General features: G+C 43.9%; 3 protein-coding genes and 1 long non-coding RNA gene across 12 annotated transcripts; 2 read left to right on the forward strand and 2 right to left on the reverse strand.

Moving 5' to 3' along the window:
• The first annotated feature begins 13854 nt into the window (after positions 1 to 13854).
• Positions 13855 to 17031, forward strand: PMAIP1 (phorbol-12-myristate-13-acetate-induced protein 1). 3 transcript variants are annotated; one of them, XM_040540190.1, is made up of 2 exons: positions 13855 to 13971; positions 14163 to 17031. In XM_040540190.1, exons 1-2 carry the CDS (start codon positions 13926 to 13928, stop codon positions 14273 to 14275), a joined length of 159 nt encoding a protein of 52 aa, XP_040396124.1. In that variant the 5' UTR covers positions 13855 to 13925; the 3' UTR covers positions 14276 to 17031. The 3 variants fall into 3 exon arrangements, 2 of the variants coding, with proteins under 2 accessions (XP_040396124.1, XP_040396123.1); XM_040540189.1 differs by having other exon boundaries at positions 13855 to 13969; positions 14158 to 17031; XR_005815075.1 differs by having other exon boundaries at positions 13856 to 13971; positions 14127 to 17031.
• A 3965-nt stretch (positions 17032 to 20996) lies between these two features.
• LOC121061672 lies at positions 20997 to 23393 on the forward strand. The gene is made up of 2 exons (XR_005815207.1): positions 20997 to 21518; positions 22741 to 23393. It is a non-coding gene; the product is annotated as an uncharacterized LOC121061672 (long non-coding RNA).
• PDZD2 (PDZ domain containing 2) lies at positions 22154 to 219962 on the reverse strand. 7 transcript variants are annotated; one of them, XM_040540865.1, is made up of 25 exons: positions 219876 to 219962; positions 158914 to 159720; positions 90069 to 90471; positions 77410 to 77552; positions 76592 to 76724; positions 74473 to 74640; positions 62041 to 62152; positions 59954 to 60102; positions 59323 to 59442; positions 56748 to 56862; positions 54943 to 55016; positions 54554 to 54779; positions 53544 to 53661; positions 51442 to 51574; positions 48458 to 48539; positions 47350 to 47453; positions 46402 to 46567; positions 44447 to 45237; positions 43108 to 43252; positions 37546 to 41113; positions 36759 to 36876; positions 33303 to 33404; positions 29898 to 30168; positions 27788 to 27922; positions 22154 to 26423 (listed from the first exon to the last, which is right to left on the reverse strand). In XM_040540865.1, the coding sequence occupies exons 2-25, from the start codon at positions 159414 to 159416 to the stop codon at positions 26257 to 26259; spliced, it is 8046 nt and encodes a 2681-aa protein (XP_040396799.1). In that variant the 5' UTR covers positions 159417 to 159720; positions 219876 to 219962; the 3' UTR covers positions 22154 to 26256. The 7 variants fall into 7 exon arrangements, with proteins under 7 accessions (XP_040396799.1, XP_040396798.1, XP_040396805.1 ...); XM_040540864.1 differs by having other exon boundaries at positions 46402 to 46570; XM_040540870.1 differs by lacking the exons at positions 158914 to 159720; positions 219876 to 219962 and adding an exon at positions 111114 to 111437 and having other exon boundaries at positions 22155 to 26423; positions 46402 to 46570.
• An 18933-nt stretch (positions 219963 to 238895) lies between these two features.
• GOLPH3 (golgi phosphoprotein 3) lies at positions 238896 to 273154 on the reverse strand. Its single transcript, XM_040539940.1, has 4 exons — positions 272525 to 273154; positions 250421 to 250552; positions 244464 to 244578; positions 238896 to 241388 (listed from the first exon to the last, which is right to left on the reverse strand). Exons 1-4 carry the CDS (start codon positions 272738 to 272740, stop codon positions 240964 to 240966), a joined length of 888 nt encoding a protein of 295 aa, XP_040395874.1. The 5' UTR covers positions 272741 to 273154; the 3' UTR covers positions 238896 to 240963.
• Between the last annotated feature and the right edge of the window lie 13617 nt (positions 273155 to 286771).

Below are 286771 nucleotides of genomic sequence, written 5' to 3' on the forward strand. Positions count from 1 at the left end.
ATGTCTCTAGGTAATTGTCACTGAGTGAAAGTGTGGGCCCTGAGGTAGGCAAATGGGACCTCACCTTCAGCTGTTACAAGCAAAGGCTGCAAAGAACTTTCATTTCTTCTTCAGGCATCCAGCAACAATAAAGCAAAGATAAGAAGCACTTAGTGAAATCCTCGTAAACGCCAACACTCCTTTTGGGCAATTCAGCCAGATAAACTCCCATCGGCCCCACAGGCGAAGGTCTTCTCAACCAGACAACACTGACCTTTAACTGCAACACGTAATAATGATGGAAAGGAACTACTTGGCTCGCTTCACCCAAAGGGATCTGTTACCTAGGGCAGTCAGAGAAAACAGCATGATTTCACAGGCAAGCCACACCAATCAGCCAGTCCTGAGCTACAAGGTGAAGAAAAGCTCAGCCACCAACAACCAACTTAAAACCAAAAAGACACCTGCAGTATGAAAAACTTCAAGGTGAGGTCTGAGGATTTTCACAAAAGTGAAAATAGAAAAGATTAGTGCTCTGGTCTTTGGGGTCCTTGTAGTATAAGTAGTTACTGAATTGTGACATAAACTTTCAGGAAACAAGGTGACTGATCTCAGTGTGCTTTAAAGCAGGGACTTTTTCAGGATTAAGCCTTTCAGATAGCAAGTGATGCCTAAAAGACTACATTTTCACGGAGTACAAGGTATTTATTTTCTCCCAGCCTAGAAAGTGTTTGCTTTTTTGTGGTTTTTGAATCAGTAACTTAGGGTTTCTTTTGTAAAAAGAAGGTGACTTGATATGTGACCTGAGCAAAGCTAGATAACAGAAGGGAATTTTACAGGGCCGACAACTGCTTCAGTGGATGACTCACAGCTCTGCTGGGTAAATTCTGGGCTGCGGTGACGCGTCCACTCATGCATAACAATAAATTAGCCCTCCTGATGAAATGATGCAATACCCATTTTGTAGGCATTTTCAGAGTACCCCCTCCCCCCTCCAACTATCTCCTGCAAACCCTTCATTTTCACAAGATTTTCTGTATGATCGGGCTGTGGTTTCCATTAGCTTCCTGCTCTGCAGAACAGCTCTGTTTCCACTCCATGAGCCCCAGACAAGCTATTTTCCAGGAAGTAGCCTGGGAAAAGTGTTGGTAGCAGCTTCCTGCACTGAGCTCCGTGCATCACCCAGCCCCAGCAGGCTCTGCTTTATCAGTGGTGAGATGATGAGACCGTTCAGGTTTCGAGGTTCCCATCACCACTTGTCTCCAGTGCACAGAAATATGTCATACTTTCATCTCTTACAACTCTCCCGTATTTTCTGGGTGACTCTTCCTCCTTCAGCCTAAAGAAGCTTCAAAGGCTCTGTATATTTGAACACTTCTGCTTCCCAATACTGTCCCTCCTTCTTCCATCACACCTTTCACACCAAGGGCCCTGGTACATCTCAATGGGCAGTGTGGCACCAGGGTTGCAGCAGGACATAGCCCAAAGCTTCTTAGAACTGAACCGAGGAAACTCATCAATAAACAACTGTCTTCTGTTTCTCTTTCGGGCTGAAAAGACATTTTGGAGTGAAACCCTAAAACAAAAGAGACTTTGTCTCCTTTCTCCCATTTGGAAGTGATATGAAGGTGTCAGGACAAAGGCTGCATTGGGAAACCTGCTGCATAGCCACCACGTCTGCCAGTCACAGAGCCATGTCAGACACAACAGTGCTGCTTCCCTTGAAACAGCTGTGTAAAGTCTGGGCATCTTCCTCTGAAAATCAAGTGGCTTTCAGTCTCCTGCTCTTCACCCATTGTTAAAAGAAAGCCTTTTATATAAGCATGACTGATCATTATTATGTCCTTGCCAATACAAAGAAGGAAATTGATAAAATGAATTTTACCATGCAGAGGGTAAAACCCAGTACTTAAAGCCATTTTCAACGCACTCTTTACTCTGGCAGCACCCTTGCTGCAATGGATCAAACCATTCAACAGAGTCTCCACGCTCATGAGGGCATCTTCTTCAAATACGGAGCCATACTTGGACCTTTTGACATTTCAGGCCATCTCAGTGAGCAACATGATGAAATTCTGCCAAGAGGCTGACATCATCCCCACCCAGGGGCACAATACAAACATCTAATTTTTTTAAATTTATTTTTTAACAGCAATCTGAGCAGTTCTGCAATGTGAAACTGCTGAGGTTTAACAAGGAGGAATACAAATAAGTCCCTCCTTAAAAAAAAAAAAAAAGGGGGGGGGGGGGAGAGAAAGGGGGGCAGAGAAGGAAAAAAAAAAAAAACAAAAAACAGAAAAAAATCAAACCATCTCTCTAGTGAAGCCTACTGATTGGTAAGTCATGAAACTGCAACGGAGAGAGTCAAGCATCACTGAAAGTGATTATTTCACTTTCCTGTGGGGCAGAGCACTGCCCTGACTTGCAGAAGCCACGGCAGTGAGGGATCCGCTTCTCTGAGCAAGCAGCAGTGGTTAGCACCCTGCTGCCCAAGGTGTGCAGCTGCACCACAGCGGAGCCAGGCTGAGGGGGATGGCACGTTTTAATGTGTCTTCTGTCCCGTTCTCCTCTTCCCAGATATCAGGATGGGGACTTGAGGTCCCAGGCTAACAGCAGAGCACCATCATCGAGGTGGGCGTCTCTGACAGTGCTGCTGCGCTCACGCAGATGACCCACTGGCTCAGCTCTTCCAGGATATGCAGGAATATTCTAAGTCCATAGGCTAGTACTAAGGGAAAGCATAGCATTAATTGATGCAAATGTTAATTGGGTAATTGGGTTTGTTAAACTGAGTCAACAAACAGCAAAAAGGTGTATGCCATCCTCTACTCATGCATGTTTGTCCAAGTGTGGTGAGCCTGGCTCAGTCCCCAGCCCTGGGCACACTAGAAGTGGAGGAATTTAGGGAAGGGATGATTTATCTGATGATCACGTCCTTCCCTGGGTGGCCTCTTCAAGCTTCATCCTCTGCACCAATAGCTTGATAAACAACAACAACTTCCATGTTGCTTTTGTGCAATAAATGTCAAAGGAATAAAGGAAACAGAAAACATCAACTGGGGATTTCCACTGAGAGTCTGTGGTTAGGCTAAGCCTCCATGACACAATGGAAAATAGAAAGGATCAACATTAAACAAAAAGTGACCTGCCAGTTCTCTATCTAGCCACTTCATCATCATCAGAGCCTCTGACCCCAAATAATAAAAGGTCACTACTTCTCCAGTCTCTACAGGAGGGAGTGGGACAAAGATTTTGATTCTCATAAAGGGTCCATGGAGTTTTTTGGGCTTCTTCCCTTTATTTTTCCAGTTTTTTGCATTTAGTCTCTTTCAGAATGTAATTTAATGGTCTTAGTTGATTGTAGCTTTTCCTACTGTGCTACATCACCTGGAAATAAGTAAAATTTGTTACTGCTCTAAAACTTCTATTTTTTCTCCTTTTGAAAGTACCTCTCCCTGTCCCTAACATTGTCAACATTGGCAGTAGCCTGGGTTAGTCTATATGTAGAAGCAAGAATTTCTGATCATTCTGTGATAAACAATCACAGAAACACTGCAAAGAGGGATTGTAGAGAGGCCTCTCACCCACTTCTGTATACCAGAAATTACTGGACTGTGGAAACACCAATTAAGGCTAAAGCAAAGAAGCATGGAGACAGATAGATTTTAATCATGCTGGCTATTTGCTGAAGGATGTTTCTAAACATGTATTTAGAAGTTGTCCCATTTCCTCTGCTTCGGTAAATATACGATGTGTATAGCCCATAATTACACAGGCAAGTTTTGATGACTGCTTCCTCTTTCACATAAAGGTTTTTTTCTCAGTTTTGTTTTTAAGCAGACTCTCCCATCAGCTGATTTTCTATGTGTATAGTCGTAAATTAAAAAGCCCAACAAGACGTCCCCAGAGACACAACAGGCCTGCCCTGCGTTTATTCCCGTGAATGTGCCTCAGCATTCCTGGTTTTCAGAAGTTTACTGCAGTTACCTACTTCTTGTTTCTTGTAAATGACCCAAATAAAGAATGAGTCATGGTGGCAGAGCTCACAGACAAACAATAAGATGATGTTTTAGAGCTATGGATAACCACTCTGGAGGTTACCAGCTGCCTTGCAGAAATTAGCCACACTGCCAAAGAGTGTACAAGTCAAAAGTGCACAAAGAATAATGTTAAAATCAAAAGTGTAAATGGCTTCGGGAGAAAACTTTTTCTTGCAAGATTAAAAATAATGAGTTAAACTTAATATGTACCCCTGAAATATATCCTCTGAATCAGGGAGTCATTAATCTTCTAGATTGACAGAAACAGGCAGAATAGAAGAAGGGAAAAATTACTTCATGCCCATCCTGTTTTCAGTAGTCTGAGCATCTTCCTTCTCACGTGTCCCATAGCCACCATTACAAGCAAGTGCCTGGGCTGACCCTGCCTGGCAAGACTTAACCTGCTGTACTCCCTTATGCCCAGAGAACAGGAACAAATATTTATTAATCACAGGAAAAAGTATTGATCCTAGTGTCTCAAAAAACACAATCTCTTTGGTCCTCCACTCCAATAATATTCTTGCTAATTCAACCTAGATTCACAGTGAAAATTTCCCTCCATCACCTTTTCCACCAGTTGTGGCCATACATTTATTGCTGGTGGGAATGGAAGAGCAGTCACACACACAGAGCTGGAATGACCTCGGATTTTAAGAGAGCAAGCATGAGAAATTCTGTGTCCATGGTAGGGCACAGAGCTCTGCTTCGGCAGCAGGCTGCACAGAGTGCTTCCCCCACAAAGACCTGTGTGCCACGCCTGAGCAGCAAACACCGTGGTGTGCAGAGGAGAAATAAACAGAGGAAGAGAAATAGCAGGTAGAAGATACCTGGATGAACCACAGCTGCAGCTCTCACAAGCTCTGCTCACCTATGAAACCCATCCTCCACTTGGCTCTACAAAAAAAAACAGACCATGTTCTGCTCCTGGGAGAAGTCTGCAAACCACGAAGGCTGCCGTTACCGCGGGAGGTCACAGAACAGCCTCCATTTCCTGGCTGCTGACTGTCTGATTTCTCAATTTGCATTTTCTTTCCTATGCATATAGAAAGTGGGTTTACGGGCTGTTGGATTTGTGAGCTGCTGTACTCATGGGAAGATGTTAAAAGTAACTGAAATAATGAAACAGTCATGTTAGAATGAACAAATAAAATTCCAGTTAAGGATATTTACTATCTTTCTCTAGTCCTGACCAATAAATCTTCCAAATACACCAATGAAGAGGATGTCTGTCACCCCTTCAGTATAAGATGGGAGGTCACCACCAGGGTTTTCAGCTAACAGGTCACTTTGCCTATATACCTGTGAAAGAATGTGATTTTCCTTTAACCTGGCAGAAGTATCAAGTGAAACACATTATTTTGGTGATTACTCCAATTGTAGACAGCTCATATTTCCAACCAATTATGTTACAAATGATCTATGTGGATTAATAATGTAATTTGATCACATTAATAGTGCTACTAATAATGTCAATCCAGTATCATGTGTCAGCAGCCCTCATCTCAAATATCTTACTGCCAAGGATAAAGAGACTACAACAACAACAATTAGAAACCAAAAGGAAAAATAGTACTGTTACTTTTTACCCATTCTGCTTAAATTCTGGTGTTTGTGTTTTTTTGTTGTTGTTGTTGTGTTTGTTTGTTTGTTTGTTTGTTGTTTTGTTTTGTTCTTTTTTTATTGTTGTTGTTTGTTTGTTTGTTTTTCCTGTAGCTTAAGAATGTACCAGTTTGGTAGTATGTCGCTTAGAAGGAAGATAAAATCATTCCAAACCCAGAAGCACCACACACACACACAAAATAAAATAAAAGAAAGCAAGCAAAAGTGTAAGAAAGGAAAGCTGGAGACAGAGAAACAAGTACAGTGAGAAACAGGAATTGCAAAGAACGTCTTGAGCAGATATAATGATTATTGGAGTTGCCAATACTGGATTTAATGCACTGCTTTTCTTTCTGTCTTTTGGAGGATAACTTCATAAGCAGGCACTCTGGAGATTCTCCTCATACCTTGGAGGTGTCACAGAGCTACAGATCCAACGCGTCAGTGCCTGACTGCCCTCATGGCTCTGATTTCCCACATGTGGTACCAAGAACACCTTTACTGAGGGTTTTAAAAGCTTGATGAGGTATTTTGCTTGTTGTTTTTCTGGATGCCATCACTTTCTGCTTTTTGGCAAGTGTTGACACAGCACACAAAGCAGTTTTCCCAGTGATTCATCCTGAGTCAAAACTGAATGTTGACAACAGTTCATCTGACCAAGCACGCAAATTTCTGTGGGCATCCCTGATACGAGCCTTCTGGGTTTTCCGATTGCACAGATTTATTGCCCAAACACAGTATTCTGTGACTCTGTGAGCTACTGAGCTGGAGAGACAGATGTCACTATTGCTAGATATACACTGGCTTCTGCTCAGCCTGGCCTCTCCTGGGCAGCTGGAACCTGAATCCCAGGAGTACGATGATCATACTGACAGCCACAAGGCCACCTGCCTATCACTGCTGTCCCCACCGTCCCCCTGCAGGCACCCATGCACTCCCTGCCCGAGTGAAGGAGTCTGGGATCTTCTTCACCAGTGAGGAGGAGGAGGTGGTGGTGGTGGTGACCTCAGGTCTCCAAAAAAAACTGAGGAACGCCATGAGAGGCCAGTAAGGGAAGACCTGGGGCTGCCAGGGAAGCAGCCCCACACTGCTCACCCCTTCCCAGCCCAGGGATGTCCCAGCACCTGTAACCACCAGCGACACCTCAGGGGACGTCACCAAGGTCATCCCAGGGAGTCATCTGGGTCACCTGAGGGGGGTCCAGATCCCGTGGAGGTCACCATGGCCACCCCAAGAAGGTCTCATCCCATGGGGTCACCTCCTGGCGTAGGACAGCCCACTGGCACCCAGGACACCCCGGTGTCCCCTGCCAGACCTCTGCCACCAGCTGCCTTAATTAAATTCCCTTTTGTTAAACAAGAAAAAAAAATCATCAACAGCCACAAAGCCAGACTTTATGTGCCGCTGCAGAGCTGTGCACATCTTCGAGCTCCTTGCAGCTGTGCAGATGATGCGCGTGCACACATCCCAGCTCCCCGGGGCCCCAGCACCCACCGCAGGATGATGAAATAGGGAGGCAGGATGGCATCATGGTCACCCAGCATGACTGCCGCTGCGCAGGGCCGAGCCCTACACCTGCCTGTGGGACACAACCCACACACTTCCTCTCCGTGACCCCCCCCCCTTCTTCTTCTCGGGTGCCCGCACTGCCCTGCTCCTGTCCTGCAAACACAGGGTCGGAGGGGATGGGGATAGCCCTGCTGAGAGGCTCGCAGGTGACACCCAGACCCACGAGGGGGGGCAGGTGCAGATGCCACCAGGACCTTCCCAAAGCACAGAGGACCCAGAGAACAGAAACAGGTTGAAAAGTACAAAAATACTTTGTTGTTGTCAAGCACAAAGCACTTTTTCCTGTTTCCTCTATTTACTTCTCCTTTATGCCCCTTGGAGTCAGCCAGTGCATCTGCTGAGAGATCTCTGGTGAGCAAGAACACAGAGTCCTAACCCTCAAAAGGACACTTTTTTTTTTTTTTTTTTTCTGACTTGTTTGCTTGCACTCTTAATGCCAAAGGTCACCACAGCACCTTTATCTTTCCCACCAGTCATCACCACCACACCACTGGTGCATCCACGGGTGGGAGGAGCACGTGGCACACGATGGGAGAAGCTTGTTCCCGCGTATAGGGCCAGCGCGGACAAGAAGTAGGTTCAGCTCTTTGGTGGCTTTGTTTTTTTCTGCTGTCAGCATGGGTCAGCGTGCTAACAGCAGAGCACTCAGGGAGCTTGGTGCTCCTGACAGCACCTCACCACCCTGTCCCACCACATCCTCCTCTGTGAGCGGATCATACCACCAGAGGAAGTGCTGGGCACCCCAAAAGGAGCACTGGTTGGCAGGAAGGGACAATCCTCCTTCCATTTCTGCTCAAGGTTATTGCCGATGACGCATTTCTTGCAGCCCTTCATGCCTAAAGCTCCTGCACCAGGTCTGCAGGACAGCTCAGGGGGGCTTTCCATCTCCAGGGGAAGGGGTTTGCATGCGTGTGCGTGTGTGTGCATGTGTGTATGTGTTTGTGTTTCATTTTCTTTCCTGTCTAGAACAAGCAGCGAATATCACACCCTCCTCCTTTTGTCTACATCTGGGTATGAAAAATAAAACCAAAAAGGAAATGAGCTCATTTCAGAGCAAGTAGTTACAAAGCTTTAAAGCGAAACCACCTCACATCATGTGATGATTTCAGCCCTCTCATACCAGCTCCATTGTCAGTCTAGCAGTGAGCCAAGCGATCCTCTCCCTTCACCATCTGTGTTTCCCTGACAGCCTTAACCCCAGCACGATTTCAGCTTGCCCCACTTTTCAGACACTACAGCCTGCATGGGGTCCATTAATGTGGGGGGGCACAGCCTGCTCCTGCCAGCTCTTGAGGTTTGGGCTGCAACGAGCTACCCACAATAGTCTCATGATTTTGCACCTTTCTTTCCTAAACAGACATTTTAAATTGAAACACAAATCATATATTCATTTTGTTCTTTGTAACAAAGACATGTTCTTGCAATCCCTGGCCAAACATACCTAATCTCTTATTCTCAAAATCATGGATGATTCGAATAGTAGAGGAGATCCTAGACTTTCTTACAACGTTGGACATTCTGTCTGCCTCTTCTACATGTAGAATTCTAATCTTCACAGTAAAGTAGACTTAAGTCCTCAAAACTTCAAAGGAGTAGGTTCCTCAAAAGACATTGCATTCCTCTTTGGTTCCATCCCTGCTTTCTGATATTAATTCTGTTTGCCTCTTTCTCCATGTTCCCCAAATAAAATCTTCCTCTGCTTTAAAACTGCTTTGTAGGATTTAGGAGCTCTAAGTGATTCTTTATCGAACTGGAGATCATTCAAACAAGGCACTTCCAAAACCCAGCTCAAAGAAAGTATTGCTCAGATTAGCCTGACAATCTTCTAATGTTTAAGAGCAGCTCCTGTCCCACCTGAAAGAAACACTGCAAAAGCATGGGGGAGATGCTTTTGGTCCTGGGGGGGTGGCTTGGTGCCAGATCAGGACACCTGCTTTGGATCCCTCCTGTTAGACTTCAGTGAGGCACCAGAATGCCAGGAAAAAAAATGCCAAGCATATCGTCTGTGGGATTTCCTTTTCCTCTATGCAAGTATTACAACAAAGTGCGGAGGGGGTTGTAGAGAATGGGGGGAAATTTGAGGTAGCCAGAGCCTGAAAAAGATCTGGCAGCGCAGCAAACGATGATACTCTGAATTATGGAACAGAGCTCACTCAAATAATCTTCGAAAATAACCACAGGCACAATGCCCAGACAGGCTTGTGCCAAAAACATGGCAGCACCAGTGCAGCTGTATTAACAGGATTCATGGTGTTTACAGAGACGCCCATGCACACAGAAGAGAGTTCTGCAAATACGCCACCAGCTCGATAAATGGTGATCAACATCAATATTTACTTTACTAATACCTACTTGTTCTGGATAGCAGTTACAAGGACTGGTCTTTATAAAGATTTTGTTATCTTCATGAGTGTTAAAACCTGTTTAACGAGCTACCTAATGAATTTTGCCTTCTTTTATGGTGGTCCTTCTTGACTCAAAGCATTTTGGTGACCACCAACTTCAGAAATGGCCTCACATGGAGCCACCTGCAGTGTCTTTGCTTCTGCTTTCACAGGAAATTCAGCACACCAGGTAATCTGCCCCAGCAAATTTAAGACTTAAGACCAGGAAAAATCAGTCAACTAACTTTTCTCACAGTTACTGCTTGATTGAAGAGCACATAGGGATATAAACTCCCTTACACTCCAGCTATATCGAGGAGGGGCTCTGGTACCCAACCGCATCCTCAACCAAATGTTACTGCTGTTGGTAGGAAAACTGCCCCTGCCTTTGGTGGGCATCAGACCAGAAACATGCCTGTCATCCTTCAGAAGCATTTTCCACCACTGAAATAATTAATGCAGCTTGTTTGGCACACGGATCATCATGGAGACGAGTGTTCATCCACCCTGTCAGGGGGAGAGTGCTGTGATACATGAACAAGCTGTACAGCTCACCTTTTGCTAAGAAAATGAAATGATTAAGATCCCAGAGAAAGCAGGCTAGAGAAAACAGCGGAAGGGAGAGTCTACAGATTGGTGGTGTAGAGCAATTAGGTAATAATTAAACAGCAGGTAAAACATCTGTAAGTGGAGTGCTCCCTAGTTTCTATTTAGCCTTTTTACGAACGAGAGTAGCAATAGCATTGTGCATAACTACGTAAATCTGCATTGACCGCACTGCCGAGGAAGTGTGGGGAGCACGACAGCAAATGCTGGAGCCCCAATTTTTCCTGCAGTGTGAGAAGTGAAGCTGAGGCTAATGCCCCAGGGCAGTGGTGGTGTCCCCATCCCTGAAGACCTTTGGGAGATGTGTGGCCATGGCACCAAGGGGCATGGGCTAGTGATGGGACTGAGTAGTTCAGGCTGATGGTTGGACTTTCTGACCATGAAGGTCTTTTCCACCTAAATGACCCTGTGATTCCACTTGTACCAGTCAGAGAGAGCCTTGGAGGGTGGCTGCCAGAGAAGGGCAAACAAGACAGAGAGATCTAAGCCACGACAAAAGCTGACGGCCTGCTGAGGCTAGCACGCAACGGCCATCGCCCACACTTGGCACGGCCGCACCCTGCGGCGCTTGCCTGAGATGACCTTTGGTTCGTGCTCCCGGCAGCCACGCTGCCCTTCCTGCTCATGCTTTCGCGAGCATCAACAGGAATCATTGAACTGTGGTGTGCAGGAACGGGAGGAGAGAGGGAAGCAAAGCAGCTCCTCTGCAATCACTGAGCTGTCGGCACCAGGCAGAAGCTGGAGGAGCAGGAGAAGCTTCTCGTAACGAAGCGGTGGCAATGATTTTTTTTGAGATCGTGTAGGGAGGCGCAGTAACACCTCGGAGCTGATTCAGCACAAATAACAGAGTTCGGAGAACAAGCAGCCACTTTCCTTTCCCTATTACTCTTGTTTTCATTTCTGCAACATTCGTTTTCCTTTCATCACCTCTGCCAGCTGGTGTTATTCATGCTGCGGGTCGGTTACGCCGTGGCTTTTGATCAGATGCTGCTGGTTAGACCGCACTGCCCAGGCACCGGCGTGGCTCTGGGCATGCCATCTCGAGATGATTCTCCCTTCCCAGCGGCGTATTTCCTCCATCCTCAGGTGTTGTTAAACAGAAATAAAGCGGAGGGCTGCTCCGAGGGGCGGGGACTGCTCCACTCCGCTCCCACCGATTACCCCACTGTGGCTGCGCCCACCGTGGCCGCGCTCGGAGGAGCGGCAGCGAGCAGCAGCGTTCATTGCTGCTCGGGCAGAGCAGCCTCCCAGGGACCTGCACTTCCCACAGCCATGCTGCTTTATTTAGGGGAACTGAAATGAAAAACGTCAGAGCTCACTGGCAGCCTGAAACCGCAGCGGTCTATTTTTCACTCTGCCCCTGTTGTGCAATGCTGAGCACAGCCCGGCTGCGGTGCCTCCATCACCCAGTGCCAACGATGCCGCGATGCGGGCCAGATCCGGAGCTGGTGCAAGGCAGCTCTGCTCTAAACAGCGGGGCTTCCTGCTTTGCTCCACAGTGCTCACACACACAGCTCTGACCGTGGCAGCAGGGTGGCACACGGTCAGAGGTGAGCACTGCAGACACTCCTGACTCTGATCCCCATTTTGCCCTCTTGTCCACCTTTTTTGGGAGGAGTCAGTGCTAAGCAGGACAGAATAGAGAGGCATTGGTTTTCTGCCTTGCTGGAGCAAAAGTCATTGAAATAATATGACCTAGTAATAGATCTCTCTCAAATCCACACAGGAGAGCAAGACCACACAGTCCTTAGCCCTGCCCAATTATGCAAAACAAATGAGCGCGGTAATTCTGCTTTTTGTTTCACGGGGATGAACACACATGCACCCAGCACTGCAAGGGACTGGGCACCTGTCCCTCCTACCCATGCCCTGAATTCTTCAGTGTCTTCCTTGCGTTTTGGGGCAGATGAGGCAGGGCAGCAATTTAGGGAGCAGCTGTCAGGGCCGTGGGATGCAGCCCAGAGCATCGCGCACTGCCACCAGCATGAGAGCCGACACGTCACGCAGGCTGACGCTCTCCAGGGCTGTTTGCCTGCCTTCCCGCCACCCAAAACCCAACAGACCTGTTTGGAAGGAACAGTTTCTTACATAACAGGAATCGTTCGGTCAAAGGGCAGCTCTCCCTGAACGGACCTGAATCACAATCACGCGTGCTTGTGCAGCTGAGAAAAGATCCTAAAAACAATGAGTCAAGCAAACAAATCTATATAGCATGTTAAATTTTATACCGAGGGATGAGGGATGAAAGCAATGCCTTCTCAGACACAGCAGGGGCTTCTCGGTGGCCAATTTAAAGGGCTCTGATACCAGGCACCAGCCCAGCACACCACAGAATGCTGCCACAGCCCAGCCACCCTCTTTGGGACCGGCAAAAACCTTGTCCAGGCACAGCCTTTGTTAGGGCACTGCACCCTGAGACATGCAGGGAAAAGGGTTTCTGGTCTGAGCTGGTGAAAGCTTCAGGTCACAACAGATGTTAAAGTCACCTGCTTGTCTTCAGAGGCTCTGATCCCACAGAAAGGAGCTTCTTGACAGCCCGTTGCAGGCCTGTATTACACCTTGCCCTCTTTTCCTGCTAGAAGCTGTGGTTTGATGTGAAAGGTGGGCATTTACTGGCATCCAGCCACAAATCAATTCTTTGTTATGTCTGACACTTCCACTCTTTATGCCAATCTGTTTTCATTTTCCCTAAAGAGGAACTGTGGGACTATGGTCTGTGCCACAGCACTAAATAGCAAGTTTCCTATGGCCAGGAGGCAGACAACTGACTCCTGTACTACTGGCAGCCCTCCCTGAACTATGCAACAAACTCAGAAGGGCCACACTGCAATTTCAGCTCCCTTTCCATGTAAAAACCATCCAAAATCACAGTGAGCGCAAGCGCTTAGGGACGTGGTTTAGTGGGTGACTGTGGTAGTAGGGTGATGGTTGGACCAGATGATCTTGGAGGTCTTTTCCAACCTTAGTGATTCTGTGATCCTACGAGTGTGCCCCGGGGGGGGTGGGGGGTGGGGTGTCAGCCATCCACACCACGACGTGGGCCAGCTCACTTCCCCACGGCTTGTTCAAGGGCAAGCTCACTACCACCTTGAAAAAAACCATGCAGTGCTGCTTTGGGAGCACCTCCTGGCTGAGAGCAAGTTGCTCTCAGCAAGACCCTCCGGGTCATCTTGCACTCCCACTCCTTTGCTTCTGCTGGTCCAGGTGCAACTCATCCCCCTCCTCATCTTCTTACTAAGCCCACCCTGCTGCCCACCACAAGCACATCCTGCTCCTTCACTCCTTCTTGCACACTCCTTGCCTTCCAGGAGCGCATCCTCCACGCCTTACCAAGCCCACCCCACCTCTCCTTGCTTAACCCAAGCACATCCCTCTCCACCTGCCCCTTACCCACAAGGTGCAACCCCAACCCCTCCACCTCCCCGAGCCCACCCCACTCCTCCATCCCCTCTCCCCCTCTCCTCGCCCGCTCCTCGTCCTGCCCCAGCACGCCGCCCATCTCCTCTCATTTCGGCACCGGCGGCGCTGTCCCCGCCGCCCCGGGCGCGCTCGGGCACGTCGCCGCCCTCCCATTTTTTGGGGGATGGGCGGGATCCCCGCGTACTTTCCGAACGTCACACCCCGGGGAAAGCCCCTCCGCCCCGCCGCTATTAGAGCCGCGCTCCGCCCCGACGGCCGTCATTTGCCCGCCGTCGCCGAGCCATTCCGAGCCGTGACAAGCCGTGCCGAACCGTGCCGTTTCGCCGCAATGATGCCTTGCAGGACCCTGCGCAAATCTGCACCACCCGCCGCAGGTACAGGGGGAAGGCACTGGGGCGGGGGGGGTAGGATGACGGGGGAAAGGAGGGGGGACAAATCCGGGTGTCACATTTTTTGGGGGGTTAATATAGAAAGAAAAAAAAAAAAAGCGATTTTTTATTTGTTTTTCCCTTTGATTTGCGGCCGGTAGCGGTGCGGGTGTGAGCGCTGTGCCTGTGCTTTGCAGAGCGGGACGCGGTGGCGGAGTGCGCGCTGGAGCTGCGCAGGATCGGCGACAAGGCGGACCTGCGACAGAGGATCCTGAACCTCATCGCAAAGCTGTTCTGCCCCAAAACGTGAGCCCCCCACTCTCGGCGGGGCACAGGAAGAGAGGGAAGACCTTGGCTTTGCAGATCTGGAACGAGAGACTTCGCTTATACTGGGGGATGGAGAAAGCTCTTTGCATCGCGTTTTGCTACCCGGAGCCACCGGAGGATGGCTGTCGCAACATGATTTCTTTGGATAGTGTTACAGCATCATCGGCCTATGGATGCCAGGCTGGAAGGAAGCTAGCGCTGGGCAGAGCCCCTAGGGCCGGGGGGCCGCGGGGCAGGATGCAGCCGGGCACAACCTGTCGTGGCATCCTTCAGTCCCCGCAGCTACGTCTCACCTTCGGGAACAATCCAAAACCATGATAATAATTAAAGAAAAGTCAGCATCTTGGAACGCGGGACCGTCTGTCACGAGGTGAAAGGCAGCGTTCAGGTTCTGACTGTTCTCGTTTCCTAAAGCTCGGATTCTGCTGGACGGGGGGGGGCGGGTGTGTGTGGTGATGGGGATGTCTCAGTCGTTAATTAAACCACTGTCTTTATTGAAAGGTTATTTGCTGTTAAAAAGTTGTTTCACAGACTAAAAACTACAATTCTATGAATTAACATGATATTGTGTAATTCTAGTCTATATTATATATATATGTACATATTTATATTTATATATATATAATATATATTTATGCAAATATGTGTACCCTGCTTGCATGAAAGGAGTATTTCACAGAACTATCAATTGAATGCTACTTTTTTACTCTCAAAAAACAGTATGGAAAAGTGTTCAAAACATGACAAAAATATATATATCTATATTAACTAGAAGAAAACATAATGTTTTCTGATCGTAAAAGAAATACCCCGTGCATCGCAGAAGGGAACATACTTTAGTATATCGTTAAATATGACGTATGAATAGATATTATACAAATACAGATATTGAGGTATTTGAGTTTAGGGGAAGGAATTCTTTCAACATCATAAAGAATTTCTTGAGAACAATACGATACCACTCTGTATTTCTATAAGTAACAATATAGCTCTTAGAAAAAGAAAAAAAAAAGTAGATCTTAAAGCTGAATCTGAGTTTTCTTATGTACATTATTTTTTCAAAAAAGGCAGCTATGTCTCTTTGAAGAAATAATCTCAATAGAACTGAATGTTACAGTCAGTACAGGAAAGTATCCTCGGGTTTTTAAATGTTCAGTGATACTTACAAGCAGAGGGTCTTCCCCTGTACTTCACTTCCATTTCATTTCATGGTATCCTCATCTAAGTTCCGGAACGATGAAGCTGCTGTAGTACACCCGGTGAATGGTGATGTGTTACGCCTATCTCACTGAGGGGTTCCCCTCGGCTGGCTTTGAAGGAGCTGAACTAAGCATGCAGCTCGCTCTTGAGGCAAGTGCTAACCCTGCTTGTCTGTTCTTGTCAGACGTGACCCCAAACAGTGTTCTTTCTAGCAAGAAAATGCTTGTAGCCGGTCACGTTTTGTTACTACCTCTTCAGTCAGTGTTCAGAAGTATGCAAAATAACCATCTCCTTCCGGAGATGCAGCATGAAAAGAAACATGAAGTCATACTCTCGCTTCTCTTACTAACCTCTGCTTTGGTATGTACGTTTGCACTGTGTAAGGGTGCATAGCTGCACCTCCTGAATTCTGGCTCAAATTACAGTTCTTCCTGCCTTGTAGCGATGTCTTGCTTGTATTTATAATGTGTTTTTCAGCTAGCTCTTCTGAACCTGCCTTTGCAAAATGGTCGTTGCATAGCTTACATAGCTTTGCTCGCTGTCACGACCAACCATGTGTGGCTGTTACTCGCGGACAGTGATTTCGCTGAGCAGAAGGGGGCTGACTTTGCCTTCTGCTTGGAGGACTTCACCCAGTTTCATCAGTGTTACTGGGAGCTTTGCAGTTGGCTTGAGCCAGAGGTACAGTTTCTTCCTCCTCTAAGCCAGCCAACACTTTTCTAGTGAGAACGTAATGTTTCGCACATAGCTGTTATTCACCTTAGTGTCGCAAAGTAGCATGTTTTGCTGACATGTACATAAGTCGGTTTTCCCAGTATTAAAAAGTAAATGCAAAGAGTTTTTGTTAAACACCGGTGTCCAGGCAAAGCTGCTCACCAGGGGCAGCCCTGAGCATGGTGGAAATAGTGCAGCTGCAAGCCCTTGGCACAGGCAGCCCTGCAAACTTCATCGGGGGCACTGCGCCTGTCTGGGCCCCCCAGAAACATGCAGCATTAGCATTCACAGTAGTAGCTGAAATGTATTTGGGTAAGAGTGTTCTGTCTAATGTATGCTGCTTTGAAATTTGATAGAAAAGTAGGTGCAGGGCTCATAGAGCCTGGCCAATAATTTAGGCTGTAGCACACAAAAATGTTACCCCCCCCAAAAAAAGTATTGTATCCCCATAAATGCATTGTCTTGGGGCCATCTAAGTTAAGTACCAGTGCAGTGTTTTTCTGTCTAGATCTGCAAGGACTATTTGTTTTTTGTGAAAAGTTTTTATGTTTCTCTGAAACTTGTCAAGAGTGCTAGCATCCGCACTGAGCTCACGAAAAAGACCTAAATTAAAGTGATCAATGCTAGTACATGAGCAAATACTCATAGTTGTCTTCCCTAAGTATCCTTTTATTACTTCGCCAAACCATCTGCTATTGTATGATTAAAAATATGAGTTTGTTTTTCTTAAGGCCCATTCTGGATACGGGCTGGTTATTTCACTGTATGTCCTATGCATGTATGTCTTGAGTTCTTGTTGAGATAATAAATATGAAATGCTAGCAAGAAAAATGAGTCATTGTTGTAACTTTGTTTTTTTGAGGGCTCTGAATTAGTTGTTATATTACACAAATCCCTTCCAAATAGCTGGAAGTCAGAGGGCACACACTGAGAAAACAGCAGAGTGCCAACAGATTGATACCGGGAGATCAGGCTTTCATTCTTGGCTGTAAGAGGAACAAGAACTAACCTTCTCCCTGAACTTCAAAATGGCACACCAAGGCCAAGGTGTTCTAGTATTTTCTAGTGACTTCTGCCTGCAGAACATTCTGGTGGTGGCAGGGGCATCTGTCAGGGGTACCTCTGTCAGAAGCACTGCAGCTTTAAGGAAGGAAGAGGATCCCTGGGGATCAATGAAGGGCAGAAATTTTAGCTAAGTTTTTTTTTTTTCTTTTTTTTTTTTTTCCCCCTCCTTGGATGCAGGCAGAAAGACATGCAGGGTTTTGCCAAGGTCAGATTTTGACTTTCTACAAAGTTTGATGTTGGCATTCTGGAAGGGGAGGAAAATTGTACCACTTACCATGAGGGATAGCACAGAGCTCCCTCCACAGAGGAAGCACAGAGCTGGGGTCCAAGGACATGGCTATGGGGAGAAGAGCCTGAGACATTCACTGAGATGCTGTGCTTGTCAGCAGGCTTTGCCCTGGCTTCTCGTGCTGCTTCTCCCCAGTTTTACGGGCAGGGGAGAAGCACCACTCTTAGGGCATGCATCTCCAGCACAAGGAGGGCTAAAAGTATCCTGGCCAAAGGCTCTGGTTTCTGGCGAATGACAAAATAAATAAATAAATAAACCAGAGGGGAGCAAGTCCCTGTCCCATCCCAGTTAGCCTCCAGCAGAGCAACTCACACTCCCGAGTCTTGTCAGCCTTGTGAGAGCACCCCAAGCCACCCTCACCCAGTGCCTGCACGGTCCATACTGGAGCGCGATGCCGCCGGCACGGTGCGACACGCAGCGACCTGCTCCTCCCTACAGGGCACAAAAACAAAAATCTCACAACAGAGGCACAGCATGGCCATCTGAAGGAGCCTGACTCACCCCAAGCAGATATCAAAAAATAAAAATAAAAAAAATTCAACAAACCAAACCCGCCTGCCAGGGCTGCCAGCCCAACATGCTCAGCCCCAGGTCACGTTCGCACTGTGCTCAGCTGGGCGCAAAGCAGCCCCGTAGCAGCCGCCAGCTCACTCTCCCACACCCGAGACTGGATGCACAAGTGGCATTTCCCAAACAAATTGCTAGACATTAGACAACAGCCCCCCCCCCCCCCCCCCCCCAGATGTTTTTTCTAAGTCATTTGGAAAGCAATAACTCATATGCTGCTACGTATTTTTAGCATGTGCCCTGGAAGGGGCTCATTTTCTTATTTTCCTCCCATCGTCACGAGACATTGTGAGGGCATGACGTGCATCCGTAGAGATGCTGGAGGCCAGACAGGAAGGGCTGGGGATGTGATGTGCTGGCTTTCAGTCTGGCAGGGTTTTCCGTGAAGCAAGTGACTGTCTGATGGCGGGATGGTCAGTGAGCAATAGTCCCGAAAGCTGTTAGGGCTGTAAACAAGGGTCTTTGGTCAAGTGCTGCACTACATTGTCTGGGTGACGGGGTGAGAAACTGGCCGTGCCAAGGCCGCCCTCCCTTCTCAAGCACAGTCTCTTTGCAAGGCAAATCTCACCAGTCCACGAGCCCTCCAAAAGCATGGAGGCAGGTGTTTGCAGCAGCAGGCATTCCATGAGACAGTGCCTGTGACCTACAACCCTTCCTGTCCCTTCACCTTACGGATGTTTCGGCATTGCTCCCCAATCCACATGAAGGGAGCACATGCTGCACCGCTCCAGGGACCCAGGCACCCCCCTGCAGGAGATATCCCCCAGCTGGGCAAAGAAGCACTTGTCTCACTGGTGTTGGATAAGGCTGGGAGCTGCCGTGGGACTGCTGGCACCCTGAGTTGCTGCTGCTGCTGCCACCCCAGAGGGCTCGGAGCAAGGCACAGCTCCAGGACAGCACATTCATCATGGGACTTTTGTGCCTGTGGTGTTTTCCTGCATTAGCATGCTCTGCCCAAGTCAAGGTACCACCGTCATGCCTCCTCCCTCAGCGCTGAGCCACAGACTCTGACCCAGGACCACAGCCACCTTTTCCAAGCACTGCACTGCAGGGATTCACGGGCAGGTTTCCTCTTACGCCTTCCCCTCCCTGCTCCCAAAAGGGACGTGACTGAGCTGTGACGGATGCACAAGGCCACGTTTGCTCCAGGTCCCTCGTGCCAGGACGAGGAATTAGGGCAGTCACTTTTACTGGCAGCAGCCAGGTTGTGCCCAGCACTGCGTCAGGGCAGGCAGCACGTCGAGGAAATCGTTTTGCCAGGTAGGGAAAAACTGCAGGAACTCCGGCTTCATGGAGCTTGTTTGCTCAGCGCAGAGATACCAGCCTGATTCAGCTGCCCAGGGAGGTAAGGCTAGCGTACGCGGAACTAGCAGACGACAGGCAAGAAGGTTCTGGTTTTATTGCTGATTAACTTCAGAAAATACCCTGACTAATGGAAAACATCGTTCCAGTCACAGCTTTGCACAATGCAGGACAGAAGGGCAACCCCTTGTTTGGAAAGAAGATGGTTATTTACATCAGGAAGTTTGTTCTTTTGATTGTTTGGTGGAAAGGATTTTACACTTTTTAAAGGGAAAAAAAAAACATTTTAGAAATTGTCGTAATTGTGATTAATTTGTGAAATCTTTTAGCCGAGTCAACTGCTTTGAGGAACAGATGACCGCACGGAAAGGGCAAGCCTTGGCTGGCTTCCCCTCTAAAGGAGAAGTCTGAAATGGGCCACAGCTCCTTTTGCCAAGGCAGGTGATGGCCCTCTGCATTCAGCAGTGCTCCTTGGTGAGAAGATCCCACCCAACCTCCTTTACCAGAAGCAGCAGGGAGTGGCCCCAGATAACGCCACATCCCTTGTTTCCCATGCACCCATTGAGGCAGGGCTGCTGGACACAGTGATGGAGGTGATGTGAGAGCACTTATATGACCTGAGAGTGTATAGGAAGAAAAAAAAAGCACCAAAACATCTGGACCATAGGTCTGAAGCTCCCAGGACAAGGCGAGGGGCTGGTAGTGCAGAGAGGACATGACACCTGGCAACCGGCAGCAGAGCTTGGGGTGGTTTTGCTCCCCCTCACAGATTTTGACAGAATCCCAGAAATCTAGACAGGTCCATAAATGACCACACCAGAGGCAGGTGGACCCTAAGTCAGGGTGAGAGATTTTAACAGACCAGGAGAGCAAAGACATCAGAAATCGTAAATAAACCAGAACTTTTCAGGCAGGATGATAAACTTGAGTGCAAAAAAGTCAATGCCTCTACTTATCTCATTTAGATCTCAGCCCTGTATGTTAGTGATATGGGAATCAAAAAAAAGTTGTCAAAAAAAAGTTGTGCCCCAAACTGTAAAGTCCTCCTCCTTTTTGTGCTAATTTCCCCATGGACCAACACCCCAAGGCTTTCAGAAACTTTCAGAAAAAAGAAAAAAAAGTCTCTGAAACATACTTGGGGTGGATAAAACCAAAACCTAACTTTCTACCATTGTGCATAGCTTAGGGCATAAATGATGTCCCAAGTGCTAACCCATTTATGGATTAAGTCCATTGTGTCTAGTCTCTGCTGTATTTCTCTGTAATAAGCCACTGTCTGGGGCAATTAAGATTTTAATTAAGGGTTTTCAAGACTCATCCTACCAAAGCCAGGCTGCTCTGAGGCTTGACCCTATGGATACCCAGCCTTATGTTAGGAGGACATGGGAGAAGGACAGACAGGAGGGCTGCCTTTGTCTAGGAAAGAAGATCGGGGCAGCTTGGAAGCCAAGGCACCACCTTTTTTTCATGGGGTGATTCAGCACAAGAGCTGGGGCTTTTCCCTCTGCACGTGACTCTTGTTCACTCGCACCCTTCTGGTGTAGCAAGCGGAAAAGAAACCAAAAGTAAACACGGCAGCCTGCGGGTAAACGCGGCAGCCTGTGGGGCATGGGCCTAAAGACGAGGGCAATGCCTTTGGAGCAGGAGAAGCAATCACCTTCCTCCCCTCTCAGAAAGGCCCACCAGCCCTTTCTGGCAGCACTGTGCACCGGAGGAACTGGTGTGAGGCTACCAAGGCTCGGCAGGAGGGAGGTGGGCGAGCACCGAGCAGAGGCACGCGAGCAAGAGGGCAGGGCTGGGGGGCGAGCCAGCCGGGAGTTTCCAGCCGTGCAGCTGCTGCGAGCGCCCAACCCAGCGCTCAAAACACGGAGCAATGCACAGCGACTCAGGAAGGCCTGTGAGGAGGATATAAAAGCCTAACCCACCATTTCCTTCCCCCGGCTCAGCCTACCTCGCAGCAACTAGCTGACATGTCCGGGCACCTACAGGCAGCGCTGGTTTGGGGCGCCACTGGCATTCCCCATGTCGAAGTAGCTCCTGAGGAGGACATCTGGACAGTGCTTTCCAGGCCAACTCATCCTTCTGGGAGGTAGGCTTGCTTGGAGCCACACTGCAGTGGCAGCAAAGATGGCTGTGTCTGTAGAAAGGTGGATGCCAATGTTCCCGGTTCGGGGGTTATGGCCTTACCTCCTGCCATGAGCGCTGCTGCAGCTCCATGCAATGCACACAGAGGTTACATCCAGCCCAGTGCACACCACCAGCGTACTGGGGTTTTGGAGGGGAGCTCATCCTCAGGGAAGGTTGGAGACAACAGCAAATACCAGGCCAGGACTAGCTGTATATACATTTTCCCTTGTACATACAGGCCATCCCCCTATAGCCCAGTTGCTTGGCAGGAGGTTGAGAGGCTTGCTCCTAAGGAAAACTGCATTACACCTTTGCCATCTGCATTTTCCTTACTAAGGGGCAGGAAAAAAAAAAAAAAACAAAGCACATCTTTCCAAAATACCATAGCAGGTCCTAGAAAACACCTTTTAACACTTCGTAAGTGCCTTAACTCTTTTTACACTGAACAACAGTTCTTACAGGGCAGTATTTTACTTCTAGCTTAAATGCCCATCTTGACAGCACTAATGCTTGGGTCTTTGTGCTCTCCAGGACAGCCTCATCTCTTCGATGTCACCTACAGCCGTGGACCAGCCAGACTTTGGTGTAACAGAAATAAATACCTGGAGGAGTACTAAGGATACCATTTATTTTCAAAATCACTAAAAAACCCAAACAAAACAGTTTATGGCGATACAGATTTACATAACAGAGACAGCAAATTGGAAAAATGTACAATCTATTTCATGTTATTGCACTCACTGTTTATAATATACAAGGCATTTTAAACAGTTTTCATTAGAAGAAGTTTTATTTATATAAATAAAAGTGTAAATATACAATATCATACAAGAAGTGTATCAGGCTAATACACAAAACCTACCTATAGTGGGATCCCCATTTCTCACAAAATCTAGTCTACTCATCAAATATTTGCACATGTACATTTACATACCCTAAACATAGAAACAGGTAAACATTCCCACCTGGGAATGGTCCCTTCAGATTTTGAAAAGAACCACTGCAGAATATTAACTAGGGTTAATTTTAAGTGAGCATTATTAGAAAACGAGTCAATCAACGGTTTCTTAATACTTATCTGCCCTCATTATTTTTTATTTTTTAGCAAGAAAATGATCAGATATTGCTCCCTCGCTAATTTAGGCCTAACCTCACAGTTTTGTTTTGTTTTTTTCTGAACACAGGTGCAGTCCCCAAAGAAGCTGGGAAGAGCTTCCAGGCACAAAAGGCTGCAGAATATTCAATTGTGGAATCACACCGGAGCCTACGCTCATACCCAGGATGTGCCCCAAGCCTCGGAAGCAGCAAAGCCAGACCTGCTCTATCTAGGAACAAATTCACCTTGTCTGGCATGCCTTCAGGTCCCTGATGACGAGTTTTGGACCAAGTGCATATTTTCATCCTGATTTTTAGTCTTTCAAGTTGCAGCTATGAGTCTTTGGAGAGTCACTGCTCTCCTCCTGCCAACCCTTCTGCGTGGCAAAGAATTACCATGGGGACTGGCAAACAGCAAGGCCAAAATGCTCGTGAACTTACTGAATACTGATGAACTAATGCAACTTCCTTTGTCATTTTGATGTAACCAGGCTCTCAGAAAAGTAACAGCTACTTTGCTAGGTGTATAACAGAAGGTTCACTACATCTGTTTGCTCTATCTATCCTTTTTGTAATAAAGTGGACCCCCAATACGTACGTCCTCAGGCTTTTTTGGAACTGTCACCCCAATAGAGACATCAGGAATTGCTACTGTAATCAGATCAGCACTGGTAGCATCGGTAAAGATGTTTCCTGTTCCTTCACCAAAAATAAAATAAAATAGTATTTTCCAGAACAGGAACAATCAGGGTTAAATACTATTCTTTTTCTTGCTGTAAAGGTAGTAGAGAAGCATATCATTCTACCCATATTAAGTATCAGACTTAAAACATTAAACCTATCTTTTACATTATCGCCACTACTGAAACACACAGAACTCTCTGGATCTCTTTGCTGTTACTTATCCAACACATATCTACGTGCATGTAAAATAAAATACTGAACAGTATTCAAGTACTGAAAAATAAAAGCCTTCTATATCACTCACAATGAACAGTATCTGCAAATAAGTGTCTGAAAATACTCACCACCTATCATTTTAAGACACCTCAAATTAAGTTTGATTTACAAAATAAGGACTTGATCTTTGAGCTCACACCGGTTAAAGAGGGAGCTATATGTCCTCCCGGCATTGGAACCTCAAAAATTTTCAACTGTGTACAAAAAACAAAAAACAAAAACTGCCATTTCCTAAAACATATTTGTGATTTACCACATTAAAGTAGCAAAAATTCAGTACTGCACTTGTACGTATTATACATATACAGGTATGCATTTACTACACTGCATTAAATTCCACATGCACTTTATGTATCTATTATACATGCTATTACAATCAGATTTTGGTCACTCCTGAACAAGGCCTAGCCATTTCATTGCCAAATGTCTGCTGTTTTTCAGCAAACAAGCAAAGCTAACTTTTTTATCCCCATAAGGTCCTCTGACCCAACGTGCTGCACCTTCCTGAAACCTACCCACCACTGAGGTGACCAAAGGTGAGAAATGGTCCCGATGCAGGGGCTGAGTTTTGGGGTCACAGGGGACCCAATTCCACAGCCGTTTCACAGCACTGAACCTGAATTAGCTTAATCACATATCCTGCAGGCAAAGCAGCTGTAGGACTATGTACAGTATTGCCTTTTTTGTAACCAAAAAGTTGCATCTCTCCCTGGATTCTCGTGCGAGTGCATGTCACTGAAAAAGAATTAACTCTATTTATTTGTAGGCAAACATTGCACAGCTTTTCTGCTCACTTGGTCTCTGGTTGCCTCACAGAACCCATTTTTTTTTCTGCGTATCACGAGCTGCAGACTAATGAAGCTGTCACCAGAATGAACCAAACCGAGAGCCCACCATCCCGGAAGCAATTGCTCTAAGCACTGTTGAATAAAGATAAGCAAAATGAACGATAGCATGATCTTGGGATAGGGCCAAGTGACAAGCCCAGAACTTTTTGTAACAGCTACGCGGTGTCTTGCCTTACTATAAACTTCAGATTTGGACCAGCTCCAGGCTGAGAGCTCTTCACCCTGGGCATGCTGGCTGTGAGTGGGTCTCCAGCCTAATGTGACAAACAACCTGAGCACTCTGGAACAAACAACTTGTTCTCAGCTGATAAGGATGCTGGCCCATTTCCTCCTGTATCTCTTTTATGTTGTTTAGCCATCCCAGATGTAGGAAGAGAAATAGCAGTCTCTAATCGTTCGCACCCATACATTCTCCTCCGTATAGAGCAGACTATAAATAACACTGGGCAGCATGGCTCGCTGCTGATACCTCTACCAGGAGTAGAGGTGAGAAAATCCGAACTAAATGCCTGCAGCACTGCAACTCTTAGTTTTGTTCTATCTACACCATGGCTTCTCCCACCTACGCAAATAGTTTTCAGTTTCACCATCCAAAACCCTCAGCATCAGCCCATACACAGCCGGGCAGACTTACACCTTGCACACACATACTCCCACACAAGCCAAAATAAATACTGGACAGGAAAGGAAAAAAAAATTAAAAAAAATTAAAAGCCACCACAAATATGGCCAATTCAGATTTTATCTGTTAAAAACCACATCCTTAGACCACCACTTTCCAGCTTGAGTATTTCAAGTCGGGCAACCATCAACCTCTTGCAGCTGAATAAAAGCAGCCCGGCTTTCAGACGTACTTAGCGATCACTGAAGTCTGTGGGATCTGCAAGTGCTCAGCACTTGAAATTGCTCCTCTTTTAAATATATATGTATATATAAATATACACACAGATACATTTAAATATAAATATATATTTAAAAGTGTCTAATGTTAGAAGCCTAAATTTGAAAATTCAGACCCCAAGTTTTATCGCTCCCCACATCTAACAACTCAGTCTACACCTTGGTGAACGATCACCTAATATTTGGACTTGATTTTCTTGCTCACAGATTTCAACTGTATTATTGCCAAGTGCTTTCAGATACCAGTTGCCACTAAGAGCAGATTCAGTTGTGGTGGACGCTGAGTTAGTTCATCAGTTTTAAGAGGATTTTTCACCTTTGCAATAAAATGCTCATGTTTTAGGCATAAAAGTTGTGCAAAATTATACTTCTCTTTTGTCATGCATTTTTAGCAAAACTGCACTTAGAAGAATAGAGTGAGATTGTTCCAGACATTCTCTTATTATAACAAATAAGGACCAGACCCGAAGTAAGAGTCCTGAAGTCAAGTTATAGCTAAGCGATACAGTACAGTCTAAATACCCACCCTTGTCAACAGGATGGCAACTGACAAGTTGTACTCCTGATGCCCTGCAGGTACTAAAAATATCAGGGACAGGCACAGTGTTATTTATCTCAGTCAAAATACTTTAAACCAAACCCAGTAAAGGTCTTGAAGTTCCATTAAAACTGCCACATAATACAAAAATGTCTCTAGCATTTGGTTTCCTTCATCCTCAGTAACTAGGCGAGATTTTATGACATTCATCACACTCATTTGCTCAGTGGTTCTCCAAGGCTTTTAGCACCTCTCTGTAAAGCATTAAGACACTTCTGTGTGGCATTAGAAACAAGGACAGCTTCTAGCCAGTTTTTAATGTTTTGTCTTAGAAAGTGTGAATAGATGTAGTGCTCCCATCATACTGACGTCCTGGGTTTTCTGATTAGTAACTGAACAGGGCCCTCTGGCACAGATTTAATAATGTTCCAGGCATCGTAATGCATGAGGCCAAGTAATGATTTTCCACTAACAGCAAGAATTTCATCTCCAGATTCTATGTTTCCAGCTTGCTCTGCAGCACCACCTAGGAGCAAAAGGAGGAAAAAGTGAGTGAGAAGAAAAAAAAATTCCTTTCCACTGTGATAAATAGCAAATAAACCATTCTTCTAGCAATGATAATTTCAATACAAGTCCCTTGTATTCAGCTCAGCTCTAGCAATCTACCCCCATGCTTCCTCTCAGAGAAAATGTTATTTTAACCAAGAGAAACCCTTTTTCTCAGAATAAAACTCTGTTTATGAAGGAAGCAGCACAGATGTGTGAAAGATGCTGTCCGTTTACTCTATAACTTTAAGAAAATGCAATCGACAAAGGAAACATACAGGTGGTATGCAGCATGGATGCATTTTCTCTAACAGAATTTTAACATGTTAATAAGCAGGTAATGCAGCAGATTATAAAATTTAGGTAACAGGGACAGACAAATCAAACATGGGTAGCAAACTCTGGACAAACACACCAGACACAGGAATAGCCTCTACAGTGAGGCACACCCTTCACTGCTGATAAAAGTCTTCTGTAATGATAAATTAACTTGCAATATCAGCCATCACAGGGAGAGGAGACGGTATCTAAGGATATAAATTAACGACCTCAAAAATTAAACATGCCATTCACTCTAAGAATCATTTTGAAACAGGAGAAAAACACATGCAGGGAAACCGATAAGCAATTCAGGAAACACCACTTCTTTTTTAACTTTTTTTTTTTTTCTTAAAGAAGGACTATATCTCTGGAAAGTAATCCCATAAAAATGCTGATCACCCACAGCTTCATTGAGAGTTTCAGCTTCTTTTAAAAAGTGCTACGTTTTTCACTAAACTGAATACCAGACTAAGCCAGATAAAAATCACAGCATAGTTCTGGCACTGGTTTCCTTTCTATACAGAGTTTATCTAAGTTTAGCCACCTGCCGACAAACAAAGCATTCAAGAGTGGCTAATACTGGTATCTAAGAAAATTAACAAAGAAAAGAAAAGTAAAGTTAATAAATGGGTATAATGCAGGATGGTGTTTTGAAACCACACTGATTATCTCGTTTGTGTTTCTCTCAGAAAAGAGAATCAGATAAGACTTGAATTTCTCAAATCGCTACATACTGTATTGCTGCTATAATTTAATGTCTATAATAGCAGACAAGCCTAGGAAGGAAATGTATCATATTTAGTAAATCAGACTGTTGAACAAACATTTACTAGCAGATGCAATCCCTACCCATTCCCAGGAGTGGTTTTTTCTAATGACCACTTTGATTAGTAAGTGTTAATACGTGGAGGACACAAAAAAACACTCTCGTTTCAAAAAACTGAATTCAAGAATTAAAACGTCTATACAATACACACAAGGAACACTGGGATAATATCCACTGTATTTCCATGTTTGCCGTACCTTTAAATATTCTTTTTACAAGCAAGGGCCTGTCTCCAGCAATGGAAGCTTTTCCACCATCAAGACTGAATCCCAAGCCAGCAGAGGTTTTCAGTAATTCGACACAGATGACATCATTCATGTCCAGGTTTGGATCTGTGACAGAATACACACAGCATCTTGTTATGGAGCTAACAGTAAATTGCAAGTTGTGTTTGGTCGGGTTTGTTTCTGCTGCAGTGACAAAGCAATTCAGAGTTCAGTTTATATACAAATTAGAATGTGTTGTCACCCAGTTTCTCGGAGGTGAATGCATATTATCACAGCTGTGAAGGGCTGATGGTTCAAAATGTATTTATGCACTCAGACATTTTCACTTTGCATATTCAACAAAAACCTGTCAATGCATTTTTGTGTGCAAAGTTAAAGTTTAACTTAGTAAAGACTCTAAACATCAACAAAAGAATTGAAAAAATTATTAAAATAGTGTTGAGAACATTTGATTTTTTTATTTGTTTCTACTTCATTATCCAATGAATCACGTCTTTTTAAATAACAGTAATAAATGAGACATTACATTAAACAAATTTGTTCCATCCTCTTAAGGGAGGGTTTGTAACCGCTCATTAGTGTGAATAATTGTTTCTGGTCTCATATGTCTGGATGTAATTATAATTGCCAATATGTTTATGATGACTCCTAATTATCAGATGTTTTTAGAATGCAGCAATACTGTAGCTGACATAAATTACGATTTTGCTTAGGAGCAAATAAATAAGTCTATAGTTTTGGGAAACAGGACCCTCTTTGCCTCACGTGAATGTAAAAATTCTGCAATCTGCAATATCACAAATTAGTGTTATCATTACCTCAAATGTCATCTAAAACATGAAGATATGCTTTGTTCCACAGCATGGAAACGCGTCCTTAATAACCCAATGCTACGTTATTCGTGAGATAATGTTGCCCCCTAGTGTCTGCAGCCAACAGTCTGCATTGCCAATGTGCAGGATGTAGCATGTTTAGGGTAGAAAGGGATTCTGAAATAATTGCTTATATTACATCCACGGGAGCAATTACTGAAAGGCTGATCCATTTACAGAGTGCCTTCCTCTTTCTTTTAGCTGTATTATAAAACTTTCCTATAACTTTCCTATAAAATCCCGTGAAACCATAAGATAATAAAAACAGCGATGGAAGGAAAAAAAAATACACAAAAAAATACACAAAAAAGAAAACTGTAAAGACCATGGCTGATGAGTTTAAAATACAGGAGCAGCAGCTCCTTTTCGGTTTTCAGGGTGCCCTGAGCTAAGTGCCTGGTACTGCCCAGAAAGGCCACCAAGTCTCTGAAAATCAGCTGTAACCACTGCCCGCTCCATCCCAGGGACACAGCATTGCTTCGGGATGGAAAGCACCATCACAGGTCAACCCCATGCTCCTGATGCAGCAGTATATGCTCAGGCAGGTACTAAAGGGTTTTGTGCCTTAATTCTGCAAAAATTTAGGGTGTTACAAATGGATCTCTCAAGCGCATTGAAGTGTTGCCCTGTTCCCAAACAGGAACTTATATTTTCACTGATAGCCACTTAACCCATTTATTCCTAGTTTTCTATGGGATGACTGCCTTGAATTTGACTTAGCTCAATTTACTGTAATACCAAAGTCATTTTTCCATCTGTCTGTAGTAGAAATAGTATGAAATCTTCTTTTACAAAGAAGAAGGACAGTCTCTATGGATAACAAACCCCAAAAGGTTTATTTTTTTATTTTTGGCTGTTTGTTTTCTTGCACAAACTACTGCTATTATTTTAAAGGAATTTATCACAGATTGGAAAAATATATGGCATCACTAACTTTAGTAGAAATTGGATTAGGCCCTAGGTGTCTTTCTAACTTTCTGCCTAGTTATGATATTTAAAACAAAAATACTACAGCAATGAAAAAAAAAAAAAACAAAAACACCTGCATTTGGGCTCCAAAGAGAACAAATAAAAATTAAAGGTAATTTAATTTGCTCCCTTTAACCACATAAGGCACAGATGCTTTTAATCTAAAACACATGGACATTTTCCCCTTCAGTCTGCTCTGCAAGGGAATCCTTCCAAGTATTCTTGGACAAAGATCATACCTGTTCCTATTTCCATGGAAACATTCTTTCCAGACCCCACACATTTTCTGCCAGTAGCTGATATCTCAAGTCTGGAGGAATTGTTTGCTTTGTCTTTTTCCTTCTGGATGACAATGACCGCATATTTGTGTAGTCTCGCCTGATGGAGAGCATTCAGGACATCCCCATGGACCGAGCTCGCAAGAGACTTGCCGTTGATGGACAGAACAAGATCTCCTCGATGAATAGTCCCTTCCTGAGATGCCACTCCTTTGGAAAACACTCTGTGGACCTACACGAAGGATTTGAATTTAGTATTTGTATCAACCTTGTGAGCACCCATAACACTCTACATGCCAAGGTGAACATTCAGTCCCTACTATCGAAGTTTGCAATCATTGCCAGCTGCCTGGTTATCAGGCATACAACATTTGGTTCAACGAACAGCCTCGAATACTAAGGCCTAGGTGACTGGACAAAAACTACAGTTAGTTATGGGGGAAAAGCAGAGGAAAAGATGCTATCATTGCATGGTCAGTTCTAAGCCAAAGACAACTAAAACCAGCTAGGGAATGTAGTGTCACAAACCACTTATATGCTTTTGCTGAATTCCTCAAGGGTTTTAGAATCACAGAATGGGTTGGGTTGGGAGGGACCTTAAAGACCATCTAGCTCCAACCCCCTGCCATGGACAGGGACACCTCCCACCAGACTAGGTTGCTCAAAGCCCCATCCAGCCTGGCCTTGAGAACATCCAGGGATGGGGCATCACAGCTTCTCTGGGCAACCTGTGCCAGTGCCTCACCACCTTCTGAGTGAAGAATTTCCTCCTAACATCTATCTAAATCTCCTCTCTTTTAGTTTAAAGCCATTACTTCTTGTCCTATCACTTCACTCCATGACAAAGAGTCCCTCCCCAGCTTTCCTGCAGGCTCCGTTTAGGTACTGGGAGGCTGATATAAGGTCTCACTGGAGCCTTCCCTTCTCCAGGCTCCCCAGCTCCCTCAGCCTCTCTGAACTCGCTTCATGTCCTTCTTGTTCTGGGAGCCCCAGAACTGGGTGCAGGACTCCAGGTGGGGTCTCACAAGAGCAGAGCAGAGGGGGACAATCCCCTCCCTCACCCTGCTGGCCATGGTGCTTTTGATGCAGCCCAGGACATGGTTAGCTTTCTGGGCTGCAAGCTCACATCACCAGCTCGTGTCCAGCTTCTCATCAACCAACATCCCCAGGTCCTTCTCCTCAGTGCTGCTTCTAAACCATTCTCTGCCCAGCCTGTGTTTGTGCTTGTCTTCAGTTAACAAACTTCAAATGATACACACGTTAACTTGATATGCATGCTACAGCAAACTCAATAAGAATAACATTTTGCTGTGATACTAACTCCCCAAATTCCCACTGACTGGAATCCTGTGCAGTTTTCAAACAGCCTTTTAAGTGGTGCACAGCATCTGTGCACATAAATGCTCTGACTTACTGCAGCTATACAACGTTTAATTGCTCATCTCTTTTTGTCTGATCAAATACCATATGTGAATATATGTAAAAGGATGATTTAGTGGCTGAAAATTCATCTTTCCTAGATTAAACAAAATGCTTTATTCAGAGTGGATTAAACTTCAAATAAACTCCAGTGAGTGCAGCTGAGATTTACTTGGCTGCCATTTACAGAAAGGGACTGACTAAATGGGTCAAGGCCTGATATTTAAAGACTTGCCCACCAGGCATTGTAATTTTAGCAGTCGGAATACCATTTCCCATGCACACAGTTCTAGGTCCACTGGACCAAAGGTTCAAAGCAGCACGTCTGTGGACACCGTTCTGCATGGCATTTTCTCTATGAACTTCTCCTGTATACCCAGACCAACAGCAGGGAGTCAGAAGCCTTTTGGCTCCTATTCCCTGTCATTGCAGGGTTGTGCTGAGAGGCACCTGCCACAACCCTCCAAGTCTAAGAAGATAAATTTCCAGCCAGTCTAAGCAGGCATTCAGAGCTGGAGTGAGAGCTTCAATAACAGATGACAGATGTAGCTATCCAAATGCAAGAGGTAAGTGGAATATACAGGTGATGTTCAAAACATTTGCTGCCTTCCCTCATGTGCCCAAACTCCTCAGGTACTTCAAGTCTCTCCAGGCATTTCTATTCCTGCACCCAAGTGAAGGCAGAACAGCCTATCTGAGCAGAGCAGCACCCAATGCCAAACCTAAATCCAGCTGGAATCCCAGGAGGTTAAGGACATTACAAGTTTCCCCAAGAGACCCACCCAGAAATCATGCTTTATTCATGATGACTCAAGAGCAGTAGCTCTTGATGCTCTTTTGCTCTCATGGGTAGTAACATTCAGGAGAAAGACTTCATCAGCTACTCAATCTGAGAGCGCTCAAGACTGTATTTTTAGGTAGCATCCCAGTCTTCAGGTGCGGAGCTCTCCTGGGTGGGATGCTCTTGAGCTTATCCCTTGCTTACAGCTGCCAAATCTGTCATTACAGAAGAAAAAGTTTGGACCATAGACAGAATGCAACCTTGGTAGCAAGAGAAAGAGAGTCTGGTCCCTAGGCTGTGACTGTGTTCTAACTCAATGACTGCTTAATGTAAAATACATTTATTCATACTGGTCTTGTCTAAGAACAAATACCAGAACTTCCTGCATGGGTTGCTGCAGTCTCTGAAGACTTAGAACATATCCTTCTTCTAATCTCAGCACTTAATGGATCTCTCTCTCTCTCTTTCAGGGCAGAATTTAAAAGCATATCCTGTGCAAAGAAATCGTCACAGAGGACACCTCTCATCTGGGATTTTTCTGTCTCATAGATCTCTTTTTGAGCAGTGTTTCAACAGCTTTTTATCACTTTTTACATACCAACATTGCTTAATGCCATACAATATTCTTGGTTCAGAATGCTATATAAGAGGTTAAAAAAAATAAATCCACAAACAAAAACTCATTTACCGACATCCAACAGTTTTTAATAACCCCAGAACAAATCTGTGAAGTGAAATCCAGAATGCTTGCTAAGGTTAAAAACAGTCACTCTCAAAATCTGCAAAAACTTTCAAAAGTTTTGCTGCACTGAATTCACTTTCAAGGGCTAGAAATTAATATTTCCCCTGAAAGGCTGTATGCACTGCAACTGCATGAAGATTTTATTTACATGCATAAAATTTAGACCTAGCTGTTCCCATCCAATAACAGACCAGTTACACTTTTAAAGACAGGAACCATAATTGGCATCCATCTCCAATAATAAAAATTATGCTATCCAGACTCTCTGATTTCAGTAGCACGTGGCATGCAGCCGCCTCCGAGAGACGTTGCTTTTATGACTATGAATGACTTGCGGTGAGTCTTGATAAACGAGCACTTGATCTAATTACCAGCATGCTTTAAAGTGAGCTTTGAAAAAGGATGACTTGCAGTCAACACTTACTGTGACCGATTTCTGTTCCAGATCTATTCCTCCAGCAACACTAAATCCCAGGCCAGCTCCTTCTTCTTTGCGCAAGACTACAAAGTATGCATCTTCTTTGCTCTAGCAGAAAAATAGGGGTGGAACAGAAGAGGAATGAGGAGAAAAACAAAAACAAAGATCAAGTTCCTGCACAAATCACAAATTCCCAGTACTCTCGATCGTGGCAAACGAAAAAAGCAACTCAAGGAATTAAAACTGGGATGTTATATACATTTCTTTTCCTGCTTCAGAGAGTACCAGCCATACAGAACCCAGGTGACTGCAAAGATTTCTTTAGACAGTCAAAGGCTAGAAAGAAAAGTCAAAATTAGGGTAGTGGAAGAGTGTAATACTTTGGGCAGCCTAACTTACATGGGCTGAAATCAACTTTGCAGTCAAAACTGAATAGTTCCAGTACACATTTCTGGATCAAGCACTGTACTTTCCAGGAAATTACTAACATTTGTTATCCAGTTTCTCCCAGGAGTTGAAAGGCAGTTATAACGGAGGGCAGTGGCATCAACCTTTTCTCAGAGTGTTGCCAATGTTGCAAGGGGCGATGATTACTAATTGCAGCTTGTGGAGGTTAGACGGGACGGCAAGAAATACTATTTCACTTGTGAGATGGAAGCGATGAGTCCATTAGTGATCCAAACAGGACTAAGCTGTGATGTTGTGGAAATGGAAGCATACAGCACAGGAAAGGGATTGTCCCTGGTCTGCACCAGGGCCAAGCTTGGCTCCAAATCAGAATGAAGGTGTGAAGCTGATTTCTCTGAAGTGATGAGCTGCTGCCAAAATACAGGCTTTGCAATGAGAGAGAAGCAGTCCTGTCCAGCAGTCTGGTGCCGTCTTCTGAACGGTTATCAGGACAAAGCCAGACACTGTTACAGATGCTGCATTTTGCAATGTAAGGGGGATTATAAGCAGGCATCTGTTGGAGCAAGGGGATAGTGACTGCCTGTGGGGCAGAGCACCAGAAGCAGGGAGTGGAAAGCAGGTCTCTGATCTTTTTCCTGGGATCCTATCCAACATCAATCACTTCCAGAAGCTGCCAACACTAAAATTAATGGCATATCATTAGAAACAAACCTCTTAATCTATTTAGCATTAAAAGACATATTCAGCCCACTAAACTCAACATTTTAACTCAGTGTTTGCCTTTTAATTTCATTGCAGAAGGGACAGGGAACTACTGTTTATTATTGTTGTTTGGTGAAGCAACACTCAAATTCCTGGCCTCACTGTGTGTGTTTTTGCCAAATAATGGTCCTACAAAATTTTGTGCATTAGAGGCATCCCTGCAAAGCACAGAGCCACTGTCGGAAACTAATGTCACCTTGCTCCACACCACTCATCCATCAGGACTTGGGGTGAGAGAAGCAGTCTAGGATAAGCACATTAGTCCACAGTCCTCTGTAGCAGTCAAGACCTTCCTTACCCATACTCAAGCGAGAAAAGCTTCACATTAGGCTAGAAATAATGGTCATTTAAATATCTAGATTAGCCCCCTTTAAAAAAGTGTGCTACAGTTAAGAAACACTCATATCTTTGGCCACTAAGTACTAAATCAACCATTTTTGCTTAAGAAGCCACATTCTTAAACAGTCAACAGGGGGGACGGTCAACAACACAGTCTGAACCCTGGCTTTCTGTTTGTAAGCAGATGCCCTTCCTTCCTCACCAGCTCTTAAGTATGGTCCTCAGCAAGCACAGGTAACATTGGCAGCAAACATCTGCCTATTCCTTTACTCAGACACACAGAGGATGCACAAAAGCCTCCAGTGATCACAGCTATCCGCTGGGCTTTGAAAAAAGCCAGCACGATAACTTCAAATCACATCTGTGAGGCAAGTTAACACAAATTACTCCTCGCAATGCACAGACAACTTATTATTTCAGAACTCATAAGGAACTTGCCTAGGATTTCAGAATAAACAAGCAATGCAAAAGGAAAGAGCTCAAATCTTTAGCCTCTCCATTTAGCGTGTTCATCAGATTCAAAGATCATCAGTCACAGATCTAATCAATAAAACGTCTTTATATATATATATATATATATTATTTTTTTTTTTTACAACACTTATTAAACACTAGCCGTAAATTCAGCCCATTTCAGAGCAAAAGATGAAAAACTCTTCCTGAGGAAGCTCTCAGTCCAAATCGGGCAGTCCATCTCATTTTTCATCAATTGCATAACTATAAAGAATTGTCCTATTGTACATTTAAATCCAGCATTTGACTAGCATAAAATTTTCCAGCATACGTGCCATATTGGGCTTAAACATGGATAAGAAACTATGCAGACAAGGAGTGCAGTCCAAAAAGCATTCAGTTTTATAAATATTTGAGTTCTCAGATTTTGAAAAGTGGCATAAATAAATAATCTCTCCAAGACCCCATGCAAAACACTTTAAAGAACACTTAATTACTTTAGGCCAGAAGTACAATCCAATCCTAAATTCTTTTGTAAACCTATCAAACCCTCTTGGCTCACCAAGCTCTTGGGACTTGCAAGCTTTAGTTATGCTATCCATGGAAGGAGGTAAAGCTGGGTATTTTGGGGAGGTCCTATTCCTTTCCAGTCTAATCTACATATGAAATACAACCTTAGTGAACAAGACTCAGGAATACTCTAAATGCAGCTTGGCCAGCAGTTATGCAGACCAGATGGCAGTTTTCCCTCCAGTGCTGTCATTATTTTATCAACTTCAGTTCTAACTTAAAAAGGATGTGGACGTATCCCAAAAACACAAACACTGCAAACAGAGAAAAGAACATCCTGGCAATCATTTCACTTTGGAGGTCTTCTATATACAACTAGATAATGAAGCAGATTACCTTGCTGCAATAAGTTCCCACAGAAAAGTGCTAAAAGCACACAGGGGTCTCTTACAAATCCTTCAGATGCCATGTTCTAGCATTGCAAGCCACCAGTTCAACAAGAGTTAAACAAGGTAAGTTCAATTTCTGTGATCTTTTGCTAAAGCAAAAGGTGTGTACTGCTAGAATGAGCAGAGCTTCCCTGTGTGGTGGGTGAAGTGGGTCTGACCATGATGGTTGGTGGAAAGTTAAATTTTGAAGTGCAATTATAAGCAATTCAAGGAGGTTCTCAGCTGTAACAATGACTGAAATGGAGACACACTTCTCCATTTAAAATCAGTTTGTTTATTGTGGCTCTTAACTGCTTTCACACTGGACAAACAAGACCCTTTTTTATACAAAAACAAACAAACGAACAAACAAAAAACACTGAAATACATTATGGGTTTCATAATTCATTCAAAAAACTGCAGAAATAAAACTACCATCAAACAGTAACCTACAACAGGACTAATGGAGGAACTCTGAAACAGTCCGGAAGAGATTTTATCTGTCATTAAGAATCCCTCTAAAACTACTGCCAATAATTTAGTTTTATCTTCTGGTTATTACCTTTACTTGTGCCTTGACATCCTGGAGCATAGTGGCAATGTCACATTTTGGTACTACAGCTGACAAAGCCGCTTGCAATTTTTGCTGGTCCAGGTTTGAGACGAGCAGCTGATCCAAGCTAAAATGAATAGAAAAATAAAAGACAGTGCTGTATTCTTAGACGGCGTAGACATATGTTTCAGGTGTACAGTATAATTTGTGTTAGGGTGAGCAACAAAAGGACAGAACAAGCAGAAATCTTCAAAATGGATAAGAAATGACATATGCTGGGATAATCGCAAGGGGAAAAGAAGACAGTTTAGAGTAACTCTGAAAATCACTCTGTTCTCCATCTCCCTTCCCAATGACTTTAGCAATAGTTATTAACAAAACCAAGGAGACAGCTACTTTTGAGGACTGCATCTGGCAGGACAACAAGCTTGTTTGTCACCGCAGGCTGTGCTGGCAGCCAGAGCTACGCAGCCTCCCCTCCAGGGCAGGCAGGAGGCAGCGACTGCTGTGCCGTAACATGGCCAAAACGCAACCAAAAGAACCCAGCTAGAAGGGTCACATAAAACAAGCTTGACTCTGCCAGGATAGAGCACTTCATCCCATACGGAAGTGTGGCTGTCGCCAAACAGCAGTGCAGCAGCTCTGAAATGCAACAGAGCATGAAGAGTGAGGGGATTGAGGCCTGGGCCAAAGCTGTGTGAAACACACACTGCCTCTGGAGAGCCTTGCGGGGATGAAAATGAAACACTGCAGAAAGATGGCTGATGGAAACAGCAATAGCAAAGCAGACACCAACCTGAGGGACCAGCTGTTTTCTGAGTGCTCCCCACCCAGAGAGCCAGCACAGGGCACATCATCATCTGAGGCAGACCCTGGTGTTCCCGAGCTGCTGTCCCGAGGGCTGCTGGCACCTGTCCCAGCCATGTCACTCTGGCTGGGCAAGCCGAGGGCTCTCCGGGGTGTGATTTCCAGCTCTGTCTTGAAGCACGCAGGCTGTGGCGGCCCCGAGAAGCCCTCGCCACATAGCTTGTCCAGGTCGGGCATGCTGAGGGCCCTCAGCTCCCTCAGCCTGGAGCGGGACAGCGGTGGACGCCCCAGGCCTCGATTGCGCCGCACCTGCGAGGCTGTGGGTGGAAAGGCGGCTGAGTCCACCCTGGCACTGCCCTCCTCGCTCCTTTGGGACTTTCCTTCCCCCACGGCGCCCTCCACAGCACATGTAGGCTCTGTGCTCATGGGAGACTTGGCCATAGTGTCAGCCGGGCTCGGACTGCTGCCATAGGAGCTCAAGCTGCGCCGTAAAGCCCGTGGCGTGTCTGTGGGGCTGGTTGCAGTAGCCATCCCACCACACGACCTCCTGCCAAGGGGAGACCTTATGGATGAGTGTATATCGATGGCCTTCACAACTGGCCGGTCAAAATTTGCCAGGTTTTCGAAGGATTTGATCCTTTGTTTGACAGAGAAGGATGAGGTAGGTTCATGTGGCCAGTTTAGCTCGTAGTAGTAGTAATTCCTCCTGAAACTCCTCAGCTTATCGGTGGCAGAGTAGGTACTGTCCGTGGCTGAGGGGGATGTGTCATGCACCCTCTGAGTGCTTTTGGAGGTGTATGCCTGCTCCTTCCTGCTTTGGCCGTTCGGCAGGTTTAGATGGACCATCTTTAACGTACTCGTCACTGCCTGGGGATATTTCTCCTCAGCAGCATGGCCCTGGGAACCCTGCACAGGATGAATCTCTGCAGCATGGCAGTCCTCCCTCAAGTGACCTGATAACTGGGCTGGCATCGAGTAAGTCCTCGTCACAGGTTTCGACAAGCCATAGAGATTTCGATCTCTGGCAACATCCACTTTTGAGAAATACTGTGTGGTCCCCATCTCCTCAGTTAGCTGAGGCACCTCTGCATTCACCTCTTCATTTTTCTCTAGCAGTGGCAGCTGCAGAAATGGTGCTGGTGAGGAAGAGGCAGAAGAGGAGGAGGAAGAGGAGGAGGAGGAGGAAAGCTTCACCTCGATGAAAGTGCGCTGAATCTCCTGCCCTTCTGGCTGCTCCAGCTGAACTGCAGGGTACCTCAATGAAGAGGAGCCTCCAGCAGATGCCCCTATGTTTTGCAGATCTAACTGCCTAACATTATCTGCACTATAGATGCTCTTGATTGTGTTCAGGCCCACTTCAGGGTTCTCAGTTTTCCCTTTCATGTATTCGACTTTTGTTGTCTCCTGAGGGGATAAAGCAGCTTTGGACTGACTGTCTCCAGCTCTGAAATCATCCACCTTAACACTCTTACCCTGACACACTGCAGACTGCATGGAAACTTGTTTTTCTTTTGGTTTTCCCCATGCCTGCTGCAGGTGTGTTAGCTCCCCACAGCCACTACATTTCATTTCACTGCTTGCTGTTGGGCTGCTGGTACCATTTTGGAGAGGCAGAAGTGAATCCTCAGAAATGACCAGAGATGGTTTATTTTCTAGCTCTGATTTCAGAGTCCTTGAGGCTGCTGAAATGCTCTTGCCAGCATCTGGGTTTGTAGGTGAGTTACGGGACAAGGGTGCTTTCTTCCCCAGGAGTTTGGGGGACAACTGTGGAGAAACCAAAGCCCTTTTCTGATCAGCCCCACTGACTTTGGTAGGATTAGTGCCAGAAGAATCTGAATTTGTCTTTGCTTTGCTTTTGATAGTGAACCCTTTTAGCTTTGGTCCTCCTTTGGTCTTCTGGCTATTTAAAAGGGTTTCCATTATACTTTTTTGTGCTATTCCCTTAGACTCCTGACAGGATTTTTTCTGTGACAATGGGCTGTGCGGTACTGCAGCTCCTTTGCAGTGATTTGTGCCTGAGCTTTGGACTTTGCCATTTGAAGTTCTTCCACAAGTCACAGAGCTATTTTTTTCATTTTTCCCTGGCAAGTCATGAGTTCCATTAGCCTTTGGATCTTTAGATCTAGTGGGAAAGGGAGACCTGAGTGATATTGCTCTTGGTGATGATGCGTTCAGGTGATTGCTGTCCGTTTTAGACAAGTTGGACAAACAGTTGGTTTCTTTCTTTGCTAAGCAGTAGGTAACAGTGTGATTACAGTCATCAACCACTGTTTCACTTTCAGATTTGGATCTCTGTTCATCATGACATCCTTCGTTCTCAGGCAAGTTGTTCTCCAAGCCATTGACATTTCTAGCAGAGGAAAAGCTTATCTTTTTGCAGTGCAGAGACCCTTCCTCTTCTACAGATCCACAGCATTTTATATTTTCATTATTGTTCCCCAAACCTGTCTGTTCTTCTGTACTTAAGGCACCATTGTTATGGAAAGAGTAAACTTCAGGGATGTCAACTGAATTCCTTAAGATGTCTTTTTCTGGCAGGAAGACAGAGGACGAAGAACACAGGGAAGCAGAAGAGACTTCTGAACACTGTGAAGGACACGAAGTGGAACCACTGCAATCTTCCAAGCCCAGTTTGTTGATGCTTGTCTCCAGTGATCCACACATCACACATCCTTCAGTTTGCAAAACTTTGCTGCTGTGAGGGTGCTGTGGGGACAGAGGGGATGAGCTTGTCACAGCCATGAGATGTTCCTCTTGACCAGGCTTTTGTGGCTCATCATTCACACAACAAATTTCAATTTGCTCCTCGTCCGACTCTAATACATGACAGACTGCAGGGACATTAGCAGCAGCGCAAGGCCCAAGCAACACATCACCAGTACTCTCAAATATTTCTGTGACAGACTCTGTGTCTGAGTGAGAATCTTCTGCAGCTCCATACATAGACTTTGGAAATGGGTCACTTCTCTTACCATCCAGACAGTTTGCTGCGGGCAACTCATCCTCACTTAAACTGCTAAAATTCCTAGAGTAGTTATTTAAAGAGTTTTTATTCACAGTAAAAAGTTTGCCTGTGTTAATAGAGTCCAACACAGACAGCCCCAAAACCCCTTGTGCATTAGCTGCACAATTCATAGTTTTTTCCAGCTGCTCCTCCTTTGCTGGACTTGGCTCAGAACTGGGACAGCCTTCGTCGGTCCCACAGCAGCACATTGTGGTGTACTCCTCTCGGAGGGGGCTTTCTGCTCGCGATGGGGTGCGCCTGGTCTCAGGAGCACCCATTTGGCTGAGCAAGTCATCGATATCGGTGACAGGGATGGCCGCGCTGTCCTCGGCACGGCTGCTCCTCATGGTACCTCTTTGCACATCTTTACTCGTGACATCAGGTGGCAGTGTTGCTCTCTCCATCGCACAGCCACCGCCAGCGTTTTGCAGTCCTGCTTCTTCTCGCTTCCCAGCACTCGATTCTTCCTCAACCAAGAGGATGCTGTTGACATCAGCTTGCTTTTGACTGTCTACTGCTGGAGACAGGATGAGGTTTGTAAATCTGCTGACAGCTGCATCATAATTAAAAAAAAAAATTAAAAAAAAAGCAAAATCCTGTCAGATGTAGGAAGTGATGCAAAACCACCATTTTTACTATAAAAATAGACACCCACATATTCAGACTAGATGTTTTCCTATTGCCCTGCACTCCTCCTCTTCTGTAATGATATTTACAACTGCAATTAATCATAACCCTGTGTATCTGAGTAGCACACAGGAGGGAGGAATTCACCCATCCAGGGTGAGTAGTCATGATCTGTTTAATTCTTATCTTTGAGATTTAAATAGTCAAACAGCCAACTACCAAAGTGTCAGCGTGCAGTAAGTCAGGCTGAGCAGTACTGTTTCTCATTACTTGTTTGATCGAAGATGTCTCCAATAGATTGCACAGACTACACAAGATCCTGGCATAGCAAACTCCGTGACAAGCTGTGCATAAACACCTTGACTCTGATCCTCTTGACACTCCTGCAGGTGCTTGATGTGACATGCATGGGTGATGTTCTACACACATTAAGCATATGGGCTTTACTGGATTCCTGGCACAGACATTTCCTCACTTAGATGTTTAACCCACTCCTGTACAACACACTGAGCTCCCTGTCACTGCTGCACTCCAGTACATACTGGCTAACCCATTGCTCCAGTTCCTTAATTTTCACCAGTCCACCCCAAACATTTGTTGCCACCTTCCTGCACTGCTTCTGGGACACACATTCCCATTTGAGCTGTCTTCCCAAGGCTGGTTACTATCAGATTAGGCCCAGAAAGTGCACGGAGAAAGAGGGGGTGTATTCACAGAGTCAACACTTTCCTGTTCATTCAAACATGTCAGCACGTCTCTCTAACCCTTGAGTAAACCCACAGGATTGTTCACACTGCTTGTCTTAGGTACCTATGTTAAGAAGTCCAAGCTCTTCTTGGAATCTACAGAGGGGAAAACATCCCAAAAGAACATTTTGAAGCAGACAGGTTATGATTTGAAGTACTGCCCTGCTTTCCCTCTGCAGGACCACCCACTGAAGAGACCCTCTACCCTTCCAGTGGGGCAGGGTGAAGGGAAGGGGAAAGTAGAAGAGTTTCCTGACAAAGAAGTGCCAATGTCCCCATACCCCTCTGCTAGTAGTCTGCAAAAGCCAGAGCAATAAGGAAATATGAACTAGACTCTCTGCCAAGCCAGGAATTCCTTAAAGAACAACTAGATTTGAAGCATCTGGAAGCAATTTAGGCTCACAGGTATTAATAGGTACATGAAGAAGATCATAAGCTAGAACGAAGCAAAATATTACGTTCTTCCTGAATTTGAAAAGTATGCTTTTCTTTTTCAAACACTCATTTCCACACCACGTAATTTGTACAGTCTGTGGGGAAGCATATATTGCTGTAGCAGCATAAATCAACCCTGAGCAGGAACTAATGAGGTATCAAATGTTTCAATTCAAACTAGAACACTTTCTGTAAGAAGCATGCAAATAAACATTTTGATAAGATTCTGGTTATCCTGGGTTTTCTGCATATTAGGAGAATTCTGACACACAAAAGAAAAAAGGGTCTTATTATCTTACTGTCCATTCACAAAAATACTGCTAAAAGTCAATCTCTTTAAAGAGATGCATGTAATTATAAAGGGTCAATGTATTTACTGAAGAGGCAGAGCAGTAAAATAGGTTGCCAGAACAGGGCTGCTGCTGAGTTAGCTTCAGCTCCACATGAAATGACTCAGACCAATGCAAATGCTGGCAGGAGGACCATACGGACCATACAATAAATGGGAGCTTTGAACACTTCACACTGAAGTAGGTTTGCTCCCCCTCATCATGGTCCTAGGGAGGACCCCTGAAGCCTGGTTTGGTGATGAAGAGCTTTGTCTGCTTCACCAACACAGAAAAAGGTATTCCCTGTTTTTTAATCTGAATTGATGTGGAAACTGGGGTAGCAGCATATCAGATCCAGCTAAACCAATCCAGTTTTTATTACTGGTACAAAAGCCAAACTATTCTCTTACCTGCTGCTGTTTTCTGGATCTCCAAGGTTACAGATGTGGGAAGACATTGCATAAGCAAGCAGATTTCCTCGTACGTCATCTTACTGACTGGGATACTATTGATGGTGGTAATCTCATCTCCTACAGCCATCTTGCCCATGGATCCCTGATACAATGACAGATGCAAGGAATTTATAAATATACCTCAGAAGTCCTGCTACAGGGGCAAAGATTGCACAGAAGCAATTAATGGCTATTAACATTCTCTATTTCACATCACTGCAGAGCACAGGTACCTCTACTGTCAGTTTGCCAACATGTAAATAAAAAGCAGACTGTGCTTTTGCCAGGAAAGGAATTAATGATCAGTCTCATACAGGAAGGTCAAAAGAGCTTCTGGGTTCTCTGAGAGATCAGTATCAGGATGGAGGACACAGCCTCTTTCATTTAGATGAACTGGGCTGGATCAGACCTGGTTTCTTCAAGACTGAAACTGTTTGATGTAGGAATTACATCCCTGGTCACAATCTCTCACTGGACTAAATGGACTCTTCTAAATAATTAAATTGGAAATGGAATAAGCTCTTAAGGTAAAAAACAAAGTATATTTCTTAACACTGCATAGTACGTAAGAGAAAGAGGTGGGAACAGAACCCAAACCCCCCAAATCTTCCAGCCCAGTCTGAACTACTGAGATACATCCCCTCTTACACTAGTAGCCCCTAAATAGATTAAAAATGCAATGTGATTTTGTACACCAGAATATCATTCTTTCTATGTCTGCACCTTTGCATCTAAGTCAGCAATTCCACGTCCAGCATGAAGTCAGTATCCACACTAATAAGAGCAAGTAAGAGAAACAGAAGATCAACGCATTACTGGTACTATCACACCTCTCAGCAAACCTGGCCAGCACGAGGCCTCCTAGTACCAGATTTGTATAATACAGGGATACATGCATATAAAATAAGAGAGGGATTTAAAACACTTTCTAAGTTGCAACGTAGCTCCTCTCTTAATAAGCATCTATATCACCAGGATTTACTTATCTTGTCTTTGCCTCTAGTAAAAATAAAGACAACAAAAGAACAATGCTCCCTCCAAACTGTAACTCTGAGTGTGGATCAGTCCATCTCAGGACATCTGTCTCTTGACTTTCTCTGTTTTTAATCAGCCAGGGTGCACTTCTGAATCAGAAACATTTCATTTAACAGGCATGTCAGAACAATATGGGGGGAGAATTTTTGCCCAGCAGAGACAACTCCCTTGCACTTACTCTCAACAGATCACTTCCTTAATAATCACAATCCCTGCAAAGTGAAAAGAAATCACAACAAGGCAATCCAAACTAAAAAATTACCCTTTCTGCTGCTCCACCTGGCCGCAGCCCTGTGACAACAACTTTTAAGGGCATGGCTTGGATTTCCAAATCCAGGCCAAAGGACTCATGCTCATTGCGAACCAGAGTGACAATTTCACACTGACACTGGCCCGTCCCATCAGGTGCTTCACACTTCTTGCTGTGAGGGAGCATCCTCGCAACAGGCTTGTTATAAGAGCCATGCTCCTCCATCCTCTGTCTCTGAAGGCTTCGGCACTCAGTGCTCATCATGCTTTTCACTCTCGTGACTGCTCTATGCTCCAGTTTTGGTGATCTCTTAGATTCCAGCTGTGCTTCCCGGAGCTCCCTCAAACTCAGGCTGCTGAGACGAACTTCAGGCACACTTGAGTAGTCAAATGCTATGATGGGGAAGAAAGGAGAGTCAGTTTGCTCTGGTGTGCTGTCTGCAGACTCCACGGAGTTGCTGAAAACAGGGGAAGATGTCTCTGTGCCAATGTATTTAGGTGACTCACTGTCCTGGCTCTCATCATCAATTTCTACAGATGACGTTGTAATGACGATGCCAGCATCCTCCTGGCTCTTGGCCCTCTGGCTTCTTTGTATATGGGAACTTTCATCATCATCACTAGCATCACCATCATAGAAAACAACCCTCCTCTGTCGATGAAAGGGGCTGCGGGAAGATTTGGGGCTATCGCTAAGGATGCCAGGTCGGACAGACTCCACATGCTTGTTGTGAGGACCAGATGATCTCCCACTGGTTGGAGAAGACAGACCATTTGCTTTTGCCAGTCCTGCTTCTCTAGCAGCTAGAAAACAAACAAACAAAACAAAACAAACAAACAATAAAACAGTTATAATTGCATTTATCAGTGTTTTTTAATATCATGCATCTGACTGCAGCAGAGGACATGTGGCATTGTTTGCAGGGAAGCTTAATCTCTCCTCAGAAAGCAAAAAGCAGGTTTTTCATGTCCTCCCTCTAGCTAAAATACACAGCAAGAGCAATGGCAGATAGCTCCAGAATTTATGGGTAATTCCTGAAATCAGCTCATGGCACATCTGGTTCTATTTTAAGCTTATTTCTAAATTATGACTATGACCCAAAGAAGAAAGGGATGCACATACACATGTGTATTTTACTTTAAACAACAGAATTTCTTTCACATCTTGCTTCAATCTATGCTACTGCCTGGATCAATTTACAGTGAGTGAGAAATGCTTTCTCAAACAAAAATACAAGCACATGACAATCAGTTTCAAATTAAAGTCTAATTAGCCTAAGAGTCCTTTTCACATCCTTCTTAGAAAGGACTGCATCTTTCTACATAGAAAGTTCACCCCCTCCACCCATGAAAATGCTTTTCAGCATTAAATAATGAATTTCCAGAGAAAATTAAGTAGAAGACAGATTAGTTGAGAAGCACAGGAAAGGGAGAATAAATATAATATCCTTTGAACCTGAAATAAGGTGCATCGCAATAAGGAAATGAAAGATTCTTTCACTCAATTACTATGGGGAGAAGAAAGATAAGTATGCAACATATCTGCTGTCAGGTTGAACATTTGATTGTTTTTACATCGCTACACGTGACATTTTGAAATTGTTTATTTGAGGTTGCTAAGAACGCTTTCATTTAAATGTAATCAATCAGATGATCATATGCCATTTGGGAAAAAAAACAGCAATGACAGTGTTGTCAATCTAGCGTTGACTTTATTTGATTGGTTTGGCCATTCTCACATAATCAGAGCAGCAATTTGGACAAACTACCATGGAAACAGGCGTTTATGTGCATTGTTGTAAACCCCTTCCGCCTTCCAGCGTTTCAGATGATCAGCACCAACTTGCATTATGCTGCGAGGCATTTCTTACCAGCACAGGAATCACCACAGCTCTTCCACAAAGCAAACTAGTGTTCAGTGAGTCTCCCTGCATCAACCAAATGACCAGACAAATTTCTGTCACTTACTCAGGTTACCAGGAAGAAGAGAGCCGTCGTCCAGCAAACTGTTCCTGTTCTTTTGACGGAGTTGCTCTTCATCACAGGAGCCAGTTACAGCATCAGAGAATGGGAGCTGGCTCGTACCATCATGCGAGAAGTACTGGGAAAGCTCTGCCTCGGAGCTGACAGATCCCTGCTGAAAAAAGCGAGGCTGGTGACTAGACACCGACAATGCTTAAAGCCCTTCCTGCATGTAAGCACCACAATTCCCACTCACATCACCCTTGTCAACAAAGGAAGTTTAAGGCCAATTTTAAAAATATGGGAATTGACAGTATATTGAGGACCAAACTGTCAAACTTTGATGGCTGAAATGCAGCCTGTCAACGTGTTTTTGGCCTGCATAATAAAAAAATAAATAAATTCCAAATTCCACTCCTTTGCAGATGTGGTTCAACACACAAACAAAGGATGAAACCACTCACTTCTGTACTTCCCTTCATACACCTTATGCACTGAGAGAAGGGCAGGGTTTATACTTCTGGGCACAGACTGTACGGCTTCTCTGGCTTTCCCAGAAAAAAAGAGACTTTTCCACTGCAATAGCTACAGAGTGAGACCAAGTACTCAGCCTTCTGCCCGTGGGCTCAGGTCTCTCCTGCTAACTCATTTCTGTGTCAGCAGGAGCTTCCTGCAGAGCAGAGGTGCATTTGAGGTGGCAGGAGGTAGGAACCCACAGCTTTCTCTGCCGTGCTCTGCACAATGCTCCCAAAGGCTATGGCCATGCAGACAAACAGGAGCCCACAGCTCCAGTGTCATGATTTGAACATGTGGCATAAGAAACAAACACTTTTACAGAGATCATGCAACAGGGAAAGAGCACAGAGGTTTGGTTTTGAACTCCCTGATCAAGTGAGAGCCTCGGTAAAAGCTGCATTTGAAGCAGACTGTTTGTGTTGCATCTAATCCTTTTACCCGGCTTGCTGGCTCCAGGAAGCGTTTCATCGTCCAGCTGAGGGGAGATGAGGTCTCTCCTTGTTTGGCCTTCACACCAGGAGATGGGCTTTTTTGCACAGCTCCTGTTGAACGCAGTTTAGTTAGTTGCCAAAAAAATTGAAGTTGTGGTCCATATATCCAAACAAGCCCCTCATTCACCATCTGAGCCAGGGGCTGCGCTTAATCCCACTTGTTATCTGAATTGCCTTCATAAAGTGAGATTTATTTAACATTTCCCAAGCTCTCCCTCAGATCAGGTGAAACATTATCACAGAAACACATTACTCCATCCAGGCCCAGGACTGAGCTACGAACATAAGATGAGCAGGAGACAGCCCCCCTCGCCTGCTGGAGCACACTGCTGACTAGGTGCAACCACAGAAGACAAATTAGCAGCCACTGGCAAGGTCTACTGCAAAAAAAAAATCGTAGCTGACACAGATATAAGGATAATTACAAATCTAACATTTCTGTCTAAAAATCACCTTACTGGTCACTTTGCCATTGCCAAGAGTTTGCTTTCATTGGTAAGATTTTAGTAAGTGTTAAATCTGGAGTTCAAAAATAAAAAGCAAACACACAAAATACCAGAGAATACTTTTTGACATGATCCCAAAGATTAAAATCAAATTAAAACATATAGTGCAGTACACAATATCTGGACTTTTTCAAATGGTTACACTGATACTTCTTTGTTGTTGTCAGTTTTTTTGCTATCCACATGGGTAAATGTACCCAGATGGAGTTGGTTCTTCCTGCCCTTTCCCTACAGGGGTAGGGCAAACACCTCTTGGCACCCCTACTTTAAGATCATGGCAGCCTAGTAAAACCCAAAGCAAGCTCGGTTTAGATAGTTGATTCATCTGAATCATCTAGATTCATCTGAATTCATCTAGATAGTTGATTCATCTGAAACAGATGTTTTTGCCAAAATTTTTTCAGTGGACAGGGTGATTGCATTCCCCAAACTTGTCAGATGTTTTGAGGGCCCTCAAAAGATTGCTGATGTTGGGGAACCCTAGAGCACGTCCCTAAACCTTCCCACATCTGGAAAAGGACAAATATTTAGGAGAAAACATGCTGCCACCTGTGACATGAGAGGAGCTTGTGTCCTTGCTCTCTCGGTGAGTAGTGCGTGCAATTGCTTCATCCATCTCCTGCTCAGAAACCTAAAGTCAAGTGAAAGAGAGAGATCAAACTGGGTACAAGAAATGAATATGAAAGTCTGACCATTTATTACTACAAATGCATGACTCATTTCTGATATGCTATATTAAAGCCACTGTAAAGCAGACATAGTTGAGAGCTCCTAAGGCTTTGTCCCCTGACTCAGACTCCCTCTGTCCCACCACCTCGCAGAAACCAGGAGGCAAAAGTCAGCTAAATTCATGAAAATGATGTTGAAGTGCCACGCTATGCAAACAAAACTGCACCAGACTTAAAGAAGTCAAATTATGCCATTACAGCACAATTGTAACTCAATTAAATACCCTATATTGATTTATTGAGAAAATATTACTTTAAAATAGACAAAGACTGCTTTGTACAAGCATACGTCAGCAACAGAAGATATTCTGCTCTTAACGTACCGGAAGAATACCAGACTTTCCAAGACATTAGCTGTCACTTTAATTTTAATTTCTCTCTTTTTTTTTTTTTTTTTTTTTTTTAGAAAAAAACTAAATCAGTAATTGATAATTAGTGTTCTCCTGCCTTTAGGATAAATACTGGTTTACCATATTTGCTAATTTTCTCCTGAATTATTGCCATGCACTTAATTCTTATAACTGGCAAACTCCATATAATTTCAGAACAGGAAAAACTAGTCTACAGGAGTATATATTTAAAAACAGAAAGTGAGTTAACTCTGTCAAAAGTAATTTCTGTACTCACTGTTTTACATGAATTAAAATTCAGCATAAAGAGAGACCAGAAACTTGAATCTTTCTGAACCAAGAAGATTTGAAAGATTTCTAAGCAAACTCAGCAGTTTAAACATAGTTTAAATGCCACATTCACTCAGAATAACAAGAAGAAATAAAATGTTGTGGTGTTTCTCTTGGAAGTACATGAAAACACTGAAGTGAACACATTCAGCAACAAAATGTACTGTGGACCTTTTGTGTCATAAAATGAGAGATTAAGTATAAAAATGTCTAAAACAACATAAGCCTTTGTAGAAATACATGTGTTTTCAGCTTGTGGCATGACCTTATAGCAAACGAAAAGCCTTTGGGCTCCTGGGGCACAGGGAGTCCCTACAGGACATGGACCAAACCCTGACAGTGTGCTCAGGACCTTTACACAAACCATTAGGTACAGGATGTCCCCAGAGCAAAACTAGGTGCTGAGCAGACTGCAGTACTTGTTTAAAGCTAACCAGAAATCCACACTTCTGCAAGCTCTGCCCATTTTCATTCTTTAGCATCCTCCACAACTCAGGCAAATCAAACTGCTTCTGCAGAGAGTGACAAACTAGTTCTTAACTACTATTTTCAGGTTGGCATATTACTAAGAAAAAATAAATTAATTTAAAAACCACCAACAAAGCACCAACACACAAAAACTTCTTTAGATTCTCCCCAGTGCTGTCAGAAAAAAAGGCATCAGCAATATAGGACAAATATGGCTCCCCATATGGAATACTCCTTCAGAGAACCAACTATAAGGGACTGTGGATTCAGTATTGCCTGCAGTGGAAATGCTTTAGGGTCCCTCCAGTTCAACTTTTAACTTTACTTAGCAATTCTTGGCAACGGATTTGTTGTCATTTTAAATATCACTTATGGAAAACTGTAATAGGATCCACTTAATAGTTTCCCTCTGTTACTGAGTAATGGCAAGCAATTAGCTTAACTCAGTTCATCTCAGCAGATACCCAGTTAGGTCACTCATCGGCTTTCAAGCCACCACTGCAGTGAGATGAAGGACAGAAGAGAATGGCAGGCTCCACTCCATGGAGTTCTTATTTCATGCTACTTATAGACTCTGAGAAGTCTATATACCTTAATAATGCAATCACATGGGACCATCATGCTGGTTCAGCACAGCATACAGACTCTCTAGAAATACTGTTATCTTAGGCTATAAACCCAATTCTTACCCCTCTCGTGCTTACCTTTAACTAACAGAACCACAGCCTCTTTCTTTCTAGCATCACATGGCCTCACAGCAACAATAATAAACTCTGGGCAGTAGGACCCTATTTGTCTATTGTTTGTATATTTCGTTTAGCAGAAAATACACAATTAATTATAAAATAAGAAATCTGAGTTCTCCTAGATATGGATTTATTAACGCCTCTATTTGTAGTTACGAGTTCAAAAGTCAGAGCTCTCTGGACCCACTAACGCAAATATTTTTACAGCTTCAGTCCTGTTTAAACAGGAAGATTTTATACACTCACAAAATTCTTTGAAATATTGAAATAAAAGAAGTCGTTATTCCCTACAGCTTGGTTAAAAGGACTTTATCTTCTATCATCAATTTTTTAAAATTGATTTAAAACAATCACTCACTTTGTAAACACAGGCTTATTTTCAAACCTCCTTTGCACAGGTTTCACAGTAGCAGTACATTCCAGATTCTCATTTTTTAATTCCTGAAGGAAAACTTTGATCTTTGGACAGACTTTACTTTTTTAAAAACTGTATTCCTATTACTCTACTCTAGTTGATCAATTCAATCTGTTGATACTTATATTCCGGGCCCTAAATTATATTCCACTCACAGAAAAATTGCAAAATAACCTTAAGGAGGAAGAGGATTGTGCCATATTTGCGTTGCCACTTGTTCTAACTATGAAGAAAGATGGAAGCACTTCACCCAAGCTGTTCCAGGAGAACTGCCTTTGATCAGTGGGTGACGAAGGGAAAAGCAGCAAGGAGAGTATAGCATTGTGACAACTTACAAAACTGGAAGGGATCATGTCCTTTATCCTGACTTCTTGCACAATACATGCCATAGAGAGAAAAATACGATACTCCTCATTTGCCGCCTTCCCAGTAGCAAGACTCAGATTACAGTACCAGATAAAAACAGAACAGATACGCTACCACGTTTTCTCCTCACCTTAGGGTTAGGATGCCGACTAATGATAAGGCTAACCGGACCTGGACCACATTCGCTCAGAATGGCGTAGGCTTCGCTTAACGCTGCGTGACGCAGGCTGACTGAATCTGCCTCCAGGATCTGATCGCCCCGACTGCAGAGAGACATACAGCCAGTTAATCGCATCCACCTTTTACAAAAACATTTGTGCTTTTGACTTGTGGCCAAACTTTTCCAAAGATACTTGTATCTGGAAAAGATCTGATTTGCAAAGAAGCCAGTCTTGCTCTTGCTCTCAGTGACGTGAATGCTTTAAGTCCTGTTGACTTTGCGAGGGAGGTCCAGTGATCCCTTCTGTACTTACCGTCAGTGCTACAAACCCTATTAAATCAACAGAGAAAATTGGCTGCATTTGGACTACAGCGAAAGCAAATTTCAATTCTCTTTCTGCGTTCAGACACTTGTTGGGCACTGAAGAGGAAAAATTAGATTCAGATGGGCAGTTCCTTCCCATCATATTGAATTACTTAACAGCAACACTGATAAGAAATTCATGATTTAGATAAAAATTTATGAAATGACTCCAGGAATACATTGAGCAAGATAAGCATATATTTGTTTCAAATTAACGTACTGAACTCATTAAAAAAAAAAAAAGAGAGAGAGGAAAGCATAGATTGTTTAGGTCTGTTTTTCCAGTTTCATAACTTTTGCTCGTAGTGCTCAGACATCTGGAACTGTTCAAAGAAAAGATCATCAACTAGGGATATCATTAAAGCATTCTCCGTAATTACTGAAACATTTGCTTTAAATAGACACTTAAACAATCCACTACTGCTGATTTATGTTGGGTTACTTGTGACAATGGAAGTGAGCTTACACTGTGAGGCCACATGCCAAAAGCAAAACAGCAATTGCACATGGCAGCCTTCAGTAGCCTGTTCTCTCGTGAAGGCTCATGAAATAAAAGGATGACCTGCCAGTTAATTGTGTTGCTGCTTTGCCTACCTTTTAGGTTGAAACACCTATTAGAAACTAATAAAACGAAATCGCTTACACAAACATAATTGGGAGGGGGAGCTCAGACACAGAGGGACTGAGTAGAAAACCTTTCTAGTGTCGTAAAGTCAGTATCTGATTAACGTGGTTTTCCGAAATCAAAACCATCCTGTAAGTTTTGGCTTATGGAGCCATAAACCACTGATGGGACAACAGGAGCAATGTCTCAAAGAAGCAAGCTAGAAAACTGGGAAGCGTGCCTGGATATAATCAATCATTTAAACCTAATAAATGATGCAGCTGTTACACACAGACACAACCAGAACTGCAATCTTTTCCAAAGAGGCTTACAAGAAAGCAAGTTGGCATTAAAGAACTGTTTCCCATAGGCATTTCTGTATGGTTGGAACTTTTAAGGTTGTTTTTTTTCATTCTCCCCCCCCACCTCCAACCCATGGGTTTGCAGGAATGTAACCACCAAATTATCTTAATCCCTTATTCCAGAAGCCAAATTGCTCTATCACAGTTTTCCTGGTGAGCAAGTAAACAGAAAGCACTCTGCCCACCACAAAAGCAAGGCTATCACGTAAGTCCTCTACAGCAGCATTCAAGCCACAAGTTCAGCATAGACTATGTGGTCCCAGCATGCCTTAACAACAGCCTCCCCTCCCAAATGACGCTCCCAGCACCCAACATCATTTATGAAGCAACACAGAAAGATAGAACATCTACCCCCAAGCTCCTCTTAAGCGAGTTTCAGGTAGCTTCTAACAGAACTCTGCACATGCCTGGCCAATCTGGGGTCTCTGGTGGATACTCTGATAAAAAGACATAAGGCTGCACTTCTTGCTGCTCCCCTTTCTCAAAGGGTGCTATCAGGCTTGGTTTTCTATATAGAGAATTTTTTAAAACCCCAAAACAAATTTTAATGACCATATTGCTTCTAGCACAAAGAATACTGTTTCTTGAGTATTAAATACAACTTTGGAGTGTCTTTAAATGGTTACTTTTTAGTGAACACTTAAGTATAAATCCTCTCCATGCTACACCAACCAATAGGTGAAAAGGAATTCTCAGTCAATGTTACTGTAAAACCACTCCATCACGTTTTTGCTTTAACTAACCTTAATCTGCCATCCATTTTAGCGACTGATCCTGGGGCCAGGCTGTGAATGTATATCCCCGGAGAACTGTTTTCCAGAGTAAGACAACAGGCACCAATGCCAAGTCCAACCCCTGGCTCTGTGAGAAACAAGAAGTACAAAGAGAAGTGTTGTTATTCCCCGCACATTGTACTCACGCAGGACACACAAGTGTTTGTGTTCCCACATCCCATCTGGAGACCAAGACTCACGTATTGTTTCAGGGTTGGCCTTAGGTACAGCCAGCCAGGAAGCCAAAACCAGGAGTGGAAATCAGGATTGAAAATATCTGATCCTGCCTGTTTTCTGAGATCCACCTTTGAAAGGACTAGCTCTGCTCCTGGCAAATTTTCAGTGTGCTTTGGGAACCGCCTAGGACTGGAAATGTTGCACAAGGTCTGATCTGGTCTGAGGCACAAAGGACTGGGAGAAGCAATCCAACAAAATTCTCACAATTATTTCAAAAAATGGGAGCACAGAAGACACTGCTAACGGCACTGCTCTCTTTTGTTAAACACCTGCATGGCATCCGTCAGCAAAGAGGCATGAAGAAAGGTGAGAAGTTCTCTCTGATTCAGTGATTTCCCCAACCACATTCCCCTCTGCTTTCCTTCAGGTAACTGCATTTGTGAAGGAGGAATTACTGGACATCAACTCTCTCCAAACTTTTAATCCAACCTTTAAAAACATTCCCCAGGCCTTTAAAGCAGGCATGCTTGTCCCACCACAAAGAGCATATGCACTAACTGTCCCTTGTGCAATTACTGATAATGAGACCAGTGCAATTATTGATAATGAGACCAACCCTCATGCAGGAGTCCAAGAAGCTCATCTGCGCGATTCTGAGCACTCTGCAGGGATTTGCCCTATTCACGGCTGCCCTTTACAAGAAGGGCACAGATATTTGGGCTGTTGAGAGACTAATTCACATTTTGCCTGGTATCTCTCAGCCACCTAATTTGTTCTTCCAGCTCACTCCAACAGACCCTCACCTTTATTGAGTGTCACATCCATGACAATCCTGTCCTTTGGGCCGGGGCCTTTGCGGCTGGAGGAGGAACCATCCATCTCATCGGGGCCAGGGACCGGCGTGCCACCGCTGGCACTGGAGCTGGGGGAGCTGGAGCGGCTCAGCAAGGTGGGAGTAGCACAGGGCGTGAGGCTTGGGCTGCGCAGGCGTGTGCGCACGGTCAGGGTCACCACACCTTTCTTGAGTTGCTAGACAGACACCAGAGAAGCCAGTAAGGTGACATGAAAAGCCAACACCTGCCAGTAAACCTAGATATATATATATATAGAAAATTGTGGCTAGCAAAAGAAGGTGCTAAAGGTCATTGAATGAAGAGAAGCGTGAACTTCTCTCACACTACATCCATGCTACCTTAAACCTCTGAATGGCCTCTTGATGGGTCAGCCCTTGTAGAGACTCTCCATTAACTTCTAGGATTTCATCCCCTGGTAATCAGATACAAAAAAAAAAAAAATGTCAGCAGTACATAGACTATAGAGATGTAAAAAAAAAAAAACTGCTTACACATAAGGCAACCCGCTACTATGTGGATTCCAATTAGCTGCTCAGTAAAAAGCTTTCTACTACTCTCAGTTTATTTTCACTTGTCTTAATGCCTTTAGAAGTTAATAATGATGAATTTGTAGAGTAAAGAATGCTCTTCAGTAGAAATCCTTAACTTGGCATTCTCATACTAACAAACTGAAATCATCATAGATTTTTACTGAAGTCTGAAAATAGATGCTCGTAACATTAAGTCCAATGAGACTATAAAATTCCCCTTCTTTTGTGAGCATCAATAAAAGAAATGAGAATCGAAGTGAAAGACTACAGCATGTTACTCCAAAGCCTGTTCAGAAAAAAATGGCCTTGCATGCACGTGCAGAAAGCAAACGTGTTCCTCTTACCAAGCACCTGTGGAGAGAGAAGCAAGTAGCTCACACACTGCAATAGCAAATGCCCTTCTCACCCCAATGAACACTTCCCATGATATTTCTACCTGCTTATTACAAGCTTCCAGTTTTGGATCTTACTACTTATACCCAGCTGTGTTGAACCTCTTTCATTTTCGTAAAAGGAGGGCAAAGTGAGCAGGAACCAGATCCACTTTCTGCAATTTTACTTCCATCTGTGCAAAATTAGATGAGGTGATGTCATCAGCCATGTCTACCCCTTCTCTCTTTTTTTTTTAGCCCCAGGAAAATATAAAATAAAAATAAAAATAAATTAAAAAGTAGTTTGTGAGCTCTGAATATCCTGCAAAGGCTTGCTGGGTTTATTGGACAGCTGCTACTTATTGGCTTCCCATGGTGAGTTCACAACCCATGCTGCAGGGGCGCGAGCTTCCCTCTGGCAGTGAGTTTGAGAGCTGGCACCAAAAGCAGCCTCAAATACAAGTGTGATGAGATGTAAAGATGGAAGTGATGATATGAGAAGGATAGAAGTAGCACAGGAACAGCTTTCTGTGGAAGAGAAATTACCCATCCTTTAACAAAGGAGTTATAGACCAACACTCTAAACTTGTGGTCACTTTCTACTTTTAACTGCCTAAGTGTCTGTCTGGCATGGGAGGACTCAGACCAGGGTCCAAACACGCATGGAACAGGCTACATATCCAGCTCATAGATTGAGACTGGGAAAGTAGTAGTAAAACCAGGATATATCTGCTTCTCTAACGAGCTTGGTGATCCTACTGCCAATCCCATCTTTCCTCTTTTCTTTTTCTGGTGATGACTTTTACTTGTCGATTCACATCAAAATCATACCAAGAGGCTCATAAAACACAGGGGCCCATAAAAGATTCCCAGGCACACCACTCTGTATAACCCCTTCTCAGACCAGTGTCTTTAAGCCAGATGTTGGCTGGATAGATACGCTTCATTGCTGTTGATGACCCTTTGTATCTGAGGAATTAGGGATTAAGGCTTGGGCAAATAAGGTTCACTGAAGGAAAAAATAACTTTATGCTATAGTTTTCCCTTCTCAAAACACAACATAATCAAGTTAACTTTTGTGATAGATCTTCCCCAGGATGGACAAACAGGGTGTGTTACAACCTCCACAGCCTCTTGCTGATGGCCAGGTGCCTAAAGAAAGCTGTACTTGAATTTTTCTGCTGGACTGAAAGAGTATCCCATTCTGGTCCTTTATATACAGTTGGGTTCTCTCTACTGTACCTTCTTTAAGCCTTCCATCAGCAGCCGCCGCTCCATTTGGGAATATGGTCTTCACAAAAATCCCCATGCGTCCACGAGCAGAATCCTGACCTCCTACAATGCTGAATCCAAGACCCTGCAGAAAAAGGAGAAGTTGCACAGCTGGCACCTTACTCTACCATCACCTGTCTGAGAAAGACTGCCAGTAACGTACAGACAAAGGAGATATGAAGACCTAATAGATTCTGATGAATCACACTGCAGTCTTACTCTCTGCTTGCATCTCCTGATTTACATTCATTCTAACAGCAACACACTTCTCAGCCCAAAAAAGTAGCAAAAAAAGAAAAAAAATGCTATTTCAAGATCTTTTTTAAACACTGGACCAAAAGCTTTATGTTATCCTATTCCAACTTTAAAAACTGTAACACATTGCTCTTAAATTGACAGACAGTAGATTCCCACCCCTGAGATCTATATCCAAGATTAACTGTAGTTTTCTGCACTGTCACAGATCCTGCTTTTCCTCAGGAAAATAAAGCTTAAGAGCATGACATGAGGTCAGTGCTGTAATGTCAGGAATGTAGCTCAAAGGGGGCTGGCATGGGGGGGCTGTCACGCATATGTACATTTTTAATTATTCTGGAGACATGTACCACAGTGTATTTAAATAAATCTAGATCAATACATTCCCCAGGGCTCCATCTGTTAGCTCTTGCCCCCGTGCTGCCCTGGCTGGCTGTGGGACCGCCTTGTGAAGCTGATCAGAGAACGGATGAGCACAGCAGAACAAACCTCTCCCCCCTCTGCCGAGCTATTTCCCAGCCAAAGCACTTCCTTGATCCATACCCCGGTATTTCTCCTCTTGTCACTGCTGTAGTGGTTACACACTAAAGAGAAAAGTCACCGACCAGGTGGACAGGGGAAGTGTGAACCTTGTTATTCAGTGCTCTGAAGCCAGGGCAGCGCCATGGGCAGTGCTGTCCAGTTGAGGGATACTGTTGGAGCAGGCACTAACCCCATGCTTGCAACCCCATACAGCACACAGCTCTTTCATTTTACTCCATGAATATAAAGTACGCTACTATTGTTACAAGCTTCTAGTAATTTGATAAGATGCTACTGATTTCCCAAAAGGAAGCATCCTATCTCCACCTTGAAACACAAAATAATTCAAGTGAAGGTTTACTGTGCAACTGCCAACTGCAAAGTAACCTGCAGGAAGCACGAGGCTCCTGGCACTCCCTGAACAGACACAGCAGTTCTCCCCATGTCTGCACAGGGTTGATCGGGAGCAATACAGCTGCAAGGTACAGGGGTGCCCACCATCTTGAAGTGCTGTAATTCCCCATCAGAAGAAAAACCCACACAGATCTACCTACAGATGAAAAATCGAGGTCACGCACTTGGCTCCAAGCCATCAACACAGTGACTCTATGGAAATACTTCTGAAGTGCCACATCCACACAAAGATAAAAAGCAAATGCTACTATACAAATCATATGCACTGCTTATTCTAACACAAAAAATTGCGCTAAAGGTGGGTGCAAAGCACCTGAAACAGCAATTATTTGAGGTGGTTCACAATGACTACGGTTTGCTTGCTCTCAATGGCTTAGTAACACCTTGGAGTTAGCTGCAGAAAGGCAGGTGAGGGTGGCTTATCACACAGGGAGAGATAAGCTAATTCTTATGAAAAAAATCGGGTCAAAAAAGAAAGAAGTAAAAAAATCACAAATACATGCTTGGGAAGAACTCTTTAAAGATCTGAAGCTCCCAAAAGAGGGAGACTTACAACAACTGTAAGTCAATCTAACCAGAGAAGTCACTGTTTCCAATTCTTTGTTAAACTTGAAGCACAACAAAGGATTTGTTTTGTACTTGAGCTTGAAAGTCAAAACAAGGCTTTTAAGTCCAAAACACATCCATCTGATGAATTTAAACAGTATTTCAGAAAAAAAATGCATATTTTTAGCATATTTAAGTGAGAGCTCCAACACTAGCATGGTCTAGGTTAGGGAATACAATACACACTGAGTTTAATACCTTTTTATTCCCTTAGCATTCAGCTGGTATCTAGGAATTGTGCTAACACATTACTGGGGAGTGAAAAGAGGACTCTGTGACCCAAAGAATGAAGTGCTCTCAGATAAACAATCAACCAGGAACCTATCTTTGGGTTTAATGCTTAATTTACAGTGATTTTTTAAATGTATCCAGGCTCCAGAGATAAAATATGCTTGTCCATAAATATGCATGCAAACAGGTACTCTTCTGTAGCTGCCCCAACTTTGCATATACATACATATTTATAGATCCATTATTAATATTTGATATCTCAGTAATGACCAGACGCACCAAATCAGAATGAAAGCCACCCCATGTCAAGTGTGTGACAGGAACATTGTTTGCTCTGCATTTCACAGGTGTGACTTTGGCATTTACATTTGAAAATGAGTTTTGTTTATTGTTATTGTGCTACCTTTGAGAGCAAAAACCAGTCTCACCCAGCTGCTGGAGGTCCTGGGGGTTGGAGATGCCTTTAAAATGCCATCTCTTGCTACACGTGAGAAACCAGACATGTAGAAATGCTCACCTTGCCTTGCCCTTTCATCAGGACAATGTTGGAGATGATGGACGGCTGGGTCAGTCTCCATGGAGATTCCACCTGGGCGGCACTGAAGGAACGGGTGGATTTCTTCACGATGTGGTAGTCCTAGTAAACAGCAGCAAACAAGGGAAGTCAGTCGCTCTGATTGCTTGGCACAGGCACTGGGATGTCATACTGGGAAAATTGTGTCAGGGAGGAGACAGCGGGGGGGGGATCTTAACAGATATATTCAGATGAGCACTCAAGGGATGAAATCCTAGCTTGTTACAGTCAGATTGAACCCTGCCGTAATTTTCCCACATTTCACAGAGTAGCATCATTTTGTAATATACCAGTCACAATTTAATTAAAAAGATTGAGAGCTTCATGATATACTAAAGTCCTTATCTGCTAAAAACAACTAAAAAATGCCTACACCATCAAGTCATTTAAATAAAGAGATGGGTTTTTAAGTGCTCAGATCTCTAGAGCCCATGGTATCAGCTTTAGGGCCTGAACACAGCACCCCTTCACCATCCTCAGAGGAAAGAAGTTCTCCATAGGTGGCCAATGCATCCCAGTTTGGCATGGCGCGGTCCGAGGGACATGCAGTGCTCATACCCAGGTTTGCACCCACCTGCCTGGCTCCTGCTGACTCCAGCTGCTGCGGCAGAGAGTGCTTTCTCCCGCCCCGGGAGTATTTCACTGCTATCTCATAGCTCGATTCACCATTTTCCACCATCAGCTCATCATCTTCCCCCACAGACTCTAAGCGGGATCCGGCACCTAGGAAAAACCATGGAAAGGCATCTCAAACCTCTCAGAGCCGCTTCATCATCTTGGCAGCGCACAATAATCACCTCCTGCAAACCCCAGACTAACAATGCCTAAAAACATTGCTTCACTGTACCCAACAGAGCACTTACAAGCTAGGTTTGATCATGCTCAACTGAAAACTTTTCTGCTGTCACAGCTTTTGCATGATATTTCAGTGATGCTGAACTCCTCAGCACTGTCACTCATGGTAGTAAGGAAAAGCAGATAATTGAGCCAGTAGCTCAGGGACAGAAAAGAAATTCAGGTGTTCTCACCCAATAGCACTTGTCAGTGCAGTAAGCTCTCAAGCTGCATTTATTTAAAATTAAAAGACCTGACACTGTGGCCGTATTCATTTCTGGAGGTGTCATGTCACTTTGAGGGAAATTTTTCTGGAAAAGAAGAAAGGAAAAAAGTGCCAAATAAATGCTGTTTCCTTTCCTTCTGTCTGTGATCCTAGTTATCTTCAAGACGAGAAGAGTGCAGAGTTCACATTAGAAACACAATGACTCGTCCTGCAGGATACCCTGCAGTCAGCCGCAGAGTGCCCTGCTCCCTGCACCAGGGCTCCTCCAGTTCTCATTTTCTCTGAGGTCCCCACAGGATCCAGTCCCAGCATTTCCTGCACTTTTATCCCTGAAATTCCCCCACCATGCAGGAAAGCACAATTAACCTCTATTTTACGGATGAATCCCAAAACAGACAAAATTCACGCAAGCTGGGTTTTGCCTAAGTTTTGAGATTACTTTAAACCAACACAAGCTGGAGCTGCCACAGAAAGGGTAAGCTCTGCTTCACTACCCTATCCTTATATTGGATGCAGGGCTCATAAGCCATGTGCTGAGGGAAATCCATTGCACATTTGCCCAGATAAGCCCCAAATCTGTTCTCTGCCACTTCCTCCTGTCTAGGATGCTGTGCAAGCACCAGCACTAGGGAGGGAGCAAGCACACAGCCAGGGACAGCTGCTTGTTTTCACCCAGCTTTAAAGGAATTTTACCACCGTATCCATAGGCAGGATTTGCACCTGCCTCTCAGAGTGCCATTTAAACCCACTCCCTGCTTTGGGGTGTGAAATTACCACTGGTTTTAAAGCTCCCTTTCCACGGGTTTGCAGAATGATGTTGCCGCACACATCCAGGAAGGCTACCTTGGCATGTCCCAGCATCTTGGCACTTCTTGCACTCCCAGCCCTCCAGGTACCGAAAACTAACCCATTCCCATAACCTCCCCCTCTATTCTTCTGGAGAAGTTGTATTTCTGTGTTGTTTTTTTTTTTCCCCATCTCTGAACACAGTTTCCCTTCTCATGCTGCATCCCAGGATGGGAACCAGGAAAGAGGATGCTCGTGGCTGGATCCAGTGAGCCACCAGCACACAGCCACAGGGACTGCAGGCAGGGCAGCTGCGTGGAGGATGCTAAAAACACCTGAGTAAATGGAAATTGAGGTGAACTTTCGAGGGACGGACCCTCAGAGTGTATTAGGGATGAGAATTTTGTTGAGCTTTGCTCACAGGTTACTGCTAAGACTTGGGCACAGTGCAGTAGACAAGGGTAAGAGTATTTGCTATAATGGGTATGTTGGTGATGGTATGTTGAAAGACCTCCCTCGTTACAGCCCATTAAGTTAAAGTATACTGAAATAGGGAACGCAAATGATTAAGAAAAAATGAGAAGGGAAAAGAAACTACACAAAAAGAAGTTTCCAAAATTTTGCTTTATCTTTCTGTCAATACTATAGTTCAACTCAGGAGGCTGAATGCAAATGTCTTACAGCTGGAATTTTCCTTCCAAATTAAACCAATGCAATGTCCAAAGAAAAGAAAACCTACCTCACTTTTAGAGAGCTAAAAGAAATACTCATCAGAAAAACTTTACTACCGCTATCTTTTATCAACCCAGATTTACCTTGGGATCGACTTCTGTATTTCAGTATGCCACTTCCCAGAGTCGGACTCTGGTTGTTTCCTTTGGACACTTCTGCAGAAGCTGGATCTTGAGACTTCTCAGTTTCCATCACCTAAAAAATTAAAAAAATCTGATATAGTTGTGAACCAGTGAAGCTGATGGAATTCCTCTAGTTGTTACTAAGGGACAGAAAATTCCACTGCACATCATCTTAATTTTTCACAAAGATGTCATTGTATTAAGCCAACACATGTTTCTATGAATAATTTTCAGTAATGCCTTTGGACGTTATGGGATATTTTTACAGATGGATATGCCTAGAGCTTGGCATGACTGGGCATCCTCTGCAGGGCACCACACCAATGCCTCCACTGCACCTCCAGCACCCACACCAGCTCATTCGGGTGCTTCCACCACGCACTTTAACATTTTATGGTAGCTTTTATTGCAATTTATTCAGCTCAGCAAGCTTCCAGAGACATTAAATGTTTACAGAGACAGCCAGTTTAAAAAAGCATTGTTTTATTGCTAGTGCCCACAGCTGAATGCCAACACGTAATGGATAAAAAGCTGACTTAACAGGTTATGAGGACTGCACAGCCAAGCACGCAGCAGCTTTGGATTGCTCAGCTAAAATTTACTCAGTCCACATATCATGGAGCCCCCAGTGGCTCCTTTCTCCACTAGTGGCTTCCTTTATCGAGCTGCAGTAATCAAGTTTTTCCCAGTGGTGCTGCTGCACAGCGATCCTTGGCACACACCCTGTGCACACACCAATTCCTCCACATTTTCACCCCATTACCCACTGCACAATTTTAGACAGCTCATGGCAAGGACGGAAAGTTTTCCAATACAACCACTTATCAGTCACATCATATTTTCAATGTGCTATATTAACTGCTGCAAGTCAGTTTAAAAAAAAATCCCTTCAAATCACCAAACACTCATACGGTTGAAATAATTTCTACTTCCACTATTAAAGCTTAATAACGGCATGATTTTCCTTAGACCCTCCCTCCCATTACTCCATCCCTCTTCTCTCAAAACCGAAAAACCCACAAAGCTTGTCTTTTGCAGAGTCTAGACCTTGTGATTACCATTCAAAGGGTAACAACCTCAGGAAAGGATACAATTGGCAGATAAAGCTGAAGTGGAAACTGCTATTGGACTTTGGCTTTTTATTCCTCTCCCTTCAACATTAACAGCTACACTTAGCTTGCACATCCCAGTCACTTCTTTTTGATTTTTCAAGGCATTACAACAACAGCCTCAGAGTCTGCTTCTGGTATCAAATGCTTTGCAACTCATGAGCTCCACATAACAGGATTTACCTGAAGAAAATAACTGCATTCATATAACTGGTGCTTATAATTTGGCCATCCTGGTGAGGGATTCATTCCAGAAAACATGTAAAAATAAATAAGTAAATAAAATCCAAAAGACCTAAACCGTCAGTGCCTAGACCACAGCTGAGGTATCAGAGCCTCTCCATATGATTCCCTTGAGAACATACCCAAAATACAGCAGGACCATTTAGAAGTGAGCCAGGACTTCATGATTCACATGAAGTTATGCTGCAATTTACCATAGTAATGAAAATACCCTTTTACAATGAGAATGCCTCGTGTAGAAAGGAAGAAAGCATTTGCTTTGAATTCATCACTGCTGCAGCCCATTTCTGTCCTGAGCCAGCTCTCAGCAGTGACCCATTGGTACATTCTGTGTTCCTACCACACAGGGTTTTACTTAGTTTGAGGCTTTCTGCTTTTGTTTTGACTATTTGCGTTCTGCAACTCCACAAGTTTCCATCTAGTGTGGTGAGAGGAAGGACAGCAGACAGTTGCTGCCACCTCAAACACCCCAACCCCGTGCAGTCCCAGAGGCTGTGAGCCTGCAAACACCCACGCTGTACATAGGGTCTGCGTGCAGACACGCACATGTGGACACCAACACCAGGAAAAGCCTCAAGACATTCTCCGTGGCTTCCTGAAATTGAGTTTTATCCAACTTGGCTTCAGACTACAATAAGTCTGAAACATCTAAATTACCTATGCCTCTGTTTATTTCTTATTTTAGCAGAAATACTTTTCTGACATGGATTGTAAACATTTAGGGGAAGACATTCTAGCATTCGCAATGAGGTAGATACTCTTTAAGTTGTTGAGGTTGTCTAATAAACCGCCAAGAGTTTTACCCTGCTCAAAAAACACTCAGAAATCCATTCCACAAAGCTTACGAGAACTCCCAGCAGTTGTGTGCTTGTAATCTTTGGCTCTGTTGTAACTCCAACAAGAAAACCCCAGCTCCACCTTATCCCCCTGGCCACACGTGAACATATCACTTTTCTGTCTCAAGGCGGCCGCCAGGATTGTGACCATGCCATTTTAATTTTCCTTGCTTTCAAGAAAACAGAGCTTACTATTTTAGTTCTGCACGCCTCTTATTAAGCTAAACCCATAAATCCTGCCCGATTGCCGTCTCGGCGCTGAGGACAAGGGGAGCTTTAACACACGTGGTTGTTTGAACAGATTTGAGGGAGATCTAAAAATAGAGCCCATTCTGCCAGTTCATTAAGTAACTCCGGGATCAAGCGATGGTGACATCTCAATTGATTTCAAAGGAAACAGTGCTATCACGAACACACAGTCCTGGCACTAAACCAGGATGAACAACTACCCCCAGAGCCCTTGCTCGGGCAAAACTCCAGCACGACCAGGCCCTTAATTAGGCAAGATGAGGAGCAGGATTATAAGAGTCTGCATTGTTTAACCACAAACAGCTTGACAATCATCACTGATTTACAAAAACAAGGCAGGACACATGGGATGATACAATTTAATAAGCAAACTGCTTTGCTGCTGCCGAGCTCCTCAGCTGCTAGCTTCCCCACCAGCAAGTCCATCCGACCCCCGGGGCAGAGCCAAAGACAGATGAGTTCAATGCGACTGTTAACAAGCGAAACGGCAAGAATTAGACTCTGGCCATATGCAGCATGCCAAATTCAGCCATACCTTTGCTGGCAAAGGGTCAGACCAACTCTAGCCCACTGCTTTAAAACAGCAAAACAGCACCGCGTTAGATGAGCGGCTGTGCCACTGCACACAGCAGCTCCGCAGGGCATAACTCCCCACCTGGTCCTGACGCAGCCAAGGCAGATTTTTCTTCAGCACCACAACCCCAAACTTATTTCATCATGAAACACCCCAGCGCTCCTGTCCATAGGGCAGCCAGCACGATGACGGCAATGGAGGTGGGACTGCCTCCATCCAAAAGCAGCCAGCACCAGCACAGAAAGCTGCAAAATGCCCGCTGTGAACCTGCCTTCACCTGGCCCCTGCAGAAAGTCCTGATAGTCCCTCGAGACCAGCAGATGCCCCAAAGGCTCTAACCTTTCCAAAAAGTTTGTGAGATTTTCTTTGAAGATGTGTTACAATTCTAGATGTTCCAGTTATTTGTGCAATTATTCACCACTTTGTGGGGCACAGCGTGCTTTAAGCCTTAAATGTGTCATCTGGTGGGCAGAGAGCTCCACAGGCCCCTTCACCTTGCATGGAAAGAAAAATATCTTCACGTTTTCAATTTAATTGAATCCATCTCTCAGATAAATTACAAAGTGCAGCACTATAATTTACTGGAATTAGCACTGCGAACAATGCAGAGGACACAGATTTTCTCATCTCGGCCAGCACCGAGTTTCCCGTTGCTTACTGCTCTGATTCCACGGCATGCACAAAGCTTCCCCTCTGCTGGAAGGATTGGGACAAACTGTGTTCAGGGCTGCATCACCCAGGGGCAGCCTCCCAAAACTCAGCACCTTGGCAGGTGCCCAATGGCAGAGTAAGAAGCATGCTTGCCTCAGCAAAGAGGCTCACCAGGACAAACTAAACACAGATTTAATTGCTTCTGGAGCAAGCTAGAGTGGTCCTTTCTTTCAAAGGGCATTGCTGATCTGCTCCAGCATGGCATGAACCCAGAGATCCAACGCAGCCAGGGATGGAGGACAAGAGGAGGAACATCACCTCCATTATCACCGCTATTTAGAGCCTTGCATCTCAGAAAAACATGGTGCCCTGCTTTCTCACCCTCTGTATTTGCCGAGGCAGGCTCCACCAGCAAGACCCCACAGCCCCATCCTCAGGCTACGTTTTGCTCCACCGGTGCAACAAAGCAGCAGCTGCCATCCCCAGCAGCACTTCTGGGAAGGACCCGTGTGGGTACATTGGGCACAGCCAGGGCTTCCTCCTGCCTGAGGGAAGGGGAAAGGAATCGAGGACTCCATTACGTAATTATAAAACAAGAGTTGGAAACCTCCCGCTTCATGTGCTGCAAGGAGATCAGGAAGTCTGATAAAGATTCAAGAACTGGAGCTGCCCTATTTTCTGAATAGGTGGAAATGCTAAATAAACAGAACAAAAGCCTTTAAAGTGGTCTCTAAGAATGCCTGGTCTATCACTCTAACAAATCCCTGCATTCAAAAGCCAGCCAAAGCCTTTGCTATAATGCAGTAGTTGCTAGAAAGGGCATTACTGTCAGCTTCAGTAAGTACAAAGCCCCAATGGTTATTTTTATCACTCTTTACCAAGTCTATGAAGATGTCACACACAAGCTTGCACGTGAAACACAAGCTGGTACTCAGCCAGCAGCAATACCTGCCCGCACACCCTCAGCAAATAGAAGAGAAACACACTATGGAAGAGCTGAGCTGCTTTTATCTCCCAGAGTGCTCAATTTATTTTGTTCAAGACACCCCAAAACCGACCTCAATGAGTTTGATACCAGGAGACCAACACGCTGACCACGGCCCAGAGGATGCTGGCAGGCCACGGGTTCTCAATATAAATGGATCCCAACCGTGCTGGCTCCAAAGACTCCCTGGTGCAATGTTGTATTTATGGCCAGGGCTGCTGTTAAGTAAAGGAGATTCCATTTTCAGGTTTCCAAACAGCTGTTAAAATTAGCACTCAAGTTCTGAAGAGACAAAACTTTTAAAATGTCCTTTTAGATAGAAAGAAATGCAGGAAATGGCTAAGGCAGCTAAGTTCCCCAAGAAACAGATATCACAGGCAACACATGCCTTGAAAATAGTAAGATACTCCCAGCTAAATCATTCCTAATCCTTTTTGGACCAGATTACTGTTCTGCTGCAATATATTATGATTTTCACTATAAACATCTTCTAAGCTGAAGGAAATCAAATTCATACACTTCTGAGATGGTGCGCAAATGGATCACTGCTGTTTTCTTTTTTATGCTTTATCCCTTTTTTCCCCCCAACATCAAAAAGGATGACATGTTTGCATGCAGTATATTCCTTGCCCACGAGATGTCTCCAAGTGCTGCACAGAGGTCCCAGAAGATTGGTCCTGGTAAATAGAGGAGACAAACATGGAACTCAAGCTGTGTGAACACCAGTCCTGCTCCTCTGTTATTTTCTTTAATAAATGCTCAGCTCGTGGCTTAGCACAAATCCAGAGACTATACATCATGGCAAACAACAAGCTGCTGCTTTTTTTTTTTTTTTTAATGACAACCTTTTTACTCACAGTGAGGGACAAAGCAAGCAATAAACAATCCTCAAAATAAATAACTCTCCTGAGAATGAAGCGAGACCTCCCTAATACCAAAGTCAACCCACAGCTGCAGAGAGCATTCCCATGACACAGCTGGTGGAGAGCTTTGGATTTCAGCTCTAAAACCACAGTTTATATCATCCTAAGTACATGAGAGGATACGGAATACATAAGCATTAAGCGTCTTTCATACCTGAATCGAGGATCTGAAGCCTCATATGTTACACAGGCTGCATTTATTCAGGCACAGCACATCTAGAATACGTTTTAACAGAACCCAGACAAGACTGGACCATGTATGTGCTCAGTAATTTGCAGATAAACAGGCTGCTGATGCAATGGCACGACATTCACGCTAACTCTCAAATCCTAGAGCCTTTATCGTCTTTCTGTTAATGTATGTGAACTGCGTGGCTGTGACAGCATCTCTCTTGTCCCAGTGCCATGAGGGGGTTATTTTTAGCTTGTTAAAGGCAGTTCATCTCCTTCAAAACTGGGCAGTTATCCAAACAGCCAAAGAAGAGACAGGCTGCACTGTATCTGTTGCTTTATGGGAAAAACCCTCATTCACAAAAACAAAGAGCAAGTAGAACCTCTACTGTAGATAAACTTGCGTTTCTATTATGCTGCTGACTTGGCTTTCAAACATGTCACATGGAAGAGCAAAAACTACAACTCCAGATATTGTCTACACTGATATTTACGGTCAAGTCAAAAAGGCTATCTTCCACCAGCCCAACCATCAGTAGATATTTCATATTTTGTACGAAATAGCCTGCATAAAGTCTACAGGGGACCCTTCAGAGCACTGTCCTCTGGGTAAAACAGCTTTCTCTGGGCTTGCCTTTAACACGAAGGCTAAAAAAAGAAGCCCAGAAGAGCTGGAACCAAGGAAGTCCATGAAGAATGTACTCACATTAACATCTGCATTGTGGATTAATTTCAGAACCTGTACAAAACAGTAATTCAATGACACTGCCGCCATGGGCCTTCCACCACTCTTCTTCCTCCCTGGGCTCACAAAACTCAAGCCCACATCTTCACCAAGCCCTTGCCTGTGCCACCACCATCAGCCCATCAGGGTTATTGAACACCACCGTGGCAATAAGATGAATTGCAGTCGTTTATTTTAATGTGATACGGCTTCTGGAAGCAACACAACTGCTTACACGCAAGAGCAACAACCACATTAGGCAAACAAAGAGTTGGTCTCAAAACATTTTGTCATTTTCTCCCGCCCAAATTCCCATCTACATTTACTCAGAAAGCTACCATTTCACCAGCCCTCTGGAGTCACCACAGGACCCAGAGCATCTATTCAGCTGTTCTGAAGGGCACTGCACAGGCGCAGACCCCTGGACATGCTGGACAAGGCTGTACCCCACTCTCACTCACTCCTCTTCAAAATGCCACAGATTTGGCACAAGGAAGGTGTTGCAAATGTTTCCAGCCCTCACCACGAGGAGCTACTGAGCCCTTCCCAAGGACAAGGCTGGCCACAACAGAGCCTCACACCAGGCTCTTCTTCATCTTCATCCACCCCAGTCAAAACATTTCAGTGCAAAAGGGGATTTCTGGCGGCAAAAGCTGTTTCTCGCTTCTCCAGCCATGCAGTCCTGTTCGAGGGGTGAGTCATGTCTCAGCAGCCTCTTTCGAGACTGCGGTGCCCTAATGGGAATGAACACTCAAGTCTTCTTAGTAACGAGGGTCCCTCCCCGCGCTCTGCACACATTTAATTGTTGAGTTATGCTTCCTGTTCCTTTTCAATGTTAATGCTTTCTCTGAAATTCTCTCCCAGTGTTTCCAGAAGAACTTTTGACCCCAAGAGTGTTTTTAAACTTATGGCATTGTTATCCTCTTCCTTATTATGCTTGCATGGCTAGAGGTAATTACATACGGATTCCCTGGTAAGACAGAAAAGCTTGCAACAGAAAATAACTAACCTGCCCTACGGCTCAGATAATTAATAAAAATAGGGAGGGGGGTGGTGGTAAACAAATGCATTTCTGCATATTCACAAAGCAGGTCGTTGCTGCATGCCTTGCAAAAAAAAATATAAGTGGGTTTTGGCAAGGGGTAAGGAAACCCAGCTTCTGCAAGAGACCTTTAACCAGAGACATTCTGTTTCTGTCACTTGTGGGAGCACTAAAACCTTGGTGGCTCATGGCCGTCTCCACATGCAACACGCCCACAGCTTGCATGAAGGCCCCCAGCACCACAAGCAGCAGCTGCCCAGGGAAGAGGCCCAGATTAAGCAAAGCCCAGAGGAGCAGTCCCCAGCCTTCCCTCCCTGCCTCCAGCAACTGGAGATCCAAACCTCCTGAGGCAGACGCCCTCATCTTGTGTTTAATAACTTTGGAATTTCTCATCCAGCCCATTAATATGGAGCTGTTCGCTGAAGTAGAACACTTCAAAAAGAAAATAGTCAGATCATCCCATATTGAACAACACTGCACCACCAGAAACAAAGGCTAAAAGCTTTTGAAGCAGCAAAGAATGGTATGTGCCTCCGTCAAGGGACCCGAAATGCCCCAGATTCATCAGACACTTTGCAAATTCTTGGCAGATCTGCTTTCTGTTCAGAGCTCATTTCCCAGGTTGCTCTGCCATGCAGCAGTACAGTGACAAATAGATTCAATTTCAAGCAACAGAAATGCTAGGAAAAATGAATTAGAATTAAAAAAAAATTGTCAGAGGTAAATATTACCCTATCATCCTATTTCACTTGGACATAAATAATGACATTTTAAAATAGCAGTGTCAATTGCACGAGGTAAAATATGGATTTAGGGTGAGAGTTTAAAATCCCCAAAGTGACTTAGGACAATTTAACACAACATGATTCTGTGGCCCAGTATTTTGTATCTGAAGTTAAGAAACATTTTGGCCAAACTAGCTCTGAAAGAAATGTACTTTAAGGATATTAATGTAATCCCTTTTCTGCCTGGCAGCACAAGTTTTATTAAAGTTACAACTTTAAGGGATGTTTCACGTTAAACAGGGCTTTACATAACCAGACTTAAAACAGAGCTCCAATTAAATTGTATTATGAATTTTTTATTAATGAAACACAACAAACGGACTTTCAAGTAAGCCTTACGAGTGCTATTTCTCCTGGATTACAGTTTTCAAGTGTCACAAAACTTTTCTGCTGTGTCCTGAGGAAGCTGAATAGCTCAGATTATATTTCCCTGGCTGAACTGGAGCCGAACTTAAGGCTTTAGAGAACTTACTCACAGAGAGAATATTGAACATCATCACCTACAGAAGAGACATTTTCCCCCCTTAATTTTCATGGAATCACAGAATAAATTGGGTTGGAAGGGACCTCTGGGGGCCCTGATTCTGTCACCTCAAAGCAGAGACAACTTACATCAAGATGCCCTGTGTCCAGTCCAGTTGAGTTCTGAATATTTACAAGGATGAAGGTTTGAAAACGTAAACCCAAGTGATTATTTTTTCTGTACAGCAATGTCCCTTTGAATTCAAACACAACATTAGAAACCTCACCAGGCACGTGGGAGCTGCACCGTGGTCTCCCTCCCTCCTCAGGTGGGCTTTGCAGGGCTCTCAGAGGTAATACTGATCCATCCCAGAAGTAATATTGATCTGTCTGTGCTCAAGTGTTGTGCGTAGGTCATCTTACAAATGGTCAGGTGCTGACACACTAACAGTAAGTCTGTCAGGAGTGTAAGTTATGGTTCTGAATACACAACTATACTTACAACAAAGTTAATGAAAGAACATTTTAGGCAACACTAAGAACTCCCCAGACAGTTCATCCTGAATGTTTTGTAGTATCTTCTCCACTTAGACTCTAGAATTAGACATACTTTGTGTTGGTCAGAAATACGCAGACTTGTTACTGTACCAAAACCTCCCACGGTAACTGAAGTCTAAACTAATGAGAGGTAACTGCCCCCTGAGCTTTGCAAGTCCACAACACTGGTTGCACACAGGCAGTTGTGAAGTTTGCCTTGTCTTCTCAGCCTTTCACACACCAGCAACAAGGAAGGAAGTGGAGTCACACTCTTCACTTTGCAGAAGTGGAGTCAGGCTCTGGGACTTCAAAGAGGAACAGTGAAACCTCAATTGACAATAAATCCCTCTGAATTACTTTTTTTTTTTTTTCTTTACCTGACTACCCAGCACCTGACAGCACCCCCTTAAGTCTCTGCAAAACTCTGCACAGTAAAAAGAAAATTTAATCTCTCATCAGAGGTGAGAAACTGATCATTATAAAGTCAACTCCTGTCCAGAGCTGGGCTGAGAATTGGTTTCAAATCTAAGAGGTCTGATGCTTAAACTGAGACCTCAGTCTTAGTGACATGGTCCAGACCTTCAGTACCATCCCCCCCCCAAGATGTCTAAAACAAGTACATTTATACTGATAAAAAGTGGTCCAGCTTAGTTCCTGCTTTAATCACCAGCAACAGTCTCATCTCTTATCTATGGTAAGAATACAGGGAGTACACGAGAGCAAGAGAAGACATGTGATTACCATCAAGGGAGTGGGAGCAGCAAAGAACAGTAATTTCCAGAGCAGTTTTGCAGTTATATATACACACACATACATATGTACATATATATACACACACACAGTATGTATAATCATATAGATATGTTTTGTGGTTTTTCTTTTTAAATCATATGATGCCTCATGCCCATGCTGACCTTCAAACCAGCTTCAAAGCCTTGCTGTGAAAAATTCTCCCCATCTCGCCAGACAAAGAATAACCACGTGTGAAGTTTATCTTTTCAATACGTTTACCTTCCCCTGTCCTGCCCGGTGGCACACAGGATTTGCACAGCCCAGCCCAGCTGTCCCAGCTTGCTGCTCTGAGCTGATGCGGATGGATCAGGCTGCAGGTATATCCCAGGGGTCTGCGCTGCATGGACTGCCCACCCCGAGCTGCAGAGCCCTGTCTGTGCTCCCGAGGCTGACACAGCAATTACATGGGGAATGCAAAGACTTCCACACTTGGGATTAGAAGAGGATAGATTTCAGGTGTAGCTCAACTGAAAAAAGAAGAGGTCCTGAGAGCCACCAAAAACTTAGCATGCCTACATCCCTCTGAATTACACTCCCTTCATTTAAAAAAAAAAATGAAATCTTCCTGCCATTCTTCTAACATGTTTATTGTACTCAGATTTCTGTGATTTTCCCTCCAGCCCCTAGCAATGAATTACAAAAGCACAGAGCTATGGCCAACAAAGGCGACAGGCAGGCCAAACTAGCTCAAAATCAGGCTGTTGCCACTGCAGTGGCTTCAGACTTTAGGGTAGGCTACAAACTCAAGTACATGCTGAAGGGCTCTGGGCAGGCTTGTCTTCCTACTTTAGAAATAAATAACAATCCCCTTCACGGTGCTGTGTGCCTCAGTTACCTCAAGTTTCCCTGAATGTTATGTTAATCTGGAAAGGAAATATCCAATAACATTTAAAAATGCCCTCACTGAAAAACACACAGAGCTTTGCTGGAAAATCAGGAGCATATGAAGTGGCAAATCACTGTTAGCATGTGCTGAAAGATTCACTGGAACAGCAGGGAACTGCATCCTGAAGCCATGTATAATTAACTTTTGACAAAATTGATTTTTATATTCAAGCTTTGCTGAGCCACAAACTTACAAAAAATTACCAGAACTTGAAACATGACACATAGCAGAATGAAAAGTATTTCTAAAGCCAAAAGAATGCTCAGATGCCCACTCAAGTTTGCACTCAAATGCTACCATGTCAGCAGCACCAAGCATTCCTGATTTATTTGCTTTTCCCTCCCTCCCCTCAAAACAGCACCCTGGCACATGGAACAGAAAACCACACAGAAATCACTAACAAGAAAACAAAACTTATCACGTTAAAGAGATGCTTGAGAGCGGGGATTGTTATAAGCATAGACTTAAAGCAGGTCAGAAATAACATGCAGGCATGAAGTGAACACCAGCATCAGGTAGATTATAGTGTGAGGCTGTAGGAGTGTAAAAATGCACAATCAAATCACCAAACCAGATATCACATCTGAGCCATCCAAAGGTTTAAGAGATTTATTATAAGTGCCACAAAAAAAAAAAAAAAAAAAAAAGGTGGGGAGGGGGGGGAATCAAAAGAAAAAAAGGAGAGAAAGAAAGGCTTCAATTGAATCCACCTGCTTTCTCATGCTTGAAAACCAGCCTGTAAGCTCTTTAGAGTTGTGAACATCATTTTATTCTGCATTTGTACAATACAACAGAGGCCCAGAACACTGATGAAGCTTCAGAGAGCTGCTACATTACAAATAAATAACAATAATCCACTTAATCTCTGCTTAATGCAGCCCCGAAGGGAATGCAGGCAAGATTATCAACCAACAGCATTTATTCAGCAGACCTTCAGTTAGAGTTTGCAGCCAAAAATTCATATCGCTCCCCCAAAAGGTGCCCATTGGCTCCAACAGAGCAAATAAAACCTTGAAGAACTGGATGATAAGCTGTTAAAGAAGTTTAGTTACAAAAGGAGGAGAGAGGAGAACATGTTACCATGTAAGCACTGAGAGAGATTTCCCCATCAGTTCCAACAAAAGCAATGGAAGCGGGTGGAAAACAATCCGACAGCAGGGGAAGAACAAAGACTGTGATCGCCACATAGCTCAGAGGACATTAGAGTTCCTGCTCCCCATGCCACTGCTCTGTTACAGTGCAGGAACAGAGAGGGCAGACGCTGCAGAAGATGGCATCCCCATTTCAGCTCATCAACCACTTTCCATGAGAAAAAGGGCTTCATTTGATCGCCCCATCCTGTCCGTATCGGGCTGGAGGAGAACATGACAGATGCAAGCGGGCATCAAGGGAGAGGTTAAGAACATCATCAAAGCCACACTTACAGCGACCAGTGATTCAGGAGACACATTCACTCCCTTCACATCATCTTCTTCTGGCTCTTCATTTTCTTTATTGTCAGTGCAAGAGACAGAGTCTTGGACTGAGCAAGTGCTAAGCAAATCTGGCAAACTGGTAGATGGGTACTTCCGAAAATCCCCTTCGGCAGATTCCTACCCGAGAGACAACAAAACCATGTTATATTGCACACAGAAACCCACTGGAGTCACGGTGGTGTGGCCCCATTTCACCTGCCCCATGAGAGCTCCTTGATAATCCTCCCCTCCGTATGCATCTCTGTGTGCTTGAACTTTAATGGCCCAGTTATAAAAAGCAGTCCCAGTTTTAAAGAACAAATATAGTAAACAGAGCCCAAAACATTTAGATCTTATAAAGGAGAATTTAAAATAAATGCTACCCCAGCAAGCCTGCTCCTCCCCAGTTTGTTAAATATAATGGCAAGCAGATTCAGGAGTTTGCAGACTCATTACTCATTTCATTACATCCCAAATCACATTCTGCACTTCCCTGTGGATGCTTCTTTCACAAGTGTATCTATCTACATGCACAAGGAAAATAAATTGACTACACCACTTTGGAGAAGACAATGAAGACCAACCTGCCAAGCCTCTATGAACCCAGCCCTGATGCTTCAGGAGCTGTTTCCATGCTTTAGCAGGTTTTCTGGGAGGTAAACACATGCATCAGCTGAAAGCAGCGGTGAGACAGACCCTCATTTTATTGCTTTCAAAGCAAATCCTGTGTTTGGAGTGCTCAGCAGGCCAAATTGCCTGCTTTCCTGTACCAACAAATAACACCCAAAGGGATCTGCTGGGGAACACTTCACCTATTTACACCTTTTTACACAAAGTTTTACGCTGTGAGCTTGTTCACAGCGATTATTTTGATGCAGCCATTCCATAAGCAAGCAAATAATTTTAAGGAGAATTTTATGCAGGCTGCTGCCTTGCGTTTTGGCAGAGTCCAATTGTCTAAATGAAATACAAGATGTACCTATTTCAGTTCAAAGCGTGCTGTTTCCAGAATCAGCACTGGTGGGGCTACTACCACACCGGGAGCCTAGAGAAGGTCTTGAATGGAGTTCACTGTCTAACTGAAACATCAGAGAAGCTACTGGCTATTCACTTTGAACATGGAAGGGCAGAGCCTCTTCTTGAGGAACACAAGCATAAGCAGCTTCCTAGGAAGCCCTAAGAGCATCCAGACATGAAGCCCATGGAAACTCACATCAGGTTGACTGGGACAACATGAAGAGGAAGCTTAAAAAAAAAAAGTCAGCAATAATAATAATAATCCTGACACAGCATGTCCCACCTGGAAATAAAGGCTCAAGAGCGGTTCCTGCCACCACCTCGGTGGCCCTGCTGGCCCCACACCTGCAGTCAGGTCCTTCTGAGACCCCAAGCACTTTTGGGAGCCTGTCTCAACCCAAGCAGGGGAACATCAGGCTGTGGTACGGGGGAGCGAGAAACTGGGGTGGGCAGGATTTTCTTAAATTAATTGAAAATATTGTGTAACGTCCCCTTGATCTCTTCTGCGCTGAAAGCAAAACTGAGAGCCCTAATGATAAATGAGTTCCACTCTTACTCCCCTAAAATTTATGCTACTTTATCTGCAAGAGCTTCACTCCAAGCTATTAACAAGGACAAAATAAGGAATTCAAGCCAAGAGATCATCATCAGGAGACCTCTGGCACACAGATACAACAAGAGATAAGAGGCTCCATGGGCAGGCATCTGACAAGGCTGAGAACAGCCTGCTTTATTTAGCAGGCTACGTATATTTTAAGAAAATGATTTTTGGCCAAAACTTCAGTAACGTCTGCATGACTAAATACAGCCTCATTTGCACACTGAAATGACAGTGACAATACAAGCAAATCAGTAAGCTGGTCTATCCCCTGCCGATTTGCCTCACATTTATGGCAGCTCCTGATAGTATTCCCAGTAGCTGTGCATTAAACTTAGGGGAGCAAACGCGTGCATGTGCCTGCATTTCAAAAAGAAAAAAAAAGAAATACGCCCTTTCTGTGCACAAAACCTTGAGGACAGGGACTTAGGGGACACCATACCACAGAGAGGACATTGCATGTGCTGACCGTACCTTGCTAGCAACCACCAGCTGAACCAGGCCAGCAGCTGAGCGAAGGAGAGCCACAGCATCCTGGTGGGACAGCCCCACCAGTGAGTGCCCATTGATCATCAGGAGCTCGTCGCCCACCGTCAGCCTGCCGTCCCTGTGGAAACACAGCAGGAATGGGGAGCTGTAACGTGGTCCTGCCACAGTGTCAGGCTTTGGTGGCACACAGAGTCATGAATAAAATGTGACCTGGCTGACGCTAAACTAGCATTGATCAGCGCAGTGCTATTTGCCCAGAAAGGGGGTTCAGGAAAGGCCCCCAGAACATCATTGTTATAACCAGAGCCATTTCACTATGTTTTGTCTGGCTGAGCCCCTCTGGACCCTCTCCATGCCCCACCAGAGATGGATGAGTAGCAGCAGTGAGCCCCATCTCCTCACATCACAGAGGGCAGGGCTGGGGGCGAGCACCCTGTGGTGCAGAGCCTACACTCGCCCACCTATGGTCTCATGGGGAAGGCCCATCATCCAAAAAGGGACCTGGTCCAAAAAGGGGCCTGAGAAAAAAAAAACACAAGCCATTGGGATCCTTCGGTTATACTCCATCACCAAGAGGATCTGTCTTTACCTTGGACTAAAGACTCCAGGAGGGGCCTCAGCATCCAACCACAAAAATAAGCTTTTAAGCTAAAAATTCCATATTCTTACCCTTATAGAGTGATGCAGGTCTCCACACCACAATGGGAGGGCAAATCCCCTGCTCCCAGCTCCTGACTATGGCTAACAACAATGGCCAAAGACGCTCTATGGCACCCACACCGAGGGCACCACTGCTGCCTCACCTGTGTGCCGAGCCGCCTTCCTCCACGTGGGTGATGATGATGCTGTGAGGGGACCGCTTCGACCCTCTGCCTCCTGTTATCTGGATCCCCAGCCCGTCGGTCCCCTTCAGGATGTGCATCTTCCATATGCGGCAACCTTCTCGCTGAGAGAAAACGGGCAGAGAGTCCTTGAATTTGGATTTGGACAGTGAGAGAGGGCTGGGAGGGTACAGGAGGAAACGATTTACAGCCGTGCTGCCCGTCACCACACTTTGCTTTGTTATCTGTGGTCCAAGCGAAGGAGGCAGAAAGGAGGAAGCAGCACAGAGCAGGTGCAGTATGTAGAGGTTTCCTTGCAAGGCCTTGCAGCTTTTCTGAGCTACGCAGAGATACAGCTGTCTACGTCCTGATCCTTCCCGCAGCAACCAGCAGCCTTGAACACCTTCGCCAAAACTCAAGGACTTGCAGCAGCTGGGCAAATGGGTGGCAGAGCAGCAAGAGGCTGTGCAAGGGGCACCTTGAACACCAGGCAGCACGGCTGCCACTGCAGCAGGGGCCAGACTTGCATTACGTAGCAGTGTTTCCCACTCCGGAGGGGCTTGCAGTGTTTGAGACACATAGAAGAAAATGCCAGCCTCATTTTATCTGCTGCTGATCAAGTATTTCTTATTTGACAGCTGTTGTACAGACTGTAAATAATAAATTACCCAACACAGAGAATAACTTTTCGATATAAGCAAGGTAGTAAGTAATGTTTAGGACAGCTTTATTATTTTTTTAATGATTATAAATCCAAAAAACGGTGTTTTACGATCTCTGGAGCAATACAAAATGCAAAACAAGAACCTAGTTCCAATGCGTCCTGCTGGAAGGACTGAGCACAAGGAAACACAGAAGTGGCAGGTATCAGCAGAACAAGAAAGGAAAGAAGAACAAACAAGCAAGACACAAGCAATTGTCAGGACTCTCTCAGAGAGGGGAAAAAAATCAGGATAACAGAATTACAGGAAACCCTAGGAAGCTCGCAAGGCAGCAAAATGCACAATTCGGAGGCGATTTGAGGCTGCTTGCTGAAGTCACTCAGCACCGGGTCATCTATTTCTGACTGGGTCTGTGCTGCACATAAGTAACGTTCCTGCAGCGCACAAACGCCCAAGTAGTGAAGACGATTAAAATTTCATGCCAAACTGTGAAGAGCATGTAGAAATTGCTGCTTGTTTCTGAGAAGTGGAACTGCTAAATATAACAGCGAACCTAAGGATCGTGGCAACAACTCGCAGATTTCAGGCCAATGCTGTTTATCGGAGCCTGTATTAAGTGAAGAAAATGTGCTTTTTTTAACCTGACCAGCCGGGCCCAGTGCTGAAACTTTTTAATGAAATGCAACATTTGTTTCTCAGACCCAGGAAAAACAGTATCGACACCAGTATCTAAGAACAAAGTGAAAAATAACAGATGAACGTTACATGGCACCTGGACCACAGGTACAAGGAACAGGAAAAACCAACCCAGTGTCTTCAGAGGTAAGCCAAAAGTTTGATCCTGGAAACATATATACACCTGTGGGTAATTTGTTAACCTGACAGTCATGCACATGAGCAATATCTCAACAGGTTTAACTGGGATGCTGAACACACTGATAAAAGCCCAGTCTCCTGTTGAGTAACAGGGCATGTCAGGACAGCGAATACCTTGAGATCAATTAAGAGTGATACATGAGACACCACGTTAAATGCAGGGGCAAGAGTCAATTGCATTTACGTACTTAAAGAAAAAAAAAAAAAAACAAGCTAAGCTACAGCACAACAATGCTCCAGAGAGATTTTATTGCTGTAAAGTGCCTTGCACCCATAATGAAAATAGCGTAACAAAAATGTCATATCCCTTTCTCCCCCAAACGACTCCCAGCTGTTATGATGGCATCTATTCTCCCAACAAGATGCCACTCCAAGTGTCCAGTTGTTAAATCCTGTTCAGAAGCATACCCTCTGATAAAGTTTAACAACGCAGTCACAACATTGTTTTCAATGATTTGCACTGAAAGGCATTTTGGAATGCCGGTTATGCAAAGACCCATGCCACACAGCAACGAGCCTGCATTCCTTGGCACTTCTCACTATCACACATTTAAAAAAAAAAATCTGAAATTTATTCTTCACTGTCCTGCCTGCAAATATTCATTTACATAGCAAAGCATTTCACAGCAGCAAATGGTGAGACTCCACTGCTCTTAACACAGGCACCATCTTATTCCCCTTGAAGTCCCATTAAAATCAAAAGCACCTGCACTCAGTCTGAGTGTGGACCTCAGAGTATGGCAGAGCACACTGAAGACAACCCCACAACCCCACACATACTGAAATACATATTTCCTTTACTAGCTTTAAAGTGACATGGCCGCAGTCTCCTGTTTAAGAAAACCACACCTCGGGCTGCCTCTGGTCAGCTGTGGGCTTTTCACTGCCATAACTCAGCAACTGGAAATCAGCGCCCCTCACCAAAACATCCGTACCTACACATTTAACCACGGCGGGGCTGCTATAAAAGCCCCCCACAAATACCCACATACCTTTCAGCTACATCACACTGAACTCTTAACAGACAAGTATTAAAAGGCAGATGTCCCAGCCTTTGGTTGAGGCTTCGTGGAGAAAGGGGGGTGTTCAGCAGAGCCCCCTTCCCCTCCCCGTGAAGGTGCTCTTCTGCATGGGATGCTTTGCAGCCATCTGGGAAACACTGATGCTTTCAATGAACATCTTCTGTGACTCCATAACAGAGAAGTGTTATTAACACTCTAGGCCATGTCCAAGGATTTTTAAATGCATTTAAACTTGACTTGAAAAACCGCTTTCTTGGGGCTTTGTAGGTTCAACAGCATAAACCATAAATGCTTTAAATAAAATAAAAAAGTAGAGTGATGCATTTCATGTCTTCAATTTTGAATATTTTTTTTTCAAGGGATCATATTTTCAAGCTTTTCTTCCTAAACAAGAAGACTACATGCTCACTTAATCTTTAAATGAAAGCTAGGATTCTGGCTTATTTACTCAGCTCCAGAGACTTGCAATGCCCAAGGGAAACTCAAAGCACAGTTAGATTTGGCATTCACAGGCCTGATGCCACTGTCCTTGGAACCTGCCTAATCCTGCCCAGAGGAGGACGGCGACTTTAATTGCTGAATGGTCTCCTATGTTAGGCTGCACAATGTTGCTTGCTGCCAGCTTCGTATACCCATTAACATCTGAACTTCTCCATCCTCCCAGAAGACTTCTCATAGCTTCACTTGCAGACGACTCGGCACAGTCCCCACAGCTTTGTTCACCGATGACACAATCAGCCTGCACACACGCACCCAGAGCATTCTGTGCTAGAGCATCTCATGCCCAAAGCACAGGGATATGCTGCTGTGGGTCCAGCTGGGTGTTTCAAACTACAGACATCCTCAGCAAGGGCAGACCATAGCCCGATCTCGCTGCTCTTAAGAATAAAAGTGATGTCAGGTCACAGTAACGACGCTTGGCGCTTGAGAAGCTAAGTGGAAAGGGCTCATTTGATAAGGTGGGCTGGTGACCCAAGACACCACACAGTTCACCTGAGATTTGGCCAAGAGGCACACTCAGAGACATCCACGCTTGCTTTGAGAACATCAAAAGAATGAGAAGGCGAAAATTCCTTTTGACTTTTGCTCTCCATCTGCTGAAAGCAAACTCTGCTCAGAGACATCCCATTGACTTTGTTCATAAACCCAGAGCAGCGGAGCTGCCTGCACAAAGGGATTTCCCTCTCTGGGAGGGCTGCGTGGACGCCACGGACACTCGCCAGAGGGGGCCTCAGAGAAGGAGATGAGACCAGAGCATTGCAGACCTACGTTTTTGACTTCTTGCTCTCCTGTGAACACTCCTACAGAAGGAACAAATACAAACAGCCAAGTCGGAGAGGCTGCAGTTTGGCTAATGGCTATTTTTTATTCTCCTCAGTTACATCACTCATAGGTGACTCAACTTTCCTCCCAACTTGGCTCCTGAGAGCAGGCAGCGCCTCCGATCGGATTTTTCCGCTTGCAGACAATCAAAGTGCATAAGCTACAAATAATTAAAATGTTTGTGTTTTTTGTTTTTTTTTTTTTGTTTTGTTTTTAAGACAGTATGAATATTCTACTCGGATTAATCGTGAGCGAAAAAAAAAAGGGGTTGCCTTATGTAACAGACCGCAAGCGAGAACAGAGAATAGGGCCGGCAGCTTCAAGTTGGTCCCCACAGGCCATCCTTCTCCACCGTGAAGCCTCTGCACATCAGGCAGCAGCCGCTGCGCGGAGCAAGCCCACATCTGGAATAAACTAGCGTGCCACAGATCAGAGAGGATGCGCGCTGCCAGCACGATGTGGGGAAGCTCGCATTACGCCTGCTCTGAGTGCATGCCATCAAACGCTCGGTTTCATAAGCGCGTCATTAATAAAACAAAAAGAAACTTTTTTCCCCCTCCGAGTGTAAAATAAATAAATAAATGGAAATGTGTCAGAACCGCTTTTCCCTCCCGCCTTTCACCAGCTAATTACAGGGGAGTTTAAAGGGGTTTGACTGATTTTGACTGTGTGGTGTTCAACAAGTTGCAAATCTGTGTATACAAAGGAAAGATTGCTTTGAAATGTTATATTAAAGAAAAGCTTGGCAGGAGCAAGGTGTAAACAAATGGAAAACAGAAATGCAGTAAGTAGTTAAAAAGCCAGGCAGCAAAATGGAAAATGGAAAATAGTTGTCTACAAAAAGCACTTTCTGTCACAGCAGCAATTCAGCTGAATCTCATGTAAGTAATGGTTTTTAACCCAAAATCAGGCTGAGCCCCACTGAAATCACTGATAACGATGCGCCACCATGAAGCAGGACCAGGAGGGCTTCATCGCCTGCATGGGACTGGTTCCAGCATGGGGACCTCACGGGTCTTCCCCAGCAGCAGAAGCAAACAGCCAGCTCCTCCTCACCTTGGAACCTTGACATGTCGGAGAAAGTCAGAAGATTCACAACTTAAAAAGAAGCAGCGACCACAATAGGTTTGAGGGCAGCTACCAGTCAACGCGCCGGTCACACGCAGCTGGAAACCAGCAGTATTTCCCATACAGAAACACTCAGACCAGCATATAAGCATTGCCTTCAAGCACAGCAGCATCCTCTACATGGAGGGGGAGCAATAGTGGGGTGGGAATAGCAGCAACAGCACTCCCCAGCACCCTTCAGTGATGCAGAATAAATGAAAAGCACTTCTCCCAGCTGCCTGCCATCACATGCTGCCTCCTCCCACCAGCCCTGCTCCCCATCGGACACATGGGAGATGCAGATCAGTGGCTGGTGAATTAACCTTCGCAATCACATGCCAGGTGATTAGCTCAAACGCGCCAATCTCAAGATGCAGTCAAAAGCCATCACTCTTCACATCACAGATACATTAGTGTGAATGACTCATAATCACAAAATCATGCCAAAATCTGATTTTTGCAGATTCTTAACAAAGCAATTATTTCATTAGTGGATAATGAGTATGTTTTTCATCTAGTATATTACCAGGATGTTTTTAAGGCTGATCTGACAGCAGGACTCATGCTTTCATCTGCTGCCTTGGGTTCTGTTTTCACTGTTGTACAAGCAAGCTAACCAACTCCAAAACAAATCAGAAGTGGGGAAAAAAAGCACCTGAGTTCTTTTATCACTAAGTTATCCCAAGACGAGAGTTCTTTGCCCATCCCTACTGCCTGTGAAAATGTCTTAGCACCTGAGTCAATGAAGCCTTTGGCTTCTACCTCCAGCTGACACAAGCCACTTGGTGCCTCTGGGCATCTCCAAACCACCTGAAAGTAGGAAAAGGAAAAGCAAAACTAGTAGCCCTCGGTATGATTTGCACAGTGTTGACCATGTGAACTTTCCATGTCCTCCAAACAGTTAAGAGCCAAGAGCACAGACACAACTGTGATTCCACTCAAGTGTCCACTGCTGATTTAACAAGGCCTCTTGGTTGGGCAAAGGGCCACCAGATGCCTGGCATCCTTCTACTGAAATGTGAGTGCTTTCCCCATGGAAAGAGAAACTTCCTAGGGGATAAAGCCTGAGGAACAGTGAAAAGAGAAAACATACCTTCGCCCAAACACAAAGACATACATGCAATTAAAATACTCAGAATAGGCATCACAGATGATGGGATGAAAACTCCAGGACTTTAAGCAGAACAACCCCCAGGGACCCATCTCCAGAGAAGGGTTGTTGACATCATTTCCTTGGCAAGGGCTTTAAACATTTTATCAGCCATTGCATGCACCTGAACTCCATAATCACCCCTTACAAAAATCTGCTGGAGTCATTTGTTATCCTGAGCCATCACCATCTGGATTGCACCTCTCTGGGCTGCTCCCCTCCCTCCACTCACCTCTTGCCATTGATGAGAGCTTCATTGCAAGATCAGCCAAAGGATTTCTCAGCTATCCCTGGCCCTGGGGGGCTTCAGCACAGCAAATCCCCCTGGGGAGCTCTGGCTTTTAAAGGTTACAACCTATTTACGTTTACTCAAGGATCTCGCTGGCTCTCATTCTGATGCTGGGCTATCGGGAAGTGGCTGGTTAGTTGGTTTGGAATTTTTCAGAAAAAATCCTTGCTGACTGCAGTAGATTAAAGCCTATCCTGCAGTAAGTCACCATGTCAGTAAAGCTGGGTCTCTCACAGGGACTATTCTTACAACTGCCAGTCAGGAATCTTTTGGGTTTGCTCTGTGTTTTCAGCACCCTGACTCAAAAATTAAGCGTATGTAGCTCTATAATCATGACTTACATCTGAAACATTGCAGCACTAAACAAACGGCATACTCTATTTTTAGGCATATCCACTTGGTTTCAAACATTCACACGTAATGATTAAAACATCAAATAGTGTGAACTCACATTCAGCTAAAGCCATTCCTTTGCATTCCAGTTGCGGATCCGCTGTATTGTTAACGCCATATGCAAAATGAAAAAACACTTTTTGCATGGGTGGGAGATGCCTTATACTGGTGCTTTCAGTTATGGCTTGTCATAGCAGAGCACGCCCTGTGCATCTCTGCTGCCTTTGTGGGTAGTTCGTTTCTAACTGCAAGGATCCCTTCTCAAGATGAGGCATTAAAACTATGTCATTACAACTTCTCCATCACCAGACTGTCTCTACACAACCATGCCTGAAGCCTTTGGAAAATTCAATTCAAGCAGAGAATGAAAGAACAGAGCCCTACTTAAAATTAAAATCTACAGCTAACACAGCTGCAGCTAACACTTAAATCACAGCAAAGAAAGGCAAAACCTTCAGTCAGTTGATAAAACTTGGCAGCAAGTGCAATTTATCCCAGAAAGTTGTGATGACAGTTGTTTTATGACAAGGTGGAGCATAACTGGGAGCATAAAAAAAAAAAACAACTGTAGTATCAGTATTAGTTACGTTAAAGCACTTCCTAAAACTCTTTCACTAAAGTGAAATCAAGGCCAAGTTTTGTCAGTGCTGCACAGCTACAATTAAAAGACATCCCCTGAGAGACTTTACAACCCAAAGCAGGCAAGAGAGAAGGAAGACATGCTTATCACAGTGCAAATTAAAACTTCAAGACAGTAGATAGCCTCAGGATTCATGTTAATGACAGATGGAGGCAAACACACAGAATAAAAAGACGTTAAGAACAGAAGCAGGTCCTCAGGAAGGCCCTTGCATGTCTAAAGGTGCCTACAACAAAAACTGAAAATGGAGTTATTTATGTCTAAAACATGCATCATACAATAGTACCATAAAACCCTTGATGAAATAATAATCATTGCTTAGGTTGCCAAAAAAAAAAAATGATGCAAAGCAACTCAGCTTCAGTAGTTCAGAGGAGCTGTAGGTACATACCCTTGGAAGTTTCCTGCTCACAGCAAGGTCTGCATCTTGGTACAGCAAGTGCATGAGTTAGTGTTTTTTTTTCTATCACATTTGAAAAACAGTAAAATCCTTAAAGTAAGTACATTATGTCAAGTCTCGTGTTTTGATTCCTCTAACGTGCCATTAGCCTTACTCTTCTGCTTGGCAGGACAAGGAACGTCTTCCATTAGCCAAAATGCAAGGCAAGGCTGGCATTTACCAATGCTAATTGGTAAATATTGCTATAGAAAGTCTGTCAGCCTTCCCTAACTGCAAAGCAAAATGCAATTCAAAAGCATTCAACCTTTCCCGAGACAAGCCATCTTAATAAGCAAGCAGTAACGGGACCGAACAAAGACGACTTTCTGATGAAGTGGAACAAAGCACAGTTTGGCTGACGTGATACGAAAGCAAGTGCTCCTTGGCAAAGACCTGACTGGTCTTTTACGTGCACACACAAACACACATATGTGCACCTGTGCACACAGTCATGAGCCCGGGGAGAGTTGTGGTCTATGTGAGATAGGCCTGACCAGTCTATAAGGCAGCAAAATTGCCTACGTGTGCTGCTCCGGTGGCTGGAACTCACCGCTGAATTATTTGGGTTAACAACACCGAGCCTTTTTTATCCGAGATGTCCAAGCACCACAAGGCATTAATATACCCCCTGCCTTTTTTAAAGAGCTGGTAAGCTGGCTTCACAAAAACACAGAACATGTTTCACGGGGCCAGCAAATGCTGACTCCTTTCCACACTGGACTCATGCCCCACCACAGCCCATGCCACGGTTCCACTACCAGCCGCATGTTTCTTCCAGCAAAGGAATGCCAAGGCATGGAGCCCCAGCCCCTCTCACCTGCCCTGCCTTTCCTGTTAAAGAACTTTTGTCCTACCGAATCCCCTTCACGTAGCTTCTGATGGTGACTGCTGAACCTGGATTTTAGTCCCTTATGAAGGCAGAAGCCTAAACAGAAGCAAGAGGACTCAAGGGGTTTCTGGAGGAGTCTATGTTTTTCTTTTAAGTGTTTAAGGACTTCTCAAAGCGTCCTGTTGGGGCAAGAGGAAGCAAAAGCAGCCGGTCCGCTCTCTGGAGACTCCAAGCTTCTTCTGGTTCATTGATGAAAGCCTCTCCCACCTCACCAGGTAGACCTGAATCATTTCAGGCCACCTTTGAAAACCACACTCACCCCCACAGCACCTGTAACAACCCTCAGGTCCCACCACTGGTCCCCACCTGACAACCTATCAGCACTCCTTGGGGACTGAATGTCTGAGAAAGCAGCCCACACCTCTTCCAAGAATACTGCGATAGAGAAACCGAGAACAAAAAAATACGGATTCTGTCTGCCCAGTAAACATGGTGAAACCACAAAAATGATATCTTGCGAGGAAACCTCACGGTTTCCTTTTCTTTATCATTTCCCAGCTGACTCCAGCAGCCTCTCCCCTACTCGTCTTACATCCTTGCTCTTATAATTACCAGCCTAGAAAACATCCCCCTCTTTCAAGCCACTGAATAAAAGAAGCAAACTTTGATTTCTGCATTTAAGCTCCCAGATCTTCCCAGGATGTGATGGATCATTACTCCTGCTCCGAGATTGCCTGTTTTTAAATCACCACGCACAACTCCCACTGCAGCCAGCCGGGGTCCTTTCCAAGGTCAGGTCTGGTTTCCAGGCCTCCAAGATCTTCCTGCCAGGCAGATACAGCCTTGCTACTTTGAATCTGCAAATTTTCAGGGGCATTTAGGTTCATCCTAAAAATACTGCAGCTTTACTTAACCACCTGTAAACATTAAGTACTGACTGTTAATTGACAGGTACAATATTTATTGAGGTTACATACCAGTAAACAGTCTAACAGATTTGTTTATACATCGCAACAGCAATGCCAAGTGCACAGGAGACACAGATCGAGATCTGGGAGATGAAAGCAAGCCTGAAAGGGACTGACACATGCACACAAACCAGTAGCGCAGGAATCTCCTGGCAGGTTCATCTGACAAACAGTATTCGTCTCGGCTCTCGTTTTACAATTCATCCCTGCTGTTATTAGCAGCACGCAGTGACAAAACAAGAGAAAAACACTGAGCTTGTGGGAGAGGAGGCACACTGAAAGCAAACAACACCCAAGATATGTGGCTGCCTCAAAAGCACTCCTGGCACAACTTCTCCAAGGCAGCAGCCATGAGCTGGCCCGTGGGTTCAGCAGAGCAACAGCCAAAGACACGTAGACTCAACCCAACCTCTTCTCCCTTATATTTCAGTTGCTACAACTTCCCAAAGGGAGAAAGAGAGATGTTCCTGGAGTTAATATTCCAGTTTCAGTAATTCTTCAATCCATGTCCTGGGACGGAGCAGGAGGGGGGGACCAGAGAGGTCCTCCCGCAGCTGTGCAGGTGGTGCAGCTTCTCAAAGCCTTTCCTCCCACCCACAGCTGACACCCAGCCTGCCAGGAGCTGGCTCTCGTTGTCTCGAAGAGAATATACTGCTCCCTGAAGGTGCCGGGCTGACAGCCCTGGATATTCAATTAGTCAATGCACGGAGGAGATGGCAAGCGCCGCGCAGGCAGCAGGGATGGAGCAGTTCTCCCTGGAGAGAGGGTGCCCTGCCAATGCACCCTGCCCCTGTCCAGGAGGAGATAAGTCATCCCGTGGCTGGGAAAGGTTTGGCTCATGCTTTGAACCCTGGAAGGAGGCTGCAACTCCTGACACTCAGTTCTGGATGCTGTTTTCAAAAGGCTTCTGACACGACTGGATCTCACATGCCTGAGCACCAGGTCATGCTTTGGAAGTGGAGCTGTAAGTGACATTTGAGGCTCCCAAGTGTCTTTATCCCTTGTGTTTGTTTTTGTTGTTTTTGTTTTTGACTGTTTCTGTATTTTATTTTGTTTTGCTTTCTTTTAGTGGAACTCAAATAGTTTTGAAAATTTTATTCACTGTCACTGTTCATCATTTATTAAGAAACTGAATTAAGCCACTGATTACTATGATAGCAGCTCCCGCACAGATGTTAAAGTGATGGGCATCTGTAAGGCCCTCTCGTTTTTAAAAAGCAAAGTATGACCAAGGCATGCTACTCAGGCTCCAGCTATTCACATTTCTCCACACTCAGATATCAGGAAAACATAATTAATACTGACACATACAGAGGTCATATCTCTAAGCAAAACATTAGGGGAGGGGGAAAATTAAGAGGGGGAGAAAGAGAGAATCAGTTTTACTAAATGACTGTGCCTCCCAACAGGCTCCATGACAGACACAGCACAACTGAACAGATTATAGCTTTTACGTTTCCAGTGACTCAAATAAGCTTTTACATTTTACAAAGCCACCTTGTATGTGCTTTGCATTAAAAATGCATTTATTGCTCACATCGACACATATATGTTCTGAATTTAGTAATTTACTTCTCAGACCAAGATGACTCAAAACATCAAGGTAACACTAGCATGAAATGGCTCTAGATGAAGAGTTTCATATATATATATATATATATATGCTTTTGACTTCCTCAAAACAAACTCTGATCATCTTAATTTATAACATATGTTTAATTAGACATCTTCAGAACATATTCAGTAAGTTTCTACATGGACCAGAGCCCTCAAAATACCCAAGAACTGGATTTATTTATGAATTTTTAACGTTTTCTTTCAGAAAGGTTTTACAAACTGCAATTAGGAGGCTTTCAAAGACCATACACAAACACCTTCCACTCCTTGTTGCACCATGAAATCAAATGCGTCTAACCGATGAGAAGAACAGGTTTTCTCAATTATATTTCTTTAGGAACAGCACTTTTTAAAATTGGCTTTATCCCCCTCAATGTATTTTCAGTTAGTTTAAGCTAAAAACCACCATCACCCTGTACGAGTATTGGGGAGCACTAATTCAGAGGACACAATCAAATCTGTGCTTCCCTCAACAGACACGAGTTGTCCACTCACACTGCTGCATTACCAGCTTTGAAGTCTTAAAACCAAAAGCAGCTGCTGCAGCAAGCCCCAAGCCTAATAGAGCAGTGTTCATCTGTTTATACTATCAGTGTCTCTGGAAAGATTGGCAGACAGCTCTTCTGGTGATAGATGCAAACTGAAACCTGATCAAGGCTTGGGTTATTTTTCCCCATCCAGCAAAGCTGCAATTCTAGCCAAGCAAACCCCAAGATCTCCATTAGGATGAAGAGAGAAGCAATGAAAGCCCCAAGCCCACTGTCGTCCCAAACATTAACAAATCATCCATCTCATCAACCCGGAGCAAAATTCACAATAACTTTCATGTGGAATCCAAGCACTTTTCAAACAAGTTTTGTAACACGAATAATTGCACCATAGTCTGGTGCTGAATCCCTTACCCTTCAAAAAGGGGAATTAATGGGGAATTTCAATTCCATTTTTAACAGAAGCTTTAAGGTCTTGTCAAGCTCAGACATGAAGCCCCAGAGGTCAAAATGACCATCTCCTCTCTGACACCTCCTGCCCCGGTGCCGTAAGGTCATTACTTTTTATTGTTCCATAAAAAGAAATCCAGAAGCCAACGCTGACACGTTTGGAAAATAAGGACCTTTCCCTTCATCACAGACAGAATGTGACAAAGATTCCACATAATTATTATCTAATTTTCAAACCCTCCTGCTCCTCCCAGGTTTTGTACCCCAAGCCTGCGGCTGAACGCCCCGACAGCTTGGGCTGCCACACAGAGGACGGTGCACCGAAATTCCCTTAATTCATCTGTATACCTGCTGCTTGCTTCTCCAGAAAACCCCAAAATAAACCTACCTGGGCAGGCTGGTCACCGATGTCTGGCACGCCGCCATCCGACAGCCGGGACCGGCTCTGTCCCCCTGTGCCGTGGAACGGCTCCTCCACGTGGCCTTCTGCTTCTGAGGTCTCTGGCTGAGTGACCTCCACCTCCATCGGGGTGCAGTGCCCGTTCCCATGCTCCGAGCCTGGCTTTTCTTTGCTGTCCTTGCCACCCGGCGTCCTGGTGATGACCCCAAACTTCCTGGTCCTTTTCCCGTTTTGAGCGGCTCTGTCAGTGGGTTCAGGGCTGGGCTTGGCTTTGGGGTCACAACTGTTGCTGTTGTTGCCATTGGAGGGAGGAAGAGGGGCTTTGCGCTTGATGCGGCGCAACATGATCAGGTAGACGAAGCCGCCATTCCAGCACTGCTCGGCCAGGTAACTGCAAGGAAAGGGGTGCAGGAGGATTAGTGACACCTCGCCCCGCAGCGCCCACATCCCGCCCGACACCACAACGCGCTGCACCCCGTGATGCTTGGATATCTCAGGCTCTGCCCAGCCAGCTGCTGGCCCGGTGTGCAAATACATTGGGACACCTCGAGGCATCAGCAAAGGCTCCTTCTCCTTTCAGTATCAGAAATTAGCACCGACACACAGAGATTCGAGCACGGCTCCCAAACAACCCCAGCAGCTGCTCCAGCTGATCCCACTGCAGCATAACCATGCAACTGGTAAATACCACCGAAGGGGTTCCTGCCACACCAGCCTCCAGATCCATGGCACAGAGACATGGAAAAGCGAGGCAAACAAGGCAAAGCAGAGAGCAGTTCCGGGGCGGGGAGGGGAGCAGGGCGGGATTAAAATAAATAAATTAATTTAAAAAAAATTAAAAAGCAGGCAGGCTTCCTTTGTGCAGCAACCCATAGGGCATTTGCATCTCAAATGAGCCTCCTTAGTGAAACTAATCTTCTGCTTCGGCATACATACATGCTTTGAAGGCCTCAGGGTTAAAAATCAGCCACTGGGGTAAGCAGACAGATCCAATGGCCTCAGTACAGCAACGCGTGGCACTCTACGGCGTCCCAGCTCCCACACACAGGGATGGAAATACAGTGGGTTTCCTTTACAGCAAGCACACTCCAGTCAAAGCAAGAGCTAAGTCATCTCAGCTGTGCAAGGAGCAGCCACCAGGTGCCCGCATTAGAGCAAAGCATCCTCTCCCCTCCCAAAGTCTTTGAACATGCCATGCCTTGGAGGAATTGACATTTCTACTTCAAAAAAATAGTCGGTGACCTTAAAGAAACTGCACCCATTGATGCAAAAGGGGAATCTAACCTCATGCCTCTTTTGGGAAAGCATGTACCTCAACCCAAATTCTTGAAATATTTGGGTTTTCAGCCAAGGGTGTAACCAACTAGGAGTACAAACAAGCTGGAATTTGTATTTAACAGGTTTGTATGTGCCCTTTCACATTAATTTAGACCCAAAAACTCTATTGCCTTTATCACTAGAGAAAGCGGCAAGAATTTCCCAGAGCATCAAATAATCCTCAGCTGCAGCTGCAATAAACTTTCCACTAACACAAAGCAGTTGGTGAGCCTACAGCTATCAGAGGAGATGAGAAACTAGGTGTGGAGTTAAAGCATAAAAGGTCCTAGGAGAAAATAACACAGCACTTGTGGCTGAGAAAGAGCAGGAGAGACTCAGGAGTCTTCCACCTTTTTTTTTTCCCTACCTGGTTCTTGTAGGCTGATTTTTCTCCTTCCCTTTCTTAAAAGTTGTTTGGCCTTAAGTACAACCCTTCAAAGTTATTCCTGCATAGAGGTGACTTATGGCAAAACAGGAAAAGCAGCTATGATAACCCCTGAAGCAAACTTCTTCACAGACGGGTGAAGAAAGCTCTCTCAATTACTCAAAGTAATCTGGACCAGCCTGGCAGTGGCTGAAAATAACACACGATGGGTGTGTTTTTGTCCACAGACATTAGCTTCTAGTTTCAGTCCACTCCTTCCCAAAGCATAGATATCCCCCCCAGACAACATCACCATTCAAATTGTTTATATTTAATTAGGAAGTCTGATGTCCAAATGAATATGGCAACTATATAACCTTAAAAACAGCCCTGGAGCAAGAGATTTGAAGGATGAGTAAGGTTGCCTGTGCCAGATTCCCCTAATGAATATGGACCGGACCCCCACTCCCTCGACAATCCACTCAGACAAATCTTTTATCAAAAATAAATAAATAAAATTAAGAATATTTCAATAAAATCCCAAACCCGTTTTCCTCCACACTGTCTCAAAGCAGACAGCCGTGGAGCCTCTGCAGCTGGGTCAGCTGTCTGGGTGGCCACAAGGTGACACACGGCTCAGCGAGGTGGCCAGGGCGGGCAGGACCTGAAGGGCTCACTGAACAAATTCCAGAACTAAGATGGAAGCAGTTCTGATTACCAAGTTAAAAGAAAAATTCTTTTAATCAACAGAAGAGGGACCATTTTGTTCCAGAAACAATACGGGCTGCCTGTTTTTCACATTTATCTTTCAACTCAAATTTCAAGGCAGCCAGTAAAGTTGATTAAAATTCATGACTTTTGCTTGCAGCAATACCACTGCACTCTGATCCATCACACACAAGCCTGATAGCACTGCTGCTCCTGGCACTCGGAAAGAGAAAAGCAGCTCCTCTTCCAGTAGCCCTGTGTCTTGCAGGGGCGCTGCCCAGCCTGGTCTGGGCAGGGTTGTTTCTGACGGACTTGTTTCCGTGCAGGTGCACCGACGTGGGGGGGGATAAAACACTGATCTCTATCTCTAAACTAATCACTGCTGTATTTTTGAGCGCCAGGAACCAAGTGCATGCATTAATCAGCTACTTGGTTTAGGAACCAAAAATACCTGGTTTGGGAATCAAGTGGAACAAGGGGGAACTTAGCGTATGTCCCAAATACAGTAATTTTACAGAGAAAAAAATAATGTACTGTTTCATCTCCACTTGTGGCACATTTATTCTGTTCATAAAACGTAAAGTTATGAGAAGAGAAGAAAGAAGGTTGTCTTTTTTCCCCCCTCTATCCACTGTCCGCAGAAACTCATGCCTACACTTTGGAGCAGGGCTCGCAGCAAGCGGTAATGGATGCAGCTGCGTTGAAGTCAGCAGGGCCGAGCTGATTTACTCCATATGTCGAGATGGCCTACATGTTCCAGGCATGCAGCCTGTAGTAACTCATGGTTTTATGTCTTCTTGAGTGCTTCTCGGCAGTTCAAAGCATACAATACATTTCCATGAAGGAAAAGAAATGTCTTCCCTGGGTCAGGGAGTAATTACCTCTGAGTGTCAGTATGGGATCACATACACCAGACAGTGTCCGGTATTTCCGGACAGGGTAAATCCAGCTGCTGCAAGGACAGGTACCAGTGATGCAATACAGGGCATCATTATCCTAGACCCCGTTTCAAACCAAACACCAGGCACCTCGTGTTGGAAAACCAGCACTGGTGAAACACCGCACTCATATTACAAGACAAGGAACTAATATACCAAGAATTTGTGGTCATTTTCTGTCTTGCCCTCCCTCCCTAGGCAGGGCTGTTAACCAAGGAGCCTGAGCCACCTTTAAGTTCTGCTAAATACACACTGCCTACATAGCTGGCTTCCTTTTCCTTTTGCCACTTCTTTCCCTATTTAAGAAAGAAACCAGAAAACCCCACGGAAGCCCAGCAGGCTCTCAGCGCAGGACAAAAGACAGGAAAGGCTGTATTAAACAAGCGAGAACCTGCAGATTCTTAATTACTTTCTATCAATCCAGGAGCATCCTGTGCCAGAAGGGAATTAAGAGATGGATTCAATAAAATGTACCTATACAGCCTCTAGACTGCAGAAAACCACACGAGCTATACAGGACCCCAAATTCCACTTCTCAGGGGGTTTAACGTGCACAAAGCAGAAGTGCCCTTTTTTTTTTTTTTTCTTTTGTCCCTGCAGAGCATCCACAGAGATTTTAACAATCAATGCACCAAAGGAGTTTTCAGCAGGGCAGGATCAGAGCTGATACGTGGCTCTAAGCTGTGCGTATGTGGCTCTTGGCACAGGGCATGAGCTGCTGCCTCCAAGTTTTTGGCTATTCTGAATGTGGTCTTCGGCTTGGACAGAGAAGGTGAATGGAGGAAAAAAAAAAAAAAAACAAAAAAAACCTCTAGTGCTGCTTCCATTGATCCAATCTATTGAAAATGAACTGCAAATCACAACAGATTTTTAACTTCCTCTTCCCTGTTTGGTAGGGGATGTAGTTAGGACTTGGAGAGAGCCCTGCATTGTGTACACTAGCGAAAAACCCTGGGCAGCTATTCCTAGTGCCAGTGGCTGACTACCCGTAACAAAATCTGATTTTAAGAACGCAAGAGATTTTACTAGCTGGTAATACATCAGTTGATATTAGATCCCAAACCAAAACATTTCACCAACAAAACACCCACCTGTGCTGTCTCTATTTGTCAGTCTCTGCACAAGGCAGCGCCAAGACCCCTCAGCACAGATGGGGAACTCAGTTTACCTATGCAAAAGGGGCTTCTCTCGTCCTAGGAAATGTATCCTGCATCCCTTACATATGACGGAAATCCATTGTGGTCCAGTCTGCATCATTTACAACAACTTTAAAACCTCTTTCCACAGTGCATTTTAGTGGCAGGACATTTCCCCAGCACACATCAGCATTGCCCGATCATGCCAGCATGCTTTGTGCCTGCATGCTGAGGTCTCAATCCCCACGCAATAACTGGTGCCCAGGACAGGAATGCCACAGCTTTGTGGGGTGAGGCAAGGAGAGGCTTCATGCCCTCTGCAATGATGAACAACAGCAGCAAAAACACCTGTTCAGGACAGTCACAGGACAGGCTAGGTACACTTTTGGAGGGGAAAAAAAAAATATATATATATATATATACACATACACACATACACACATACATATATGTGGGGAAGCCCTGTCCCAATCAGACAGGAAACCATCAAATACCACAAAAACAACCAAGCCACAAGGGTGATCCCGGACCCTGGAGGGGATGACAAGCACTGAACCTCGGTATTTCTGCTGCAGTGTCTTCTCCCTAAGCAAGGGAGACATCACGGAAACATCATTTTGGAAACATCTCCCATTCACACGCTCAGAAGGAATGGGCACCCAGCTGCTTCTGCTGCTTTCATCCCACTCTGGCCCCATCTCTGCTAAAACCTCAGCCTGTATAAAATGCCACCCTTAAGCAGCAGGGCAGACTTGTTCTTCTCCACAGGAGAGAAACCATGATAATGTTAACAATCTTGAAAACTAGTGAAAAATCATTTCACACTTTAAACACTGCTGTAAAGTTCCCTCTGGCAAAGCTCAACCACAGGTTAGAAAATGCAACTGGTGGCTGGAATCAAGGGGCACTTACTGTTCCTCTTCCATCTGAGCTACTAAGGGACATCCGTCTTCTTCGGAGACCATTTCAGTTACACAGACAAATCCCATTTCTCCCCTACGCCGAGCTGATCGCTGCTGTCACACAAACTGGTAAGCTAGCTAAGTGCATTCCAAGTTTCTTGGCACGTGTGTGAAGTGTCAGACTCAGAAATGGTATTCTAGGGTAAAGTGAGTCATTTTTTCATTTTTATACATACGAGTTTGTGTGTGCAAATATAAGATTTACAGACTTGACGAGAGCATGCTGCAACAAACTCTGTCACATCCCATCTCACTTGAGCAAATATAGACGGTTGCACTGAACTACAGAAAAAAAACAAAGCAGGCTTAGCAGCCGTAAGAAAACATCTGGATCCACTTTAAGGCCAGAAATACTGAAGAAGTATGTTTATTTTACACTAATAATACTATTTAGCATTTCTACAGAACTTTTCATCCCGATAGATCAGAAAATACAGTGGAAATGACATCCACAGAGCATCACTGACACCCCAACAGCCAGCCCACAGCACAGCTCACCAGGACACAGAGGAGGAATTCCAGCCCAGCCGACCGCTCTCCAAGTCCCTGCCTGGGGACCTACGATGTCCTTAGCAGGACGGACAGACCACTAATTTTTGTACTCTCCTCTGAAAGACTCTGGCATGGTAAAACATCTTGAAACCCCAATCTTCTCCAAGCTGGAAGGATGAAGAGCGGAGCAGATCCCTGCAAAACTGAAGCCTCCAGCCCCAAGGGGGATTTAAAAGCTAAAATTAACAAACCCTCTCTCCATGACACAGGCAAACGAGCTAACTTGCTTTTCAGGTAAGTCAGGGCAAATTAATGACTAATAGATAGCGACTGATCAAAGGGCAAGTGGCTCCCCTCACCTTAGTGCTGTCACCATGCAAGAAAACCCAGTCCGTTGAGGGCAAATTTTGGCAAGTACCAGGGGACGCTTTACAGGCTTCCCCCTCTTTGGGCAGGGTTCAAGCCTGCATTAACACACGCAGCCAAAGCTGATGACCAAGCTCCAAAAGTCCAGGCAAACCTTGCTGCAACCAAGCCTGCGAGAGGTCTCACGCTGGGGCATGTCCCAGGGGGCTGCAGGGACCAGGACTGCCTGCTGCCACCTTCCCACCCACCTCCCCTGAGGACGCTGCTCTCCATCCACAACTCACCTCAGTAGAAACCGACGGCGTTTGTAAACACAGCTGCTATTTTAACACACTCTTGCAGGCACTCTTGCAGCTATGGGAGCCAGGAAGGAGCCAGGCAGCGCTCAAGCCAGCGTCTCACCGCCGACAAGCCCTGTCCTGTCCTGGGCTCTGCGGGCGATGGCACACACGAGGGACGCGATGTTCTCTGCCTGCCTTAATAAGCAGGGGGAAAGGCAGAAACGGCATGGGAAAAGTCACTCATGGAGCCGAGAGATGTAAAAACATCCAGGGAGTGCATTCAAACAGCCCGGGGTGCGCAGCAGGGCTCCCACCTCCCTTGGGAGGACAAGCAGCTCCCAGCCCTCGGCTCGTGGCCAGGTTTAGGCAGCACCTCCCAGAGCCTCACCTCAGCAGCAGCTCTCTAAGGTATGCTGGGTTTTGTGTGTGTTTTGTTTTTGTGTTTTTTTTAAAACTCAGCACAGCTAGGGTTGGCTTTCTGTTGTGTTTGCATTCTTTTACTTCATCTATGGCATAGTTTTGACTATTAAATATAAAGCAAGGAATGCAACAAGACCTACTGAAACCTTGAAGGGAAAGCTAATTTGGAAGTTAAATCTAAGAGGTATTTTTCTGTGGCCTTTTATAAGCCAGTACAATCATGTTTGGTGCTGATTAGTCCCAATCCTTCCCCTGGATTAAGACTGCTGGTAACCTCGAGCATCACACTGTGTTCATGCTCGTCTTGGAGGTGTTTGAGCTGCCCACAGGCTGGCTGCTGTCGGGACGGACACCACCACCCCACAAACTCAGAGATGCAACGGTATCAGCAAACGTATGGGGCAAGGTCTGCTCTTCATTGCTCAGCAGAGAAACCAAAGCAATAAGAATTTAAGACCAACCGGAACAAACGTTCAAAGCCTGTGAGAGCCCCTGCCAGCCTTGCCAGGGGCCCCAGGCAAAATCTCTTTGCCCAGGCTCGCTGTGAAATCCCCAGCTCTGGGAAGACGTGAAGAGGGAGCAGAGGGCTGCTGCTGTGTTTCCACAGACTCACTGCCTACTTGTGGCTTTCACTGGAGGATAAGATTCATTTCAGCCTTGCGACATGGGACTATGACTAAAGGCTGGTGAGACATCTCACTCTGCCTGGTATCGATGCCGTGATGTGGCTTTAAATTTGGGAGAACTCAATTCCTCTTCCCCCTGCTGCTCTACAGATCCCTTGCAGCACTCCATGCAAGCCTTTCCATGAAAAAAACCAGGGCCAACAGCACATCTTACCCCACAGAGTTACTGCAAGGTCTAGGGTGGCGAAGCCACGGCATTACAGTTTCACAAACACCTTAAATCCGCAATCAGCCAACACCAAACATCGCAGCTTTCCTCCCACCCCATATCCTGTTTGGCTGCCGGCACAACCATTTGGGCAACCGTACAAATGAACCCGACGAGGGAACCAATCCAGCTTTAAATTAACCCAGCCCAAAGCAAACACCCAAAACCTCACACCTCCAGACAGGGAGCTCTAACCCAGCCCGACCCAGCTCCCAGCAGTATGCACTCCTGCACAGGCTGGGGCAGGAAAGCAAGAGGCTAGTGGAGCTATGCAGGCTCCAGATAGACGCACTGGCTCACTCCAGCTGAGCAGCCAAATACCTTTGGTTTCTAAAATTAAAAGGCCAGGCATGCTCCCCACAGACAGCAGAGCCCGGCTAAATCACATCCACATCACAGGTGTGGAAAGGAGAGAGGTAAATTATTGCAATGGTGCTAGCACAGAGCAAAAGCGTGGTTTTGCCCTGCATGTTGTAAAGATGCCTCAGAAGCACAACCAGGGCTTTTGGAGAGCTGTGAGCAAAGCAGGGACCTCCAGAACAGCCAGCACATGGATGAAGGACACAGGTGGCCATACTGAGCCTCTCCCCCTTCCCAGCACCAACATCCAAAGAGCTGCGCAGCCCCTTTGCACCTAGAAACACCTCCCCGAGCTCTGATAGACATCCTCAACCTAACAGGTCATGCAATTGCAGTCATCTGTCCCCGGTGAATAACACAAAACCCTCTGGGATTTGCTGATCTATTGGCTCTGCTAGCAGAACAGAGGAGTGACGTTGCATTTAGGCTGCAGAGATTTTTGGACTCAAGCTTTACAAAGGAGCTGATCCTACTAAACACACAACTCTCACGATTGCATCTAAAAGTCCCAAGAGACAGAAAAGCGCACAGTGCTTTTAGGGTTTGAGTCCTAGAGACAGGATAATGAGAATTAAGCTGACAAATTCTATTTTTTCTTTGGTTGGTGTCAGAGAGTACAAGCAGAAGTAGTCCAACTCAGTCCAACCATCATGGCACTGAATGCTCCGATTTGCTAGTTCACAGCTCTCCTGCAAATGCACATTTAGCTACATACATCGCCTTGTTCACAAACATCACTTCCAGTTACGAGAAAACTGAGCAATTTAACACTTTCAGCAAGAGGGCATAAACTCAGCCTCCTATTGTAACCCTGTAACACAGGGGTGAATGCATGCAGTCATTCCCTTAAATCCATATCCAAATACAAGTGCTGTCACCAGCACAGAAGCTTTCTCCTTGCCCTGCTTTCACCAAATACATTTATTTTCCAGAATGTCTTGATTTGGGTTTGCCTGTCCTCCTCAGGCAATGCTTTACCGGACTCTGATGTGGCATGGGGCAGCCTTGCATTATATTATATTATTCTACAGCCTTGTCACTGTGGAATGGACAGAGGAAAAAAAAATCGCCAAAAACTGCAAAGGAATGGAAATATTTAATATGTAGAGAGCCTATTAACCCCTTTCCCTCCCAACACCTCCATGATCAAGGGCTTTCATGAAGAAGGTTTCTCCACTGCTCACTTCAGCACATCCCAATGCACTTTGGAAGCAAATCTCATGTTCCCTGTTCCTGTGCAGAGCCGGGCACTCTCCAAGCTCCCACCAGGTTCTTCTTGGGTGAACTTCAAGCAGCAGACACGTGCCAGGAGCACGCTCCCTGCACTCCTGCTGCTGTGCTCCAGCTGATGCCCATCTGCGTCCAGCCCATGGGACCACAGCTGAGCTAACCCTAAAGGAACCCCAAAACCAACCATGATGTGGAGGTCAGCTCTAGCACACCACTTTCATCCTACAGACCCACTCTCTTTTGGGCTACATGCTGCTTAGCACAGACACTGGGTAATTGTTCCAGGCCTCTAACCACTACAAGAGTATTCTCCAATGTATTAATCCAAGGGAAGTTTGCAAAGACCGGGGCTATTGTCTAATTAGCTCCATGCATGATTTTCTGCTTCACGAGAAGCACAAGGACCCAGCCAGACAAGACTTGTTTGCAGAGCACGCCAAGCACACACACTGGAATACAAATAAACCCTTGCTTACTTTTTGCAGTAGTTGCAGTAAGTTACAGGGCAGCGCCCAAAGTGTTCACACTACTGCTGTTAATTGCGGAGAGGCAGCTTTTTATCGTTAGCTCAGATATTCAACTTCTTTTTATTTATTTACTTTTTTAAAACAATACTTCTGAATTAGAAAACAAATCTCAGATATGGTAGCGATGAGGCACTGGAACTTTGACTTTCAAAACAAGAGAATATGTCAAAATAACGATTTGACTTTATTCCACATCAATTTTCACACTGTTTATTTTTAAAGTCTTCAATCTTGCATGGCAGTGACCTTCCTTTTCTGCTGTGTTCCTCCTGAGGTGGAAGACTTGCTCCAGATCTGAAGCCGCAAACAAGTTCACATTTGCAAAACGTGAAGTAAACCACCAAACTGAAAAGCGTACATGCCTCACTTTAAGAAACAAGGAAGGGGTAAAAGGCCACCCACATGTGTACAACATTCACACAGATCACAGCACTTCTCCTGCTTCACCCTGAGTGCCCAGATCTTGCTGATGCAATTCACCCCTTGCCACCCTATTTCCAGGGCTCTCCACCTTTCTTCCGTGCTACTTCAGGATCAGCCCCCTTTAAAACAACTGCTTCTACATCTTGCTAATCATCCAGCCCACACTTTCCCCTCTTCCTCCCTGCAAATACAGCTCCTGGTTTCCATTCTCATCAGGCAGCAATGAGAATGAGATAAAGGGTTTGTACTCAAAGCCTGCTGTGCACAGGATCCCTGCCCTGAATCCAGCCCTTGCTGCCTCTCCTCCCCAGTCGAGAGCTGCTGAGATGTGGGGAGCCCTTCACCTCCATCCCCATTCACACCCAAGCTATTCCAGTGCTGTGAGGTCACCCCTTTGGGATAAAACTTCCTATTTTTCCCTATGCAGGAGTTATCAGAATTGCCCAAAAGGGAGGAGAAAAAGCGCACATCCCACTGAAAGAGCTTTTATGCCAGCAGGAAAGTTTTGCAATATTTTAAATGAAAAAAAAAAATCTGCAACATTGTTTTGGCAAACCACATTCTTTAGGTTTCAACATTAGCTGTAATTCCCAAAGTACCTCTTTCCACTGAGCAGTGAAGGTTTTAGATGTCTGTGAGCAATGAAAGGGAGAGACAGAAAATTTAATCAAGTCTATTCTGCAGCAGGATGCGGGATGCTGGGGCAGAAGAGACTTTCAAGGCTTTTGCTTGAGCTTCTGAGACGATCCCTATGAACAGGGAGAGGCCAAGCTTCAAATAACCCCACGCTGGCTTGGGGCAGATATGGATGGATCAAATTCACAACTTATGTACTTGTAGAGGCCAATTTTGGCAACAAGGGCTATTTGCCTCCAAAAAACCACTCCGTTTTTTGTGTTTTCCAGGATTTGTCATGATACTGGAAGTGGTAACTACTTCATCAGCTGCTGCCTCCTTCCCAAGGGGGGCCAGTGCCTGGCATCAGCGTCCTCACATCATCTTGTTTGACCACAAAACTCAAGAAGGCAGAAGCACGTACTTGAGGTGAGAAATTCAGCTTTCTACTAAAAGCCAAAAAAGGAAAGCCTAACCCTGTGTTAGTGCAGGGGAAAAGCCTGGAAGTATGACCTGACCAGATGCTAAAAAAAATTTTTAAAGGGAAAAAGAGCCTGAACTCACACACACAGACGTGCACATGGACTGCACTTGACCAAGCATGGTCCCCCCATCCCGCGAGGCCATCAACACTTCCCTTAATTCACAGCCACTCTTGCAAAGGACATTTTTGTCTTTTGAGGACCATCGCCTGCGGGGACGGCTGGTTTATTTAGCTATTTAACATCGCTACTTTGTTCTTGGCTGTGACAACAGGCTGTGCACACAGTAAATCCCAGGGATGAATGGCTTTCATCCCTGCCGATGCGGCTGCTGAGCTGTGCTTCCTCTGCTTGCTGCGACACGTCCCCGGCCACAAGGCAGCTCCCCCTGGCTCGACAGCTTCCCTCCACAGCACCAAGCCCTTCCTCTCCTGCTGCCCAAACGCAGCTTTGGTATTCCTGACATCCAGCCAGAATAAAGGGCTCGCCCTCTCTACAGCAAGAGAACTGTGTTTGCATTCATTAGGTTTTGCAGTTCCCTGTGAGCACAAGCATACCCCAGCCAGGGAGCTCCCTGGCTGGGGTTATTTTTGCCCAGATGAGCACATGGCTCTGAATTCAAGCACTTCAGCCACCAGTGCATGGCTCTGCAGCTCCCTGCATCCCCAGACAGAGCCTGGATGTGAAAGACACCAAGGCTGGCACCAACCCTGGCTGAGTCGATCACCCCAGCCCAGGGGACACCTGAAGCCTGGGGTGTCACCCCTCAACACACCTCGCACCCAAGCCCAATACAGGAGCCACAGCCAGGAGTCAGAAGCAAAAGAGTTTGCAGAGGCAGGAGCTGGGCAATGCCAGATATACATGTGCCTGTCTGCAGCATGCCTGCCTCTTGGATGCTCGCATTAAAAATCGGCTTCTAATTACATCCTCACTTTCTGTTTTCACCGCAGCGAGTTTGCACGAGGCCAAAAGAGAGAAGAATTAACAAACACGCATGGCAGCAGCCATAAACATTTCCTAACTTTCACTCTGTTGTGCAACACAAGATGGAGACATGCCCTCCTTGGAGGGCCAATAGATTAGTGCTTGCAGATGATTTTAACTTGTCAACCACTGCAGAGAAGTTTTACTGGATTTAAACACAGACTTCCCAGCCTGCTGTAAGCACTCTGCCAGCTACAAAGCACCCCTCCAGAACCGGGGCCTTTTGGTCGATTCAGGGAAAACACCTCCCGGAGCAAAGCAGAGCACGGTGCGGAAAAGACGCAGGCAACCAGCTTCCCTGCCCCGGGGCTAGGAAGCACATTTGTGCTGATGGGGCCCACAGGGCTGAACTTTTAATTTATTGAATTTTTTTTTGAAGTAAAAATTTATTTTATTTTAGGTTATTTCTCCAGCTCTGGCACGAGGCAGAGCAGCACCACGTCACAAGAAATCCCCTGCAAACCTTCTGATGATTTTCATCTATCATTCACTTACTACAAATCCTTGCCATTGACAAACTGTACTAAGGGAATCAGAACTTTCAAAGCCACAAATCTCCTAATAACTGCAGCCCCTTTATGCATGCTTCAGGATTAGCCATGTCATCTGGTTAGCAACTCAAAGCTGCTCTTCATTATTGGATTGAACCTGGACTGCAAACAGTGAAGAGATTGATAATACTGCCACCGACTTCAATGGTGCAGGAGCATTCATTACACGGCGTCCTCCTCCCGGACACATCAAGCCCAGTGGCACAAATTTATGCTGTGCTACTGTGCCAACGACCCAGAAACCTCCCTCGAGCACATTAGCAGCAGCCCTAGCAGACAGTGCTCGAGTAAACTTGACTGCAAGCGCTGAGCATATATCAGCGTGCCCAGGCTTCACATTGGCTCCTAGCATGCAAAGTGAAGGCAGCTTTACACCTATCTGCTCTTGAAATTAAGAGTGCCTTTAGTTGCTTTGAAAAAATAAGAGCTTATTTAGTCAGTGCATCGGCTTCTTCAAAGAGTCTGCAAACTAATTAGCCACACTGAGTTACTATTAAAATACAGAGCTTACATGAAATACTCTTGACGATAAGAGAGCTGGTGCCTTGGTACTAAAGCTATAGAATTAGCACAAACTGTTCATCAGATGCATTTTCCTATAGGCTCCAAATTATATTTCAAACAGTATTTTCCTTTCCCACAGTGGATGTCGAAATTCACTCACTTTGTTTGCTAGTTCAAAGCAATAATATTTTTTAGCCCATGTGCAGACAGAGTTTGAATATTCAACAGTGAGAGCATGAGGGGATGGAAGACACACACGCACACACACACACCAGAAGATGCTGAAAACAAACAGAAGCTGAAACAAAAAAAAATGAAGGTAAAAAACAGTTGCTGTACTACAAAAGAGCCGTGCAGCTGTTGCAGATCAACTTTTATAGGACAGGGGGGTTGTTTAAATTAATGCATACTAGCCAGAGGCAAACCCTCCCGTGTAGACGCGGATAGGCTCTCAAGCAAACCAAACTTTACTAACCCCACAAGATATGCAAAGCCCAGAGATGCAGACTGCAAGCCTCACAGATTTTAATTCCAAGAGTTTCTGCCCATCCCTGCTTCTTACAGAGCAGGTTTATTTGGCAGATAAGCCTTTGCTACTTAAATAATTAAAAAAAGCTTCACAAGAAAAGACATTTCCTTTCCCCTTTCGACTTTTGCTCCTCCGGTCCAGCTGCAGCTTACAGGCTGACCTACAGAAGAGAAGAGCAGGTACACATCTGAGCACTCTGAGCCGTGCTCACTCCCCTCCAGGTCAGGTCCCTCTCTTGCTGCAGTACCCCCAGGGCCACCAGTGGTGGCAGGAGCCCCACGCAGGACATCGCCACCTCCTGCTCCAAAGGTGTTCGAAACCACAGCTCTGAACGCCGGGACAGGACCCAACAGCAGCTGTGGGGAAAATAACACTTGCATCTTAACAAGGGGGCACTAAAAATTCCCATTACACATCATCACAACTACTCCAGTACCAGCTTATAACATGCCATTTACCTAATTTCCTTCCCTCCCCCCTTGCTAAACTTTCACTGAAAGTATTGATTGGACTTGTCAGCATGTTCTCACATTAAGACTGAATTCAATTAAACCAACAAGATAGCAGGTATTGGATCTGCTTAAAAATAAGCAAGTAGCAACACGCACATGCTGTCAGTGTAACCAGAAACAAGGATGCTACGTAACGCATTTTCTAACTACTACCGGCACACAAAAAAAGCCAGAAGCAGCCTTTAACCAGCAACTGCCTGCAAGTATCAGGACAGCAGCAGTGCACAACTACTGCATCTTATTTCACGCACTGGATCAGAATTTAATCTGAGCAGCAGCCACATAAATCCAGAGGGGCTCTATTAAAAACAAGTGCTGTGACTCAACCCACATAGAGAAGCACAAATTCAGTCTGAGCATCTGTATATTCCTAAAGAAAGCCTTTTGTTTAGCAACAAAAATTTTTTTGTTGGACAAGATGGGGGCATGGATCACATTTCTGTCACAGGACATTTCTGCTCCTCTAGCAATGCAAAAGGGCGTTAGCCCACTTGCAATGCCAGAGAAATATTAGCTGTAAATGTATGCGCCAAGCAACTCTGCCATGGGCATTTCAACGTAGTCCTATTTTCAATCTTCCCAAAACAGCCATAGCCACCCACCATATGCTAGAGCAGCCCTAAGGCTGTCCCAGCCCACTTAAGTCCAAAAACTCCAGCAGGAAGATCTCACCACCCCGCTCCCTCTCCACCAAAAGCAAGGGACACTTTGCCACCTGCCTCAAAGGTCCAGGATTTCCCTTCCAGAGTGCAGGGATGGCTCCAAGCCACCTTAGGGAAGCCCTGCCAAGAGGAGAGTGCAGCCTTTTTTTGGGCATGCTCTGCCATTCACTGGGAGGGAGGCACAAGCCTGTCCAGGACTGGGCCCATCAACCCCAGCACCCAGCGCAGCAGCAGCTGCCCCAGGGACTTCTAGTTTCCATTCCTCACCACCTAAATACCATCCTTCTGCAACAAAGTGGCTTTTTTTTTTTTTAAATCCAAAATTAAACCAATTCATCACAGTAGTAACTTCATTACAGACAGAAATATTTCTCCCCTTCCTCCACCCCCCCAAAAAAAAACACCTACCTTGCATTCAAAGATAAAGCCAACTCGTGGATCCTATTTGCTGGCATTTCGTCAGACGAGAAGCATCTCAACACACTGTCTCCATTTGCCGCACTCATGAAAGTCGCATGCACAGCAGATAATCTTAACAAATTGCCACAGAGCACACCAACACTTCAGCAGCCACACACACACAGAGAAACAAAAGACCCACATCCATCTTAATTGCCATCCCGTCCCATTTCCATGTTGATGATGACCCCCCCCACCCCATTACCATTATGCATTAGGACTGAAGTATTAAAAACAAAACCAGAAAGACACCAAAGCCACAGGACATGCACCTGTTGATTCCCCCATTTTTATTTGGTCCTATCTTGACGCCGGGGCACTCTTAACAGCTTCATATTTTACATGCAAAACCTTAAAATTAGCCTGCTACAACCTTTACTCTGAAATATGGTAGCACTTATTCTCCCGCAAACTTTTTTTTTGGCTGAGATATTTGCTCTCACATGGATCAAATACAGAAATATATACACATACAGATACATATGCATAAACACTACTCATACGGATGCCATACAAGTACCATATGTTTTATGCATTGGACAGAGATGAGGTCATAAACATGACTGAGATACTACAGCGCCCACACATACGTAACATATATTAGAAACACACACTACAGAATATTAATGGACTCAGTTCTGAGAAGTGCTGGGGGCCTGGTTTTGGTTACTATCAGTGTCGGTGCCAGGTCGGAGTCGGGGGTCAGGGGATGCTTAACAGAGTAGCTATTAAATTTAAGATGCTAGAGGATGTAACAGTTGGCATTTAACACAGGACGATGATACAGATAAAAGTTATAGGGTAGTTAAAAATTCTACAGAATGGTTATCAACCTGCAAAAGGTTGAGATGAAACCTGCTGCATCCTACTGGATTTTGTGGCTATCCTTTATACACGTAAGACACCTACACTACATGCAGTAAAACACAAAGATTTTTATCACCTCAGTGGGACCGGATCCGTACCGAATCTGTTGTCCCAGCGTGTTGTTGGCCACCTCGTGTTTCATTCAATCGAGCAGAATCGCCCCGCTATTGCGCTTACAACATTTTTCATGCAAGACATTGTTCCCCAAAACAGCGCTGGCCTAAGCTGCCCATGTTACCAGGAGGCAAGAGGGGACAAGAGGCAGCACTGTGCTCACAAAGCCCTCCTTGTAGTGACTCTGACTAAAGCCCCTAACTTTGGGGAAGTTTTTGGCAGGGACCGTATTGAAATGCGTTGGCAAACAACAGAGAAAGATGTTGTCAGCTCTCCAGATGTTCCTGCCCCTTGAAAATCCCAACATATCTTCCCACATTAGAGGTCACCCCAGCCTTTTTCTGTATATGGCCCCAATCCTCCCCAGCATTTCCACATTCTTTGCAAGGGATGAGAAGCACAAGTTCTTCTTTCCTCCTCTGGTTCTCCTAAACACATAAGCGGACACCAGGGAAGCGAGGCAGCGCCTTGCTCAAGCGAGGAGAACACAAAGCCAAAGCAGGAAGCCAACTCTTTGATCAATACTCCTTGATTTAATTAGCCTTGGACAACACTCAAAGTCGATGCCTTAGAAGACTGGCCACAGGCAAACTTCAGTTTGCAAGAGGGATTACTTTCACAATCTGAGAAATAAAAAAAAAAAATAAAGATTTAAGCCCTGGAGGGCTTCAGGACAAATTTACCACCTAAACAGACTTGCCTTCAGCGGAGCAACAGCCATCTGACTTACCTAACAGTTGAGGCCCTACAAAGAAAACAGCTATTACACCAAATTTATTTATCTATTTTGCACTATTCAGTTTCATGTTTAAACTTAGCTAATACATTCTTCTTACTCTCCTTCTAAGTCAGTTCTTTGGATGGGAAGACAGCAATGGGGCCTCAGCAGCACTGCCCAGTAGCCCCCAGCGTAAACTTCCAGCTCTCTCTGAAAATAGGTCACAAAAGCCATTTGCTGCACATAAAAGCCTGTTACCTCCTCTGGTTTATTAAATTTTACCTCAAAATTGAGATCTCTAGGAATATATATATGAAACAGAACTGTTAACAGAACCCACCAATATCTCACTAATATCTGCCATATTTTAAGGTCTATTTAGCCTCGCCAATATACATGCATTAATTCTAATGTATTGGATCTGAACCAGAAGCTAAAAGCCAGGACATGAGGCTTGAAGCAGCAGTCTGGATGCAAGTCCTAACTTGGCAGTTTAAACACATATATAATCATCATTATTCAGACTCAGCGAAGGGAGGGCAGACCCTGAATCCCTATTAGATTTACTGACTTAATAATTTACTCAATTTACTAATTTCCTTAGTACATTCACTGACCCAGTCAGAAAGGATTCAAAAAGGAGGCCCTTAACCTAGGAAAGCCATGGCTAGCGTTGAACACTTGCTCTGTATCGTTGATGGCACCTCCACGAGGGGTCACCCACCGCTGAAGACTTGTGTGCCAGGCCCTGCATTTAATCCCCAGGTGAGCACTGAGGCCTGCAGTAGAAGCTCAGTGGAAGTGAGGAGGTGGCAAGGGTCTCCCCACTCATCCCATCGTACCCTGTCAGCACACCTCAGTATCTGCTAACATGTCCTTGGCACCCCCATCACAGAGGTTTCTCACTGCTGGTCAACGATTCACACTAAGTGAGTTCAAAGTGAAATGCCCTGGAGTACATTAATTCAAATCATGACTTCACAGCACCGACAGGGAACTAATCTCTCACACCAAAGCTGTGCAAGGAGGATATGGATGAACAAGCAGGGCCACTTTGGACACTTGCTGCCAAGCACCCAACTGCAGTTGCTGAGGACAAGAACCCCCAAAATAAAGCTCCAACAGCCTTGGCACCATCCAAGGAGCACCAGGAGCAGGACCGGCAGCTCTGTGTCCAGGGCTGCCCTTTAATCCTGTCACAGGGGGGCATGCACGGTGCAAGGAGGCTAAGGATTAGGCAGGCCCTGTCCCACCACAACCAAGCCCTGCCTGCGGGCAGCAGGCCCGCTGTGCCACCCTTGCCCTAGGCACACCAGTGTTCACAACGGGGAGGCATGAAAATGAATGCACAATCTGAGCTCTCACCACTCAGGTTACATGAGTTCTGTCCCCCAGCTTTAAGCTTTATCCAAGCCAGCTTCTCATTACGCCTGCTAATTGAGATTTAGCTGTACGTGAAAGACAGTAAGCATGCACCGAGCACAGCACACTTCCTTGAAGCCTGTACAGTAAATTAGAAATTGCAGTTACACCATCGCTACTGGAATACAAATAATCTAGCCATGGCAATGATACCAGGCTTGTTGGTTAAGGCTGCTGGACAGACAGTTAAGGGTTTTCTGTGTTGAAGTATTGAAGGATGTAAGCAGATCTAGGTTTCCCCTCGTTTACTGAACTGCTCTTGAGAGAAGAGGGGTCTAGGAAAGAATCAATCACCACTTATTTTCAGGCTCACACATCATCTTTACTTCCAAGCAGGCACTAAGGCCAAACTGCAGCTGGGCAAGACAGTTAAAGGAGGGAAAATAAGAAGAGAAAGGAGAAAAAGGAAAACAAAACAAAAAAAAAGAAAAAAAAAGGAAAAAAAGAGACACCCTCCCTGGTAACCTAATGAAGGTATATAAATTGTACCTGATTCACAAAGTGAGTAACGTGACCATCCAGAGGAGGGGAAATCACAGCCAACCTCTCAAGTCCAGAGAACGTGGGAAAAAACTATTTCAAACTTGCCCAATGAATAGGAATTGCCTTTGTCTGCTTTAAAAGCAGCATTGCTTTGACCACCAACGTGACCAGCAGTTACAAAAGGAGAAATCTCAAAAACAAAACAGTGAACTATGCCATGTCAAAAGGCTGCTGTCCCACGCCTGCGATATTCAGAGCTGGGCTGTGCTGCCAGCTTCCATTCATAGCCACTGCTCACAGGACAAAACAAAAGCCATTTCCCTACCATTTATACAGACAGAGAGACAATAGCACTCATAAAACCCCACATTAAGCTTTTTAGAGAGATTTCTGGTTTGGGATCTGATCTGATCAGCCTGTTAGAGTCAGGCTCTAACCAGCCACACAGCTTGTTGGCATACTACTGGTTTAGTATTAACCCTTTCAATTATCCATCCCTACACACTTTCTGCATCCTCTCTCCATACTCTGTCCCCTATACAACCATGACACGAAAAAATTTCAGTATATGGTGTCACGCTTGTATGGGAACCAGCGGAAATTACCCTCACCTTTTCCGCTGAGCATTTGGGCTTCTCGTGAGTCTGTTTTTCCTTGGCCTTTTCACAGCATGGCCAGTGGCCAAGGGAACTGCTTGACTGTAGCAGCTGGGCATGATGAGTCGGGGCACACAAATGCCTTTTAACCTCCTTCCACCTGTGTGCAGGGAGTGTTGGCCACTCAGCTGAACGCAGCCAGGATCAGCAATGCCCTGCTGAGCAAAACTCAGGCACTTGCACCAAGGTCAAACCTGCCCTATTCCCAACATCCTTCAGCAAGGCTGGGGGGGGGGGGAACAAAAAAACACCACCACCAAAAAAGACAATCCCCAAAAAGCAGACTTTTCAGACAGTAAGCAAAGAAGTGCAGCCATCAGAGCACAAAGCGGGTTGCGATAGCATGGCACATAATGAGATATAAATGCACTAGAGCCTTAGCTAGCTTTACACTTTGCAGAGCCCACAACTTCTGAATTCACTAAAATAATAAAGCATTCTGACATTAATACAGTCATTGATGCTAAATAAAGCTGAGCACAGTCATGCTGCTTTGATCAGTCTTTTCATAAACGCAGTATAAATAATATTCCTGCTCTTAAGAGGCTTTTACATTTGGAAAGTGTTACAGGGACACACCAGGCAAGTAAGTAGTGTTTTGTTTCTTTTTCCTTTCAGTCTTTTTTTCTTGTTGCTTTTCAAAGTGTAGACAGAAAAGTTAAACAACCCATTCCCAACAATCCAAACAATGTGTTTACATAAGGGTTTATAAAACGAAAAAGCAAGTTACTACACATTCAAATATTCTGCTCTCCTGCCAAGTGTCTCAACAGACTAATGTCCACAGAGAAACAGGCTCGCGCTATAAGGTTTCTGTCCAAAGTTTCAAATTTTAAAAGCAGAATACAAAGAGCAAATACACACTCGGTTTCATAGCAGAAATCCCTGGCTGGAGGAGCCTCACCGGCTTTGTGCCAGCTGGGACCTGCAGCTGTCTGAAGCAAAGAGCAGGGTCCAGGTTTGCTCGGGGCAGAGCTGCTGCTTCCCCACCGGCAGCACAAAGGAGGGGTGAGCACCAGCTGCACAGCTCCTGCAGCCTCCCGGTTCTGCATACCTGCTCCCTTACCCGTTCCACGCAAATTCGTGGGGATACACCCGGCTTCTTCCAAAACACCCACCCTAGTGATGCCAGCCAGCTCAGGTCCTCGAGCTGTGCTGCTCCCAGTGTTCCTCAACAGCCTTCCCACAGCTTTTCACAAACCCCTGGTAATTCAATTAGAGCTGAAAAACCTGAGTAAAGCATCAACTTCTACTTTCTTCAAAGCAGATGTGTATGTGTGTGGTTTATGCTTGGGGTTATCACTAAGCCTAGCCTGTGCTACGCAGTAGTCCAACCCAGCTTTATCTCATTAAAGCCATTTCTGCCAATTAGCGAAAAAACATTTCCTTCTGTGACAATTAATACTTACAGCAGTTACCCTTCCAGTTCACAATGCTCTACAGGCATCCTTAAATCTTTATCTCCAGAGGCACACGCACTCCAGAAGGGAGCTGTTTTCACAAAGGTGGTATTTCAAAACCCTACCACGCACAGAAATCAAGTTTAATCACAACATGGAGACACTTTACAGCAACCGTGACTAAATGCATCAGCCCTTCTGAGGGAGCACTGAAGGCCCTGACATTACTTCTTGCTAGGGGTGAGAAACACCTCCAGGCCTCAGCAGGGATGGAAGGAGAGACCATTGTGCTTAAAGCACCAGGGTCCAAAACACAATTAATGAGGATATTTAGAAAAAAACAAAAACAACAACAAAAATTGTACAAAGTTACTGGTTGCAGACCGAACTCTGAGGGGTCTCAACATTGCTGGGGATCCCAAGAGCTGCCCCCTCTAATCCCCAGAGCAGCTTCAATACCCATTCTGCTGAAATAAAACTCTCACAGGAAAAAAATTTTGGAGGCATACACCCCTGAGAGTTGCCTCAAATGCCTTCTGAGAGCTCGCTTCACCCCATACTTGTGGGGAACAATCCTTTCATAACGCAAGTCCCAAGAGGGTTTTTCCTGGAGAATGATTTTTTCCATTGTCAGTCCTGTAACAATGCTATTCCCCCTTCCACCCTCCCCCCCTCCCCATAAAAAAAAAAAAAAAAAAAAAAAAAGAAAGAAAGCTTTATAATCCTCTGCTTTTTCATCCGAGTGGAAACCACTATATGACAGCTTTAAACTTTTCTTTCTTTAAACCCAGCACTCCTGCCTCAGCTATAATCCTCCTACTGGAAAGATCTGTTCACGAGTCCCTGCCTCCAGGCAGGAACATCACAGCAGTGATTACGGTCCCCAAAATCCAATCAAATAGCCTCATCTTTTAGCTCAATGGCCATGACTTTAATTGGATGGGAATAACAACACGGAAATTAAGTGACAATTTGTAGTTAGAAACTGCTCCCAACCCACACCATTCCCAGGTTCAGGCTGCTTTGTCTGCAGCTCCAGAGTACTTTGAAGTCTGGGGATGGCACATCTGACAGCACCAAAGGGACTTTTGACATCCGTGTCCCATTTTTAAGCATTCCCAGGCACAGGGGCTTCTGAGACCTTTTGGACTTTTGATCACTTTCTGGCTCCATCTGGCTTTTCCTCCTCCCTCCAATTTTATCCATGACAGCAAATGTTGAATAACTACAGGGACATGCTCAAATTCTCACATTTTCTCTTTAAAATAATATGAACAGCACCTGTATAACTAAAATGGTGGAATTTTACTTTTAGAAGAGTTAAATTATAGCTCTAATTCTGTAAAATCAGGACGTGCAAGCTACAGTGCCGAAATTAAAGATGGATTAACTTTCTCCTCCAGAAAAAAATAAAATAAAGAAAGGATATTCAGTGATGAAGCAGTCAACACATTTTGCAACAAAAAAATACGCAACCCCTGCCTTTTTAAAAGCTGCAGTGAAGTCAGAGAAGCTGCCACTGTCCAGAACAAATCAATGACACACCCTACAATCAGGCACATCCACGAAGCGCAGAGCTTCGGTCAGTGTGCCGCAAGCGTACAGCAAAGCTGCAAAGTTCAGCTCGGGATCCCATTAGTCCCAGCTATGCTTCAGGTCTGCCTTTCTCCTGCAGAGAATGCAGAGATGTTTCTCCCCTGGAACAGAGCTGCTACAAAGAGGCATAGGGCAGAGTCCCATGGACATGTTGAGGTCACCCACCATTTTCAGCACATGTACAGAGAAGGCTTTCCAGGTGTTTTCCTCCCTGTAACCTTGAATACCAGGCACCAGGGCGTCTCTTTTTTGGAGGAGCACGGTATCACCAAGCTGTACCCGCAGCTTGCAAAAGCCTTGAAATCACCATAAGTAGGAAGCAAAAAATAATCCTCACCATACAATCCCTTCAAGTTATGGTTTGGCAGAGGCTTTTTTGAGCTACTGATCTGCACTGAGGTTTTTCCTCACAGAAAACAGTTAATAAGTGGAGAGGGAGAAGACAGCATTCCTTAAAAAAAAAAAAAAAAAAAAAAAAAGGAAAGAAACAGCATGAGATACCGACACAGTTGTTTGAAAGCTCTCTCCCAATACACACAGCACAAGAGCCAACTCTTACTTTAACAGCACTGCCCATTTGGAACAATGTCCTAAAAACTGGGAGATGTTTTTAATTTCTTATTTGTACTTCTGTCCTTGCTTTAAACCTTTTTTTTTTTCTTTAAAAGACAAGAAGCCTCACTCTGTATCGCTGACCCTACCTCATTCTTAACTACACGGCTGACAGCTGCATCCCTCCTTGAATCTCTTCCAGATGTGATAGCAGACCATACCAGCACCACACAGGACATACACCCCCCACTCTGGCAATCCATTGTGCTAATTAACAATCTCTCTTCCGAACAGACAGTAATCAATGAGGCCTAATAAACATACTGAAGCCCCATGTATCACAGCAATTGTCATATTGACGTGGCGAAAGGGCTCCTGGATGACGCACACCGGAGCTGAAAACACCACGACATGGCGATCGCAGACACACCTACGTTGCAGGATGAAATGTCCAAGCTGAATTCGTGCGGTCCAACCGCGATTGCATGGGCTTGCCCACAGCCTAATTAACTCTGCTCTTCAAGCCACTGTTTAGCAAGAAAGCAAATCTAGTGTTAGATCACATGAAATGGGATCTGAATTGCACCGACCGCAGAGCTACCAACAGTTCCTGCCAGGTCAATGTCCAGAAAAAAAAAAAAAAGAAAAAGAAGGCCGTGATGTCAGTTATCATCTGTCCTTCTGTGTATGGCACGAATCTAGCATAAATTATGAGCACAGTCTAGCAAATGTCCATCCTGACCTGCATCACATTGGAAGTGGAGGTGACCCAGACACACACACAGACCCAGCATTAGTGGGCAGCAGTACCTGCCCTCAGACAGGTCCCGCATGGGCTTCATGTGATGATTCCCACATCTACCAAAGTGTTTGGGCAGTACAAAGAACATTAACAACAGACAGGGTCCCTACTTGCTCCAGGAATTACAGAAACATGAGAGGTTACACACAGCAACCCAAGGCAAGACAAAGAACCGCCACTGCTCAAAAACGTGCTCTCCTGACAAGTGCTGTCTCTTCCGTACAGACATGGAAAAATCCTACCAACACAGTTTATTCATGGCCTCAGTTTGACCTGAGTAAAGAGCTCCACTAAGAACTAAGGAATCTGAGCCTTCGTTTTCAAGTGTTAGAAAGCAATCCAAATATTGTACTGTTGTTTTTTTGCATATCTCCTTTTAACTAGTCTCTTGTGTACAGCTTTGCCCCTCTCACACAGCAAATACAGCTGAAAATGAAGCTAGTAAAGAGCTATAAAAATCAACTTCCCAAAGCAACATCTGTACGGAGATGCTACAGGTATGGAGAAGGAAAGAGTAAAGAAGTTCTTGCTCTTCCCCATTTCTGTATCACGGAGCTCAAGGCATACATTGAAATAGGAAGAGAAGTCTGGCATTTCTTTACTCCCCAAGTGAAGGATTATTTGCAGCACCTTCAAAGGTTGCATGCTTTATCACATTCATTAAGCATCACTGTGGAAAGCTCATCAGAGGTGCAAGTTCTTCAGTTCAGCTCCTTGTCACATCATCCACCGCACCTACACTCAGCAACTGCAGAACACCCTTCAGGTAAGGCACAAGGGGTGATTTAAAACCTTCTCCTATCAAATAAAGGGCATGTGATGAATGCAGAAGCAAGGAAATGATTAGTATTGCTGAAGAGATCTTGCCATTTCACTCCTGAAACCTCCAGCTTATTATTTGATTGTCAAATTAGGTCTAGGCAGCTTTAGTCGAAACATGCTTTGTGGTTGTGCTCCAAACATCAAGTACATGTAACTAAATCCATCACTTAAATAAAGTTCCTGATGCTTTCAGCTAAAAGTATAATCACAGTGCATCTGGCATTTAAATAAAATAACCATTAGCACAGGAAACACCCAGCATAAAAGTACTGGGCCAAGCAAAGACAGATGAATACGGAGAAGCAGCATGGGACTGGATTTAAGGCCATGTTTACCAGGGATCCGCTGTGCTGAGAAATGCAGAGAACTTCCTGTGGCAGACCGAGCTCAGTTACAGGATTAAAAATGCAGGCTATGACTAAAACTGGAGATTTAATTATCTGGCTTAATTGGACAAGGAGGAAAAACAGCTCCAATATAAGCTGTGTGCTTCTAGAAGACAGCAGACTACTTTCACAAGAGCTGGGACACCTGCAGAGCTGTTAAGGGCTGAAGGGTTTTTCATATTTCCCATTAAAACACACAGGTACCTATTCGTTAACTGGAGCAATGGAAATGGTCACTGGAATTTAGAAGGAGAAACACGTTACTTGAGATGAATTAGATTAAACTATACCAAGCCTACAGATTAGCATGAATTAGCCGCTACCGTCAGCAAGTCCTGGCAATGCTCCGACCCACAATCAGTGAACAACTCCATAAAATTTCAAGTCATGTTCACAATTATTAACCAAATCACATACACAACTGGCACCGGCAGACACTAACCAACCGTACAAAAATTATCCTCCTCAAAGCAAGCATTATGCCCAACCCTACCACTGACTCATGAAATGCCCTGCAGCAGGTCATTTGATGTCTTTGTGCCTCAATAAAATAAGAATAATACTTTCTCGCCTTCATACTAATTGCCACTTAAGATCTATAGATGAGAAACACTATGGAAGTGATTACTAATAAATCACATCATGATATTCAGAGGCCCAAATTCACTTTGCTCATCACTCAGTAGTGAATAAGAGCAGTTTCCTCTTCATAGAGTTTAATCCCACTTGTTGTGGCTATTTTCCCAACAGCCACACTTACTTTCAAGGTCCTGCATGGTTTCTGTGATGCTCCTCTGCTCATCACACACCATCAAAACAAGCCCAGGCCATGGGTTCCACAACAGTGATGGACTCCCAGCCCAGGCTGCACCAGGTTTTACTGGTCCCTGCACTGGGATCCCACATGTACGTGGGCTTTCTCATGGCCCTGGAGTCACAAGGTAAGAAACAAGCATTTCAACAGCAAACCATGCTTGGCTGGCATCCCATCCCACATGCTACTCTCGTTTACCTAAAGCTTGACACATCCCCATGCACCACGCAGGTCACCAGCATTGTCGCTGTTGTGCCATGGAGAAACCTGCAATGGGACTGATGTGACCACCCAGGGCCTCCTCCACGACGAGCTAAGGCCAGAGGTGGGATTAGGACAACCTCCATCAGTGCCACTGTGGTGCCCTGCTTTTGTGCTCCCATCCACATGGCAGCACCAGCGAACCAGGGAAGTGATGCAATTAAAAAGCAACCTGGGAACATCGCAAGGCAGATCCGTTTTCAACAGCATTGCATCCATGACCTGCTTGACCATGGGCCCACGCAAATACTGGTGAAAAGTATTTCCTTTTTTAAAGCTTTGGAGGCTTTAGGAGAAACACCATGTGCCAATCTGCTCCTGAGTTTCTACAGGAAAATAATAAGTGTGCAAACAGGCCTGAATATTGCCTTAGCCAAACAAGTGTTCTCCCACTTGTTGTGCCTGTGAAGATGAATCACTGCCTCCTGCAAGCTGTAATTTACTGGGAGGACACCAACCAGCTCTTTGTGGTAGGCAGGTGAAACCAATGCCTCCCCACTTAATTGCCTGTTTTTCTTCAAACTCAAACCTGGTTGACGAGGAAGATCTCCCATGGATTACCAAACCCAGAGGACAGATTTAGTAACACATCCTCCCTGGCTAAGAGATCCCCCAGTGAGAAACAGACACCTTTGGAGGAGCTCCTTAAATTTGAAGGCTTTGGTTCATTCACATTAACTGATCTGAATGATCTGATTCCCAAAAAATAAGATCTTGTCATGGCCAAGAAAACCTTTATTGCCAAAGGTTTCAACATGAGCTGAGGAGGCATGAGTCAGATCAGATGCAACAAAGGAGCATCAACAGCTAATTAATAGGATGCATCTAAGCTTCCCTCTCATAAAAAAAAATAAATAAATAAAAATCTATTCAGGCTTTAACAATGTCCTCCCCACCAATTATCCATGAGCAAGTGCCCTAGCCATAGAAAGTTGGGCATCACCTCCTCCAACCATTTTATTTTTATTTTTTTGAATTAAAGAGTGGCCACAAGGGCTCACCGGCACGCAAACTCTGCTGCACATACATGTGTGACTGGTCCGGCACACCCAAAGGTCACCTCACCGATCAGACCCGCAGGGAATTTGGTCTAAGAACACAGAGTTCAGGAATGACAAAAGCAGGTACAGGCATGAGATCAGCACTGAGGTTCCCAACGCTACCACGAGGCCACTGGCACTGAGCATCTGCTGCAGAGCAGCTCAGGTGCCTTGGAAAACACAGAGTGTGGCCGGGCTACACACGGAAGTTACCCTGTAAAGCATGTGTGGTGCTAGGACACAGCAGAGCTGTGCCTTATTTCCTACACTGTAAGAGATAAAAAGCACTTCCTCATTTTAATGTCAACATCTTGTTAATTTGCCATGAACAATCAGGTACTGTAAAGCTGAGAGAAAGACAGACAGATGTCTGAACTGCTTATGGTAGTAAGCAGAGGGAGTAAAGGAGAAACAACTCCCACCTCAAAGCTTGGACCAAAGCCTGGATTACACACCTTCACAAGGTCAGACAAAAATGAAATAACTGACTACTCAGACCTAATAATCTCTATTCTTGCATACCCTATAATTTCTATCCCTTTCTCCTTACGTTTTTCCTCTGTTCCTGCTACTGATTCAGATGTTAGAAATAAACAAAATATTCAAGACAATTCAGCTGAGATCAGCTAATTAATTGTATTCTCAGGGCTAGAGGAATTGCTAAGGAATAGAAAATTCAGAGATGCCATTTGTCAAAGGTGCTTTGACTGTATTTATTTTGTTGTGTTGACACCATGAGTTTATTGGGTGTTTCCCAATGGAGAGGCTATCAATGGAGATCCATGTTCCCACTGCAAAACAATGTCACTTACTGTAAGTACACAGTGTTAGTGTCACCATCATCATACATTTACCAAAGGAAATTAAGGGGACAAAGGAGAAAGAAGGGGAAAAAAAGTCTCCAAAAACCATGCTGTCCAGACAGTAGGAAACACTGAAAATACTGTCTCATGCATTTGGAGCTGAGCCTTTCTGAATAAATTAGCATTCAGCCACTGAGGACACATGGAAGGAAACTTTACCAAGTGCCAAAAACGACTTGTCTGAAAAGAATTCAGTAAATAGATTCCAGTGTCTGACAAGTGTACTCTGCACTGAATATTATCAGAGACAGCAATACTTCTTAATCATGTGGACTGCATTTTTAAATGGTAGCTCCTACCAGTTTAAGTCCAAGAAAGATAATCTGAAGGGTCCCTCCAAGGCGAGGCAGAACCGGTCACTGTAACAGATGCTGCTGAATCAGAGTACTCAGAAGTCGTTGCGTGAACCTTATCAATGTGTTATTTATTTTCACAGACTCGTTCCAGATTGTATTTCTGGCACAAGGGGTAAGATCAAGAGCATTTCTTTCAAGAGATGAAGCTAATGAGGGTAATTAACCCAACTCCCAAATATATAAGCCATGCAGATAACAAGTCTCATTTGAATTTTGTTATTCTCGCAACAAGCAGACGGATTGATCTGACCAGTTCCATAGGACTTTTGCCTTGCTTAAAATGATGAATGCTCTCCCTCTAGCTACAGATTGAAAATCAGGCCAGTGGGTGTCTCTGGAAGAAAACCTAAAAGGAAAAACTTCAGGGAGAGAACCTGCAATGAAAGCTTTCCCCTTGCTCAGATCTCCAGAAGGAATAAGGGTGGCCAAATGAAGGCAATTTCTACACCTGGGAGTTTTATCGAGCGCTCTCTCTGTCGGGTCATTGCTGTGGACAAACATGATGTTGTTTCTCATGGGGCCTGCTGAGAAAGCGGATGCCACACACGGCCCCAGACCACAGTCAGATCAGGATCAGTGAACACAAGGAGGTAGCCAGAGCCCTGGCAATCACCAGTCTCCTGCAAGGGCACCAGGTGCAGGCAGCCCCTTGCCCAGGACATACCTTGATTGCTGCAAAAGCCCTTCACTCCCTGCCACGGCCTCCTCCAGGTCCCTCTCCCTCTCCAGGGAGCCCTCACCCACACTGCAGGGATGGTTTTCCTCGAGGCAGCTGCCACCTCCAGGGACAACAAAGGCAGCAGCTCCCAGCTGAGCAAACAAATCACTCATTTCTTCAGGTTTACAGTCAATTCAGACCTTGCTTTGGCCTATTCCTTGACTTTTGTTTCTTTTGCCAAGCAGCTGGCAGCTGGAGAACAGGACTGCCAACAGCTCTTGCATCAGCAGCATCTGCACTACGTACTCACCACAGGTCTCAGAGAAACACACATCACAGTGGAGCAATGCAATGGGATCTTCACCCAAAATTCTTGATTAAGACTGAGTTAGCATTGCAACCATGAGGTCTTCCAGAGCACAGTACTTCAAAGATCAGTAGATACTGAATAGTCATACTGTCCACTACAATTCGGAGGGGAACATGAATAATGGAGTATTTCACTTATTTGAGAGGGTGAAAAGAAGAGCTGGGACAATAATGTAGTACTTTAGATCGATAATAGCTGGAATTTAATCCTTTCTGTTATGGGGCAACAACCAAACAAATGCTACATGTATATGGCCCCTATCGTAATGTCAACATGCAGCAAGAGAAGAGAGAAGCTAAAAAGTCACAGCACAGGTATGATTTTTAATCCCAGGTGATTCAGCTCAACTGGAGGCTGTTACTGGAGTCACAAGGGGTGCGCACACACATATAATTTTTTGGAGTGGTTTTCTCATGAGTATTCACTAAGTGGCCCAACATCCTTGCTATTGTGGTAAACTCCACAGTCAGCTCTGACTGTGGTTTCACTGCCAAGACCTTCTCTAACAACCACAAAAGCCCTACCCACACATGCATTTATGAATTATCACCAGGAGTAGCATCGCATAACCTTACAAAGCATTTAAATAAATACTCGTGATGAGTGCGGTGCTTTCCAGACTCTCAAAATCAGGGAAGTCCCACCTCCAGACACAGAATCATTTAGAATCATAGAATCATTTAGGCTGGAGTGTCCAGGAGCAAAAGGCACATTCTGGAAACCAGCCCTGCACCAGCACAGCGAGATGGGCTGCAGCAAAGCTGAGCTGAGACACCCGGCCACTACATGGAAGAAGAGCTTGAGCAGCACAATGATACTGCTCAAATCTGCTCGTTTTTTAAAATTAGTTTCCAGGAGTGGCCACATAGCTCACACCTACCAGCTCCGGGTAAACTGCAATTTCTTCCATCTCTGTAAGTCACCCAAAAAGTGCAGGAGAAAGGAATGGGGGAGCATGCCTGTGTTACTGCTCATCTCTTCCAGATAAAGCAACCCATCCCTCCACAAATTTAAAAGATTTACAGCACCCAGAGGAATCTCACATCCTGCATCACAAGATAGAAACCACTCTGAACCCACTGACTGCCGAGAAGAAATCCAAAAGCCTCATCCGCTAACAAATTTTGGCATTTGATGGGAGGCAGCAAATGGCATGCTCCCAAAGACTTCTTTATCTGCTCTCAATACTTTTTATAAATGCATCTATAGAGTTAAATTAGTATGGATGTTTTTTTTTAACTGCTTTAAAATGCTTTCACTGCACATGGAAAAAAGAATCTATCATGTGGAATCCCTGCAGTTTAAATGATATTTTAAACAGAACAATACAGACTGTAATGGTATTTACCATTTGGGTGTTAGTTGGGCTGAGCAGAGGAACAGACTGGAGCTCGGCACGGGCAGGACATGCAGTACAGGGTGCACATCACCTCCCTCAGTGGCCCTGCCATGAAAGCCTGGATCGAATCAGGCCTCTTTACAGTTGAAGAAACCTTCAATCATTTGCCTCCCCTCCACCAGCAAGGACACCAGCTGGCCCATCCTTGTGGTCTGTTTCCATTCCTCAAGCCTCCCGGTGCATGACGCCTTTCATCGTTCCTTCTTCCCCACACTATTCCATCCACCCGAGTCCTCCTCTCAGCTCATTTCTCACACGAAGCCCAGCAGTTATAAATCTACAGAGCTCTCTCAAAGACTACAGTTTCACAAACAACCACATCCCAGTCATTTCCTCTCTGGAGTTCTCTGGCGCATCCTGTTTATTCTGCATCTCTCCTGGTTGTATTGCAAATTCTTCAGAACGAGGACTTTCCACATTTTATGTCTACACTGCTGGAAGCACGTGGCCAGTGCTACCTGGTTCAGAGCCATGAAGGCCAGAAGAGACCACTGCAAATACCTGTCCTGGCCTTCTCCACAACGCTCAAACTCCAGAAAATGACTTCTGCATTAATACCCCAACAGTCCCGTTGGAGGTACACTGCTAGCATACAACCACACTGTTTTATTTTGCATTTTCTCCTCATTCAGCTGCATGTTTAGTGTTTCTGTCCTTCATACTCAAGCCCTTCCAGTGTTTTCAGCAACTAGCCTGATGTTCCAATTTTAGGATATGTTCTAATGCATGCACGTACCTCACTTCTGTGACCTCTGCACTAAGACAGTTGTCGTTAATTACTTGTTATGCTTTGCATTTGCCCAGTTCATATTTAATGAACTTGTTCTGAGATAAGATTCGTCCAAGAAAATGGAACCATAATATAAACCATAGAGTTAGGGTCCTGAATTTAAGAAAGCACGTCTGTAAAAGATTAAACAACTGAAATGATCTGAGAACAGAGTGAAGGGAGAGAATGAGCTGATGGCATTTGCTGGTATGCAAGGTATTTTTGTGTTAAAAACATATATACAAAAAACCTTTCATGCACTCTGAATACCTGTATTAACTTTAATGTGCCACATGCTATAAAATGATCATCTTCTGAAGAAAAAAAAAAAAAAAGGACTAAATTCCTTTGAGCCAAGTATTAAAAGCATTCTTAAAGCAAACAGACACACAAGGAATTCTCACAAAAGATCTGTTTCTCATCTGTCCAAAAATGTATTGGCTTCAGCTAAAAGTCAATCAATCAATATCCAAAGAATAAAAAAAATTAAAAATATTTTTTTTTTTAAAAAGCTCTCTCCAGTTATAAATTTTTCTTTAACTACAATCATCTGGCAGTGGAGTATCGCTGACCTAACTTTACGAGCATCTGTCAGCTGCTGATGGCCACAGTGCTGTCAGGAGAAGAAAACAGCGATGTTTTGCTCATTTACTGAGCAGAGACCAGAAGTGACCCACCACAAATCACACAGCAAGCATCACAGTCTGGAGAAAAAATAAATAACCAGATAAAACAAATGGACGGGAAGGCTCAGTGCCTGCCCTACACGCTGCACAGTGCACTCAGAGCTCCTGGAGGCTGCAAGGACCACAAGGATAAGTGCGACGACTGCTCCATCACCACCAGGCAGTTATTTGTGATGCTCAGATTTCATTATTTCTTCTAAAAAGTGAGATTATCCCACCTATATACAGCGTTTCCATGAATGTGGCATCACTTGAGGCATTATACAAGAACAGAAGTGCTTCCTCAATTTTCTTTTAATTGCCATGACAACTCTGTTTATTTGGATTTAAACACCACCCTGGGATGTTTATAATGCAAACAGCACAACATAATGAGGCAGAACGGGAAAGGGAGAACCAGCGAGCCACTCATTTTGCTAACTTTTGTCCAAACCCAGTAATGCAAAATAACCCAGTGTCAACAACTATCACGAGAAGTACAGGGGGATTAAGAACCAAACCACAGCAAACATTTCTTGCCATTTCCGTTTTTTTAGCAGGAGCAGCAATCATCTCGCAGCTCCAGTGGCTGGGAAACCGGAGAGGGCCGTACCAACCAGCCCAGCTGCCTCCGTGCGTTTCCACCTGCATTTGGCAACGGGATTTTAATTTGCGTCATCACCCGCCTCACACGTGCGTTTCCAGGGCTTGCTGAAGACACGCTGATTAACTGAAGATGTCCTGTGCTCTGGGTAACAATCGTGCTTCCAACTGTGCTCATAAATATCAATTATTAAACAGCTTCACAGGACACTGCTTGTACTCGCAGCACACCAAGAGCGCTGGATCCCAACCCCACTGGGCAGACAGCACTGCCAGCTTCCACTGGACTTAAGATTCAGCCCCAATGCGGAAAAAAAAAAAAAAAGAAAAAAGGAAAAAAAATAAAACAAGTAACCTAATTTACAATTTACAGTCCTGCCATGGTTCTGATGGAGAACCGAGCAATTGTTTTCAGACACAATAAGCAATTGTTCAAAGCAAGCCACTGAAATCAAGAGAGTAAGATCCTGCAGCCCATCTCAGAGACTTCCCAGCAGCGTGGAAAACGGTCTGGCTCCACCAGGAGTTTCTAGCGCCCCGCTGGCAATGCTGCGACCCCGGCTGGCGGGCTGAGCATGGAGCAGGCACAGAAACCAGGATGGGCTTTTCATGATGCCTGCCATTTTCGGGACCAGTCCCACGATGCACAGACCCGTGACATTTGGCACAGGAGAGCTTCTCGTGGGCTGCTCCTGTGAGGACACCTTTCTGCTGCAGTACAGTCTCCAGAGCCCCCAGCTTCACGTAGGGTTTCTCATACACTTCTTCTCAGCTAAGCATGCTTTTTACAGCTAACACACAGTTTTACTAACCCAAATGCGCTACACAAACAGAACAGCTCTAACCCCCAAGCAAGAACCAATTTACTTACATTTTTTTTCTAAAATTACCATTACAAGGAGACTGATTTGAGTTTAAAACTCTGAAGGCAAAAAGAGTTTTGCTCTGTTTTGTTTTCTCCACAGTGGCACAGAGAATTGGTGGAGCAAAGATTAGCTAATTAGCTAATTGCCCTAGGCACCCTCCTTCTATGGGACTGGCTACGAGTGGCTTCTAGCTTAGCTTCAACTTCACATTTTCAACAAAGGATGTCTGTCCCACCCGTTCTGGTGACTTTTACTGCCTTGGAAGAGCTGAAAAACTATTTTGCAAGCACACCAGACTGGGAACACTGTGAGAGGTCTGGTGGGGTCCAGTCTGCGGCGAACACACTCTCGTACAGCCTCTGTATTAAACCGGATTAAGCCATGCAAAGCTTACAAGCCTCCATATAAACCCCACAGATGCTACCCACCCCCAAAAAGGAAAGGAAAAAGTCTACTCGGGGGACCCTCCCACCCCCAATGGAGAAGAATGGATGCTGGATAATCTCCAAACAAGCCAACAAACACGGGAAGTCCCAAATTTGGGATTCCAGCAGCCCGTGGAGACAGAGATCAGCCACTGCTCCATGCAGATCAGACACCCCAGAAGCGCCCAGAGAACCAAGAGGCACAAAGTCCAGCCTCACGACTGCTAAGCCTTACTTGCTTAACTACCCACACAAAACCAGTTTTGTTAGGACTTCATGGTGAGGCGAGTCATATAGGCCACAGGCAAATGTCTAAAAACAGCAGCAGGGTGGGGATTTTTCCTTTTTTTTTTTTTTTTGATTTCAGAACTGAAGTGCTGCAGCAGCCTTTTTTGACACACAAAACTAAGTTTCCTCAGAAGATAATACACTTAAAAGGGTCCTCACTACTAACATAACATCCACAGGTGCATAACAAACACCATTAACTTCTTGAGTGTCTTATGGGGACCAGTCAGACATGGACCAGCAATAAATCACAGAAGCCCTTTCTGAGGGAAGCGACACCTCTGGCTGCATCTGTACAACAAACGCAGAGGTTAGACCTGCATGCACGTTAAATCACTTCTCCAATGAACCACTCCAAAAGTTCTGAGCACAGTGTATTTTGTTTCCGTGCCATCCCTGCAGAACATGGTAGGTTAATCTTGTTTAACTCTTTGTGCCAACATTTGTATAGTCTCCATCACTGCACTGGAATCTGCAAAGAATGTGATCTGGTTTAGTGCTCCTGGTGCTCCCGGGATCAATTACCATTTCATACACCAGTGATCCTTTACCGAGCCATGAATGTCCTCCAGCCTATCATAACCTCAGTCCTGCACTTTAGGAGTCTGACCTTTGAAAATTAGCTATTTGGCAAGTTTTACTGAAAAAAAGAAAAACAAGAAAAAAAAAGAAAAAAAAAAGAAAAAAGAAAAAAAGAAAAAAAAAAAGGAAAACCATCCTACTCACACTGTTGTGAATATATCCAGACTCCATTCACTAATACTGCCTCTGCAGTGGCTGCTAGACATTTTAAGTTATGTGATTAAAAAGAAAGAGTGATGGTAATTGTGCACTAGAAATATGCTCTCATCTGTCACTTCTCTTTGAAAATAATGAGCTCTCTTCCTTGTTACATTCCCTGCAATACATCTTCAGAGAAGCCTTATAGAGATTAATGCTCAATTGCCGTAAATGAGCTTAGCTTTATTTATTCTGAGAGAGGATCTGGCCCCAAAGTCCCAATAAGCCATTGCTCCACCACCCTTAATAAAGGAAAATCCTATACTGGAGTTAAGACAGAACTTTGGCCTTGTGTCTTACCCGTAAATTCAGCGATGGAGATTTGGCATGTTTTATATCAACAAGCCATGCCTAAGTGTGTACTTTAAATGAGGATAAGATACGAGACAGCAAACACTATAAATCTTAACACGATAAGACAAATTCAATGCTTCCGCTGCTCATCTTCAGCTCTGCTGCGTCTTCCCTGTGCGTGCCAATGGGACCGTTAACTTCACCCGCGTTCAGGCTGAACATCACGGGAAGCTCATTCGTGGCAATGTCAGCATTTGAAATATTTGATTCTTGAGCGGCAGTTCCGTGGCAGAGACTCCGGGGAAGGGAGGCACGGCACACACAGCGGGAACCATCTGGGTCCCCACAGCACGCCAGGCTCCGGGGAAGTGAACCACGCCACGAGCAGGAAGACCTCGGGGAGAAAGCAAGTGTGTTCTCAGAAACCACTGTGATTTCAGTCATCTGTTTTGAAACTGCAAGTGCTGTAAAGTGACAACACGCGAGCCACAACCACATGTTAGAGAGTTTGTTTTAAATCACGGGGTCAAAATAAGAGCCCATTATAACTCCGGTTAACATTCCCGGGCTGGTATGCAGCGACGCAGCCCACGCAACGCTACAGCTGGAGTGGCGAGGTCTTGAAAGCCATGTCCAAGGGATATGAGAAAACACCAGAACCAAAAACACGGACAATGCCAGAGGTCTCTCAAAGGCTGGCGAAATCCTCCCCGCCAGCCTTTCCTCTTCCCATCACCATTTACACTCCAGCTGCATCCAGGCGTCAGGACAAAACCTGGCTCACTGCTTGGGAAGGATTTTTTTGCACAGGCTTCATGGTTGAGCAGATCTAAGACTGTGGCTAAAGCCTCTTACGCTGGCCACCCAGCGTACAAATGTTCCCTTAAATAACCTCTGTTGAGAACTGGGGCTTCCACACCTCCATGGAAAGTATTTGGACTTCAAACAGAACATTTTCTTACCTAAGCAATAAAAAGCCTCTACCACGCAACTGAAATGGATCAGCTTTTATGGCTCCAAGGGAAAAAAATAAAGAAAAAAGAAACACTGAAGACTGATGCACATTTAAATAGTAATCCACCCAATAATAGGCTGCCCCATGACTTTAACAAGGATTCTGTGAACCCGACCCTCACATCCCAGTCAGCAAAGACGCGCAGATTAGTAGCAGGGAGCAGATGTCAGGCATGAAAGAAAATCTTACCTTTAGATTATTCTTTAGCAGAAAAAAATATATATATAACAGTTGAAGACAGACTCCTCCCCACATACAAATACAAGTACAAAACTCCAAAGTGTCTCTTCAAGTACACACACTCAGAGTAAATTGTCACATATGAATTTTTGTGACTGGACAGCAAATGTTCTTCATTTCCAAACCATTGTAGCCTGGACGCTCACTGTCTCAGCTGAGCATCTTGCAGATGCCACTGAGCTCCTAATCTCCCACAGAGCTATCAGGCAAGCCTTGTTTGCTCATTTTAGCAGCTAGAATTCTCCAGGTGAGCTTTAAAGCTACTGAACAAAGGCAACATAGCAGTTAAGAGCAGATTTGGAGTACCTGATGGCCTTACTCAGACACTGATTTAAGTGAACATCATGCAAGAACAGACAAGTCTCTCTGAAACACACATGTGCATTCTTGAAATGTATTAAGCTAATGCCCTAGATCTGTCACCTTCTCCATTAATAATTCAGATTATTGGCCATTTTAGGCATATACAATGAATGCTTCCAAAATCTGTGGGTTTTTCTTTTTTTTTTTTTTTTTTTTTTTTTTCCCGCCAAATGACCCACTTGGTATATTTGCTGTTTGTAGAAAGGGCTGCAAGTTTGCTCAAAGCACAGGGAGACCACAGTGCACCTCTCTGAGCCAGAGCTGAGCTTGGGTGAGGCCCATGGAGATGATCTATTCTGGTCTTCTAGCTCTAGCGATCGAGCAGGGCACAGAGGAAGCTTTTTAAGATCATTTCTGCCAGAGAGCACACTCTGATAAGCAAGTGAGACAGTGACAATACTATTTCAGTCATGTCTACAATGCCCAGAGCTGACAGAGTTGATATTTTTCAGCTCTGGTCATTCCTACAGCTATTAAGAGTACAAATGAAAAATGCTATCTTCACTTTACATTCAAATCACTGGTTTCATGTATCTGTAATTTTTCATTAATTTTTTTTGAAACAAACAAAAACCTTCTCCAGGAACTGTTAAGAGTCGATAATAACAGAATACAAAGAGAGAGAATACAAAGCCATTTTTCACCCACCAAGAGGAAATATTTAAGATCACTGCTCTGACACATGTATGCTCATTGCCAACACCCTGCACACACACTGCTTGCCTGCAGCCCAGCTCGACGATCCATCCTGTTTACTATTTAGGACACACGTTAGGGCCAGACCAAGCTCCACCTCCCAAAATCCAGAAGAAGAGCAGCTTGTGCAGATGGTGAAATTCTGGTGAGAAAGACAAACTATAAACAAATTTCCTAAAAGCTGTGCCTTGGGACAGTCTTATCTAACAATTTCACTAATTCCCTTGGTAGGGAAAGTAGCAGAGTACAAACGAAATCTGCAGAAAGCAGACTGCTGGGAAAGTTTGTCAACTCAAGAGGATCCACAGAAGTTTATTCAGAACATCTGAGGACTAAAACAACTGATGGGAGGCACAGCTTATAATCAAGCCAAGTGCAGTCATGCACTCTGGGATTAAAGAAATATGTTCTGCAGCTTGGGAGCTCAACAGCTGGAAATGACACAGAAAGAGAAAGACTTAGGTGGTTTTGTGGCTCACAGCAAGACCATAAAAAAGTCGCGTGTTGCCTGAGGTCTCAGTAAGGCACAGGAAAATATACAAGACACCAGTAAGGTCCCAGCTGGAACGTGTGATTTCAGGTTACTGAGTTCAGGAAAGGTTAAGTGAGAGTGGAGTAAGGCAAGAAAAGGTCGGTAAGATGACCTCTCTCACGAGACAAAAAGAAGTTGGCTTTGCTACTGGAGCAAAAGGAGGGCTCTCTTTGAAGGAGAAATGGAAAGATAAAGTGGTATAAACCAGCCATAAAGAGATTTAGGTTGGAATTTGAAAAAAGGCTTATATCCACCAAAATAATGCAAGCTGAGCAAAGCTTGCCAGAAGTCAAAATGAGGCAGGAGGTTGATTATTCAATGCAAGAAAATCAACAGCATGGTTGCCTGAGATAACCCAAAACAAGGCCAACCATGAGGTCCAAAGCCAACACTGATAACACAGCTCCTCACCATATGCAGCCCACAAGCCCAGTGACCAAGGTGTGGGAGCTCCACTGCTACCCCAGAACCTGCCAGAAATTCTCTCACCTGCAGCCAGGTCTTGTGCCATCACCAGACTTTAGGCATACAGAGGGCCCAGACACACTATTGATATGCACTACAAGCTGCTTTACGTATGGACTGGCTTCCTGAGTCACTGCACAGTGAAAAAGAGAAGACCTTTCCCCAGAAAACCTGAGGTTATGCTCTAATCAAGGCCAAGGAAGGAAAACTGGTGAAGGGCATGGCAGTCCACTTGAAATGGCTGAGGATGGAAGAAAAACACTGCTAAAGAAAAGGAAAAGGGTGAGGTTCCAGAGGGAAGAGATAAGACTATTACTGCTGAAGGCTTTAAAAACCATCACCATGATAGCAAGCAATTCACTATCACAGCTGAATTCCCCCACTAGTCCCCGATATTACCTAAGAAAATTAACAGTGCAGGCAGGTGCAAACAAGGACCATTTACAATCATGTTCTTCCAAATTAAACCCTGTTTCAACGGAAAAACATGAAGTCAAAAAGGTGATGGGGAGGGAGGGGGTGAGGAGAAGGAAAACATAGGCTAATTAATGTCAATCACTGTAAAAAACCGTGACTGATGCTTTTGACACAACCCTTCAAGATAGCGCTTCTGCAGACAGCCAAGTGAGCGTGAGAAGGGTGCAGGAATGCAAGCAGAGAGTGCCTGAATACCCACACAATGCAAAGCCATTTTGCTCCAATATATATATGCAAACAGCGTTCCAGATGTTGCACGAGAGACCTATGGATGTTTATGCCTTCAGTATGATCTCAACAGAGAAGGCTTAAAATGTAGGAGGATAAATAGAAACTAGACTCCAAATGACTTGCATGCACAACTGCTGCTAATAACTGTACACATGCGATGAAGGAGGAGCACTCCAACACGCTTTTCTTCTGTGCCATCTTCCCCGTCTGATTTAGAAAAGCCACAAACAGCACTATAAACTCATTTCAGGTTTCCCCCCTGGAACTCTCTAGCCATGAATAAAAAAGGAGTCAATAGCCAAAAGTTAATAGAAAGATAAATGCTCAGTTTCCCTCTATCCCTTGACCACAATCCAATGCTTTTATTTTGCTGCAATTTTGAGACTAGAATACCTGACACCCCCTTCCTCAGACTTCATCACAATACAAAAGACAATTTCCTACTCTTAACGAAGCACTGGCCAGAGGCTGTGGTCAGCAATGGTATTGCATAGTGGAAACAGCTCTTACATTATGGATCTTGAAATCTGCATTAAATTAAAAGCAGTTATCAAGTGTCCTTAAAACTACCAGCATGTGTCCCGTTCCCCAAGTGCTCTCCTGCAATTCACCTACAATGCAAACAACAGCCTTTGGCCGACGTCATGTTTGTTTTTAAAGGGCAGCTGAGCTCATAGAACACAATATAACACATATTTTTCCCTTTTCCTCCAGGAGCACCCTGGCTGCTCAGCCAGCTGCTGCACTTTGCAGGCAGCTGGACTCTCTTAAATTTTAGTTTTAATGGTGAAACTAACTTTTCAGCCCTGAACTAGATTCCAGTTCGGCTTTCTGCTTCTCTAACAGCTGTTTCCGGAAGGCTGCTCAAGTACCACGGCTGAGTGGCGGCTTCTTTAGAAGTTTCTCCCCTGGAGGATAACTTCAGAAACCATCTTGGCTGGTCTCAACTTCTTCTTTAGAAGCTGCACTGGAAGGCGTTTCATGGTTTTTTAAGTAAAAGCAATGCTTTAAAAGGATTTCAGCAGCCGGACTTAAGGCATGAGACCCTGTTTGCCTTTATCCACAGCTTAAAACAGAGCCTACAGCTAGGAGAGAACAGTCACATTCCTGTAGACTGGTGTAAATCATAAACAATTTCATTTAAGTCCAGCTGGAGAGAGCAGCCTGAAGAGAGGCTTCCATCTGAAGCCCCAGTGGCACCTCAAGCATCCAGAAGACATGGACACACAGAAAAATGCTGGGGTCTCAGCCCTCACTGCTGTTTTTTACCACCACTTAAACTTCTGTAAAACAGCGTGTATGAATTAGGTTCTCTGCACCCAACAGAAGAGGAGCTTCCTGTCTGCAGCCCAAATTCTGGCCGAGGGTGCTGGCCGCAGCTGAAGCTGCCAGCAGGGGCTGAGCAGAGCTGAGAGCAGTTTCCCCGCGTGGACCAGACACCCGGCTCTGTCCCTGAGGATCAAGCTCTGATTCAACTCGGCACTCGTTATTCCTCCCTTCAGCAACTTGCAGCCAGCCAGCAAGACCAGAAAGCTTTCTTTACGTCAAAGGTGTCATTTAAGCAGGAACAGAGCGTAACACAACTGCGCCAAGCAAACAAACTCAATCTACCTACCTCGGCTCATTTCCTCTTCCAGCAGGCACTTTACAGAGATTTTCCTTTGCTGCCTCTTGCAGATGCATCCGTATCCCTAGAGAACCATTTCTCTATCCCATCCACAGCCCTTTCTCACTCTTTTGTCCTCACTCTGCTCTTCAAATGCTGGCACAGGGAATTCACCAGTTACATCTTCAAAGACTTCCCACGACACTGTTGGGTCTTGTAATACAGGTGGTGCCTGGTGGTTCCCACCATTGCTTTTTTACTTTTTGTCCTTATTTCACGAACAACATGAAAAAACTGAGGTGACGCACAAAGCATTTCTATACCCTGCACAGCCTTATTCCCAAAAGGATTAACTTCTCATTACTGAAGAAAGCAACTTTCCCCAATTTCTCATCAGTTGGCTCATCACCAGCCAAGTAAGGGAAGTGGTTTACACAGGAGATGCCACTTCACAAACAGCAGTCAACAAACAAATCCATTCTGTACCCAAACTGAAGAGGCATGAGTATCAGCTCAGCACATCACACTTATCTCTAGGTCACTGGTCAAGACCTGTGGAATCAAGAAGTCGCTTTCAATAAATATTTTCACATTGAAGAATCTGGGAAAGAGCCAGAAACTCCAGCCAGTTGGATGAATACCCAGTACAAGCCAAGCAGTCCCTTATGGTTATCCTGTGTCTGGAAGCTGGCCTCTTAGCAAGTCACTTACATCTCATGCTCATTCATATTTTAAACATCTCTTTTAAAAGCCGTTTCCTACAAGACTGTGTGTTTAAGGATCTCCACAACTTTTTACTCTAGCTGCTGCATCCTCCTCCCCCCTGCTCTTTCAGCTTTGACCTAGAAGAGCACAAGAGTTATAACTGGATCAGTCCACCTCAAAAACATCCTGTCCCCAAAAGAGGAAGGTCAGCGCTCAAAGACACAGGACAAAGATCCTTTGCCTGGTAGAGTTACTCTCTCCTCAAACTGCGAGATCATCTGTGAACAACCAGAGCAAAAGCTGACCCTGCTAAAGCATTCCTGAACTGTCCTGGATTACGGACAAGAACTTGAAAATGTGTTTCCTTCCTGCCCAGTAGGGTGAGATTCCTGCCCCTCTCACCAACTCCTGTGTCAGCAACATCAGCGCTGACCAGTTCCTTTCCCTGCTCACCAGCAGCTGCAGGGATTTACGGATACATTCCCTGTGTATTTTGTACAGGCTCATGGCAGTACTTGGAAGCCGCACCACAGTTTGTTGAGACAAAAGGTCAAATTCTGCAAGTTACTGCAAATCTTCAGCGCCAGCAGAATTCACCCAGAGCCAAGAGCTTCTCCAAAGTGTAGGAAGTGTTTAAGATGCTGTGGGACAAATCAAGCGAACTATGCCGACAGGAACCCCAGCCTCCAGAAAGCAATGCTAGCAGCTATGCAAACAGCCTTCCCCTCACAGTGTTACTCAACTTGTGTTTCATGCTGGCAGCAGTAGACTTAGTCCATCTTCTGTTGCCAGGAGGAGAGCCACGGGCATGCCATGCCCCAAGCCAGCAGTCCCGGACCAGCTCACCCCAGCACAGGGCTGAGCAAACACAGCCAGGCTCTGTCCTGTGCAGGCCTAGGAGCAGCAAAACCGTTTTCTGATGCTCAGTACGAGCTATGTGGATCAACTTTGCCTGAGCCAGCTCTGCTCTGAGACAACCTGGTGTGCTACAACCACCTCCCCGTGACCAGAAGCCCTGGAGGTGCCTCCCTGGGACACCAGATGGACCAAGGCTGGGTCCCAAAGGAGAAGCGTTTCTGCACACCTCAATTCTCCACAACTCCGAAAAATGGACTACGACCCGTGACAGCTTTTGGCTCCAGTGACAGGTAACTTCAGCCTCTGATCGCTGTCAACATTCGCAAAGCACTCTGCACAAAGGGGAGCACTTCCCCAGCACACAGGATTAAGCTCTTGCTCACTTAACTACATTTTGGCCTACAACAGTGGAATTCCACTGTGTATTTTAACCAAATGTATTATTCCTCATTAGCAATCTCGGGCTGTTACAAGCCTTTAGCCCAGTGAAACATTCAGTGCATTTTACTCCAGGACTGACTGCCCTCCTACGACAAGCAAAGCATTTCCCATCCATCAGGCAGGGCAGAAGTAGCGAGCCCTTGTCCGGGGCTGCACAGCACCTCGCAGGCAGCCTGGGCTTCCCTGCAAACCAGAGCTCTCTGCCCGAGCCACAGCTACCCTGGGGCAAGGGCTGGAGGATGGGGAAGGACAGGGAAGAGGAAAAGCGACAGGAAACACATCTCAGCCTAATGTGAATGAAACCATGCATGCATATGTACACGAACTGAAGGCATATTCAGATGACCCAAACTTCCCTACAGTCCTTGCAACCAGCATTTTCATGAGGCTGGCTACAAGCAGCTCCCCAGTTGAATCCTGTGAGGCATTCTCCAAGGGCTGCTGCCTTCCTGCTGTCCTTCGTGAACATGCAGTACCCACAAAAGCATCCATTTCTGCCCACACGTGTTAAACAGGCTATCGCTTCAAGTTCTCTGCGATCACAGCTCTGCCAGGACTGTGGACTGTACCTTAAATTAACTTGGAAAACAAGCCAGGGAGAACACAACTTGACTGTCTTATCCCAGGGCTAGAAGGAAGAGAATTAAAAAAAACAGAGAAAAAAAAAAAAAAAGCCCAAACCAGCCAACAACTCTTTACACCAAATGAGCAATTTTAATAAGGAAATAACATCTAAGCAAGACATGCTGCACACACAAGTACTGCAGCTGGAATCTCTTGCAGCTGATGTTTCTCTTGGTGGTATGTAAGGCAGAAAATAATTCAGCTCAGCTTTGGGGACTGGTGGTGGCCGCAGCAGGCACAAAGCATGGTAAAAAGCTGAAAGCAGACTTGGTAGGATATATAGAGTGAATCTGCTCAGAAGCTTCTTTTTTCCCCTCTGCAGCTAAGTGCAGACGATATGCTTTCGGAGACATGCCAATGTTCAGCCTCAAGGGAGAGGCTCTGGATGACCAGAGAGCAGCCCTGGGCCACTACAGCCTACCGGAGACTCGTCTCTTCCCAGGGACAGCCCCGCTGCCAGACTGTGCACATGAGGAGGAAACTCTGCATACACACAGGGGACACTACCCCAGGGCAGAAAAAAAATGGTGTCTATAGGAAGGGCTACATCCACTGTGACAGAGCTCCACAACCATCACTTGGAAAAATTCATCACATTTCCATTCCTTGGAAATGTGGATTCAAAGGGGATAGTGCCACTCAAAAACACATAGGCAGCACCTGCACCACATCATGCTGTCTTTTCAGTCCTTACCCTAAGCTAAGCCCACATTGTTTATCACCCTTTAAAAAATAACAATGAAGCATTAAACTGCAGTGACATACACTGCTCTATGTGGTGTTTGCTGGAAAACACAGGACATCTACACAGAAACAAAAATGATCTCTTCCACTTCACATACCTGTGAGCTTCAAAAAGTTATTGCTCTGCTCCCTCCAACTGCATCTCAAGGATCAGGGTCTGAACAAAGTCTGCCACCTTCTCCTTTCCCTTTGGGGAATGGTGGATGGATGCAGAAGTTCGGCTGTTAAGAGGAGGGCAGGCAGCTTGGTACCACTGTCTGGTTAAGGCTCTTTTCCTCATGCCTTCTGCATGTGAAGTGGTTTTCCACTAAAGACAGGGCATACAGAAGATCCTTCTCAAAGGAAGAATTCCCTCTGCTCATGCACAAAGCCCATGCATAGTCATACATCTGCTAAATCACAGCAAGATCCTTCCGTACTGCCACAGGTTTTCTATTTCAAGAGGATTAATAATTTGCAGACAACACACTTTCCTGACCATGCAGAAAAATCATGACATAAAGGATATATCATTAACACATTTCCACCGAAAGATCACGCATAGATATATATCAGGCGTGATGACTAACCCTTCCAGCAGAGCTGTATGGGGAGCGAAATATTAAATTATGTTTTTCTAAATACCATGATAATATTTAGTCACTGTAAGAAACATAAGCTCTCTTCCCATGAAAAAGTGAGCACCTATTTCTCACTCCAGCTGGAAGCTGGATGTATCCTGCTGAATACGTTTGCAGGTCAAACCCAAGAAGAAATGTCTTCAGCACGCATCTGACCCAAGTTTACCAAAACCACCTGGATGTCTCCCATCTCTCCATACCCCTTCTGTGAAGGGGGATCCCCATTCTGAGCCAGGAGATGGTGCCAGAGAGACACTCCCAGAAGAAAGGGGGGATGGGGGGGTAAGTGGAAAGTAGAGATCCCCAAATTCTGCTGTCAAGGGTGCACCTATCAGCCTGTTTCTATTAGTCAGTATGAAACAGAAATCTAAAATAATGCTTTTGGATGCAAGAAACAGCTGCATAGCTCATGGAACAGCTCTAGAAAAGTTCAGATGCCACCCACCTGAGCCAGCAAACACCAGTTTCTCTTCTTCTTCAACAATTTGAGAACATTTTGGAATTAAAAGCATGGGATACACAGATATCTCTAACAAACACACTGACCGGAGGTGCCAAGTATCAGAGGTGCTGTTAGGAGAGAGAGGAATTAACCTTTCCCATGAGAGCCGCTGTTGTTAGAGGTATTAACGTGATATTTCGGAGCAGCACAGGGTCCAGTTCAGATTGCAGACGCATTCATAAAACCTAGAGTTTTGTGAGCTGAATGGCACACACAGAGAGCACACTGTTGTGCAACACAATCCTTAGATGCTTCCCATCTGCACTCCATTTCAAAGCATATTTTACTTGTTAGTTTCATTTAGAAGGTCCCCCCAGTTCCGCTGCTAGAGAGGACTCTGCCAAAATGCAGAGCTGAGCAGAAGCATTGAATTTGTATCTCCATAAAGTAAATGTGAAGTAAGAATTAAGTACGCCTATGCCCTACATGTACGAAGCCCACTAAACACCAACAGACTTTTGTTTGCTTGAGGATTAGGAGATATTTAGAGAACATGATGACTGTGGCACTTGAATGCCACCAAAAGCTCTCCTAACCAAAAGCAAGAAATCACGATTGATTTAGGAAGTGAGAATGCAGCTCTATTTTTCGCATCCAATTGGAAGTCAATATATTTCCTTTATTAAAAACCTTCACTACGCAAGCCTGCCAAGCGAAGCTCCTCCGCGGGGCTTCCAGCAACGCTTTCATTTTAAAAATCTGGTCTTCGTGTGTCCTGCGGGAAAGCATTTTGTGACTCGAGTTGCGAAGGTTTCCTCCACGAGAACTGCTCGCTGCGCTTGGACAGAGCCCTTTCTCTCCCCATGGCACAACGCAGCCCCATCCCAAAGTTTCTGCCCTGCGCCGTGCCCCCAGCGCGCAGCCCCCGCGCACCCCTCGCCCCGCACATCCCCGCACCGCCCCGGAGGTGCAGCAGCGGAGCAGGACACCTCCGTGCCTCCCTTCCCGGCTCCCCCCAAGCCCTCTCGGTTCCCTCCAAGCCCTCCCAGCTCCCCCCAAAGCCCTCCCCGGGGCTCCGCAGCCGCCCCCCGCCGCCCGCTCCTCCGCTTCATCACCTGCCGCCGAGCCGCTGCTGCCGGCGGGGAGGCACCGCCGCCGCCTCTTCTCCTCCTCCTCCTCCTCTTCTCCTCCTCCTCCTCTCCACCTCCTCCTCCTCCTCCTCCTCCCGGGCGCGGCGCCCGGCCCCCGCTCCCCGCCCCGCAGCTCCCAGCTCCGAGCGCCCGCAGCCGCGCACGGGAGCGCGCAGCGCCGACCCCAGCCCCACTTCTGCGCCCCCGCACACTTCTTCCCCCCAACACACACACACCCTCCCCGACCTCTGGAAGTGTTACCACTCGCGGCGTGCCACCACCGTTCCCCACGACCTCTCTACGCAGCTCCCGGAGGTTGTTTTCCTCCCCGGAGCCTGGCCTGATGGTGCCAGAGCCAAGCACCTTCATCCCAGGCTGTCGCTGAACATCTCGGGCATTTTTCAGGTGTGTGGCTGTCCATCTCCAGCAGACCTAACAGCGAGTCAGGTTAGGTTGTACCCAACACTGCATTTTTATTTTTATTTTTTACCCGTAAACTTTAAACCATACAGCCGTGGTCACGCCTGACTGCTGATGCCAGAAGTTCTGGCCATATGTTGGACACAAACCCACTGTTACAACTAAAAAAAAAAAAAAAAAAAAAGGGAATTATTATAGTTGCCCACGTAGTCAGCTGGCTATAATCAGGACAAACAAGGACGAAACTCTTCCACCAAGTCCCACGCTGCATTCAGTCTGCTCACAGGCATCCCAGTTCCCACATACAGCACTACCCTGCACAGAAAGAACTGTCCCTCCTGTTTTTCAGGATTTTCGGCGTGATTTTCAGCCTTCCATGAGTTTAGAGGGAGGCAGAAGAGACTCCTAGCTCTGTTCCTCGGAGCAAAACACAGAGCCCGGTGTCAGCATCCCAGCTCCCCAGGGGCACAGGTTGTCAATCAGGTGCCAAAATGGGACCCACTGACAGTTACCATACCGAGAGCTAACCCCAAGGGAAGCTTTCAGTCCTTGGGATGTGCCTCTCTCTGGGGCTCAGCACTCCTAACCAGTAAATGCCTCCCTTCCAGATGTGATTCATGGCCTGACATCTCCTGAGAGAAAAAATAATAATAATTAAAAAAAAAACACCTTTATTTAAAAAGTGGAGAAGAGCTCAGACGGCGAGCATGGCCAGAGGAGGCTGTGTCCCTCCGCGGAGCAGCGCGGAGAGCAGGAGTTCAGCCAGGATGTGGGCAGCAAGTTCAGCAGCCTCTGCTCGAGAGGAGAGGAATGCACATCGGCTGCTTCCTAGGAAAATCCGTCGCCTCCAGACTGCTCCTGCCGCAGCCCTCCCCATCACCTTTTCTTGTAATTGTTTTCCTCTGTGCAAAAACCAATCCAGAATTAGGGAGAAGAGGTTGTCCTGAGTCCCTGCCCTAAAAAACCATTCCTGTGTTGACCCCACAACCTCATTAATAGAATAATACCAGAAAGCTGTGGAGCAGGAATAGCACAGCACCCCAGGGTGCTTCCTTTTGTCTCTGTAACTATTTCGACTACAGTCATAAACAGATAAGAAACAACAGGGGTTATCCAGCAGAATCCCCAATGAGACTGAAAGGCCAGAAAAGGTCCATAAAATGTTTATCCTATGGGCCACAAAATACGACCTAACCTTCTGTTCAAACCCATAGCCACCTCCCAGCTTGGTAACAGCAGAGCATGGCTTTCCTACATCTCTTCAGGAGGTCACATTCCATTGAAATCTCAGGGGATTCGGCCCTACCTCTTCTCAGCTCTTATTTTGGAGAAGATGAAGAGCATTTTAGGCACACACATGCAGCTGTGCATTTCAAAGCAATCTGTTGTGATATAAGCCAAAACAGTATTTGAGTCATATGTTTCCTTACAGATAAAGCATCAACCTACAAACACGTAGAGCAAGTCTGTCCAACAGAAAACTGGCTTCATACATATGTAAGCAACCAGGAGAACTACTTAGAACAGCCCATCCTCTAATGCCCCATAGAGCTGGGCATGAAATTCCTTTCTTGTTTAAATTTCAGGAGTACAAAATTCAGGATGGAGAAACTGTGGACTGATGAAACTATTTCCCACTTCAGTCAAAATACAGATGCGGAATAACCAGCTTGATCCTTAGCTAATCAAGTTGCAGTTGCATCCCATGTCACTGCACAATGAAAATGCCACATGGCATTTGGGGGACTACCATGACTTCGGGTTCTTTATTTGATGTCTTCTTTGCATGTTCAAGTTCTTAATTCACATTTAGAAAAACAGTGAATGCAGATCATCTTAGAGCCACATTCGTACAAACTAAACTAAATTAAAGCCAGATCTGATAACGTGTTAGTATCAGAAGTCAGCAAGGAAGCAACTGTGAAGGGCTTGTAAGTGCTAGGTCTGGTCTGGAGCACCTAAAACCTCACTACATTTAAGTCTCATCTCAAACATCACCTTCAAGAGCTGGAAGCACGGGAAATATTTGCTCTTCACAAGAGACATTTCCATTCTCCCAGTACTGCTGTGTCCTGGGCACCAGATGTCTGCCACCCCTGTTCACAACACACAGATAAAGTCAATTATACAGTACATATCCTCAAGATCCAAGACATTTGTGGATCTGATGGGTAGCAAAATGAACATTCAGATTTAAATGAAATCCCTTTGAGAACACAATAAGCATCTACATCCAAGACCACATACAACCAGAACGAAAATATGATGTTCCATTTTTTCCTAAAATAAAACAACAAATTTCAGAACTCTGCCAGAAACCACAAAAAATGACAAAAAAGAGGGTTAAAACTGAATAGGAGTCCAGCAAGCCAAGGACTGCAAAGGCCACGTTCTGCTCCCAGCTATGCCAGTGTAAATACAAAAATCACTTCCATGACCTCTGTGTGCATCTCCCCACGCTTTGCTAGGTCGATTTGGTATGTTCAGGCAGCGAGCTCCCTAAGTCTCTGCAAACAGTACCTTCAAAAAGCCCCATTTCTGCACAACGCACTATTACACTACGTGACAAATGCCACGGAGAAAACCTTTCCCTTACCATTTCTTGTGCACACAAGAACAACAAAAGCCATTTTAAACAAACAAGCAAAAACAAAAAAAGTGTTTAAGATAGTATAGGAGTTTAATAGCTCTAACACGCTACTGAGCATAAACAGCTCTGGAGAGCTGAATGCAGCCAGGATCCCCAGAGCCCCCTAGGTCTCCTCTAGGACTTCCACCCTCATCCCTTCCTGCTGGCTGGAAACCCTCTGCAAGTTCATGGGGTCTTCAGAAAAATGCCAGTGACCAAAAAAATCCCAGACAGCTCCAGGTTTGGTTGAAAACACCACAGGGCTTAATCTTTTGTGTTTTTTTTTATATGCAAATTGCAGACAGGCCCTTGCAAGACCTATACTAGAATTATTTGTAAACACTCACTTATTCCTCCCGCCATACAAATAGTAGGAAATGAGATGTTTTTGAGTCATTTCTTGTGGGGGGGTTCTCAAGTCTTGTCCCTGCATGCCAGGAAGTTCTTCAGTTGTGCTCCTTAGTTACAGGGGCTGTAACCAGAGATGTTTTTTCCTATTATAGAAGGACTGATTTCTCAGGCAAAATATGAAAAGGAAATCATAAGAAACAGTATTGATAGCTGTTGGGAACTGTAACAGCTCAATGTATTAATACATTCGTTCATCTACATTTGTTATTTTTATAGCACTCAAAATACAGTCAGTAATTTCTAAGGAAAATACAGATACACTGTCCTTGTCCCAGAGAGCTTACACTGTAACTTACTATGTTATGGCTAATTGATATTGAAAATATTAAAGCTTGATAGTCTTCAAAACAGAAATTTTAAGAAAAAATCTCCCCACTGGGCTGTTTTTTTAGTTTGCTTAGAGGTTTCCTTGGAGGGTGAGGTGGGACTGACTGCATTCATAATGCGCTCTCTCTGCTCCCCACGAGCTCTCCTCTGGAATACATCTTCCAAATACACCCCATTAACCAGAGGTTGAGCCCCATGGGCAGAGAGCCATTTGCAAACCCTTTACAGTGTTTGGTGAGCAGCCCTGTTGTAACTGATTTTATGCACTTCCAGTTTATTTACAGGCTGACCATTTTCAAAATCAATTGTATACATGAAAAAATCCCCACTTTAACAGTATATTCCATGAAACTCCAAACTGTGATGTAATGTATCTACATTTTACTGCTCTGAACTCATTTTTATTTACTTTTTCATGTACTCATAGAATTTATTTAGAGGTTGCTACAAATCTACAGGAGATAAAGCCTTCTCACCCAGGCAGTTCTCTAACTCTGGTATGTACTTTATAACAGAATAATACTATATCAATTAGCGCAGAACACTGTAGGGTTTTGTGGTGTTTAGTATACCGTATTTTACTGCAAAACACAAAGCAGTAACTAAAGACTGGAGAGCAGAAAACAGCAAGATCTACTAGTACTGTTGAAACAAAAGAGAGAGTAATAACCTAGAAATCACACAGTTAAAGCAATTTGCCTATCTGCTACATTTAACACCAGCTACAGTTATTAAATCGAAAAAAGCATTGAGCTGTCTTTCACCTCTCAACCCTTATTTACTGTTTGCGTTTCTCTCAGTAGTGTCCTCTACCTAATACATTCACTTGTTTATGGTGCACGGACCAGGTCTGGACTCTACACAGCAACATGTATTTGATCAAAACAATCTGTTATCACTGCTTTTTTTTTTTTTTTTTTTTTTTTTTTTTTTTTTTTTTTTTTTCCCCAGGATGGAAACACTTACCCGAGCTTGTTTTTAGAAATGATAACTTGAGGGCCAAATTTAGAATTGGATTACCCTTTCAAAACAAAGAAAAGTGAAAAGCCAGGTTTTACCCTCCCTTGAATTCAAAGACAACTCCCAGCAAGATCTCAATCCACTGCACAGAGCCAGACATTTTCACCCAGATAATCTTTCAGGCATCAAAAGAAAAATACTTCACAAAGATATATCTTAAATTATGTACTTGCCCTTAGATCTCAATTTAAATTCCATTCTTTTCCCTCCCTAAGGTGATGCCAGTTTGCTCTTAATCTTTCTCCTATATTACGCAACTAAGACAAACTTTTCTTGCAGGGTCGGAGACTGCTCTGATTTTTTCTTAACCTGTTTGGTCCAAAGGTTACCATTTCACAAAGCATCCTAGGGACATTTTCACTCCCAAGAAATATTTTGACAACAAGATTATTTATAACTCTGCTAAGCTCTGCTGAGTGTAAAATGTGACACGGGGTGCTCAGCAGCCTTGGGGAACACAGCGTTCAGCGGGGCTTGTTTTCTTTGCACCAGAACAGCAACCCAAACCTTTCAGCAGCAAGGCTCTGCGCGCACAGTACGCAATGTACATCTCATTAGACACCTCAAGGGTCACCAGATAGGTGAAAAATGTACTTGAAACCTGCCAGCCGCTAACTAGAGGCAGCAAGGTGCTGCCTTGGGTTGGCCGGGCTCTGTGCACCTCAAAGAATCATAAAGGTTGCAAAAGACCTCCAAGATCATCTGATCCAACCATCCCCCTACCACCAATGTCACCCACTAAACCATGTCCCTAAGCACCACGTCCAACCTTTCCTCGAATACCCCAGGGACGGTGATGCCACCACCTCCCTGGGCAACCCATTCCGATGCCTCACTGCTCTTTTTGAGAAGAAATTTCTCCTGCAACTGCCTCTGCCTCTTACTCAGCTTTCCACATGTGGACCGACCACAGATCTGGCCATAGATAACCACAGCATGGTGATGCCTCAGGCAATCTTGTCCAGCACGGCACCCACAGGGGCTCTCCCTGCCTTCCCCCATCTGCAGCATTGGAAGTGACTTAACCAGGACAAGAAATGGGACCACTTGTGAGCCTGTAATACATCTCAGAAAAAGCATGAGGGAGATAAGGTGAAAGATGGGCCAGAGGAGTGGAGGGCTGGTGCCAGTTCCCAGCCCCAGCCATGAGCAAGACTGTGTGAGGATACTGGGACAGGGGAGCATGGCCAGGCCTTCTGCTGGTGAAGGCTGCCAGCAGCACACACACACTGAACCACACTTCCACGGGGAGATGCATTCGCAAAGCAGCTGAGGGAGCATTTTACCCCTCTGCAAACACCTGGCATGATGTTTAAGCACTCGTTTTCCTGCCAGCACCCCAGCCAGTGGGGTTTTTGTAGCAGGAAGGGTTACAGAAGCTCTCTGCTCAGGAGCTAACTCCTCCTTAGCAAATACACATCCTTATCACACAGATATGTATGTGCCTGCTCACTAGGATTTCCTATCAAAGCAACATTTTTCTCTTCTCTTTAACTACAAAAACAATGTAGGTTACAGCAGAGGCTGCCCCCTACAGCAACTTGCGCTCCACCCTGGAGGCATTTTATATTACTCTCCCCAGTGTCCTAACCCGGGACCGCAGAGACTGTTCCAAACGTGGCTTTCATTTTATGCTAGAATAGCTTCCATTAATGTGATAAGCTCCGTACCTTATGATATTCAAAGCGGAAGCCCAGATCTTGTTTGCTTTTTAAACATCACCAGCCACCACACATTTTATCTTTGCACACTTCCCAGTGCATGTCCAAATGTGCTATCCGCCCGCCACTTATTAATGATTCAAGAGCCTTCCTTAAAACATACATGAGATTTAGGAAGGACTTTGTTCCAGGACTCTTCTGACCATTCTGTGCAGGCAGAGAGAATGCTTTTTATTTTATAAACTGGATTTAATCTGCAGAAACATACTGCATCAGTTTCCAAATATTCTTTCTAAAGCCAGTTATGAAAAGCAGTGCCAGAATGTCCTCATTTCTCTTTAAGGAGGAAACCTAGTTTGGATTTCTTGATCCAGATCATCTTAACACCCAGGCTCAGTTTTGCTTGCTAAAGCAATCTACAGGCTCCAAGTAATATCAACTTAATCTGCAAGGCTTCTTGCTTGGGCTGGATGGGTCCAGCATGCCTTTGTTAGAGGCTCCCACCGTGTGTCGGCAGCATCTGCTGCTGATGGCAGATCTCAGGTATGGTGTTCAAGGCACTCCACAGGCAGGATCTACCCTGAATTTTGGATCTGTTTTGGATTTTTCCCTAGGATAGCCCTGTATCTCATAGGATCAGAGATTTATGTCTGGTCCATCACTTCATGTTAAAATTTTGCAGCTGCAGCAGTTTCTTATGGACCAGTTTGTGGCAGCTTACTGCATTTGACAACACCTACTGCAGGTCCAATTCTCCTTTTACATGGTCATAAACTAAGAGTCTCCTCTTTAGTTAATCAAATTACTCTGGCACAATACTTACACATATGGAAGTCAGGAACCACTGCTATATCCTCTAAGATTCGGGATTCACCTCCTTCACCCTCAATCATTACGAAAAAGGTATGATTTTTTTTTTCCTAAGGGCTAAATAACAATTTGCCTTTTGATTGTACCCAGAGAGAAGGGCTATTACAAACAACAAATGATCTTCCTCAGCTTCAGGCTTTAATCTGGTAAAGTCCTAAGCCCTCCTGGGAGTCAGGAAGGGATTTTGCCATCAATTAAAAGAAAGAAGAAGAATCAGGCCTCAGTACTTATACAGGAACGTTTTGATCAATTGGCACACTCTAAAGGTTAAAAGTCCCACTATGCAGCTGACCTGGGGAAAAATGAGAGCAATGGTAAGTTTAAAATTTAAATATTCAATCAGACCAAGGAAGCCATTTCTCCAGGACACAACTTTTAGGCTACTTTGATGAATGCTACAGCAAGAGCAGGTGACTAAATGTGACTGAGATCAAAACCCTCAGCCTTTATATCACTCTCACTTTTTTTTCTCTCACTTTCTGCATAAACTCAGTCCTCAGAAGAGGTGCCTAGCAAGTCCATAAGAAGAAATCACTGAACACCAAGAAGAGCAGCACAAACCTATTCCCTGTGTCCATGCCTGACGTCCCCACACTGCAACATGGACTCACTGACTGCAAAACCGGAGACCATGACACAAGGGGGACTGGTGCAAAGTGAGCATGAGAGAGAGGATGCTGGTGGGCTGGGGCATTCCCAGTGCTAGCAGATGTTCCCACTACATGAACAATCAGCCATGAGATACATTACATTGTTATATTTAATCCTATCTTTCTTTTTCTCACATGCTTATCTTGGTACTGACACTACTTCCTCTTCAGCTCAGTTGCTTCCCAAGGAGCCTGTTTAAACTTGCAAGAAAGTTCTTACCAAATAATAGTCACGTTGAACAGGAAGCCATTTCATCACATTTTCCCAAAGTCCTAATGGCCTCCTTTTTCCCCTATAAACCCACATCCCACATATGAAGCCATCCTGCTAGGCTTTTGCACTGTTTCAGCTCTAAAAGATAAGCTGGTGAGGGTAGAATATGCTAAGTTTTATATAACTACGTGACCTCTTGTCAGGGAGCGCTTGCTCCAAACACAAAGCTGGCAGCTCCATCAGGCTTGGCTTTGGACCTTCTCACTTCACAGCAAACCTCAAAGTTCGTATCTGGAAATCAAACCTCAGCTGCATGTTGGCTGGAGCACCATGAAAAAAACAAGTTTTTTTTCTCAAAGCCTGCACTCGGCTCAGAAAAGGATGGTGTTCTGGCTTCCAGGCCTTGGAAAAACAGAGTTCAGTTTTTCCATTCTGTCACTATTCTAGCAAAACCCTGCAGGTAAATAAGTCTCACTTGTTTACACTGACGCCTCTTGGAGACACTGGGGAAGACTGACTAATGGCTAAATTCATAACCAGGCAGGTATCTCATAAGGTAGGACTTATTTGTATTGCTCAAATGTACATCTGCAGAAACAGGTATTTCAAAGAATTTTACATACTTTATAACCCTCCAACGGATGGGCAGGTACCTGCAAGGAAATGCTCCACAGTAAGACCGAGCATTTAATAAAGTGTTTTTCCCCCAGAGAGCTCCAGCACCTGCACAAAGCAAGATGCTGTCATCGCCACCCTGCCACCAGCGCTGTGACTTGATTGCAGCAGAGAGAAAGGGCTTGACCAAGACCCAGCATTTCTTCAATCCACACATGCTATCCATTAGGCCATAAGACCTTGACAGGGGTTTGATACATAGCTTTAAGTCATACATGGTTTAGGCAAGCATAAATTACAAGTAAATGATTTAAAGTAGAAACATCCAGGAGAGAAATGGATCGTAAAGCAGGCAATGAGCATGGGCTCACCGCAGAAAGCAACACGACCTACAAGAAAGTAGCAAATGCCACTAACGTGAAGGGGACAGAACTTCATGTGGAATTTGAGTTAGTTATTTACACTGGGTACATGCTGGATTCTTACACCAGCTTTTGACTCAGTATACGACAATGCATAAAATATTTTTCTAATCTAAAGGAGATCCTGACTTAGCTTCACCAAGAGTAGTGCAATTCCTCAAATGCAGTACATTGCCAGTGGTCCCAAGTGTGCTGCTGTTGAAGATAATATAAAAGGAAAGAATATGCCTCCTCATATTCTTTGATACTATTAATGGCACTCTCATTAAATGAGAGAATATCCTCAAGGCTGGAAAATCCTCAGGGAGATGAGTATGGGAGCTGACACCTGAACGTGGGATTAGTTTCCTTGGTTATTAGAGCTGGCTGAACTGTTTTAACAGACATAGATATCTAATTTAATTACATATCAGACAAAACACTTTTGATTACTATTCAGCCAGCCAGAATTAATGAATTTCTACGTCCTCTTTCCATCATAAAATTTTTCTACCCTCTAGTCTTTTTATCTCTTTTGTTTTCCAAGCTATTCTGCAATCCACCTCTCTCAAGACAGATGTTTACTGCTGTACTAACTTGCTTGACTTTTTTTATGATGATGATGCCCCTTAAACTCATTTCCACAGTGCATGATTTGATTCTTGGGTCACCAGGGAAAGCATTTGAGTCACAAAATAATTCTAATCTAGCACTAAGATTCTGACTTTCTCATACACTATTTAAAACAGGCCATTTAAAAGCAGAGCCCTGCAGTAAACCCTTGTTAACTTTGAATTCCACACACCAGCCATTAGCTTCTGATCCATTTGGCATTTGTACACTTTTTTAACCATCATTTTTTTCTTTTTCCACAGCATAACAGATGAATTATTGAAATCTGATTTATTTTAACCCTGTAGTTCATCCTGATTAAATTGGCTAGTTTACTAAACAATTTTCTGCTCTGCTGTATATATCCTCTTACTTTCTGAATGCAGGCAACGATCTAAGAGCAGATCATACAGGAGACAATATTTTGTATTCCTGGGTCATATATAGAGTAGCAGGAGGAAGTTTGGAAAGCAGACTTTCTCAATTTCCATGGAGGCCAACTGGAAGCAATTCCACTGAAGCCCACAGCAGTACCTTACTGTCAGTGATTGTTTTTCTGTGCAATAAAGCCCCTCTTTAGACCATTCTGCAGTGAGCAAGACAGCAAAAGATGAAGTTGTGAACCGTGGTCAATTTGCTCAGTATCTGCAGCCGTGCAAGGCTGATATTTCCAGGGCTACATACATACAGATATCCCAGCTCAGAGCAAGCCAATCTCCCAGCACTCCTACAGCCCCAAACATAGCTCTTTCCATCTGAAGGTAAAGAATAATCTCCCGAGATTAAGCATTAAACTGTCAGATCCAGACAGTCAGCAAGATGCAAACATGAGCCCTGCACCAAGGTGCCAATGAATATGTGGTCCAAACCCAAAGCTATTCATCCAATCCACGTGGCATGAGAAATGAAACCAGGAATATTTTGTTGCTGCTAACTTCTCTAAAAAAAATTAGGCTTCTGTCCTTCCCTTTTCCCAGCAATCTAAATTTTACAAAAGCCTTATGATATTTCTGTTAAAACAGGGTTAAAACCACGTGAAAGGCCTGCCTTGCCAGCCGCAGTAATTAAAAGAGTCATTCTCACTTATTTAATTTGTAAAGTCAATGGAAGAGCAGTGTCTTCAAGACAATTAGAACTCCTGTTACTCAAAAGCAGAGGGCAAATCTTGCTTTGTTACCTAAAGACTACTGGCTTTGAAGCCAATGCAACTATTGCTCTTTTTTATTCACAGGGCCTTGTTTTCAAATAGAGCACTTTGGGCATTTTTCAATGTTTCACTTGAATTAATTCCTTTTCCTGTTTGGGGAAAAAAAAAAAAAAAAAAAAAAAAAAAAAACAGGTTTATTCATTTAGAGAACTTGGCAACTGCAGATTGCCAGTTACTTTTTTGGAACAGGTCTTTGACAAAGAATGTCAACCCACAAATTCAGTAAACATGTGGGATTTGCAAGTTAATCCAATAAAGCCATTATGATGATGCTCCAGAGGACTAGCCACCATCAGGAGGGGAAAGGACTCTAATTCTAAAAGGATTTCCTTAAAGCCATTTTTGAGTTGGGAAGTCAAGAGCAAATTTCCCTTTTAGTAGTGTTGGTTTGGGAGAGGGGGTTAAGATAGCAATAGAGAGACAACAGAAAAGATGTTGGTGCCCATGAATGTATGTTTCAAATTACATATCTGAGCTTTAAGAACAGCCTTTATCCACATTTGCCACTTTTTTACACTACAGTGACTGAAAATCGGAGACAATATCCCTTAAGATCAGCTTTTAAGGGCCAGAGTGGCACTCATACTAATTTTAGCAGCTGTTTTTATAAGGAAAATTAACTCAAAGATTGGTCAGTTACTAACATCCATCAAACAAGTAATATAGTTAATGAATTTGGGAATTCCCAAATTCTGGGGGAAATAAGTAGCAACACAAATGCCTTCTGTTCCCTAGATTGTATGAACCACTTTGAATTGGTATGTACATTTATCCTCTGCATCAACTGCCTCTATCTTACCAACTACTATTCTCTGTTCCAACTACCTATGTAAACTACAGCAACTGGTAGCTTCGCTGTCAGAGGACTGGATTATAATCTCTTTTACAAGAGTTTAAATAAGGAGCAGCTGCCAAGAGTCATTGAAGCTGCACAAATATACGAGAAGACTAAGGTCTTCATGATCAGCTCCCTCTCTGCATTTCGGCATAGACAAATCTGCCAAAAATGCAAACATATTTCTGTGCTCCTTAAATGGATCAGCTACTGAAGTGAACAAGCCCAAGAAACAATAACAGACGTTATATTGCATATATTGCATATTTAGGCTTTATATAAAAGCCTAAAAAGCACACAGAAAAACACTTTTCACTGCTGTCTTGTGAATTCTTAGATAAGGCAGGCTAAATCCCTGGTTGACATAACCCCAAAATTGCTTAAAATATTTATATGACATTGCCCTCTAGAGGAAATTGAGAATAATCTATGTTCTAGCAGCACTTTTCTACAGGTGAAAATACGAAGCATAGTTTTCAACAGAACAATTAGTGTATTAGAAACCATTTTCGGTGAGAACTTCACACCCTGGTTTGTCGCTGTTTGCTTTCACTATTTTCAAGATGGAATTTCCCAGAATCATTGCTCATATTCCTCATCTAGGTGCAGTGTTCAGATGGCATCACAAAGTTTACTGGTAACAAAACATCTCTGTTTATCCCTGCACTACCAGAACAAAAAAAAAAAACTCAGGCTATAAAAAGTCTGGAGCACTTACTAACCCTTCAGCTATCATGGCTCAAGGAGTAGCAGGTCGATGTATATGAGGATGAGAAGTAGGTCATCACTGACATTTGTTTCATCAAATAGTTGCTCTGCTGGCCTAACCCCAATCCAATGACCAAGTAATGGACCAGGAATACAGTCAAAATAGTTTCTCTATTTAGCAACTCTTCCTTATTTTTTTTTGGAAGACCATTCGCTTATCTCTAATGCCTGCTAAGGAGAGGTGAAAAAACAGACTCTGGCATCATTTTAAGAGAGTCTTAGCCATCAGCAGAAGTTTCCTTCAGTCATATTTCAATGACTCTGTTGCATTTTGAAAAAGCTTGAACCCTGGTTTCTGACAAATGCTCTTACTGAAGAGATCAGTCTGGCTGTGCTTCCTGTGTCTTGGACGCTCGAGGGTGAAATTTGCTGCTAACAATCACATTTGCCCTACTCTTGTCCTGTCTCAATAGGTACAAGTTGATCTTCCTTAGCTGCCCCAAACCTTGCCACAGTGTAAACACTCCCTGCCATGCCTGCCAAGTTATTTTTTTATTGGTATTCTTCTGTTAAAACCCATTTCCCTTTGAAGGCCCAGATGATCTTGCTGAGTATCATACATTTTGTCCAGAGAAAGGTGCAAGAATGGTGATGCTAAAGAGCCCGCAACCGATAGCCTTTCCCATCTTAGCCTAAATCTGATAGAAAAGAGACAGAAAACCAAGTTTTCAAGGAGTATGTAATACTGCTCTGAGCCTGGGGACAAGCATCACATCAGATAGGAAGAGCAATGAATTTTCCACAGGAAAAAAAAAAGAAGAAAAAAAAAAAAAGCACAGCCCAAAGCCATTCACAGCAGCAGTGGTCTCTGGTGTTACATGCGTGCCTCTGCTGTTCACACCTACATTTCTTATACTCGTCCTCTCAACTTGTGCCCGTAGATGGCAGGTTCCCCCTGACGAGCAAACGCTGAGCACAGCCTCTGCCTGTGGAACCATCTCCTGCTCATCATCCCTCAACGCTCCTGTCCTTCCCAAGCTAGTGACAGGGGATAAGCAGGCTTTAAGCTGCCACCATGGTTAATGCTTGTAGCTCTGGGGGGTCACGGCTCAGTCCTAGTGCACCTGGCAACGTCACAACCATCACACCAGCCATGCACCCAAAGCTACAAAAGGTGCAATTGCATCCTGCTTGCAGAGCAGCCCCAAAACTCTTCTGAGAATGGGAAGGCTGCTCTGCTCAGCCCAATGCTATGAGAGAAGACGTTTCAATGAAAGCTGGAGAAGCCTTTCTAGGACTCATGGCATGTCAGTCAGTAGGGGTGGAAAAGGACAACTGGCCCTGTATCTCACTGCTACCTGCTAACCTGGCTCCAGTCACCTCCTCCTCCAAGAGCTCGGAGCTCCTGGCTCAAGGACATCATCCTTCAGCACGCAGCTGCTTCTTGTGAAACTCTGGACTCCCACAAAATGAAGAGCAGTTCACATTTACAGATTAGAAGAGATGCTGTAAATGACTGCACATTGCATATTGGCGTGTAAGCGCAGAAGCATTATAGAAAGAGCAAGAATAATGGGCACAAAGCGTTCCTTGCTCATGTTTTTGAACATCTATCTTTTTAATTATTGATGGCTGAAACGCTGTGCTGGCAAATGCACCGCTGGAGAGGCTGTGAATTTATCCTTCTGTGGCTGAAGGCCTCACCTGCTCCTTGCCTGGACGGTGGAAAAAAGTCACCCTATTTTGTGCATTACAGCAGTTTGTCAATTAGTAAGTTCTGCTGCATCCTGATTGTGCTTCCAGACGACCTTAGAGCATGGGACACTTGCAGTGTGCAGGGCTGGAAATCCTACTCAGGATGGAAAAGGGCTCTTGCTGGCATTTTGGTGTCAGGGATAAATGACAAGGCACAAGGCTGAATTCACCAACCCAGACTATTCCCACAGTAGATCGCCGGGCAAGGCAGAGCTTCCTCCCAAAGAGTGGGCTTGTGCTCTGTAATTAGAGCATGGTCAGAACATCAAATTAAATGGAGATGCACAACCCCATACTTGGCAACAAGGTACAGCCTTCTATGCAGAGGTTTCATAGCTCAATGGAACAAAACAAAAACACCAAATTAAAAAAAGTTCCAGACAACCCACTCTGTAATCTCTGAAGCTTTAACACCTCCTAAGGCAACACCACCAACCTCTGTATGAGTCTTTTCAAGCCTGATGCAATCCCTCTGAAAGGAAAATGCGCAGAGCTGGGGCTGGGGAGCATTTGCTGCAGAGGACCCTGGAGATTTGCCGAATTAGTCACGTATTCCCCCTGGATCACACTTTCTACAGAGAGAGGAGTGCTCTGTTGTTCGGTGGCAACAGTGTGTAGGAAGCAATGACAAGCACACCACCGCCAAAATTTTGGAACAAGCATGCAAGCACATGTAGGAAATCAGCTGTTTAAATTAGTGGGAGTCTCTCTGCCGTATTTATGGTTGTTGGTTAAAACGGAGCTGAGGGAAAAAGTAAATACGATGCAAAGACAAGGAGGAAGAGAGGTTTGGAAAGCCTGTCGAAGAGGCAGTTGTAGTGGTGGGATGCTGCAAATGCCCGTTGCTACCAGGGAACGTTCTGTGCCCCCGCAGAGGCTGGACTCGGAGCAGGGAGGTTGAGAGGGAAGGCAGGACCAGAGAGTGCAGAGGGAAGCCCACACTCAGATTAATACAGCAAAGACAACAAACAAGCTAAATGATCTCTGCCAAGTCTGGGGATTAGTGACCTTCTGCGTAAGTCTTTTGCTCTTGAGAGAGGATTTGGGATAAATCTCATTTCTTCAGACCAATTTATTTCTCAGCACATGTGGCTAAGTCTGCCCATACCTTTCCTGAAGACATAAAGGAAGGGAAGAAAAACATCTCTTTCATAGTTTCTTAGTCCTGTTACATTTTAAGAGCAGGTGAGGGAGTTTAATATTCAGTATGAGAGGAAAATAGAGCAGCCATGCTTCAGAGGTGGCTCCACACTCCAGCATTCAAGATGAAACGATAGACTTTCGCAGGCTTCCTCTCATTTTGCACAGGCTGAGCTCACATTCACTCACAGAAGCTCAGCTGGAGGAGAAGCCCCCAGCCAAGACCACTACGTGCTGCTGATTTTCCATCCCCAGGACTCAGAAGCCCCATATAGCTTGGAGAACGCATCAGCCTGCACTGCCCATCCGTGCCCCTGATAATGAGCCACAGGTCCCAGCCTCCGTGCCCTGATCCATCACTTTGCAGCAGGAAGATTGTTAATGTGATAAAAATAAAAAATAGAGGCAACAAATTCAACTCCACAATTGACTGGGGGCATTTTTTAGGTCAGTTGTAAGAAATCTGTTCCCTGAGATTGTATTTGAAGGCTGTGCTCTCCAGGACCACCGTGTTTGTTTTTCTCTGTGTAGTTGGTGCTGTTAATATTTTAACAAGGAGCTCCCACAGAAATGTTTGCCCCTTGGCCAAGGGCAAAGGGCCAGGATACATTTCCATTTGTTTTCCTATTAAAACAAAAATATTTTCTTATGAACATAACCAAGAGAAGGCCCTACTAACACCAGGCAAAACAGCTGCTTACACTGAGCAGTGCTTTGTGTTGGCAGCACTTTTGCTTTGGGAAGGAGGTGAGGAAACAAAGCAAAACAGAGCAATCGATCTGTACAACCTGACATGCCCGGGAGGCAGGAGGGTAGTAAGAGAAAGCTTTCTGCGGTGGCCAGGGATAGTCTTCTTGGGGTAATTTTTCCCTGAGAAAATGGATGCATGAAGGAGACTGCTCTGCCGAGCAGCAGGTCAATCCACAATAACTTCCCAAGAAACACGAGTCCTTCACAGGCACAGAAACCTGAAAACCTTCCCTTCCTGCATCCTGCCTGCTGTCATGTGCCCTAATGCCTGACTCTATCAAAGAATGGATTTATTGCCAAAAATTAAGCTGAGGGCCCCAGCTAGTGAGCTGAGAGAGCACAGCCCAAGGCATGGTTTGTCACACCACGGATCAACTGAGGATCAACTGAGGAAAAAATCACTTCAGTCTGCAGGGCATCATTTAAAAGTAACCCTCGTTCACCATCCTCACAGCCTGCCATCCCCACATGCCAGTCAGAGCACCTGGAAGCGTTGTGAGCATCCCGCCAAGTGGCACGGTGCTGCAAAATCCTGCAGGTGTTCCAGAGACAAGCACAGCCACCAAAGTGGCTATGGCGAGCACACCCACGCTCCTACAGCAGCAGTATCTCACGATGGCATGGCAGGAAGCTGGCCCCATAGAAAATGCAAAATTGGAGCATTGTGCTTTGATATCAAAGGGTGGCTGCACTCAGGGAGTTTTTTGTTCAGACAAGGAAAGCTTGCTATTGTGGGAATAGGGGCAAAGCAGGTTATGATAAAAAAAAAAATCATTCAGTTCAAACTTCTGGGGAAGGGAATGCTCAATAAAAAGTGCATTGAAACATCAGTTTTCAAACCATGGTATCAAACTCTTGAGCAGCTCTAATCAGATGCAGCAAAAATCCCCATTCTCCATTCCCATCCCCTCTGCTAATGTACCGCACTGCACCTCATCAGAGCCAGAGCTCCCTGCACCTTCCTGAAGATCACTGTTCAGAGCAGCATTGGCCCTGAATGCTGCCAGGGACTGCATATTGCACTTCCAGCACCAGCAAGGACTGTTTAAATACAGAGCCAAAGGTTTCATCCAAGTGAGCACATGGCCCGGCACGGTTATTGACTGCCACAGGCAAGCTGCACAAAGTGCTTTGCACATATTGACATCTGTAATTTGGCTAGAAGTTCAGTATCACACTCTGTAATCAGCTGCTAACACTTACAGAGAAGCAGGACGGTATTCAGGATATCCGTATATTGCACAACTAAGAATAGCACTGACCTGTTAGGAGGACCAGGACATTACCTCCACACTCACAGCTGTCCTGGAGCATGTAGATGTGGCGTGCAGAAGCAGCAAGCACTCAGGAAAGACCTTGTCTATTCTGGATCCCCTAACTTAGGTAAAGTAAAAGCTTTGCCTTCAACACAGACACTTTAAAGCTCATCCTCCGTTGCATGTCTGAATTCTGAAGATCTTTCTCAGCATCTTCAAAGATAAACTGATTTTCCCTGACATTCGGCATGCCATATCTCGTGCTGGGGAGGAGGCCTAGCAAGTCCCCCAGGACAACTGGCTGAGGAGGAGAGACTAAGAAAAGGCCATGCAAAGGTACGACTGTCAAAACATTTCTCTGTTCATTTTTGGAAGCTACTCCAGCTTGTGGGTTACAAAGAAAGCAGCCAGCTCTCTGACCGTATTTCCACACATGGCAATGTTTGGCCATTTCTGGAGATGGGGAACATGAGATTTTGAAGCAGTGGTTGGGTTTCCTCAATGACAAAATGATAATAGTATCTCATGTTTATACCACACTGTCATCACTTGAAATGTATCTTACTTTGCTTTCTTCAACAACAGTTTAAATTTGGAGATCTATTCAGCAGTGATTTTAGAGATTAGATGTACATAGTAGCTGTGTCCAACATTGCAGCCATGCTTGATGAAAGTCGTAATCAAATATTTCAAACTGAATGATATTCATGACAAAATAATTCTTTTGCAATCCTCCCAGGACTTGCTCAATGAAGCCTCATTCAGTCATGCTCAAGAAAGGAAGGATTCATCTGTCATCTGGAGGAATACTAACAGCCTCCCTCCAGCGAATGCATAATAGCCCAAAATGAGAGGAGTAGTTCCAAAATACATAGGAAGTTGTTGTCTCGGGAAAAATAACCCATGTGTTTTGGAGACACAGTTATATAGACAGAAGATAAATAAATATGCAGAGTTTTGACTAACCTTTATTCAGTACTTCAATACAGCTCATTTCCCTGCAATTGTATTTGATAGACACACAATTTGCTAACTCTGAAGAGAGCAATAATTTTCCCTCAGTCACTAACATCACCAAAAATGCCATCACCTACATCATTCCTCTCTAATATAATAATACACTGTTAAGCAAAGACCTTTGATGATTACATTACTGCGTAGTGTTTCCCTAAGTGAAAAGAAACAAAAAAGAAACAAGCTCAGCAATAATCAACCTGTTTCTACTGTTTTTATGGCAATCAGGTGGAGTCTGAATAAACAGTATTTTTTGTTAAGAAGTCAAACTGGATTCGGCTTCCATAGCAGGGAGTGACAGATGAGTGGTACCCTCCAATTTGTGCTCTTGTGCTCTTGCTGCTCTTGTGCACGGTGCCTGACCCTGTCACTACTCTGGGAGCTGAGGACCTGTAGGTGCAGGACCTGCCCCAGGCAGCGCACAAAGAGCCCTCCACAAGGAACAATTTGTGCACAGCAACTGCAAAAGATGGGCTAGTTGAGGTGCAAAGCAATTATTGATTGTGGACAAAAAAAGAAATGCATAGCTTGATTCTAAAGTTCAAGTTGCTTGAATACAAAAAAAAAACAAACAAACAAACAAACAAAAAAACCCTCTTACTTGGGGGGATTTTTTTAAGGCAATCTGTCTGGGGCTGCCAAATCTGTTACAGCCCCAGCCATCTGTCCCCACATCCTCTAGAGACTCAATAACTCCACAGGAGGGCCAGCAGAAGGGACCACGCACCTTTACCTGTCCTCTCCCATTGTCCAGCATATTGACTTAGCCCCTTGGCATATGGTAGGAGGGAGCTGGAGATGACCTTACGCCCTTGTACATGCACATTGCTGTCAACCCCGCTCACACTCCTGCTCAACCCCCAGGAAAGAGGCGGAGTCATGAGACCCTCTGCTCAGTGCCCAGGGTCCCCAAGTACATGCCAAATTCCCTCCTGTTACGGAGGTAAATCAGCAGATTTCTTAAAACACCAGTGTCTACCACAACGCATTCACCAGGCAAGATGGGGCTCCCCTGGCACACTTGGCGGGCGAGCAATAAATCAGAGCTTTTGTTTGCCCAATCTAGCCCAGTGTTTCAAGCGCTACAGGCAGAATTTTAACTTTTCTAACCATGCACAGGCTATGTAAAGTACAACACACTGCAAATCACAGCACTTGCAGCCCTTCGTATCGACCTGGAAGAGTTTCTCAACCAGCCAGAGAGTGATTAGGCAGATAGAAATCAAGCTAGGACTACCAGATATCTCCATTCAGTGTGCTGTCCTGCTCTGAAAACTTGAAGAACCACATGGAAAGCCTCTACTCCTGCCACCACAGAAGCAATACAGAAATACTCTAGGATAGCTGCTGCTTTGCAACAGGTTTCCCGAAGGGCAAACTGATGTTGACTTTCAGCCTGTTATAAACCTATGCAAAATTGTCTCTGCTTTGAGCACCCCAAAAGAGAAACCTACCAAAGGACACCCAAAGCATCCTGGAGCAGATCAGAAGAACAAGGTGGTATGCAGGGTTGGGACTACCAGGCAGCTCCCAAAGAAGTAAAATTGAACACCACACTGAGAGCATCCTCAAGGTCCCAAACTGTCATCCATCAACAGCACCTTTGTCCAACAGCAGTTAACAGTAAGTTAGGCAAGAATGCTTTGGATGCTGAAAATAAATCAGGTTTTGAGTAAGATGTCCTAAATTTGGCCTAAATTGGACGTAGAGGACTCTAAAGCGGTATCTTAAGAAGAACGACACTGGGCCCATACCACCAAAAAGTAGGTACTCTGCATATATAATGGCCAAAAAAAATCTCAACTAGGGAAAATGGAGCACATGGTTCTCATTAGCAACAGCCACAGCTTGCTGGTCTAATAACAGAGCTTTCAGAAAGGAACAAACCCAAAATGAAGCCTTCGGGGATAGGATAATAAGAAGAGATTTTTAAACACTTTGGACTCCATTGGGTATTATCTTTCTTTCTGCATTAACAACAAGATAACATTATTGCTGGCCTCTGAAACCGATTCCTTTGGATTTTAGGAACAGAGACATCTGGCAAAGGGATAGCAGCACACTAACCTCTTTTTGCCACAAAACCTCTCAAATATGGGGGTGTGAGTGATCATCTGGCTTACAGTCATAATGCTAACATTTATACACTCATTGAATTACAGGCTTGACCTTAACAGAGGGATATTATCCCTCTGCAAAGGGATACCTGCAAAGCCACAGCCAGGTTCACCTTCCCAGCATTCACAGATGGAGGAGTCACTGCTTTTGTTCTGCCACATGGCAGGTTTGGGAGCAATGGTCACCCCAAACCACAGCTGCAGACCCACTCACAGGGCCAGAGGATATTCACTGCCCATTGGGAACAAAGGCTGTGCATTTTGCAGAATTATAACTTGCAAACATTACCAAGACTGTTGTGGTTTGCAAGCCTGACAACTGAAGCATCAGATAAATAACCAATAAGCATGTCTACCAGCCCAAAACGAGCAAAGCTGGGCCATAACAGATTTTACAGCATGCAGCAATTGAAAGAAAAAAAGAAAGAATAATCTGTATCATTGTGAGAACCTTCATTTCTGATTTGAACTCTTGAAGGTTGCAGATTTTCTGGGACAAGAGGCAGCAAAAGAGCAAATGAAATAAAATCAAAGGGAATTTATTAAAATGAAGTTATTTCAATCTGGTAAACACAAAAATGTCTCGCTTTGAAAAAGTCTCAGACAACATTCAGCTGTCAAAAAGCTTTCCTCAATTCAAATTATTCAAGAAAAATAAGATGCACCAGCAAAAAAAAGATTCCAGTGCTGCGGAGTGTGTATTCATTTTCAGTTAAAAAAAAAAAAAAAAAAAAAAAAGGTTTATCCAAACCCAGGAAGAATCCTGCCTTAGTGGAGACCCTCTGATGCTTACAATGCACTATTTTGTTGACACAATGACCCCTCAAACATTTCCAGTGGATGTGCAAGTAGCAGATGTAAGCTAGTTATTGATTTGCTTTTGTTACTTAATTTCGGCGGATCCCTAAGAAGGAAACCACAGCTCTCACAGAGGCTGGAAAGCAAAGATCAAAACCTGTGCTCTCAGACTAAGGTCAGCACCAGCCGTGACCTGTACCACATGCTGCAAGAGCCACGCACCAGCAACTGCTCTTCCACCCTTACCTCGCACCAGTGACGTCCACGCCGACCATCAACTGCCCATTCAGAGAGAGAATCTCGTCCTTCAGGCGCAGCCTCCCACACTTCCCAGCCGGGCTGTTTTTCTTCAAGTCCGTCACCCAGATGCACCCAACATCGAGCACTGGCCCCTTATGCCCCTTTCTCTTCTTTCCTCCCCGCCGCTTCTCTCCATAGTCCCCCAGGGCAGGGATGTTCCCAAAGCTCAAACCCAGAACCTCAGTTTTCCGCATCTCCTGGGCCAGGTAGACAGTGCAGATCTCCATATCCGAAGCCACGCTGTCCGTCACCTGCAGTTTGCTCTCGTCCACTGAGAAGTTGAGCTGGATGTACTCGCTCAGCTTTTGGACAGCCGCACGGCACAGCCTCTGCTCGGCCCCCTCGGCCCCCTCCCGACGGCTGTTCTGCAGCCACTGCCACAGCAGGGGGAGGAAGACCCCCGCGTTGTCCTGCGTGATGGGCATCGCCGTCCCCGGGCATCCCCTCATCGGCTCCCCAGACCGCGGCTCTGCCACCCACCATGGCCCCCTGGGCCTCCTGGGGCCATGCTAGAGCGGGGGTGGATGCCCAAAGCAAGCCCCATGTAATCTCACAGGGATGGTTTTGGGACTCTCTTTGACGACAAGCACAAGGCAGGAGGTTTCATGAGGCCATGCCGCTGCTGGCCCCACAGGGGGGTCAGTGGATGAAGCACTGGGGAGCTTCGTCTGTCTGTCTACGACTTGCTGTCGGGGTCTCTACTGCACCAGGAACAATGTCTCCTTCCCACCACAGTCACCGCAGCAGCTTGTCCTGCAAGGGGAAACAGCACAGTTAGGAGTGCCAAAAATGCTGCACGTGTCCAGCAGCCCCAGCCCACAATCCCGCCTGGGACAGGACCCCAAAGCCACGCTTGCACGGCTGAAGCCACTCTCCTTCTGCGATTTACCACTTGAGGGCACCAACTGCTCTTCTCAGCAAGGGAATAAAAGGTCACCATTAGCTCCTGACCTCCCCGGCAAGACAGAGAATTAACAGTCCTACAGAAAGTCCAACAAAATCTGCTTTGCCAGGGGTGCATGGCCTGACACGGGTCTCACCATCACTGGTTGATGCTGAAGGACAGGCAACGGGGTCCTTCTCTTACTGGCTTGCAGCCAACTACACCTACCCTGCAAACAAAGTGTCTAAGGAACGTGGCTACCCATTTCCCCAGGACAAGAAGAGCTGTGTGAGTGAATTGCCCTGTTTCCTACATGGGTCAGAGAGGGAGAGACATGCAAGCAGACATGAGGCAGCCAGATCTGGAGGTTAGCATGCAAGAGTGTGAGAAAGGTTTTTTATCTAGGATTATTAGGATCTATGAAACAAGGAAAAACCTTGACACAAGTCAAGTCTGGCTGGCCAGTTTCTTTTCAGGAGTGATTTTCTAGCAGCATATGCTGCTCAGCAAACTGTGCTCCAGACAGGTAGAAGAAAGCAACCGCTTCAAGCCAGCAGACTGCAGGTCTTGCAGGTGGAAGATGCTGCTGCCCCGTGAGGTTGATGCAGGGCTTGAGTCGGGCAGAAGAACCTGTAGCAACAGTCCACGACCCCATGAGCACAAGTCTTTATAAGGAAGACTCTTACAAGATGCTGCAGTCCAAAAGCTGCATCCAAAGTGTTGCTGAAACACTGCCAAGGCATGCCCAGCTCTCTGACCACACAGCACCACCGTACAGTGACCCAAAGATGCTGAGGCAGGAATACGGACAGGGACAGGGATGACACATCAGGGCCATGCATGATGCTCCTGAGAGCCTAAGAGGGCCCGTCAGCCACAGGGTGACGTTACACCAACATCTGAGCAAGGATGGATGCTACCTCAGGGAAGGAGAAACTGGCCCATTGCTTAATGACAGGGACTTCTCAGTTAGGCTCAGAGTAAGATAAGGGAGCGGACAAAAAAAAAAAAAAAAAAAAAAAAAGGAAAAAGGGTAAAGACAGAAACAGCCTGGGCATAGTTCTAAACAGCAGGGGTGATAATACAGCCACAGATGGACCAGGAAACACAGTTAAGCACTCTGAATATCTTAGACCCTAATGCAATATTGGTGAATATATTACTTTTAACACAGGACTTAGACCTTCACTAAAATCTCAGACTAAAATGTGTACTGTAAATCCCCCAAACCAAGGAGGCTGAATAGGTCAGGAGACCAGATAACAACTGACTCGATGGTAATGGGAGAGTACAAGCATGAGATATCTGCCAGTAAAGTAACGCAGCAGAACACAGAGCGTCCTGGTGCCTTAGGAGCAACATTCTCACATAACTGATAGGTCAGGTAATCAGTGGGGAAGTGCCTCCAGAGAAGGACGTGTTGGGGGTAAGAAGATGGAAGGAAACTCATGTAGAAGTGACTGTCAAATGATGAAGTCTGCCATATGCAAGGGATTGCAAACAGCAAAATAGAAATGCCTGGCTGCTGTACATTAGGTTAAAAAAAAAAAAATAAAGAGAGAGAAAGAGAAAGCTAGGCAAAATTCATGCAGTGAAGTTTAAAGGAAAAGAAATCAAGGTGAGCTGTAGTTTCTCGAAGAAACAATATTTCATGCTCTAAAGGCACAGGCACAATAACATTTCAATGCAAAAGAAGGATCAGAAGACTTGGCAGCATCATGAGCTCTATGTTTACCTCAAAGACAAGAAGAAAGAACACTAAAAGGTTACTGAGCAGGAATTTAAAAAATAGTATGAACACAGGCAGAAATATTAGGAACATCAGGGCACAAAAATGAAATGAAACTTGCAAAAGATTAAAAAAAAAAAGATTTTATTACCCTTTTTATATATATGAATACCAAGAAGGCAGTCTGAAAAAAGCGTTGCTCAGATAGAGGGAAAGTTATTGAAAAGTGACACCAAAAGAGGCAACATTGTTTTCATTTTTGCTATAGTCCTTGTTAAAATCGCCTGCTATGCACAGGGGATTAGTACAGTTAGCACTATGAAACATTATCACGACAAAGGTATACTGTCCTCTTCTCTCCCTGTTCCAGCACGAGATCAGTCCTCTGCCCAAGTCAGATATTTCCAGCCCAACAGGGTGGGACAAGCCCTAGAGAACAGGCTGAAACAATCTCAGATACCTCCCTTCTGGTCACCTGTGATAGCTCAGACAGTTAAGGTGCCAAAAGTTAGGAAAAAGGCAAATGCAGTATCTGTCTTCAAGGGCAGAAACAGAAGCAGCAAAACAATGCTGTATCAGTCAGTCTAGCTTCAATCCTCAAAAAAATTCTGAAACAATCAAAAAAAACAGTTTGCATGTCCGTAGAAGATAACAAAAACATAAGCACCAGCAGATATCGAAGAGACATGAAAAAAAACATACCAAACCAAATTAATTTCTTTTCATAATAGAGGAGTTGTTAGATGTCATTTATCTGAGCTTTAATATAGCTTTTGACACTGTCTCAAACAACTTTCTCATAAATAAACTACAGAAATATGATTAAACGAGACTACTATAAAGCCATGCCCAGGGAGTAGTTATTAATGGTATGCTGTGAAAACAGAAGGACACCGTAAGCAGAGCTCTGCAGGATCTATATAGTCTGGTTCTGCTCAGCATATTCATTACTGACCTGGACAATAAAAGACAGTAGGCTTATTAAATCTGCAGATTACACGAAGCTGGGAGTGACTGCAGACACATTGGAGAACAGCATTAGAATCCAAAATGATCTTGGCAAAAATTAAAAAAAAAAAAAAAAAAAAAAAAAGGTTCTCTAAAAATTGGGATAAAGTTCAGCAAGAACAAGTGCAAAGTACTATAAAAGGAAAGCCACACACAGAGTTGGCTAGGCAGCAAATCTTTGGGAAGAATTGCAGGGTTTATAGCGAATCATACATGTCAGCACAGTCTGGTTGCTGTGGCAAAAAAAAAAAAAATCACTGTCCCGGGATTTGCCAAAAGGGACGAAGCCTGTCAGGCTGTGATGCACCTCTGCAGCCTCACGCAGGATTGGGAAGGTCTCAGCAGCAAACTGCCCACTTGGAGCAGAGGGAGTATTGACATGACTATCCATTTAGAAAATGTGATTTACTAAGAAACTCAAGAAATTAGTACCAGCTAGTCTAAAAAGGAAAAATCATCTCAGGTGGGGTGTGAGAACACAAGTTTAAAGTCTTCAGATGCCTAAAAATGCCCCAAAATTAAAAGTGGAAAAAAGCAGTCTATTCCCCCTGCCCATACAGAGTAATGGGTATGAATTACATCAGGGTAGGTTTAAGTTAGTGGTTGGGTAACACTGATAAAGAATGCCAAGGCACCAGAGGACGTTGTCTTGAGTGAATGGAGTCTCCTGGTCTCTGTGGTGGGATACACGAATACCTGAGAGGAGATAAGATTGGAGCCAGTCCTGTCTTGGACTGTGGGACAAACTAGATCTCTCCATTTCAGTCCCTCCTACGTTTTTCCTTTCAGCATCGTTTTCTATCTTAACAAGAACAGTGTGAGAGCTCATATAATAGGTAACATCCAGCGACTTATAACAACACCTTTATGACTGTTTCAATGACAAACGTTAGTATGGCCTCCAGTAACCACAGGGTTCAAAACCATTCAAACTCCAGAGGTGATCAGACCAGCTCACTCTTCAAAGCCATTTTTGGCCTAATAATTTAAGGAGTTTTCCTCTCTGATTTTGTCTGATTTTGACCTTGGAGGACATGTTATGGGCTGTTCTCTGCAAACAATCCCCAGACTTCAGGCACTGCCCCAGTGCCTAATGAACTGGGGACCCCTCGAAAGCAGTTCTCAGTTTTAGCTCCAGTCTCCAAAACCCCTGCATGTCGGCCACTGGCACAACTTGACATTGACTCAGCTTTGGTGCTGCAGTCAGACCAGGAGCATGGGGCACTCAGGGGCATCTGCACCCCACACAAGGCTCATCCATCATTCACTTAGTGGCATTGCTGGAGTAGTCTCCCCACACGCTCCTCCTGAGACAGAGCATGATGAAAACAAGGGCCCGCTCCAGGTCCCCAGAGGCGGACAGCCTTCAAAACACCATTCCTCCACCCCGCTGCGGGTTGCCCGTCTACACCCCTGAGCTCAGTGCAGAGCCATGGCAGACATGATAATCATGTAGGTAATTATACAGCACTTTCAAGGGATTTCATCTTCTCAAACAAAACCTTCTGGCTCTGGAAAAAAAGACTCTGACAGGCATAGATAGGAAACACTCCTTCCAGATGAAATAGGCCATGCAGGCAGGCCTCAGGGAGCCCTGTGCTCTGCGAATTCAGCCTCAGTGTCTGAGCTCAACACCTCTCTGCTGGCGAGGACAGCAGCTCCACTGCCAATGGGAGAGAAAAATAGTAGAAAGGTGGCAAATTGTTCTTCAAGGGAAAAAATAGATCTGCCTGATGAAAACGGCCAACTCAAAACTAAGATGAAATTGATTTTTGCTCGACTTCTGCAGAAATAGAGTCAAGACAAGTGAGAAAATTTACTGGTGTTACCACCACCTTGCTTGCTTTCCGTGGGTGACAGACCTGCCTCACACGGAGTAAAAAATTCAAAAATACAAAACACTGCCTTCATGCCCACTGTGGCATTGACACTTACATGGAGTAAACTAGGCCAGTACTGGCATGGGCAGCCCTGTGGGGACACAAGTCCCTGAGCTGCCCAGGAGTCCCTGTTCCTAGGGACAACTCTCCACTGAAGAGATCTTGTCCTTGTTGCTCTGAATCCCTCTGGGTCTACTGATCGCCACTCTCTGGTCAGTGATTTAATCTCACAGCCTACCTGCCTCTTCCCAAAGACGTGCCACCACCACCCAGCGAGCAGAGGAGCCTGGTCCCTCCCTCACAAGGAACCCGATGGACATCATCAAATCCAGTCCCTGGCTATCACCCCTCTGTCACCCTCTACCCAATAAAGCTCATCCAATTTTAACTTAAAGTAATGAGGTTTTACGCCCCTTTTATTTTGCTGGGAAGATGTCCCACCACACCGTGTAGTTGGAAATGATGTGTAATTCAGGTTAAATCTATTCATAATCAGTTTATACCCACAGACATGTAGGTTATACAGCTCTCTGCTCTTCTCTGTGTTTATCAGCTCTTCTCAACTTCATCCCTGGAGCATTTACAGTCTGAAAAATCAGCCTTTACCTACCATTCTTCCACTCACATAAGATGTGCTCCTAAGGACTCAAGTACCACCCACATAAATGAACTGGATATCTTGTTCTGCATTTACCAGAGAAAGGTTTTAGTTGTGACTTGGGAAGTAACAGCCTTTCTTCTTAATCTCCAGCCTTTTGGTTCAAGACACCGAGTTAAACATGGGGGACAGAAAAGAAGAGGGGTTCCTTTTATTAGGCTTTCTTAGGGAATGGTCATCTTAAATCATTCATTATAGAAGAATATGAATACTTTCTTTAAATTAGTTGAGGCTCAAATTGTCAAAAAGCATATATGGATATTTAGAGCAAAACAACTTTTTTTTTTTTCCTGACAAACTGAGCTGTTTCTTCCTACATCAGCCTCCTCAAAGGAGTAATATAAAGTATCTGCAATAATCACTTTCTTGTAGGGGGGAAGGAAATAAAGAGGGTCATTAAAATGTCCCATTACCAATTTTTAAAAGGTGATTTGTGCAAATGGCCAACACACAATCCTCCAGGATAACCCCTCAGGCATTTCTAGCTGAGCCTAAACTTCCAGAAAAACATACATACAGTTATTCTAAAAATTCCTTTTATCCCCTGAGTGATATCACTTTATAATTGCTTAAAAGGTTATGTTTGAAAGACAGTGATAGTCTTTCATATACAGATAAAGGCATTGTACTTGTTTTCTCAAAGTCATCTGTGCATTCCTCCACCAGAGAAATAAGTTCACCAAGAGCAAAAGACATTCATTCGCTAACTTTTATTCAAGCATAGCTTTAATTTAATTTCTTTTACTTTTTAATTAGCAACTAATAGCAAAAACAACAACAACAACAAAAAGTAACAATGGGGAAAAATCACCTAGGAAATGAATAGAGACGTTTCACTACAAGATGTGCCATTGCTGAAAGACAGTTTTACTGTAACTGTCCTTCACTGACAAAACTGAATCTGTTTTATTCTGGATTACCCAGTGGAACAAATCAGATACAGACACACGGTTATGTTTCTGCTGAATTAGCCAGAGTGCACAGTTACAGGTCATCTCTATGCTATCCATAGGAATACTACTGATATTTGACCTGGCATAAAAATTTATATCTTACACTGGCAGGCTTTAGGAGTTTTTCAGTAAATTTGAATTGACAGTGAGTTTTATAGCAGTCAGCATATTGTATCTCATGGCCTCAATGCTTTGAATACGGCTGTAGGAGCCCTAAAGCTGGATTTATAGCACAGTCAAACCACAGCCTTGGGTTTGACCTCAACACCAGTAACCAACAGGAACACAGGGACATGAAAATTGGGATGTCTGTTCTCTAACATCAGCTGAATTCCCATCTGGGTTCATCTCCTCAGGCTCCCTTTCTGGCCAATAAAGAGAAATGGACGCTGTTTGTAAATGGTTATCTGACCTGTTGTAGATACTTACTTTCAGACAAGATGCATGATCTCTTTCAGGTGCACTTTCTACTCCACTGCCTGAAAAAATGTGTGGCTAAGTCAAATAGAGGTATCTGAATATGATGCGATGAATCCTACTCTGTGACATGTCGTTAACCAGACAAGCTGGACATAGAAAAATGGTATAGCATAGCTAAATAAATGCAGTGGCAAACTTTTTGTCAACTTTTGCAGAAAGGTTCCCCACAATGTCTTCTCCACTATTTTGATTTTCAAGTATTTATGTTGACTAAATCAAAAATCAAAAGACTTGTGCAAACATCTAGACTATCTAAATCAACCCTAGTAATTGCTGTGATGTTTACAGTATCAGCCCAAGCAAGTCCTAAGAACAAAGAACAGTTCACAAAGAGGACACTGACATAGGCAAGAGCAGAAATGCAAAACTTGTGCAGGAAATGTTGCACAGCAAAAGGGGCCAAAAAAAAGTTAGGTAAAAAACACACATTACACTTGGATTTGTTTTGGAAACCTCACCACCACCAACAATGCACAATATGGCTCTCTATGGTAGGTATTTTGTGCCAGGTGCTCTCATAGTATCTGAACCACTGGAAGTTAGTAAAATCGTTAGTTAAGGAAATGTGATCGTTCCCAGTTTTATTGGGAGGGAAGAGAGCTACAAAAAGGCTACTGACTGCATCCTACAGAGCCTTACATAAAGCCTTCCTGTAGCTATAATCCCACTGGAAAAATTGGTAAGTGCCACTTGTGCCTCTGCCAGGCCAGAGGTGGCAGTGCCGGGACACCACGTCCTCTTGCTGAGCACCAATACTGGCTAAAGACATCTTGCATGAGCATGAGCATCCCTCCTGACCTCTCCCTACCATCCTACCTGTGCCTGGGCTGCTTGGCTGTGTGGGGGGTGATCAGGGTGAGGCCGTCCTGTGGGAAGGGAGCAAGGCTCCCCTAAATTTGCCCTCCCCGGGTCCCAGAGCCTGGCAGCTCTTCCATGGCTGCAGCAGCAATGCCATGGGCTTGGAATAACAAAATCCCAGCATGCTGGTGTGCACATGTCCATGTCCATACAATTCTACATTGCTGCTCTCCCAGCTTCATTCTTTCCCCCACAATACTCACAGACACTTTCTTTTGACTTCAGTCACAGCTTTACACAGATTCTAGATGTGAGAGTCTCTATAAGCAGGCTCCCACAGAGAGACATTTCCACAACATGTTAAAGTCCTTACCAGCAGCAGAGAAATTGTAGACTCTGAAACACGAGCACAGTTGATAGAGCATCCTTATGGCTACTGGGCCAAGAAATTATACCATAATTCAGGGCTACTCTGAAAAGCAGTTCCACTAGACCAGGAACATTTTGTGATTTTACTGATATTATTAAATTATAAATAGTTGAATATTGAAAAATACTTGCTATTTGCTGTACATCAGTGAATGAGAGCTCAACCAAAGCCTCTGTCTGCCACACTAAAATAAGGCAGCTCTAGCCCTTCCCTCGCTGCTTATTGCCAGACCTTTGCTTCTGCTGAAGTCACTGGTGTCCCCCCGGGGACAAGTGCGACAGCTTTTGGGATGGTGGGCAATCATTGAGGCAGCCCAGCTCTGAAATCACAGAAAGCCAAATCCAGTTGTGTTGCACGTGGCAAGAAAATGCTGGGCTGGGGGCACAACGATGCAGCTTTGTTGTTTTAGGTCTTTTATACCTTAAACAACCACTGGGTTGTTTGACCTCTTCAGCTTGGCAAAGAGACCTTCAAAACATATTTTTCAACCTGCCAAAACTACTGTGGTATGAGAGGAGATCCAGGGGCAAACACAGTGAGCTTTTAAGCTGCAGAGACAGCCTGGCTCGAACCGAAGGGCTGTATTTTCCATGATCATTCAGATGAATTAAAAAGAAGACGGCAGGAGAGGAAGCATCCGTCTGGACATCCATTATTAATGAGAGGATCAAATCTAAAACTCTTTCTGACACTGATACAGAAGCGCTTTAGTATGATCAAATTATTCTCTTCAGTCCTCACCCTCGTTTTACACAAACTGTCTCCAACAGCCAGCCTCTTCTCCAAGTCCAGGTCAGGTAGGACAATGGAAAAGATTTTTGCAATTTCTAAATGACTTTTTAAATCTTTCCAATATTCTTTTACGCTGAACTTACTTTAAGTATTGAAAAAAGGCAGGCCTGCCTTTTCACATTCATTTAAAACAGAATGAAATAACTTATTTCAAAGACAAGACTTAAAATCATCTAATTTTCATGTAATCTAATTCCCAGACTATATCAAAGCAAGAGTCTACAGCTGTCAGATATTGAAAAATATCTGTCTATCTACAGACCCTTAAAGACTACTCCGTTTTGTAGCAGAACAGAAAAAGCTTGCTTGAATGATGGAAGAGCTATATTTAAAGATTTTCTTGAAGAATGGCACCCATACCACACTCCAATTGTTCAGCATCCTCTGTAAGCCAACATGCCTAATCATCCTTTGGATCTCTTCCATTTGCTGAAACATTCAGAGGTGGTGCTGGGAAGCGCCACTGTGAATTTTCAGAGTATTCATGATTCATTTCTGAGATCATTTATAGAAACAAACAAAAAAAAAGAGTAACATAATTAAAGTCAGTGATGCTTTTCTGGATTTACTTTACAGTTGTGTAACCACAACAGAAATCTAATTTTAAGTATGCAGGCTCCTAGAAACATCCGCTTACCAAGTTTTAAAATAACATAGCTCTCTCACACACACATATGCACACAGAGAACTAGCCAAAACTACAGGCATACGATATAAATAACAGGGTAAGACTTTAAATTTACATTTAAGCACACAAAAAAGTGACCCATTTTTCAAAAGTCCTCACTAATGTCACCTGCTCCTACATGATGTTGAAATAAGCATTCATCTACACCTCAGTGGTCACAAAACCAAATTCCTCATTTGCAAGGCTTTCTGAAGAAGCAGACTGAGCTTTCATGTAACATATTGAATGCTTCTACAGCAATTTACTGCACACACTAGTTCTTTCTGAAAACAACACATTAAGTAAGACAAAAAAAGGTTTTCTGTATCTGTAATTATTTTTAAATGCTTCCACTTTTCTCTAAACCTTCCTGTGGGAAAGACATCCCCAATAATTATTCATAAAACAAGCAAATGCAAATAACATGTTCACTTTGGACCACATTGTCTGCAGGAGTCATGAATCCAGAATTACAAACAAACCACAAACATCTGATGTTCTAATACTGTGACTCTGTATAAAAGAAAAACAAATGAGCCTATTTTTTTTTTAATTAAATTTTGATAAACACCAAGAAAACGTACAGCTTAAAACCCTGTAAACTGAATGCAGTTGGAAGATGGACTGCTGTGATTTTACTATGTTACTGGAAAGGCCACAATTAAAAAAAAGAAAAATGTCTGTTTTATAAAAAAATGTTTATAAAACTGTTTTATATTATCTCTTAACTCTGAATTAAGACAAATAAAATTATTTCCAGATTTAACAAGACAGATTTCCATATCAGTATTTCCGCAATCTATTAATCAGCTCTAACCAGATCTGAGCATTGAAAATAATTAAACATCAGCCTGCTGTGAGTGTTCCCAGACAATTGTGTCAAGCAGAGCTTACGAAAGGACTTTCCATGAAGACCTTTCTTGTCTCAGCTCTGTTAGATGTTGTAACACCTTACTAATCACTAATCATCACCAATGATCTCTTCCTCCCCCAGTAAACTGCACCTCCATTAAACGTAAGGCTGTTCGGATAGCAATTTAATCTCTACTCCCCAACATCACATATATGCACCTGGAGGCAATAAACACATTTGCCTTCAACACTAGACAGCCACGCTTTCTCCGTGAGGAGTCAGTTTAGCTGTGTGAAGCATTTCAATGTGTTGGCAGAGCTCAGCTTCCTGAGAGGCAAGCGGGAAGCCAACAACCCATCAAGAACCTAGGGAGGGCATCTCTGAAACCAGGGCATCTCCTTGACCACAGCCAGTAGTAAGGTGCACCCCGAGTGCTGGATTTCCACAGCTGGAGGTGAGCTTCTACACCCTGCAGTTATAGTTTAGCTCCTATTCCCTCTGTCAAGTTGATGTAGCAGGTTTTCAGGTGCCAAAGGTTTGTCTGTGACCTCTGAGGGACACAAGCCACCGAATTATAACCCTGTCCTCTTAACCTCCAGGTGAACTACAGCAGTCTCCTGAAGCATGCGTGCCAGACCGCATTTTTCTTTCCCAAACTGAAGGGTAACCTGCTTGGTAGAAACTCACATGAGGCAGCGAGCTGTCACCTCTCGGAGACACAACGCTGCTGATGCCGGCTCCAACTACACCACTTCCAGTTCCCCTCAGCCAGGTCTCTTGAAGCAGGAACCTCCTGCTTCTCCCTTGGCCGGGCCTACTCCTGAGGCACCATGGCTCCTGACCACACGCCACATCAGGCCCACCTGCCACTGTACCATCAGCACTCCCCTGCACACTGCTGGACCTCAAACCACCTCATGGTCATGGGGAGCAAGCACACTTTTCTTGGGCAACATACCATCACAGGTTTGGATGTGGGCAAATTTTACGGTTGCTTCTGTGATTTCACGCAACCAAGCCCAGGATGTTCCTCTGGTTCCAGCAATAGCTGGGCAGGGTGAAACACTGTGGCCTTTGGTCCGGTTTCTCTCAGATGATTTTTTCTGGCTGATTGAAAATTATCTATTCAGAAAAAGGAGGGGAGAGTGCAGGCTAGAGACAGAGCAAGTTTAGCTTGTTGGAACATGCTTTTGGCAACCACCAAGTAATTTCTGCCAGGAGTGTAGGACCTACACCCAACCACTAGAGCCTGTGCTCCCAGGATAACTTGAGGAGACGCTTGTCTCCTGGAAGTCTCCCTGCAAGCTTCAGCGGAGTCCAGATGCCACAATCCAGATCACATTGCGCAGACAGCTAGGAAACTGCACTCTTCAGGGACTCCTGTTACCACCATGTACTGGTTAGGAGACTCATTTTTCACCCATTCACGCTAACTGGCTACATACAATCTCACAAAATCCTCACACAGTCCAGGACAGAGGTTTCGAGCACAGAAGTCATTGGCATGGTAGTGCTCATGTATCCCTTTGGTGCTTTCAAATACTTCAGTGCTGAATTAAGCCCCAGTTAAAAATACATAAATAAATGTTATGGTTTATAAGTAATGATTCAGTGCTTTACCCAACCGTGTGTTTTTATGCATCATCTCTGCAAAGACAAGGAGCAAAGCCTGGAAAGCAAAGTCTTGCCTTTGGGCACTTTAAATATTCAAGTTTCTGAGCCAATGTTCTTACTACACTGAAAAAAAAAAAAAAAAAAAGGAAAAAAGAAGAAAAAAAAAAAGAGCAAGTCCATTTGGAGTAAACACACATAATAATCTTTACCATGCCATACACCAGTGTTACATTAACCATGCCCTGGACTTACAGAAACATCATATGCACTTTCATGTATCACGCCGTTCAGATGTGTGTAACAGCAGATCCTATTTAAATTAAGTCAGGCAGGCTTTCCGAGACATGGCAAAGATTTAAGCATATGCAACAAGCTGACTCTCCCACATAAGCCCTCATCATAATCATTCTTTGTAACAGGATATAACCACTAAAAGAAAAAGATACAATATAGAATGACCACACACCCCTATTTTCCCCCCAGACCTTCTACCATTAAGCTTGAGCTTCTAAGTCAGCCATTAACCACTGAGACTCATTTAAACCAAACAGACTTTTCACAACTAAAAAAGTGCTACTGCTATGTTGGACTAGAACATTATAAATTAAATACACATTTTTATTTGGTTTTTAAGAAAAAAAGCAAGAGCACTGTAGGCAAAAATCTAGATACTGAAAACTAAAGTCACAGCCCTTCAAACATTTGAGCAGCTATGTAATTTTGCTCATATCAGCAGACTTATCATGCACATAGAAATACACTTGGGATTGGGAACTAAACATATATGTTGTCACCAGAATATTCCAAGGCACTGTTTGATGTGTATTCAATACTCGAATATTCAATACATTGGCACAAGAAAATCTATCCCACCTCTTTATTTCTGAGAACACTTTTCTTATACTTTCACTGCAAAATCTCTCCAGAAACAGCAGCCCAAGCAAGACACTGAGATCATGCCAAAGAGAGACATTTGATAGCCACGTCACTGCACTATGTATCTGAGCAAAATTTAAGTTTTAGTGCTGCGATGATTACCGTTTAATTATGAGCAACCCCCTGGCAGGGGAGACCTGGTGCCAACAAGAAAAACAACAGAGAGAAGCAAATACACCAGCACTGCAGAAAGAACCTCTCTTCCCAAGCAGGAAAGCATGGGATGAGTTGGAAGCAAGTGCTGACAACCCGGCAGCCAGGGAAGCCAGAGCATGATGAAGGGTTGCTCTTCTCACCGTGCACCGGACAGGGCTGCTACACTCATCCCTGTTTTGCAAGCCCCACATTCTCCTCTTCTGGCAACAAACAAGCATGGACCTGATTAAATAGCATCACTTTTAAAAGAGTTGCTAGCATGGTACAGTTTGGGAAGGGTGAGTAAGGAAAGGAGGAGCAGGGTGTCACACACAACTTTAGAAAGACCCCATGACACCTAGGCAATTCTCTCTTCCAAAAAGAAAAGAATGAGGATAAGTGACAAACCCAGCATCACCTGCATACTGATGGCAGCAGAGGATTTGCTCCGCTAAGTCTGATCCACCCTTGGAGGTACCAGTGGAAAACCCCCACATTGGAGATAAAGCAGTCCCTGTCCCTTGCTGGATCAGTCAGACACCTTCAAAGATTTTCCAAAACTGGCCCAAAAGCCAGGTGCTGCCTGATCAATGTAGGGCTCTGGGGATCCCCCATCATCCCTGCTCTCCTAGGCACCATACCAACTCTGCAGCTGACGGAAATCGGTCTCCCTAACAGCTCTACCCCAGAGCTAAAGCAGCACCAAAATACCTCCCGGTCAATGAGGGATGTGGTGGCCCCAAGAAACAATGTGGTAGCAGGAGCTTTGTCAGCAGCCCCAAACTGAGCTGGACTGACTGCTCCATGCTGACCTCAGGGGGGCATGGACTTTTGTCGATCTTCACCCACTTTTCTTTTATTAACTCTTCTAAAATATGCAAGAGTCCCTTCAGATTATTGCATTACTTCATATTTTGTCTGGCAATTTAAATGGTAAGCAGGCAACTGGCATTACCGGCTGGACACACGGGGCTGCTCAAAGCCCCACCTGACTGACCTCCAACCTTTATTTTTCTTGCAGGCAAATTCAGGTAAGATACTGCAAAACATTTCCCATGCTTCTACACAGAGGGCTGTGCAAGGCAGCGAGTTGCCATGATCCTTCAATTTTGGCTTTAGACAAAAAGCAGCATCAAGGAGGGGATCGTAACAGCTCCTGCCTAGGGCAGGAACCAACCCACGGCTGCGCTGTGTGGAGAGGGGCAGAGACACACCACAAACAAAACTTCACCCCTGAAGCAATGTCTTCGGAGAACATGCTAAATGAGAGCACAAGTGCTTTCTGCTCTTACTACCTGGAAAAGGAAACTCATTTTTAATTCACTTTTTTTTAATATTATTTTTACCAGAGCCAGAAGAGCTCTTGTACCAATCTCAATTGCTGCGAAGCACAGAAACTCATTCAATTGTCTCCAGATCATCTGGAAAACAGTAATATTACAGTCTTCTAACTCTGGGCTTTATAAGGTGAACCAATTAGTTATCATAATACCTATCTCACATTTTATAGCACAATAGTTTGTAACTTTGGTTTCATTTTCTTTGTTCTATCCCATAATAAAACATTGGCAAGTATGAATATGTCAGCATGGCACTTTGTTTCTAAAAGCTAATTAAAAATACATTCTGTAAAAAGGAAATATATGGAAGTGACTTTGGAGGCCTAGATTTTAAGCTGCTTTCATTTTTTTTTTGACATCTGTTTGCTGAGCGCATATAATTTCTTCCTTGAATTATTTAAATGTCCCAGTGCTTTTCTCAGAAAAAGAAAACTAGAGCCAGATGCCCAACCTCAAGATGAAAAACTCTAAAAATACAATCATGTACAGTTAGTTAAAAATTGGAATTTTAATCCATTGGGAAAACCTAGTATTTTAAAGAGACATATTCACTGGAACATCAGAAGAAAACCCCTGTACATATCTGAATGTTCCAAGGAGCTAGGATAAGAAATCTCAAATATTTCTTTCTTTGTTGCCTTTTTCTCTGTCTTCGTACACCACCTCGAAAAGCTGAAGAGTTTGGACGTCTGATGCCTTTCTTGCAGGCAAGGCTGGTGATCACACATCCTCAGCCTGCTACTCCTAACTCCAAAGCAAAAAGCCCCCGGTGTATCGCAGGAGGCAAGCTAGAACAGGATGTGTTGCCTGTGGTGAGGAACAACCCCTCACACAAATTACCACTGCAGGCTTTCCTTCCAGGAATATCGATTTCATGGACTCTGTATTCTCTGCTGACAAAACACACTGATACAAAATTTGTCACCACTTCCACAAAAAGCTTACAGGTGCAAACTGTAACAAAAATCCAAGGAAAGAAAGGGAATTAAGATATAATTTCTTAAAACTACATTCTGCCAAGAGATACTGTGGATTGCTTTTATTAGAATAGGTTTGATATACCAGGTAACAATATTAAAAATGAAATAAACAAATAAACCTCTGCGTTACATCTGAGCTACTCACCCCTGAGGCTTCCAGCCCTGCCAAGGCCTCCTGGGATGGGCAGGTTGCTCTGGACTTCCCTTCTCCCACACTGCAACAGTGTACGTGTACACCTGTATCTTAAAACTGCTCATCTTTCATTAAAAATTTATTTTACTTTACACAAAAAAAAATGAAGATGCAAGCAAGCTTTCTGGATTGTCATATGAGAGGGATAAAAATAAAGCAGACCAGCTTCCGACACAGAAGTACGACACTTGGAGAGGAAGGGGGAAAAATGCTGAAAATAAAGGTTGCCCGGATACATTATGTTGCAGTTCATAATTTTAAGATGGAAGGAGATGTTCAAGGTTTGGTTTTAGCCTCATTCTCCAGGAGGTCTCAGCTCACAAACACACACATCCCATCTCATCCGATGTCCGATCTAAAGGTCAGGACCTGCTCCCCAGAACCACAGGTGGGATGCTGCGCTCCCTGCAAGCAAATGCTTGCCCAAAGGTGCCGACCACTCTCAGCCCGGTGATCCAAAACACAAGGAACAGAGTGGAGATTTGTAGCACTCGCTGACCCAGCAGATGGCTGCGAGGGAGGACAGCATCTGTGCTCACATTTGCCTTACCCTTGAGGACCTCGCTACACCTCTGTACTGCCCATGCCTCTTCCCACCTGGACCCAGAAGATGATTTTGGTGCCAGACCCACTGTGGCCATCAAGAAGGACCATGAAACACAGAAGCCACACTCAAACCCACCTTTTTAACCTGCACAGACACGGCAGGATCCTTCTGGGATGTGCTGAACCAGCCATTACTGCTACCTTCCCCTTTTTCTCACTTTTCTGATTTTTTCCCCCTTTCTGCCCCTACGGTTGCTGCAGGAACACTACGAGCAGAGAGGTGTGACGCATGCACAGGGCAGCACCCTAAGGCTGGTGCACATCTAATGCAGCTTCATCACACAAGGACCAGCCCTGCTGCCTGTGGGGTGCAGAGGAAGCAGCTCTCTTGGGGTCTCTGCCCCCTTGGCCCCAGGCTCCACATGTAGATCTGACCCCTACGGGAGCCCAAACAAGGGACAACAGCTTGGTCACAGCCCAAAGCACCATTCAGGCCAAATCATCGCAAGGCACCTTAATGAAGATCGAGTGAGCGGGCACCGATCTGCCACTGCTCCTGACACCTCAGGAGTGTGAGCTGCAGCGCTAGTCTTTACATTTAATACAGTACAGGCCTCGAAGAGCAGAGATTTATTTGAAAGAGCAGACAGAAATACAGCCAGGCTGCCCTTTTCAACCAGCACACAGTGAATCAAGTGCAGGCAGGGCTGTGCCCTCAGAGAGGGGAATTGGCTTTCTTCCTTCAGCAAATAGCTCCGTACCTCCCATCCACACACACCAGACACTGCTTCCCAACCATTTCCCCACTCCTTTCCTTATTCCTCCCCCTTGTCCCACCATCATTACTTTGGGACGTTGTGGTCAAATGAGCCGGGCCAAAACCTACCAAATGCTGTAGGACGTTTTATGAATCCTGGAGCAATGCCTGAACAGACCCACCAGTGTGAATCACCACAGCTGCTTGAAAGGCTGAAGGCAGGATCTTCCGCATCCTTGAAAGGGCATTTAACACCCCAAGCCCCTCACTTTGAAAACAATGGCTTTCTAAAAAACACAGGCAGCTTCAACAAACTTCAGACATGTTTTGCAAATCACTAGACTAGAAGCAAATCTCATCTGGCATTGGGAAGCAAATTTAATTTTTTTTTCAATCTTGGCAGCTACACAAAACATTCATTGTCATGCAGGTGGCAAGAAAATGGAAACTCAAAATCTGACATTTTAGCTACAAAAAAGTTCAGAGCCCAACCACAGAATCCCAGAATGGTATTGGAAGGGTTGGAAGGGACCTCTGGGTCCATCTGGTCCAGCCCCTGATCAAGCAGGGACACCCAGAGCAGGGCGCCCAGGACCAGATTCGGGTGGCTTTTGAAGATCTCCAAGGAGGAAGTCAGTTACACAAGTGTTAGTGCCTGCAAAAGGGAAGGTGCAGGAACACAGCTAGCAGTGATCAGGACAGGAGCCCTCCAATTTCACCTGTCTTAGGTTGTCAGAGGCAATCACTAAGCCCCAGTCATCACAGCCCAGCTGCAAAGCATGAACTGTTATCCAATGCAAACTCCACTGTGCTGGAGCTTGAATTTTCCCTCCAAACATATTATAATGGCTTGCTCTAATTTTTATTGTCTGCTGCAAACCAGGTTTCATGCAGTGCTGTGAGCCGTCTGTTGGGGATATTAGGTTTCAAAGTCTTGTTAATCAGCTTTCCATTGAACAATCAGTGAAAAAAACTTTCCTTAGTTTTACTTTTGCCTGTAGCACTCCTTGAACACAAGCGACTGAGCAGCACAAGGAAACTCTCACTTAGGGACCTGTGCAAACATTCACAGCCAGGTGCCAAAGAGTATGACTACCTCAAAAATTATCTCTGTTTAGGAGGGAAGAGACATCTTGGGCACTAACAAACAGAAAAACTTACTGAAGGACCAAATATGAATCTTTTGCACTCCATGGAAATATAATGCCTTACAAAGCTAGAGAATAAAAGCTATTTAAACATCATGGAAAACATTTCTTTTCTGAAGCTTATGACCAAAAGGGTCAGGGCATTTTAATGGAACTCTATATGTGTTATCATGATTACTACACATCTTCCCAGCAATATTTTTTGACTTATATTCAGCAAGAAAATATAAGACGAATCTCAAGACCTGCCAGCTTTAGATCTCCCATTCCCTGAAAAGCCCTTAGGCAGAGAACTTGCTGCGAAGAAACCCAAAGGTCTGGAAAAAAATCAAAGCGACTTTTTGCAGCCATGGGGTTCTGGACCATATTTTGCTCCGGCTGTACATAATTTTTTAATGTCAAATATTCTTTGCATTAACATGCTTTTCTGTCTTGGGCAAGGACAAAGGGAGGTAAGGCTTCTGATTTCATGATTTTAACCTACTACAAGTGCCTTCAAAGCTCGACTGCCCTTTTTCTGTCAGAGAAAGCACACTAACCTATTTTGGAAGGAATCTCAGCGGGCCTCTGGTTCATCTCCCTGCTTGAAATAGGCTTGAACAGGCCCAGCACATCCCTGCAGATTCCTCCACAACATATTTTTTTTTTTATCTCCACCGATGCGAATTTTCCAGCCTCTCTAGGTAACTTCTCCATGCAACTCCCACCTTTATAGTAAGAATTTTCATTTCTTATGTCTGAAGTAGTTCTTCTTTGCTGCAAGCCTATGTCCAAATGGTATCTTCTATTTGGTGTTAGAAGAGGAGGGAATATGGGTGCTCGTGTCTTTCTCATCTTCAGAATCCTTAGAAAATCACAGACACAGATCAAAGAAGAAAGAGGACTGAAAACTACAGACTGGGCAGAATTCCTGTGTTCGTTTTATTCTCACATTAGACAAATTTGTCATTTTTGTTTTATTCTAGATGCTAATGTGTGGCAACACCAGCTGCCAATTTAGACAGACATACTTGGCATGCCAAGATTTATGTCCCTAACATTCACATCCCCTACTTAATTCTTCTGATAGTCACCAATGCGTCCAGAAAGACAGATTTACTTGGCACTCTTGAAGAAAACACTTACTTGATGAACGATGCTACCTCAAATCACAAGCCTCCCAAACTCAGAGCTCTTTGTCTAATGAAAACTATTACTGCTTTTTAATAAGTTCCTCAGCATTTAAAAATAGCACTCCTAATTTCCTGGTCCACTGAGCACCACCTTGACTTCAAGTCAAATTATTCACAACCTCTACTCCACCAGCCCTGGGGGATATGAGTCTTGCATTTTGGGGCTAAGTACTTCCCTCATCAGCTGTGAGCTGCTTTCTGAAGGAGGAAGGAGCAATGTGCTCCTAACAGTATCAGACATCAAAGCCAGGCCACCTTTTTTTTTTTCCTACTATTTACTCCAAATGTTGTGGGATGACAAGAAGCATCACCAGCAGGGTTTCTTTGAAGCAACTTTTATTTGACCACATTATTTTGGGGAAGGTAATAGTATTAATTAAAGGGTCCACCAAAAGATTAACTTTACCATGTGAGCACGATTTTGCAGTTTTAACTTGCTCTAGTTCTCCACCAGACACCTTTCTCCCAGGAAAACACCAGAAGTGAAATACTCACCTACAACACAAAATGAAGTGAAAGTCGTACTGTGCCACAGTGTGTCACAAGCCTTAGCAGTGATTTTTAAAAGTAGATGCTTCATCCACAGAGCTGGTACCCAGGTCCTGCCCAGAGCTCTGCAGAGCATGTCAGATCTGCTTGCACAGGGGTCAACCCAAAGATCCAGGCATAAAAGTGCTTCAGGAACCAGCAGAGCTTTCAGGTGAGTTAAGCTTCCCCCTTCACCCCAGCACAAGCAGAGTCAGGACTGATTGCCCCCAGAGGGCTCCAACATCACAAAGACCAAAACCAGCCTCTGCCCAGCACAATGGTCTTCATATTCTGCTTCCTTTTTTAGAAGTTGTCATTAAGCACTTCTTCCATTACTACGTGAATTTTTCAAACCTTCAAACCCACTAAGTTTCTTTGCACATTTTTGTAAATTACTTTTCAGATTAGCTTATTCTTTCTTGTTGACACTTCATGCATTTAAAATACTCTTACAGGTAATTGAATCTCTTAAAAGTCTGGTCCTTTCCCAAACTGCCTGGCTTCCTGGGAACCTGATTTTCATTAAATGCTTTTACAAATCTCCCTCCTAACTGTTTCATTAAAAAGCATCCTCCCATGGTTATGTTTTTGTTTGGAAGCCACAAAAAGAAAGAGTGCACCCCTCTGTGTGCCCCATTTTTGTGTACAACTAGAAAAAAGTTTTTAACAAAAATAGGAAACAAATTCTGTACAATATCTGCCTTTTCGAGTCTAAACAGAATTATTCTAAGCACTTGAGGGAAAACTGTTTTTCTGACAAAATGTCTTAACTGAGGGCTTGGTCAAATGGTAGAGCAAATATCGAACACCAAGAGACCTCCCCTAGCTTTGCCCTAATGGTTCTCATACGTTATTTTTGATTCTGCAACCTATGCAATAGAAGAAAAAACACTAAAGCACAAGCTGCCCACATTTTAGGATTCAGTTATCCAACATCTCTGAAAAGAATTTGAGCTCTGACACTGTGGATCTTTACAAAACAAATACAAGCAAGTACTCTCTCTGCAGAGTCTCGCTCAGCTTGTTTGGGCCAGTTTAGGTCATGTAAATTGCATTTTCCTGAGTGCACAACTTGTGTATCTTGAGGGAGCTAAAAAAATAAAATCCAAACCCATACCTTGGTTTGCCTGTAGATAAAACTCAAGCTGACTCCAAGGGAATGACTTGCAAACGTTGCAAGTGCAAAGGTAAAACAACATCCAAAGGACACTGCGGAAAGAGGGCACACGGACACAGTGGGAACACAAACATACTCATAAAACATGAAAAGGTTCCTTTGCAGTGTTTAATTCTGACCCTCAAAACACATTAAAAAATCCATTAGAAGGTTTACTCCAGATGCTAAAGAAAATGACTCCATCACATAAAATGACAGCATTTATTGAAAGCTTCCAGCAGCTCCTCCGTAATTTTCTCATTTCCAAACTGAGACAACCTTCACTCCACATAAGTGTGGGACTTTCCAGCACGCCTCACCCTGTGCTAAGGACACTAATGATGCAAACGTGAAACAAGTTTCTGTTGAATAAACGGGACGTGAGCATACAATGCCTAGGACGTGGCAGGTCCTGCCTTGACTTTCCTGTGTTACAGACCTTCTCTGAGGATTGTTTTTCTTCTTGACTACAGTCTCACTGGACAAGTCCTATTTCTGCTGAAAAAACAGACTATTGCCATTTTCCCTCAGATATTTCCTCAGAATATATTTCTTGTGGTAGATAGGTGGGTTTGGGAATGCGAAAATTTCAGTCTATATTCTAAGAGAAGCAAGAAGAAACAGCCTCAGGCACCCAGTTAAAAAACAGACTTTTGACAGCGTGCCTAAATATATATGTGCTTTTTTATGTATAGGAAGAGAAAACACACACAGGACAACCTATTCTCCCAGAGATCAACCATTAAAAGAACTAATGGCTGCAAAATAAGGCTAAAATTATGAACATAGGACAATTATTTTTTAATAGCACTGCTTGAGAAAGTACTTCTAATAATTATCACAGGTATGCGAACTCCTTCAGCACACAGCATATTCCCTCACTTTCTATACTAACACTGCCTTGGGCTTATTATGTATGCAAAACTACCTGGAGTGTGGCCACAGAGCATTTTTGTACTGCCTTTAACCACAGCTCTCTAAAATCAATAGCATCCGTACGCTCCAGCGCGCCTTGCCTGCTCCTCCGGGGTCAGGGAAGAGGCCCAGCTTAATACATACTTAATTCAATTAAGAGCTACACAGCAACAGACTCCAGTAAATTTTAACCTTTCCTCCACGCATCGCTTGCTAACCTGTCATTAATTAAAACACAGTTATTAAACTAGCGTGTTTATAATTGCAGTGTTTTCCATGAATGAACAAAAGCTGCTTGTGAGATCCAACCAAACGGCGCTTGTTCATTCATGGCGCGGGACCGAGCGTGGCTGCCTGCAGCCAGCTGGCATTTCGACAGCACAAACATCAGCCTATAGACACACACAGAGGCAGGTCAGTGCAAATAACGCTCTGCCCAGAAGAAAACACCACACCGGAATATTTAACGTCCCTGCTTTGAGCATTTACAGCTGAAAAAGGCACCACTTTCAGGTGCCTGATTACCCAGAGGAGCCAGTGTATGCATTAGTAAGCCCAGTGTACAGGTATAACCGTTCTCCAGATCCAGCAGGTTGTAATCCATCGCCTCCATAAGCGCATTTGCAATTGCACTGAAGTTAGAAGTTAGGAAATATTAAATACCAGCGTTACCAGCACCCTGGAACATCTGTCTCCCATCAGACAGACCTCGGGAAGGAATCAGCTTTGGATGGTGAGCAATGAGAGGTCGGGGCCATGGATGGTTCACTGACAGCTCCCCTTAGTAACCCATGCTGTAATTTCATGGAACACCCAAACCTGCCTAAGCAGATGAGGATACAGGACGTGCACCCCACGCCTCCCCACTGAAGGTTTTGCACCTTCAGTTAAAAAAATTAAGATTCTTCAGATGAAGAGCCAAATCACTCAGCACGCAGCTTTGACATTGCACGCGGTGTAAGGCAGCAGCAGTGCACGGATTAGCTACAGGTCTATCATCATGCATTATCAAATTTAAACAAACTAGTCGAGTGACAGCAGAGCCAGAGTAACAAAGGATTTTTCACTTACATTACTAATCCAGAAATGTGAAGCAAACTCACAAAAGCCTACATGAAGATTTGAACTAAAAAAATATATATGTATATAGTTCTTCTGTCTTTCTTTGCCAAAATAAAATGGTAAAAAGTTTTGTGCATGTGGTTTTTCATTCATGTGTAAGTATACGACCCAATGAAAACACACTGTTTCTCTTTGGGAACGTTTTTAGCATAAGCAGAGCAATGGGAAGGGAAGACTGGATTCAGACATAATTCACAAAATCAGCAAGAAAATCTCTGGTCTTACACCTATAAATCTAAGTGAACAGGGCCATTATCAAGATGGTGCATGACATATTTGTCATACTGGTTTCCCAATATTTCCTCCTCACGGGGAGGACTTCACCCTGGCCACCTGGCTTTGGATAGATCCTATTAATGACTTCCATTTTGTATCAGATATTTTCAATATTTGGCAGAAACCAGCTCACAAGGCAAGCGTAAGGCAAGACCTGCACTCCAAGTCCTGCTGCTCTGAATGCTGAAGCACAGAATAAAAAAGCAAAGGAACTTCAATGTTGAAGGGTCCATCATATTTCTGTCCACTGGGGTGATGGTTGTCTTCTCCCACAGGGTGGGAGAGGACCTACATGGAGAGGAGGAAACCCAATGAACGATCTCACCATGGGGAAAATGGGCAGAGAATGCAGATGCTGCCTGATTACCTGACTGCAGATCCTCCACTCTGCATTCAGTCAGATGGTGTGGCAAACTGAAGGGCAGCTCATGTCCCAGAGTCACATTTTTTGATGGATAAACAATTTGCTGATAAGCTGCGAGAAGGCAGCAATGTGAGACGTGACCACCGTGTCTGTGGAGCACATCCTTGGATCTCTGGTTTTGTAAGTGGGAACAGTTTGGAAGAGAGGAAGAAGACAGGTTCAAAAAGACGCATAAACTCTTTCTGGTTACTCCTCATTTTAAAATTATTACGAAATCTCAGTCTTATTTTGCTTCACGTTCAGAAAGAAGAATCATTCTGCTTTGCCAGCAGTATTTAAAAGCCCTCACAAGTGTTCCCAACAGCATTTCTACACAGTCCCTACTCACTACACACATTTGCAACTCAGGAGCAATTATCCATACAGCATATTCCGTTCTGGCCTGCTCATTTGTCTCCTAACTATTATTCTGCTTTTCAAACCACAGTGACAAACTCCTCCCCTCGCACGAGCAGATGGGGAAATGTCATCTCCCATTCATAGAGGAGCCTTTGACCAATGTTCTGACTTCGGCATTAAATAGAGCAGAAGTCTGCAGAGCTACCTATGCTTTATGGCACTTTTTTTATGCATGAGCTCAGCTGTCAACAACGTCAGCAGGAATATGCATGATTTTACACGCAGTGTTTGTCAGCTGGTCGTTTACTATGCAGCAAGGGCCCGAGAGCAGTGAAGAGCAGAAAATCGGAGCTCCCTTCATTTAAATTTATAATCTGCAAAATCAGGACAAGGAATGATAATAGCAGAAATCAGCCCAAGTAGTAAGATTTCAACCGAAATGCTGAAGGTGCAGGAGTGCGGGGGAGCACCAGTAGTTACCCACAGCCTGTTAAAACACTGCAGAGAGACAACACAACTAGAACAGCTGGAGCAGGGGAGCAGGCGAGGACAAAAGCAGCTGAATGACAAGAAGCACAGTGAAAGGGGTGAGTCTGCTCAGCAAGAGCCAGAGCAAGATGGGTGGCAGCACTGGGGACTTGCTCCTGGGGACACCTGTAGGGATGTCCCCCCTCCAGCGGGTGGTTGTGCAGGGATGTGCTTGGCGCCATTCATAGCGTGGCTGGAGATGACAACAGGCTCCAAACTGAGGGACACAACAGCTCTTTATTGCAGCCAACAGCTGGCAATGTTCGCTGCACTCAGAGGTTGCAAATCAGTTTGCATTATAATCTCCTCGATCTGCACGCTCATAGCATCTTGTATGTGGTCTCCAGAGAAAGATCTGCCACTGCTTTTTTGGAGGAGGAGGAAGAAATTGCTTGCACAAAAAACCCTCTTGACTTTTGTATTGCAGCTAAGATGAGTGGGAAGCATACAGCTGACAAAACAAAGGCAAAACAAAACTGCACTTCAGCTGAACAAATGCCCCCGAAACTTGGGCAAGGCGTGATCCTCCTCGAGGAAGGTCTGTACCAGGGGGGACCATGCTGAGCAGCTGTGGCAGAAAACACCTTTGTACACATCACAAATAACTCTCCAAAGCAATAGGCATGAGGAAAAACAAGCACAAGAAGAATTTCCTTAATTATGTGGTTCTCTGAAGTAACCATCATGATCTATCCAACACTTCATTTTAAGCTGCTGTCTATAACCAAGCTTACCAACTCTGCTTAAGTAGGAGCAGCAGTGGAAACCTACTTATTATCCTTTCCTGTGGACTATCTGTTGGAAATGTAAAAGTCATTTCCACTCACTTTTATACAGGGTAGGAGAAAGAAACACACTCAGATTGGAGTAGCTAGATGTAGGACCAATACATTGTATATCTGCAATTTTTCCTCTTCCTAACTATCTGTGAAAGATTTGTGTTATAAACTCTGGACATCAGGAGGCAAACGGTGGCATGCAGGCCATACTATTGTTGCTTACAAACTTACCTATCCCATTTCTAGGTAGGATGGGTTTTTATTTTTTTCCACTTAAAAATAACATATCATACTACGAATTCTTTTACACACAGCCTGAGGCTTACACAAGCCTGCCAAGCCCAGAGCAAGAAAGGAGCATGGCAGAAGCTACCATCAAATACATGCCCAGTTTGGCCATTCCTTCCCAGCCACATCTCACTGGCCATTTTCCTCCTGCACTGTCCCAGGAGAAATCTGAGAGATCAAACAAACAGCACACAGCAGCAAGTGTTTCAGAATCTCTAATGGGACTCAGTGACGTGCTTTGGCTCTCAAACATGACTACAGGGAGCATCAGAGAAATGGTAAAATGCATAATAATTATGGACAGCAATGTTCAAAGGCTGCAGTTGCAGATGCAGTGATGGACACATCTTTTAACTGTTGTCTTGCTGGCAAAGCAGGTGCTTAGAAAAAGTATGAACGGCTACAAATGCCAGGAAACTTGGGCTCTGCATCCTTCCTTGCTTCCACGAGGAAGCAAAACCCTACAGTGTTGGTTTGTTCAGTTCTCTTCTTGGGAATATTTTTGTTTTTCTTCTGAGTTGTTCTTGTTGTTTGATTGTTCTCCTTCATACAGTAAGGGTCAATGTGAGGTTAGGCTCCACCGCCCTGGAAGAGAGGTCAGAAGTCTGGTTGAAAACTTGCCCTTTTCCTAACCTCTTCTGAGGTCTGAGGGTCTAAATCAGCAGTGATTTCTGCCTTGGATTCCAGCCCTTCATCCAGGGATCTGCTTACAGACTTCCTCACAACTCATTCACACATTTCCAAGAGAGTGTTGGAGTCCAGGGGTGCCAGTACCAAGTTGGGATGCCTAAAATGCTCTTTTTTTTTTTTTTCTACTGGGATTTGGGCATTTTGAGATTTTCCTTTTGAAAAAGGAAAGGGATGAAAGGAGGATTTAATGGTGCCAGTGTTGCTTGCCCACCACAAAAGCCTGCTGGCTCTGCATGCCTCCAGCAGTATCTCACCAAACCTGGGTGCTGAGTTGCACTCTCGATGGCAGCTTAGAAGAAGGCACAAGAGCAAGGCTGGATTCATTCCCCAACACTTCCCTGCCACCATTCCTCCACCCTAACCCAGGTGACAGCATTGCTCTCCCTCCCAGGGCACCAAGGTGACCACAGCCCACTTGAGCCCAGTGCAAAGGAGGGGATAGACCTGCACAGCAGGGGGACAGGCGACATTGCAGTGCCTGGCTGCATCGTGGGACTGCTCTCAGAATGCCAACCAGACCCCAAAAGGCTCTTGCAGCAGACAAGGGTTATAACCCCTCTCTCAAACCCAAAAATCTTAGAGCATAAAAGATATTCTCGGGTCAGAGAAGAAAAAGAGACTGTATGGAGGCTAGAGAGACAGAGACTTATTTGCAAAGTTAAGCCATTTCATTCGTGGAGCTGCTCTGCAGCACTTGCAGTATTGACATGAGGAGACAGTAATTGCCAGGATTGTTTTCTGCTGAGCTCTCACTTTCCGAAAAGTCATTACCCAATCAGTATGGAAAGTCATTAGCTAATCCCCATAGGATGACGTTGTTAACAGAGTTTGTCGGATTGCCTGGACACTGGCCGAAAACATAATATATGAACATACAAATGAAGGAAACATCTTAACCATTACTCAGCAGGATCCTCAGCTGCACTGGGCAAATCTCTGTGCTCAAACACTGGGTGCTTTTCCATGCCAGGTTCAGCCCAGCAGATTTCCCAAAACAATTCAGGAGAAATTCTGAACTGCCCCAGTTGCACTAGTTGGTGATGTCCCACAGTGGCTGCAGCATTTCTAACAGCACTTCCCCTGTGCCAAGAAGAGGAAGGGCTGCAGATGTAGCTCTGCACCAGAGGAGAAGACAACCATCAGTGGGCACCTCAGAGCAAGCTGGGTGCCAGAGAGCTGTCCCCTCACAGACTGCCACGGAACGACTGACACGGCATCTATGCTAAGGCAGCAGCAGTAACAGTATGCTCACTCTTGATCCCAGCTAAAATCATACCCCAAGACAAACCAGTTATGTTCAGAGCCCAGATTAGCTAATGTAAGACTACAAGCTAAAGGAAAAACAACCTCTTGATTAAATGTTAGGAAGGTCATAGGGAACTGGGTGAAGCACGGGGAAGACAAAACAAAGGATATCAAAGATACTTGGGGTTTAGCAAAACCAGGGAAACTAGAGAAAGAGGAAATTGCAGCCTGAGATGAGGTTGCAAGGAAGACATTTAAAGAAAACAAATTCTGGGCAGAGCCCTGGGGACCGGTGGGAGACATGGAAATCACTGCTGGCCAGGGTAAAGGGTGCTAAGCTTCGGCACCAACTGAAGTAGTTAAGTGAATGAAAAACAGGAAAACAATTCCTCTAGAAGTAGACATTAAGTTAAGACACATCTTTTCTCTAAATGCACGGCAGCTCTGTTTGTTTTTTTTTGTTTTGTTTTGTTGTTGTTGTTGTTGTTGTTTTTTTAGTTATTTCTCCACAAAAATTTGTCTCCATATAAAAGACAGTGACTTTTACTGAGCTAGTTGACAGAAACTGGTGGTTACCATGGGAGAGAAAACAAACTTCAATTCCCATTAGGCCTGCAAATCCCAAGTACTTCCCTAAATAAGCTGCATGCATGCAATGCATCCCCCGTGGGCCCCCGACACACAGGAAGGTGCACTGCTGCATTGACAGGTTATTTGCTGATCACACCTGGTGGCATCCACAAAGTGATGGTGGCGGTGAGGGTAAAAAGAGGGAAAAAATGATTTATAAAGTACAACTTAGCATTTCTAAAGTGGTGGGAATGCAAACCTACATAAATGCACTAAGCGCCTTTTTCCAGATCATGAGGGTTTTCTGGTTTTATTTTGCAGGTTTCAGACCTTTTATTTAACAAAAACCCTCACACAAAACTGTGAGCACCCTGGCTACTATGAAGCTTTCTCCCAACATCTCTGGGCAGCAGAAACACTAAAGTACAAACCAGGGTGACTGAGATCCAGGTACACTCCTCTTTGCACGTCCTCTGTTTTACAAACTGTACTGCTCGGACAGGCAGCATATCAGGCAAGGCACTGTCTATCAGCCTTCACCAACTATATATTTACCAGCTGCAACAAAGCACTGGTGAGACCACGGCGTTGCCCTGATCACCTCTGCAGTAGCAAGGGCAGCAGCAGCACATGCAGGCAGGTGCCCAATCCATAGTTTTCATGCCAGCAGTTCGAGCTTTTGGGTGCATAGCATGGGAAGCCAACAACAAGGCCAGGCCAGGCAGCCCTGGAGCTGGCTGCAGCCTGGCATCACACTTGCAATTAACTTTGACCACCTATAATTTGAAGAGAGGATCCACCGCACCACATCACAAAGCACAAACATCCCTCTACGTGGTACTGATAGTGCTTTTTATAAACTAAGTACCAGTTTCTGCTGCAATATTTTTCACAAGAAACTAAAGCAGAGTACAAAATAGCGCTCAAAAAAAATGCTGATTTTATACATATGGAGAACCAGGACGGCTAAATCACAATATTTTGCTGAAGCAAAATATTAATTGCAGATCTGTGGCACTGCCTCCTTTCTTTGTTGGGAATATTAGTGAGATAGTCTGTATCCATGGTATGGAAGCTGTGATCTGTTGAATAAATTTGGAACTAGAATTTAGTTAGAGTGCTTTTTCCCTCCTTCTTCTCATTGCTTTTAGGAAAAGAGAGTAAAAAGAAAACCCTCCCACTCCTAGCAAACCCTCCCACACAGCCAAATATTCAGCAGCAAGCAAGTAGCTTGAAGTCGTTCAGATCCACAGAGAAACCCCAGCTCTGGTTGCCCCAACATTCAGAAAGTTGCCTGTAGATTTCTAGAAGATGCATGATTTCTTCATGGGGGATTCAAACAAAGAAGGGAGAAGAAAAAAAATACGACTCCCTGAACATTTGCTTTTTAGATTTTGAAAGGAAGAAAGTAGAATATTACTTGCTATTGTGCAAAAAGGATATTCAGTAGAGTTTTGTCTTAGAATTTATTTATTTATTTTTGGTTACACATGTAGTTATGTCTGGTAAAGTCATCTTTATAAAGAGGTTCAGATTTAGAATGAATAAGCTGCTTAGATATAAATATAGGTATCACAGATCATAACAAACATTTTTCCATGAATCAGCTCCATTGTAGTACACCATAAAAAAGTTCCCAAGACAACCTGGGTGACCAACAGAAATATTCCAGATTTTGGATATTTTACTGCAAGGCTTTGTGTCCCTTTGAGAGAAGGCTAGAAGAACAAGTTTATTCTCAGAAAGGAAGGCCTGAACATAATGAGAGTCTTCAAAGCTGTGTAAGGTTATAAAAAGGACAGCAGTCAATTGTACTGCAAGCCCATTGAGAATAAAACAAAAATTAATCTGCTTAATTTTCAGCAAGGACTATTTAGGTTACACATTAGAAAAAAAAATGCAAGGACAGGGCATATAGGAACAAGCTACTTGCTTTCAGCAAGTCCGTCCCTTAGGTTTTTAAAAGAACAGACTAAGTAAGCTGGGATCAATCAAAGATGGCCTAAGTATATTGGTCCTGCTCCAAGGTAGGCAGCTGGATCCCACTGTTCCTGGTATCCCTCTGGTTCTATATTTTTTAACTTTCTGGTCCATATGCCTCCTTGGAGCAAAAATAGATACTCAGCAGAAAATAGACACATTTCACCCCAATAGCCAACTGCACTACTATTGACCGCTGTGTCCTCACCAAGAACACAGACATACATTTTCTACACTGACCCTAAAGCAGGATATTCATGTACTCATTGCACTCAATACCCATCATATTGCAGCTGAGCATCGGTAAAACAAAAATCAAGGGAAAAAAGGTGCTGTAAGAACAAAGCAGACATTTCCAATCCCCAAGAAGAAGGCTTGGGAAGGATCGTATAGGTCAGCTAGAGACAATTCTTATAGAGTTATCATAGGCGAGAAAATCCATGAGTGACAGCCAGGATCGCCAGTGACCACAAGTGACATTACCACCGTTACAGACCCTCTTCTAGCTCGATTCATGTGTGGTAGCAATGCCCTGGAGATGATGACTGAGTGACACAGGTGGCCGTGGACCTCCAAATCAAGTGGATCAAATCAAGATCTCTTGTCTTCCTACTGAGCTCCCAGTGGATTCGAGTGCCGGCTCGCTGCCCACTGGCAGCGCTTACGCTTGGGGTTGACATACATTTCTGCAGTTTGTACAGCAGCAGATTGTACCAAAAGGATGAGAATTTTCAAAGAAATTCCCTGAGGCAGAGGAAAACATCTGGCACCCCACTTACAAAGTCTTCCCTGCCACCCACACATGGGTTGGACACCACATTGTGCTGTCAAAAACCTCAATCTGTTTTTAACAACTAAGCAGAAACATTTCCGGCAAAAGGAAACTTAACCTAAATGTTCCTTTGCCAAATGATGCTGCCTCCTTTATGGTTACATTTAAGGGGGGAGGAAACCCATTTTCCTAGGAAAACAAATGAGTAATTCACTCCCACCCCAGAAAAGGTCTCCTACCCCTGAGAAAAAATGGCTTTCAAATGATAAACCAGACCATTAAAGATTAGGAACACACCACGACAAAAGCTCTCAAACAAAACCTCAGTTCTACCTTGTCCTGTTCCCATGTAAGATGCCAGCAGGCCTGGTCAAGGTGCAAAGAAGGACACCAAGCACTATCCATTCCAGGGACACACACACACACAAGGCGATGGCTGCTGCCTATTTTCAGTCAAATCGTAGAGAAACCAGCCATGAGAGAGGTTCTTCCCTGAAACAAGCTCGCAGCAAAAGCCAATGATTCTCGATCACAACCAGATTATGATTTGCAGAGCGGAGCTCAGTGAGACAGAGTTTAAAGCAGAGGCTTATTTTTCCTCACTGCTGCGAAAAGCTATCTAATTTGCAAAGAGAAGTTTTCAACGCCTTTGTGGACACAAGGGTTCTGGTGTGCTGGCCAGACCAATGCGGTTTCATCAGGGCTAAGCACTAATTATTCTTTGCAGCCTTTTATTGCGAAACTGTCCAGTAACTCCTCTGTGCCTGCAAGCTGCCAGTAACATCATATCCAGCCACACAATTACTTATTCCTGGGATAGGTAGCTGGATGGGGTTATCTGTTGTTGCAACTACTCAGTGTCCTTCTCCCTTCCAATGTATTTCTGGAGAGTGAGGATGAGGAGCTGAACCATTCCCCACAACAAGTCCTTCCCCAAACACCAACACCCCTCTTTGCTGCAACTCTGGTTAGGCTCTGCTTTCAGTTTCACAATTGGCAAGTACTTCCCCATAGTATTTAAGAAAAATAATTAAGAAAAACACTACACAGCATAGCCCTGTTACCACAGTACACTCCTTGCCAATGCAAGGATGCAGGATTGTAGCACAGCACCTTCAAAATCATACAGGCGTCTTAATCCCAATTTAGGAGTCCCCATACCTACGGGGAAACCAGACTGGTTCAGAGAGACCATCAGACACCCCTCATTTCTTCCTATCTTTTACCAAGTATCTGAAAAGAATTGAATGAAGTCCTTCAAAAGGACAGTAAAGGAAGAAGTACATACTTTTGGAAGCCAGAAAACAGCTCACAAATGAATATTTAAATAACTGTTTTTCTTTTTGTCATACTTACATGACATTCAGATATATGGCCAAGCAGGAAAAGAAAGGTCAGTGCACCAAGCCTGCTGTCCATCCAGGTGTTAGCACCAGGAACATGTTATGTTATCAGTCCGAGGGTCAACTTCCACATCAAATAATTGGGTAAAAGCAGGTTCATAAACAACACCACAAATAGTTAGGAAGTCTCATAATTCCCAATAAATTCAACCCCAGCCATAAGATTTCCTGTACCTAAGACAGAGATCTCTGCATGTCTGACTTCACAGATACAACCTGACATTGAAGATCTTCTCTAAGCTAATTCCCTGTTATTGAAAGGACCTGACATTTTTAATCTTTACATCCATTCAATTTCATATCATTTTGCTGACAAATACTTTTAAGACAAAAGAATTTGAAAATCACTATGATTAAATCCTTCGCAACGGTTTCCATTCAAAAATAAAACATAAAAATCAAAGCCATGAAAAAGAGACAGACATTAATTAATAAACACATTCACAAAGCAAGCTCTAAACCTCTAACATGACTTTGCCAGAAATATTCAATTGCTGGGAGTTTCTGATGAAAACCACATTAAGTCAGCTTGTAAATCAATTCCAGCTTTTTCCTCAGTAACTCAAGAAAGTCTTGGGTACTTACAGAAATTACAGAATTTGGAGAGGGGGAAGGGGTGACCGAGGCCACAAAGAAAAGGATTCTCATACCAGATCTGCTTGGAGCTGTTATGCTTCTATCATCATTTAACTTAAAACCCCTTCACAATATAGGCCAGCTCAACAACAATCATCATCATCATCACCCCTTTTATAGGAAGATGGCTTGTCAAAACAAAGGGAAACGGACAGTTTGCTCACGGCTGGAAACAAGGCTTTTTAAGTCTAAAAAGGTCAAACCAGGACCACTCTACCAGCCACCATTTTCCTGGCTGGTTTTCTGCTTGGCTTGACCAGCCACTGGGACTCCATGACGCCCGGTGACTCCACGCACCTCCAGGTGAATATTTTGGCTGGATACATTGAATTTGAACTTCAAAGCCTGCTATTTCAGCCATCAGGGCCTCAGCATGTCCCTCAAAGGGTGAGTGCCGCAGAGCCACCCACCACCTCTCAGGGAGAGGGAAGGGTTTTCAGTGACCCAAAGCACCAAACTGACCCTGATCCAGCACTGGTAAACACACAGCAGACACACAGTCTTCAAAGTAAGGAGTGAGGAAGTACTTCATATCATAGGAAATAATTTTAAGTGAGACCAAAAAAAAAAGAAGTTTGTCTTTCACTTACATTATAAGCAAAAATTTAGTTCATAGCCCATCCAACTCACCTTCCTATTTCGCATTAACAGCTTTTATGTAGATACTGACTCTGGTTAAAAATAACAGACCTAATTGTCCTGCTGCATGCTCAGCTTTTAAAGCCAACAGCTCATTGTATCAAGGCAAAAATACAGTTTTATAACCAATGTTAAATAAATTACTTAAGAAATCATCCAGCTTAAATAGGCTTTCCTCAATTATGATAAATTACAGAAGTGATTTGTTGGCATATTAGTTACAGTTGCGTGTGTATGGGTGTGCTAGCCAAAACATTTCAAGATCAAACGAGAAGCTGAAAGCAGACTAGAATAGTTATTATTTTGCTGAACACCATGTTCAGGAAGTCTTCACCATGGCCACGGGCTGCCCAAGTACAGAACAGACTGATCCTGCCTCCAAAAGCTTAGAGCTGAAGCAAAGGCCATGAAACAGATCCAAGCACATGGGACAAGTCAGGAATGAATGAGTGCATTACCACCTCACTTTTTAATTTCAGTGTATTAAAAAAATGTACTTAAATCTCTACATTTCATCCTGATGCCTCTGTCATCATGTAACCATTATGCAACACAGTGTAATTAAAAATAAACTTTTCACTCCCCAGCAACAGTTATGTAATAACTTTTAATTAACTGAGATCCTTCATGTTTAAGAAAACATTTAAGGAGTTTAAATTATAACTCAGAGCCTTTCCTCATAGCATCATATTCAAATCCTCCAACAAAATGTATCTACATCTTCCTTCTCATCTCTCCAGTACAAAGACGGTTTGTCAGGTTTTATTTGGTTTTATCTGCTCGCAAGATGCTGTCTCGGGGTCCTAAAAATGCAGAGACATATTTTATGCAATCTGTCAGCAACTGTCTTCAGATGTAAGGCTACAGGGAGCTGATGAGCTCTTTTCTTATCAGAATGAGTCACAAAAATGGATTATCCACACTTAATTCTCCTCATACTGGTGAATTTCCTCATTTTTTGTTCAATTAAAATAAAATAAAACAAAAATTGGCCTGATGAAACCTTGTAAGAACAGTTTTACCTCGGGGTGTCCTTGCAGAAAAGAAACATCTCTCTGCCATTTTAGGTGCCCACAGAGTCCCAGTCTTCCTGCTTTCAGCACATGTTCCTGCTTTCAGCACATGTTCCCAGCGTTAGGGATGGATTCCCTCATGCCCCTTTTATTCAATCCCATGATGTGCCCCCACTGCCATGATCAACAGCTGCATTTTGGAGGTTCTTTTGTTCTTTTGCCTTTTTCTTTTTCTTTTTTTTTTTTTTTTGGCAAATTTGTCATCTCCCTGCAAGCTAAATAAATAAGAAATTGTTTAACCTGCATCCTCCACAAAACTCTTTCACTGTAAAAGTCTTACTAATCTGATTTCCTTGATATTTAAAAAAAAAAGATCTTTCTGCTAATTTTCACGAAAGCCAATGCCTTTCATGATCAGAACTGATACTCTCAGTTAAATCTCAAAGTAACAAAACCTGAACTTGAAAAACCTCCCTTCCATTCTGAATGGGGATTTAGAAAGAGAAGTGTGAGTTTTGCTGCTGTTTACTAATCCCAGCACAGAGAAAAAGAAATCCAAACTGCCCGAAAACTCATCCCTGAAAATAAAGTGATTTTCCTATAAGATTAAAAAATGTGTCTATTCACAGTTTCAAGCTTAAAGAGGAAAAAAAGAAGCCTGCATACTTCTAGCATATGGTCCATGGCCAACTTTCAGTGCAAAGCTGTCCCATCAGGCAGCGAGCAGAGAGGCAGAATGGAAACTAGGGTTTCATCTTTACGGTTATTTCCTTGCTTATTGGATTTGGGTTTTTAGCTTCACTCTGAAATGCTGCCATGCTACATTTAGCACGTAGTAGCTGGCACCACTTTAAAGGCCCCAGCAGAACTCAGTCAGCAAACGAGATTAGTTACACTGCACAGGAAGGGGGGCTTGTGCGTTTTGGGGAGCGAGGGGGAATCAGGAAGACATCCCATTGCGGTGGTGAAACAATAGAGGAAGGGGGAGGAGAGGAAAAGAAGCCTGTTCTTAAATTCAACTTTCATCTTAGCCAGCATGCTCTACTTAACCGCACCTGGTACCACCGAACTGTCCTAGGAGACTTTCCCACAGACTGCACTGCACGTGAACAGCCTGGCTACTGGAGCAGAAGTGTGTGTCTTGTCATGCCACATCAAATCTCAGGTTGTTGCACCCTGTCAAGGCCGTGGAGCAATGCAATCAGTGTCTGCATCAGTGCAGCCAGCGTCCTTCGGCTGACACGGGAAGGCAGAGGTGGGTGAGGATCCTGAGCGGGCTGATGGCACGATTTTAGCAGAGCTGGCTTAACATCCCTTCTTCTTAAGAAGAAAGCTCTGCCACTCAAAGCTTCATTTAATCTCTCACCAATGTGAAGGCGGCTGCAGTGGGATCTACCTCCATATGCCCCTACAGTACCTAATCTGCCATCTTCCATCACTTTGAGGATGATTTGGGGCCAAGTGCTTCCCGTCAATTACTCCTTTCTCTGCAAAACCCACTTAATGGAATTAAAGTGAGGGATCGATTTGGCCCATGGTGTATGTGAAGTACAGAATTAGATGTTATCTCATTCCATTACAGAAAGTTCAAAATTGGAGGAAAAGTTTCATTTGTAGGCTGATAAAGTTATTATTAAAACGCACTGCAAAAATAGGAAGGGATTTTTTTCTTATACAAGCCATTTTAAAATATAACATCTATGCAAAGCATGTACATCATTAAAGAGTTATAGATGACAGCCACAGAGAAAGTGGATATGGAGAAAAGTTTAATTATTTTTAAAATTTCTTTTTCTGTTTTCCAGACAGACAAGAAAATCATTAAAGCAGAATCATAAAGATTACTCTGCAAGGAGAAAAAAGCCTCCTCACATGCAACTTAAGGCACAAAATGAAGTTAAACACATACTTGATAATCTTCTGTTCATTAAAATACAACTTCAGTTAATCCCTTTGGGCTTTAGAATTTCCAAAATGTATCTGTAATGTCAAGTTAAGGTACTACATTTCTCCCTCTATCCTGTCACGTTTTTGAGTATTTCAGCGTCTCTTCCTCTAACACAGGAGGAAGAAAGTTTTTATCATTTTGGACCTGCCCCTTGGAAACCCTGCTTCCTCATCAGCCAGATTTTGCTTTGGGTGTGACTCCCTTCCCTATCAGAGGAGCATACTCAGGATTGCTAATGCCCACATGGCTAATCTTCTGGGGAGGAGATAAAACAATAGAAAAATAGTTGTATAAAATATTAACATCTGGGAATTACACCACTTTATCAATAAACAAAAAGAATGGAAAGGGATAAAAACGTATTAGCTCATGCTTTGGGCATCAACCAGCAATTGGTTTGGCTTCAGCTGCAACCCTCCAAGCTTTGTCCATGCAATCTCTGACAATGCTCTTGCCACCTTTGTTGCCATCACTCAAAGGCTGTGTAGCAATACTTGCATGTCTGTCACCTCTGGTTTCTTCCCTCTTCGCCTCCCCAAGAGAAGAAGTATGCACAGTTTAGAAAGTAAAGATGGTCCTTTGCGACTGTAATATTAGTTTGATTTACACATAGAATGCCATCTTGTGTCAACCTAGCATTAAATTATTTAGGTATTTTGTCACTTTAGGAACTACAGATTTGATTAATTTCACCTCACTTCCCTTCCTATATTATATATCTGAATGCCCATTTTAGCTGGCAGAGAAAAGTTGTTTTTTATAAGGAGCAATTCATTAGACTTTTCTAGACATCTCCTTTAAAGCTATGTGAACAACCCCAAAGCACTGCCAATTTTTATGCACTGAATGCAAGAGATGCAAGAGCAGTAACTCTGAGAGCACTTGTATTTGGTCAGATGAGCAAAACCTAGGCACCTGTACGCTGATTAAATGAAGCTTATGTGCAGGGTAAAAAAAAATAAAAAATAAAAAATAAAAATAAAATCCACAGCTAATTCTCAGAGAAATTACTGAAAATTAAACCACTATATTATTGGCATAAACACTGAACTATTTCTCTTCCTGCTAGAGAGGTTGAGCAAAGACCCCAGTCCCACAGCTGTGTCCTTCTGGAGTCGGTCCAGTACTAGCCCAAAATCCATTAGCACCATGTGGCAAGCACAAGCTCTCAAACCAGTGTCCAAAAAACACACACAAACCACTGATAATCCCACAGACATAGCACCATGGGAGCAACATGACAGTGCCTAGGGTTTTCCAGCATCCGTGCCTATCTCAAAGGAGTGTGAAGATCCAAAAATGACCATACAACTTCAGTGTCACATGGAGTGATTTGACAGCACAAGAGAAATGCACATTTATTCCTGATGGGGAGAATTGCTGTTTAGTAACTCTTTTACCCTTCTTCCAGTAATTTACTACCAATCAGGAAAAATACCAGCCTTTTCGACAAATATGCATAAAGTATTACTACCATGTGTGTAGAGAAGGGTTTTTTCAATTTCCTTCATTGCAGAGCTTAAGTCATGGAGTGATCTCAAGAGAAGAATGACACCAGTGGTCTGCCAGAGCCCCTCCATGCGTGTATCACAAACCACCAGACATCAGCCTCGTCTGCTGCCTCTGCTCCAGACAGCCCCAACCAAAATAACCAGGGCGGGGAAACTTGCAGAGCCATTACCCAGCCACTTTTACTCAACCATATATACAGTTTGTGCTGACTTTTAAAAACTCCCTGTTTTCTTCAATAAATATTAAAGTTAGTTGAGGAAACCAGCAATGGCATTTAGTGGAAAAAGAGGTTTTTGGCTAATTGTAGAAGATGTACAAGGAGAAAAAGAATAAACAAGAGAGGTTACAAAAACAAAAATATGTCCTAGCTGTAGAAGAGATGCTGAAGCAATTTCTGCTTTATATGCTGGGATGACATTTTCTGCAGGGCAAAACCTGAATATGGCTGTCCTTATGGAGAGCATGGACAGCAATGTGTGGAAAAGGCTCCCAACCTGGAAGAAGCTGGTCTCTACCTGCAAGGCATCAGGGAGGTAATACAGAAATCCATTGTCCTGTGTCCTTCTTGATAGGGTTGAGTGGTTGCACCTACAAAAAAAAAAAAAACTACTGGGAGAAAAAGGGATGGGCTATGAACACCTCTTCCCTGCACCAGGGTCGCACATCAGCCCCAAGCAGCTGCATGCAGAAGGCTGAGACCTCACATTTCCAAAGGGCTGCAGCAGGTCCCTCTCTGGGTGACCTCCCCCTGACATGGCTGAATGTACCAGCCATGCAAAGACCATAAATTTGGCTATGAAATACAAGATACTGTCTCCTGTGGTGAAGGACTGGGAGGGTTGTTCAAAGGTGGCTTTGCTGCCACAGCATCGAGTGGCTTTCTGCAGGCGCAGAGGCCTCCCAAAGCATATTTATACAGTAAAATTCATCCAAGTGAGAATAAATCTGGATGTAAAATGAAATTATTGTTCTGGTAAAATAGACACTCAAGGAAATAAAAATAATTTGTACGAAAGGTTCCTCAAAAGTGCCTCAAAAAGACAGGCCCCAAACTCCCCCTGCACCACCTGAGATCCTCCAGCCAGGCAGGAAATCACCAAACACCAACAAAAGTGGTGAAAACACATGGCCTCGTACTTTTTCCGGAGAGCTTTGCAGCCGGGCCGGCGCCAGGCAGCGTGGTAAATCACTCACCGAGCTCTTTGGAGGGATGCGGAGAAAAAGGCAGGCACTGGACCCGCGCCATCCCACCCCTGCGTCACCTCACCTCACCGCACGGCTCCTCCTTGGGCCCACGTAATTACTGCCACAGAGCTGCAATCATCCCCTCACAGCCTGGGACACAAATGTGTTCTGGAGCAAGGCCGGCATCCCCACTCACATACAGGGACGGAACCCCAAATTAGGCAGCTGAGGGGCCATGAGGGGAGGGGGAGGCGAGGACAGCCCCCCAAGGCTCCTGAAGGAGTTCAGGCAGGGGATGGAGGATGGTCTAAACACAGTCTCCAAAGGCAGAGCCACCGGGACCTGCAATGAGCCTAACTTGGGTCACTGGGAAAGGGAAAGGATGCCAGGATTTAGCATGAAGAAAGAGGGCAGAGCTGCTGGGTGAGCACAGCAGGTGACAGGGAATGGCACAGGAAGGCAGGGGCTGCTGGTCCTCACTCCCAAAACCACAGAAAGGGCACTGTGCACCCCATATCTGTCCTGTAACAGAGTTGCATTTGGGGCTGGGGGGAATAGGAGACAATAAGGGTGTCCCTCCACCCTCCATACGGTGGTCTGCCTAAGTCTGCCCCTCCTCCAGTCACTGTATTCTGACTAAAACCAAGTGAGGCAACTTTACTCCATCCAAATTTAAAACCCTTCATGAGAGCTATGGTCACCTCTCACAGCCTCCTCCCCGATGCCTGAACAAACCCAGAGGTTTTGAAGGAGCCCCAGCAACGGCTGAAGCTGGGGCTCACAGCTCACACAGAATCTTCTGGAAGCAATTAGAAACAATGAACACTAAACAGGACAAACAGCAGACCTTGAGGAGGAAGCCTTGTTTTTTTCCCTCTGTTTCTCTGACAGAGACTTTTGACCTTAAAATTAAACAAGCCAAAACCACTTCTGCGTCTGTAGGTGGAGCAAAGCAGATGGGCTTGGGGCTGCCAAGCTCCGGGGTGAGGTGGGCCCCCACAAAACACCCAACTGCCTGTAACTGGAGTTAACATTTCAAAAGTGGAAGAGTTTTGCAAACCGTGAACCTCTGAGCCTTGACAAGGGCCAGTAATGATGTCTCGCTGGCAAAGGTACTGCTCAGCCCAGTACAGAGAGCACGCAGCTGAGAGCCCTCGTGGGGGCCACAAGATTGCTGGTTTCCAGAGCAGGTGACTGTAGCTAATAAAGACTTTGCTATTTGCTGATGCCTCCAAAAAAATGGGAACTGTGCACACTTGGGGTTTCTGAATCCTACCACAAATCAGACCTTGCTCTGGCAAAACACCTTCCCAAGCCACATCACTGGAAGCAGAGCAGACTTTTCTCCACAGATCCTTGGGTAAACCAGCTCAGATCCCTCTTTCAGACCTGCAGATCCACCAGTGTGGTCTGTGGGCCCACATAACACTGCTACACCCTTGTCCTGACCTCCGGCTCCTGGGTGGGCTATATATTCACTTAAAGACTTCCAATGAAAATATCAGCTCAAGAAATCACAGCAACAAGGGATGATGGGTGGGGAGAACATTCCCCGCAAGAAAGAATCTGAGCTCTCTAATTACACATATCCCATCTAGATATTGTTGTAAAGAGCTCTGCCTACATAAGGAATAGGAGATTTGATCTAATAAGCAAATAAAAATCAGAAATCTCTCCTGCCAGCCATGAGAAAGACTATCAATAATTCATTTTAACAAAAAAGAACATCAAAGAAAAATGCTGTGTTGGTTTGACATTTTGATATGTTGGTTCAGGACTCTTCTTTAATGTGATGTGTAACAAACAGCAGAGTGCACCTATAAATGCCAGACATGCTTGTATATTGTTGAATATAACAGTTCCTATTAATATTCACTTAGGTTTTTAAATTAATTCACTTTGATTGCATTTACATCTCTTTTACCTCCTTTATCCAACACTAGGCCAAGTGGAGCTCTCATAAATGCTACGCAGGGTTTCCCGAGACAAAGTTTCATACTTGTCACCATATTTCCATCTGCTTCTTCATGTTATCTGCCACATAGCCTAACATCCAGCCCAACTTGCCCGACTTGCTGTGAATTGATTAAGAAAAACAAGTGAAGACTCAGAACAAGGTGTTTGTGTGCTAAATCAACCAGTGGTGCAATTTCACTCATATATAGTGGTTTAATTTCATTTACAATTTCCACAGGAGCCTTTGGCAGAGTGGATGAAACTTATTATATTCCAGAAAGCACAGGCTTGCAATCCACAGATTTCAAAGTTATGTTGCAAGATGTATTTATTGCATGCAAGATGTATTTATTGCAGTGGAGAACTGTTGGCAAATTTAACGTATATTGCTCAAGCTCAGTCTGTACTCCCTTCATGAGCTCTCTTTTGTCTCCTGTGCACTGTCTTCTAAGTTTAGGATGGGTAGGGCAAATTTCTTCCAAGATAAAATCCTCTGTAAAATGCAGAGAATGGTTAACTACCCATGACTTAACAGTTCCAGGGATGAGTAGAAAAGTAAATACTCTCGTTGTTACATCACTTTGCTTAAGGATTCGCCTTAAAGTACATTTTTACGCAATATTCATACCCTTCTTTAAAAATCTATTTCCCTGGAGGAAAGTCCTTGACAGTAACCACCTTTTTTAGAGGCTGACATTGCATGCACAGTATTTGGAGGAAAAGCAGTTGTCACTCAGGTCCTGAGCATGGCTGCATCCTACAATCTTTTGGCTATACATTCATAGACCCACAGGTTTTCTATGAATTGTAGTTTTTAAATTACTATTTATATAGACTGTTACAACTAGAAAAGAACTGTTCAGCTACAGTTTGATGGAGGGGTAACAGCTCCTGAATGTGATGACAGTCCAGATGGTAAAGCTGCTATCTAATCCAGATGATAGAGTCATATCATCTTTGTTATATCCAGTCAGTTGTAAACAGAAAGAGTCAAAAGGACATTTATTTATTTATTCTTACCAACTGTTTGCAGATCCCAATGCTGACAATTGCATCGACTGGAATCCTACAGCTCTGCCAGCTGTAGAAAAACAGCACCCACAGAAGTGCACCCCTTGATGCTTTAACCCATGCTGGCTAACGGGGGGGTCATCTTCCCACCCATCCCATCTTCCCTTCCCATCCCAGTGAGCTGTCAGTGGAGAGTTTTTTCCACACACAACCACAAGAAACCCCCATCCCTGGAATCTCAGCTCCGGGCTGCCTCTGGGGAGCAGCTCCAAGGACAAGGTCTTCACCCCTAGGCCACCCGCACCCCACCACCCACACAGCTGCCTCCCAGGCATCCCGAAACCATGCAGGCGTTGCACCATACCACATGCAGAGGAGAGTAAGTCCTGGCAGAGCTTGCAGATGGCATCCCTGCAGGTGGGACCGGCTGGTCCCAGAGGCGGCCCTAGGCCTCCCCTTAATCACTTGGGGAAGGAGCACAGGGATGCGGTGAAATGTTCCAGTTGAAGACAGATCTTGAGTCCCTTTTACAAGCCAACAGCATCTTAGTCTTGTTTTACAGATGGCAGCAAATTTGTTAAATCACTTGGATGCTTCTGAAAACTTTAGGCACTGTTGGAATAATCCCAAAAGAAAAAAGAAGAGAAAAAAAGCCACTGCCACTCACTCAAAGGGCTACAACGCAAACTGCAAATCTCTGAAATCTATTTTAAAAAGCCACTGCCATAGCAGGACTGCCACAGCTGGCTGGTGTGGGGGGTCTTGAGCCCAAGACCTCACTTTACATAAGCCTGTCCCTGCCCAGATCTTTAGCTATATCATAAAAACTAGAAGGGGGAAAAATATTTCCCTGACACACAGCATGAACATAAACACGTTATTATTTGAAAGGCTGTACAAAGGTTAAGCCTTTAATCCTTTTAATCCAGACGACAAACAAACAAAACCCCATGCACGTTCCCAGAGCACTGCTGAGTGCTGCCAGGTCTCCGGTGGGGACTCTCGCCATTCACCACTGCAGCAATTGAAGAGCCTCCAGCTACAAAGTTGCTGCAGAAGAAATAGATGCATGCACGTTTTTATTCCCAGCTCTTCATAGTTTATTATGGGCAATCTGGTAGGCTGGCCTCACGTTTCAGTGAGAAGGGTTTAATTCTCGGGTCTGTAACAGCAAGGTTACCGGATTTCCAGGTCTGCCTGCTGAGCCAGCAGCAGCTGCCCTCTTACCAACAGCACAGCTCTTGAACACAGCGATTCCTCTTACCTGTCATTTGCGTGTCCAGCACGAAGCTGAAGTCTCCCAGTCCAAGGTTCACCACAGGTGACCTGCAGGCCTGGAGCTAATCAACTCCCCATGCACCAGCACTTGTTAAGCATCGCTGTCACTTCCAGAAGATGCTCTGCCATGCACAGAGAAAACGCAGTTTTTCCTCGATAAAATCAAGAGAGTTTGAGGCAGGGAAGTAATCATGCAGTAACAGCAAGCAGAATATCAACTGCAGAGCATCTGGGGCCCGAGAGAGCTCCTCGTTCGGTACACCCTACGGAAGGCACTTTGCCTGGTGCAGTGCGTGCCCGTATTTGTACCACTCCCTTAATGCAGTATCACGATAAGCAGACATCAGAGCAGTAGTCCGAAGGGTTAAACGGATTTAGGACCTGATCTGGGTTTATCAGAACAACGGGAAATTCTTCCACCTATTTCAGTGGGAATTGGGTCATGCTGCAACAACGCATCTTAAATGAGCCGCAGCAAGAGTGCCACTAATTTCAGCAGTACTATTCGTGTGATTCGAACGAGAAGTGTGATTAAGTATATCAACCAAGTCTAAATGAAAAGTCTAAGCCCTCCATATAAGTGACACATTTAAAATGCCATTCTCCTTTCTGCCATGTACCTGATCACAAATTGGTGAGCCACCACTTTATTTGCATTTACTTCCATCAAAGAGAGCTACCACAGATGAGGTACAGTAATTAAAATCCACATTTCCTCTCAAACCGTTTCTCACTTTTTCTGTATCTGCCTTATCAAGTACAAGCCACTTAGTGCAAATTCTGTCAATTTTGGGAAGAGTTGCTGGGCACAATGTCAACTACTTCAGCAGCACATAGACAAGTCAACAGAAGAGTTAACAGCCATGACGCAGCCCAACCCTCAGCAAGAATTTGTGACAGTCTTTTTGGAACCGAGCAGTCCCCTCTCTCCTCATTTCAGATGCTGTCCAGGATGCTGCAACAGCTCCCTAACCCTCACCCTGCTCTGCTACAAGATGGATTGGACCTCATCTCTCACTCCGAGCACAGGTCAGGCTGGAGCCGCACTGGCAGAGCAGTGAAGCGTGTGAAAGCTGTAGGGCTGCTAGATGTCCTCTGGTTATTAGTGTAGTCGCTCTGGTGTATATCGCACACACCAGATCCACGTAAATAATTTTCACAGTGGTGCAGGGCATCACTGCCATCCTGCTCGCTGCATCCCTGCAGCAGCCAGAGCTGCAGGTCATGCACAGGGAGGAAAACGCAAAAAGCAGTGGAAAGATGCGGACGCAAATTACGTGACCCAGCCTACACACCTCAGTGCACAAGGGCAGAAAAAGAACACAAAGGCTCCCACCCCAGCTGGTGGGACTAATGCTGAGCAAATTCGAAGAGATGCGAGGTGGCACAGGGAGCTACTGCTCTGCACGAGCCTCAGTCTGCCTCTGGTCTCAGCAAATTCTGCTAAAGCACGTTATCAGTTTGAGATGATGTGGACAGCAAAGAGAAAAAAACAGGAGAAAGAAAAAAAAAAACCACCATGCAACACACATCCCCATTTACAACGTGGCCCTGAGTTACTGTTAGCACAATGCTTCTGCTGCCACGAGAACAGCACGTGTCTGATCTCATTCTGTAAAACAGTAAAGGTCATTGCAAAATTACAGCTTGATCCTAGGTCTGTTAAAATTTTTAAAAAAAGTAAAAAATTCACGGCCAAATTAGATCATTTTGGAAGCAGTCACCCCTCTCCCAAGCCCCAGCACAGAAGTGCCATCTCCCCAGGTTTTCCTCCCATCTCACAGCACTGAACAGTTGAATTTACATGCATTAGAATAAGATCTGTTGTAAAATCAAAAGACAAGGGGGAACGACTCTAGCAGCCGGGAAAGGGTGCAAAGAACTCTAAAGGCCAAAAAAAACCCTTATTTAGACATCCTACACTAAGACTGCCAGTGCCACGTGCTATCGGGCTGCCAAGCTCCCTGCTTGCCAGAGTGCTGACAGCATTTCCATCCCTGGCAGCTCGCGAGGTCATGGTCCCCGGGGACACTTCATTCTGCTTCCCACCCTGCTTTCCTTTAGCCCCATAAATTTCAGCTCCGTTCTCGCAGCCAGTAGCTCAAGAATATGACAATTAAAGATTAATGTTATAAATGCATGGAAAGTTGAAAAATCCAGATTTCTGAATGTCATGCCAGACGTATTCATTTTTAAACCTTACCCTTGTGGTTTAAGACACCAGGCCAGGAGTGTCACTTTTCCCCAGCAGACTGCAAATGCTTTCTCCTTTTCAGCTGCCAGCTAGTTCTGTGGGCTTATATATTTTTTCTTTATTTAATTATTCACTGTAATACATGAAACATTAAGCAGCTTCTTTCCATGAAGAAATGAGCGTTGCTTCCCAAGGACAACATGCTAAGCAGCCTTAATAGTGGGAATAAGGAAATGAGCTTCCTAGAACAAAGGGGAAAAGGGCAGGGAGAATGAGAGAGAAGCTACGAGCAGCTAGGATTTAATAACACAAAAAGACAAGACTCCGTTTCAAATAAAATTGTCACAATCAGCTGACCTGGGAAATAAAAAAAAAAAAAAAAGGAGACTTTTAAAGCATAAAAAAAACATGTGTTCTGATATGACTTTTGGGCTAGAGTTTTCTTCTCTCTTGATGTTTACAGAGATCAGTCAGCACAGAAGAAGCATGGATGCAATGCTGAGATATGTGACACCAAGTTGTGTTTTCTCAGTGGTACTAAACCCTGCTAGCTGCAAGAAACGCCTGTTCTCCAGGAGAACGGGAGTTAAAGACTGAAGTCATTAACGAAAGAGAGTCCAAGCCACAATTTTTCCTGTGAAAACAGGACTGCACACACAACTTCCAGCTTACGCTACTCTCATTTAATGTCTTCTGCAGCAGCAAAGAGATGGTCTCATCAGGTTACAGCACAGCCTCATCTCCTGACTGCATCTCATGACCATATCTCACCATCAACCCAGACAAGACAACCCTGGCGACCTTGCCACTGCTGTTGGTTTTGATGAAACTCTTTACCCTGCCCTTGAAAACCTAGGTAGGATTGGGGGGGCGAGAGGATTTTCCTGATTCTGCTTTTTATTTGTTGGGTCACAGAGGTAAAATTATCTCAGTTTGATTATTTAAAGCTGTTGGCTGTGGGGATAATCTGTGCATTAGCAGCTGTCCGGTGGGTGGTTAGCAGCTTTGAATCCATAGTTGGAAGAAAAGAAGTTATTTTGCACAGCACTTAAAAACAGAAAACCAAGTGAACAGGACAAAAATCCCATCACAGCCTGATGATGAAGTCGCTTTCTGCAGTAAGAAATCCTTTCATCTGCTGGCACAGTGGAGAGTAAGCCCCAGCTGCGCCCTCCTCCTGCTCTCCACACATCACTGCACCTAGGGAGATGACCCTGAGCAAAGGCCAGCAAAGCACTAACTCCTGCAACTGCAATTCACCTCCTTCTGCCTTTCCAAAAGGAGACCACCAGAAGCACAGCTCGAACCAGTAGGTTCCAGAAACCCAGCTCAGGAGCTGCAAGCTTGCTACCATCAAGCTAAGTCCCATTAGCCTTGAGGTAAGGAGGGTTACAAGCCCCTGCCTGGGCAGAGATTCCCCTGGGAAAGCTTAACAATGGACCTCCTCACCATGGACAAACATTTAGAGTACAAATACCGCTGGAGACAACTCTATCTAAGCTCTTCATCTGGTAATTCACTAAACAAACTCTTTGCCCAGTTGCATCCCTACCTGAGCCATAGCAAGCTGCTCCTTCCTGAGCCACGACAGTTTAAGTCTGCTGATTTTGCTCTTGGGATTGGTGCTTTTTCTCCTCCTACCTTCCTCTTTTTTTTTTTCTTTTTTTTTTTCCTCCTCCTACCTTCCTGTAGTCTGCAGCTGCTGAGCTCCGGTCCTGTCCCAAAGGGCTGGGAGCCAGGGTGGGGTCAGCATAGCGCTGGGCAGATTTCAGGCTGCAAGGTTTAAAAAGAACAGACACCAACACCAAAGAGCAGGAAATCAAGAGAGGATAGCAAGGGATGCAAAACATCCCAGGGATAGGAGTGATGAGAAGCAGAGATGCATACTTTTCTTATTAAAAATCTGTATCTGAAAGAGAAGGGAGCATCCTTACACACAACAGACCTGCACCGTGCTATCTCTTCTCTTCTGCGTGGCCTAAGAAGGATGAGAGACACACAACTTTCATGTTACAGTTTAAAATATAATCTTATAAATGTTTTATCTAACAGTTTTGCCACCACCATACGTGCAAGTGCTTTACGTGCTACGTGACTGTGCCCACACAGGCAATATCCACACAACTGTAACTGCATGAAGGATCTTTAGGCACAGTTGATAATATCTGGAGCATGTTAAAAAAAATTGAATATATAGTTCCCCCAGCAGCTGTACTACTTTTCTCAAAGTCTTTACTAATTAACACACATTAAGGAGGCACCAACAATCACAGACCCAAGGTCACGTTTATCTTCCCTTTAAACCAAGGCACAGAACACTATCTTCAGCATCGACAACACTGCAGTCTCAAGCGTCACATAAGTGAAACTTCAAAGAGTTTCTTTGCCATAAGCCTCTTTCTCTTTTTTGAATTATAGAGTTAATGAATATGGCACCTATGTGGAGTGGTCTTCTAATTTGTTCTGCTACCTCTCTAGATCCCCAGCCCTTCCTGGTTCTGGGAGCTGCCAGCTCGAGCTGTTCCTCACCCCAGTGCTTCCCTGCCCTCCACTTCGACCCCTCTCACAAAAACAAGCCAGTTGTTGGCTGTCTTCCTTCACGTGTATTGCCCAGAGTGATAACTAGTATTACAAAACACACAGAGATTAATTTACTGAAGTTTTGCTCCCAAAGACAAGCATGAAAACCATTCTGATGCACACCCAACATCCCTGCTGCTATCCTCCCCCCTCTTTAAAAGCCATCTCTGCTGTGCAACCAAATTTTATATCTTCTAGTAAATCATTTAAGAAAGCTGTCTCTGCTTATTACTTTAAAGAGTTAAAAGTTGCATGGTCTATGTTGTCTCTTGATGAGAAAAGAGACAGACAAGGCAAATGTTTTATTTACGCTTTAAAATTGGATGCAGAAAGATTTATAAATAGATTAATTTTAATTAGTGTCCTCATTTCATTTAAAAAAAAAAAAAAACTAAAAAGCGTTCCTTAAAATTAATGCACTGCTGCCATGCATATTAACAAATATGCCAAGTCTCTGCTTGTTTTAAAGCCCCTTTGTTGGTTAGAGGGTTCTTTACTGCATATCAAAAGCAACCCCTGAACAGTTACTTTCAGAAACCATGCTGGAATAAAGCATGGGACAAACACTTTTTCTTGCTTTTTAACAAGGCTGCCCCCGTAAGCATTATCCTACAGGGTAAATGTTAGCGCCACAGCCTTTGTGCCCTATCTCGCAGCACCATGAGGCCAGCTTCTCCCTCCAAATTCAGCCCAAAGAAACTCTTTGCTTTTTGTTAAGTCAAAGCTAGTCATTGGCCCCAAACCAAAAGCATTTGAATAATGGTTTAACATTTATCTCTCACTGAACTGTTTCTCTAGCGGCTGCAGAAATTAGATTCCTTGCAGATAAAGAGCAGGTGCAGTACCCAAGAAGATTTTTAAAAGACCACATTTGATGTCTTGACATTTGCGTTATATTTCATTACAGCATGAAGCAGAAGTGGAATCACTAAAACCCAGCAAGTCCAAGAAATACTGATATTGTGTTTCTGGAGCTCAGTAATCCACACACTGGATGCCTGAGTTGCAGATGCCAGCACTCCAGTCAGGAGTATATCCTCCAAATATCCTCCTTCGTCCCCATTTCTCCGTGCTGACCTGTGGTAAACATGCAGAGGTGTCAGAGGCTTTACCTATAGCACAAACCATGCAAGAGAATCTCACATTGTCTGCTGTCTCCAGGGTCCCAAGACTCAGCCTTACCCCTTATACACAAGTTTGCTTCCTGCCTCTAAATATTGTTGACATTTTAGGGCCATCTCTGAAGACATCGTCTCTCCCAAACACAGGCTCCCATGAATAAAATCTCTCACCTGAGCTGTTTCTTCCTGCCTAACCTCACTAAGATTTGACCTTCCTCCACCAACCACACCACCAGCACAGTTTTTCTCATTTCACACCTCAATTACTGCAACCTCTTCTTTCCTCATAACCAAAGTCTGACTTGCTTTCTCTCCAGCCAGAGCCACAAAAATTGAAACGGTAAATAAAAAAATTAGCATTGTCCTACTCCTGGTTTTCTGTTCTTCAACACATCAGTGCAAAAGTCTTCTAGTGTTGACTTTGAGATGTATTTCTATCCACTTTGACTTTACGGTGCATATTAGCAGGGTTCAGCCCCTCAACCAGAGCAGCCTATACGTTCCATTTCCTAATCAGGCATCTGTTCTTTGTTCCTGTGCCAGGAAAGCACTAGAGAAAAGCTCCCTCCACACACTCCTGCAGTTCTGGTGCCAGTGGGCACTGTGGACACCACTTGGTGCCTATGCCCACACCATCTGGGGGACCAACAGGGGACTAACGTCCACACCTACGCATTTTGGGGTCTGTGGCATTTGCAGAGGGAGGGCAGGATCTTTAGGCACTACCACATCGTCTAGAATCATTTCCTTTTCCACCTTTATCCTGTGAGCACCTTGCCCTCTCGGTGAAAGTTAAGTAAGTTAGCATCACTACCCTTTAGCTCCCTGCAAACTGATTTCCATCTTCTATCCCAGTAGGCAGGCAAACAGTCCAGGCAGACACTACGTGAAACCCATGGCTGTTCTGAGGGCATATGCTGCTGTGACACCCCCAGCAAAACACGAATGAGCATTTTTGGATGTCACAGCTGTGAATAACAGACCTGCATAGGCTGAAGTCTGGCACCTTCCTGTGCTTCGGGCCAAAGAAAAGAGGGGAGAGAGAGAGAGAGAGGTGACACTTTCCCTCTCTGCTTAATGAAAGCAAATCTGATGGGGGTGGCAGGGGGAGAAACAAGCTGGGCACTAAACCCCTTATTAATTAATGCATGTTTTGAAAAAGAAATGCTACTGTGCACTAATTACTGTTGGTTTCTAGGAGCTTTTGTGACCTTAATAATTCATGTTTATGCAAGCTGTTTATAATTTTAAGCAGTTGTTTCATGCAGATTTTGTCCATTGCATTTAACTGTGATGAATATATCTAACTGTGAAATGAGGTTGGTCATAATACTCAAAGGGAAGCTTTTTTAAAAAATAGTATTTTTGTAAGGACAAATAAAATTCACAGCTTTGTCTGAAATAATTTTCCATCCATTACTGACACACACAATGCAAGAAAAGGAAAAATATTTTTTTTTTCCCAGATTCATCTTTTCCCTTTCCTTTTCATGTTTTGGCAGCATTTCCTATACCATAAACTTTCATTGTTTCTCAAGCACGTAATCAGTGTGTGCTGTCTGTTTTGCTTTTCTTTATAGCAACAGGCAATTAAGAGGACTGGGGGGGGGTGGATTACAAATACCAAAGTGATTAGGAAAACTGAGACGCAGGTACAGCTCTTGAGACTACCTTTACATTCACGTTTTGGATATCAATTTAGGCTCTTGCAATGCACAGTGCTAAATACCAAGAGGACTGCCTCCACACAGGGAGAGGGCTCCTTCTTCCAGGCTCATGCCCATCACCTACGGACGCACAAATTCTTCAACACATCACTTCAGGTGGTGAACCAGACTCAGCAGCAGTTAGTCACCAGTTAGCCAGAATAAAGCCTGCCAGAATCCAAAAAAAGCAGCTGCCTATGGGCCCAAACACTTTCCTAAGCCTTTCCTGATAAACCAGATCAGTCTATTCCTACCCATCCTTCATCAAAACATACAGGTCTCAGAAAATCTACATTTACTTTGTGTCAACACAAGCTAGACCACGTTTCTCACTCTCGCTTCAGAATTTGGCTGCATTTAAGGGAACTGAGAACCTGCTTCTTCCTGGACAGTTTCGGGAAGAAGACAGGTATGTCGTTGTGAAAGGTCACCTCTCCCAAACGCTGGCAACTTGTACACATCCCCACCAGGCCAAGTATAGACTGGAAGCTCTTCTGTAAAGACTCTTTCTTGGTTTTTAGCCTGATTCCATTTAAACAAGTTCTTATTTAAGAAAAACAGCACCTCATTTCAACTGGAATTGCAGTTTGCTCCTCGATATAAGCTGCCAAATACAGGTTGCAGCTATGCCTCCCAGCAAACAGAAAGTTTCCATCCGCAGCAGCAGAAGAGTGAACCATCCCTGCAGTGCCAGCAGCTTAATAAAATAAATAGAAGGGAGCTGAAATTGAAAAAAAGATGACTCTAGGAGCCACAGGCTCTTTGTTCCATGTTTGCTCTGGCTCTAGCAGAAATGGGCCCTAATGGATCATTTTTTCCACAAATAAGGGATGTGGACACTTAATACAACCTACACGAGTGTTCGTGCTCACAGCTTACACAATGGACTCCACAAATCAACCACTTCCCATGGTCCATGCTGCCAGGCAAACTTCAGGCAACAGCAGCCCAAAATGAGACCAGGTATTTTTAAGGCCAGTCCCAGGTCTTCCATAGAACAGCTTGAGTTCAGTTATGACAAACAGTCACTTCTGTTGTCCTTCCAGCCTTTATCAAGTTAACATTTCAGCTAACGATTAAAAGCATACAACTGTAATTGGTCTTAGTGTCTTAGAGTAATTCTTAGAACAAGTTGCAGACCTCTCCCTCCCTCACACCCACAATGGAAGTCAATAAATCCAGGCACAGTCCTATGAGTGTGAGCTCACTGTGGTATAATTGCCAGGAGCTAAAATAAAAGTGTCTTGATAATCAAATAATACATAAAGTTCAAACGTCTCCTAACTTTTTTATATATTTGTGTGCTTACAAGATCCAAACAAATAGTTTTAATCACTACAGATTTGGTACCTAAATCAATCAGCATCTACTCTGAGCTCCATCAGATTTAAAGGCATCCCCTACCCTGAGTAGGATTATCCCCACTGAACACCGAGGACAGACATTAACAGATGCCACATCCTATCTTCCAACCCATAATGCTTCCTGCGTGCCATCAGAGCAATTATCTCTGAGCTATCGTCCCATCTACAGGAGGTATTAAAAGGCTGCAGATAAAAATGTTATTCACAAAGCAGGCTATTTCAAAGCAGGACTTCCCACGCACAGACTCCATTTTTCCGAACTCTCGGTACGGAGAAAAGCCACCATTGTACCAGAGGAGCAGCCCAAAGATGAAATATCAACTCTAGAGGGTTTCCACGTTTCTCAAGCTGAGCCACCATTTTTTATGCTTGCCCACATCCACAGCGGAAGCACGCAGGAGATACAGAGCTTAGGATGAATGAACAAACTCCAAGAAATAGTTCATTGGGCAAAAGTGCAGCTGTGATATCCAAACCTTTCCCTACCTTACGCTCCAGGACATGCATTACAAGAGGGCAGCTGCAGGCTTTCTGGCAGCGTATGAGCCTCTCACAACACGACTGGTGATTTCACATCCATCAGGCTGAAGCACTCAAGCTGCATCCACACCAGGAGCACCACGGTCCTTCCGATGAATGCTCCTTACTACTGTTATAACAGGCCATTACCTTTCATTTAGAATACGTTTAAACAGTAAATACGTGAATGAAGTACCGAATGATTGAAGAGAGTGTTCTCCAGACAGATAGGAATAACTCATCCCTAAGACTCAGAATTAATTGGAGGAGGGAGAATATTTTCATTGATATATTTCTAGGCTGTAAAGTGGCACTTGAGTGACAGGCAATTACACATCAAGCAGTTTCTGTTGCACAATGTACAGTGGAACAGATACAGCAGGAAGGAGGAAAAAATACGCCTAAATACACCACAAATAAAATTTTTTGTGTGCTGCCTGTATGATCAATGCAAACAACCACAAACATTTGCATTAAAATAGTGCAGTAAATAACCACCCCACAGCTGAGACATTTACAGCCGCGTTAGTAAATACACTTTCTCTTTCGCAGGGAGGGTGGTAATTTATTAAACCACCCAAACCAGACATCTTGCAATCTCCAGTCGTGCTTTAATTAGGAAGGATCCTTTTGAAAGCAGAGCAAAGGGCTAGATGACCCAGCAGGCCCTTTCCATCCGAGTTACCAAGGAGCTGTCATCCACCACACTTACAGCTAGGCATTGCGTGCAGGTTTACCTCCTTTGATGAACACATTGGCATGGGCTGAAAGCAAAGGCTGTGGGCCAAGGCAAGCCCATCACACCCAGCTCCCGGCAGCCCCACACCTGTCAGGAGCGACAGCACACCAGCCGGGATAACCGTGCGTCTTGGAGCAGTGCCACCCATTTGTTTGCTGCATTTATTTACTTCCAGATGAGCTATGGGACAGAAATCCCATTTGGCAATGATTGTGGCTTTATTCAGAGAAGAAAGGGGAGGAGGTGTGTTACTCCATGCAAAAGGGGAGGTGGATTTCTGCTGGAATAGGATGTGCCACATCTCATCCCACAGCCCAGGCCCCATCGTACCTACAAAGACATGTCCCTGCTCAGCTCCTCATCCCAAGTAGAGGAGGATCCAAATACAATGCATATGGAGGAAGGCTGTTCAGTGGTATGGATGAGATGCTTTGTTTTTCTGCTGCAAAGACTAGAAGAGCAAAGGGTGGGGAAGATGATTAAAGGAAGGGTAATATAGTCTATGCTGCTGGGAGCCTGGAAGGAAAACTGGAAGTTGGCCTGAAGTCAGCTCACCCGCAAGGTTGTATTCCTGCATAAACATGGTGAGCACGTTCCCAGCAGAAATACCTGTGAATGCTCAAGAGCTGGAAGCTGGCACTGCAGATTTGGGATATGGATGACCATGAGATAGGTAATCAGTCATGAAAGCCTCCAGTCCTTCAAGCCTGGACATGCTGGGAAAACAGGTAAGAAAGAGCATAAGAGCAGGATTAATATTTTAAAGCCAAACAGCTGGTTAATGTCTAATACCTGTCCCACTTGTCATCTGACATCCTTCATGCTGGCAGTTGAGCATGGACCAGACAAGGTCTTTAGTCTTCAAAGCGAGGTCAGCTGCCATCAGAGCTCCTGCCAGCCCCAGTTAAAGCTGAAGGGCCAACAGTCTGGCACTACAACAAGCAAGGTGCTGCCACGGGTCCCGTGCTGCCACAGGGGACGCCGAGGAGATGCTGGGGCTACACTATTTGCATCAGAGCATTATGCTTGCAATAAGTAAGGAAAGACTTTGAGCTCTCTGTTTTGGTGCAGACTTTGGACAGAAACTCTCTCAAAACCCACACCATTTTGAAGTCTCTCCTTGATCTTCCATTGCACTAAAAAAGACAGAAATACCCCGAAAGATCACACACCTTGGTTAACCCAAGACCACCACAACCACTAAAATATATAACTCAATATCACAGCCAGACCCAACCCCACTCTACTAGGCAATCACTTTTGCTCCAGGAGCAGAGAGAAGCAGCAGTGTGTTAACCCCTTAGCTGCAGTCAGATGGCGATGGATGATTTATACAGCTGCTACACCTGCACACAACTGGAGACCAGGAGAACCCTGCTCCCAAACGGGCTGCATTTTGCCCATCTATCCTGGAGGGTGAGAAGATAGGAACATTGCTGAACCTGCAGACATCTTGCAATGGGATGATGGTACTGGTAAGCCAGTATCCAGTGCACGCCGAAGCATTCACAGAAGACCAAGCAGCTGGACAGATGCTCTTGAGCAGATGTCTAACACCGGGAGGCAGCAGCAGGATGTTTTCCCTGGAACACAACAGCAACCAAAGAGGGTTCAGCATCTGTTTTAATAGGGCCTGACTCTGTCAATCTTCTGGGCAAAGCCCGCTCGTCTGAGACTTTGCAGAGAGTGAAGTGAGCATCAAAGCTCTCCTTCGTTTTGTAGGTCAGGAAGGCTTTGGGGCTGGCGCAGTGTCAGCTCACATTTATTCTGCAAAGTGCGCTTCAATTTTTCATTATAACAGCACCTACAGACTTTGATTGAAATAAATAATGAACTGATTTGTATCATGAACCTAAGAATCACTCTCTTCTGGTCCCCATCACGGATGGGATTTTCTTCCCAGTGACAAGCGTTAATGCATTTATGCCCTAGTTTCACACAGTGGATGGCACAATTGAAGTGTCAGGAAGGAAGGTTAGCACTGTTTTTTCAGACTGCTCCAGTCAGCCGCAGCAGTCCATTTCAGATGAAAACATCCCGACAGAGCACAGGCTGAAAGGAGGCTGGGTTTTAAACAGCATAGCAAAAGTCTTTTGTGTGGAATATGATTAAAATGTAATACTGAATAGATTTTTGTGCTGGTCTGAGACAGGGAGGATGGCTCCGCTCTGTCAAATTGTGGGCTTTTTTTTGCAGGGCGGCGGAAGTTTCACAAGTCTTTAATCCAGTTAGAGACTCTGTTTTCTACACTTTCTCCATTTTTCTTTCTGGAAACCTCCCCCGCACGAATCCTGACAGGCACTGCTCCATTTCTGAGAGCTGACAGAGGACACCTGGCCACTCCCCGTGATGGGACCCAATGTCCTGCCTACCTGCTCTTCCAACCAGGCAAAAATGGTCAAAGCCAAAACCCAGGGGGATCCTGACACTGCCTGATCTGAACCGCTCTCTCTGTGTGAATCACTGTCATTTTAATAATGCACAGTTATTCAATTGGGAAAAAAAAAAAATCAATTACCAAAAGTAGCCTTGCTGTCATTTCAAAGTTTTTGCCAAATTAGTTTAATACAATTCCATTTCAAGAGGAATTTAGATTAAGCACACACAATAAATGCTGTAACCCACCCAGGTACTAATCCCCTTTGCTAACTGTCTAACACGGCAGGGAAAGTTAATCAAGTGGTGGCCACAGCAAACAGTAATGAAATTTAAGCACAGCTGGCATACCTTACCACAGCAGCCTATTTAGGAGGCTGCACCAAAGAGGAGCCATGGCAATTAGGCAGGTATGACAGCAGAGGCATTAGCTTGTGGAATTACAGGCCTGCTCCTGCCTCCTTTGCAAAGCAAGTTTTAGCAATATCAACATATCGGCAATAGATGAGGAACCCTTTTTAAAGAGAAAAATTATAATTATTTTATTCCGGGTAGTAACCACAAATTAATTTTATTCACCCGAACCACCTCTGTCACTTCTGGGAGCTGCTGCTGAACCACCGCAGGCTGCCCTAGCTGGCTCCACATCGCATGCAAACCTCAGGCTCCGTGCAGTGGGAGCTGCACGAGATACGATGTCTTGTGACATGGCGAAGGTCAGATTAGACTCCTCGACCTTCAGGCTAAATGCATCAGCTTCGTGCAATGTATTCGTATGGCAATTTTTTAATGAAGACAACACAACATTCAGAGCAATAATGCTTGGTCCGTGCGGACCTGCGTTAAAGTACAATATTCACGTAATCACTTCTGTACATGATCCAGTCAAAATTAGCCAGAAGAGCTGTTACTGCAGCACATGGGTGCAAGACCAGCAGGTTGCACACACCAGCTGGGAATAACAAAACTGGCAACACATTAAAGATCATACACCATACAATCAGCAGACCACAGGGAACAAAAAGAAGTTCATTAAAATGATATAGTTTCAAGAGAAACAAACCTCAATTTACTCATTCACTGCTGTCATTTTCACTCCATCAGCAAGCAGGTACATCCGAGTCAGTGCCTGGAACGGTGTAAGGCAGTGCCAGGCTCTCCCAGGCTCTACGCAGGAGCCAGCTCTCACATGGACAAGGGGGTCAATTTCAGAAAAATGCTCTTTTCTGCTCTCTCTTGCATATATTAATCTATGTGCTTATTCCTGTTTACATTATGAAACATATGCCATTAAAGAGCTCACAGGATGTGCACTGCAGCCAAGTTAATATTGCTGTTGGAGTCTCAGCCTCCGTATTTCCTGACTTTTAATGCTGACCAGTTCTATTTTTTATATATATATATTGTTTTAATTCTGCATTTGTCTACTGGAGTTTGTAAGTGGTGTGGACGCATTTGGGATAAGAATGCAATGTTGAGCACCAATTAGCACCTGCAGGAAACCTGGAGAAAGAACAAGCCCTATACTGAAGGTATTTAGAAATATTAGTATAGAAACGTGTACAAATATAGCACAGAAACATATTCTTAGCAATGGCATAAAGAAACAATTTGCAAATGTGCCTGCATTATAAGACCTTTTTGTATATTTCCGTGGATAAAATCCACGGCTTTTGACTTAGGGCAACTTGACTGACCTTTCAAGAGCCAAAGCATGTGGTTTATACAAGATTTATGGCCAAAACTGTAACAAAAATAAAAGCAAGACATTTTTTTCACAGATGTCACAACTTGTATTTTAAAGGCAGAAAGTAGAGCCAATTTTACTTAAAATAAGTTGAGCAAAGTGTTTCACAAACCTTGTGCAGATGAGCTAAGGCGGACGGACCTTACTTTAAAGCCTCCCATCACTGTGCACTCTTGCACCCAGCCAGACTCCTGCCTGGAGCCATTTCTTTATTTATGAAGCTACTGAAAATCTAGCAAGACAGCGACTGCAATACCATGAAGACGTGTAACTCTAAAGGCCTTTTAAATTTGGCCCTTACAACACAGACGCTTGACTTCACCAGCATTGCCAAACAATCCTGCAGGAGATACCTGCTCGGTGAGATCGCTGCCACTGCTCTCCTCATTTCTAGGAAAGCCTTTCCAGAGTGAATGTCTGCTGGTGGTTTTTAGAGTAGCAGTCCCCCACCAGTATTGTAAAGGTAATGTAAAAAGGCCTCATGTCACAAAAATCAAAAGACTTTTAGCTCTTCTTCTAAATTAAAAAAAAAAAAAAAAAAAATCACATCCTACTTCTGTAAAACGTTGGTGAGTTTTATAAAAGTGAAAAAAATAGGTTTCCTCCAGGCTAAACATTGAATAATTTTAGAGAAAAAAGACTTCAAAGACACGTTTTACATCCTATTTGCATTCAGGCATTTTGTTTTTCAGAAAATTAACTCAGTAATATTGCAGGCTATTCTTCCACACACTGTGAGCTTCGGCCACCCAACAGACAACATGCCCAATGCAAGAACCACATGAGAGAGGGAGAAGCCACTCTACGAACAAACAGTAAAGCTGGTGAGTGCTCTGGAGGGATTAGCACAATCTTTGCAATTTAGCGCATCCTGGGCATGAAAGGGAGGGTTGCAGGGGGCACACGGGTGTTGCCATTTGCCTTAAAATGAAGGTAAAGGAACTTTGACCAAAGCGGGCGAGTTTAACGAGATCTTCTTGCAGCTGCTCCTTTGCCAGGGGCAGACGAATCCCAAGCCCTTGCCCAAGCCCTGACGGCTCTGCTGAAGCCCAGAGGCTGATGCAGGGACCTCGGGGACAGCACCTGAGCCTGCTGCACCCACCTCAGCGTGTAGACCCCTCGTACCAACACCCAAGCAGTGCAGAGGGGACAGGGAGCAAGGGTGTCCCAGGGATGTCCCCTTCCCGCCCTCCCCTGCTCTCCCAGCCAGCAGCAGGGACCTGACAGCACGCTGGGGGAAATTTGGGGGGGCTGCAGTTCATTAAAAGGCTACCGAGGGGAAGCACTGAGGTTAACAGCATGGGCTACATTAAACTCATTTGTAGCTTTATGGCACCTTCAAAGGGGCACCAGAGCTTTCAGCAGCCAAGCAGAATGATCCCAGAGTTACGGGCTGAGATAGGTTGTACAGAGGACCCCGGTCACCCAAAGGAGAGGCAGCACAGCTAACTTTGGAGTTTGAGGTCGGCTCTCGATGTTTGCCTCTCCCTCACCTCATCCACTGCCGCTCCCAGGCTCACAACACCGTGTATACCACAGCCTGCTTTGTGCGGACAGGAGTATTTAATGACACAGAGAACTACTTTCTGATGATCATGGAGGGGAAAAAAAGAAAAAAGAAAAAAAAAAAACAGTCAGCCAGATGTTTCATGCTGTCTGATTTTATCAGTCTGCTGCATGCATGCAGGTGAAGGGGGATGGGGGGGCGGGGGGAAGGATGAGGAGGGGGGTTTATGAGACTGCCACCCCTCTTGCCCATATCCCAGAGCCAGGCTGCGCTGCGAGACAGTCACACACACAGGACCTAATCCACAGCACATCACAGCAGGCGACGGAGATCCTTGCCCTTCACGTGGGTGCACGGGGGTCAGCAAAGCAAAGGCAGGGCAAGGGGGACCCCACAAGCACCCCCAGCCCAGGTGATGCACCCCACTGAGCCCTGCAGGGATGAAACCACCCCAACCCTGGGGGGATGGACCCTAATAGCACCTGTGGGGCTGTGCCCATTGACCTACACGGGGATACACCCCACTGGCCCCAGGGCACGGGGTCCTCCTGGTCCATGGGGAATGCACCCCCCTGGGCATGGGTCACGGGGGAAGCACCCCACCGACCTCCCCAGGCCCAAAGTTGTGCGATGCACCCTCCAGACCCCAGGAGATGGAGCCCGCGGGGCAATGGGGGAGGCACCCACCGACCCCCAGAGACGGAGCCCCCCTTGACACCGTGCCGGGGGGGGATAGAGCAGGTCGGTACCGGCGGAGGGGAGCCCCCAGCCGGAGCAGGGGGGAGCAGCAAGCCCCGCGCAGCCCCGCTAAGCCCCCTCCCCGCAGGACCAAAGCCGACACCGGGGGGGGGGGGGGGGGGGGGGGGCAAGCATCGACCTCCCTTCGCCCCCCTCCGCGTCCCCCACTCACCTCGGAGGGGCCGTGGAGGGAGAGGGGGGGGCCGACACCCGCCCGCCCCCGGGGGAAGCCGCTCCCTCGCCGCCTTCCTCGCCGCTCCGCACCGCTCCGCACCCGGCCCGGGGAGCGGCGGGGGCGGCCCCGACGGGCGGCGCGGGGCTCCCGAGAGGGGCGGCCCGACGGGGCGGGCAGCGACCGAGCCCTGGTCGGGGCGGTGCCGCCAAACCACCTCCCCGGGGGGATCCCCCAGACCGCCCCGATGGATCCCCCCTTCACCAACCGGGAGGCAGGGGTCGGGCGGACCCCCCTCACCCCCCCCCCCCCGAGCCTCCCACCGTGCGGTGCGGTCACGTCTGGGGGTGCGCAGGGCTGGTGACAAGTCCCTAAAATGTTTTTTCCCGGTATCGCTTTTATCTCTCGGTGTCGCTCAGCAGGAAGCGCTGTTTCCAAAAAGAGGGTTGAAGTGAGCACTGAATTACTCACAGAAAAAAAAAAAAATCTTTTTTTTTTAATTAAAAAAAAAAAAAAAGTTCCTTCTTTACTCGAAACTTCAGATTGTTAAAGTGGAAACACGTTTTTAAATGTTCAGTTGCTTTTTAGGTCCACTTTTCCCAGCAGTGCGAAAGGAAGCGGTCAGCAGCTCTGGTTTCTCTCAAGCCAGAGTCCCTTCCTGGCTCATGCCCCGTCTGAGGCAGGGAGCACGCTTCCAGGCCTGCTGTCCTAAAGTCTAATCAAAAAATAAATAAATAAGAGCTCAGATCTACCAAAGCATCTCTAAAGGGCTGTCTTTATTGCAGGCTGCAGCAGGTAGTCGCACGGCGATCTGGCCCAGATGCTCTGCCTGCTGCTCCTTTGAAGATGCTTGCTTACAACTGCAGCACCCGTGCTGATAACCAGACGGCTGCCCAGGGCACCAAGCCCTTGTTTTGGAGTGGGGTCTTTGCTTTCTCTTTCTCCCCCTCCACACCAACATCATTTAAATCTCTGTAAAGCCAGGCAGACCCGTTTCCCCGTTTTCAGTCCCAGCCGTGAGATAATGTTATGAAGCGCTCCGGCTGCAGCACATTTGGCTCCTGGCAGGGTCACACCATGGAAGCAAAGCCGATGCTCATAAACAACACTTTTGCTAAGCACTTTCACAGGCAGCTGCTGGCATTCAGTTTTGTAATGTAAATCTATCTTCGCTTCTGCCTCTTAGATATCGGGCCAAAAGGTAGAAAAGATACCGCGCTGTACATGTTGGGTTTACTCTGCAGCTCTCTATGGAAAGATCGACTTTGTCTACATCTGAAATCAGGAATTCTGGAGGCTGCCAGCAATATTTTACATTCCTCTCTTACACATCTGAGAAATACTGTTTTTCTCCTGCTCTTTCTGAAGGTTGTGCACCTCTTCTGCAATGTGAATATCAAAATCCTAGCTAAATGTGGTTTCATGAGTATGGATCTCCCAACACTGATAGGTCAGATTTGCAGTATTTGTATTATCTGATGCTGATAACATCAGCAGTGTTCTGTTTTTCTTGGACTCCAGCTGGGTAGAGATTAAGTCTATCCCTTGATGTTTTCCACACTTCACGACCCAGAGAGTGGCCAAAAATCTCATTTTATTTTGCTTTAGATAAGGTAAGGTTGCTGAAAGTAAAACAGCTCACTGGATGCCAAAGGAACCTGGGAGAGGAGCTGGAGCCCAGGAAAAGGGGAGAGTAACAGCAAGCAGGGAGAAAAAGCAGGTTTAGCACATGGAGCAATATTCAGCTTTCAGGATTCAAATGCTGCTCAGATCATGTAACCCAAGGTGGCTGTATCAGCAGGACCAAATTTCAGCAGCCTGCTTCCAGAAATCTGGAGTACTTTCAAAGTCACAGCACATTTTAGTTACGCTAACAATGATTCATCCTGATGCAAGCTTTGACAATTTGCAATTTGGTCACACTTCCCCAGCACAAGCAGGGCTCCCTACCCTGACCTGTGACAGCGTCCAGAGACCCAGGCAAATCTGCTGAGCTGTCGCCTGCCCTCGGCAGTCCCCAGCCGGGGAGGTTCACGTTGTGCTGAAGCTTTTCTGTAGGTGCTTTGATGCTGCTTTGGTGAAGTTTAGTGACTTGGGACAGGCCGGCAGGAGGCAGGGCAGAAAGGGCAGACGAAAAAGCAAGTGGGGTGTACGTAACACTGCCATCACTGACGCTACAAAGTGGGGCAGTAAGTGTCTGGAGTGGAGTAACTGGAATTGGGACTTCCCCCAGCAGCTTCCAAAATTCAGGCTGCAATTCAAAAACCTCAGTGTGACTCCTAACACTCTGCAAGCTCCGCTAGCAAGGCTGGTGTTTTCCTGTGTTCATGGAGAAAAAGCTTTGCCTTTGACATCGCTCCTCTCTCTCCTCATCTCTGCCCTTTACGCAGACACACACGCTCTCCCGTGTATGTAGCTGGTATAAAATAGACCAGGGACAAGCCACCACTGGCTGGGCTGTTATAATTTCCATTCACAAGGAGGCTAAAATGAACTATCCTGTTGATTTCCTTATCTATGCGGAAAAATTAACCAGCAGGACGACGGTAATAACCTAGAGTTATCTTGGTCCTCAGGTGGACGCTCTATTCCAATTCTGTTTGGAAATAATTACCCTGAAAGCAAAGTAATTTCTGCAGGATGGTGCCTGACTCTGAACAAGCGTATCCATACCCCTTCCCCTGTGACAGCACCAACAGTGATTTGCTTTGCATAAGCAAAGCCCAAGAGAGAGAACACATTACATAAATCTCCTCCTTAACCCTCTGCAGTAAATACGAGGCCAAAAGGGCTGAATTAGAGAAATCTTGGAAGTTGGATGAAGCCGTGCATACAACACGAGAAGTCACAGCAGGCTCAGAGCCACAATCGCAATTTCAGCTCTGCACAGCCTGTTGTCATCTGTAATAATGACGCTCTGCTTTGTCCCAGCTTTAATTTGGATCCCCCATTGCAAATAGGCACAACAGAAACAGAAAAAAGAAAACAAAAAAAAGTCACAGTGCTGATCCAATACTTTTTACTACCTTTTGAAATCCTACTACAGCTTTACAGCAAGAGGAAAAATAAGCTAATAGCTGTGAATCTATCACTAGGGATTTCTCTCCCTTTCTGTCTTTCCTCCTGTATTTTCAGACTAACTGCAAGCCTTACTAGCACAGAAAGTTCCCCAGATGCAATGGGTTTCCCCCAGAGCACAGAGGTTTGCAACTCTTATGTATGACTTGGTTTAAATTAGCATGAAACATAGAAGATAACTTTATCATCTGCCTCAAACACACTGGGGTTTGGGGGGCGGGGGGGAATTTGTGGAGCAAACACGCTAAACTTTAAAGTAAGAAAATATACACTTGGATACATTTACTAGAAGCTGTTTGTGGATACTACACACTAAATTATTCTTTTGCTGCAAAAGTCTAAGATATGTAGTGTGTATAAATACTACCTTTAACAGACCAAAATAAGTCAATATTAACCTTCAGAGTGTCTCAGATTCAAACATTCAGCTATAAATCTTCATAGAAACATTCATTTTCCAAGCTCCTGAGGGTAAAAGCCTCTCTAAGATTATTTTGCAATATACATAAGGCACAGTTCTCTAAAGGCTCTCTTCCGTGTAATTCCAAGATCATCACTTATTTCAATTACAGTGGCCTAAGGTGTCATAAGTCAAATTCATCCACTGGATGAACTTGACTGCCGATCTAATAACAGCAGGGGCACATACATTTCAAGAAATAAATACGAAAAGTCCAAGTTTGAAAAAAAAAAATCAAGTACCAAAGATCCTCTTAGCACTTGTCATCAAGATTTTTTTTTCTAATTTCCTTAGCAAATTAGTCATCCTTCTCTTGATACCATCCAGTGGTTATCAGACCTGTTTTGATGCCGCATTTATTTTTCTTTGAAGTAATAAAGTTTGGACTTCTTTGGTTTCTGTTATTAGATAGTTAACTCATAATTCCTCCCTTTGTCTACAGCGTTCTTCCTATGTGTTTTAGGATTTATTAAACATCATTTTTAAATACGTGGACACGTATGAAGTCATTTACTGTTTCGAAGCACCTTCTTATATTTGACCATGCACAAAAACACATATCTGCACATGCCTGTTGGAGAAAATGTAATGCTTTTTTTTTTTTTGCCACGGTTGCTAAATTCTGTGTGCTGCCCTGACAAAACAGCAAGAAAGGCGCTGATGAACCCTTTCTTGCACAGAATCAGCACCGAGGATTTATAAAGCGACTCTGTGCCATAGATACAGCACTGCCAAAGCAATCTGCAGGGAAACGTCCCCATCTTCAATACGGAACTGGCAGAGGAAGGCTTTATCACTATGACATTAATCAAGGGCTGCGCAAAGAGAAGTGTTTTGAGAGATTAGCCAAGTTCTTAATAAACACGGCACCACAGCCAGTGCTGTCCCTTCCCGGTACGGGCAGGGCTCCAGCCTTCCCCATCAGAGCCCCCCAGAAACGAGGGATCAGCCTGGTGTCACAAGCAGTGGCTGAGAACCGAGATCCCCGACACGTTCATCACAAACCTGCAGCTGGGGGAAACGCAAGCCACCGCTCTGATGTCTTCTCCACCCCAGAGCAGGAAGCACTTGCCGCGGACAAAGCCCGTAAACAGCCTGCTCACCCTTCAATCAGAAACTCGTCACACGTGTTAATCATTACAGGCTCTTGCAGTCGGATGGTGGCGTTCATCTGATGAACTCAGCTGACGAATGTAGCTTGAATCTGGCCTGGTGTCTGCCCCGAAGTATGCTTTGATTTGACAATTACATTAAAACGCTGCCTGGATTTGTTTCTGTGTGTGCATGTGTGTGTCCGCGTGCGTCTGTACACATGGAAAGAAATTCCCAGTATTTTGGTGCTGTTTGAATGAGTGCTAAGCATTGCAGGCCATCTGTCAGTAACTGTACTTCTAAAAGGGGGAAGGAAAGGGAAGAGATATTTTAATCCTTTTGCTCACAACTGACAATTTCTCTGGAGATTCATGTAGCTCGGAAGGAGCGGTGTGGTGTACAAAAGCAGGTTGTGTTCAACAGGTCCCTGAATCCTTCACATCTTGAGGTCTTAGTATTTTGCTATGCCAGATAAGGACAATGGCATGTCTCCAGCCAGCCAGGGTGCTTTCCAAGGGCTTTGGAATCTCAGATGTAAAGCGATAAAGGAAGGCAAAATAATCGTGCTAAATAAGGGCAAGACAAAAATGAAGTGTGTGGTCAAAGCATCTTTGAGGATCATGAACTTTCTCTGTAACACTGCATAAAGAGTTTTGATAGTAAGGAGAGACTTAATTTAATCTGCCAGTTTTTACTACTACAATATGCACAGCATCCTTTTTTGTTCGTTTTTTTTCTACTTGCCTGAGTTTCTCCCCAAATTGTATTTGATGGAAACTCTTCATCAGTAGATTTTTCTCAAGGAAAAAAAAAAAAAAAAAAAAAAAAAAACTACCACCAACTGATCTGCAGTTGGCATTCCTTTGTCATCACACACCTGTTGCACATCCACAGCAGCCTGTTCCGGATGACTTTGCGTTTAGACTTCCTCATATTTCCTTTGTATTTCTTGCGCTTACTCATTTTAAAGAGGGAGAGATCCAAGGCTGACAAGATACGAGCTGGCTAACGGAAAAAGCTGCACACTTGAATTTTTTTAGTTCTGAGAGCATGTGATGTGAAGTCTTGTGAAGGGGCAAAAGTCTCTCACGAGTGCTCCCAGATCTTGCCTCAATGTCTGTTTTGAACAATCAATACCTGGTTTCCCATTTTAAGTGAAACTCGCTGTTATTCAGCTTGAACTACCCGGGGTCTAGAACTCTGAAAAAGCTAATAAAAAAGTTTTCTACACAGTTCTATTTTTGTATCAAACCTAAAGCACTGCAAGCCAGAGCTGTTACTTCAAATGAACATTATTCTGTGTCATTGAGACAAGGGTGCATTGTAACAAGCGCAGGAAATCCAAAGGAGCAGGGAATCAAATAAATCACCTGAAGTCCTGGCAGAGAGGGAGAGACAAAGAGACAGACCTCAAAAATTAAACCGCCGCGTGGCTCTTGAAGAACTGCAATCTGCAGCGATAAAAACCGCCCTCGCAAATAACACCACCGAAAACTTCAGAGAGCCAAAATGTCAAATACCAGTGTAATTCTGCTAAATACCCCTGATATAAATCCCATCCCAGTGACAGTAAGGAGTCAGAATGTGGCAGATTTCCACCCAGGGAGCTGGTGCACGAGGGAGGAGGTGGAGGGACTGAGGAGACCGCTCGTGGCTGGGATGAGCAGCCCGTTACCTCCCCAGTCTGGTGAATTCATGCATGGAAGTGAGTCAGCACAACAGCTGTTTATGCTCCTATTTCTTTCCAAAAGAGGTAGATGAACAAGCCCTCTCCGCACTGGGGATCTGTCAGGTTTAATGGAAGGCAACGCCTGATTTCGAGTCAATTTGCTTGGAGCAAAGAAGCCCAAGCGCCATAAACACCACAAACATCAAAGGGGTCTAAGTGATGCTGGTGAGATACAAAGGATTGTTACGCAGGCAGCCAAAGGCTTCTGCCTTTATATGTATATATATTCACATATATATATTAAATATTTCATTGCTGGTTTGTGGTCTGAAGGGCTGCAGGGGTGCAAGCAGCTGTTTTTGCTCCACTCCCAGTGCCCATCTCGGCCCTGCTCAGCCCTGTCCCATCCTCTCCCCATGCCACCAGCCACCCTGCACCCATCCGGACAGCTGTGGGGAGAGCACACGGGGTCCCAGGGCCACGGTTCACCACCATGGATCAGCACAGATATGGTGGTGAGGGCAGTGGGCATTCATTTAAATATTACGTGGATATTAATGTGTAAGTTGAGTAAGTTAAGTCGCAAACACCGGCTGGGGCAGTGAGAGCACCCAGCCCCGGGTGATCCCAGTCCAAGGCAAGTGGTCTGCTGCAGACCACCACCCTAACCAAAACAACATACTGACTGCCTCAGTTATCTCTCTGGTCAGAAAGCCAGCATTTTGCAGAGAAAGATCTCATTGAGAGCAACACCACAGCTCCCTCCGTTGTGGCACATGCATAGCCACTTCCAGCAGCGGCACTGGAACAGCCCACGTCTGCTGCACCTTTCTCTACAGCATGGCCGCCTGCAGTGCAAGAAGCAGGAAGATACCAGGGTGCTTCTCAGGTGAACTTCAAGAGGAATTCACTGCTCCACAGCCCAGCTCTGCCTATCCCCTTCTGCCCCAGCAGCAGCCCCGTCTCTTGGAGATGCCACGGCTCGGCACAGGATGAGCAGCCACTGTGAAACCCTGACAAAGGAGAGGGAACTAATGGGATATTGCTATTTCTGGAGCTGCCCATTAGAGAAGCTCTTCTGTGGTACACAGCATGCCAGCGTACTTTTAAAAAAATAAATAGGAACAAGAATATTAGCAGAGGAAGCATATGTGGCCCCAAGACCATGACTCATCAGGTTAAATCGACCAGCTGAGGTCAGTACTTCTACTTATCAGCTTTTAGTTGCAAATACGGCGATGGGGACTCTGATTCTATTACTTAAATTTTACATGCTGTGTAAAATACGGCAGTGATTAATGTCTGTAGCTAAGGCAGCTAGCTAGCTAGATGTGCTGTTTTTAGAATTTGGAAGCTATTTCAAGGTCGAGAGGTTTAGCTTTCTCCCTAAAGTGGGTTTTCAGCTGACAAAGTGGGCTTCCTACAGATCACAGCGTCCGTATTTATAGGCAATAAAAGTATTGTAAGCTCTCATCAGCATCCAAAAACAGCCCAACCACAGCCTGATGAGAAAAGCCCCACTAATTGCACATCCACAGCCACACATCCTCTGAGCATTGCAGGACCCTGAAAGCATTGACCGTAAGCTGATGCCAAACTGGAGGCAATTTTGACAAATACAGAAAACATTTCAATAATGTGCCGTTGTTTTTACCTTTGGGCATCCCAAATTTTTGGCACAAGCATCCTCCTCTTTAGTCAGTCGGTACCCTGGGCGTTCAGACCATTGGTGTGCAGGGGTCGCATGAGATGGTGCAGGTGGGGGCAAACCTGCCCCTGGTTTGCTCATGGGTCGTGGCATCAAAGCTCAGCCTCAGTCAGATGATGGGAAACCACCTCTCTGATGAAGGTCCAATTATTTGCCAGGACAATGCATGCAGAACATTACAATAGATGGGAATAATCTTTCCTCCCCGCTGTCTTATGCATGAGTTGTTGCTGTTTTAATACCATTTTTCACTTATTGTGAATTTTTTCCATTCTGGTCCTACTGTTGATTGAAAAAGAATAATAATTTTAAAAAATCACAGGTGGTGATGATGGGGGGACAGTGCTGCTCTCTGTCAAATACCCCGGAGCCCAGAGACTTGCCCAAGTACAATGCATTTGTACAGGAGGAGAAACACCCTTCTTTCCTCTCTTTTACCAGGAACCAGCAGCAGCACAAGGACAGTGTAAGCCCAGAGCAGAAGAACAACTGCCTTACCCCCGTTTATCTCCATTTCCCAGTGGAGGTAAGCTAATCCCCAGTGACTCACATCCCCGAGGCAAGGCAGCCGTACCGGGGGACCGGGGGCACCCTGGGGAACAGCCCTAAGAAGGGCAGCTCCATCCGCACCACTCAGCCCACAGCCTCTTAGCAGCCAGGCCCAGTCGCCAAAATATGCAAAACCTCCTCTAGGAGCCCTGTAGGGCCACGGTAATTAGAGACAAGCTGCACCACTGGCTGGGGCTGTGCTGTAATTACCAGGAACAAAGATAAAACCCGCGAGCAGGCTCTCAAGCTACTGGGATCAGAGCTCTGTTCAGTGTTGCTCTCCACAGCTGCATCTCTCTGTCCACAGCATCCGCTGGCACCACGCAGGGTTTTGTCTAGCTTTACCTGCTCTCCAGTTCTTCAAGTTTCTTTATTTTATTTTTTGTATAAAGGCACGCTCCTGTATAAGACTTTTTTTTTTCAAGAGTTTCCCCTCTAAAGCCCTTCCTAGATGTTTCTTCTACATTTCACACTTACAAATTTCATTATTTTCCATTAAAATTGCACATACTCCAGGTCCCTGGAGCATCGAGGGGAGGTGATCTACCTGCTAATGTCAGCCTGATAATTTTGTTCTTAGATTTGGGGCATCCTCTGCAGCCGTTGCCCCACTAAGTGCTCGGTCTCTTGAATTTTTCATGCCTAAGACGTCTATGACTAAGGCATCCAGAAAGATTATTCTTTTTTAAATACAGGTTAGCTACTCTTTTATTTGATTTGTGTGGGTGTTATTTCACTCAGCGCTTCAGCGTCTTGTGACCCACTTACAGGCTGAAACAGGCTCAAGTGAACTTTCAAGTCTTTATGTTTTCGTTGCTCTGAACTTGCAGAAAAGAGCTCTGAGGCAACCCTAGCCTTGAGTTTTAAATCAGAAATGGCTCTTCTGTGCAAATGATTGAAAATACGTTATAGCAGTGCAATTCATGATTTTCATGAGCCACAAGGGCCAAGCGGGGTCTCAGCTGTGCGCAGGGTGCTGGGCTCTCCTAGAGGGATGGGAAGCACCAGGGATTGTCGCGAGCTTTTTTAGCCCTCATGTCCCACATCCAAGGGGTCATGGAAACGGCACGGGGCCTCCCCAGGGCATCTCCTGGTTTACATGAGGCAGCTGGGGTGGAGGCGCTGCTGAAGCCCAGGTGCTCCTTGACCACCCCAAACCCTGCCCCAGGCAGGAGAGAGCAATGGGCGACCACCTCCCACTGACACCCCTTTGGAAGAATTTTAAAAGAAAAAAACTTCTACCCCCAAACAAGTGTCCTTGCGGGGAACTCCACTGGAGCCTGGCTGTTTTATTTTGCCAGTATAATTGTGCCAGTATGACTTGTCTACTCTTCTGTACTGATATGCCCTTAAGGAGTTTAAGCTGTTCAGTCTGGTTTTGAAAACGTTGTGCGGTGACTTAATTATGATATAAATGCATTTTCATAGGGAAAATATCACAATATAACGGCTGGGAGTTACAGTCAGAAGGTCGGGCTTAGAAACGTAGGACAATTGCACAATGTCTGCACGGAGTTAACCCTGCCCAAGTAAAACTACCCAAGCATGAAACAGAAGATGTGCAAGGATCCCAATCTCATTAGCCTCACATCAAGGTAGGGTGTCTTACTGGAAAATCTAATTTAGGCAAAGCTCAGGACACACAGTAGGAAACAGATACAGCTTTTGGTCAGGAGACTGGACAAAATCTGCTAGCAGTCCCTCTCCTCCTTCAAAGTCACCTTCGTTAGCACAAACTCACATGGTTTCAAGGAAGAACCTAGATATTTTGGAGCAGGCAAGTGAAGAGGTGGCTTTGTAAAAATATCCCAGTGACTCTCCACAACTTGGCATATTTGACTTCCACGTTCCACGTGAATATTTGCCTCTTCAGTCCCACAAGTAAGAAATACCAAAAGAAATTATATTTTATGTAAAACTTATGAAGTCCAGCTCATGCATTAGAAAGCCAAGCAAGTTAAACATTAGGCCCTTACTGAAACGTATACCTGGTCTATCTTAAGATAAAAGCTAGTTGATTATAAGAGACCACATATCCACATAGAAAAAGGCATTAAAAGAACAACAAACTGACTTTCAAAGGCAGCAGGCATTTGCAGAGCCATTGATTTTCCTGGATGCTGGGGTCAGTCTGTGCTTTGAGAGGTCTCAGCTCCTTCCCTTCCCTTCCCTTCCCTTCCCTTCCCTTCCCTTCCCTTCCCTTCCCTTCCCTTCCCTTCCCTTCCTTTCCATTCTTCTGCTCTGTCCTGGCTCTGGCACATCCCAGCCATGTGCCAAGAAACCCCAGCCAGCTGGGGGCATGCTCCTCAGGTTCTAGCAGCAGCTGTAAATCATTCTTTACATTAACATGGGACACCTGCTTTAAAATTTTCCCTTTATTTTTTGCAAAGACTGTAATGGTCTTCAGAAAGTTTGCTTTACATTGCCTGTGGCTCAAAGCAGACAGAAAGCAAGACTAAAAGTGCTTGGTAGTTCCTAAAGAAATCTAGAACGCCTACATGCTTTTTAATTACATAGCTATATGTGCACTTGATTAAATTAAAAAACAATTACCACAATTAATTTATGATATGAATCAACTCTTTGGCAAACTGTGATTGCAGCAGAGTTTGCTTTTCGACTTTTTTTTGTGTGTGTGTGTGTGTGCGTGTTTGTGTGTGGATTCTCTGTAATTGATACTGGCTGATGTTTCTCCTTACAGCAGAATGCCAAAAGGCAGTTAGTAATTCTGTGGGTGCTCTGGCTGTTCATTTCTGGAGTGACATGAGTCTTTTTCTCTTCCGGAGGGAGGCTGAACGGAGGTGGCAATTTGTTTATTGGCCTTAGTAAAGTTGAATTGCAAAATGAGAGATGCCAAGAGCCCACGCTGAAAACCATGGTGTGAATGAGAGTCTTGTGGTGTACAGATTGGTACGTAAAGAGGGACCCCTGTGTGGAGTGCAAGTTCATGATGCACCACTAAGTTCCTTGATACTCTTTCATAAATATGGATGGGTATTTGTTAGGAAAGGCAAGTATGTTGCTGGTGTAGATACATAATCCTGTCTTTGAAGAAAGTGACAGATGTATATATTTGCTGAAAATATCCTAGAAATTCACACTTTTGCAAAACAGTTTCTCACCTCCTTTTGTTTAACAGCAGTATCCACAATAGGATCCTTTCTATATGGGATATAAATGCTCAGAGTAGTGAAACAACTTCATAAATAACACCCATGGACTTACATGACTTTGCAGAAGCTCAAGAAAATTCTCAGCCCAAGCTATCCTGACAGCAGTGGCTGGAGATGCAGAGCTTCTCTCATCCCAAAGCCCCCCCAGCACAATACAGGTAGGCCTTGTGCCTTTCTTTGGGTTGGCTGACTGGATGAGACCTCCTTTGTGCATTACCTGCCTGATATCAACATTGCCTCAAAAAATAAACATAAATGCTGGCAGCTTTTCTGATGGTATGGTGTTTTCATTCCACCAGTCAAATTGGACATTAAAAATCTGCATCTAAATCCAGACCCATGAAAGAACTGAATAACGTTTCTAGCAGGTGTAAAAGCCAAATAGACTCATGCATACCAGTTTTGTCTGTTTCCTTGTTTTCTGCTTAAATAAAACAAGAGCAGACCACCATAGCCCAATCTCCCCCTTTGCTATTTGACCAGCCTGTCGAACAGGAAACCTGTTGGAGTATCCGTCTTAGCAATCACACTCAAAGTGATGAAGCTGATCCCAGGGTTACAGGAATGTTAGTTGAGAAGGATGTTTAAAGCTCAGTGTTATATAGAACACCTCAGTTGAAAGAGCCCCTCAGAGATTAGCACTTCAGGGCTAACTGAAAGCTAAAGCACATTTCTGAGGGCATTGTCCAAATGCCACTTGGACTCTGACAGTCATGGGGCATCAACCACCTGATCTTTGGAGGCCATCCAGATCAACTTCCTGGTTGGAGCAGGGTTTTTGCCGTCATTGAGTCTGGTCAGCTATGGCTTTGTCAAGGCAAAAGTGTAAGATCTCCAAGGGTGGAGCTACCACAAAGCCTCTGGTGAGCCTGTCCCAGGGCTGCATCACCCTCTTGGTGAAGATTTTTTTCCTGAAGTCCAACCTGAAATGCCAAAGGTACAGTTTGTTTTGTTCATTTTTAGAGTCAGAAATGAACAGTATGTCTGACATGTCATTCCAGAAATGAACACATCCACTGCTGTATTATCTGCTACTACTGAGATCAGTTTGTTGCTGTTGTTTTATCTCTCTCCCAAGTAGTTGTGGGTTGCTGTTAGAGGGCCCCTAGGCCTCCTCTTCCCCAGATTAAACAATCTCAGCACTCTCTACTTCTTCTTGTAGGCCACATCCCCTAGACCCATGGCCATCCTGGTAGCCCTTTGCTAGATCTTATTTTCTCAACATCCTTTTTGAGGCAGTGAACACAAAGTTGGACATTGGTATTCGTGATGGGGATGAGATCTCCAGTGTGGAGAAGAGGGGCCTAACAACTTCCTTTAAACTGCTGGTCACGCTCATATTGTGATGAGAGTGTCCTGGTGGCTTATATTCAGCATGCCTCATGGCGTGCTCCCACTCAGCTCCTAGCCCAAATTGATGGATTAGGTGTTTTCCACCCCAGGTACAGGCCTCTGCGCTTCCCCTTGCTGAACTTCCTCAGATGTCTGCCATCCCCGTTTCAAGTTTCTGTGTCCTTCTGAATGGAAGCTCATCCATTCAGCATGCCAAACACTCTCCCCTTAGTATCATCCTCAACTTTTCCAAAGAAGTTCTTTGTCTCCTCACGTTGCTAATGAAGCTACTGAACAATATTAGCTCCAGTCTACTACAGGAGCCCAGCAGCCCAACCAGTCCTCACCTCACCCAACAGCCTGGACTTCCAGCCCATACTTCCACAGGTCTTTACGAGCATGCTGTGGAGATGGTGTTGAAAGCCTCACTGAAGCCAAGTGGTCTCATAGTCACTGCCCCCAGCCCCCTCAGCCGTGGTCTCATAGTCACTGCCCCCAGCCCCCTCAGCCAGGTGTTTCATCACAGGAGGCAGTGGAGGTGGTCGGGCCCAGTTTGCACTTCATACATCTTTGACCACTCCCAAGCACCTTTCTCCCTGTTACACGCTGGAAATGGACTCAAGAGGATGTGCTTCCTGTGCTTGCCTGGCACTTGAGACAAGTCTGACTGCACCACGTTCCCTGTACTAAGGACAGGCATAATTTTCATCTTTTCCCCTGTCCCCAAGGACTTCCCCCAGTCACTGTGGTTTCTCCTGGCTGAAGCTCGCCATTTCTCTCAGCCCCCTGGGGTAAACCCCCTCATGGATCTACATACATTTAGCAGTCCCTAGTGCCAGCTGTCCCCTCCAGCCCAAGCTGTTGGGGCACACTCTGAGCTCTGGTTTAGGCTTTTCCAGCATTTTCCATGTTTCATGTCAGTCATCTCCCCCAGTTGTTGACAGCCCTGTGGCATTCACTATGGGTACGTGCAGCTCCCTCACAAGCACTCTAGATCTGCAGCGCTGGGTGCAGGAAGCCACGGGCAGGAGACAAGCCCCAAAGGACAGGACCATCCAGAGCAGCCTGGGCAATTGGCTGTGCCTCTGAAACCAGCCAGCAGCAAATCTGCAAGCCCTGAGAGGCTCAGAGACAGATGTGGGAGAGCTGGAACTCATCTGATTGCAGCCAGAGGGCTGAGGACTGAGCAGACTCAAACCCCATTCATTACTGTAACCCCACAGGGTGAACGCTTGGATTTCTGAACTCTTTTCTGTGCAGTTGATGAACGTTGCCTGCGAGACATGCTAAGAGCAGGATAGTCACCAACCTGCTCATACCTTTAGTTATCTTCTAAGCAATTGCTTTCTGAAGACACACTTCAATTAAAGCTGAAGCAATGGACTCTTCTCTCCATCACTGCACAGGGTAAATGAAAACATACCAGTTATTTCTGCTGCTCATGGCTCACAAATCCCTAACCCTCATGCTGATTGTCAGCCAACGTGATCTTGGCAGCACGTCCTGTCCATTCTCTATAAAAAAGGGGAGAAAAAAGAGGATACTTTAATACCAACAAAAGAAGACTTCTTCCTCTAGAAGAAGAATGTAGGAAGTTGGTTCAAATGCCTATCTGTAAATGCCGTGTACAGATTCCCCTGCATATCAGTGCTACTCATGCAGGAGGGATCCTCTATCCCTTTGGCTGAGTGTCTCAGGTTTGGGTATATTAAAACACATGTAAATCTTCAGCTGGACCGCTGTTAGTGCTGGTGCCTAACATCAGGCAACATCTTTGCAGCAAGCAATTTACTAATGCAGTGAATTTAGCTCCATTTCCTGTTTGCAACGCATCCAACAGACAGACCTCAGTTGTTATTCTAAATGTGTTTATAATTCCATTTTATTTCAGCCTGTTTTATTTGTACGTGTTCCAGCTTATGGAAGGTCACAGGCACTCTGTTTCAAGTACAACCGCTCACCCCCATGACGTGTTGTTTTCCTGGATGACTGAAACCTTTGTGAACGGTCAACTGTTCCTCTCCCACGCAGGCACAAGCACAGCCCCAGACACATCTGCAGCATGTTGACTGATGGGCATGAGCCAGACCCCTTTACGCACAGCTCTCCAGTCTCTCCTGCTGTTCTCAGGGCAATGCTTCAACCCCAAATGTCTCCCTGGTGCGCATGGGACAGGATCACTGGGAGAGCAGCCTCCAGGAGAAGATGCTCGGGTCCATAGCTCACAGCCTGCCCGGGCCAAGAGCAGCACCCACACCAGCCTAGAGGCAGTGAGGCTTCCTCACCACTGGCCCCTGGCCAGCTCCTCTTTCACAAAGGAGTGGGGCAAAGAGCAATAAAGCTCATAGCCATGCAAGAGCTTTTCAAAATGCCATTAAGAACGTTGCATAAGGCGCCTCAGGAATTGCAGGCCTCATTGGGAGAAGCAGCCCTCCTGGAGCCATTTGTGTTCATGCACCAGCGTGACTTCTCCACCAGGTTGACTTTTCCACAGCTGAGGTGGGTTACTGCGAGGTTGCTGCTAGGAGAATTGACCTGGTTTGGCTAAATTTCTTCTGCAAATCCCTTGAACATAGGGCCTGAGATTTTTAATGGCATGTAGGCGTACTATTTAGCATTGCAAAACTCACATATGACTTAGCTAAACCTTACTTTCGGAAGTGACTGAGGTCCTCTGGAGATTAAGGAGTCAGAGCAGAATTCTAAGAGCTGGTTATAACATGACTCCATTTGAACAGGCAGAAAACAAAGAAGGACCTATAAAGACACTCTGACAGCGGCAAAGAAAGCTTACAAACTCCCTGCCATTTCACTTTACTATACATCACTGAAGTCTTCTCCTAACACCTACTTTCAAGATCAATCCCAGAGCAAAGGGAAAAAGAAGAGATGTACAAAAGGAAGGAGTAAAGAATAGCAACACGTGCTAAATCCTGCTGGATTAGTGCATTAGGTGATGGCAAATCCTGTCTCAGAAGACTTCAAATGCACCAGAAGGAAAGGAACTGAGTGATGTACTGGGAGTCAAGACAGCAAAAATGGAACAGTAAAATATTTCAGTCTGTTTTGCCAGGAAAACAGGACTTAATGCAATCACACTGTAAGTGCATCTATGCCTCTACCTTCTCCTACTTATCCCATTATAGAAGTGAATCAGCCTTCAAAATAATTTGTCTACAACTTCCATAAAATTAAATGGCCCACTAGAGAAGATGCTTTTTAGAGCTGCAACACAAACTCACCCCGTTTTAACAAGCAGATAGCCCAAAAGGGAGAATTAATCTTGTACATGACCTTACTACAATAAAAGCTTGAGTAAGGAGATAGCAAGTCCTTAGAGCACTGACTCAGGAACGAGATCTATTTACATTAGAGAACTGGCAAAAGTCACGATACTCAGCTCTCAGTCCTCCCTGCTGCATGGACAATAGCTTGCTTTGGATGCAAGCAAAGAGAAGTTTCAATGTAAATTAGCATCAGCTTTTGTTCATCTGAACAAATCAAATCTCGTAAGCTGGATCAGAAAGCCAGCTGCTTTAGTTCAGCCACCGAGGCAGCTAGCATAGACAAAGGTATTCGTTGAAGAAGGGGGAGGTTCCTTGAAGCATCATTAGGGAATCAGAGAGGAGGTGAAAGCAACTCTGAGGATGAAGTAATAGAGATCTAAGCTCAAGATGACTCTAAAACTAAAGGCAATGAAAAGCTTAGTAATAAAAAGGCAAGGGTGGAAACATCTATGTTCGAAGTTGGTAAATTGTTTGTGAGCACAAAGAGGAAGTCACCAAGAAATAGGGATTAAAGAAAAAAAATTGGGTGTCAAAGTTTTGAGAGAAAAAAATAGAAAGAGAAAACTGAGTTTGGAAAGGTATTGGGAAAAAAAAAAAAAAAGACTACTACTGATGATAAGCATTTCTTTCCCTATTCTTTCTGCTGTCTTAGAAGCCAGCTTTTCTTCTGTTTGTACAGAAGCTTCTCCTCCTCCTGAGTGAGAAGGCATTTCTTATCATCAACTCTTCACAGGCTTTGTAGGAAGGAGAAAAAAAGAGGCAATGGGAGGAAACTCCAGATGATCTTGTCCAGAGATGAACACAGGCAGTATTCTGACCATGTTCCTTCCCCTCCTACCCAAGGCCACCTGAAGTCACGCTTTTATATTTGACACTTATAAAGCACTTGGCAGCACCTCGTTCCTTGAGTAATTAAACTGTTGAAAAGTAAGCATAACCACAGAATAAAGGAGTTACTTTCAAAAAATGTGTACTTCTCTGAACCTGAAACCCCCTTTCCATTTAGAACGATAGATGGACACAATAGAGGGAAACTAGGATGCAAACAGGCTTTTGACTACCTGAAGTGCCTGAAGCTCAGTTTAGATAGAACTGACACTTTAATGGAAATCTGAAAAGTTCCATTTCCCAAACTGGTGAAGACCTTAGGAAAAATACTCAAACTACTGAATAAATGAAAAAAAAAAAATCCTTCAGGTATTGCATGCATGTGATACACATTTACCACTTGCAGCTCATAGCTTGAAAGGGTGCTTTATTTTGTTTCAGTACAGATTCAGTCCAGTTCACAGAGAACACAGTTAATACATATCTTTACTTTGTAGGAGAAATGGGCATGAACACGAGTGCTCAGTCACCAGTCTTTTACAGCCAATTTATGTAACTCTCACCTCGAAAGCATCATGCATGGCACAGAGTTTTCACTAACACCTCATAAAGGAGCACTGTAAAGTCATCTCTAGAAACGCAGGAGGATGGAAATCTCAAGGACTGTAAAATTAAACGTATACGCCTATGCCATTGGTGGATTTATCCTTCAAAATCCTGTTTTTGAGATTAACTGGGAAGTTTGTTTTAGAAGAATGAGTCCCTGAATAACAATACTTATTTTCCCTTGAGGTTCAGGTTCTTCAGGCTATAGATAGCAATCTTTACTTCAAGTAGCCAGTGAGAGAGACTCACAGCAGCCAAAACTGTCTTAACACCTGATCTGTGAGCTGCAGCAGCAGCTAATATGAAGAAGGGATACCTGAATCTCAGCAGAACAAAGCAGTCTCCCATGTTCAACCACTTTATTAGAACCTGAAACACCAACAAAAGCGAGGATGTTTGCTAAATCAATCCCTGTTAACATACCAAACTTACCTTTATTGTTAGACTTAAGGTCTGGTAGCACCCATGAGGCTTTGGGTTTTTTAAAGCACAGTGGACTTGAAGACTCCAGAAGTTCTTCTTTGTCCCCCATACACCCAGGTTTACATCAGGTGGTCTAGCAAAGGTACCATCGCTCTTCACAAACCACTTGTTACTTACATCAAACCTATTCGAGGGTTCTTTGATAAACCTCATACAAACTCTTATCACACAGGTTCTACCTTGAAGGAAGAGAAAGCTGATAAATATTCTAGGGAGTTATCTTCTATTGTGGGATGGAAACCTCTCTCTAAAAGGTGGCTAAAGAAGGGTGACGTTTCTAAACATATTGGCTCTAAGGGAGACAAAACCCCTGTATCTTCCACAACCTAACGTGAAACCCAGCAGAAACTTAAATACAGAATGAAGATGAGAGGACAGAAAAGGGACTACAAAAAGATACTGTCAGTCTGAAGGATGTTTCAAATACAGCTTTTCAAAGCTGTTTTAAAATTTTGTGCATTCAACTTACTCCTGAATACTTCAGTATTTCTCTGACCCTTCCAATTATTTTTTTCTCCTCTCAAGGAGCTACAGAAAATGAGAGAACATCACGAGAGACAATGAAAGCAGTGAGTGAGCATATACTATCAAGTACAGAAAGTATTCTGTAAGCTGTCAAATATAAGAGCAACACAGCAACTCTCATTTTTCCTTCATTAAAACAAACAAGTTTTGAAAAAGCTTAAAATAAATGTCCAAGCTGAAAGTTCATGCCCAAGCTCCTCAAAGTTTTAAACACAGCATCTTACAACTGAGAAAACACTGTATCTTTTTATTTGTAAACCAGAGTTTGAAATACCTTACAATATACTTTTAATTTCATTTTTCTAAAGAAACAGCATTTAAGAACTGAAAGAACAGCGTGGCATTAAATGTTAAGGACTGCATTTTAAAAACCTTTATTTAAAAAAAGGTTACTTAAGTATGATGAATTTAAGTTGTATTTTAAAGTCAACTACTTAAGCATCTAAATGATACGAAATGAGGTGCAAAATTGGAAGTCCAGTCACAGATGAGGCTGTAGAGTTGTGCTCAAGATAGAAGAGGTCTACCCATGGCTGGCACAGTTGCACACTCGTATGCTAACTCAGTCTGTCTCGGTCATGAACCCTGCAGATCTGAGCGACTCCACCGATTAGGTCAGTTTGATCTACTTAATATAAACTCGCCCTTTCTAATAAGAAGGATATTAACTAAAGCTTTCAGTTAAGCAATAAACCTTACTAATTAGCAACAAAAAATAAAAATGACATGCTTGCTCTGTTTCAGGCACTTTCAAGATCATAGTTTATTTACTGTAGGTAAAAAGCTAGTATACAGATTAAGGGATCTCTTAAATTTCAGCTCTACAGTTATACACCATCTAGTATTCTTGCTCTGAATATTAACCAATAAAGTTTCTAAACACCTGTAAGCCCCGCTATAAATCTGCGTTAAGGAAAAAAATATATATAAATCAATGCTTAATTTGTTCAATGCATAATATTTACACTAAAACAAATGGGAGATGTAACAAGCAGTGGTAAAGAGGCAATAAGTTTTAAAAAGCCAAAGTTTTATATAGTTGTTTTTTTTTGTTTTGTTTTGTTTTTTACAAGTGTGCTAATCAGCATAATTGTATATAAAAATTAAAATATAGTAGAGTGTCCCATTACAGAAATCTTAATCATCTGAACTGCAGTCATTACTTGCTAACCATTTACATGCAACACCTGCTAGACTGTTTTTAAAATGTAAAACAGATTATAACATTTAAGAGACAAACATTAACTTGTGTACAAACAAAATTAAAAACTGCACTCAAGAACTGCACTGGTCACAAGCCTCTTCCATACAGGAGGGAGGAAAAAAAAAAAGAGAGGACAGAAAGTGGTCTCTTTCTGTATACTAATTATCAAAAGGCAATGCATAGACAGAGAATACCCAGACGGCAAACTCTGTAGACACTGGAAAAGAACAGCTTTCACATACATACTCCTTGTAAGAGGCCTTTCCTTCCACCAAATGGCAATGACTGACAGCAAGTAAGGGGCACCAGGTGTACAACTAAGTAGATCTTGCAAAATACTAAGATGGGGCAGTTGTTAATATACAACTTGAACTATATTTACAATATAATGGAATGTATCCCATCCCAAAACTGGTTTATGAAACAATTGGACCTTTCTACACTAGCCTTGTGACTCAGCTATCATTCTAATGAAAGTATAAGTACACAAGAGACTTACATGAAAAGTAAAATTTATGGGGCATTTTACAGGAACTATCAATAAAGCTGCTAAATGGAATTTCTGCTTTTAAAGTAATTTTGTTAGATATAATTGAAATAATATCTGTGTATAAAATGCCCTGACAGACACTTCAACATGGAGCTTTGGTGACTTTTTAAAAAGGCCCTTTTTGATTTGTTATGAATTGTACTGCAGAAGTACTGATGCATGCACACATCTGTGTCAGCTGAGACTAGTGATCCAATTGCATGCACATTTCCTCGAGGTGCTTTCCATGTTAAACCACTTCAATAACAATAAGATGAAAAATAGAGTAACAGAAATATTTCAGTTAACTCAAATTTAATAGGAAATGGAATGCCAATATGGCAGTAAAACCTTTTTCTGTTGTTGTTTTAAACAGGAAGGTCTCTTGTACCAGCAGAATCCTGTATACAGATGCACAGAGTGAGGGAATACACCACTTATAATTCCCATTAAACAAGAGTCGATTCATATGAGAAGGTACAAATTACAGAAAACATGAATAGACAATAGAAGAGAAACAACTGGTTTACATGAAAGAAAAGAGAACATTTCAGTCTGATTGCAGTTATTTTGTGAATGCTGCTACAACAGCCCACAGAACCTCATTCGTGTTGGCTTTCATACATTCAACTTCAGGGTCTAAATCCAGAAGCTGCCGCACTCTCTTTGTGGCTAAATCATACTGCTCATCCAAAAGGGGGGCAAAAGCGTTCTCCAGAACATCTGAAGCATGGGCTAAATAAACAAGTGCCAGCAAGCGCTTGTCCATGCGGTGGGGGTCATTCACCCATTTGTCAAGAACTGCTTCTTGAACCTTCTTGATGAGGCGCTGTTTGATATTGTTGTTGGTGAGAGGGTGCGTAGTCATGTCAAAAAGAAGGAAGTTCTGTTTCTCTGTTGTCAGTACACCTTTTTCCACTAGATTTTTAGCTAACCGTTCACGGACATTTCGTAACTGGTAGTGCAACTTTAATGGGTTCCATGTTTCACCTAAAAAAAAGCAAACAAAAAAACCAACAGTCAGGCAAAATCTAAGCTGTACTACTACAGCAATTTTTTCCCCTCCTGTGGTGCAGAATGAGCTGTCAAATTCATATAGCTGACTATACCAGTAAGATAGCGTGCTCATGTCAGCATTTCTCTGATCCCTGACCCATCTAGATACACACATCGAGACTGAGACCATGAGAGCCTCTTTGAGGAGTTTGTGTGCATTTAAAGTTGGGATGCAACACTAGCTAAGCCATGTCTTGAGGAAGGATATGACAAATAAGCACTCCTGTACTGATGAAAAAAAAGTCATGAAGACTTTTTTTTAAACAGTAACCATAAAAATAAAAATTTTTAAAAAGCATCTCCTCCAACCTTGTCTGCTCAGCCTTTGTCATTTCAGGGACTGGAAGAAGCATCATCACCATTCTTTCTGTCACAAAGACAAGCTAATGTACACCTATCCCATATGCCCTCCTCATTTCTCTTATTTCTTCAGGTTTATGCTCTTCTTTCCATTTCTGCTCACCCTTGTGAGTGTGGGTGGGTGGATGTACACAAGAGCACTTGTGTTGAGGTGGGCTTTGACATTTCTATAAAAATTATTTCTAATGCTTTCTGTTATGGCAGGACAAATGGGCACTTCAGATCATGTGCATGCACTTAAAGAAATTTAAAAAGCACAAAATAATACACCAGGAGCTACTCATAAAACTGAAGTTGTTAAGCACTGAGAAATTCTTCTCTAATTAGAAATTTACTTCAGCTAAAGTTTTTACGTCCAGCTTACCTTAGTATTTACCTTAAGTATTAAAATCTCCTCCTGATATTAAAGAGCCTATGCTCTTTAAGAGGCAAGCACAGAAACAGCATTAAGTATTTCTTATGTAGAAGTGTTTTTTCCATAAACAATACGACAACTTCTATAGCAACTTGTGTTTATTTCAGAAAGCTAATCTTTGGTTAACTTTTAATAATAATAAAAAACAGATGAATTTAAGGTTTCTCTCATTGTGATGAACGGTGACAAACTGCATCTAAGTAACAGCCAGGTTAAGTACACAATCGAGGCGACACCAGCTGCATAGTGAAAGGTAAAGAACCTACCCAGGCCTGAGCTATGCAAGTCCCCGCAGGTCCTACACCTCGCCGAGGTATGATTTCCCAGCCTGACCACAGATGAAACTATCATATGCCAGCCACCACCACGTCCCAAAAAAGGCAGTCTCCTTATAGCGTTCCCCATAGCAAATGTTATTTCCTAGATGCTTCTGAATTTGTCAGGTGACTGCCTCTATGTGATAATAAAAATCAGTACTGTGCTGACACCTTGTGACCAATCTCCACCATTACACAGACATAACAGTGTAACATTTATTACATCTGCAGAAAGACCTGACATTCTGATCTGAACTTCGGTATTTCCTTTACTTGCTTCCCTTAGTGATCTTATAAACAACAACAGCCTGACAAACATAGCCTCAGATGTCCATACAAGTATTTCCGTGATGGCTTTGAACTTGTATGTACTAGAACTTTAAGCAGTATTCTTTGCATCTCTGATAATTATGGCTGAAATAGCTATTTTCCAGGATCCAGCCATAAAGTAAAACTTTGAAAGAAAAAAAAATCACAGGGCAGTTCTCTTAACCATGGGAAATGCAAAGAACCCTAATGCCATCAAAGAACTAGTAATTAAATACCCACGGACAAGTAAAAAGGATTGATCCAAGTCTCAGCCACAGCACTAATCATGATGATCTTCCCAAAGACAAAGCTTAGCAGGCTCGTGCCTCAAGGAAACCTACAGCATTGTTTATTCATTAGTTGACCTTTTTTGAGTCAGTACTAACTTGATGTGCTCTTCCCTGGGAGAAGGTCAGGCAAATTATGTATTTGGGCAGAGAAAAAGAATTGTTTTTGCAAGCTGTAAAAGTGGAGGAGAGCTGAGCAAGAACAGACTAGACTGCAGGGATGTGCAGCAGCCATGCCCCCTACTGACAAGAAATGTTTTGTTCTCTCTCACTGACAAAACACTGATGGGACAGGAAGGAAGGAGTGGCAAGGACACAGAGTATGAACTGTGCAAGTTAAGTACAAGGAAGGCTATTTCAGGTGGTACAGGAGGAATAGGAAGAACGTAATGAAAACAAGAAGGCAGAGAAAGCTAGAGAGGTTTTGCTCATTTTTGAAACTTATTTATGTGTTGTTACAAGTAACAAACGTATTTTGATGAACAACTTCAACTCTCATTACCTCCTACCTCCCAAAGTTATGTTGTTGACAAAATAGCAATTCCCTCCCCGCTACTGCTCATATAACTGAAGTACAGCTTTGATCTACTCCAGGGAAGCTGCATATTGTGTGTTTTGTAAAAACAGCCAAGCCTTGGCAATAAATTTTGGTGAAAAAAAAAAAGTGCTACATGCTTTTGGTCACTGGTCTTTTCAGTTTAATTTATGTAGTTTAATATATTTTAATTTAATTTCCTTTACAGGAAAAGCTGTGCACTAAGTGCTCCCTTTGAAGCCTTTGTTTTGAACAACTAGAAATGCATGACATTAGAACATATGTTGAATATATATTACATCTCTCCAGTTAATAGAAAAACAGAACTCCTCTTTATTGTTTCTCTGTGCTTGATGGCTGAATTTTCTCCCTCAATTTTTACATCTGAACAGTGAGCTCCTTATCTTCTTTCCTTATCAAAAAGCTCTGAATACTGAATCCGTATAAATATACTCTAAACTTCTACTACCCCTCATTGCCAGTTACAGAGGAAGGCAGTTATACATCTCCAGGGCACAGCTCTGATTCACTTCAGATTCAGCAGAAGACACCTCTTCCACGGAGTTGAAACGTTCTCTGACACTTACATCTACATCCTTTCTGTACCAACTTAAGTCAAAGGAAACAGTTACTTACGTTTGATTAAAGGCTACAATCAACAAGAGACCACTCTAGAGGACAGACTAATTACACTTTTGCATAACTTCACTAAAATCTTGTACTGTAGTCTCTAGTGATGTCATATTGAGGGGGAAAAAAAGCAAATATGGTATGTCCAAGGCTTACCACTAAGCAGTTCAATCCAATTTTGTACTGTTTCAGGAGGCTGGGTCTCTTTTATGTGTTTCAGAGCTTCATCAAGCAGAACATCCCCTGTAGGAGCATCTGACTTGCAAATCACCTAAGACAGAATGAAGCGTAGTATTTTCATATAGTTCATATGACAAACATCCAACAGTAAAAAACAGGAAAATCTACCTGTTATGAGAACAAATGAAAATTTTAAAAAGTGACAGACAAATCTGTAAGAATATTCAAATTTTTAAAAAATATCTAGTTAAAAAAAACTATTCAAGACTTTAATTATAAAAAGCGATATTAAGTCAGTTATCTGTAACCTAAATTAAAGGCTAATTAACTAAACTTATAGCATTCATACATATTTAATAACTTTTTTATATATATACATATTTTTAAGGAAGATAATCCACTGACCTGACTAAGTCCTTCACTTCCTCCTCAAAACAAAGTACGCTACAGTGTTAAACTGCTCTCTGATGGCACTCTATTTTACTGCTTCAAATCAATTTATTCAAAATACTGCAGTATTAAACAATTAGGCCACAAGAAACTGAGAAATCAATTAGAAACTGAAAAAACAGGAAAATTGGTTCTCTTCCACAGATCAGCAGATAAAAATAGGTTCAAGACAAGTTTTACATCGCCGAAGAATATGCTGACCAGCAATATTACGTTCCATTCGCTAACAGTTAATACATACATATTAGGCAAAATATGTATGTACAAGAGATGACATTACATATTATGGGGGTTATGTTTGTCATTTAATAAATTCTAAAATGATTTAATTGAATTATTTACCCAAGAGAGCACAGGAGAAAGAAAATCATTCACAGGAACATAATAAATTTTAAGAACTTGAGTAACTGCTTGTTTACCAGTACAAGCAGTTATATCAACCATGTACAAATACCTTTTTTTTTTTTCCCTCTGGTTAGATAAACAACAGCACCAAACTAAAGACATATGGATTTAATTAGCTCAAGTCAATATATTTTAATTATAAAAAAATAACCTCCGCCCTCAAAAAAACCACTATTTCTTTAGGAAAGGAAGAATTACTACAGCTTCAAAGTCGCTTATGAAAATGATGATTAAATATGACAATTCAAATTGTTTTATAAGTTATCTTTTTACCTGATGCATAAAAAGTGCTAACAAGAAACAACGAAAAACTTAACCACGTCAAAACAATTCCATAAATAAAGAAGAAGCATTAGATACAAAGTCTTATTTTTGGTAAAGCTTCCCAGTAATCAGAAAGATGCTTGTTACCAGCCAGTAAAAGCTTTAAGCGTTCCACTGAAATACATCCAAAGTTTAGTTCTGTAGTTCTAATAATTCTTACTACAAACAATAGAAGAGGAGAATGTTCTTATAGGGTCTGTAGATAACACTGAACAGAAATGAGTTGCAATGGCAGGACAGCTTCATAATGGCAAGGTGATCCTTAACTGGAGAGGTGTCCAAGGACAATGAGATAAAATCAGAAAGAAATGCAGAGTATTACAGTCAGAGTGAAAAACAGGGAACAAATATGAAAGATACAATAAGTGACTGCCTAATTTAGAATGGCAGAAAAAAACATCTACTAATTCCAGCAGTAGACTAAAAAACAGACAAATCAACAAAAGCCAAGTCTTCTGGCAACAGGAAAATTTCATTCTAAGCTGTATTAATGTGAAAGTTTTATGAACAATTTTAGTGAATACCCAGCAGGTCACAGCTAGAATATTATGTCTGTTTTAGACAGTGCATATAAAGCGCTAAAAATTAAAATTTTATTAAATTCAACAATGACAGAATAAAAGGAACTAGGTTTGTTCAGATATAAAAATAAAGCATGTAAAATATTTTTACAAAGTGGGTAGCAATCAGGAGTTTAGGATTTTAGTCCAGACAATCCCTACTTGAAACTAAACACACACAACAACACATTGCATTTCTGACTTACAAGCTTGTAGGATAGCTTCACTCAAAAACTTAACCACATCTAAGAATATATAATATCTTCCAGTTTTATACCGTTTTTTCTGAACTTTAAGTTTCTATTCTTTAATTTCAAGTAAATATATTGTATTGAGGTTATGAGTATATTGAGTGTATTATTTGAGTATATAATATTGAGTATATTTAAAGTTGGGTTTTTGGTTGCTATATTCTGCTCTATTAATAGTCACCTTTCATGTATTCCTTAAAAAACTAGCCAAAAACCACCCAACATATATCCATCTTTACTTCTTTTAAAAACTGACATTCCGGCAAAATTTTAGTTTCTTTGAAGTGTCCCAGATGATTAATTTCACTGTAACCTTAGTTATAGTGAATAGTTCCAGCCTCCTGCAGTTCGTAACCTACTACTATGCACCATCTCACTGAGATGCAAAGTCAAGTTATTGACATGTTTTGTGAAAAACAACCACCACCACATATACCCCTCACTAAAGAGATATATCCCAGACTTCAGAGCATTTTTTTAAAAAAAAGATTTCTTAAGAAGTTTAAAGAACAGCTTTCCTTGCTTATTTGCAGCTAAAATACTTTTTACTGCCACTGCAAGGAAGTTTAAGAAGTTAGTTTGAATATAATCCATGATGACAGTCTGAGACTAAACATACAGGCATTAGAGCAAAGACCTATAGGGAGCATAGACTCTTCCATTCAACTCAGCCAGGACACCATAACCTCTTGTGAAGCCACAAAACACGGCGATTTTGTCTCCAAGTTTACCATTCTCTGCAGCCAGGCAATAAAGCACTGTTTCTTCTCATTCTCTGCTACAGTGAATATTTACTGTACAGGTTCTTCCAATTATCCTTCCCCTGAAGCAAAAGCATTTTGATTTATACCTCCCCAGTATTTCTTTTCCTCCTCCCTTTCTCAGCCCATGGAGACGGGCAATAATGGGAGCTCAGCCACCTCTCTCCTGTGTTCACTGATTTGCTCTTTCTTGAATGAGGATTTATTGATCAATGTCTCTTGGTTAATTAGAGCACAGGAAAAGTGGGAAATCGAATGCGTCGGGCATCTTGTGAATTGGATCATCACGGAAGACTAAGTGTCGTCAAGGGGAATATTTTCCTTTTTTTAATAGATGAGCTAAAGTAGAGAAAGAAGCTAAGAGCCTGGTTCTTCAGAGATGATGATCCTTAGCCTTATTAAGGAAGTCTTTCTTTATTCCAATTTTTCAGCAATTTATCACATATTAGCTTTGCCTGGTATCTGACTGCTATGAACATTTCAATTATACAGAGTATTTAATTTGCATTTTCCACAATGAAGCTCTGCAATTAGGCAATGCTAAAGATGAAGCACCTCATGCACTGACTTTGAGTAAACTCTTCATTATTTAGTTTTAATAATAATTATGAGGAAAAAAGTCACTCATGCGTGAATCACTCAGAATTATTAGTTATAAAATACGAAGTTAATCTGCCAAGGATTTGTTGAGATTTCTTTTATTTCAAAAAAACGTAATTACTGGTTCTACTTTCTGACACAGAAAGGCAGCATAGAGTGCCATTTTCTGTCTTCAATAACCACTAGTCTTAGAAATTGCTTTATTTACATACAAACCTCAGCTTTCATTTATTTGTTTCCAGCAGTGATGCCATCTATAGATACAACTCTAAAACAATGCAGTGATTATATACTCTCAAGCCAAACTTACACGGATGTTGCAAGATAAAAACACGTCATATTGACTTTCAGAAGTTTTACTGATGTTCATCAAGTCTGCCTGCCAGCTTCTCAGTCTCATTTGGCTCCAGCATTCAAGCATGTTTATGTATCCGTACTACTGCCCAAAGAAGTAGTTCTACCCTCCTCTTCTTCTCAGTTATTACTTGTGCCACACCTCATGACAAGACCAAGAAAATGATCCAAGTAAAAATTCAGTGAATCAGAATTGTGAATCAGTTTTCAGACAGAGTGATGACCTGACAAGGCTGCATGAACACTAGTAAAAACCAAAGAGAGACTGCAAAAATACTAAGCTTCCTTGCAAAGACAGGACTACCCTTCACAGCTGCAGCACCAACTGAAGTAAACAAACGGAACTCCTGCCTTCAGACCATGGCTGGAAGATACAGGATTTTTGAGACACATATCAGAGCTTTGAGTTTTCAGGAGCTTCTGTCTTCACACAAAGTTCCAGAAAGGTCTGTGGCAGTGCAGAAGAAGGGTTAGCTTGAGGTACAGATGCTATATAAAGTGATATTGCTGCCTCACTGAATCACAACCTTGTATACAACTAGACAGCTCATTCCACTCACTAACCACGGTATTTAATTCACAGGAAAAAAAAAAAACAAGGTCAAAGCAAGCAAAGCCTGCGAGCTTGTACCAAAGAGGGTGGAGGTGGACACTTGGTAGAGCTGAGGCACATAAATCTAGCAACTATGGGAACAAGACTGCAATTTCATATTAAACAACGCAAGAATTTGCATAAAATGAGAAAAAAACACAAGAATGATTTCTAAACTGAGAAATGGGGCAGGACAGAAGAAATATAGATATCAGAAGTTAGGGATTTTACTTGCATTAAATTTTATGAGCAGAAATCAATCTTCATTTGAATTTTATATTAGGTCTTTTTTATAGAATGCTCCTGCCTGCAAAAAAATAAACTCTACATTTTCGTACAACAACAAAAAGAACAAAGCATTGAATACTATGTAGCTTTTAGCTCTCCTTAAAAAAAAAAACACAGACCCACCCCCAAAAATCACATGATAAAATTAGGAAAAAAAAAGGAGGGGAGGCAGACAAGAATTTGGTTTGTACGCTGTAGTAAAGATACGCACAGGTTATTTCTCCATTTTCCTAAAAAAAGCAGTTACAACTTCAGTTAGACAGACCTGACAAGGTTTGCATAGAAAGAAAATAACTGCTAAAGAACATTCCTGAATGCCTAAGGAGCCAAAAGCTTTGTGGGGGGAAAAAAAAATGTACAAATTAATCAGTGCTGAATATGCTTAAATGAAGCTAGAAGAAGTAGGAGCTGTTTGCCTGAACAGAGGTTCAATTCTTTAGACGAGAAGGAAGCTGGGAGAAGGTTAGGGAATTTGGAAGCTCTCCTTAAAAAAAAAAAAAATCAGCAAAGCGTAATATTAACAGGGAAACAGGCTATGAAAGAGAAATTATTTGTGGTGGATAGAAATATTTGACCATGTATTCAATAAACTTCTTTTACAAGAATCCACTAATGCTGATGAAGTAGAAACTCTTCTAGCAGTATGACTTTGCACATTTTGTACTAAGGAAAAAATCCAGCAGCAAAAGTAATAAATTAAAGCTTCAGATCTTCAGCCTAATTCAATATAGAACCTTAAAAATTTGCCCAACTTAAAGGTCAGTGAGTATAACCAATTTAACACACCAGTCACGTGCTTTAGCTAGATAATTTTGAGCTCTCAGGGGCCCAAGGTACAAGGATGTTTCCTTCCCATGCAGTGCAAAGCTTACCATGCAGAGGATACTGTGTATACCGGCATTAACTGGTGGCTTGCAGGATACATCTGGCTCGCTGTCAGTTAGCTGTCCGTCTCAGCCCCAGCCCACATCTCACCGACATTGCAAAAGCCAGTTCCTTGGGCAGATTACAACTGGTGCTGCATGGCTCCCAGCAGTAACTGCTGTCACCGCACCCTGGCCACAGCCACTGCCAGCTGATTGTGTAAGGCTCCCAGCAGCAGCAGCAGGAACACATCAAGAGAACTAACAGGAGCTGAGAACAAGTACGGAAGATTTTACAAAGCCCTTCAGCTCACCATTTTAACAGTTTAGTTAGTAACTCTGTGCCTGTAACCTAAGCCACTACTCAGAATGCCTAAACCCATAAAAAGAAAAAAAGTTTTTCCTTACAACTGATTGTAATTTATAACTACTGCATTGCCTGGAACACGACACAAAAGCAAACGTGACCACTTTCCGCCACTTACCTTTCTGGTCAATAGACTTTTGCGTCTCATTCCACAAGCCTCTAGCTGAAGACGCCCTCGCAATGCCAATTCGATTAACATGCAGCCACGCAATCCTGAGGAGATGCAATCATTCCAGAATGATGTGTAACCCTGAGAAAATCGAAAGACAGTAAGATACTTCTACCTCCACCTTAAAACAAATAGAAGAGGCTTGCTGTGTTCTGTAAGCAGTCCTCTTATCCTCGCGCGCTTTTAAAGTAGCACTACTAGACAACCACCATTCCTGTACTGTAAATGTGAAAGAGAAACATACTCATCCTCTGTTAGTTTTTACTTAGTCTGTTCTTTGAAGAACAGCGAAACTTCGGGAAAATGACACCAAACAAAACAGTACATACCACTTAGTTTATACGTAGTCAAAATTAACTAACTACATTTTTAAGGCATCAAGCATTTGGCATTACTAATATCACACAAGTTTATCTGTGTTTCCTGAGAAACATTAACATGCTTTTACTTCCATAAACAATATAGCACTGAAGTACTAATGTGAAAATTAATATTAAGGTATATATATATATAGTTTTTACATGGATTACAAAGCTGCAAACCACGTTTATTCTATGAACCACACAACACCTAACACACTTCATCTATATTTCCGCAATGATAGCTGTCTGCTTAAATAGCAGAACCAAATATTCAACATGATAAACTTACTCAATCCCTAGAAATACATTTATTGAATTTTGTACTTCACTGCTTGACAACTATGACAAAAAATATGAAAAGGATTCTATTTAAATTATACAGTAACAGACATTTAATATTACCAAACATGCAAGAACAGTATTTAAATCAAAACAAAATCATTCTGAGAAATAATCTGTCTTTTGGGAAATGTTTGTGGAAACACTTGGTACAACCCTGGAAAGACCTTCCAAAACTCCTCTAGCAATACATCCTCTTGATAAGAACATCCACTTTGGAATACAGGAAACAAAGACCAAACAAAACGAGCACTGTCTCATAAAAGTTACCCTAGCCAGTAACAAAGACCAGCTTAAATCATGAACAATACAACTTTATCCTATTTGCAAATGACAGCTGCCAGTATATAGGGACACCAGATGGAAACACCTGAAGTCCACTAGACATGCAACCCAGACACCAACAAAGGCATGCCACTAAATACAGATTTCTAGAAACAAGAAAATATTTGTTTCCATTTAGCTCTTAGCTATTTTTCCTAGACATTAGGAGGAAATTCTTCACTGAGGGTGGTGAGGCCCTGGCACAGGCTGCCCAGAGAAGCTGTGGCTGCCCCATCCCTGGAGGTGTTCAAGGCCAGGCTGGATGGGGCTTTGGGCAACCTGGGCTGGTGGGAGGTGTCCCTGCCCATGGCAGGGGTCGGAGTTGTATGATCTTTAAGGTCTATTCCAATCCGAGCCATTCTACGATTTTCAAGAGCTTTATTACATAAATGACCCATATTTCTAAAAATTCTACAAAAACACTTAATTAGTAGAAAGCCATTACTGAAATGTCACAGATATTTACTTAAAAGGCCATAAACATAAGGTTGGAGGCATTTGAGAAGTTATCTAAACAGCTACTCGGAAAACAGCCATTTGGTAATTCGTTTTGGTAGGCACCAGACACTTCTTTGCCAAAAAAAAAAACGTGTGAGATATGGTACCATATTTTCCTGATAAAAAAAAAAGAACAAGGATTCCTACATTCTATTTCCAACCAAATAGTCTCTTTACATTAAAAAAAATGAAATCAGACAACACATACGCAAATTAAATATCTACTGGACAGACAGCTGTGCCATAATACATACTTCTTTCTTTTCACAAAAAGTGTTCTATTATTATGCAAACAGTTTGTTCTAAAAACTTTGCCCTTGTTTAGTAATGAAAACTGCATTTAAAGCATTTGTCAAGGAGGTGACATTAACTACACTACTCCCAGCAGCAATTACCAGGTATAAAATCCTTAGCTCCAGCACTTATTCCACATACGTGGCCACAAGCTGTGGGATGCAGAGAAATAAATTATCCTAGGGTAATTCAGGTTGGAAGAGACCTCAGTAGATCTCTAGTCCTACCTCCAGCTCAAAGCATGTTCAGCTATGAAAGTCAGACCAAGTTACTCAGGGCTTTATCCAGGCAGGTCTTTAAAATCTGCAAGGAAGGAGACTGCACAACCATCTGCTAGTTTTTAATCAAGTGATCCAGAAAGGCAGTTCAAAAAGATTATGACCTTCATAAACGGAACTGCTTGCTCTAGTGGGTTTGATGATATTAAAGTCATGAGAATGTATACTGCCTCACATTTTTTTTTTCAGGCTCAAAGTTTGCAGGGGATCCAAGAGAAGGAACATCTTATTTCAATATACAGAAATTATACCGCTATTAATGAAGTGAGGAAGGAGGTATTATGTAACAGCCAGTGTCATCCTGAACATTTTTCAATCCATTGAACTGTTCTTTCCAGGTAGTTCAAGCAGATGGATGGATAATGTTTGGCACTTACTGTAAAGACCTCAGACAACTGAAGGAACCTTCAGAGAAGGTCAGGTTAGCACACAACAGTCTAACTAAATCATCCTTTAAATTAACTCAAACTTCCTGGTGTAGCTGAAACAGAATAGAAGCGGACATTTATCTTCAACACTGCAAACAGTTCCTTGACACCTACCTCAAGTAGTATATAGCACAACTAGAAAAAAGTACAGAAAACAGAAATAATAATGCTCAGCATTACAGTACTGCCTATTAAAGAGGCAACATGGACAGTGAAGAAAAGCTGAATGAAAAGGGCAGAGAGAATAACAATCTACAGAAAGAAAGAACAGTAGTATAAAGTACTGTTGTACTATTTACACAGGAAGCAAGTATTTTTTCTTTTTCCAGGCAAGACCTAGAGGGTGGCTATTGAAACTGACAGGTTAGTAAAGTCACAGGTCAACTCCTTCTCTATGTAAGGCATTCAATTGTCCTTACAGGAAGGCAAAATTAAAAACAAAATTGAAAAAAGGATTTGTTAAGCCACACAATCTGGGAAACCCCCACACAACTAAAGGTCAGAGTGTACAGTGGAAGAGAGGTCTGTCTGAGCCTATCAGCCCCTGAACACTGCTGGTTACAGGTTACTGAAGACAGTAGGGATTTGGTTTGACCTTTTAACACTGTTCTCCTACTATGTTCCAAATACCTAGCAGTCTCAAAACATTTATATTATAGACCAAAGATCACTACATTTACAGATGCAAGTCATTCCACTAATTAATACCCTTAAATAGCACTAATATTGCCACCAATAAAACACCAAATATTTTTGCTGTATCTGTCTTCTTACAAGTCTTTTCTACTTTTATAAACATCCTAACTCAATGAAATACTTGTTTCTTTAAAGGTGCTAAGCAAGGGGCACATGTGTCTTAAAAGGTACTGAATTATTTTTATCTGACAGCATTCACATTAGATTAGCACTTTAAGTTATGAATAGCTCATGAGCCAATTTTAAAATCTACGCTGATTCGATGATCAGAAGAACATTTACAACTGTCATGTTTATTTACAGAAACAGCATGAAAGTGGTTTTCTTCTGAGCTGACCTAGGAACTCTAAGATTAAAAAATACTTCTGCTAGACAAGCATAAAAGGGGAATGAAAATGAATTTTATAATGGAAACTTGCTACTCTATTAACTCTGAAAGCTCAGACTTTCCACTCAAGTATGGCAAAGCACATAACTAAGACTAACATCCCCTTTCTACTTAAAGAACAGGTTATCTAAAATCCACATTCATTACACCATGTCCCTCCCATCACTTCTTGCAGCATTTATTCACTTTCTCCTCTTCACATGCACCTTCCCCAATTCCCTGCTGATACGAGCCTTCCTGCTCAGTTAGCCTTTAGTCACCTGGAACCTAAATACCACCCATCTCCTGACCATGGCCCTGTGCCTGGCTGGGTGTTACCAACCTACCACCTTACCTTCCACTTCCCACTTTTACTTTGCCTCTTCAGCTGCACGTCCACACCACCTGCCTGTGACACCCTATCCTACAGCTGCCTGCTTCGCCACCGCATGCTCCTATAACATAAAATACATTAAATTTTCACTTCTGCATTTATAAAGGACTGAGTTTCTGCAACCCTCGTGGATTTCCTCAGATGTGTTCAGGCAGGCGGGGCAGACAAGGCAAAGTATTTACGCTATATATGGTGAGCAGCCACCAAGAGGGATGGAAAAGCCACACAATTATATTAAAACATATTCAAGCAAGCAAGCCTTACTGATACACCAGGTCTTGCTTTGCTGAGCAAGGCGCAAACTCTTGCAGCTCCTTCCTGTGTGCAAGGGGAATCCACAAGCTCACATCTGTATACAGCACAGTGTAACCATGTGCTGGGACTCTAACCTCTACAGATGCTGGCACACAGAGCATGATGAGGCAGGGCTCATGCATATACCCCACAGGGAAGAGGCCATGACTTGAAAGGTCCTACCAATGTCCCTCAAACCCTTCACTTGTGTTACTCCCTAAGGATGTCCTTACCCTGATTGCCTCCAACATCCCTGAAACTCAATCTTCTCAAAACTATACTTAAAATAGGATAGGGTCCTAGAACTTGCTAAAAGTGTTTGTAAGGATTGCTATAAATTGCGAGAAATCATGCATAGACAAAAAAAAGTCTTAAAGCAGCTAAAACATTATCACTGTGATTACAAAAAATTCTGGTGCCATCATCTGGTTATGCTATAATAAAGCCACTGCAAAAACACATACACAACACTGACGACACCAAGATTCTGCGCACGGAGTCTATTCATATATTTTGTTGAATCACTCAGTACTATTACAGCATAAGAGCTGTTGCAAAAGTATCAGAGTACGCTCCCACAGAACACATTTATTTCCTATTTTCCACAACATTCAAAATTTAAATTTCCAGATATTTAAAATCTGGAAGTTACATAAATGTTATGATTTGAAGATATTTAAAAAAAATCAAAGAGAAGATAACACTTTCTTCATCTCAGATCCCAAAAGCTGCTGCACTAATGACCATTATAATTGACCAAATATGTAAACAATCAGAAGGAGAAGACCCTAACTTGACCAGAACAACTGCAAATATTTGGTAAATATCAATGCCAAGTGTATCAGTGATTTCAACAAAATCAATGCCTCCAAAAAAAACTTGCAAGGAAACTACAAAAACGTCTCACCTAAGTATTAAAACAGCCAGCCTTCACAGAGCAGTCATTCAGTTGCCTCCTTCACTGCTCTATGCAGCCTCCAGGCAATTGTCAATCTTGTTCTATTAAGAAAAAGTTCAATAGTTTCTCTATCTCAAGTGCAAATTAAAGCCACCTAGCAGTAGCAATGCAAAAAAAAAAAATTGCAGATGCCGTTTCACATTTATACCTGTTATATTAAAAGTACTGACTGAGAAAGTCTAACAGACTACAGAGTGAAGGTTAAAAAAAAAAAAAACTTCCTTTTGAAATTGAGGACAAAAGACTTGTACGGGATCATATAATGTCTTACTTCTGAATACTTTGTTTCATCCATAGGAGTTACTAAGAATCTCTTCCCACTACAGAAGATTACATTATCTCTGCAATTCTTCAACTAACTCACAAGGGGAGACCAGCAGCTCTAGTCTACCTGGCTGAGATCAGAGCAGGGCAAGGAAATCTGGAAATTCTGTGAAAATATCTCAGATTCAGAAGAAAGGAAGAGAAGAAAAGTACTTGCAGAGTTCCAACCCTGAGGCTTCAAGATACACATATGGTAATAAAAATCACATTTAACTTGCTTGGTTAAGACTACCTGTTTACAAATCCCTCCAAAGCACACTGCAGACTACAGCTCCCAATGCACTCCCTGATCTAACCCAGCAAGCCTCACGCTATTACAGATTGCTTTACAGACCACAGAGCCGGAGCAAATGAATATCAGCTTTATAAGTCTTTTAATTAAAAACATCATAAAACTATGTAATAGTCCGTGAAGATTACTGAGGGAAACAATGGCCTGCTCACCAAAAAAATACAAAATATTTGTTTTATGAACAACAGGCCCCCTCAGGCCCACCCTCAGATCCAGACTCACATTTAGTATTTGACTCTGAGTCAGGGCGGAGACTTCAACCTAACACTAACCTCTATTCACATTTATGAAGAACCACAACAGCAGAGCTTCTCTGGGACAGCACACAATGCTTACCCAGTCTAAACTTCTCTAAAAGCTTTTTCATTTAATATTTGGACTTCAGAGCACTCCCTAAACCCTCACCTAGCATCCTCTACTTAAAAGCAAGACAAGAGATCTACTGTAACCAAACTGGAATAAACCAAGCAATTAAAGGAGAACATTCTGAATCAGGACCATCACTGAAGCTACCCAAAATCCTAAATTCCTGTTCTCAGAAAATTCCAAATTCTTCTTTTATGAAAGACACAAACAAAAAGACTTCAAAAGTTTAGTAAAGAATGCAATTTCTGAAACTTCATGTAGAGACACCAGGAAAAAAAATGTTGTAACCCTTTTGAACCCTTATAGCCTCATCAGAATAGGAGCTGACCAACTTGGGAAGTAACAGAAAGCGATGATAAACAGCAACTGCAGTTCCCAAGAGGCTTGAAAGTCCTAGGTCCAAGGCAATACATCTGATAGTCTACCATGAAGACATGAAACTCCTAACTTCAGGGTTTCACAGCCAGGAGGCACAGTCTAGGTCAAAGGAAGGTTTTGCTTTAACTAGCAGTGAATCCTGAATTTACAGGTAGCCTATTTCCCATTAGAAGAATACTTCAGAGGAAGATTCTCAACCAGCTCTGCTTGGATGCTGAGACAGAAATACCGGACTTCTCGAACTCTGCTGGAGTTTGCTATTATATTACTTCTGCATGGATGGCATTCAAATACTGTGTCACTGGCAGCAGTATAAAAGCTCCCCGACAAAACTATCATTATGTTTATGTATAAACAAGTATCTAGATTTCCCAAACAGTGGTTTTCTTCATTGCCTTCTATTCTTTCTGATATGTGGCAGACTATTTATGGTATGTTCTCAGACATCACAGATGACAAACATACTGGAAAACATTCCGTGCTTGGTGTCATCAGGGGATGTTATTGAGATTAATTATCTCCAGGTCTCATTGATCAACATAACCAAATTTGCATGCCACCATAATAAAAATACAACGTTGGAGACCTCATGGCCTGCTCATGAGTCACGGTTCAGGAGGAGTAAAAAATATGAGGTAGTTCAGTTCTCCTTTGAAGATGTGGGCAAGGAAAAATTGTTGTCAGACATATAGCCTGAGACAGACCAGGTAAAGCAAACACGGAACTTGGAAGAATTCTGCAAGTCAGTTTGGGTCATTTGTAGGATTGTGCAAAGCAGTCCTGAGTAGGCTGCTGGTAGAAGTTATATGTTGCCCTGCACAGTTATCAGAGAAGTCTTCTAGCATTTACGCAGCATGGTGCATCATGAAGCAAGAATACCTGAATGCTCGTTTTCAATGCTGAGATAAAGATTCACATTTTGTATGTACATAAATTCAAGTATCTTTTCTTAGAGGTACTTAACATGGAAGTGAGAAATACCAGGGAGGAAAAGAAAAAACAGGAATAGAAATCGAGAACAAAATGACATCCCAGCGTTTAACTCCTCTGCCAGCGTAAGCATCTCTTAAAATGTAAAACTTTTCAACTAACCTTCCTTCAAGTGACTCACATCAGTTTTACTGACACTTAAAATCAATGTCAGAGCGTTTCATTTTAACCTTGAACAAAAACATTTAACTTGAGAAGGGTAAGTCCTCCCCGACGCCTTCATTGTTAGCATTTGAGGGCCAAACCTGAGAACACAGTCCAACAAATCCTGAACTGCGGCTTAAGAAACAGTATTTACTCTGTCACCCCATAGCAGCTCAGTGGGACCACAGCAGCGTTTATGTAGCACACTAGATGAGGAAAGCAGTCTCTGTGAAAGCTAATGGACAGTTCCATTACCTGATCTACTGAGCAGGTGAATGAATTTCAGTGGCACCACAAGAAAGCAAAGGAACGTGGTTGGGACAGTTGGCAAAAGGCAAAGATATCCCCTTCAGTGACAACCCCCTCTTTAGTCTGACTTCAAAACCACAACCTGAATAGTTAAGGCTAGAACTATTCAGTTAGTCTTTGGGATAAAAAGCTCAAAAAAAAATCACACATTATTGGGTGACCTATAGCGAAGCCATTAATGAGCACTATCTACTCAGAAGACACAAAGGACATAATGCTTGAGATATCACACACTATATTCATCACTACCTTTTGCTCCCTGTTTTTGGATCTCAGCAATGATTACTCTGATCATCATAAACTTGAAGTTATATTATTTAAATCTGACAGGACGGCAATAGCATCCCTTTCTGATTCTCTGAAGCAACAGCAAGTACTTTCAGAGGTGTCTGCCAGCCTATTATTAGCCAGCACAAAGCACAGACAGAACATAATAATCCCAAATAATCATCTGTCACCCATACAAAACCTACTGCAAAAGGCAGGCAGAGACAATTCCTCTTGAAACGTGGGCTGCTGCAAGTCATATTTCATAATGGACTTGATCACAATTGCGATGCAACTCTTGCTTTTTTCAGTCAAGGAGTTCCTGTCTGAAGTAATAATTTTGGCACCTACAGGAAGAGAGCTGGAGAGGACAGAGGATAAAGGAGTAACAGCAGATGCTGTCCAGGTGCACCGCAACAGGTTAAAAGGAATTTTTTCTGCCACGGTTTTCATGTCAGGGATGGCTGTTTCCCTCCCCTTGCATCCTCTTGCTGACATATAAATTGTAAAGTGGCTTGCAACAGATTATCTGCTGCACAGCTATGATTGCTGACACCAAACACTGTTTTTAAGTATTCTGATTTTAACAAAGAGTACTAGCAAACTGGGGAGCGTGGGGCTATCACAACCCCCATAAAGAGGGGAACCATCTTAATGTACTGCTCCCTTTATGTAGTCTCCGAGATTATTAATATTTTGAATTTTTGAAAGCAGCTGCAATCACCTCAGGAGTGTCAACATCACCTTAAAGCTGTTCTCAAATCCAAACAGGTAAAATACAAAATACAAGCAGTATGTATACATAAACCAGATGCTTACATTATCCTTTATTACAAATTATGCTTTAACACAAAATTTCGCTCCTTCACATCGACCCAAAAAGTTCATTTTATGAATTCCAAGTGTACCTGTTATCAACATTCTTCTTCAAGAAACAGGCTACATCTTCTTGTATATTAAGGTCAAGTCATACAACTAAATGGAGATCCCAAGAGACAGGGGCAGGAGAGGACAAAGAACAGTAAGTGAACCTCAAATCCAGAGAATTCTTTACAATTCTGTTGTTCCTATCCTTTTAGCTGAAAGTAAAATCACTGATTAAAAAGAAATAAATATTGCCTGGTATTGTTGCAGGTAAGTAAATCTATTCTTTGAGATAATGCAACTTTAAGTAAAAATCTCATGCAGATCAAAGCGAATAACTGAGTTACTGTAGAACACTTACAGAGTCTTTAGATAAGAAATCCCCTTGGAAGCTGGTGTTTTATTTAGAAACACCATCGTTCTACAAAGAAGAACAAACACAGCTTCTGAATCTCAGGTGGAAATCAGCAAGATTGATGCAGTGTATGCTTAATTTAACATTGAGCATATTTATAAAGTATTTGTCCAACAAATCTTGTACTTGAGCTTTCCAGTTAATCCTAAAAAGTTCAACCATATTCTTTTTCAGAGCAGGAAATTCTTATATTAGAATAACAAGCACTTAAAAAAAAAAAAAAAAGATGATTTAAGTTTATTCTTCCAGAATATCATTGCAAGAAGCTTCTCAACATAAAAATAAGTAAACAAGTTTTGTAAAAATGAACACAAAACACAAAAACCACAAATTTTTCCAAGTTCTCAGTTACATGTAGGAAAAGCTTGTCACTACTTGGACAAATAACTGCGTATTCATTCTTATCATTTGAATCCCTCAGATCAACATTTCTCAAACTGTGGTCTATGTAACATGGCTGGGTGGCACAACTTCAGGTAACACCCACTGCCATGTCAGTAGGAGTAGCTGGCAATCACATATCTCAATACAGAAATACCAGAAAAGCATGTACAGAAGTTACTAAAGTTGTTAGACTTTCAAAGCACTGCAAAAAAATGCTGCTTATTTCTCCAATCTGCACAAATACTTAATTCGATGTAATACTGGTTGACATATTGGATAATACATGGTGCCTTTCAAATTTAATTACTGTGTTAAACTATAAATTTATCTAATCTGCTAATTACATTTAAATATTTTAACAAGTATTTCAAATACCTCTTCTGTATGTTTCCTATAGGCCACTAAAATAATTTAATTCTTGGCAACCTGGAAAACTGGAAATTTAGTTTTATCAGACAGGAAACAGATGATGCATACAGAATTTTGCTCTGCAAAAATCTAATAAGCTTCAAACTGCTGATAGCTCACTGTGGGCACAGAAGACATAACACGAATATAATGGGCAATTCTGCACTGGTTCTGCTCAACTCCTCTTGTGCAGCCAGCCAGCACCTGTTTCTCCTCAACTAAGTCTTTACGTGGACTTCTACATGCTCTTAGGCAGCTATTCAAGTAACCTGTGAACATACAAAGGACCTTGAACTCCAGAGAGAACCAGTCAGAACTTCCTTCATCAGCATAAACATGTTCATAATGAGCTGGGAGGAAACACAAACAACAGAAAACAATGATGGAAGAAGAGAAAAGGAAAAGCTTCACTGCAACATTAGTTGAACACAGGCTGGCACGTCTAAAATTGTTTGAACCATCAAGGTAATGTTAGGCTGATCCCACCACAGGTATTTTTTTTTATTATACACATTAATCCATTTTCACCCTCAGAGGATAAAAAGATACATTCTTTTCTTTCCGCTGCAGGTTATTGTAATTTAATCTACCTGAAGATGAGCTTAACCACAGCACAGAAGCTGCAGCTAACAGCGAAGAGAAAAGCAGATGTTTATTTTACTTTTATTAATTTTATTTACTATTATCTGCATGTGGTTTAATGACCTAGAGATTCTGTCACTTTCTAATACACATTCAAAGCTCCTCGATTAATCTTTAAGTCTAACAGCTATAGATTTTTTTTACCTCTAAGAAAATCTGATACTCCATGACACTACAGTAGCACACAATGCCAGATGCATTAAAACACAAAACCAAATTGAGTTTCTGTGGCAGAATTCTCTAGCAAGTCCTAAATCGATTTCCTTTGGCAAGGAACTGCGTGGTCTTACCCCAACCTATTCATGCTTGTCTAAAAAGATAATGTGCAAGGTTAGGGTCTTGCTTAAAGAGCTCTTCAGTAATAGCTTGCCTTGTCTCTTTTCATTGTTTATCAATCCACTCCTAAAAGAGGATTAACAGAAGACTGCTCAGAAATACAAGAACACAGTTAGCTGAGAACATGCTCAAAGTTTGTGTTAGAATCTAAACATGAGAAAAAGCTTCCCTGAAATGCAAAAAATTTTTTTTGGTTTTTGACAGCAATAAGCTTCAATAAAGTTTATTATTATCATCTAGAAAATTATAAAAAGACCAAACTTACTTTTTTTTTTTCTTTTAACAGAATTGTTCTCACACCTACTGTCGGCCAGACTGCAATTTTAACTGTTTCTCTGGACCAACTTCTTTGGTGAAAGATACAAGATAGAGCTTCACCTGACAGAACTGTATTCAGAGAGGGCTGCTCTGTATATATTATATGGCTTGTAACCAAAACTGGAATTGCCGTTTCTCAGGTAGCCCTTAAATGGGTACATAGAGATTTCAGTCTCAGCAAAAGTAACAATTCTGTCTATCTACATAACTGGAAAAAACTATATAGATGTTCTTCTGAAAACAAAACAATGTAGAAGAGACATTCATCACTCTTACCAGTCACCCCGCAAATATAGTAATAAACAGTACGTAGTAGTAATAGACAAAAACATGTCCAGAATTTGTGAGTATTCAAAATATTCAAGAAATACACATCTCTAAAGGAAAACTGTAGATTTTCCCGTGGGTCAAAGGAAAAATATTCTAACTTCAAGTCTGCACTTTTGCAATTAAAATAAACTAGATTCCTCCTCATTCTCTGCAAACCGGACTAAGATTCTATGCCAATCTATACCTAGCTAGCTCTTCACTGCATATCTTATCTTTCAAGCAAGTCATCACCTTCTCAGCCAAGGTGGTTGCAGGAACATCTAATGATGCACTTTGACCTACAGAACCTTTAAAAATTAATCTCTGGTTTAAGAAAGAAAAGCAAGCCTGAGTGCAGAAGCATTTTTTATTGAAATACCTCAACCTGAAGATTTGATGTCAGACTGCAGTCCCTGTTTTTCAACTTCTGATGCAATTTAAATCATTAGCCATTTTACTGGAACATAAATTGCAGTCTAGTTATAAACAGAAGGTAAGCTAGCAAGGAAAGTCTCTGAAGTGTTCTGACAGCCAAATTCTAGAAATACTTTTGGAAAGCAAGCATGCATATTCAAGAATCCAATACTGTTGACAAGAAACTTGTCGTATTTGATCAGCCTGACACCGTTTTTAAGAATAAGTAACAAACAGCAACTGCTGTCGACTACTGAAAACACTCAAGCCAAATGCTACCACACAGCTTTTTAAGTATGTACACAGACATCTCTTCACTAAAAGGAAGACAAAAAAATGCAACTTTGCTGAGGAGGAGGCAATTCACCCACGCACAACTTGGAAGTCTGATTGTTCCTTTAGGAATTAAAAGGAACTTACAACCCTAACTTTCAGCACGATTAGGTGTATGCACATGGAGAGAATTACTTAAAAGCCACAACCTTCCATCAGGGTCCAACCTATATTCTCCATATTTTACACAGAGTAAAGTTGCAGTTTATTTGTTCCATAGCCTGAAAATTATTTCCTACAATACCAGCTATTGTCACTGAGCATAAAATCTGGCATGCATTTGAAAGAAGTGTTTATTTAGAACTGGTGCTCAGATCCTCCACATCAGATACTTCACTCAAAAGAAGTCTTCAAACAGCAGTAAGCAAACATGGCAGGAAAAGAAAAAGAACTCACGTCCTGCCCAGATAAAAGTATAACAAGCAGGAGCTTACAACACGCAACTTGCACACGTTTAGTGCCTCCCTGCGGCTGGCCCTGGCTGGCAGCTAAGCCCCCACATAGTTGCTCCCTCTCTCTCTCCCCTATCAGTAGGATTAGGAAGGGCAAAAGAAAAAACAAACAAAACACTTGTGTGTGAGATAAAAGCCGTTTAATAAACAAAGGAAAAGAAGAACAAAGGAAGAAGACAAAAAAAATGATGCAAAAGCAGTGGCTCACCACCTCCCACAGTTAAGACTGATGCCCACTCAACCTCCAAGCAATGACTACATACCAAAAAAAAAAAACTTTTTCTGCTGATCACAATGCCATATGGTATGGAATATCCCTGTGTTCAGCTAGGGTCAGCTGTCCCTGCTGTGTCCCCTCCAAGCTTCTGGCACAGGCCCAGCCTCATCGCTGGGGAGAGCAGAGGGGCAAACAGGGAAAGACTTGATGCTGAGCCCAAACTGTTCAGCAACAGCTCAAACACAGGTGTGTTATCAGCACTGTTTTGGTCACAAATCAAAAACAGTACTGAACTGGCTGCTACAAAGAAAATTAACTCCAACCCAGCCAGGCTCAGAACACTTCTCTTAAATAGAAGAAGAAAACAGCAAATCTGCTAACTCCTTCTAAGGCAGAGAAAGCAGGCCTAATACTGGCAAAGTAAAAGGAGAAGGTTTAACTGACTCTGACCGACTGTCACAGAATGGTTTAGGTTGGAAGCAACCTTAACAACCAACTAATTACACGCCCCTGCCATGGACAGGGACACCTCCCACCAGCCCAGGCTGCCCAAAGCCCCATCCAGCCTGGCTTTGAGAACATCCAGGGATGGGGCAGCCACAGCTTCTCTGGGCAGCCTGTGCCAGGGCCTCACCACCCTCTGAGTGAAGAATTTCCTCCTAACATCTAATCTAGACCTACCATCTTTTAGTTTAAAGCCATTACTCCCTGTCCTATCACCCCACCCCCTGACACAGAGTCCCTCCCCAGCTGTCCTGCACCCCCCTTTAGGCACTGGCAGGCCGCTGCTGTAAGGTCTCCCCTGAGCCTTCTCTCCTCCAGGCTGAACACCCAAAGCCCCCTCAGCCTGTCCCCACAGCAGAGGTGCTCCAGCCCTCTGAGCATCCTCGTGGCCTCTGGATCTGCTCCAACAGCTCCGTGTCCTTCTTGTGCTGGGGACCCCAGAGCTGGGTGCAGCACTCGAGGTGCAGCCTCACCAGAGCTGAGTACAGGGGGACGATCACCTCCCTGGTCCAGCTGGCTACACTATTCCGGATACTAGCCAGGATGCTGTTGGCCTTCTTGGCCAGCTGAGCACACTGAATGCTCATATTCAGCTGGCAATTGACCAACACAACCAGGTCCCTTTCACCAGGCAGCTTTCCAGCCATTCTTACCCCAGCCTGTAGCACTGCATGGGGTTGTTTTCCCCCAAGTGCAGGACCTGGCACTGAGCTTTGTTGAACCTCATACACTTGGCCTCAGCCCATGGGTCCAGCCCACCCAGATCCCTCTGCAGAGCCCTCCTCCCCTCCAGCAGATCAACACTCGTGCCCAACTTGGTGTCATCTGCAAACTCACTGAGGGTGCACTTGATCTCCTTGTCCAGATTGTCGATGAAGATACTGAAGAGAACTGGCCCAACTGTCTATTGACTAGGCAATATTACAACTAAAACACCCTCCTCTCAGTTTGTAAATATACTGTATCTGTCCCCAAATACAACAGCTATCCCTTTTTTTTATTAAAAAAATAAAAAACTTTTTTCTCCCACATTTAACACAACTTAAACTCTAAGTAAAGCAGGGGGTCATTTCAAACTGGGGAGCCGTGCAGTATTTCATTTTGAGGGATCGTAGCGCTCTTTAATTATCAGTCATCAATGAGTATGTACATCCAGAGTAATGTTTTGGGTGTCCAAAAAAAAGTGTACATAACCTATAGGGGTTCCTCTCTCTTGTCTGAACTCCCCCCAGTTTCCTTTCAGCTTGTCCCTTCTTTTCAGAACCACTCTGTTTCACCTGCCCAGGTGCAAAAAATTCGCAAGAAACAGGCCATCTCATAACAGTGCCACATCACAAATTTTCACTGTGAGATAAGAAATTCCACTCATTGCACTGTTCTTGCATTAAAAGGAACACGTTATTCCATTTAGCGCTTAAGATGTACCACCGGCAAATTGAAAGCCCCACACACAGTCTGCAGATGCTGCTAAAGCAGAAGGCACATTTAAATATCCTACATGGGCAAAGCAGTTGTAATTAGCATTTAAGAGACTAGCATAGATGAAACATCTACCTGGCATTTACCTCAGCCTAACCAATGAATGTAATACTTGCCTTCTCCACTATGCAGAACGTGTGCTGAAACTTAATACCAAAGGCATGCTCCACTCGTGGAACAGACTGACAGACATGGAAGTGCCAGCATAAAGTCAGGCATCTACAAAAGCGAAAACTATTAGTGTGATGTCCTGTGAATCATTTGCTGGACAGAAAACCCAGGGTACAACACTAGCCTGCGTACCCAAGACAGATAGCCTGTCAGTTAAGGACTATATTGAACCAAATGGTGCTACCCAGTAAGACCATAAAGGAAGATGATTAGAAAGTATATAGCAATAAGCAGCTTACACATGCTTAAAAGAAAATTAGCAACAGAAAGACACGCAAAGAAGCCCACTAGCCTGATTTCCTAGTGTGAGAAATATATCATACAACATCCACAAACAGCAAACGACCTGCAAATGTTCATTGCATTTGTAATTACAAAGGCCTAGCTCACATGGCATACCATTCATCCTTTTAAAGGTCCACCACAAACAAACAAAAAAAAGGCTGAAATACAGTAGTTTAGTTTAGGATATGGGGGTGGTGGGCATAACTTACTTATGCATAATATGGGTTAATCATAATATCACATCTGTGTGCTCCTACTCATCCAGGCTGATATACAGTGCAATTCAGAGGAAGTAAACAGCTGTGTATTATTTTATTCACAATTTTACCGCAGAAAGATTTCAGAAATAACGTATTATGAATATTTATTTCTGAAAGGAAAGAAAAATTACTGAAATTCACGTTTTATAAGCAGGTTAGCTGTGAAAAACAGTCAGCAGTGGCACATAGTAGGCTAACTTTTTTCCTTTCTTTACCAAAAGTTCTGACAAGACAGCCTGAGAATGTTGTCCACGCAGAGGAAACTGACAAACACCACTACTGGAGATGATTTTCCTCTCTCCACAAACACAAGTGAACATGTGCAGCAGTCATTTGCTCTGAGTAGAAAAGTCATTCTTAATTATTTTTACGGTCTGCAACACTTTGGCTGGTCAATTTAGCCTTGCAAAGGCGGCCCACTGCATGTAGCTTCTAAGTGCAGCAGTGCCTGAACTACTTTAGCATGAAAAAACAGCTGAATACCACTTTTTCTTTAATGGAAAACATTAATTTTTCAGTTCCATGATTAACCAGCCATACTTTCTCAGGTGTACTTCATACAAAATTTACAAAAAATTAGCTTGCTGTAGGAGAGGAAGAAGAGTTACAGCCTTGCTTTTTAAGAGCACTTAAAAAATTGAGAAGTGTCTCAATAGGCTCTGACAAATTTTTGTCTGGCATTACAGAATCACAGAACCACCTAGGTTGGAAGAGACCTCCAAGATCACCCAGTCCAACCTCTGACCTAACGCTAACAAGTCCTCCACTAAACCATATCACTGAGCTCTACATCTAAACGTCTTTTAAAGACCTCCAGGGATGGTGACTCAACCACCTCCCTGGGCAGCCCATTCCAATGCCTAACAAGCCTTCCAGTAAAGAAGTTCTTCCTAACATCCAACCTAAACCTCAGGCACGTCACCAGGCACGTGGGAGAACAGACCAACCCCCACCTCCCTACAGCCTCCTTTAAGGTACCTGTAGAGTGCGATAAGGTCGCCAGCCTGATATTAAAGAAGGCACTACACTACAGTTGAAGATACTCGTGAATAAGTCATATAGATTACAAATTATCCATGCTAGAAGAGCAGGGGTAACCATGCTGGCTGCATGAAAAAACATGAAAAATAAACACCATTTTAATACATAAAGTCAACTTGTAACTGTAATGCTGCTTCCAGATGAGCATGTCCTCCCAAGAGCCCCAAAGCAGCAGGATTCACTGAGAAGCCTGGTGAAGAGGCACTTCGCTGCGTCTTGTAGTGCTCAGAATTTGGGCACTCCTCCTCCCATGCCTCATCTCTTCTATTGCCTGATGTATGGTCATGAAAACAAAAAAGACCAGAGAGGTAGGCAATCATGAAAAAGAATTTTTCATAACAGACATTACAAACTTTGTTGTTATTAGGCCTTGAACATTTGAGAAAAAGGACGTCTTTGTCAAGGTTTCAACATTCATACATCATTCTTCAACTGTGATGTGAATTCCCGACAGACGCCTCCTTTCACTCATTTGTACCAGAACTTTTTCAGCAAAACCTGGGAGCTCGAGTTGATATTCTGGCTGCTGCTGAAGCCTTTTATTAAACAGGAAGGAACAACTGAAAACAAACAAACACATACAAGCAGAAAAACTAGAGATACCAACAAGACTTTCCAGAACTTGATTACTTGTTACACAGGAGGAAAAAAAAAAAAGAAAAAAACACCACTTCTGCATCAGGATATGAATTCCACAAATACAAATTTTAAGACTATAGAAAATGCCACCCATATTTCAGATGTTTTTAAAATTCTTCTCATTTTTCAAAAAGAATATCTTTAGGATTAAAACACAAATTTCAGTAAAAAAAAAGCCAGCTGCTCAGATTTGTAAGAAAAATAAAGAATAAATTTCATTTTAGCACTAATCTGATCAACACAAAACACCGCATTTGAAGTAAGCAAAACACCTCCCTAATAGTTTGCTTAATACAATGAAAATACAATCTAGAAACCTTCTCATGAACTATCTGGACAGAAAGCTATGCTGTAAGACTACTGTAACACCAACTTTTCAGCAATACACGAACCAACGTGAGTAGCAAAGATCCAAGAGAACCTCTGTACTGAACATCACTTTACTCACAGTGTTTTGGCTTCACTAAAGAATAAATAAATCCAGAAATATTCACTGTTGCAGCACTGCGGGACTATTATTTCAGCATACTTTATGTGAGTTTTCTTTCTTTTCTAATAAGGAAATAGTTAAAGTAAGTATTTTTACTTACTGAGCACAATTATCTGGTCTACAGAAGTAGGTGCCATGTCTCTACAGTTAGATCAATTTGTTTCGCCGTGGCACATTGTGTACAGGAGCAGCTGTGAGCGGTGCTGCATTTGAACAGATTCCCAGCTACTACAGAGAGAAAACTCCAAAAAGGAAAGAAGAAAAAAATACATGTATGCACACACACACACAAGTGAAATGGGGAGACTGTCACAGAGCACAGCCACCTTTCAGTCTGTCAATTTTCTATGAGACAGAGTCACAAGATGTCCAGAAGAGCCATAAGGAACAAACTGGTCTACACTCATCTCCGAGCTGTCATTTTCAAATCAGCTAACTGTCACTATTTATTACTCCATTCTTTTGGCAGCGGTGACCTCAGATGCTTCAGGAGTTCTACATAATAGCCTCCCTTTCACTGCAGCTTTAACCCACCCCACCACAAAACTATTTTTAACTTAATACAGCAAAGTGTTTTATTTCAGTGAGTATTTTTTATTCTTATAGCAACAGGCTATGGCTCTGCTCTAAATGGATGGGCATGATTCCCATTCCCAGCCTTATCTGTGAAGGGATTCCAAGTATTTCCTCAAGGATGCTCCCTCTAGAACTGCAGTAATGCATCCTGTTCCAGTGTATTACCTGCTCCTCCAAGGACACCGCGTTTGTCATGTTACGCAGGCATTTCAGCATATATCCCTTGCAACCTATCTTGACTTTGGAATACAGAAATAGTTAAATATACATACAAGGTGCAAACAAAGAGGAACCACTGGTAGAAAAAAAAAAGAGCGAACAGCCCTCCATAAATTACATCTTAATAAATCAAACCGGGGGGGGGGGGGGGGGGGGGGGAGCAGGGAAGGCAATGCCCAGGAAGCATGAGTGAAGGCAGTTAATTGTGTGCAAGCATTAAGAATGGGCTGAGGCGTGCTGTGTTTGTTTTAGGGCAGCTGGACATTCACATCACTCAACCAATACTGCAGCGACAAGCGGGCAACAACTCAAGAGTTCTGCTATGGCTGTTAAAGCCCTTGCTCTGTTCTGAAAGCAGGATTCACGTAAGTATCTAACAATCACCTGGAAACATACAAATCATCTATTCATCGCTGCCTGAATCTTCCTGTAATACTCTCCTAAGAGTAAAGGCTCTTCCACCTACCCATACAAATTATAAATGGCATTGCCTTGCATGCAAGGTGTTCTGTACACAATTTACGTTGTATTATGCCACATTCACCAGTGTTTAATGTTAGAAAAAAAATTACCCCCCAAAACCTCAAAGCTAAGTTAACAATGCAGTTATCAGTGACTTTTCCAAGAGAGAAAATATTTTCAGAGAAATATGCTCTTACATGAATTCAGCCTTGTGGCTGAATATTTTATCCTTTTGGAATAAAATAATAAATTTAGTGTTCAGTTAAACAGGAAGGATGTTGTCAGCTTTAGATTTACTGGTTTTCAGTTGAGTTTTAAGCTCACATACCTGCTTTTGTCTTTCCCTTATATTTTGTGTAGTTTCACAATTATACTTTACAGACCTTGTTTTACTTTTTTCTCCACTTTCTGTCATGACAAAGGCTCACATAAATGTCATTGGGAACCAATTCTATTAGAAGTAAAAACTTTATAAAAAGCACTCCCAGTTGCATAAGTTTCTTTTGCTTACTTATCATTCAAAAATAGAGAAAATAAATCATCTCTGAAAACAAACCTATAGTTTAAAATAAAAAAGACAAAGACCTTTACTTACTATAAAAGAGAGGGACACAAGGGACAGAAAAGCAAAACAAACCCTGGTGATTCATGTCTAACAAACCTGAGAAACCGTATATGCTGTTTGTACACATAAGCCCCCTACCCTACAGAAGACATTACCGTTCTTCTTGACTGATGTTTCCACTGCAAAATCTTAAGGGAGTCATGAATATCCACATCACTGTAATCGGTTCTTTTTTTCCATTCAAAGAAATAATACACTATCTGTAGCACGTGCCTCTGCTGCTCTTCGTAAAGTCAGATGATTTATAATTTTGATGTGCACCAGTGCAAAGCTGGATTTTTTTTAGGCCCAATGTTAATTACTAACTTCCATATACTAGGAACACTTACACTGTATATTTGTAGGCAGACAGAACACTACCTAACTTGAAATCTTTACAGCCCAGTACCCACAAATTCAGCAGATTTACCACAGATTCATGAAAAAATGAGGCTGAAAGGAAACCCGGTCTATCACCTATTCCTCGTAGGCAATCCTGACAGAAACCTGTCTCAGCATGCCTACCACTTCCCTGTAACTATTCAGGTGAGTTGGAAGAGAAATGTGCATAGACACATCTTCAGAGTCAACAGGTGGAAGCACACATCATAGCGAGTATCTACTGACTTTATTAGGGTGCCATGGCAAGGTCCATCTGAAAAAAATGGGATTATAAGAATATGGCCTGAAGCACGCAGTCAGAGAGAAATAAGGCATGTTATTGCAGCAGGTATGTACACAGAAGTTAGAAACACATTAGAAAACAAACATTAAGCATGAAAACTACTCTTTAATCTGTCATCAACCAGCAAATCTATTTTAGATGCAATGCACTGTCAAAGAGCATACAACCTATCAGCTTCCCCCCCCGTTACTCCATGCTCGTGAACAGGCATGACTTCAAGAGAATTCCACCCAAATCAAAGAGCTGTCTTCAGTAGTTTACTTACAGCAACAACAACTAAAACAAGTCACTCAATGAAATTCATATTATAATTCAGATCTAAAATAAACAGGTATTATGCTTCACCATACACCATATCAAACTATTTCCCCTGATAGGACTGACTTTCTGCAGTGTGCATGTTTTTTATATTGATTATCCCTTCCAAATGATAATCAATATAAAATTGACCACTGTGCCAGTAGAAATATACCTTCTGCTATTCACAGTACCATGTCAAACAATTAATCTATAAATTCAGCAAAAACACAATTATACAGTAATGCTGTTTGCTCATTTTGACCCACTTACGATTCAGGACCCCACATTTATCACATGTATCTCCTTGAATTTTAAGACGTTTTTCACGTTCCTCAGTCTGAAAAGTCTTTTAAGAAAGGGTTGCTGCACATCCTGAAGTATCCCGTAAGTACAATCCCATAAATACAATATAGCTCTACTTATCCCATAAGTACAATATAACTGTGTCTGACACAAGGCGGACAAGTCCCCCAGGTAAGCTGGGGGAGTATAAACATCACGGGTCTACCCAGGCCTCCAAGACAAGCACTTGTGCTGTCCACAGGTCTTGGCCTTCACCTGAAGGTATCCAACCCCCAAACTCTCCCTTCAAGCCTTGCCTGAGATGCTACAAACTTTAAAACCCTTCTGTCAGCCCCATATCCAAAGGGGCACCCACAGCTCCTCTGGGCAGCCTGTGGCAGTGCCTCACCACTCTCTGAGTGAAGAATTTCCTCCTGAGCTCTACCCTAAACCTCTCCTCTTTTACTTTAAAACCATTCCCTCGTCCGGTCACTACCTGATCGACCAGGAGCCGCTCTCCATCTTTTTCACAACCCCCCCTTTAAGTACAGAAAAGCCGCAGTGGGGTCCCCCCGGAGCCTCCTCTCCTTTACGTTCCCTGCCCCAAACCCACCCTACGCCCCCGGTCAGCGCCCCCCTCATCCCCCGACGGGCCGCCTCACCTCGCGGTCCTTGAGGCCGAGGAGCAGCACCTCCTCCATCAGGGTGAGCCGCGTTTCCTTGGAGTCGCCCTTCTCGTCGTCCCCCGGCTCGTCCCGGCGGCCTTCGTCCTCGGGGCCGCCGCCGGCCCCCCGCTCCTTGTCGGCGGCCGCGGCGCTGCGGGAAGCCTCGGTGCGGCGCTGCACCAGGCCGGAGCTGCGCTGGGTGAGGGAAGTCATGGCCGGAGGCGGCGGGGAGGGGGGAGAGAGACAGAGGGGGGCTCGGCGACCGCTGGGGAGGAAGAGGAGAAAGAGGAGGAGGAGGAGGAAGAGGAGGAGGAGGAGGAGGAGGAAGCCGCGGGAGCCGCTCCCGCCTCGGCCCTACCCGCACCGCGGCTGCGGCCGGCCGGGCGGACTCATGGGGAGCGGGGCTCGGCCGCGGCGAGGGAGCAGGAGGAGAAGGCGGCGGGGGCCGGGGTCCCCCCCCTGCGGCCGAGCTGGCGGAGGCGGCTCCTGGCGCAATATGGCGGCGCGGGCTGATGTCAGCGGAGGATGTGGCAGCAGCGGCCAGGGGGAGGCACCGGAAAGGGCCGCGGGCGGCGGCGGCGGCGGCGGCGGCGGCGGCGGCGGCGGGGCCAGGGCTGTCTCCGCCTCCCTCACGGCTCCGCTCCGCCCTGAGGGGCGGCCGGGGCGGTCCCCGGGAGGGGAGGCTGTGGGCGGGGGGTGTGGGTTTTGGGGGGGGTTAACGGTGGCTGAGGGGCGGACGGGAAGGGACACGGATACGGACGCCGGCACAGACAGGGACCTGAAGGGGACACGAAGCCCCCGGGGGTGTCTCGGTTATAGCAGGGCAGACTTGGTGTCCCCTCGGGAGCCGTGGCTCTCCAGACAAAGGGAAGGCGTCCTACTGACCACCCTCGCTCCGCTTTCTTTCACTTACAGCTGCCAGGCATTGCCCGGTTGCTGCCACAGCCCTCTCAGTGTGTGTATCTGATATATTAACGTTATATATAAACACAACGATGGAGCTCAAGCTGTATTTTGCTCATAGCAGTCTGGACTCCAAGCCGAACAGACGCAATCCTTTGTCCCCAAGGCACCTTGTCAAGCTTGATCACTCCTGTGGGCCTGCCCAACACCTCGCTGCCAGCAATGCCACTGCTTCAGCCAGAAACGGAGGCAACACAACTTCTGTACCCATGCACTTCTCTCCTTTTTACCCCATTCAAGCACTGCGATGGTGTGTTGCACCAAAACTTCAAACTATCAAAGCCAAATCCCACATGTATTCATTCTGAGGTAGTACATTTTGTTGCAGAATAAAGCTGCCTTTGACACAAGGACGGCCTATACTCCAAAGGTAGGATAGACTCCAAGTCACTTTGTAAACGACTTTAGCCTCCACCATTTCCCACACACTGATTTTAATATCATCTGTCAACATTACTTAGTGATCATTCAGTAACGCTTCTTCAAGGTCATTGATAAAACAGAACAGCAGAGGGACAAAACTGATCACTGGAGGTCCTTGTAGACCCTGACACACTGAATCACTGACACAAGTGTTTGCTAATCATTCCTCTTACATATTTTGAGGCCCACCAATTATTCACAGTCTTTCTAGTTTTTTTATGTTTGTGTGTGCATGGTTGGTTTTTGTTTGTTTGTTTTTAATTAAAATGTTTTGCTGTACCAAGTCAGATGCCAAACCGAAGCTTAAGGGTATAACATCATTATTGTTTTTATCAAATAAGCATTTGCATGAAGAAGAGATACCACAACAGCATTACAAGACCTGCTTTGTGGAAATGTCTTTTCTGAGTAGTAATTGTAATCAAATCTTTATTAATTTAGTCCTATATAATCCACTCTGATATCTTGTTGAGGATTATGATGAAGATGACAGGCATGTCATTAACTTGGCTCATCCCTTTTACCTTCTGCATTATCTTTCTTCCAGTTCTTTGGAACTCCCAGGATTTATTGAAAAGAAATCAAAAAGAAGTTCCAAAAGAATCTTCTAAAAGCCTGTATGCAACTTACCCTGGCTTACTGATTACAAACTACCTAGTTCTAAGAAAAATTCAAACAGAAGTACACTGTTAATGGAAAGCATTTCATCATTGTATTATATGATGAAACTTTCATATATCCCCAGAATACAAAGGTGTTTATTCAACAATTTTTAAAAAGCATTGTTGCTAAAAATTCATGCATTTCCCTCTAGCAATTTCATTGTTACATTCTCCTTGCACCTGTATTAATTTCTCAGTTTCTTTCTGCTGGCAAAAATTTCTCCTCCTCATATATTTTTTTTTCTTTAATTAACACAGCAATATTATCCTCTCCTTTTTTATCTATACCGTGCACTGTTTGGGCTGTTACAATTGTTTTCATTTCCCACTATGCTCCTACAGCATTTTAACTGTGTTCATTATTTGCCCTGATTGCATTTTAAGAGTTAATTGATGGAGTGTTCATTAGCAGCTCCTAGTTATTGATGGTTTTTTTTGGCTTGGGTCCTTTTCTAGAGAGCCCCAAAAGACTCATCATTATTTTCAGTTTTGTGAAAATTGCTTTTTAAAAGCAGTAGCTAACTATTCTGTTGATTTGCCTGCTTTTCTGTTTTGTGTTACAAAAGTGATCAAATAGGATCACTTACAGGTTAATAATAATTTAATATTTTGTTGACTGATTTCATGTTTGTTAGGATGAGGTGTACTTTGGAATTCCATATATTATTCGATAGAGTCACTTTTCTGATTTACACACTCAGATATTTGCATGAATTTAATGGTGTAATTTCAGGCAAATACGGGGGGTTTTGTTACTAATTTCAATTCTGATTCTGTATCATTTATCATTGAACTCAACTAATCAGGTCAGCGTCAATCAAATTAAGAATCACTGAATTTTGAGACAATTACTTTTTTTTTTTTTTTTTTACACCAGCACAACATTGATAGACAAAACCAAAACTTGAAGGAAAAGGATATCAAAGGAGGCATTTCAGGATCATATTTCAGTGGTGTTTATCCCTTGTACACTACCAAGAGCTGTTGTTTCAGAAGGGGACCGCACAGCTTGTTGGATCTTCACCTAATGTGCCATATCACAACCTTCTCATCTGCATTTATTTTACAGTACTAGGGTATATTTTTAAAATATTTCTGAGTCATATATGGCTTTATCAGGAGTTCAGAAGACTGTAACCCCCAGCCCTGTGCTTGGCAGTGGCCGCTGCAATGTATGCTTCCTGTCATTGCGTTGTCACTGGGCATGTCATTCCCCCTGCCCCAACTCCAGTGGCCCCCAGCCTGAGAGCTGAGGGGCTAGATCTTTGACATATTCTGTTAAGAACCAATAATGCAAAAGCAGGGGCTGTAGTCTATAAATAGTTTTTGTTTGTCTTACAGTAATTTGACCTTGTAACGCATCCCTGTTTATTCTTATGCCAGATTCTGGCAGAATTTCTATTAACAGTTGCCAATGAGTCTAAATTATCTGTACTAGAACTTCAAAAGTACCTGGGTTTTTTGAACTGCTGCCAGCCCCCTGGGAAGGAGAAATAAAACGGAAAATAGCAAAGGCATGAATCTTAGTCTCTCATTTTGTTTTGTACTGGTTGCAGTTCCCATGATTTACATCACACTGGGAGTAGGGCTTACCTCTAATGTCAGCAGAAAAACTGATTAACAAACTGAACACAAATGTCTCAGGATAACAGGTAAAACAAAGAGTAACGTTATTTAATAAGCAGGAGGTCACCTGCTAATCACTTTCAACAAATGCATTGTAGCTTGAACATCCTGAGCATGACATAGAGCTGGTTAAAATTAGGAGGCATAAATGTCTAAACCATGCCGCGCTCTGAACCTTATGACTTAGGGGGCAAATCCCAGCTCTACTGTCACAGCATCATAACAAGATACTGCTGGGTAGATTTTCTCTTGAAGGACAATCAGCTTAATAGCATGTGCCAACTCTGAGATTGATAGCAAGAGTACAGAAGTGGTTTTCTAGAAGAAACAGCAGCTAGAAGGAGGCTGCCAGCTCTCCTACAGCTTCACCATCCAGCGGTTTTGCCAGCTGAGCTTGTTTACATTCCTATCTGTGTCCTCCATTCCCTTGCAGTGAAAGTTTGCCACTCCCAGCTATGCCACTGCAAACTGGTGTCAGGAGCAGCTGTTGGAAAATATAATAACAAAAAAAAAAAAAAAAAGAAAGAAAGAAAAAAGAAACACCAACCAATCAAAAAAACCCACATGTTATTTTTACCCCATACCATTTCAGGAATCTATTGACAGGCAGTCTCGCAAATAGGCACCATAGCATTGCTGAAGGAGCTCTCATGCGCAATGTGGAAACCAGTGGACAGGAGCAAAGGGAGACAGGGATTTCTTAAGGCCAAACCATCCCTAAAACCGTGCTGATTACAAGCATGCTGCTAAAGTGCTGCAGTAGACATTAATAATAAAAAGCAATTTGAAGGTACAAAATATCTTCTGAGAATCATTCTATCCACTATTACTGGTGTGATCTCCAAGAACAGGATTTAGACTTGCAGTAAGAATCAAGATGCTGAAAGATGCAGAGTGACGAGAGGGTTATTGGGCAAGAGAAGTGAGCAGACTAATGTGCAATATTGTAAGAGGGAAGAAACCAGAGTCAGTGGTCAACTGACCTTAAAAATCACGTCTCGTACACAGTGGATGCATAATAGTCTCTATCATTTTCACTCTTTCAGTTCCAGCTGTACCTGTTTTTTGGTACAACACAACTCATATTGTGTTGTTTTGGTTACCCAGTAAATCTTTCACTAGCCAGTGCAGACCAGCTGGCATTTTCTTCCGGTTTTAGGGATAAACTTTACAAGACTAGCAGCGCATTTTGCTAAGTAAAATGCACCAACTGATTTGTCTCTTTCTGTCCATACAACAAACCCATGCTTTGACAGCTGTTTGCACTCAATAGTTAGACGTAATTCAAATTATCACTTCACAAGGTAGAAATTCGGCAACAAATCTTTTCCAATAAGCCTCTCTTTTAGTGTCTACCTTGGCATAATTTAAATATGATGTTTTCTCAAAAATATGAAGAATTATTCCATATTTGACATAGAATGAGTCAGTGTATGATGAACTCACAAATTGCTTTCAGTGGCATAGTGCCAGCTGTTAATACCTAGCTCAAATAAAATCAGATTAGCCATTAAGTCAGTAAAAAGATTTCTCTTAACTTCACAGAGCTTTCAGTCAAAAAAATAGTACTGCTTTTATTTTTTTTCTATATACAGAATTAATAAATTGTTGTGGTTTGGTTTGGTTTGGTTTTTGTAGACTGAGTGATGAAAATTTTAGGAGGAACAAAGGCAAACATGGAAAGGTGTTAGTCACATTTTCTCATTTCAAAAAGCTTTTTCTTCATTCCATGTATTTCCAGATCCTCTCATCTTCTGTGGAGTTCAGATGATTGCTAGTTCCTGAAATCATTGTATTTTAATACCATCTTCTCCCTATGTCTGAGTGGTCCTGTTCAGTAGCAAAAATCTGTACTTGTTATTTTAATATAGCAATTATAGTACTGAAATCATAAAGACAAAAGTATCAGTTAAGGTGCTGTTTCTAATGAAGATATGCTTTCATTTCTACACAGTGGTTCAATTCAGCCAGCATCACTAGGAAAAATGTGCAGCTTTCTTAACGTGTTCAATGAGTAATATGAGGTGCAAGTCCCATGAAACAAACACCAAAACTGTCATTGGTATTTGGCAAAATTGAAAATGCTTAATGCAATTGATTTTATATAAACTCAGTTTTGAAAAAGCTTTATTTCACTTCCCATGTAACAAATGCTTTACTATCTGTTCCTTTCAAAGTATATAAATACTCATCAACTCATTAAAAAAAATGCATAAAGCCAGATGGTGTAAAGGAAAAGTTTCCAAGGAGTTGCAATTTACAAGATGAATAGTGATTAGTACAGTATTCTTTTTGTCTAATTAGAGGGTACTCACATTCATGCAGAAGTGTGTGTTGAACACAGGTCCATTAATTTTGGTAGGTTTACACCTTCTATTTATGTCCAAAGATTCATGCAAAGATAATCAAATAATAAGTGACAATTTTAGAATGTAGTAAATGTGAGGCAAACAGAGGTTAGGAAGGACAAGATAAAACAAAACAAAACAAAACAAAACAATCCCAGATCTAGTGGTGCTATCAACTCAGCAAAGGTGTGTGAGCAGCTGGGGAAGGGAAAATGGAAGAAAAAGCTAGAAACATTTGGTAGCAGCCATCTTGAAGCCTCTATGAAGTCAGGAGATAAAGCTGTATTTTCAAGGAATCTTCTTCCTGAGAACTCAGCCAAGTATATTGCAGATCTGGTCTGTGCCTGGCCAAGGCTGCACGCCTGCCTTGCACTTACTCCTGAGGGCAGCCAGACTGCGATCACATTGAACACCAGAAGGTCTGGGAGTTTGGCACAGATGATAATGCCTTCCATAATACCTTCTACTCAGGGAGCTCAAAGTCTGTGATAAGCATTCGTAGATTAAACATGCCAACATCTCTGGGTTATGCTTCTCCCTGGCTCACTCAGAAGTCAAAACAGCACGGTAGCACATCTAATTAGCTAGGTTTGTTTCACTTAAAGTCATCTTTGAAAATACAGAAGAACAAAGTCTTGTGCTACTCAAGTGTTACAGAGCGCCACGTGTTACCATCTTGCTGTGGACTTCTTTGCACCATCACAACCTGTTAGACACTAAATGTAGATTTGATTATGACAGGGCAAGAAACAAAATTCCAGTTGTCTAGAGGGGATGTGCTTGATCTTCGTAGGGTGGAGGAGGCCAGAAGTGGGACTGCTCACTCAGCAGCAGAGCACCCTCCCAGGCACTGCACTTTTTCTCCATTTTGACTGAATTTCAAGTGCCTCCATTGACTGTGAAGGAGAAAGCTTGAGAAAATCATCCTGTGAACATTTCCCACAGGGATAAAACAAGCCAAACTTGGATTGATTTTCTTTGGGTGAATTCTGCACTGGATAATGTCTGTGCAACCATCTATCTTTAATATTGTAAAATAACATTATCACTAGATCATTTCTATGTGATGGCTTTTCAAAAATCTTCTCACCAGCTAACACTTCACCATCAATGCAAACATTGATTACTACATTTGATGATAAAGAACTGCTGTTCCAACAGAAATCTCTTCATAGCAAGTCATTTTTGAATGAAATCCACTCTGCAGACCACATTCTTAGTTCAAATTAAAGTAATAATTTGAATTGGTGGGACAAATGCAACTCAGGATGTTACCTGCATAGTATAGATTGAAGAGTGTTTGAGCATGAAATACAACATAATCTCTGAGGCCAGCTGATTATCTAAAAGCATGTTATTGCCCCGTTGAATGAGTACATTTCCAGAAGTACCGATTGCATTGTTAGGAGCTCATTAATGACTATAAATATGTACGAATTCCTGCTGCGTGCTTGTGCAGCCCCATGCACAAGACAACCTGCACATGGCTAAGATGATGTACGATATCCAAGCATGGGACACAAGAGTGTGTGGTAACTGAGTATCTCCATTTTTTAAATATTTGTAGCAATCACTGTGGATTCAAACAGTGCAGAAACTTGACTACGTAATCAGGAATGATCTGGCAAGTCGTGGCAAAGCAATAGTGTTAAAATCAGCCTTGTACACCTAGCCTGCTCATGTTTCTGCCTTTTAGTGGACCTTTTTTTCCCTTTCAAAACTAGACTGAGGAAGAAGAGAGGGCATTTGGGGCTTCATTTTTGAAGCCAAACAGCTCTAGAGACAAACTGTATAGTTGGAAACATTAAACAAGAGTGATGTTTCTTTTCTTTTTTTTTTTTTTTAGGGATCTGGTCCAGTTTTGAGGGCATGCATGTCACCCAAGAGCAAAGTCCTGTGCAAAACATTCTGCCTTCACTTCTTTACTGGATGCTCCCGAATGAGTTGAAATCAGTCCAACACAGGACAGTCTGGGCAGGGGGCATGGGAATGCTGAATTTGAGGCAGTTCCTCATACAAAGGGAACCCCACAGGCAGGGATGGTGCACTTGAGAGCGTGTCTGGATGTGGGTGTGCTCTAGGGGGTTTCTTCAGACAGGGCAGGGGGATGTGTTCAGTTATATGAAATTGCTGGCTTGGTGATGGCAAGATATGTAATGATAATAATGTTGATGGCATTGTTATTCTCTTTTTCTAAAGGTACTCAGTGGTTGCAAAAGCTAGCTTTGTACAGTGTCCTCTTCCTTCTTCCTTCCTCTTGAGCCCATCTACTATTAGTCAAACTACAGCTTCAAGTATGTTATTGATCCCTGTCAGCTGCAACCTCAGGCTACTACAGCAACATCAACGTGTGGCAAGGGGCCGTTGGGCAGGTTCCCCTTGCTGAGCCAGTTGTAGGGCTGGCTACAGAACAAAACCTCCCAAAACCTGCCTCCCACAGCCACCAGAGGCGGTCTGATGCTCACTGTGGTCATGGAACCACATGTGGTCAGGATTAGATCCTCAGGACTCCAACAACTTCCCTGAGGAGGAGAGACGAAAAGGAATGAGCATCAAAGTTATTACCACACAATTTTCAATGGAAGTCAGAAACAAAAATTCAGTGGAGAAACCCAGAGGGTGACTGGAAAAAGAAATACATCCAGCAGCATAAGGTGGTGGTCCTGGCATGGTCCAGGATCCTCCAGACAAAACCAATGCATCTGCATGGCTGCAGCAGGGACTCATAGAATCATTAAGGTTGGAAAAGACCTTCAAGGTCATCTGGTCCAACCATCACCCTACCACCAATATCACCCACTAAACTATGTCCCTAAGCACCACATCCAACCTTTCCTTAAACACCCCCAGGGACGGTGATGCCACCACCTCCCTGGGCAACCCGTTCTAATGCCTGACCACTCTTTCTAAGAAATGTCATCTAATTTCCAACCTAAACCTCCCCTGGTTCAACTTGAGGCCATTCCCTCTAGTCCTATTGCTAGTTATCTGTGATAAGAGGCTGACCCTCAGCTCCCCACAACTTCCTTTCAAGCATTTGTAGAGAGCCATAAGCTCTGCCCTGAGCCTCCTCTTCTCCAGACTAAACAACCCCAGTTCCCTCAGCTGCTCCTCACAGGGCTTGTGTTCCAGACCCTTCACCAGCTTCGTAGCCCTTCTCTGAACTCGCTCCAGGGCCTCGATGTCCTTCTTGTAGTGAGGGGCCCAAAGCTGAACACAGCACTCAAGGTGCGGCCTCACCAGAGCAGAGTACAGGGGGACAATCACTTCTCTGGTCCTGCTGGCTACACGGTTCCTGATACAAGCCAGGATGCCATTGGCCTTCTTGGCCACCTGGGCACACTGCTGGCTCATGTTCAGGTGAGCATCAATCAGCACCCCCAGATCCTTTTCCTCTGTACAGCTTTCCAGTCACCCTGCCCCAAGCCTGTAGCGATGCATGGGGTTGTTGTGGCCGTGTTGAACCTCATCCCACTGGCCTCAATCCGACCTGTCCAGGTCCCTCTGCAGGGCCTTCCAACCCTGTGGCAGATCGACGCTTCCCCTCAACTTGGTGTTGCCTGCAAACTTACTGAGGGTGCACTCAATTCCCTCGTCCAAGCCTTCCAAAAAGATATTAAAGAGGATGGGCCCCAACACCAACCCCTGGGGAACACCACTCATGACCGGTCGCCAACTGGATTTCACTCCGTTCACCACCACTCTCTGGGCCCGGCTGTCCAGCCAGCTTTTAACCCAGCCAAGAGTGTACCTGTCCGCACCATGGGCTGCCAGCCTCTCCAGAAGAATACTGTGGGACACTGTGTCAAAGGCCTGTTGAAGTCTAGGTAGACAAGGTCAACAGCCTTTCCCTCATTCACCAGGCGGTTCACCCAGTCATAGAAGGAGATGAGGTTGGTGAGGCAGGACTTGCCTTTCATGAACCCATGCTGGCTGGGCCTGATCCCCCAGTTGTCTTGCACATGCTGTGTGATTGCATTCAAGATGACCTGTTCCATCACCTTTCCTGGCACCGAGGTCAGGCTGACAGGCCTGGAGTTCCCCAGATCCTCCTTATGAGGAGGATGGAAGAGAATGAGAAGAAGCTGCACAGCACAGCAGTATTTTCACCTGCATAAAGAGTTAGTCAAGATCCTGTCCGGTTTATAAGTCATATCTGGAAGATAAATCTCTTTCTGCTCTCACTGAGAGAAGACATATGAGCTTTCCATATTTAACACGGAATATGTCACACTGATGAGTCAACCTTCCCGATCAAGGTGTCCTACTTTGGCATGTATAGTCTTACTAAATATTTTCACTGATATTTACTTAGGAAACAGCTTAATTCTCTTTGCCAAATTATAAAACATTGATTTTATTTAACTATATCCTACACAGTAAGTCCTGCAGAGAAAATAATAAAAAAAAAAATTCTTTAAAAATCCCCAAACCTAATACCACTCTCACTGTTCACATCCTATATTTTGGAGCAGCAAATGCAACTCGTGTTTCTGTAGAACAAACGCAAGGAAAAGACACTTAAGCTTTTACTGGCCTTAAGCCTCAAAACGCACCTGTGGCTGTCATCCAGCAAGGTGATCTCTGCTGCTTACAGCTTGGCAGCAGGACCAGGCACTACGCCAAAGCAAAGAAAGCAGTCTCTGTCCTGAAAGTACAGTCCTGTTCTAAAAACCAGCTTTATGGAGAAAAAGGATAAAAAAAAAAAAAAAAAGCCTTTAGGAAGTTCCCTCTTTTTTGACTCAAATGGGCTCTATTTTCCTAACTGCAAACTCAGCCTGGAACTGGGGAGCCAAGCTGGCACTTCACCGTCTGCCATAAACATCCAAAGCATGACCTGCATCTGCACGAACCCAGCCAGGAGTGTGAACTGGCCTCAGGTCGCAATGTCACGTTTGAATACGTGTTCACCAGTCAGTGTGAAAATAAAATTAATACAAGGTGCTAAAGTGTTTCTAACATCCTGTTTTCTGATGGGAGCTATATCTGGAGTGTGACGAGGCCATGTTGCTCTCAGCTGTACACGTGACTGAACTACACGCTTCAGCAGATGCCTTTTAAGAAGGTGTACTCACAGCTCTTCTCCCCTGTCTGGAGTGCTGACAGTAGCGGGGATTTAATTTTGACACTAACATCAAGAAATACAGCATGGGATGTACATGAGGACCAAAACTGTAGAAGTAAGAAAATGCCATTTTTACCACTGTCGAGTGACAAGACCCTACTAGAAAGATACTGTAGCACAAAAATAATTTTCAGATTTGAAAATACATAGATAAACTACTTTAAAGCAGGCTTTTTTACTATGTCTATTCAACACAGCTGACAAAAATTAAAAAAAAAAAAACCACAACCCATCAAAATTCCTAATTCTGCTCCGTCTGCCAACTTCCCTCCTGCAGGAAGAGCTCTTTCTTGATCTGGGCAGTTGGCCAGCTCAGAGTCCTATAGGTTACTCCAGTTGGGAATAAAGCATCTTTGATGCAGTTTGGTTTATTTACAAAAAATACACAGCCCCGCTTCTTTGAGCACTGCTTAAATCAAGCAGCTGGAGAGAGTTTCTTGAAACACAGCTCCTTCAGTCAGCACCCTGACCCCAAAGCCCTCTTGAGGGGCTTTTCTTACCACTTCTCCAGGAAGCAACATGTCCCATGCTCCACAGTGCCATCTAGCCCACCTCAAAATCTGATCTGACTGATGCACCGAAGTTGCCCATGGTGGTTACACTGTGATCACCAACATGGGGCAGACTTCTCTGGCTCAGCACTGATGATGTGGTGATAACCAAGTATCTTTAATATCCTTATCAATGACATAGACAGTGGGATCAAGTGCACCCTCAGCAAATTTGCAGATGACACCAAGCTGAGTGGTGCAGTTGATACCAAAGAAGGAAGAGATGCCATCCAAAGGGACCTGGACTACCTTGAGAAGTGGGCCCAAGTGAACCTAATGAGGTTCAACAAGTCCAAGTGCAAGGTGCTGCACCTGGGTCAGGGCAATCCCAGACATGAGCACAGACTGGGAGAAGAACCCACTGAGAGCAGCCCTGCAGAGAAGGACTTGGGGGCTCTGGTGGACAAAAGCTCGACATGAGCCAGCAGTGTGTGCCTGCAGCCCAGAAGGCCGACTGCGTCCTGGGCTGCACCAACAGAGGGGTGGGCAGCAGGTGGAGGGAGGGGATTGTGCCCCTCTGCTCTGCCCTTGTGAGGCCCCACCTGGAGTGCTGCGTCCAGGGCTGGGGCCCCCAGCATGAGAAGGACATGGGGCTGTTAGAGCGGGTCCAGAGGAGGGCCATGAGGATGCTCAGAGGGCTTGAGTATCTCTTCTATGAAGAAAGGCTGAGAGAGCTGGGGCTGTTCAGCCTAAAGAAAAGGCTCCAGGGTGACCTCATTGCAACTTTTCAGTACTTAAAGGGGACTTATAAAAAAGATGGAGAGCAACTCTTTGCTCAAGCAGATATTGACAGGACAAGGGGGAAGGTTTTTAAGCTAAAGAGGGGAGATTTAGATTATAGGTTAGGGGGAAATTCTTCACTCGGAGTGGTGAGGCCCTGGCACAGGCTGCCCAGAGAGTTTGTGGATGCCCCATCCCTGGCAGTGCTCAAGTCCAAGCTGGATGGGGCTTTGGGCAGCCTGGTCTGGTGAGAGGTGTCCCTGCCTGTGGCAGGGGGTTTGGAACCAGATGATCCTTGAGGTCCCTTCCAACCCAAGCCATACCGTGATTCTGCAATAACCAGGCAGAGATTACTGATTTATCAATGCACGGTGTACCTTTCTACAGCAGACACCAGCAGACATTCAGGAGATCTGGGAAAACCAGATCAGTGCCTGATTTGGGCTGAAAGAGACCTTGCTGCCAGTGTAGCTGTCTGGGTGGTACCTGTTGGTAAACCGGCTGTTAAATGATAGATGCAAGAAATTCACTTTCCACACCTTTAGTACTCAGCCATATCTAAAGGGATTTTCACTAACTAACCCCAGCTGTCCAGATGCTGTTGAAGGCTGTCACTCCTTCAGTGTCTCTTTTCTGCCACACATACATCAAAGGAAGAGCTAATATTACTTTCTCACTTAAAAGAGTTCATTCAGCTGTATTAAAGAACTCCTGTTCAGTCCCATGATTACATTTACCCTTTAAACTCCCGTTCTCACTCAGAAAATGATGGAATTAACCGAAAAGAACTTTTCAAAGGAAATTTCTTGGCAAGGGGAACAGCCATACACGATGTTATTCTGACAAATGCAATGACATAAGTTAACTTTCCCCTGAGCACGCGTTTTGGCTGGAGAGGCCTTTGCTTTGTGAGGGTCAGCAGCAGGTTGGGCATTAACAGCTGAGAGGGAAAACGCTTGGAAAGGGGAAGGATGTCTACCAGTCTAGACAGAATATTAATGTCAGCAGCCAGCACCAATAGGGCTGTTAATGCTTTAATAAGATACACGGATTATGAAGAAACGTTTATGTCCAGTCATTTCCTGCTGCCTAAGTGAGTCCAGGTCCCTGGTAATTGTATTTCATCTGTATCCAGCATCCATTATTACCTGCAGAACTCCAGGGGCTTTGTGTGTTCATGGAGCCTCTACTTAATACTGATACATTAAGTAATGGTTTTACTATTAATGTATTTCATTTCAGGAACTAGCCCTTTTTATCATCATTTCTGCCAGATTTGCATCTCCGCTGCAATTTGAATCATAAAGAGGGCCATTGCCTTTGCAAAGGCACTAGGGGGATGAATACCCCTGGGACATTAGGGTCTTCGTCAGAATGGGGAGAGCTCCATCCCACCCCTGAGGCAGATAATGGGCTGCTTACAGACAAAGTATATCACCTGCATTAAAACTAACCAAAAATCAGAAGTAAATGAGTAAAATATGCTAAAAAAAAAAAAAAAGTTAGCTATGTATGGCTGAAGCTTAGAAGAGAAAAGCAGGAATGCAATGCATCAGGAGTCCAAGATCATTTTCAGAGCTTTGATTGTTTTCACGTTACAAGCCAAAACATGATTTTTGCTTTTCAACAGCCGCACTCAATCGCTACTAAATCACAGCCCAGGCAGCACGATGGTATTTAAAACCACCCCAGTCCAAACCAAAGTACAGCCTGAGGAACAACAGGCATTGAAGTGTCTGATGACTGTAGATCAGACTAGCTTTGTTTGCTTACCTTATCTTCTTAGTGTAGCAACCATATAAGATACAATGCAACTGTTCTTTAAT

This window comes from Cygnus olor, chromosome Z (genome assembly GCF_009769625.2).
Source record: "Cygnus olor isolate bCygOlo1 chromosome Z, bCygOlo1.pri.v2, whole genome shotgun sequence".
Lineage (NCBI taxonomy): Eukaryota > Metazoa > Chordata > Aves > Anseriformes > Anatidae > Cygnus > Cygnus olor.

Coding starts and splice junctions, on each gene's coding strand:
- PMAIP1 (XM_040540189.1), top strand. CDS start 13,926: ATGATGCCTTGCAGGACCCTGCGCAAATCTGCACCACCCGCCGC. Junction 13,970..14,157: donor AAATCTGCACCACCCGCCGC/AGGTACAGGGGG, acceptor GTGCCTGTGCTT/TGCAGAGCGGGACGCGGTGG.
- PDZD2 (XM_040540864.1), bottom strand. CDS start 159,416: ATGAGGGGATGCCCGGGGACGGCGATGCCCATCACGCAGGACAACGCG. Junction 47,454..48,457: donor AAGCTCCTCTCATGTCACAG/GTGGCAGCATGT, acceptor TGCGTTCAACAG/GAGCTGTGCAAAAAAGCCCA. Junction 46,571..47,349: donor TCCTGGAGCCAGCAAGCCGG/GTAAAAGGATTA, acceptor CGCTTTTTTCAG/CAGGGATCTGTCAGCTCCGA.
- GOLPH3 (XM_040539940.1), bottom strand. CDS start 272,740: ATGACTTCCCTCACCCAGCGCAGCTCCGGCCTGGTGCAGCGCCGCACC. Junction 244,579..250,420: donor AAAGTCTATTGACCAGAAAG/GTAAGTGGCGGA, acceptor ATTCTGTCTTAG/GTGATTTGCAAGTCAGATGC. Junction 241,389..244,463: donor TTGGATTGAACTGCTTAGTG/GTAAGCCTTGGA, acceptor GCTTTTTTTTAG/GTGAAACATGGAACCCATTA.